Source organism: Balaenoptera physalus, assembly GCF_965194825.1.
Source record: "Balaenoptera physalus genome assembly, chromosome: 11".
Lineage (NCBI taxonomy): Eukaryota > Metazoa > Chordata > Mammalia > Artiodactyla > Balaenopteridae > Balaenoptera > Balaenoptera physalus.
Genome location: NC_138896.1, coordinates 94773826 through 95053922, shown reverse-complemented (window position 1 = coordinate 95053922; position 280097 = coordinate 94773826). Strand labels below are relative to the sequence as shown.

Below are 280097 nucleotides of genomic sequence, written 5' to 3'. Positions count from 1 at the left end.
GTGAGAGAAAACCAAAAGTTCTGGATTACCCTGTCTCCAAAAGACGGTGGTGGGGCAGCAAGTGGGGGAATACCGCTAAGCTCTAAATGATAGCTGCCTGGCAGGGTAAAGGGTAAGTTTGCAGCATAGCCTGCTTTTTTTAAGAGAAGCTAGAGATCAGAGTGACAGCACCAAGATGGTTATATAGTTCATTTCTGACTTCGCTGCCCCTCACAAGAAGGACAACTAACATCTCTTCAAGAACAAGACACCACTGAGAGAATCCTAGAATGAGGGAATGAGACTGGAGCACCCCCTGTACCTCAAAGACCTAAACAGACTTCATTAGATGGTAAAAGAAGCGACTACACGTCGATCACACTGCCCCTCCTCCAGATCCGCACATCACCAGGCAGGAAGGTCTTCCTTGAGCCTCTGGTCTCCAGTGGAAAAAGAGAACTCAATGGGGACAACCAGCTTCCCCAGCATTATGGGTCACTTTGTGGAAGCCCCTACTCTGATCTTGCACCACGAGGATTGCAGGGAAATCTGCAGGACCCAGCTACTGGGAATCTGACTGTGAGAGAGAGACGGGGAGGGGTTTCCAACAGCCAGCACATGGATCTTAGCCTGAGTTCATAGTTGCAGCACCCAAGTAGTAATCCCAACCAGCAGCTCTGCTCATCTGCAGAACCAAGTTGGGGGCACTTTCAGACCAGGAAACTCAGAAGGGTGCAGATCTGCCTGATCTGGATCCTCAAATGAGGAGTTTTGCAGGCCCTAAAGTCCAGTTTGCCCACGCCCAGGCAAGGTGCTGAGTCACGGCCCCACCCACAGTAGAGAATGTCTTTTGGCCCCTTCTGACCAGAAGTGCACCCAGCACCACTGGAACTGAGAGGCAGGTAGGCAGAACTGATCTCGCTCAGAGCAAAGAAAGCCAGTACTAGGCATGGAGGCTTCCCATGCTATACGGAGGCAGGGGGGTTAATTCATAGCCAAGGATGAGGGTAGCTCCCTGCCCCTCCTAACCAGGGAGCCGACTTGAGAAATTGAAAGTAGCCTGGAGCAGCCCCTTTCCCTCCCTCTCAGGCAAGGGGGCTCAGACATAGCCCCATCCACTGTGGAGAGTGTCTTCAGGCCCCATCTGACCAGAAGGGCTGGCAAAACACCTGAAAGCTATGCAGCCCAGCAGGGCTCGAGCCAAGAGAAGGGCAGACAGAGTCAATACTTTGCAGAGCAAAGCCAGTGGCCCTGTTTGGACAGGGAACTTGGGGAGCAGTTCTGCTTGAATTAAGAAAACGAAGAGCTTTACCAGTTTTAGAAAGGTTTCTCCTGCTGTGGCTAGGGAGGGAATCTAATTCGTAGTCCCACTCATCTCTAAATAAAGCCTTCAGCCAGTCTGACCAGAGAACCTAACCAGAGCACATGGGTAGCTACAAGGCCCATTCAATAGCCCTATGAACAGTGGCACTTGAACACCAAGCATAGCCAGTGACACCCCCCATCTGCTGAGCAAAGCTGGTGGCCTCACCTGACCAGGTGCACAGTCAGGCCTGATTTGAGCCACCAAACAATGAGCTGTACAGGCAATGGGCCCTGGCCTGCTGCCCTATCAGGGCAGGGAAGCTAATTCACAGCTCCATCTACTACTGAATATAGTACCCATTCCTGAGCATCTAGTAAGCCTGACCACAGAACTCAGGCAACGGCAGAGCCCATCTTACAACTTACTTGTTCAGGGAATCAAGCCAGCAGTCATATCCATCTGTTTTTAGTCAGTGGCACACACTTTTATAACCCATCCCCATCCTCAGAGCTCAAACAGTTGCCTCACCCAAAATAGACCATAATAGCAGACCCTACCTGCCCAAAGACATTACCAGCAGAACATCCAGAAACCCAAACTGAGCTGACTGGTGAAGAACTGTCTCTGCTAAAGCGAATTGGTAAAGTCTGGAGGAAGAGCTCCATTACTCAAATGTGTATATACCAGTGTAAAAAAAAATCAAGGGTCACAAACCGTTAGGTAAATATGACATCACCCGAGGAAAATTTTAAAGTTTTAATAACTGACCCTGAAGAAATGGAGATCTATGAACTGTCAGACAAAGAATTCAGAATAGTCCTTTTAAGGAATTTTAGTAAACAACAACAGGGCTAACCAAGATACATTATAAATAAATCGTTAAAAATCAAAAACGAAGAAAGAATTTTAAGACCATCAAGAGAAAAGAGAGAAGTTATATATAAGGGAAGAAATTGAGCCCAAACTTAGCAGAAGAAAGGAAATGATACAGTTTAGAGCAGAAATAAATGAAATAGGGAACAGAAAAATAATAGGAAACACTAACCAAACTAAGAGTTGGTTCTTTGAAAAGATAAACAACATTGACAAACCCTTAGCTAGACTAATCAAGGAAAAAAGAGAAAGGACCTAAATCAACAAAATTAAAAATAAAATAGGAGACATTATAAATAATAACACAAAAATTCAAAGGATCATAAGAGGTTACTATGAACAACTATACACCAACAAACTGGACAACCGAGAAGAAATGGAAAAATTCTTAGAAACATACAATTTACCAAGACTGAATCAGGAAGAAAAACAAAATCTGAGTAGACCAACTGCTAGTAAGGAGATTGAATCAATAATCAAAAATCTCCCAATAAAGAAAAGTCCAGGACCAGATGGCCTCAATGGTGAATTTTGCCAAACATTTAAAGAATTAACACCAATTCTTCTCAAACTCTTCCAAAAAATCAAAGAGGAGGGAATACTCACAAACATATTTTATGAGGCCAACATTATCCTGATACCCAAACCAGAAAAGGACACTACTAGAAAACAAAACTACAGGCCAACATCTCTGATGAATATAGATGCAAAAAATCTCAATTAAAATACTAGTAAACAGTATTCAGTAGCACACAAATGATCATTCTCCCCCATCAAGTGGCATTTATCCCTGGGATGCAAGGATGGCTCAATATATGCAAATCAATCAATGTATAACATCACATTAATAGAATAAAAGAAAATAAATCATATGATCCTCTAAATAGACACAGAAAAAGCATTCAACAAAATTCAACATCCATTCATGATAAAAACTCTTTAAAAATTAGGCCTAGAAGGAACATATCTCAACATAATAAAGGCCATATATGACAAGCCCACAGCTAACATCATACTCAATGATGATCTTTTCCTCCAAGAGCAGGAATAAGATAAGGGTGCCCACTCTCACCACTCCTATTCAACACAGTACTGGAAGACCTAGCTAGAGCAATCAGTGAAGAAAAAGAATTAAAAGCTATCAAAATTAAAAATAAAAAATTAAAAATATCTCTGTTTGCAGATGACATGATTTTAGATGTAGAAAGTCCTAAGGACACAACAAAAATACTGTTGGACTAATCAATGGATTCAGTAAAGTTGCAGGATACACAATTAAAATACAAAGATCAGTAACATTTCTAAACACTAAACAAATTTCTGAAAAAGAAAAAAAGAAATCATCCCATTTACAATAGCATCAAAAACAATAAAATACTTAGGAATAAATTTAACTGAGGAGGTAAACAATCTCTACCCTGAAAATTACAAGACATTAATGAGAGAAATTAAAGATACAAATAGATGGAAAGATATCCTGTGTTCATAGATTGGAAGAATTAATAGTGTTAAAATGTCAATACTACTGAAACCCACCTACAGATTCAATGCAATCCCTATAAAATTTTGAATGCCATTTTTTGAATGTAGAAGTAGAAAAAAAACACCCCAAAATTTACACAGTACCCCAAATAGCCAAAGAAATCCTGAGAAGGAAGAACAAAGCAGGAGGTATCACACTTCCTGATTTCAAGCTATAGTATAAAGCTATAGTCCTCAAAACAGTATGGTACTGGCAAAAAAAAAAAAAAAAAAAATAGACCAATGGAACAGAATTGAGAGCCCAGAAATAAACCCATGCATATTCAGTCAACTGATATTTGACAAGGGAGCCAATACTACTCAATGGAGAAAGAACAGTCTCTTCAATAAACGGTGCTGGGATAATTGGATATTCACATGTAAAAGAATGAAACTGGACCTATATCTTACACCACTCACAAAAATGAACTAAAAATGGATTAAAGACTTAAGTATAAGACCTGAAACCACGAAATACTAGAAGACAACAAAGGAACAAACTTGACATGAGTCTTGGTAATGATTTTTTTTGAAATCATACCTAAAAGCCAAGTAACAATATCAAAAATAAACAAGTGGGATTACTTCAAACTAAAAAAGCTTCTGCACAAAGAAACCATCAACAAAGTAAAAAGATAACCTACAGAATGGGAAAAAAAATTTGCAAACTATATATCTAATAAGGGGTTAATAATCAAAACATATAAAAAAACTTACACAACTCAATAGCAAAAAAAACCCCCAAATAATCCAATTAAAAAATAAGTAACGGACCTGAATAAACATTTCTTCAACAAAGATATACAAAAGGTCAACAGCTACGTGAAAAGATGCTCAGCATCACTGGTCATTAAGGAAATGCAAATTAAAACCACAATGAGATGTCACCTTATACCTGTTAGAATGGCCATCATCAAAAAGTCAAGAGAAAATAAATGGTGGCTTGGATGGGGAGAAAAGGGAACCCTTATGCACTGTTTGTGAGACTTTAAACAGATACAGCCACTAGAGCAAACAGTATGGAGGAGCTTCAAAAACTAAAAACAAACAAACAATAAACAACAAAAAAAATTACCATATGATCCAGCGATTCCACTTCTGGGAATATTTCCAAAAATAACAAAAACCCTAATTCGAGAAGATATCTACACCCCCCTGCCCCCCAAGTTCATAGCAGCGTTGTTCACCCCCATGTTCATAGCTAAGACATGGAAACAACTTAACTGTCCATTGATGGATAAATAAATAAAGAAGCTGTGGTATATACATATATAATGGAATGTAATTCAGTCATGGAAAAAAGGAAATCCGACCATTTGTGACAACATGGATGGACCTTGAAGGCATTATGCTAAGTGAAATAAATCAGAGAGAAAGACAAATACTGTATGATCTCACCTATAAGTGGAATCTAAAAAAACAAAACAAAAACAAACAAACTCATAGAAAGGGAAATCAGACTTGTGGTTACCAGAAGCAGAGGTGGGGAGGAGGAGGAATTGGAGGAAGGTGGTAAAAAGGTACAGACTTCCATTTATAAGATAACTATGTGGAAGGGACATAATATACAACATGATGACTATAGCTAACAGTGCTGTATGATATATAGGAAAGTTCTTAAGACAGTAAAATCCTAAGAATTCTAAGCACAAGGAGAAGTTTTTCCTTTATTCTTTTCTTCTTTCTTTTCTCTTTATTGTACCTATATGAGAAGATGGATGTTAGCTGACCTACTGTGATAATCATTTCACAATATATGTAAATCAGACCATCATGCTGTACACCTTAGACAGTGATGTATGTAATCATTTCTCAAAAAAACCTGAAAAAAAGCAACTAGAAATCTGTATGAGTATGTATTTATGTATGTATTTTTGTGGGAGGGCATGTGAAAACTTCTAACTCTTATGTTTGGGCAACAATTCGATTCTATTTTTGTTTTTAACAGTTTACAAGCCAGCACTGTATGGTTGCCAGCTTCTAACTTCAAATGTAAGAAAATTAGAGTCTCAAGAAGTGGCCTTAAAGTCCCTTAGCAATTTCATCCTAAATAGATAAATTTAAAATTTGTATAATGCATTCTTGAGTAATTGAAATGGAGGGAGCTTGGTGTAAACACAACATTGGTGTAAACACAATTGCTATCATGAAGAAAAGTGGATATTTTACAGATATACGTGAAATTTTGAATAGTATGCACACAGAATATTTTGGCTTAGTGTAAATGATAAGCCAGTTACTATAAGCATTAGACACTGTTAATTTTAAAGATATTTCCATTGTAAATGTGCAGTCATTGTAGATAAACAGTGGTATGGCTATTACTAACTGAGATATGGTTTCAGAAACACACTAATGCATTAATGTAATATCAAATTTTTACAGGTGTTAGTATGAAACTTTTGTTCACTGAGGTGTTTGTAGTGATTGTGAGAATACATAAATATGCATTTTATATTTGGACAATTATGAACAGACTTTAAAAAATAAGTAGCCTTGTCAGCATGAGGCTTTGTCATGCATAGGACAGTTGATTTTCTTTTAATTCTATAGAGTTGTATGTTCATATAGGAAGGTATCTTTCAAAACTTTTTGCACAGTACTTTAAAATAATCAACTCAGATCCAATTTCTCATATTGGATAGCCACTTTAACTATCTGACAGTTGAACTAGTCCCTCAAATCCAAAAAGTCTATTAATATTTGACAGCAAACAATGGAAGTGTCCTGGATTGGTGCAAGAGCAAAAGAGCACTTTCAAATTTTAATGAATGGGTGGTCTATGATCTATCATCGATATGACAGTAATGGCCTGGGGAAAGGAAATGTGGATACTCAGGGCATGACGAGAAAGAGCAAAAATAATCCCTACTATTGATATATAGTAGACCACTTACAGGAGAGAGTCAGTGCCAGAAGCGTCCAAGCAAAGGAATTATTTTACAGAGATAGGTTTACTTTTTAAAGAAGATCTCTTCCTCAGCCACAGTGTAGTCATAACTGAAGAATAATTTCCAATATTGCACAAAGCAGTTTTTGATATCCTGTAATGTAGACTCAAAGGGTGGATAAAAATGGAGGATGATAGCAATTTCAAGGAAGTCTCTCTGATGAAACCTAAGTACTGACAGTTTTTAGTCATTTATATTTATATTTTTTAATAAATTTATTTATTTTATTTATTTATTTTTGGCTGCATTGGGTCTTTGTTGCTGCGCTCGGGCTTTCTTCAGTTGCATCGAGCGGGGGCTACTCTTCGTTGTGGTGCGCGGGCTTCTCAACGCGGTAGCTTCTCTTGTTGCGGAGCATGGGCTCTGAGCACGCGGGCTTCAATAGTTGTGGCTCTCGGGCTCTAGAGCGCAGGCTCAGTAGTTGTGGTGCACAGGCTTAGTTGCTCCGCGGCATGTGGGATCTTCCCGGACCAGGGCTGGAGCCCATGTCCCCTGCGTTGGCAGGTGGATTCTTAACCACTGCGCCACCAGGGAAGTCCCAGTCATTTATATTTTAACAGGTAAGAACTCCTTTAAAGCATCAAATTAATACTGTGTGATTATATATTATACATTTAATTTGTTAATACATTTAAAACAAGAAGACATAAAGCAAATACATCTTGAGGAAGTGGTGGCTGTTTTTATTTTTTTCCAAATATTGTTTTCTTTTGGAGTAAGATATCAATGTTTATAAGAGACATGTAAATTCAATAACATTCTGCTGTATATCCACTGGCATGAATAAGAACAAAAGAACTGACAATATTTAGTGTCAGAGAGGATATGAACAAGCAGAACACTCACGGCTGATGGCACGATAAATAGGTAAAACTTTGGAAAATAGTTTGGCAGAATGAAATGTGGTTAAACGTGTACACTCTGTGAACCCCACAGAAATGCGTACAAGAATGTTCATAACATCTTTGTTCATAATAGTCCCCAATAAGGAAAAAAAAAGCAGACATACATCAACAGTAGAATGGATACATGGATTGTGGTATATTCATATGACAGAATACCACACAGCGATGAAATACAATAAACCACTCCTATATACATTTATGTGAAGGACTCTCATAAACTGAATACTGACTGAAAGAAGCTAGATACAAAAGATCCATTCTGTATGATTTTACTTATATAAAGTACAACCACAGGCAAGAGCAAACTATGGTGACAGAGGATAGAGAGATGCTATTTCTTAAGGGGTTGTAAATTGGGAGGGAACACAGGAATCCTTCTGGGTTATAGAAGATTTTCTGTATCTTGGATCTGGGAGATGGTTACACAGGGATGTAATTCTGTATAAATTCATCATTTGGTGCATTTAATATCTCAACACTTTCCTGTATGTAAGATACCTCAAGAAAAAAACGAAAAAAAAAATCACTGAAAAAAACCCACACCCTTTGTAAAAAGGGTGTTTAGTAGCATTGTTCTGGAATGGCTTAGGTTTTGCCACTTCAGGTAAAACAGCCTCTATAATGGTTTATAGTTTCAAGGCATGTCAGAGAATCCATCATAAACGTATAGAGTTGGAAGGGAACTTGGAAAACGATCAAATTTGTCTCCTTCATGTCACAGAAGAGGAAACAGAGACAGAGATGAAGTCCTTGCAGGAGGCCACCCAGCTAGATGATACCTGAGTGAGGACTCAAACATGTGATTCCTTTTAAGTCAGAATTTCTTCTACCACCTGCTGCTTCGATGTTGGTTTGAAGTAGGTTCAACAGGTTCTGACGACCATTCAGCACATGACCACTCAGCTATCGGGGCAGCCTCCGGGTCTGCAGGACATCAGGTGGTTCTCAGTCAGTCCAAGGCACTCACCCTTATCTCTCTTTCAGCTTGCCTCCAGGAATTCAGATTTTCCCTGCCCTTCTTCAAAGCAGCAGCCACCTGTGCCATTTCTCCATTTCTCCTCTTACCTAGGACCACCTCCAGAGCAGCAGTCTGCTCAGTGGCTTCTTTCCTTGGCTCTTTAAATCATGCATGGGTCCTTCATATATCAATGTTTTGTCGTGTATTGGGGGTGGGGGTAAAAGAGAATGGGGGAAAAATACATAAGAGGAAGCAAATTAGGTTTTTGAATCTCAAGAAATATTTTCTGATGGAGCCCTGGCCGCTCTTCTCAAAGTATGTGCAAAAGCAAAAAACACAATCCACAGGAGTGAAAAGGAATAAATCATATCGAAGTAATTATCAATATATTATAGGAAATACAAATTTGTGAGATAATACATAAGCTTCTTTTTTAAGGCCAAGATCTAGTGGCAAGTATAATAACTATAATTACATAGTGTCTAAATAATATTTGATATATCTGCCACAATTATAATATGGTATGAAAATATCTACGATTTCTGTTGTTGATAACATCATAGATACTGCTAATATTACTAGGTGTGGGATATTTTTTTCACTTATATTCTTAACGGAAGAAAATGCTAACCTTCTGTGATAACATGGATTTTTTTTTAATTCAAGGTCACTGATCTAAGTAAAGAATTCTATTCTAATCATTGTTCCTGGAAGTTAGCTCCTATTTATAAACAAAATTGCCTGAAAAGGGAGCATTCAAAGGAGAGAGTTAAATGCTATCAACATCAGCAATAATAATAAATGTTCAGGTCTGAGGCAAGGGCTGAATGTTTACCCCAGACCCTTAGCCATGCACTCTAGAGTCCTGATAAGAGCGGTCCCCACCCATTTTGGCACCAGGGACCGGTTTCATGGAAGACAATTTGTCCACGGCGCGGGGGGTGGGGCAGGTATGGTTCAGGCGGTAATGCCAGCGATGGGGAAGCAGCAGATGAAGCTTCGCTTGCTTGCCCGCTGCTCACCTCCTGCTGTGCAGCCCGGTTCCCAACAGGCGCGGACGGATACAGGGCCGCGGCCCGGTGTTGGGGGACCCCTGCCTTATAACACTGCCTTTGCAAGAAGTCATAGTGGGGGAGGGGTTGCACAGAAGCAAGTACATAAATTGGGTGGTAAAGAAGTAGGGGAGCAATATATTAGCAAGGAGGTGTAAGAAGGTAAGAAGATGCCATCCTTATTTTCAAAGATCTTGCAGTTGGGAGGGAAAAAAAGATTAACCATCCAGAGGTAAGTACTAAACAATTAAGCACTAACCCACATAAATTATACTACATCATGAAATCATTTGAAATGTGCATTTTAATAATGGGTAGAAATAAGAGTACATCAGATTTAATAATATTTCTACAGATTTAAAAAATTTGCCAGGCTCTATTTTCTCTTTTTAGTTTTCGAGCATAACTTGGGAAGCTCAAAATTCCTTGTAGGACATCTTTGCCTTGGGCACCCCCATCTTCTTGTGATTTGTTGCCTCTTCTCCAAGACACTCTCAACTTCCTAAGGGCAGGGCAATGACTTATTTATTTGACTTTTCATAATTACTCAGGCTACTAATTTTAATATGCCAAATATTACCTTGGGAAACCTTGTGTCAAGGGCGTGACTGAAGGGAGTTTTGATTGACTGGTCGTTTCCCATTTTGCAAAATTTTTCGTGTTGCAGTTCAGTTAAACTTTGATTAGAGATAATAACAGATGAGAGTTTTATATATGGATTATATTTTAATTAATTTTAAGTAGGATTTTAGTGAGAGCAAAAATAAGGTGGATAAAAATATCTGCTTGTCAATTTTTTACTGACATTTATATTTTGGTTTTGTGGTACTTAAAAGGAAAAATGCAGTTGGCTTTTGAGTATATGCATTCAGATTTAAAATTTCAATTCGTTTTTTTTTTTCTTTAAGAGTGATCATCTACGCTCTATCCTGTATCCTATCCTGGTAAGGTGTACTTTATGTAAAAAAAGAATGTATCGTTGCAGAAATACAGAAGTGATTTTTAAAGCAACTTTTATCTTTTGCTGATCCATTAACAAATATGAACAGAAATGCCCACTAGAGGTCTCTCCACCCTGAATTATTTCTGATTCCTGAAATGAGATAGCATTTATTTGCTTTCAGTTCCTTGCCTGCTCATGCTACCTAGTGAAATTTTGCTGCATTTGACATGATAGCTAGCCATGACCCTAACAGAGGAGAGTGGCACCAACAACCAAACTGCTATGCTTGTGAGTCTATTTTATTTACATACAAGAATGTTATTAGTTTCACTGCTCTGCTCTATAGAGTTCATCTGACAGTTTTCATGCTTCTGAGGGAGGATGGAAAACATGAATGCCCTTTAAAGATAGTGACCACATGCTGTCATGTTCTTTGCAGCTTGCAGAAAACTGTGGTAGGGGCTTCTCTGGTGGCGCAGTGGTTAAGAATCAGCCTACCAGTGCAGGGGACAGGGGTTCGAGCCCTGGTCCGGGAAGATCCCACATGCCATGGAGCAACTAAGCCCGTGCACCACAACTACTGAGCCTGCGCTCTAGAGCCCGCAAGCCACACCTACTGAGCAAGTGTGCCACAACTACTGAAGCCTGTGCGCCGAGAGCCCGTGCTCCGCAACAAGAGAAGCCACCGCAATGAGAAGCCCGCGCACCGCAACAAAGAGTAGCCCCTGCTCACCGCAACTAGAGACAGCCTGCGCACAGCAACGAAGACCCAACGCAGCCAAAAACAAATTAATTAATTTATTTTTTTAAAAAAGAAAGAAAACTGTGGTAGCCTATCAACTGGAAATAATTATTATGATAGGCAATTTTTAGCCCTACTCTTATCGAGTCAGAGAAAATAGAGATTTTAATTCAAAGGAACAACTTTCACAGGCAAACTCTAGAGAAAACTTCTTGATCTTCTGATACATTTACCTTATTCATTATGTCAAATTTTAGGGAGCTTGTCTTATGTGCAGACTGCATACAGAAACTTGTTACAGTGTATAATTTTAACAATGTTTTGTGTGTGTGACTCTGTGTGTGTGTGTGGTGTGTGTCTGTGTGTCTAGATAAAGCAATTCTGAGATCGCTTCCAGCAAACATTTATAAACTGTCCTTTACTAGATGAGTCTTAAAACATGGAAATAAAATGACAACAACCCTCTCCATGGCCTTTAATCCCACACCCTGGTTCAAGAGAAGATAGAGTTAGTGACCAATGGATAGGGTGTTCTATTGAGAAAAGTCAGCACTTAGGATGAGCTGTGGTCACTGCCCCCACAACAGATGGAGGTCACCCAGTTTGCGAACTAATCCTCGGAAGTTAGATTAATTCTCTGATGTGGCCCAAAGAAACCTGCAAGCCAAATGAAGAAAAAAGGGATCATCAACGAAGTGCAGTGATCCATAAGACTGAATTGAAAATGTGGCTAAGGGAAGAGAAAATACCAGGTAAACCTATTGCTTTTCAAATCATAATTGTTTTTCTTTTCAAAACCAGAGTCTACAAAACACAGAGACAAAAGCAGAACTACATGTAAGAAGCCAATACAGCATCTACCCTAACAAAATACAATAGCAAGCAATATAAAGAGCCTACTTCATTCTTGAATCAGCTTGCATTAATGATGGACATGAGGACAAAATAATCTCAAGATCTCAGCTGTCTGGGCTGGAGGAATCCTAATCCCATGGTGCTCTGCTGCAAAATTGCTGTACCAATAAACATCAGCCCAGAGGAGAGTTAGACTTAGATCCCAAACCACCTTAAGCAGAAATATGATGTCTTGGGAACTGTTGCCTCTTTAGTATGATCAAAGTCAATGGAAGACTCTTCCCACAGGATGAGATTGGAATGGGAATAAACAATGAAACTGGGGTAAGCCCCTCCAAGGCAAAGTATACCACCTTTTCACAAAGCAGAGAGCAATAACCTAAGAGAACATGCTTTCTTAAGTGATACCACACTGTCTGGGGCAGGTTTTCAACATTCACAGGTTATGGAAATACGTTGTGCTACATTATTCTACTGAAATAGCTGGAAGCCTATGCAAAGAAGCTCATGACAGTGTTGTGTTTAAGTAATGAAAAATTAGAACCAATCTATTGTCCAACATATGGGATTGGTTAGTGAAACATTTGGGTAGAATTTAAAATGATTATGTGTAACAATATTTGTTAAAAAGGAAGAGATTTCGTAATTTTAAATTAATAAGTGGAAAAGCAGTGGTTTTCAAGTATTTTAACTCACAATTAGAAAATCATTATGCTTTATAATCCCAGATACATTTACACACACACACACACACACACACACATACACTCTCTCTCTCTCACACACTAGTGAAGCCATATTCAGCTTGATTCTGCACTTAGTCTGTTTCTTTATATGCTATTTAAATTAATTACTTTAATGCTGGTCATTACCCACTAAACAAATTTTCTGATCCACTAACTGGTCATAACTCACAGTTTGAAAATACTTGAGGTTGAGAATAACATATTGTATGAATCTATTTTTGTAAACATATATATTTTCATGGGAAAACTCATGAAGACATATACTGAAATATAAACTGTAGTTCTCTCTTAGTGATGGAGTTTCTTTCTTCTTTCCTTCTTTCTTACTTTTATTAGCACACTTTCCTTCAGGATATTATACTTTTTGGTAATTGAAAATCATCCAAGAAATGTTTTAGGTGCTTTCAAATCATTTCAATGTCTGACTGTATCCTCCTCTATCATTAGGTTTATGTGATGTGTTTTCTTCCAGCAACCATAATGATATCCCTATTCTCTTATCTTCTAATTCAAAGTACCTAAAAAGAGAGAGAGCAAAGTAGGTAGGAAGGAAGGATTGAAAGATTGAAGAAAACAAAGATGAGAGGGAAAGAGAGAGGAGTGATTTTCCTATAGCTACTCCAAGATGTTTTAATTTATTTACCCAAGGTACTTGTACAGGCGTGTGTGCCTGTGTGTATGAATGTATGTGTGTAGATTTGGGGCCCAGAGCTTATTTTTATGTTTGCCTAGAGACTGAGACTAAATAACAAAAATTCTGTTTGAGCCATCCAGTTCATCAGTGCTTTCAATTTGAGAAATTCACATCCTGCTTTGCTGTGCCTCAGTTTCCCTATTTGTAAAACAAAGTTGCTGTGCGAAGATTTCACTTCTAGATATATTGGCTAAGGAGGAATCACCTGGATAGCTGATTCTTCACTTACAGGTATACATTTTTGAATTATTGATAACTCAAAATCCATACTTCTTGCCATATGCTGAATTCCCACATAGAGGGAACACTGCAAACGTTCTGCCTTTATTATGTATTAAATTTAGCTCAGTGGTTAAATCAGATCAAATGCCTCTTTTTATAACAAATATTAATAACATTTTTCACTATCTTCCATTATTTGACTACTTGAACTTATAACTTCGCAGAATTGAAGGAAAACCTACTGACACGTGGATGGCAATGCTACTCTGCTGACATGGGTACATATTTATTTAAACAGTCTATGTCTCCTATAGCTATTGGTTTACCTAATTTTTAGTGTTAAAGACCATGAGTTGTAGTTAATAGGTCATGTAATTGTAAAGAGCTTTGATAAGCTTGATTCATAGTCTTGGAAATACTCAAGATCCTTCCAGAGACCCAACTTCAATTTAAAGATGTCACTACTGAGAGTGAAAGTAAGTCTTCAAGGCAAAGATTCTCTCTGGGAACAGATTACAGGGACTTTCATATGTGTATGATTCATAGACATTTCTGAGTTCACAGGCCAGTGGTTGAGAAATGGCAGCATATAGGCCAAATCTATCTCCAAGGATTTTTTTGGGGGGGGGAGGGGAGTGTCTTTGGATGTTAAAATAATTTTTAAAAATTAGTTACAAACACTAAAATTGAGAGATTCCCTATAATAGACCAGAATTGTGTTTCAGCTTCTCTCAAAAAATTCTGACATCTCCACCCTGTACCCAAATTCCTGCAAAGCACCTCGCTGGACCTGAGTCACCATTGCACTTTATCACTGGTGCACTGCACAGTCTAACCTGCATTCCTTCGTTCATGCAGGTTGTCTGCTTAACCTTGCTGGGTCTTTGAACTTGAGACCCCCTACTGTAAGCAAACATATTATTAAGTCACCCTGAGTTTAAAAATTATATATTTGATATAATTAATTAGCAAATAAATAAAACAGGTAGCAGGGATTAACTAAAAACAAACCATAGTTATTGCAAGCAACCTCCTTCTCTAAACACACTCATTTCCTATCTTATTTTCAAGCCTCATTGGCTTCATGTTGTTACACTTACATGCATTCACCCCTCTCCTTACTTGCTTCTGCTTTTGGGGACTATTTTTGTAACATGCATATAATAATGCCTGCTCAGCCCACCTTTCTGGGTTATTGTGAAGATCCAAGTGTAAAAGTGCTATATAAATGCAGAGTATTATTGTATACATTATTATTCATGCTCAGGCACTGGTGGGTTCTTACAGGCCCCGCTGCTCTGGCTGGCTCGAAGTTGACGTCTCCGCACTAACATATAAAGTTAGTTATGCGCCTTTCAATCCACTTACTGCTGCACTTGACTCTTTCATACTGGTGTTGAGGCAGCAGGACCTTTTTGTCTGTCAGCTCAGTACTCATTCTAACCGAAAAAAATAAAATAAAAATTCTCCTCAGTTCCCATGACAAGAACTGAGGATGAAAACCTACTTGTGCTTTGTCTCTCCTAACTGTGGCTTTGTTCAAGTTCAATATGGCTCCACCACCAGCAGGCACAAAGGGAACAGCATCCCCGGGAGATCTGCAACAGCCCATTTCTCCAGAAAACAGTCCACACTCAAGTTGCATTTTGTTTGAATGGCACACACCATTTTGTAAAACATTCATATAGTTTGACATCAAAAAGTAAATGCAAAGCAATCTGTTAACAAGAGGACTTGTAAATCTATTCATATCCGCATGGCCTATCCTCTCTGAGCTTCAGACTCTGCACCTCAACACCCATCTGACATCCCACAAGGGCAGAGTGTTTTATCTGTATTTGTTTAACTGATATAATTCCCAGTGCCCAGAACGGTGACTGACCTATAGTAAGTCCTCAATACTTTTTGGTTTTGTTGTTGAGTCAGTGAATGATACCATCCAATAAGTATCTACAACTTAACTTCGCAGAATAAAACTGCGGATTCCCATCTCCCAAATCCAAATCTGCTCCTCTCTTTACTCTTTCCATCTTCATAAATGGCACCACTACCCTCCCAGCTACTGAGCTGCTTTGATTCTTCTCTTTCCCTTACTACCAACTTCCAATCCGTCAGAGAGTCCTTCTGGCTCTACTTCTGTGATGTGGCTTGACTCTGTGTATTTCTCACCAACATCAATGCTACCCCAATACAAGTGACTCTCAGCTCTTGGCCAGACAACTCCAACAGCGGCCTCCTTCAGATTCCTGCCCCCTCCTCCTACAGTCCATTCTCCTCACAACAGCCAACGGGAACTTTTAAAAATATAAATATGGTCATATTACCTGCTACTATGAATTCTCCAGTGGCTTCTCATTGGGCTTAGTCTAAGATTCAAATCCCTGGTCTATAAGAGCAAACATTTGTGGTTTGCAAAACCTGGTAGCACAACAGAATCACCTGGAAAGATTTAAAATATGTAGAGCTTGAGCCCACATATTAGATTGACTGAATCAATATCTCTGGGGGGAGAGTCTTGGTAGACTGTAATCTACCAAGTGTACTTGGAACATTGTACCCCATTTTTCATCTTCTCTTACACCTTGCATCACTCTCCTCTTCATCTTAAACTCTCCAGATACCTTGGGCTTCTTTTCTCTCTCCAGAAATCAAGCTCCTGCCAGCCTCAGGACTTTTGCTTTCATTGTACTTTCTCTCTGGAATGTCCCTCCTATTTTCACGGCTGCCTCTCCTCCTCCTTCAGGGATCTTATCCTCCTTAGTGCGTCTTACTCTGACCTTCTCACTAACCTAGCAACAATCCCTGTCCTTAGGCATTTTCTGTGCCATAACTGTGCTATATTTTCTTTCTAGCACTTACCACCATCTGAATTATTCTTATCTATTCATGAGTTAATATGTCTTTCCCAACAGAAAGTAAAATCCACTAAGGCAGGGACATTGCCTGTCTTCTTTACTGCTACATCTCCATAATGCTAAAAAGAAAAATTTCAGTCTTTTGGGGCTCTGTCCCAACTATTCACTTCTCCATTATAGTTGCAAAAGTAGCCAAGAATATGTGATAAATGGCCATGGCTGTGTTCTAATAAAACTTCGTGTATGGAATGAAATCTGAATTTAATTTAATTTTCATATGTAGCAAAATATTACTCCTTTGATTTTTTTAACTACTTAACATTGTAAATACCATTACTAGCTCATGGGCCCATACAGAAAAAAAAATGTGGCAGGATGCATTTGGCCCATGAGCTGTAATTTGCCAAGCTCTGATTAAGAGCATTTGCATTTGTCTTTTAATTTGAAAGGCCAGAATTTCTTTGAGAAGTACAAAGAGGCTTCCTAAAACACTATTAGCAGTGTTATTACACTATTTCCACCTAGGGATGTCTGCAGGTCTGGAACCAATTCAGAACACATTTGCCAAGTATATATTACGTTAAACAGAACTAGATTAAGTAGCAGGCCAGGGGGCAGCTACCCAAGGTACAATCTATAACTGAAGCTAAAATATCACCATAATAAATCTGAAACAGCACACTTCTGAACTCAGTTTTCCATGAGTCTTTTTTCATAAATGACAAAATACAAATTCCTGAAAATGAAGACCACCACCCTGAATGAATAGTAATTTAAAACAAAATCATAACTTGCACCTACCCTCATCCTCATGAAATAAATATTGAGAAAATATTTAAATAATTTTAGCATTTAAATATTTAAACATTTTAGAGATTGCAGATTATTTTTCTGCTTCTGGATTTCACATAACTTCAACTGATCCTAAGCTGAAGACATTGCAAAAAACTCCAAAAAATACAAAGAATAAACAACTCCTTCTTCTCAAGGAGCTTATCCTGGCTGTCCTCAACTTTCACCTGGTTAAATATTAATTATACATTTTACTTCAGCCCAGAGGTCACTATTTCCGGGAAGATTTTTGATCTTGCCAACAAAGATCCATCAGTTGCCCTCGGTTCCTTGTATTTCCCCTTCTTTGCATGTATTTACATATTTGTTTTAAAATAAAGTATACTTGTTATTTATATATTTATTTAAAATATGTACTTGAGTATTTAATTGATGCCTCTTTCTCTCAGGAGTCTGCCAAGCACTTAAGGCATGCTTTATGGGCCAGGATGAATGTTCTGCCTGGCATGCAGTTGGCACTCAATAAATAATTATTCAATCAAGGAATAAGGAACTGAATAAAGGAATATGATGGACCTCAATGGAAGGCAAATTTTTTTGCCTTAACAGCTATGATGATATTCCCTTCCACTTTCTCTATAACTTTTTATAATTCATTATGTACACATTTGTTATGAATATGATAATCATTTCTGAGATTCAAACAGTCCACCTATGGGTGAATGGAGAATAAAAACAGGGAGGAAATGAAGGCACCTCTGGAGTGAAAATTCATTAGACACAGAGGTAGACTTTCCAACCACAGCATTCATTTTAAAGCTCACATGCTTGTTACTGGAGAAGAAGAAGAAAAATCAACTGCATGTATTTAAAAGCACAGGGAAACATAAGGCAAAGCCTTCTTTCAAAACCATAGGAAGCTTGTTTTCAATCCTGATTCTAAAAGATGAACAGCCAACTCTCCCCTTCATTATAATCCTCATCTCTGCCCTTACAATTAGGTCCTAGAATGCATGCTCGTGCTCAGGCACAAAATCAAAAGCTATAGCACAAACGTATTTCCATATACACTGCATATGTCTTCAGTTTCTCTGGCAAGGGGCAGATTGAAGTGGGATCTCCCACTCAGCTAACTCTTCCTAATTAGGATGCCCCGCTTTCCATGTGACTGATATTTCTGCAAGAGCAATACTACAGATAAACTTCTACATTAACAAGACTATTTAGACACTGAAAATGTATGAACCAGATGATAATATATTTCCTACCAAAAGATATGTAGCTCCAAAAGAGTTTATAACCCATGTGATCAGTAGAATCCAGACTACTAATTCTAGTGTCCTCTGAGTTGTAAAACTGTGATGATGGTGATGAATAACACAAGTGTAATATACTAATAAGGAGATATCTATATTCTGGAGGAAGAACGTAAGTTTGGAGCATAGCAAGTGAATGACACTCTCCAGCGAAAACATCATATAAAGTCAAGAGTTATAGTCCTTTCAGCAATATCTAAATTCACAATTGCCTGAAACAAATTTTTAAAAAATCAAGTGGTTGTGTTTATCTGAGGATTCAATATGGGTATATCCACAGTTACGAGGTTGTGAAATGAACACTGCTATAAAATAAGATGCTTACTCTCTAACTGATTATATAAAATTAATCTCCATTAAAATATTCCCACCACTTAACACTGGCTTGTATCTCTGCTGAATCTCCTAAAGCTAAATACAGTACAATGAATGTTTAAGGTGAAATTGCAAATCTTGCAACAAATGCAGGATTTCATGAAGTTAACAAAAGTGATATTGGAGGATTTCTTTAAACCTCAAGCCATTTATAAATAGTATTTTAATGCAAGTAGAGTAGTTAATGATTATGTAATCGCTGTCAGGGATGATGACACAATTATCATTTCAAAAGAAAATGACTTAAATGTAAAAAGATTCAGAGAAGTCCTTGGGAAAGCTCAAGAAGTCCTTGAATATTTTTGAAAATATGATGTTCTGTATCATTTGCTGTGAAAATAAAAAGTGAAGAATATTCTTTCACACCACGAGAAAATTTTCTCACAAAAATGTTCTAGGAAAAAATAAATATAACTCAGATCCTGCTTATTTTAGGTATCAGCTTTCAGTTGCCACTCCCACTAACATTTTATAAAATAAAATATAAAATGAAAAATTGTAAATATAAAATAAACATTTATATATAAAATAAAATACAAATATATATAAATAGAATCAATATAAGATAAAACATAATATAAAAGAAAATAAACCTTTTCATAATATTACCTTCAGTTTTCAAGGTAACATGCCAATAAACAATTTTTCAGAATTTCCATGACATACTCACCTCCACTTTAAGTAGATTCACTTTAAGGAAACTTTTCCTGGAACCAGCTTTCCTTGGCTATGAAGAATTACCTCAGTAAAGTTTTGCTTCCTACTTCTCTGAAAGCTTTTCTCCAACTACTTCATGATCTCCTCCTACTAGTTTTAACACCCATTAGTTAAAAGTGGGGGCTTCTCGGACTTCCATGGTGGTGCGGTTGTTAGGAATCCACCTGCCAATGCAGGGGACACGGGTTCGAGCCCTGGTCCAGGAAGATCCCACATGCTGTGAAGCAACTAAGCCCGTGAGCCACAATTACTGAGCCTGCGCTCTAGAGCCCACGAGCCACAACTACTGAAGCCCACACGCCTAGAGCCTGTGCTCCGCAACAACAGAAGCCACCGCAATGAGAAGCCCGCGCACCGCAACAAAGAGTAGCCCCCTCTCACCGCAACTAGAGAAAGCCCGCGCGTGCAGCACTAAAGACCCAACACAGCCAAAAATAAATAAATAAATAAATAAATATATTTTAAAAAGCGGGGCTTCTCCAGGTTTCACTGATTTGTACAAGTTAATACAGTTTATTGTCCAATGGGGATACTTTTGAATGTGAAAGGAGAAGCCAAAAATAAACAGCCATTGAGTGATTCACAACAGTTGTAACTGCTGAACTTCCATTTTTTTGGTCTAACTCACTTTGCATGCTCTTCTTGTGTGAGCCAGTCCACTCCCAACAGGCAAACATGCAATCTCCCTACCCCATTGACCTCCTTCTGTATTCCCAATCTCAGATTCCATTTAGTGACCCTAACTCAAAATCTTGACATAAACTAGACTTCCCTTCTTCACTCTCTTTCAACCCATTCAATCAATCACCTTTAAAGTGGTTTCACCGTTTTATGTGTGAATCCATCTCATATGAATGAGATCCTGATACTTTCATTTGGACCTCCTGTACCAAATCCCTATCAGGTCCTCTACCTCCTCTCTTTCCCTTCCCAACTGCATCTCATATCCTGCCATACACAGACAAAGAATAGCCTTACCATATCTGTCTTTCTTTAAGTCTTACAGAAGGGACCAATCTCCTTAGCTGTACGTGAGCAATGCTGTAGTCTTTATGTATCCTTCCCATACAATCTCTCATCTTTTCCTACATCATACTTTATGGTAAAGTAGTAACTTGTAAGCAGGGATACAGCCACTTCCTTGACAATATAAGACATATGATCTATGTGCATTGTGAACAATTTTTATATAGAAATGATCAAATAATGCCACGACGACAAAATAGTTAAGAACCACAAGCCCTGGGAACAGCAAACGTGTATTTTCAGTGGAGACAGCTATGACCTTGTGTATTCTCTACTGCTCACTGATCTACTCACTGTGACCCTGGCCAAGTTAATTAACTTTCTAAGCATATTTCCTCATAATTAAAAACAGGAATAATAATATTTGCCTTTCACTGTTTATTATGAGAAAGAAATGGGACAGTTTTTGTAGAATGCTGATGTAGACTTTCAGTCAATGGTAATGACGATGATGAAGGAAACGATGATGGTAATACATCAAGCAGTTTCTCACTGCTATTCTTTTGTTTCTGTTTTCCTCCGTCCTAAAAATTTTGTATTCTCTCATTTTACCTGGTAAAATTTTCATTAGTCTTTAAGGTACAGCTCAGATTTTATCTGCTTTAAGAGGCTCTTCCTTACAATACCCCAGACTGAGCTGTGTTCCACATTTTTATCTCTGCATACCTCTCTGCAAGAGAGAGTAACAATTCATAAATATGTTTCCCCAGCCGGACTATACATTCTTTCAAAGTCAAAGACTGTGTCACATTACTTTTTTATCTTAGTGCCTTGCACAGTAGTTAGCACATAGCTGTAGGGAGTTCAATGGATTTGGGCTTGAACAAGGAAAGAATATGACTAGGAGAAGTGATATGGGTGATATGACCCAAGCTCTATTGGGTGGCACTTAAATAGGATTGCATTAGAGCAGAGGTACCTCACAGCATAAGACCTTCCAGAGGCTACCATTTGGAAGGGGGGGAGGGTAAGAGAATTCCTGGGGGAGGGGTGGGAGAAGAGGGTGCTTTCAGGTGGTAACTCTCAGCAGCAAGGCTGGGAGTCTCTGGGTCAGAGAGCACCAAAGGATGGTATCAGCTTGGGGCCTTATCTCTCAAGGCTCTATCTTATCAATGGGTAACATCTGCAGAGCAAAATTTTCCTGAGGTATACAAAGCAGGTATCTCTAAGCGGCTCAAAAATCAATTTGTTTGGGTTATTTTAAAAAATAATTGGATGTGTAAAAATTTGAGTTTGATATCAACAGGCTTTTGAGCTAAAGGGTCTCAGCCTGAAGTAAAGAAATAAATAACCTAGAGGCCAATACACAGAGGCTATCTTTGGCTCATTTATATAACATTAGTAGGTTCTCAGTAATTATTGAACTTATGTATAAAGTTACTAACTACAATTTTGCTGTATACTCAGAATTTCCCAAGGGAACATCATATTTTAATTGAGGTCAAATTCAGACTCCAGAGGTAGAGGACTTGCCCCGTTTGTTTTCTTAAATATGTCCATTAATCTATTCAGTTTTGGAATTCAAGACATTTAAAAGAGCTCTCTGGGAAATGGATGTATCATGACTCCCCTTTACAGCTCTACAGCAAGTGTAATACCTTGGGTATCAGGTATACTCAATAAATATTTGTGGGACTTCCTTGGCGGTCCAGTGGTTGACTCTGCGCTTCCACTGCAGGGGGTCGGGGGGGGTTCGATCCCTGGTCGGGGAACTAAGATCCCACATGCCACGCAGCCAAAAAAATAAAAATAAAAAAAATAAATATCTGTTATTTAAAATGAATTAATGATCCCAAATTTCACAAAGCATATATTCTTGAAATAAGACCTTTATAATGGAAAGCCTTTCTTTAGGCTTTAAAAAATATATAGTCTTGAAAAGAAAACTCAGCCCCAACCCTAGAAATATTTAATTGTATTTGTTGAATTAAGATATGTGGGTATTTTTTAGTTGAAAAATATTGAATAAAAACTTTATACATGAGAAATGCAGGCAAATTGAGATTATCAGAAGACAATGTAATGAATCATCTTCTTCATAAAAATGCCTATTCTCCATCTCCAAATCCACAAATGGTGAGGATGAGGAGGAGATGAATGGATGGATGGATAGATGGATGGATGTAGGAGGGAGGGTTGAGGGGTGGATGGAGGGAGAGAGAGATAAAATTTTCTTCACATTTACTATGTCCGAGGTTTAATACCTGACAGTGTACTCACATTATCTCATTTAATGCTCCTAACAACTAGCCAGGGAAGAGGTTATTATTATCCTATTTTAAATCTGAGGCTGAGAGAGATTAAGTTACGCAAGACAACAGAGCTAGTAAATTATACTTGAATGCAAGTTCTCTGACTCAGAGTGCTTTTGCTCAATCACTAAATGAGTGCCCATACATGTTAAAAAAGGAGAATTTCAGCTTGCACAGATTTTGTTCCATAAAAGAGAGTTGCAACCTTTTTCCATGTTGGCCTTTCAGCTGGCCTGCTAAAAATACTTTTTTATTTTGAAAAGTAATTTCAAACACACTGAAAACACAATAAAATCAATGTGGAATTGTAATTAAGTTCCAGATCAACATATTCTAGAGGAAAACAAAAGAAAGCAGCTGGAATTCTCTTATTTTATGAACTAATTGAATTATACAGCACCCACTTACTGTTCAATTAGTTTAATTATGGTCAACATCAGTCTCTGTTGTTAAGATGACAGAAGAATATAATTCTGCCACTTTTTTTGGAACTAGTGCTGTCAGACTGATATTAAATAGATTTTGTGCATAATGGTTTATTTTCAGCCACTCGGCAGTAGTACCATATAAATCAAATGATCCAAAATAAAATAATTTTTGAACAAATCTCTTTGGAATCTTTATTTCTTGCAGTTATTTCTTTATATACTCCATTATTGGTTGAATCTTGTATGATTTTATAATACTCATATATCTTCACTCAACAGAAATAAAGTCAAGGCATCCTTACTGTTCTAGAATGAACTCATCAACTAAAAACATGAACATGCACCACTTAAAGTAACAGGGATAATTAAGCTGACAATGAAAAAATCTTGAAAATTATTCAAGTAGCTCATTAAATGAAATGTCTAATTTAAGCTCCATATGAAGTAGAATCTAAACAACGGTGTATGTGTGTGTGTGTGTGTGTGTGTGTGTGTGTGTGTGTGTGTGTGTATATATATATATGTATAGTTCCAGTGCAGTCTGAAAACTCACCATTAGAAGTTGTAAAACCCAGGGAATTAACTATTAGATAGCAATAAGATATTGACTTCAAACATTTCAAGTACTGGCACAAGAGCAAACAATTTAAATTTCTACAACTCACCCAAGCATTTGTTGTTTACATATTTAGAGAGGCTAGGCTCATAAATTAAACTGGAGAATAAGCTAACACTTTGTAACCAAACACTAGGAGTTAAACACAGAACCAAGAAAATAAGATACAGATTTAGGAAGATGTTATTTAGGAATAACGTCCTGATCGTGTTATTCCAGTTCAGAGGAAATCCCCCAAAGCAAGACAATGGAGCAAATCCACTGAACACTCTTGTCCAACAGAGCGTCTAAGAAAATAATAAATTGGGAGCTCCCAGATACAACTAGTTCCAGAAATATTTCCCTTGGTCTGCACCAAGGAAAATATTTGGTCTACCAATTGTTTTGGTAATTTTAGAATTGGTTGTCAGTGTTTAAAGAAATCAAGGTATTTCAAATAAAGTTCTGCAATTCTAGTTTTTCATGAAAACTTCAATGTATCAGCACTAAGCACATGGTTCCGCAAGGCAATGATGCCCTCAATCTGAGGGACTATTGTTACTTCAGAAGGATCATCTGCTTTTCTGAGGCCAGGGTCCCTGCCACATCCTATGATGTGGCATGAGATCTATTTCAGTCATTCAGCTTATCTTCATGATCCTGGTAGAAACAGTAATGGGAGTTTGAGACCCTTGGACTAAGGGAAGAAGAAAATAGGGGAAACTTGACCACTCCACACAAACCTGAACTTAAATTCCCTGAACAGGACAGAAAATGTGGTTATAATTTTCTTTCCCTAGAATCCAGCAAAGCATCTGGCATGTCAGTTGATGTTTGTTGAACAGACAGTGATTTGTCCAAAGGTCATGAGTAAATGTTGAGTTGAACCGGGAATAAAATCTTCTGGGATTCACACAAAGCAATTGGATTTTGAGGTCTACACACATTGTCCCAAATTAATCATTCAATTAACATCTCACCAAATTAACTTGTTGCTCAATTAAATCAATCAAATCAACCTCATAGTTTGGTATATCAAAGATAAATACCTAGTATTTTCTTTCTCCAAGGCAATAGCTATAATCTATATAAATTACTTCCCCCGCCAAATATTTCTTGAACTAGGAACTACTTACCAAACTTCTCTAAAATCAAACAATAATATAAAGAAAAGAAAAAATTCCTCAAAAGACAAAAGAATGACTCTGGAAAATAAAGAATGTAGAAGGGGAGTAATTTTTCTTAAGGATTATATTACTTCGAGTGTGTGAAACTAAGCATATATTTTTATAATCTGTGAAAGTGTTTTCTATAAACTGGGCAATTAATTGGTCACCACTTTATCCTAGTAAAAGGTAAAATCCTGAAAAAACCTAGAAAAAAAATCTACCTCAATGTCTTAACTTCAGACTTATAAACAAAGAACTGCTTTAGATTGTCAAAAAATGAGAAAAAAAAATGTGGGCAGATATATGATTTTTTGTTTGTTTTTGGAGAAGCAACATGTTTGTGCCAAGTTGGATCATGATTATCAAGAAAATCTGTGAAAATACATGTATAATAATATAAATTACATTACATTGCCTACCAAAGAATAAAAACATTCACTCACTACACTTTCTCTAGAAAAAAACAGCAATTCTGATCAACACGCATTCCAGTGCATGTCGACACACTCAGCTCCTGATCCCTATTAAGCTGTTGTTGATCTTGTCTACCTAACAATAACTATCAAAATTAAAAAGGAATTAAGATGAAATATAAGTTTCTTTTTTGACTGATGCCAATAAGACATTTGGAAATGCTTTACTGATTAAGCTTTATGATTTTTTTGGTGGGGGGCTACTCTTGGGTATCCGGTAAAAGCAGTCTACAGGAATCAAAAGAGCAAATGATTACTTTGGAGAAATGAGTTGTCCATTACCAGAGAAGCTGAAATGCTCTGAATGACCACCGTCTTCATTCATTCAACAAGTGTTATTTGAAGGTCCATTATTTCAGGTCTGGCCTAAAACGCTAGACGTGAGAAATAAAGTTGCAAACAGAAAGGTATAAAAGAAGATGCTCTAGAACTAATTGGATGAATGAGCTACACAAACTACCTAAAGTCTTTCTGAACCCTGAAATAAAATACCAATGTGCTGAACATATATTTAAAAAAATACTCCTGGTCTAAGTTATTTTCAACCTGACATACCCCCAAAAGGATTGTAGTCACTACTAATGATTTTATCTGTAAAATTTCTTTTTTTAAAAAATATTTATTTATTTATTTGGCTGCACCTGGTCTTAGTTGCTGTACACAGGATCTTCGTTGTGGCATGTGGGATCTTTAGCTGCGGCATGCGGGATCTAGTTCCCTGACCAGGTAGCGAACCCAGTCCCCCTGTACTGGGAGCGTGGAGTCTTAAACAATGGACCACCAGGGAAGTCCCTGTAAAATTTCTTAAAGTACTATACTGGGAAGAAGAAAAATTCAGAGACAATAAAACCTCATTGCAGTGACTACAATCCACGGGGTTGGATGTTGCAGATGATGTTACAGGTAAGAACCTCAATATTAAAAGATGTAGGAAGCATCAAGGAAGAACACTGCCTTTGCCTTCCACTATATTTACAGCATTTCATGCTCTAGGGAAGGCATTTTGTTGGAGAGCGCTCGTTAGGTATAAAGCTCTTGGAACAGGACCTGGCACAAAGTTAATTGCTATGTAATTATTCAAAGTTGCTGCTGTTTTTGGATTATTATTGCCATAGGCTTTCTGGGTCAAATTAAACAGAAGCAAAGAGAGTGAATAAGGTATATATGAAATATAAGTTGTAAACCAATGAAAAATATAAAATAAAATTCCTCCCACATAACAAAAAATATATCCTTTAATATTTGACTACCTCTATTTGAATAAAGTAGCTACTGTTTATGAGAAACTTCTAGATTAGCTAACTTCTTCTCTTATATTCATTTACTCCAGACCCTAATAAGAATAAATATATACAACAAATGGAAAGAAATATATCTCTCTGTCACAGTAATTTTGGCCAGTGTGATTTTATTGAAGGACATTCCACTGTCTCAGGTTTCTTATCTAAACCATATAAATTTGAAAAATTATTAAAATGGGACTGATTCATAAAACAAACCCTAAGCTTCATTTATCACTTTCAGGATACTCTCCCATGCTTTTTTGATTAATACTTTTATTAGAGGCATTCAATACAGATAATGCAAAATTAAATGGATTTTGCCAGAATACATTATAGCCATTAAAATAAATCAGACTATTAAATGGAGGGAAAAAGTAAAATCTGAAAAAGAAATATAATTCCATATAACTTATGACAGAGTCAATTAATCACATAACTACAATTTGAGACCTTTCCTACAGGAAGAAAGGAATAAAGGTCCATTTGATACTTCATCATTATTATCACATTCTGTAAAGAAAAGACCATGAGCCAAGCACCAGTCTGTACTGGACTTGAAGACAAAATTTTCTTTGTTTTTTCTGACTACCCTTGACTCAACTACCCCCTGCAGCACTTGTTAGAGACAATATGAAATAAGTAAGAACAAACCCAAATTTCTATCTTTCAAAAACTGAAAGATAAGCCATTTGCGAATAGCTCTTGTCTTTTGTCATTCTGTCTTCATTTACACTTTCTACTTCGGAAAACTCTTCTCTAGTGTTCCATTTCACAAAATTGCCTCCAATTTCCAATTACCTTAATAACAAGATAGAACATTTACTTGACTTTAATTATTAAACTTCACAAGTTTTTTGGCCTTTAAGATTTCCTCTTAAATAATAAAAAAGGCGACAAGATGAACACTTTTTTACAAGTACAATCGTGCATCCAATATGAATTCATGGAATTATAATTAAGTTCATTTTTACCAAATACCAAATGTCTGCTATGACGCCTTTTTAATATTGTCTGTGCTTTATGCCATTTCTGAAATTTATTATTTATTGATTTAATAGATTTTTAGGTGTCAGTTATAGTTTAGTGAATTTAAGTGATAATTGAAATGTTTCTGTGATATTGCTTGATGACAAGTTTAATCAATCAAAAGTTCTACTTCTATGTGATTAGAGCCTATTAAGTTTTGAGTGGGGCATGGAAAGTAAAAAATTCATTCTTGACCTCACAGAACTTACAGGATAGTTAGAAAGACAAGAGTAACATATAAGAGATGTTTGGAAACAACTAAAATATTCTTAGACTCCTGATGCAACAGGAATTAAGCAGGATGAAGAGGAAGAAGGAGGAGGAGGAGATGGAGGGGAGTCAGATTTTGATAAAGAAGGTGCAGGAGGAGACTTTTAGGGCAGTTTCAAGATTCCAAGAAGATAAAACGTGATGCCTAGAACAAATATGGAAGGCAAGAGGTATGGTGAGGAAGGAGGATGACTCCCTTAGGTCGTGAGCAGTATGTGCACTGAGATAGACATAGGCAGACTAAATGGGAATATTCAGGTGTTTGTTCCTAAATAGATATAGCCTGCCTTTTAGTGTAAATTACATCATGCAGACATAACCTTCTGGAAGCAGCATATTATAATGCTTAAAAAGATGGGCATTATTTTTAGAAATCTGAATTCCCCACGCAACTCTGTCACTTATCATATGCGTTAAATTGGGCAAGTGACAAATCCTTTAAGAATTAGCCCTTGAAGAATTGATACCTGTCTCCACGTCCCACCCTTCACTCTTGTATAATCTAGTGATCTCAACATTTTCATCGATGAAATTTCCAATGCATTAGTCTCTCTAAAGTCTCTCTTCTTAGACCTCAGCTGCTTCAAAATCCTATCCTCCACACTTCTGCCACCTACTTCTGTGATTATACCTCTGATCTTACAATTAACAATAAACATATCCATGCCTTAATCTGTATTTCAAACACTGTCCTCTCTAAAACCTCCCTCCCCGCTTTCCATTTCAGTCTCTCTAGTATCCTGCCTCCAGAAATTCTTCCTTCTCACTGTGACTTCCAATTTATTGGCCTTTCCACCTTTCCACTTTCCATCACCCCCATTATGTCCTCACTTTTGCTCTTACCCAGCTCAATTACGTGGTCAATCACTGTAATCACTCCCTTGCAAATACTCTCAACTCACGTGGTCTCTATCCTTCCATCATCTCACCTGGCAAGGTACCAAATCTGGCTAAATCCAAGCCTTTGACTACTCAGGGCCTATGTCTAAGCAGCTGAATATTCCTGAAGAAAAATGTGCAGCCAAGCTGACAGGCGTTGCGTTAAATTCTTGACAGAAATCTCGAGTGGGCTCTTAGTGCTTGCCTAGCAGTAAGTACATTTCCCTAGTCAATTCACTTTCTCATTCTACATGGCTCCTATTAGGAAACTTTTATTCTCTGCTCAGATTTTCCATAACTTCCATCTACTTGCTTCTCTCAGCTAAAGGTGCTGCTTAAACTTTTCCATAAGAAAATATAAGATCAGAATAAGACGTCCATGTACTTCCACTACCAACCTACCAATTAACCTGCATCTGTATCCACATACTCTGCCTTCTCCTTCTCCGTTATCAAGACAGAAACACCTATCTAAGGCCAACCTTCCACTTGTTCTATCGTTTATTGTTCTCATCCCATCAAAGGATCTGGCTCCCGAAATCTTCCTCTCTCTTCTTGCAGCCTCAAATTTTGTCTTGTAGAGGTCAGCAAACTATGGCTCATGGGGCCAAACCTGGCTGGACATCTAAGTTAAAAATGATTCTAACATTTTTAAATGGTTGAAAAAAATCAAGTAATAATATTTCATGACACATGAAATTATATGAATTTCAAAGGTCAGTGTCCATAAAGAAAGTTTTATGGGAACACAGCCTTGCTCACTGGTTTATAACCTACAGCTGCTTCCACACTACAATAGCAGTGTTGAATAGTTGCAACAGATGTCTGGCTGGCAAAGCTAAAAACATTTAATAACTGGCCCTTTACAGCAAATGTTTTCTGACCTCAGTTCTACAAAATTAACCTCAATAACATTTAAACACGCTGCAATCACTTGCCAACAAAACAAAAACTATCTCTTGACTCCCATGTCTCCCTCCAGCTACACCACCACTTCAACGCTTTCCTTTTGCAGCAATAATCATCACGACAATTACCAGTTCCTAGAGTTTTCACTCCATTTCTCCTGTCTGCTTTGAGCTCTCTCCAGTAAGTTTACGTACCTAACACTGAACTGAAATTACTTTTACACTGCAAGTGGGGAACCAATGGTTACTATATCTTATTGACACTCGACCTCTTAGCAGCATTTGAAAGGAATCACTTTCTCCTTCACTTGCATTTGGGTCCCATCCTCTCTTGATGAATTGTCTTCTCATCTGGCTGATTCTTCTGTTTCTTTTGATGCATATTCTCATTTTCCCAACACCTAAAATCTGGAGAGCTCTCAGGCTTCGTCTTGTGACTTCTTTTATTCCTCTGATTGCTGGGTGATCTCCTCTAGCACCATGGTTTTAGGTGACATTAATAAACTGATCCTCCTAAATGTATACGTCTATCCCGGACCAATCCCTTTATTTCCAGATTTATATACACAAGAGCATAATTGACATAGCAAACTTTATATGTCTAAAAACACACTCGATTTTCCCCTCAAACCTGCATCTCCTTTTCTGTCTTTCCCATTTCAGTAAAAGGCAACCTCTGTTCCTCCAAATGCTTAAACCAAAATCTTTGTTGTCATCTTTGATTTTTCTCAACTTCTCATATTCCAATCCTATTGGCTCTTTGATATACTTTTACCTGTAACACACTCAAATACTATTAGCTCTATCTTTAAAATAAACCAAAAAATTCAACCACTTTTCACTGCCTCCATTCCTATGACCGTAACCCTAGTTCAAATCATCATTTTATGTCTTGACTACAGTAGTAGCTTTCTGTTTGATCTCCCTACTTCTACCCTTTTTCCCTCAAAGGATACTTTTCAAATGAATACAAATCAGGCAACTTCCTTTCACATGGCTCCTCACTGCAAAATAATTGAAATCAAAACATTTAACCATGACCTGTGTTGCCTCTACTCTGCAACTTCAGCGCATTCCACACCGTACCTCTCTACTATGCTTCATCATGTTGGTCTGATTTCTTTTGCGCACAACCTCTATGCTCACCTCCTGCTGCTGTTCACTTTGTTTAAATGCTTTCCTTCTCCCTGCTCATCACATGCTGTACATAACCTTCAGATTCCAGATCAAATATCTCCCTCCCAGGGAGGCTTTTCCTGGCCACCTTGGCCATCTTCATGTCCTATCTCATCCACCTACCCTTTAAAGCTCCTACTCATTTCCTTTATTTCTGTCACAGCCCTTATCTCCATCAGATATTATACTATTACTTTTTTTTTTTTTTACCATACTAGAATATTAACTCCATAAGAGTACGTCCCTTACCCTGTCTTAGTTGCCACTGTATCCAAGAGTCTGAAAGTGTTGCCACTCATGAACATCTGTTGATATACTAAATGAATTAATAAATTTTTTAAATCCATGTAAAATGTTTAATATATTGCCTGGCAAAATAAAGTGCTAAATAAATGGAGGCTACTAATAAAAAAACAATAAATATACATAAAAGGAAAATTAAAAAATAAAATGTAAACATAAAAATACATAAATACTATTTAAAGACAGCAAGGTAGAAGAGTGATACATAAAACATTATAAATGTCAATGCTACAGAATAAACCTATAAAAATACTTAAACTTCAGACACTTCTATAATGGGTTTGCAGTACTGAAACAATATTTTATTTTCTAAGGGAGTATTATATCTTTATTCAAAATTTTCCAGCACACACACATAAAATGATGGGCTATGCTACTGAAGTCAGCACTGACAGCCGTGGAGAAAGATAACTGAGCTTTCTTTTTCTTGAAGAAAGGGAATGAAGTTGCTGCTCTGCCATGCTTCTTTAAGCTCAAGTTTCAATTTGTGTTAAGTCTGGTCTCTTCCAAGTTCTGAATAGAACATTAAATTAAGTACTGCACAGTCAGTGTAACATATTCTTTTCTCATTCTTCTAGACCTTTGACTCTGCCCTAGGTAACATCCTTTACAAAGCTGACTTTGCTCTCTTTCCTTGGTTCAGGTGGTATATGGGATATTTTCAACAAAATTTAAGTGAGTGGTTGCAAGTGTTGAATTTATATTCAAGCTGCATAAGCTTCTTACTGGAAAAAAATAGTTGAAAAAATAGTTATATGTGAACACTGAATATCCACTTCCTTTGAAACGGTAAAGTTTCTGCAATTTGATTGAGCTAATTTTGTTTGTTTCACTTCAAGCCAATTCATTAAACAGGGCTGGGTGTCTATAATGTTGAAAGCAATGTGTTTGGCTTCTTTAGAAGACACCAAATGAGCCAGGTGTGGAAAACATGTTCTATCTACTGGTCCACTCCAGTTGAATGATTATAGTAGTCTGAGGGGCTCTTAAGAAGTACTGTGAGGCTATGAATGGAATTATGGGAAACAGTGATATGATCCATGCATGTTATCTGACTAAATTATTTAGGCAAAAGGGGAATCACTGCACAAACAATGAGTGTTTGCTATGTTGGAATTGATAGTCATTGCTCTTAAATAGTTATAGTCCTAAAGAAGAAAAGATTAAACAACATGGTTGTATGGCAGGAAGTCATGATAACAGTTTAAAGCAGAAGTAATTCTGTTGTTGCTTCTTTACTGGAACAGAATTAGCAACAGAAAAAAAAAAATAAGTGGACTTTTTTATTTCCTTTACTCGTAGGAAAGGTAACCAGGTTCCACTACCTTGTGAATGTGGGAATCCTTGGGCCCTGGGAGAAAGTTGACTTTTGTTTCTTTCTTTCTTAGTTATGTAGGGTTAGGCTGCTCTGAGTAATCATCCTCCCAATGACAGATCATTTTGTTTGTTTGTTTATTAATTCATTTAAAATAATAGTAATAAACTACATGTTAACAAATACTTTTAGTAAAAATAACTATATTTTTCAAAGCATAGAGTGACTTTGTTTACATCTTTGTAAATCTCATTAATATCTGGCTACATGGAACTCAGCTGTACTCTCACATCTGCTTTGCACTCAGTCTTTTGCAACATCACATGTCAATGACAGATTATATTTTTAATTTTCTTTTATTTATTTTTTTATACAGCAGGTTCTTATTAGTTATCTATTTTTATACATATTAGTGTATATATGTCAATCCCAATACCACCCTGAACGCGCCCAATCTCGTCTGATCTCAGACAGATCTTTAACTAGCACATTCAAGCAAGATTATCCAAGAAGAATATAGGTGATAACTGAGAGGTAAAATGGATTGACCAAATGTTTAGATTTTCTGATCCCGAGCACACAGAGGAGCGAGGAATTCTGCAGAGGCCAGGATCTTCAATCTGCTCCTAAAATTTGCCTCTGTGGTACACAGAATTCTAAAGCAGGTGTGTATGGGAAGGGTGTAAAACTATGGAAAATTACCCACATTGAGTGTTGTATTGAAAAGGGTCAATGGTACCTGAGAGTTAAACACAATCTTATTTTGAATAATAAAGATGTGTGGCATATTTTGCACATGAAATACAATGTGGTAGAATAAGATGTTTCAAAATAGAAGCACAAAATTAAGTAATAATGGGGATTCAAGAAAAGTAGAAATTTTTAAAAATCTAATTTCTTAGAGACTTTTATGTTGAACAATAGCTAGAGCAGGTTGTGTTACACTGATTCATTTTGCATAAAGATATTTTCATGGCCTTGATCAAATGACACATTTAAAGACTTCTAAAGCCCTTTAAGGAACTGATTAAGGACTTCAGAAAACGACCTTCTATTTAGATCTTGGAGTATCTAGTTATTCCAAGTATAGAAATGAATCAGGCCAACAGTTATAAGCCTCTGCCCATATCCTACCATTCTTGCCTCCAATATGAGGTTACAGTAAGATCACAATAAATTTCCCTGGGTTGGAACACCCAAATACACTTCCAGGCCATCACCATGATAGTACTTGGCAATGAGCCACAGTTGGTTCAAATCTAGAAACAACTCTGTAATTTTGGGACTCTGTCTAGGGAGTTATCTGTCTTCCTCCCCTGTGTTTTTGGTTACATTCTTCAGACAACATTTCTTATTTGTCAGATTTAGGAATACATTATGTTTTGACCTCTGTTTCTACACTACTTCACCTTGAAGATTTTAAAACTTAGTTCACTTCTTTGACTATTTCGTCTGACCCAACATAACGCAACATTCTCAATTATTTGGTTCCAACATGCCTCCACATACCCTGGATCAACTAAGGAGGTTCATATATTGAATCAAAGAATTTAGTTCTCCATCAAATACTTCTTCACTGGTCCGCCATGTAACGCATTTATTTAGGTTTTGTTAAATGCAAGCTTCTATGCTAGATATGTTACCTCAGACTATTCAACAACCAGGGACTGGTGTCAATTCCTGAGATGCAACAACTTGTAAATATCACATGGTTACATATGAGAAGGTATATTTCATCTGCAGAAGAGGAAATATGTTTGTTTCTTATCTTTACATGGGACAAATTATTCATGGAGCCCTAAATTTAGAGCATCAGATGACGGTGGTATAAAGAAAAGAGACAATGAATCTGAGAATAATATTTAAAATACAACAAGTGAATTGGACTTTCTTATCCACTTAGTAAATGATTTTTAGTAGAGACCAGAAGGCACTTTTGGTGCCTCAGGTCATTTTGCTCTAGGTGTGTGTGTTTGGGACGGAGGAGGAAACCTGGTATCCACTGTTGCAAAGAGTTCAGAATACTGTCTTTGGATTCAGTGAGGCAAAGAAATTGATTCAAATCACAGAGGTAGGGGTTACTGACTGTATGATCTTATGTGTATTGTTCAACCATTCTGAGGCTCAAACCCTTCACCTGCTTAATAGAGATATTAATGTCCAGCTCATCTAATGACTGTGAAGAATAAACAAAATGCTACTTGTAAAGGGATTATAAAAATGGTATTTTCTGTTGGTAAATGATAGCCCCTGCTTTCATATGAATATAGTATTAGTAATAATAATTTTAGGAGTATTGGTTGTATTGAATATTAGTAAATAATAGTAGTGGTGATAGTAGGTAGTAATCAGCCTCACTACGAGTTTCCAAATGCTAAGAAAATGTTTGTGTGGCTTTTTTAAAGATTCAACTCCTTCTCAAGAGAAATGGTCATTTTATTTATACATTGCTTAAGAGAGCATTCATTGACACAATCTTATTGGAAAGTAATCTGGGAAAATATATTAAAGTTAAAATATAAAGACTCTCAAACCTAGAATCTTTCTTTCAAAAATAAAAGTAATAGAATATAAAGATCTGTGTATATAAGGATATTTATTAGAGAATTTTTGTGTGTCCCCCAAAATCTTGAACCAATCTAAATGCCAATCAATAGGAAAATAATTGAATAAATACTGGTGAAATGTTATGCAGCTATAAAAAAGAACAGGATATATAATTATATATAATATACATTATATATATATTGAACAGGAGGAATTTGGATATATTTAAAAAGTCATATATATTTATATAAATATACATATATTACATTTATATTAAAAATATATATATTTATGATTAGGAGGTAAAACAGCTAATATTGGTTACCTTGGGGGGAAGACCAGGAGTAGGGTTCGGAGAGGAAGATCATTGACTTAAAGTCTTTTTAAATTAGATTTATATACAAACTTTCACTGCATTTATAATTATTAAAAGTTAGATGATGTGAAAAAACCTGCAAATTTCAGGACTCACTCTGTTTATTTGCAGAAACATGAGTACTGTATAAAGGCCACATACCTTCTGTAGACTTCACTTTATTTAGAAAACATCTAAGAGGGTGGGGAATGGAAAAGACTTGAAAGAAGAAATGTTGGAAAATAGGGGGTTATCCTGTGCATTGTTTCAGAAAATTATGGAGACAGTGGCAAATAGCCTTTTTTTCAATTGTCGTTGGTTTAATTTACTTTTTAAAAGAAAAATTTGAAATCCTATGATTTTTCCCAAATTGAGGGGAGACATTTTACTGACTTATGATTCCCAAAGCATGATAATTCTTTTTAAACTGGATTAATCCTTAGGCTGTTTTGGGTAGGTGGATAGTGAATTAGGGTGCAGTAATTGGTAATTCAACATATTAGCATCTTTACCCAGGTTTATAATCAAAATCTAGTCATAACCTAGTCATGGGCAGTCCTTTTAAATTTTAACTTTGAGTTTTAATAGAGATTTTGAAGAGAAGCCTATTGTAATCATAGACAATCTAAATGGAAGGTTTAGATTTGGTATGTATTTTACAGACACCAATCATTAAGGAGGCTATGATTTATTATAACACTTACTTCATTTTTAAAAACAAACCCAACACCGAATATCAGAGTATTAATTATGGAAATTAGGGAAAACAATGCAAATCCTGATAAAACATCATCATCCCCATTTCAATATCTCATAGGCACCTCTAATTCATATTTACCTAAACTTATCATATCCTTACCTCCTACCCTGACCCTTGCACAAGTTTTCTAACACTGTATTTTCTATTCGCTGGCATACCACCACTATCCAACCTTTCAAGGCATATACTAAAGAGAAAAACATTCTTCATTGCCAATATTCAACTAAAGTGATCAACCATACTGATTGATCATCTTGACTGAGAGTTTCCTGAGACATGAGAGTTTCCCTTAAACCCTGGAACTTCCTGGGACTAACTTGAGAAATTGGTCATCCTACATTCAAATGGGGGGTCTCTTCTCTCCATCCTCACTCTCCTTCCCTTAGTTCAAGCCTAGATCTCTAGAACAGCATCATCATGGGTTTTCAAATCATTCTCCACTTTGCTGTCAGGGTGATATTTCTAAAATGCAAATATCCTTTGGACTACACTTTTTTTATGTATCAACTCTGTTTCATCTACACTCACATTCAGCTAACAGTGTAGTGCATTAAAATTTCACAATTCTACACATCTCTCAAGTGTCAGGACTATGTATTATTTGTCAGCATATATCCAGCACCTATCACAGTGACTTGTGTAAAGCACATGCTTAATAACTATTTTTTGGATGAATAAGCAAGTGAAAAATAGATGTCACGTCTGTTTAAAATCCTTCAGGGATTCACTGTAATCCTCCGTAAAGGGTGCAAAGGTCTACCCGAGGCATGTAAAGGCCTCCATACTCCAGATTTCATGTCTCTCCTCACCTCTTGCTATTCCCAATTCACATTCACCTCTCATTTACTACCTGAATTTTGTGAATAATGTTTTTGATTAGATGTCTTTCTACTTTGATCTCTTCATCTGAATTACTCTCATTTGTCCTTCCTGATTAATCAAAGTGTCACGTCTTCCAAGAAACCGCCCCTGACATCCCCATTCACACATGCTTCTTTCTCCTCTGTTGTCCTATATCACACTTTACTTGCTATTATCAGAGCATTTTATCACACTTATTGCGACGTTCTATTTATTTTCCATCTTCCCCATAAAATTACGAGCTCTGCAAGAACAAGGATTTTGTAATATTTTACTCTTGGACTCCAACACCTAATGTAGTTACTAAATACTGGGTAGATATTAAACAAACTTGTTGAATTAGAATGGACAGTAAAAATAGAAATTAAAACTTCAATAAGTAATCTCAGTGAATAAAATAATATAAAGAATGTTACTTGGGGCTTCCCTGGTGGAGCAGTGGTTGAGAATCTGCCTGCCAATGCAGGGGACACGGGTTCGAGCCCTGGTCTGGGAAGATTCCACATGCCACGGAGCAACTGGGCCCGTGAGCCACAACTACTGAGCCTGCGCGTCTGGAGCCTCTGCTCCACAACAAGAGAGGCCGCGATAGTGAGAGGCCCGCGCACCACGATGAAGAGTGGCCCCCACTCGCCGCAACTGGAGAAAGCCCTCACACAGAAACGAAGACCCAACACAGCCAAAAATAAAAATAATAAATAAATAATAAATAAAAAATTAAACAAAAAAAAAGAATGTTACTTAAGTTGTGCTTTAATATCCAATTTCTCCTTAAAATATATTTTTCATTTTATTGCCCTTGCATATAAAACCAAGAAAACCTTCAAATTTGGACTATATCTGCTCTTGAGATTAATAGTCTTTTGATGTACTGCATTTAAAACTTTTGATTCACTCATTCATTCCTCCATTCATTCATTCAATTCATATACTGAAAAATATGATGAATGTGTTTTATGTGTCAGGCATCCTTAGAGGTGCTCAGAATACAGCACTGAGCTAGATGGGCCAAAGTCCCTGCTTTCAAGGAGCTTACATTCTACAGGGGAGGTCAGACTATAAAAAGCACTAGATATATGAAACAGGATAATTTCAAATTGTAACAAGTGCTCCTAAGAAAATAACTTAGAGGGAATTCCCTGGCAGTCCAGTGGTTAGGACTCTTTGCTTTCACTACTGAGGGCAGTGAAATCCCCAATACCTAGTTGGGGAACTAAGATTCTTCAAGTTACACAGTGTGGCCAGAAAAAAAAAAAAAGAAAGAAAGAAAAGAGAAAAACTTAGAGTGACTGTAAACATAAAGACTCTACTCATATATTGAGAGCAAAGAAAAATACCAAATTGTTACAAAAATGCTGACATCAAACAAGTATTTTTTTTTGTTTTTGTTTTTAATGAGCATGTAAAAGAAATTGTGGATTTTTTTTCTCTTTTGAACACACTTCTTTTGTGATAAAGTCATTTTTACCATAGTTCCGAAAATCTATGATTTATTTAATAGTTTAGTGCGTTACCAAAATTTAGCCCCAAACATGGCTGATTCTAAAACGATTTTCTAAGGTGGATGAACATGTAAAAAATGGAACAGAAGTTTCATCCATTCCACCAGCCATCAACCCTGATTTTGGCTGTCTGCCCTGTGCTGCTTTCTAAACATAGGCAGCTGGTGCATTCTAAGAGAACTAGAAATGATAAATGGGGTAGAGACTGCTTAAGGTCTTTGTAAAGTTTAATGAAAGATTTATCTCTTGAGGGTAATGTTCCTCTTTCTTTTACTGAAATGAGCGTTTGATAACCTCTCATTGTGCTTTTGATAAATTACACCTCACAGTCATAACTAAAATGACTAAGTGGAAAAAATTTAAAAATAGCTAAGCAAGGTCTAGTTATCATGGAATGGCTTAATACTTAAAACTAAGTTTGGTATTTGAAATACTTTTAATTATCAAGCTGAGAAAACCTATGATTCAGTAATTTAACAACAATTACTGAAAGACCCTTTAATGTTTCTCTATGCCAATTATAGCCATAGGGATGGGAGATTATGACTTAGAATTTATAGTTAAGTTAGGGCATTCTCATATACAATCACAAAGGATGTTTTCTTGTCAGAGTTTGCCATTACTCTTGTTTAAGCCATTAATATTTAATTTCAAATTTAACAGGTTCGAATGGATTTATATCCTTACATACTCAAATGTAGGAAAACTGAAAAGACAATTATCCAGCTCTATAAAACTAAAAGAAAAACAAAACACCTCAGATATTTTATTTAACTCAAAGAAAGCTGAATATTTTTCCAAAATCCTGAAAATTTCCCACACACATTAGAAAGGTAAATTTTATTTTTAAGACTCAATATATCCAAGAGGGTCTGGAAGTACAGTTAGAAAAAGGAGATAATTCTCAAGATGCCTACAGAGGTTAAAAAATACGTAGTTAATTACTTAACACATTTCTCAAACCATGGATTAGGGATGGAGCTGTCTGCTAGACACAGAGGGCATCATCTCTCTGGGTTTTACGTGAAGGTGGGCAAATGCCTCTCCTCGTTTTTCCAGCTGCTATTCCAGAGCTGGTTAGATTTAGGTGGGACTGTCTTCCCTCCTAGGAATTTTGTTGAGAACAGCACATGCACAGCTACTGCTGTTCATATTTTTAAACCTTTTAAGTGATTTTTATTATGAAGTAAATCAAAATAACCATATTTGAGGTTAAATCAAGTAACATATAAACATATAAAGTGAAGAAGGAAGTGCCTCCAGCCCTCCCCACTACATCCCATCCCCACTTGTTTCCCAAAGCTCAGCCGCTCTACACTCAGACAGACATACCTCCACTCCTCTTCCTCCAGAACAACCAACTGCAGCATAAACTGCACACAGAAACTCAATCTGTAGTATGCCTATAAGACATTAAAATGTAAATATAAATACGTATAATTAAACATATGTGCATTCCAATGATAACATTGTCAAATATATACTTAATAGTATAATTATATAATTAAATCTGCATAAGTATATTTGTATATAGTATATAAAATATAAATAAAATTATATAATTTGTAATAAAATTATACTATATATGTTTGAATTATAGTTTATAAAATCATATAATTATACAGTTACTCATTAAATTTTTACTTGAGTATATATAGTATACTATATTTATATACTATATATACTATAAATTTTTATAGTATACATATAAACACAGGATCCCATCATACACACTCAACTTCATCTTGTTGTATGTATTCATTATCTTTATTTTTCTTATCAGTTCCTTCTTGGAACTCTCCCACTCCACCTCATTGTGTTTCCTCACCATAGCTTGTCTTCAGCTTTGCACTGTTGAACATTTATGCTACAACTAATTGTTCACCGTTTCTTATTCCTTCCGTCCAAGCTGTTGTTCGGGTTTGTGCACACATGTCAGGGAAGATACTGTATGTAACCTTTGGCTGCTAGTGAGTGATTTTTCTGCTTCCAGTGTTTATAAGGTTCTGTGGGAGGTAACAATCTTAGGGGTAGGTTGAAAGCAATCTTTTCCTTTTCTGAGTGTCCCCGGCTGAAGGGAAAAGCAGTCTGATTATACAACCTTGGACAAACAGCACGCCTAACAAAAGAGATAAATGTCTGTGAAATGATCTACAAATTCCATCCAATTGTTCATTCCTTTTACATGGAATCTCACCTTCTATCATTCAAACCCAACTCAATATAAATGAGACACTTCAGTGAAAATAAGTTTCAAGTATCTTATTGAAAGCAAGTTTTTTATTTACTCGGAGTCAAGAATGATCCACAGATGGAGTTACTCTCAGATGCTATCTGATTATTCCTTATGAAGCATTTAAGAACAATTTTAAAAGATAAATGCAATCTTCTATGGCAGAATCATTGACTCCTTTCACAGCCTGGCTAATCGGGACAATTTTGCAATTAGTGAAGGCTCTCCTCTTTCACGAGAAGCCGAGGTGTTCTGCGCTTAGAGAGAGAGGAAAAGGGAAACCCCTACCCTCCATAGCTGTTAAAACAACACAGCTGAGCGTGAACTGCTGAAGTGGACTATTCATTTCTTCTGATTCTCTATAAGAATTAAACCGGGCCAGCTGGCTTGATTGGTGATAAAAAAGCAAACGTCAAAAAGAATTATGTTTTCTGCCAAATGGTAGCTACTTGGTGTTGGTTCTGGCGTAATAAGTGAGATAGCTGGGCTCATTATTTATTATCCTTTCCCTGCAATAAAGTGGATAAAGAAATATACAAAATAATCATTTTCTTGGTTATAATATTGCTGATGGACTCTTTTTAAAGGGCAAAATTCTGTCTCATTGTATCCACGGTGAAGAACACTGGCTTGATTTAATGCCTCTTCCTGAGCATCATGTGAAATGGATTTGTAAGTGACTTGTACTGAAAGATTTAAGTATTGAAGGATTCTCAGAGGTTTTGTCAGATGACTAAAGCCACTAAGGTGGAAGGGTTTAATCCTTCATGTGTAAATAATGCACACTCACACGCATTACAACTGGGCTGAAATAAGAATAATAAGGAGTCATTCCTCCAGGGAATTCAAACTAGGTAACGTGCCCACACTAGCTCTTTAGCAAGCATTCTCATATGGCCGAGGTTGCCAAGAGGGAATGTAAATAAATGCTTGACTTAAAAGAGCCCTTTCTTGCTGTGCTCCTGGGAAACAACTAGACATATTGGAACACTGCCTGGAAGGCAAAGGATGGAAAAGAATGGAAAGTCAGGCATTTTGGGTAAGGACTTTCAACTCATACTCATCTTTTAACCAATATTTAACAATTTTATTGATTGCATAGTTTATCCTTAGAAGAATCCACTGTGTTCGGACAATAATGTCCAGAGTTATTAAAGACCGAGCCCCTCCCCTCTCTTTTTCTCTTTCTCTCACTCCATCACACCTTCCTCTCTTCCTCTCTCTCCATCTCAATTATCTGGGCTCAACATTGAGTAGATTCCCAGTGTTAGATAACTATACCTTTCTAACTGTAAAATTAAACAGCAATTGTTATTTCTTACAATTACCAGGAATAGAAATTAGAATACTGTCTCATAGATCATGAATGCGCAAACTAAGGCCCACAGGCCAAACCCAGGCTACCACTTGCTTTCTATGGCCTGAAAGTTAAGAATAATTTTTAGCTTTTTTTAAATGTTAGAAGGAAATCAAAAAGTGAATAACTTTTCATGACATGTGAAAATTATGTGAAATTCAATCTTCAGTGTCCATAGATAAAGTTCTATTTGAACAGGCTGTACCCATTATATACGATCTATGGTTGCTTTGGCAGAGCTGACTAGTTGTGACAGAGGCCATATGGCCCACAAACCCTAAAATGTTTACTCTCTCTTCCTTTTCAGATAAAGGAAGGGTCTGCTGAACTCAGACAATGTTCAATAAATGGTGGTTATTGCTAGAGTATCAAAAGGGCTCAGTAAAGACTGAAACATATAATCTTCAACATGGATAGATAAACAGAGAGAACATCTGGAAGCAACTAGCAATTTTCAATAAATTATAGGTCCCAAACACAGACATCTCTAAGGCTCAGGCAGAGAATGTGCATGAGTGGAGTGAATCAGGTCAGGGAGATAATGCGGGGATCCTAGGGTGTAGTTACCTGCCTTAATATCTACCCGTGGTACCCGATACTCAACTGTTGCAAACACAGGCTCAGGATTGCCCAAGAAGAGGAGCTGGAAATTAAATTTTTATGTGAAATTTGTTGGCAACCAATTAAATATTTTTAAATTGCTAGTCAACAAAGTGTGGAAAAAACAAAATATGTCTATGTGCCAAATGCAAGCTAACAGGTAAAACAAAAATTGCAAGGTTTTATATGAAGAATAAGCAACAGCCCCAAACTGACAAGAATATAATTTCTCTTTAAAATACTTTCTGAGGTCAATATAACTTTGGTCATGTGATGAGACTTAGATCATCTCTTCCCTTTTTTCTTATCCTGGAGAGGCATTTTTGCTTCAGAAATATACAAGCACAGATGGGACCGTGCATTTTTTTTTTTCTTTTTCAGCTTTTTGAAATTCCTGCTATCTTCCTCTCATTTCTTTCCATAATACTGCAAGTTCTCTAAGCATAGGTATATTGTTTGCTGAATTTCACGATACCTAAATTAAGTGCTCAGCACATGAAATGATTATAGATGTCTGCCTAGCAAAATTTAAATGAATAATAGTAACTAATGCCCACTCCATTTATCAAAGTCTCCAATATACATAAATCAACCAAAAGTGTCAGGGCTGATATACAAAAACAGTGACCATTATACCGAACAGTTCTGATGCAAATAGGCATTTTTTGGATAACCACAGCAAGACGTAGTATTAATATGTCACTTCTCTTTATAAACAGAATAGAGAATATATGTGCAATACCTACTGGGTATATTTTTCCCTAGTGTCTAGCCTTGTAGAGTATCTATGAACTGTAGATATATAAATGTCAAACACTCACCGAGAAACAGCATGGTTCATGGAAGCATTAGTAAGAGATATATTTTTGTACTTCAACTTTTTATTGTAATTCACTATACAACACTACACAACACAGCTCTTCCAATTGCCAGGGAAAAAGTTATATTTTTCTCTAGAAATAGAGGTTGGAAATGATACACTTGTAATCATCTGTGTACATAAAGCTACTTTTTCACCATAGGCATAAAATATATGTGTACTCTTGCTTATTAAGCTTTCAAAGCCTACAGTAATCATTATGAAGGCTATTAGCATAAAAGGGAGCAATGCGACCTAGGGCAGGGTTATGGAATCGTTACCATTCTCCACTGCTTTCTTTCCTTTCCCACAAAGTCTTTGACATTGGGTAAGGTTTTTCTGTCTCTGGTTAGATTTCTCTCAAGTGCTTCAAGAAATAAATAATTGCTAGACTATTCCCATATATTATTAAATTAGACTATAGCCTTTGCTTTTAAATGTGTAAAGCATTTTGAATTTTACAGATATGTATTAATAAATACTACATATACAGAGGAATAAATAGAAATAAAAATATATTTAGAGGCATATGGAAATAAATTTACTCCAAGAAGTAGGAATTTGACATGTTCCAAAATTTCTAAATACTATTGTTGAATGAATCACTATTAAATAAAGGGTACATGTGAAGCTATTTCTAAATGAATTACATGCCTAAAAAGTTATAATACTATCCATTGTCAGAAACAAATGTTGAATGGCATTTATGTTAATGTCTTAATTTACACCATAACTATATTCCTTTAAAATGTATTTAGTATACATTGAAATGTTTTACAAATACTAACATTTACAGGGAAGCTTTCTGTGGGTATTAGAAAGAGTCTCTGCAGTGTAATTTCTCAGAGCTCAGCAAGCAGCTAGAACTGTGTCTTCATAATGATATTGTGCATCTGCATAGGATCTTTGCTTAAGGATCTCAGAGAGTAAATCATACAGTACCCTTGAGTGACAAGTTTAATTATACCCATTTCCAGAAAGACAGCACGCTGAAAAACTATTAATCTACAAACCCAAGGTTATCCAGATAATCAAGACCAGAAGGTCATTTTGCTGGGATAGCCATGCCTCCCACAGTGGGTAGCTCCCATATGGAAGTGAATTGTCAGACTTGGGATTTTGCCAGTTTCTTCAGGACACGTACAAAACTGAATGTCACCATTAGTAGTTCAGGCATCACATCCTGGGAAGATTATTAATGCCTCTCATCACCTGCAATTCAACAACCCTTGCATGGTTTGTTACATAGACTTTTTTTTAGAAAAAAATAATATCAAGATAATACTCTCTGTTTTTAAAAAAAAACACTAAAAATCATGAAAACCTTGTATAAATTTGAGAAAAGAAAGTTTGATTACACCTCTATATGCACTTTAATTTTTATAACAAAATACATATACACATTCACAAACACAAACTCATGGACATATCGTTCCTTGAACTAGTCCTGATAGTTTTACCCTCCATAAATAAGACTCTCACCTAGATTTTTGCCCCTGCTTTTTACTTTCTGTTTCACTCCCTGACATGAGAAGACGTTGCTTGCAGGCATGGGAATCTTGTAATCATAAGTGGACAGGTATGAGAATCAAGAGCCAATACACAAAAGAATGGGGAAGCTGAAAGTTAGCAATGGCCTGAATCTTAATGATATTACTGAGCTACCAGCCCATCCCTGGGACCGATTACCTTCCAACTATAAACATCCTCATGGTTTATTGTCTTTTTAGGTAACCTGCAGCCAAACACTTTCCCAACCAACAACATTTTATCCTATTGATCTCTTTCATTATCTTCATAACATTTCTCCCCATATGAGAGTATCTTATTTATAAATCTGCTCACTGGTCTTACTGTCTCTCTCCCCGTACTGAAAGAGTAGTTGCACAAAAGAAGAAATTATTTCTGTCTATTAATGTCTGTATCCATACAATGTATGTTCTTGAACACATTGAAAGTCACAATAGTTTTAAAGAATGAATACATCCATGAGTGAATGAACATGTTAAATGTCTTACATACATGTTTAATTACTGAAACATCAAAAACTTCCTTCAGTTTGCATAACTGGATATCAGATTTCTACAAATTTAAGTCACTTTCTTAATATTCTATAAGGGAAAGTTACTTATTTAATTTCTCCATAAAAAATTGACATGCAGCAGCCTCACTGCCTCTGCCTTAATTTCAGTTTTCATCAGGATGAGCCTGGTTCTGAGAGCAATAACAAAAACTACAGACTAAGGAGCTGCTTCTGCCAGGGCAAGGAGCCACTGCTGAGATAACAGTAGTGTAAGGGACTAGGCAGGAAGTAACAGGCCCCTTTTAACCTCCGCCTGCCTTCAGTTTCCCTTACGTTACTGGAAACCTAACAGGGAATCAGCTGGAAAAGGAGAAGTGTAATATTCTGCATCCCATCCATAGCATCGCAAAGAAGATTATAGAGGTATAGGTTTGTGGCTGAGAGAAATTAGGCTAGCGTGTAGAAAAACAAACAAACAAACTGTGTGTCATGGAATCATGTCTTGTACATTTATAATTCATTCCAGGGTGATTTTTTTTCTAAAACACAGATCTGAGCAGGTCAGTCCTCTGCTTACTATCTTTCAGAGGCTTTCCATCTCCTTCGAATAGCTTTCAGGCTACTTAGACATGACCCTTTATGACTTGCCTCCTGGCTTCTCCTCTACCCTTATCTCCTAGTATCCTCCTAGGCTCTGAACTTAAGAAGAGTTTGCATGAGTTCTCCTAAGTGGTAAGTTTTCTTGAACATTTGTGTCTTTGCATAGTCAAAATCTGTTACTCCATTCCTCTTTCTCCACTTGGCTACTTCTTACCCATGTTCAGTCAAGTCTTCAGACTTCTTTAAGTCTCACTTTCTACATTTGCTAAATGGGAATGTTAACAGATTCCATTATATAAGATTGTTAATAAATCAAATAATACACGTAAACCATTAGTACCAACCAATACCTAGCTCACACCGAATAACTATTTGTTCTCAGTATTAGCATTGCCTTTCATAACTCTACCAAAATACCCCTTTCTCTCACAAACCCTCTCTAATACTCATGTGTTCATTTTCTTTGTGATCCCATAGCACCCCTACCATAACAATAGGATCTATCACAGTATTAGAGTCCCTGGTTTATTCTCTTGTCTTTCCTAGTAAACTATAAAATTATTGAAGGTAAGGGCAATACCTTTTATATCTTTAGCTTCTGTGCTTACACAGTGCACAGCAGATAGTGAGTTTCCAATGACTATCAGTTCAATGAAAAAAATGTTCTTTTATACAAATTTGATTTAATACTAGTTTTACTGATTATTTTGCATAAAGACAATGTTCACACACACACACACAAGGTAGATTAATTGTTATTTAGACAACTGCCATAGCAGCTTATTTCACCACAAAAATTCTAGCCATTCTCCAGAATTACTAACTATAAATTATCTATTAAATTTGTCAAAGCAAAGTCCTCATATTTAAAATATTTAGGAGAAGGTGAAAATTATTCATATGAGCTGTGGAGCTGTGTCTTAGCCTAAGTTCCATCATCACATCCTTCAAAGCAGAACCAGAGACAGGGGCTTGTGTAAAGGGTGCTTGTGTCGGGAAGTGACCCTAAGGAACAGGAGTGGGAGATGGAAAAAGTGATGCTGGGGAAGTGAGAAGGCCAACAGAGAATGGCAGACTTGAGCTGTTGTGGACAACTGGGGCTCATTCCCACCAGGGACCCCAGAGGAGTCATGTAAAATGTACCCCAGAATTCTTCACCTAAAGGTCAAAAGAGGATAGTATTTATCCACTAGCTTCCATCCCCCGTTGGTCAAGGGCAGACTCAGGGACCACTAATGACCTCACACTGCCTGATTTTGAATACTTCAGAATGGCTAAGTGGCTTTCTACAGACATCTCAGTAAGAAGCAACAGGAAACTCCTAGGCTGGAAAGCAAGAGAGATTCTAGGTACAGCCAGGAGTGGTGTTCTCAGTGCACCTGAGTGTAGCTGGTTGCCACAGCAACTGCTAGATTTAAAAAAAAAAGTCTGAGAGAACATCACTTGTGTCTTAATCAAGGTGGAATATATGTCTTCTAAAATTTGCTACATTCACAAACTGCTTAAAATATGCCATTTAAAGAACTTATAAATAACTGCTTTTCATGTAGAAATCTAGAAACATTTGATTATTTAATCTTCTTATTTCTAATTGGATGGTATCCTAACAATGTAAGGAGAAGTACAAAAGCATTTTGAGGAATTTTTGATAGATGGAAAGCCTTCATGTGGGAATCTGAAGCGTTATCCTAATTGATGTTCTGTTTTTAACTGAGAATTTAAATTTCTCAGACTTCTTTTAAAAACAAGCGACTCCTTGCGGCAGAAGTTCAGTTGAATATTCTATAAGTGCCATTACTGAAGAAATGAAAAACTGAGGGGAGGCAAATAGATGAGGGTCAGGGCCGGGTATAAAAGTACTTTCAAATATATAATGTTCTGGCTCTTCAGTTGTGTGATGGGTTTAGAGGTATTAACTTTTGTTTCATAACATAATTATATTATATACAGTTTGCATTTGAATAAAATGTTATGTAGTAAATTTTAAAATAAAGATGCCCATATTAGATTTGAAGAAAATATTCCAACCATAAACCTTTACAAGAGGCACATCTTAAATATAAGTACACAGAAAAGGTAGAGAGATGGAGATATACACCAAGGAAACACTCATCAAAAGAAAGAAAAAAAAAAAAGGACAGTGATTCAAAAGCTTAGGTGTCATTTCAGCAGCCTCTTGATGCTGAGAAGACAAATATTGGACTTCAGAGCCTGCCAAGGAGGAGGGGCCTCAGGGTTTCCTCTGAGACCCAACAACCTTGAATCACCTAAATCTTTGGTTATGTCAAGGGGATCTGCCTGAACTATAACCGCCATGGAATAGAAACTAAAATTAATAGTGATCTCGAACCCTGCAGAGTGCCATTGGTATGACCCCACACCCCAGGCATGTGTAACACAAATATATAAGGTTAATTACTGCTGAAAACAAGCTCACAAACAAAAATGGTAAAGTGCCTGAAATCCATTTCCTTGGCTATTTCAAAGAGCTAAAGGAAGAAATGTAAGCAAGGAGGATATTATGAAAAATGAACAGGTCTTTTAATAAATAAACAATTAGAGAAATGAAAAACCTAGTTATCAAAAGAAAAATATCATTGACTGAGATAAACAGTAGTCTAGAAAGACAAGGAGAGAGGTCCTGTGAACAAGTTTCCCTGAACTAAGTGCATACAGAGGGGTAATGGCAGGGATCTGAGAAGGGACTGAGCAGACTTTGCCCTGAAGTCTCCACAGCACCCAGTGTGTGGAGACGGAGGGGCACTGCTTTCTTCCTTGTGCTAGCCTGGACGAAGGTGGGTTTAGTTGAAAGGCATCCTCTCTTCAGGCCTGGCTACCCTTTTCCCGTTCCTTTGGCAAGGGAGAATGGGCTTCATTTGGTGTTTTTTTGTCTGTACCTGTTGTTGGTATTTCTGGGTTGTGGGCTTTGCTAGTTCTCAGGCTGTGATGCATAGGAGGCACCAAAAACTCCCAGGGAACTTGTCACTTGAGCATTCCTCAAGTCCCAGGGCTAGTCGACCTTTCGGAACTTTTATGAGCAAACCTCAGAGCTGCCTTATGTATTGTGTCCAGGAGTTTTAGCTGTAATCAGGAGGAGCAATAAGGTGGTATGCGTTGACTCATTCTTCTCTGGAACTGCAAGCTCTAGAAGCAATTCTTAAAAGCTGACATGATGAGTCAAAGTACACTTTATTTCAATCAGTACTATAGGAGATGGATTACCCCACCACATACTAACTAGCATTAACACATTAAATTTTTTTTTGTTTATGAAGATTTATTGTTTGCAAGAGAACAAAACAATTGAATGAAAAGTGGAGAAAGTTGTTTAAATATTTTATCTTTAAGATCTCAAATAGCAATTAAGATTTATCAATGTTAATTTAGTTTATAATTTTTTCTGCCAGATATTTTTTAAAAATCTAAATAATGTCAAGTTTTTGTTCAATATTATGAGTTTAAGAATCTATCCATTACCTTACTTATTTTGTTTTGAATTTCCAACTTTAAAAAATGTATACAATTACTACTAATTTTTTTATATAATTGTGACTAGATTTATCCTCTTTGCTTTCATTTAATGATTTAACTAATAAAAGAATTTTTTTGCTATTGCATTTTTTAATTTTTAGTTTTCTTATTGAAGTATAGTTGATTTACAATGTTTCAGGCATACAACAAAGTGATTCATTTATACATGTATATTTATAAATATGTATTCCTTTTCAGATTCTTTTCCATTATAGGTTATTACAATATACTGAATGTTGTTCCCTGTGCTATACAGTAGGTCCCTGTTGTTTATCTACTTTATACATAGTAGTGTGTATATGTTAATCCCAAATTCCAAATTTATCCCTCTCCTCCCCTCCCCTTTGGTAACCATAAGTTTTTCTGTCTGTGAGTCTATTAAAAAAAATTTTAAACTTTACTTCAAGAATTATTCTTTACTTTTCTCTATAGAAAGAATGCATATGACATGAACTGGCTCAAGTCCACCAGACAAGAAAACATAACTGGCATGCTTAATTAAACAACAATTATAGTTGCCCTTGAGAGAAAAAAAAAAAGTTATTCAAATGTATTAGGGAGAATTCAAAGGAAACATGTAAAAATTAAAAAGCTATTTAAAAGCTACTGGTAGATGTACTACTCTGGGAAACCTAGATGATAAACCAAGATGATAAACTTCTATATCTTCCAGTAATTTTAATCTTTATTATTTTATAAGATGTTTTCCCCAAGCTTATCCAACCTAAGGTATAGTATAACTAGTCCCACATCCAAGGTTATTCTTAAACTTCTGAGTGTATCTATCCAATATGCACATGCTACAGGGAGAGCAGAGGGAAACATTAACACTAAGCAATGTGCCTAACACTGATCTGTTTTTTGTGGAGAAACATCCCCATGCCATTTAAAAATTTCCATTAAATGAAGAATCATGCGTTTTGGAACTGTTAACAGAACATATCTACATCATCTTCTTATAATAATGCCTAAGATGCTGGCTCTCATCTTCTTATTCCCTGTTTACCACTTTGCTTTCAGATCATTGCTGCCAATGGTTCTATTACATGGAAAGGCTGCCTTTCCCTCCTGGCAGGAAAAACTCATTGAAGAAATTTCACTCAAGAGACAGTATACTCTTGCCTCTTGCCTTCTGAAATGGCCCACACTCGGTCTGTGGAGTGTGTTTCTATCTAAATAATCTGATTCTTACCTATTACTTCACCTCCGAACTCTTTGGCGATGAAGAAAGAACCTTAAATTCACCAGAAAGAGTTATGCAGTTTTGTAAATAAGGATTTAAGTTGATTTTTCTATTTTCAGTACTAAGTCTCCTCATTTCTTTGTCTGGTACCTGTTGTCTCCAAGACGTTAAGGAGGATGATGAAGAAAATCAATGTTTGCTTCCCTTTGTGGGTGCTTTATAATGTAGCTGACAATGTACTCTCTTCACGTGAGACCTTCAAGATGGCAGAGAAGTAAGACATGGAGATCACCTTCCTCCCCACAAATATATCAAAAATACATCTACATGTGGAACAACTCCTACAGAACACCTACTGAATGCTGGCAGAAGACCTCAAACTTCCCAAAAGGCAAGAAAATCCCCACGTACCTGGGTAGGGCAAAAGAAAAAAGAAAAAATAGAGACAAAAGAATAGGGATGGGACTCGCACCTCCGGGATGGAGCTGTGAAGGAGGAAAGGTTTCCACACACTAGGAAGCCCCTTCACTGGCGGGGGCAGGGAGGAAGCTTCAGAGCCATGGAGGAGAGCACAGCAACAGGGGTGCAGAGGGCAAAGCTGAGAGATTCCCGCACAGAGGATCGGTACCCCCCAGCACTCACCAGCCTGAGAGGCTTGTCTGCTCACCCGCCGAGGCAGGTAGGGGCTGGGAGCTGAGGTTCGGGCTTCGGAGGTCAGATCCCAGGGAGACGACTGGGGTTGGCTGCGTGAGGACAGCCTGAAGGGGGCTAGTGTGCCACAGCTAGCCGGGAGGGAGTCCGGGAAAAAGTCTGGAGCTGCCAAAGAGGCAAGAGACCACTGTTCCAGGGTGCGAGAGGACAGGGGATTCCATCCCAGTGTGCCCACAGAGGGCAGAGCACTGCCTAAGCGAGCTCCAGAGACAGGTGCGAGCCACAGCTATCAGTTCGGACCCCAGAGATGGTCATGAACCGCTAACGCTGTGGTCACTGCCACCAAGAATCCTGTGTGCAAGCACAGGTCACTATCCACACCCACCCCCTCCACCCCTGGAGCCTGTGCAGCCCACCACTGCCAGGGTCCCGTGATCCAGAGACAACTTCCCCAGGAGAAGACACGGCACGCCTCAGGCTGTTGCAACATGAAGCCAGCCTCTGCTGCCTCAGGCTCGCTCTGCATTCCAACTATGACTACTGTACCCCTCCCTCCCCCTGGCCTGAGTGAGCAAGACAGCCCTAAACAGCTGCTGCTTTAACCCCCTCCTGTCTGGGTGGGGAAGAGACTCCTGAGGGTGGCCTACATGCAGAGGCAGGGCCAAAGCCAAACTGATCCCCAGGAGCTGTGCGAACAAAGAAGACAAAGGGAAATTTCTCCCCGCAGCCTCAAGAGCAACAGATTAAATCCCCACAACCAACTTGATAAACCCTGCATCTGAAGAATACCTGAATAGACAACAAATGTTCCCAAAATTGAGGCAGTGGACTTTGGGAGCAACTGTAGACTTGGGGTTTGCTTTCTGCATCTAATTTGTTTCTGGTTTTATGTTTATCTTAGTTTAGTATTTCGAGCTTATTATCGTTGGTGGATTTGTTTATTGTTTTGGCTGCTCTCTTCCTTATTTTTTTTAAATATATTTGCTCTCTTCCTTTATATATATATATATATATATATATATATATATATATATATATATATATATATATATATATATATATAATTTTTCCTTTTTCTCTTTTTGTGACTGAGTATGTGTATGCTTCTTTGTGTGATTTTGTCTGTACAGGTTTCCTTTTACCATTTGTCCTAGGGTTCTGTCTGTCCAGTTTTTTTGCTTTTTTTAAAATCTTTATCTTTATCTTTCTGCCTTTTCTTCTGAGCCGTGTGGCTGGCAGGGTCTTGGAGCTACGGCCGGGTGTCGAGTATGAACCTCTGGGATGGGAGGGCCGAGCCCAGGACACTGGACCACCAGAAACCTTCCTGGCCCCATGTAATATCAATCGGCTAGAGCTCTCCCAGAGATCTCTGTCTCAATACTAAGACACAGCTCCACCCAACGGCCAGCAAACTCCACTGCTGGAAGCCCCAGGCCAAACAACTACCAACACAGGAACATAACCCCACCCATTAGCAGAGAGGCTGCCTAAAGTCATACTAAGTTCACAGACACCCCAAAACACACCACCAGACACGGCCCTGCCCACCAGAAGGACAAGATCCAGCCCCACCCACCAGAACACAGGCACCAGTACCCTCCACCATGGAAGCCTACACAAGCCACTGAACCAAATCACCCATAGGGGGCACACACCAAAAATAACAGGAACTACGAACCTGCATCCTCTGAAAAGGAGACCCCAAACATTGTAGTTAAACAAAATGAGAAAACAGAGAAATATGCAGCAGATGAAGGAGCAAGGTAAAAACCCACCAGAACAAACAAATGAAGAGGAAATAGGCAGTCTACCTGAGAAAGAATTCAGAATAATGATAGTAAAGATGATCCAAAATCTCGGAAATTAAATGGAGAAAATACAAGAAACGGTTAACAAGGACCTAGAAGAACTAAAGAGCAAACAAACAATGATGAACAACACAATAAATGAAATTAAAAATGCCCTAGAAGGAATCAATGGCAGAATAACTGACGCAGAAGAGATAAGCGACCTGGAAGATAAAATAGTGGAAAAAACTGCCGCAGAGCAGAATAAAGAAAAAAGAATGAAAAGAAGTGAGGACAGCCTCAGAGACCTCTGGGACAACATTAAAGGTACCAACATTTATAGGGGTCCCAGAAGAAGAAGAGAAAAAGAAAGGGACTGAGAAAATATTTAAAGAGATTATAGTTGAAAACTTCCCTAACATGGGAAAGGAAATAGTCAATCAAGTTCAGGAAGTGCAGAGTCCCATACAGGATAAATCCAAGGAGAAACAAGCCAAGACACATATTAATCAAACTATCAAAAATTAAATTCAAAGAAAAAATATTAAAAACAGCAAGGGAAAAGCAACAAATAACATACAAGGGAAACCCCATAAAGTTAACAGCTGATGTTTCAGCAGAAACTCTGCAAGCCAGAAGGGAGTGGCAGGACACATTTAAGTAACGAAAGGGAAAAACCTACAACCAAGACTACTCTACCCAGCAAGGATCTCATTCAGATTCGATGTAGAAATTAAAACCTTTACAGACAAGCAAAAGCTAAGAGAATTCAGCACCACTAAACCAGCTTTGTAACAAATGCTAAAGGAACTTCTCTAGGCAGGAAACACAAGAGAAGGAAAAGACCTGCAGTAACAAACCCAAAACAATTAAGAAAATGGTAATAGGAACATACATACCGATAATTACCTTAACTGTAAATGGATTAAATGCTCCAACCAAAAGACGTAGACTGGCTGAATGGATACAAAAACAAGACCCATATATATGCTGTCTACAGGAGACCCACTTCAGACCTAGGGACACATACAGACTGAAAGTGAAGGGGGGTGGAAAAAGATATTCTATGCAAATGGAAATCAAAAAAAGCTGCAGTAGCAATTCTAATATCAGACAAAATAGACTTTAAAACAAAGACTATTACAAGAGACAAAGAAGGACACTACATAATGATCAAGGGATCAATCCAAGAAGAAGCTATAACAACGGTAAATATTTATACACCCAACATAGAAGCACCTCAATACATAAGGCAAATGCTAACAGCCATAAAAGGGGAAATCAACAGTAACACAATCATAGTGCGGGACTTTAACACCCCACTTTCACCAATGGACAGATCATCCAAAATGAAAATAAATAAGGAAACACAAGCTTTAAATGATACATTGAACAAGATGGACTTAATTCACATTTATAGGACATTCCATCCAAAAACAACAGAATACACTTTCTTCTCAAGTGCTCATGGAACATTCTCCAGGATAGATCATATCTTGGGTCACAAATCAAGCCTTGGTAAATTTAAGAAAATTGAAATCATATCAAGTATTTTTGTGACCACAATGCTATGAGACTAGATATCAATTACAGGAAAAAATCTGTAAAAAATACAAACACATGGAGGCTAAACAATGCACTACTAAATAACCAAGATATCACTGAAGAAATCAGAGAGGAAATCAAAAAATACATAGAAACAAATGACAATGAAAACACAATGACCCCAAACCTATGGGATGCAGCGAAAGCAGTTCTAAGAGGGAAGTTTATAGCAATACAATCGTACCTCAAGAAACAAGAAAAATCTCAAATAAAAAACCTAAACTTACACCTAAAGCAATTAGAGAGAGAGAAAGAAAAAAAAAAACAAACCCCAAAGTTAGCAGAGGGAAAGACATCACAAAGATCAGATCAGAAATAAATGTAAAAGAAATGAAGAAAACAATAGCAAAGATCAATAAAACTAAAATCTGGTTCTTTGAGAAGATAAACAAAATTGATAAACCATCAGCCAGACTCATCAAGAAAAAAAGGGATAAGACTCAAATCTATAGAATTAGAAATGAAAAAGGAGAAGTAACAACTGACACTGCAGAAATACAAAGGATCATGAAAGATTACTACAAGCAACTATATACCAATAAAATGGACAATCTGGAAGAAATGGACAAAATCTTAGAAAAGAACAACCTTCCGAGACTGAACCAGGAAGAAACAGAAAATATAAACAGACCAATCACAAGCACTGAAATTGAAACTGTGATTAAAGTTCTTCCAACAAACAAAAGTCCAGGACCAGATGGCTTCACAGGTGAATTCTATCGAACATTTAGAGAAGAGCTAACAACTATCCTTCTCAAACTCTTCCAAAATATTGCAGAGGGAGGAACACTCCCAAACTCATTCTATGAGGCCACCATCACCCTGATACCAAAACCAGACAAAGATGTCACAAAAAAAGACAACTACAGACCAATATCACTGATGAACACAGATGGAAAAATCCTCAACAAAATACTAGCAAACAGAATCAAACAGCACATTAAAAGGATCATACACCATGATCAAGTGGGGTTTATCACAGGAATGCAAGGATTCTTCAATATATGCAAATCAATGTGATACACCATATTAACAAACTGAAGGGTAAAAATCATATAATAATCTCAATAGATGCAGAAAAAGCTTTCGACAAAATTCAATACCCATTTATGATAAAAACTCTCCAGAAAGCGGGCATAGAGGGAACCTACATCAACATAATAAAGGCCATATATGGCAAACCCAGAGCCAACATCGTTCTCAGTGGTGAAAAACAGAAACCATTTCCTATAAGATCAGGAACAAGACAAGGTTGCCCACTCTCACTGCTATTATTCAACACAGTTTTGGAAGTGTTAGCCACAGCAATCAGAGAACAAAAAGAAATGAAAGGAATCCAAATCGGAAAAGAAGAAGTAAAATTGTCACTGTTTGCAGATGACATGATACTATACATAGACAATCCTAAAGACGCTACCAGAAAACTACTAGAGCTAATAAATGAATTTGGTAAAGTAGCAGGATACAAAATTAATGCACAGAAATATCTTGCATTCCTATACACTAATGATGAAAAATCTGAAACAGAAATTAAGGAAACACTCCCATTTACCATTGCAACAAAAAGAATAAAATATCTAGGAATAAACCTACCTAAGGAAACAAAAGACCTGTATGCAGAAAACTATAAGAGACTGATGAAAGAAAATAAGATGATACAAACAGATGGAGAGATATACCATGTTTTCAGATTAGAAAAATCAACATTGTGAAAATGCCTATACTACCAAAAGCAATCTACAGATTCAATGCAATCCCTATCAAGCTACCAATGGCAGTTTTCACAGAACTAGAACAAAAAATTTTACAATTTGTATGGTAACAGAAAAGAACCTGAATAGGCAAAGCCATCTTGAGAAAGAAAAACGGAGCTGGAGGAATCAGGCTCCCTGTCTTCAGACTATACTACAAAGCTACAGTAATCAAAACAGTATGGTACTGGCACAAAAACAGAAATATAGATCAATGGAACAGCATAGACAGCCCAGAGATAAACCCACGCACATATGGTCATGTTATCTTTGAAAAAGGAGGCAAGAATATACAATGGAGAAAAGACAGCCTCTTCAATAAGTGGTGCTGGGAAAACTGGACCACTACATATAAAAGAATGAAATTAGAACACTTCCTAACACCATACACAAAAATAAACTGAAAATGGATTAAAGACCTAAATGTAAGGCCAGATACTATAAAAATCTTACTGGAAAATATAGGCAGAACACTCTATGACATAAATCACAGCAAGATCCTTTTTGACCCACCTCCTAGAGAAATGGAAATAAAAACAAAAATAAAAAATGGGACCTAATGAAACTTAAAAGCTTTTGCACAGCAAAGGAAACCATAAACAAGATGAAAAGACAACACTCAGAATGGGAGAAAATATTTGCAAACCAATCAGCGGACAAAGGATTAATCTCCAAAATACACAAGCAGCTCATGCTGCTCAATATCAAAATAACAAACAACCCAATCCAAAAATAGGCAGAAAACCTAAAGAGACTTTTCTCCAAAGATATACAGGTTACCAACAAACACATGAAAGGATGCTCAACATCACTAATCATTAGAGATATGTAAATCAAAACCACAGTGAGGTATCACCTCACATCACTCAGAATGGCCATCATCAAAAAATCTACAAACAATAAATGCTGGAGAGGGTGTGGAGAAAAGGGAACCCTCTTGCACTGTTGGTGGGAATGAAAACTGATACAGCCACTATGGAGAACAGTTGGAGGTTCCTTAAAAAACTAAAAATAGAACTACCATATGACCCAGCAATCCCACTACTGGGCATATACCCTGAGAAAACCATAATTCAAAAAGAGACATGTACCACAATGTTCACTGCAGCACTATTTTCAATAGCCAGGATGTGGAAGCAACCTAAGTGTCCATCAACAGATGAATGGATAAAGAAGATGTGGCACATATATACAATGGAATATTACTCAGCCATAAAAGGAAACAAAATTGAGTTATTTGTAGTGAGGTGGATGGACCTAGAGTCTGTCATACAGAGTGAAGTAAGTCAGAAAGAGAAAAACAAATACTGTATGCAAACACATATATATGGAATCTAAAAAAATAATAATAAGGTTCTGAAGAACCTAGGGGCAGGACAGGAATAAAGACGCAGACGTAGAGAATGGACTTGAGGATACGGGGAGGGGAAAGGGTAAGCTGGGACGAAGTGAAAGAGTAGCATTGACATATATACACTACCAAATGTAAAATAGCTAGCTAGTGTGAAACAGCTGCATAGCACAGGTAGATCAGCTTGGTGCTTTGTGCTTTTGACCAGAGGGGTGAAATAGGGAGGGTGGGAGGGAGATTCAAGAGGGAGGGGATATGGAGATATATATGTACAGATATAACTGATTCACTTTGTTATACAGCAGAAACTAACACACCATTGTAAAGCAATTATACTACAATAAAGATGTTTAAAAAAAAAAGAGACAGTATAAGTATTTGCCCATCTAATCAAACAGTTTGTTCTGGATTTCTATCCAGTGTGTGAGGCCCTTTGGGATGTTTCCTGCCCACCTCACCCACCAGGAAAACTGTTCCTGGAAAAGGCTCTATTCTGCCAATAGGTAGCAGTATTAAAATATAATATAAAAATCACTGACACTAACCTGAAACTTTTAATTTGCCTTCAATTCTTAGTGAATACTAGCCTAAACGCACAGCAAACTCCTATAATTCTTTACAAAATAGGACAGTTCAAATAAGAGAAGCTCTGTCAAATAATCAGAGAAAGATTTTCTGCCATTTATTTACTTTTCCTTTTTAAAAACCAACTATATAGGGACTTACCTAAACTATCTAATTTAAACTTCAAAACTAGATCCCAGATGTAAGCAGCTTTTATTCCCATTTTAGAGGAGAGTAAACTAAACTAGAGGGGGTTTAAATAACTTTTCCACGATCATATCTAGTAAATAGCAGAGACAAAATATAAGCCCAGGCCTCCTAACTCTTAGTCTAGTGTTATTTCAACTCTAATTCAGCTTATTTGACCAAAGGAATAATAATCTTAAAACTAGAAGATCTGGGGCTTCCCTGGTGGCGCAGTGGTTGAGAATCTGCCTGCCAATGCAGGGGACACGGGTTCGAGCCCTGGTCTGGGAAGATCCCACATGCCGCGGAGCAACTGGGCCCGTGAGTCACAATTACTGAGCCTGCGCGTCTGGAGCCTGTGCTCCGCAACAAGAGAGGCCGCGATAGTGAGAGGCCCGCGCACTGCGATGAAGAGTGGCCCCCGCTTGCCGCAACTAGAGAAAGCCCTTGCACAGAAACGAAGACCCAACACAGCCATAAAAACAAAACAAAACAAAACAAAACTAGAAGATCTGTAATAGCCAACTTTTACAAGCTACGGATGTAACATTTCTGAATTTTAATATCCTCACCTATTTAAAAAGATAGTAATGCTTACTTTATAGATATTTAAGGATAATGTTATGGGGAAGGGGAGGGGGAGGGAGGAGAAGGAGGAGGAGTGGATGGAGAAGAAGAAGGAGGGGGGGAGCAGGAGGAAGAAGAAGAAGAGGAAGCGGAGGGGGAGGAGGAGAAATTTTTTTTTTTAAACATGTGGCTGTGTACAAAGGAACAAGGGGAAAAAATTAAAGATTCAGGTATGTTCACTTCTCTGAATATAGTTATTCCCAGCATTCTTCCAGGGCTTTGTCTTCTTGTCGTTTTCCTGTCTCCTTATAATCAGTTTCCCTTTTTTGATTAAGTAAACTTCAACTGGATTTCTATCACCTGTAATCAGTATACTCTTTAAAAAAAAAAGTACCATTGTAGAATGTGTTAGGCTGAGTAATGGCTCCCAACAATATTCAAGTCCTAATCCATGGAATCTGTGAATGATACCTTATAAAGGATGTGATTAATTAAGGATTTTTAAATAGGGAGATACTCCTGGATTAACTAGCAGGGCCTAAATTTCTAAGAGGAAGGCAGAAGGAGTTTTGACTATAGAAGAAGGCAATGTTACAACTGAAGCAAGATGCTGCTGCATCTTGAAGCAGAGGAAGATGGAGGAAGGGGCTATGAGCCACGAAATGCAAGTAATGAAGTTTTAGAAGCTGGAAAAGGCAAGGAAATGGATTCTTCCCTAAACCCAGTGTATTGGTCAGTCTTCTCCAGTGAAAAAGCACCAACACGATGCATAGATATAGATAGTGGTAGACATGGAGATAATAGAGATAAAAATACAGATAGATATGCATATAGATACATAAATATATATGATTTATTATAAGGAAAGAGCTCGTGCAATTACAGAAACTGACAAGTCCCAAGACTGGCAAGGTGAGTTGACAAGCTGGGGACTCAGGGGAGCTGATGGTCTAGTTCCAGTCTGAGCCTGAAGGCCTGAAAACCAGGAGAGCCAATGCTGGAGTTTCAGTCCAAAGGCCAGCAGGCTTAAGATCCAGGAAGAGCTGATGTTCAGTTCAAATGAAAAGGCAGGAGAAAAGCTGATGTCCCAATCCAAAGGCCATCAGGCAGGAAGATAATTCTCTCTCACTCAGGAAAGGGTCAACCTCTTGGCTCTATTTAGGCCATTGACTGTATGGATGAGGCCCACCCACATTATGGTGGTCAATCTGTTTTACTCAGTCTACTGATTTAAACGTTAATCTAATCCAAAACACTCTCACAGAAACACCCAGAATAATGTTTGACCAACTATCTGGGCACTCCATGGTGTGAACACAATGAAAGGGATTTTGCACTTCTCACCTCCAGTACAGTCAGAGAATAAATGTGTACTGATTTAAGCCCCTAAGATAAAAGTAATTTTTTACAATAGCCATAGAAAACTAATTTCATAGAGCATAAAGAGAAATTAAGAAATGGTACCAGAAGGGACACATAAGGTGGAAAGTCCTCATGAAGATACTGAAATTAGAATAAATTAGAAACAATTACCTGAGGACCTTCATCTACCTTGTATGTGGCTAAGAACTCAACTAATAACTCCAGCAATCCCACCCTAATTAAAGGGTGTTATGAAAATGTGGTTATAACTTCCTTGGCACTTTCTACCCCACTTCCCAATTAGCCATGAGCACTAGACAAAGTTCTTAGTGGTGAAAGTTTTCATGAATGAAATCATGCTACAAGAACAGGTAGTGTTGAAGAAACAAACAGATAACTTATGGACAAATTAACTGCATAACATTGAATACTAGGAATTTGGAGTCTGATTATTGTTGACTTAGAGCACTGATTGGTGACATTCCCACTGACACTGACCCAACAAAAATAGAATGTTGCTTTGATTGCCAATTTGGGTTTTCAAACTTAAACTTCAAGCACGCATAGTTCAGGCAATGTGCTCTATTCAGCCTACATGTCTTGGTAGTCACACTGGCTCGAATTACCCATGCTTTCTACTTGTAGATAAGATAGAGGGAGGTTCGAGGATATTTGAAACAATGCAAGGAGCTCAGTGACTGTGTTGCGAGGACACCCAAGATGACCTCTGTAAGCTGTATTTAATTCCAGGAATGTGCAAAATGAAAGGATGTAAAGAGAAGGAAGGGAAACAAGGTGGTAGAAAGCCCTGAAGATAAGGATACATTTGAACTCTCGGTGTATACATCAACTCTCTCAATGCCCATATTTCGGCACAGAGCCTCTGCCATGGATGCAGTTTTCTTACAGGAAATACCCTGAAAGTGTTCAAGGAGGGCAAAGTTAACAGATGGAATTTTTTAGTGTCTAGAGCAGGGTTCAGCTAAGGTTGATTAAGCTGTTTCTTTTTTTTTACTTAATGCTTGATATGCCAGCCAAAGGCTGTATTCAATTCCTCGGTGACTTGCTCTGCTAGCTCAGGCATTAGGCCAATTTCCTCAGATAGAACAAACCTCTCTTTCACCCAAATGTTTGCTCAAGAGTTGACTGCATTAGTTTTTACAGGAGTGAAAGGTTTGTTGCACTCTATTTATATTTTGTGGCAAGTTGCCTTTTCAAAATGTGTTTTGTTTAATACTGGATCTCAGGACATGGCTGAAGCACATTTTTTGTGTCCAGCTGACCAGAAATAAGAATTTATTTAAGAGGGAGACGCAAGAGGGAGGAGATATGGGGATATATGTATATGTATAGCTGATTCACTTTGTTATAAAGCAGAAACTAACACACCATTGTAAAGCAATTATACTCCAATAAAGATGTTAAAAAAAAAAAAAGAATTTATTTAAGTACTCAAATGTCCATGCTATTTTAAGAGGAACATTATATCTGGCTTACTGAGGTGTTTTGTAGAAAATGTGGACTCTCTATTGTTGTTTTTTTCGCATATCTTAAGGGCAGGATGGATCATTTTTACAACTGAGTGAAAAATACGTCATGAAATTTCTTGTATTTAGCATACATTGTGCCTTCTAAGGGATATGATTAATTGAATACTTAGAGGTTCTGGAATTAAATCAAGCGTCATTATACTTTATCAGGACTTTCTTAGGACTAGCATTTGAATTTTGTGAAATAAGGTATTGTATATCTTAACTGAACCTAACTAAAATCCAGTCTAAGACTCTTTTTTTCTTTTCCCCCTGAAGAGGAGCATTTTTTTTTTTAAACATGAAAGAATTATTCTAAGATAAAGGAAGAAAAAAAGTTGACGCAGATGATAACTGCTAGAGTGTGTGAATTTACACATGGATGACCACCAAGTATACACGCTGGAGTCATCTAGACAGTTCTGATGCTCACTGGGTGTTGACCTGTGGGAATGAATGGCAGCAGTCCACCAACCATGATGCTTTCACATGAGCAGCCTCAACTGGCACTTTGGGGAACTCCCACTTGTCCTGGCACTTAGATGCTAACCAAGACTCTTAATTTTGAGAGAGTTGGCAAAAGGATGTAGAAGAATCAATTAGTAATCAATTAGTAATGCTATGATAGAATCATAAAATGAAATGACTTCTATGGAAGGAACAGTACTTTGGGATTGAGAACATGTGGCAAACTTAAGTCTCTGCTCTCCTCTAGGGCCATGGAAATGTTGGTAGAAGTAGTGAGTAAACTGCAGCAGCCACAAAGCAATCACTGTAATTGAAGATTTTATTGACAAGAGGAAAGCTGATACTTTACATGATGATTGGTTTTCTAATTAGGAAGGAAACCATACTGAAAGACACTGGCTCACAAAATTAAAGGACAATCTTAAGAGTCCAGAGCATATTAGAAAACAATTTGAGTTACTTTTAAAATGTATTTGAAACATGCACTGAGAGCTTGAACATGGATGAAAATAAGAATTAATTTATCATCCAAAGACAGTTTGTGAAGAGTTTGAGACTGTTGCCTAAATTGATGGTGGTAACTTAGAAAAAAACACCTTTTTAAAAAGTTTGCTCCAATTTTGGGGTAATACGGTGAAAATGATTCACATACATGTAAAAATAAATTGAAAGTATTGTATACATATTTATCAACTTTTAATTATGAGTATAAATTTTTAAATGCATCTACCTAAAAACTTTTAAATGAAAGTTTGAAAGTAATCAAAAAAAGTGCCTGTTTCACCTAAACCCTGATACTAATAAAGCAGTTTGATTGGCATACAAATGTGAAAGAAGAAGAATTCGAATGATAAACATCTTTCATCCATGAACATTATCACCAGCAAAGTATATAACCATAATCAATAATGGTTGTAGAAAGAGTGGACTGTAAATCAGAGTGTAAAAGTGCTTCGAATTTCAGTCAATCAATGCTTCCAAAAGTAATACAGGCAGCATTTTCATTAACCTAAATGATCTGCAGAAAAATAGTTTTAATTTCCATTTAATATTCTTTACCATGTCTATGACCTTCAAACATGTAAACAGTAAAAGATGAAACATAAAATATGTTATGAGAGAAAATTGTATCCTATTACTCGTTGACATAATTTCAATTGTTAAAAGATCTATAATACATCCAACTATTTTCTTTAAAAAAGCTTTCATCATCCTAATTGGCATAACCTCATGTCCAGTGACATCTTCTCTGTATCCTCCCTTCCCCAACCCTGCCTTTATAAAACACACTCTGATATCCATTTGGGAAATACAGATTTTATTTCCAAAAGGGAAAGAAACAGTTTGCTTCTTCTGAAATAGAAAATTGACAGGAAAACATGGACACATAGGTAACAAGTATTATTCAACATAAATCTGTTCCTCTTCTATTCTGTCATTACAGCTAATCATCTTTTTGAGTAATTTTTTTTAGTGTCCAAACATATTTATTACTTTGTTAGGAGTGTTAATGACACTGTGTGGTTTTTTTAAGAAAATGTCCATACATTTTTAGAAATGCATAGTTTGTCATAATATCATTGAGAAGAAGTGTATCTGTGAATTCAGTGATGGGAAATGCCAACACTGGTTGAAAGAACACACCAAAAGACTTCCAGTTAATTAAATGTGTATGTGGAATCTACTTTGGGCTAGAACTGTACAATGCAAAGACTGACCCTCACTGTAAACTATGGACTTTAGTTAATAATAATTTATTAATATTGGTTGATTAATTGTGAAAAAATATACCACTCATGCAAGATGTTAATAATAAGGAAAACTGTGTGGATGGGGGTAAGGCAAAGGGAGTGTCTGTCCTATCTGCTCAATTTTTCTATAAAGCTAAAACTTTTCTAAAAAATAAAGACTGTGTAACACAAATTGACATTAGTATTATAGTCATGTCACTTTCACTTTTGCTCTTAAAAATATTTTTTTTCAGTTCATTTTTGTTATTCTTAAGTCACCTGTCTTTTTCATCACATCCATTAAAATCTGATGGGGGATTTTTTTTTTTTTTTTGGTTTTTGGTGTTCTGTAGTTTCACTCTTATTTGTCTAGGATGGATTTATTTTTATTTGTCCTGTTTAATATTTTGGAACTTTGGGAATTTAAGAATTAATGTCTCTCACCTCATCTTGATATTCTTGACAATTTCTTCTTGAATACTCCTTGGTCTCCACTGTCTCCTTCTGAAACTCCAATGGACCTATCTTTAAACTTGTTATTCTGTCCACTAGGTCTCAATCTTCTTTCATATTTTATCTTTTTGTCTTTAACATCTATCCTGGGTAATTCAGATCTATCTTCTGGTTTATAAATTCTTTCTTCATCAGTGCTTAATCTGATGTTTAACATATCCACTGAGCTTGTGTTTTAATTGTTATACTTTTCAAATTTTTCTTTTTTTTCCAACACCGCTGGTCAATTTTCATAATGAAACATTTGCTTATTCTTACATATCATCTTTCACATCTTTAAAATGGTTAAACCCACTTATTTTATGTTTTGTATTGAACATTCTACTACCTACACATTCTAAGGGATTGATCCACTGTTTCTGCTGACTTTCAGAGTAGTTTGTTTCCTTGTTATTTATTTGCCTATTTATTTGTAAATTCATACTTGTAACTCTAGCTATGAAAACTGTTTGAAGATTTTTTTTGGTTACTAGTGCTTTTTTTTTTTTTAGAAAAAAAATTCTGTTTGCTTCTGCCAAGTGTTCATGATTTTCAATCCATAACTGCTTGAAACTAAATTTTTGCTTGAGCTTACACAAGTAATATCTATTTCCTGAAATTTATATGCTTCCTGACTTTTCTTTAGGAATTATCAGAAAAGCTATTGCCAAGATAGACACACGTCTGCATGATCTGCTGTGGAGGGACAAAATTTCTTCTAGTTTACTCTCTGAGCACATCACTCTCTTGAGGACCTAGCTTTCCTTTGGGTCCGTGATGCAGCCTTTCTTTTTCTGAGGTACAAGGCTTTGTCTCCTAATGAGAAATGAATAAATTTGAATGTGATTCATTAAAATCCTGGTTTGAGGTCACCCAGAAACAGGTCACTTCTGGCCTCTGAGTAGTCTGCTCTATTTTATAATCAGCTTATGTATGAAAAAGATATCCTTTTACAAAACCTGATCAAGTGCTTTTTGGTGCTGTACCCAAAACAGCCGTAAGACTATCTACCATAAAATATAAGTTTATATAAGAATAGTCTATCATATTGGTATAAATGAAACAAATTCCCCACTTTTTCATGGTCAATAAATACTGTCATTTGACAGTGAAACAAGGATTGGGATTTTTTCTTTTATCCTATAGGGTCAATAAAAGGAAGTTATAAGAAAGAACACTAAAAATTGTCTATAATATAATGCCATTTATAAAACCACCAATACATGCACATACAGATATACACAAAAATACACTTAATTACACATACACACACACACATGCAATTAAATTGGAATGATACATACTAAGTCATTGGCATGATTTCCCTGGTAGAGGATGGCAGATAAAGGGATAGAGGAAGAATAAGGGAATCAGAGAATGAACTGAAAAGGAAAGTGAGAGAGAGAGACAACACCCTAAAATATAATATTTATGTCTTTATATAAAATATTGTGTGTACACTCAAAGCAAAAGATATATTTTGCTCATTTCCTGGATACTAAAGTTACAGATGACATATATGTAATATACTCATTTTCTAATTCATTTAGTAATGGTTCAAATAGTGATGCCATTGATGGTGGGTATAAAATTTTCAAATACAGCACAACTACTTGATAAGGCTGTTTAAGCGGGAATTCTGAAGTAGAGGGGAGAACTGGCAAGGATGAGATGCCTTTGGAGACTGAGATTCCTTCAGTGTATTACAATTCTGACCATCAGTATTTCTAAAGTAGATTATCAAGTCACTTCAATAACACCATGAAAAAATTGGTTTTGTTGTATTCCTTGACTCTTGAAGCAGTCTTAAAATTTATCATGCCACCTGTTTTTTCTACCACCACAAAGGATGCATCGCACATCACAAAGGGGATCCCATAGTGTCATGTTAATTTAATCCCAATGACTGAACATCTGAAAACCACTTTGTTCTTTAAAAGGCTGTTTTGGAATAAACCTACCTAAGGAGACAAAAGACCTGTATGCAGAAAATTATAAGACACTGATGAAAGAAATTAAAGATGACACAAATAGATGGACAGATATACCATGTTCTTGGATTGGAAGAATCAACATTGTGAAAATGACTCTACTACCCAAAGCAATCAACAGATTCAATGCAATCCCTATCAAACTACCACTGGTATTTTTCACAGAACTAGAACAAAAAATTTCACAATTTGTATGGAAAAACAAAAGACCCTGAAGAGCCAAAGCAATCCTGACAAAGAAAAATGGACCTGGAGGAATCAGGCTACCTGACTTCAGACTATACTACAAATCTACAGTAATGAAGACAGTATGGTACTGGCACAAAAAGAGAAATATAGATCAATGGAACAGGATAGAAAGCCCAGAGACAAACCCATGCACATATGGTCACCTTATCTTTGATAAAGGAGGCAAGCATATACAGTGGAGAAAAGACAGCCTCTTCAATAAGTGGTGCTGGGAAAACTGGACAGGTACATGTAAAAGAATGAAATCAGAACACTCCCTAACACTATACACAAAAATAAACTCAAAATGGATTAAAGACCTAAATGTAAGGCCAGGCATATCAACCTCTTAGAGGAAAACACAGGCAGAACACTCCATGACATAAATCACAGCAAGATTCTTTTTGACCCACCTCCTAGAGAAATGGAAATAAAAACAAAAATAAACAAATGGGATCTAATGAAACTTAAAAGCTTTTGCACAGCAAAGGAAACCATAAACAAGATGAAAAGACAACACTCAGAATGGGAAAAATTATTTGCAAATGAAGCAACTGACAGAGGATTAATCTCCAAAATTTACAAGCAGCTCATGCAGCTCAAAATCAAAAAAAACAAACAACCCAATCCAAAAATAGGCAGAAGACCTAAATAGACATTTCTCCAAAGAAGATATACAGATTGCCAACAAACACATGAAAGAATGCTCAACATCATTAATCATTAGAGAAATGCAAATCAAAACTACAATGAGATATCATCTCACACCGGTCAGAATGGCCACCATCAAAAAATCTACAAACAGGGGCTTCTCTGGTGGCGCAGTGGTTGGAAGTCTGCCTGCCAGTGCAGGGGACGCGGGTTCAAGCCCTGGTCTGGGAGGATCCCTCATGCCGCGGATTGGCTGGGCCCGTGAGCCACAGTTACTGAGCCTGCGCGTCTGGAGCCTGGGCTCCGCAACAAGAGAGGCCGCGATGATGAGAGGCCCCGCGCACCGCGATGAAGAGTGGCCCCCACTTGCCACAACTAGAGAAAGCCCTCGCACAGAAACGAGGACCCAACACAGCCATAAATAAATTTTAAAAAAAAATAGTGTTTAAATAAATAAATAAATAAAAATAAAAAGCCAGCTTGTATATCACCTGCTCTTTAAAAAAAAAAAAAAAATCTACAAACAATAAATGCTGGAGAGGGTGTGGAGAAAAGGGAACACTCTTGCACTGTTGGTGGGAATGTAAATTGATACAGCCGCTATGGAGAACAGTATGAAGGTTCCTTAAAAAACCAAAAATAGAACTACCATACGACCCAGCAATCCCACTATTGGGCATATACCCTGAGAAAACCATAATTCAAAAAGAGTCATGTACCAAAATGTTCACTGCAGCTCTATTTACAATAGCCAGGGCATGGAAGCAACCTAAGTGTCCATCAACAGATGAATGGATAAAGAAGATGTGGCACATATATACAATGGAATATTACTCAGCCATAAAAAGAAATGAAATTGGGTTATTTGTAGTGAGGTGGATGGACCTAGAGTCTGTCATACAGAGTGAAGTAAGTCAGAAAGAGAAAAACAAATACTGTATGCTAAGACATCTAAATGGAATCTAAAAAAAAAAAAAATAGTCATGAAGAACCTAGGGGCAAGGCAGGAATAAAGACACAGACCTACTAGAGAATGGACTTGAGGATATGGGGAGGGGGAAGGGTAAGCTGGGACAAAGTGAGAGAGTGGCATGGACATATATACACTACCAAACGTAAAATAGATAGCTAGTGTGAAACAGCTGCATAGCACAGGAAGATCAGCTTGGTGCTTTGTGACCACCTAGAGGGGTGGGATAGCGAGCGTGGGAGGGAGGGAGATGCAGGGGGAAGAGATATGGGGACATGTGTATATGTATAACTGATTCACTTTGTTATAAAGCAGAAACTAACACAACATCGTAAAGCAATTATACTCCAATAAAGATGTTTTATAATAAATAAATTAATTAATTTTAAAAATTAAAAATAAATAAATAAATAAAAGGCTGTTTTGTGAGCAAGTTGTGCAACACAATTTTACTTTGGCTTTGAACAAGTCCCAGTGTCACCTTTACTCTTTTATCAAGAGCTGCATTTTATTTGCCTGAGCAACCATGGAAACCCTTTGTCAATGGGTTTGTAATACAGTGTGTCTTCGTGACTTTCCACTACAGAGGATAGGAGGTTGACCACAGTAACTGTAGCATTATACCCTAATTTCACAGTACAGCTTTTGTATTATTAGTATAAATGTGTTTTTCCACTCCAGAGTGTGTTCCGCATGGGTTATTTCCTCATTGATGATGGTAGTAATTTAACAGGACTTGAAACTGGATTATTTTCTGTAGGAAGACTGATTTGGGCCAAGATGGTTAAGAGGTGAACACAATGAGAAAAAGCCTTACTGAAGAAAGTGATTAATGTTTAATTGCTAAGAAGTGTCTATTTCTTCAAATATATTATGGATCAACAGTATCACTAAGAAATGTCTATTTCTTTGAATTATTTACAGATCAACAGTAACTATCTTTAACTATCAACCACTGTTGGGACTTCAGTACCCAGTGTTGTTTTAGGAAAATATAAAGTCCTAGTGTCTAGTATTCTAATGTTGACTTAAAAATCAAACACTTCTTACTAAACTGATGGGATGCCCAATTTAAACTCGTACTGCTGAGGCCAACTTTCATAAGATTAAATTTAAAACCAAAGAAGTAACCAGGCATGAACTCTCTTTCAGCCTTTTGAATGTGCCTTGCTCTCTCCTTCCATAGTGACTTTATATATAGTTTTCTCTGCTGAAAATAGTCTCCTCCATGCCTCTCCAGTCCTCCTACTATATTATTCTCTCATATCTAGGAAAGTCCTACCTGACTCTCAGATTTCATCTCATATTCACAGGGGAGGAGTCCCTGACTGTTCAGGACAAATAGCTATCCTCTTGTGGAACCATGTATTTCTCCTTTTCAGACAGCAATTGTAATTTTACATTTGTTTGAGTGACAACTTGATTAAAGTGTGTCTCTCTTATTGGACCCAAAGTTCCCTGAAAGACATGGATCTATCTCTTCTGGGGTAACTATTGTATTCCAGAAGTCAAGCCCAGTGCCTGACGCAGAGTGAGCTCCCAATGCATATCTGCTGAATTAATAAACTAATCAATGATTAAATAAACCACCTAGAATCACAGTACAAAAATGATTCCTATGTCTCAATTCTTATAACCTTGTTCTTAGAAGCAAAATCAACCGTCTTCAACCACAGGTCAGCTACTAATATAAGTAAGCAGTTTGTGCTATCCAGTAGAACATTCTCTGATGATGGAAATGTTCATTTATTTCCAATATCATCTTGCAATGTCCAATACAGTAGTCACTAGCTACATATAGCTAATAAGTACTTGAAATGTTGGCTAGGGCAACTGTGGAAGTGAATTTTATACTTTATGTAGTTTTAATTAATTTTAATTTTAATAGCAGTATGTGGCTAGTGGCCATTGCATTGGAAAGCATAGGATGGTTATTAGGTTATAAAGTTGCTTCTCCTTTAGCTGAAAAATCCAGCCAAAGACTCTAGGCATGCTGGTGGGAGATAAAATTTCATGATTAGTTAAGTCAAATAGAAAAATAAAACCACTCTCAACTTTTATAGATAAGACTGAATCTCATCAATAGCAGGAAAGACTCTCAGAAAAAAAAAAGTAATAACATAACTCTGGTTTTGAATTTTCATTGTGTCCTCCCTCACCTTAACTGAAGTCAAGCACAGCTGATGAGGCACTATCCCTGCCCTTTCACAGCTTTTTCATTTCCCACCCATCTTCCAAAATCCTGTTCCGACCTCACACTTTCAAGTGAACTTCCCCTGGTAATTCCAACCCATAATGAACTCTCACTCCCTAATTTGGCTTGCATTTCCCGGGATGTTCAGAAAGCCCTTTCTTTCATTAGTATATGTTTTATATAAGGCAGCTGGGAAAGAACTCTTAAATTAGGTTAACCTTTTGGGTTAATAGGCTTCTTCTTATTCATAACTAACACAGTGAAGAAAGAGTTAGCTCAATAACTTGAAAGGATTATTGCACTTCTGAGAAAGCCTAACCAGTACACTGGTTGCTATTTACCCTCTAGGAGGAATTGGCCACAGATGTGATTTCAAACGCACAAGGATATATTTAATTTTATTTTCACCTTTGGCCTGTCTGAAATATGTTTACACTACTGACCGCATCTTCCTTGCTTAAAATTCACTCTTCTATTGGCTTCTGTGACATACTTGACCTTACTTTCTTCCCCACTTCTCTGCAATTCTCTATTTCCTTTGCTTGATATCTAGCTCCTCTTTTCTGCTAACAAATTTGAGGCACTGACCCCAGGTGCATTTCTCTGCATCTGTCCTCATTCTGTTCTTTCCTTTAAATGTTTCTCCCAGATAGCACATTCTGCACATATTTTCTATTGCTATCAAATTTTATCACATCATGTCTAAACTCCAATAATCTCCAGACCATGGGAATTCCCTGATTATAATGTTAGTCCCTGTCTAATTCATCCCAATATTGTTCCAGCACTGTCTTCTGTAAGCGTTACACTTATCAGATCACTTCACTGCTGAAGTACTGATAGTCATTTCTTAATATCTGGAATCCCATGTTCCAAGTCCCCTATGTGACTTTTGAGACCTTCTAACCTTTATCCACACTCCCTGAGGAGCCAACCGTAACTGCTGCTGCTACTATTTATTATGAATCATCTGTTCATGCTAGATGATTTTTTTCTATAAACAATAAGCACACCATACTAGCTGCTTCACTACCAAGCCTTTCCACATGCTCAGTCTCCTCATACGTCTGTATTCCTCTGTATAGCCTGCCTACCTCATTCCTCAAGGTCATGCTTGGCTTATGTTCTACACATAAGATTTTTCTAATTACTTGAAATTCCAGGATATTTTTCTACCTCAGCAATTCAAAATCAAATGTCCTTAGGGACAATGCACGTAAGAGTGAAATGGGCAACATAAAAGCATACTTTTGTATATTGAGCATGGAGGACTATAATTTCTCCCTGGAAACTAATGGGCTCTCATTTTAATCTAAAACACAAGGATCTATCAAATTCTTATATTTTTTTCCCTCGCTTTTACTGGAGACACACATAGAGGAATCACTATGCTCTATATAAGAGAAACAGCAGCACAGTCGTGATGATCAAAAGCCACTGATGCTCAGCCCTGGTGTCAGAAAGGCAATAGGGATTGGTGGAGACTGTGGTAACATGAGAAGCACATGCTTAGTCTAAAGGGCACCTCACTGAATTAGCATCAGCTAGTTACCATGAGAGAATATGGATATAGTGTGGTAGATAATATTTTCAGAAAAATCTAGGAATCCTATCACCATGCAGAATAAACCAAAAGTGGCTATGCATGACAGGTAATCTTCTTACACTAATTTGCCTTCTCTCTTGATACTCATAGTCAGGATGCATTTAAATACTACATAGTACTTACTATTTGACATTATAATCTAGTTGCTACATATGTTAGATCTCCCTTCACAAATAGATCCTAAGGTCCTTGAGAACACAGCTCGTGGTTTGTACATGTTTTTAATCTCCCTCAGTGTGTGGCACAGTGCCAGGCCCATGAAAATCAAAGTGACACTGTGATTTATTAGCTGTTTATTTTTACCTTGGCTTGTGCCAAAATATAACCTTAGATAAAATCACAACCTTTTTATATCTATTTCTTATCGATAATAAGAAAAATGTATATGAATGGCACATTATATATGCTCAATAAATATTACTGAATGAATGATATTCATCAGATTAAACAGATTTATGAGTTATTACGAGACAAAGGTGTTAGAGTGGTTCTTTAAACTTCAAAAGCTATTTTCATAACATCATTGGTGGGATACTAAGTCACTCGCTAGTTAATGTTTGGGACCAGCCAAATGACTAGGATTTGGTAATTAGAGTAAGAACCATACTGTAACTAAAATGCTCTGTCATAGAAGTATAGATCTGAAATAATGATAGTCACAGCAAACAAATGTGCATCTGAAGTGAAAGAGAGAAGCAGGAAAAACTGCTAAAGATGCTAAAGAAAGAAGCATATATACTGTCCCTATATATAGCCTCTATATTATATACTTTCTATAGTACTCATAGGTATTCTTAAAACTACTCTGAATACCGGAAGAGTAAAAATTAAAAAAGGAAGCCTCAGAAAATCTTTTGATCTTTTCAACCTTTTCCCTGTCAAGTCTATAAAAATTAACTTTGCAGTATCTGGGATGAGTCCTTATTTATTACAGGCTTAGATACCACTGGGAAAAAATTTAAAATAGTATGGGGCTTAACTGTAGACACTTTATACTTTAGAGCATATTTACAATTATAAAAATGGGCTGCCATTTACTAAATGTCAAAAATAGTCCACCTCCAACTGGGCTCAATTTGACACTTAAAATTGCCAAAAACTTATCAGTCATAAAAATACCTAATTATCATAGGCAGCATTTGATAGGTTAATGTATGTTGACTAGTTTATTATGCCCACCCCTTCTTGGGACTCTTTGTATGTGTTAATGTTTGTTGTATTTCAAAATGAAGACTCGTTTTATTTCCATTACCTACAGGAAACTTTTCAGAGATGCTTGATTTCCCACGAGATTTATGTTCAAATAAATTGAATATACTACACACACTCTAGGTGAAGCTTTCTCATTGTTGACATGTTTTTTTAATGTCAGAAACTCAAATGTGGAATATTAATATCACAGATGTGGATTTATTAATTTAAATGTATATTGGACATTACTATCTATAAAAATAACTGTTGACTGTCTTGTGAATTTACTGGAATACCTGTGCGTTAGTGTTCTTGGTCCAAAACTTTGGAAGTTTGCAAAATACATATATGTCTGGGTGGGGTTGTGAGAGGTGTCAGAGTACTTTGGATTTTTATAATGTCCTCCACTTATTTTGTCCTCAGTGAGTAGTAAAGGGAAAAAAATGGTATACAACAGAAAGAAAGGAAGAGAGAAAAGTCCAGGTATGCTCCATCCCCACGAATAACCAGGGCACGTGACCAATTTTACTTCCTTGATATTTCTAGAAATCCTGTCTGTCCCTCTCCATTTTTAACAACGCTGCTTCAATTCTGTCCTCAATTATGGGCCATAATAACGAACCCTGAAGTGTGGCTTCCTACCTCAATTATATCACTAGTCCCTCTGTTATGACTGAACACACCACAATCAACACAATCAATTGATCTATCATCTATCCATCCATCCATCCATCCATCCATATACCTATCTATCTAAATATATAGCAAAAACTTGGTCCCAATTTACCTTTATAATTCCTCTCATTCTTCAACTTCCATTTTTGAGTTCTATAATTTCTAAACTCACAGTAGTTACCCCACAGGCACCATGTCATTTCACATATTCATGATTTGTTTATTCCAAATACTCTGCCTGAAATTCCATTCCCTGTCTCCTTCACCTAAATAACTATTTCCTAATACTCAAAATTCATTATTGGTCAACATCCATCCCAAGTAGCCTGCCCTATCCTTCTTCCCACATTGCACACTCAGACTAGATTAAAGCTATATCTTTGTGTGTCTTTAACACCCTGTGTTTACCCGTCACTTAACTTTCCACACGGCGTAAGATCCATGAGGATAGCAACCATGCCTACATCATTCTAGCCTATATTCTTGTGCCTAGGGCTGTGCTTTTCATATACTAAGAATCCAGTAAATGTTTATTGAATGAAATAATGAACATGTATCATGATACATCTGTTGCTCATGTGAATAAGTGATAAGACCTGTAAGATACTAATTTTGCTACATTCCCTGTTGATAAGACCTCATCCTATCCCTTTACGTATCCCCACCCAGGACCTAATATAGAAACTGGTATTCAGCAGGTGCTTAGTAAATTTGTGTTGAACTGATTTATCCCTCTATTTCTCTCTTTTTTTCTTTTCTTTGTTTTGGGCCGCACCACACAGCTTGCGGGATCTTAGTTCCCCGACCAGGGATCGAACCTGTGCCCCCTGCAGTGGAAGCACAGAGTCCTAACCGCTGGAGCACCAGGGAATTCCCTCTTTTTATTTCTTCAGGCTGAGTTCTGATCCTTTTTCCCCCAACCATTTACCACTCCCATCTCTATTTCTCTCCATGTCTTCTGGCACCCACTTGGAAATAAAGTGAGAGAAGATGACAATCATTGTAGAACCTGATACACTTAACCTCACAGAAAGGGAAGTTGGTATGGAGGACACAAAGACAGGCCCATCTATTTGAGAATACAGCTGAAGGAAAATTGACCTGGGCATTCTACTCCAGGACAAATGGGCCACACCAGTTATCTAGAAATTCTAGAGAGTTTCCATCAAGACTTGTCCACCTCTTCACTGCCGTATGGTGCTAGGTAAAGAACACCAGTCTCAGAAAGTATTTCCTGTGGACCATGACTTTTCCAGCCTGTCACTCTGTCTCCCTGTTGCATTATCAGTGAGGAGGATAGAAGACTGGCCTAGGAAAGAAATATGCCAAAAACAAAGGCAAGGCACGGAGAGTCACAGAAACCCCTACTAATATGATTGGTTTCTTCTTGCAAACTTCTGTTTCTCTATCTAGTCCCAATGATAGTGAAAACCCATGAAATAGAAGAATTAGGGATCCCTAGTACGTTGTGAGGATGAAATGGCATAATTGCTGCCTACAAAACAGCAAACACCCAGGAACGAACTAATCATTATGGTTGTTGTTCATGTACTGAAAGGGGTTTTATACTCAACTCAAGAATAATATAGCATCTCTGACAGCCTCTGCTTAAACATATTCAGGCTCAAAGTCTAGGCTCTGGACCAGAGTTTTTTCAAGAGCAGCACTATCAACATTTTGGGCCAGATAATTCTTTACTGGGGGGCTTTCCTGTGTTTTGGAGGATGTTTGGCAGCACCCCTGGCCTCTACCCACTGGATGTCAGTAACTACATCTTCCATTGAGTAGTGGCAATCAAAATGCCTCCAGACATTTCCAAATATCTGCTAGAGGCAACATTTCTTCCAGCTGAGAACACGGGTCTAGGGTACCTTTTTCTTCACTATCATAAACTTCTATTGTTTAAACCATTCTTTCTTTTATTGAACTAAAATATGTTTCTTTGTAATCATGGCCCATAGATACATAGCTATATAGCATATACATGTTACATAGCTATATAGCATATACATGTCTTTCACAAGTCAGATATTTGAGGATGAGCCTTTACATGCCATGGAAACTAGAACCTTGTGAAATTGGAGTAGACTGTCAAAGCCTTGTCCTCCCAAAATCACATATAAATGTGCAATAAACATTCACTTTCATACCCAGATCTTTCTGGAGTGCTACAGTAAAGTGAAAGTGATAAATTAAAAAGTAATCTAAAACAAACACTGGAAAAATATTACAAATATATATTAATCATAATCCTTAACTCCCTAAGATAATTTTAAAATTATTGTGAGTTAAAAAATGAAAGAACTGGGCTTCCCTGGTGGCGCAGTGGTTGAGAGTCTGCCTGCCAATGCAAGGGGACACGGGTTCGAGCCCTGGTCTGGGAGGATCCCTCATGCCGCGGAGCAACTAGGCGCGTGAGCCACAACTACTGAGCCTGCGCGTCTGGAGCCTGTGCTCCGCAACCAGAGAGGCCGTGACAGTGAGAGGCCCGCGCACCGCGATGAAGAGTGGCCCCCGCTCACCGCAACTAAAGAAAGTCCTTGCACGGAAATGAAGACCCAACACAGCCAAAAATTAATTAATTAATTAATTAATTAATTTAAAAAAACCCACCAGTTTAAAAATAATGATAAAAATAAAATAAATAAATTTTTTTTAAAATGAAAGAACTAATATTATATTAAGTTTATAGAGCTGAAGATGAAGCAAATAATATTAAGCTCCAATTATACTGTATTTTCTTGGAACAGTGAACAGATAAAGTTTTGAACCCTGATTTATCGTAGGATGATATTAAAATGGTGCATGAATATCCATTAAGAAAATAACTATTTTTAAAAGAAACCTTTACATCCTATCTCCCAAGGATTTTGCTTTGTTATCTGGTAAGGCAGTATTAAGATTAGTTACTATAGAATACTTTAGATGTGCTAGGAATTGTGCTTAGGGTTAGGTTTATTCATATTGTCACAAAACAACCAATTAAGAAGAGTACTATTAATTTCTGTACCAACCAGTATAGGCTGGAATTTACAGTGGTAACAAATAATCTCAAATTTTCAATGTCCATTTTGAGTTGGAAAAGGGCTTCAGAATTATCTTCTTCTTACTTCAGGACACAAGATGACAGACCTTCTCTATCTGGAACATTGCGATTATAAGGGAAAGAAAGATTTTGAATTTCACAAGCACTTTTAAAGACTTCCACTCACATTTCACTGAGCAAAGCAAGTCACCTGGCCACACCTAACTTCAAGGGGCCAGAGAGAAGCTGTGGTTGTATCAGGTGTTCAGAGGAAAAGGACTACAAATATCTAAACAACATTAATCACCACCACATTATCCCCATTTTACAGATGAGAAATCTGTCACTAGATGGTTAAGTAACCTGGTCACAAATGTAGTATGTTAGAACTGGGATTTGAACCCAGATTTATCAATTTTGCTACATAACAACCACGTCCCTCTCCACTCCCCTCCCCCCAGATAGAATTAATGGCTTAAAATAACATTTTATTTGGTTCATGAGTCTGTGGGTTGGCCATTTGGACTAGGCTCATGTGAATGATTCTTTCCATCAGGCTTGGTTATTTTGGCTTAGATCATTCATGTGTTTGTGGTCAGCTGCCATGTCTGTTGGGAGCTGGCTGGTCTAAGACAGTTCAGTTAGGACTGCTCATCTCTGTTCCACATGGTATCTCATCCTTTAGCAAGGTAACCAGGCTTGTTCTCATGGCTATGGTGGCAGAATACTGAAAGAAGGACAGGAAACATGCAAGACTAGTGTCCTAGCTTTGCTTCTGTCACATTCTATTGGCCAAAGCCAATCACAAGGCCAACCAGGTTCAGTGCATGAAGAAATAGATTCCACCTCTTGATGGAAGAAGCTGTGAAAAATTAACTTGCAAAGAACATTGATAAAGGCAGAGGCAATCTGGTTTAAAAGCCTACGTTCTTAACACTATGTTACAGTGCAATGATTGTTTCCTCTAATTCAGGGATATAGTTCAATGGCACTCCCCTGAATCTCTCTGTAAAAACTTATGACCTATTCTGTGTTTTTTTAACAGTGCATTTCCTTCTAATTCTTTTATGAGACCTACAGAACAATACCAAAGACAAATAAAACAAGCAAGTGGTACACTGCATCTAATTATTTCTCTTCAAAACAGCTGCAAAAATGCACATCTAGTAATTATCCATATGGTGATGTTATTTCAACATTTCAAAACTCTCAACTGGAGATCAAATATGATAAAAAGCAAGTCAATATCACGTCAAGCAGTGATATTAAATGGGAACTATTAACAAGATACTGAATTGGTGCTGTTAAATTTCCTGGTGGTTCATAGAAGTAAATGTTGCTAGCTAGAGCTACTCTTCATTTTGAAAAATCAATTCATCATAAAGTCCTTCTTACTCCTATCTTGCAGAATTAAGAACTATTTCTTCAAAGTCTTTGGTGGGGGAAGCATGGCAGCATAATTAAGTTAGGCAGAGTTAGGTTCTGTATCCTAATATCACCATATAATAATTGACTGACTTCAGGTAAGTTATGGAACATCTATGACTCAGTTCCCACATCTGTAAAATGGGGATTATCACAGTAGCTATTTCCTATGTTTCTTAGAAGGAGAGATAGAACAATGCACAAAGCCTTGCATACAGTAATTGTTCCATACATATTTGTTCTGATTGGAGCAGTCTTCTTTCCAGTAAGAATGGTAATAGGACACATTTAGAAATTTAAGGTAAAAGAGAAAAAAGATGTTTAAACCATGAAACTATTTTCCAGTCCTAAGGAAACTTTGAAAGCCAATGATTTTTAAAATTCATGGAAGTAGTTTAGATTAGCCAACTTTCAGGTAATTTCTAGTTTTCCTTAAAGTTATACAAATAATAAGAAGAAATCACTTCCATCTCTTACCCCCATTTTGCCCATTTAACTCAATGAGAGGATTTTCCTTCCATCATTCCCTTTATTCTGGATAGAATACACACCTGCCCAAAGGACCAATTATCTACAGGTTTTCAATACCTGACCTTTTCAAGGCAGTTAACATTTGAAAGATTTACTCCAAGGATGTAAGTCAACAATAGAGGACTAGGCAGTTCAGAGAAGTCCATGGAATTCAGACAGAAATATACGATAATCACACCCAAAACAATGAAGACAAAATCAGTGGCAGCAAAAAAAAACTGAGAAACATGGAGTCAGAGACTTCAGACTATAAATTTGGGCCCTAGATTCAGAAAGCAAATGGGCCCTGCCCCACAAAGGAAGACAAGTTGTTCAACTGTTACCTACGTTGCCACCAGCATAAAGGTTTCCCAAGAAGAAGCATTTTCTGAATTCAGGGAAGTGAAACATGTGATAAATTAATTCTGCCTAATCTCTCTCTCTCTCTCTCCCCCTCTCTCATAGGTCATTTTCCATTTCCTCCTTGCCTTGTCATACATATATATAAATATATAAATGATACAAATCATCTTTCCATTATTCACTATATTCTTCAATAGAGGACTTGTTCAATAACTTTAAAAGTTTATGATGACAATAATAGCTAATACCTTTCTCTTTTTAATTAATAAACTGTGTTTTTAGAGAAGTTTTAGGTTCACAGCAAAATTGAGTGGAAAGCACAAAGCGTTCCCATATACACCCTGTCCACACACATGCACAACCCCCCTCACTATCAATATCCCACAGCACAGTGGTATAGTTTTTACAACTGATGAACCTACATTGACACATCATTATAACCCCAAGTCCATAGTTTGCATTTGGATTCACTCTTTGTGTTGTACCTTCTTTGGGTTTTGACAAATGTAAAATGGCACATATCCACGTTATAATATCATACAGAATATTTCCACTGCCCCAAATCCTCTGTGTTCCACCTTTTCATCTCTCTTTCCCCCATTACCCATGGCAACCACTGATCCTTTTACTGTCTCCATAGTTTAGCCTTTTCCAGAATGTCATATAGTTGTGATAATAAAGTATGTAGACTTTTCAGATTAGTTTCTTTCATTTAGTAATATACATTTGAGTCTCCTTCCTGTTGTTTTCTTTCTTTATTTTTTTATTCGGGGTATAGTTGTTTTACAATGTTCTGTTAGTTTCTACTGTTCTAGAGTGGAAATAGAGTTCCCTGTGCTATTCTCATTAGTTATCTGTTTTATACATATTAGTGTATATATGTCACTCCCAATCTCCCAGTTCATCCCACCCCCCCTTTTCCCCCCTTGATGTCCATACATTTATTCTCTATATCTGTGTCTCTGTTTCTGCTTTGCAACTCTCTGTTTTTTCACGGATTAATAGCTTGTTTCTTCTTAGCGCTGAATAATATTCCATTGTTTGGATGTCCCACAGTTTATTTATCCACCTCCTAAGCTTTTTAAATAGCCTCATATTATGTAATTTAATCCTAATGACCATATTATCCTTACTGAACCAATGAGGGTTAGAGTAAAGAGAAATTAAGTGACATGGCCAAGATCACCTGGATTAAAAAATGGTAGATCTAAGACCTGAACTTAGGTCTTTATGTCTCCAAATCCTGTCTTCCCTGCTATAAATACATGACAGAATGTTTTACATATGTTTTTTAAAATTGCATTAACCAAAATTAATGAAGATGTTCTTTAACCAGAGTGTTCTTTATGTACCAACTCCCCCACCCTTTTTTTCCTTCAGAGAGTAAATTTTGATAGAAACAAAAAGCACTATACCCAGGACTACTGTATTATTGTTTAAAAATATAATGAAAACAACAATAGCAACAAATGCATGATTACAATTTCTCTTCTGAGCACATCCAGGGACTAAAGCTCTTTAGATAATCTAAATCATATGCTAACCCTATTTTACACTATGTGTTGTGGAGAGATGTTTGTTAAATTGTCTCAAGACTTCAGACTAGAAAGTCCCCCATCCTTTTCATTCACAGTGAAGATAAAACTCAATTCCAAGTATTTCACTAGTCTTCAGATGTCTAGGTTCTCACCTATGAGGCTTAAGAGTCTATAGACCAAATTGGAGGTGAAGAAAACAGAAAAGCACTTGGAAAGATCTGTTTAAAATTTAACAGTAGGCTCTGACACAGATAATGTTTCACTTCTGATGTCTATCCTTTCAAAGCAACTGCCAACTGGTCTTTTTATATCCACTTGAAAATACATCATCCACACTTCATGCTTCAGTTTTACTTGAACAATCATCTGTTTGCCTTTCCAGCAGAATAATCCCACAGGAGTTTTTAATTCCATGTGTAAATACCTATTTTTAGTATAGAACATTAACGGTAGTTCATACTATGGGTTAAAACCACAGAGAGTTCCTTTAAAGGTTCTTATTTTCACAATAACTATGCTTTTCACAGTAAAATCTATTTCACTTTTCAAAGGGTTGAGAAGCAAGAAAATATTAAATGAGAAATAAATTTCCAACCAGATTTTCTAGAACAAAGAAATGTATAGATGACAGAAAAGTTCTCAGCCATGACTGAATTCCATATAAATGTTGTTAAATATTTGAAAAAGAGTTCTTAGTTGGTGAAAGCAAATTTTATTTTGAATCAGAAAATTAGTTAAAAGGAGAATGAGGACCCTAAAGAGGGAGTAAAGGAGGAGTAGATAAATCTTATGTTGGTTCTGTGGCTTAAGTGGCTGTAGATGAACAGAGACAGCAAGTGGCTAGAGAAGGGAAAATCTGGGAGAAAAAATGTACTACATTCCTTTACGTCTCCTTAGAAAGTACTATTTAATTGGAGACAATGTCAGGACATGAAGAGAAACCAGAGTTAGGAGTAATGGAGACCCTGGTATGGATTCCTCTGTATGTCATGTGATTTAGGGTAACACACATATTATGGGCCCCATCTTCCCCTCAATTATACAGTTGGGTTCCCAAGGATCCTTAGCAAGGCATTAAGGCTCTATAATATCTGTCCAGCCTCATCGTGTACATTCCCCATCACTCACAGCACTACACTGGCCAAGGAAGTGAGGAACATCTTATGTTTACCTCCTCTCTTTTCCATATATAGCTTCCTAGGAAAAGTTTCAAAGTACTAATTCAAATGATGATAAAAAAGCTTGTCGTGTGTGGCTACACTTCCTGAGGAAAAAAAGGGAGTTAACATATATCACATATTTTTCCTGCTCAGAATCTCCAGTATAGCCTAAGCTATTTTCAGATTTTTACTCCTCTTGAATTTTGAATTCATAGAATTTTGAATTCATATTTTTGCCTTCAGATTCTCTAGTATCAGAGGTTGATGGATTTCAGTGAGAATTTTGTTGTCACTATAGTTTGTTTGTTTGGATAAGACCTCACCTAGTTTAAAACTATATCTTGAATTCACATTATTTCTACTGTGGCTGATCTAAGTCTAAATATCATCACTTCTCACCTGAATTACTGTAACTGACTCCAAATAGTTTCTCCACATCCATTCATCTACCACTCCATCCTACTCTAATTCAATCTCAATAGTTTCTTCAGGTCTTTAAGAATGTAAATCAGAGGGTAAATAGAATATACATGGAAGAATCAATGGTTCTCTTCTGTGCTGAGTGAAAATCCAAAATTTTGATGAGGCCTTGATGGTTCTGTACAAAGATCTGCTCACCATCATCTTGTGCAATCTTGTGCAGGTACCACACTATAGCTACAATGTTCTGTGGACCCAAAAGGGAGAGCTGGTTGGGGAGTTGGGGTATGTCTACGGAAGGATAAGAGCTGAGCTACTGCAAGCTCATACAATTAGAAAACAGTGCTAGCCTCTGGGCTGATGAATTTAAGAGAAGACACAACTTCTGGAAAGATAAATTTTAACAAGTCCCCTCTAACACAGCCTAGGTGCATAGAAGCGCTCCCTCGAGTGTAAGATATATCCTGTGGGGTGCACCCCCTGGGCTGGAGGTCCTCGGGTAGGGCACTCCTACTCAACAATTTGTGATGTGTCTTCCTCTGAGTTAATGTCCTCCATAATTTCTGTCATCTTCCTCCCACATCCTCATTCTTCACTATGTACATAGTAAAGACTTCCTCTAACTAGAGTGTTTCCCCAGGTTTCCTTAGCACTCATAATAATATAAGGTCATAAGATTTTTATATTTTTGTTTTTGTTGTTGTTTAATAACTGTGGCTGCAAGTCATTAGACTAAAAGTTCTAGGAGGCCAAGAGCTCTGCCTTTGTTGTTCAACATGGCATCCCTCTTAGCACAAAAACTGGCCCATAATAGATGCATAATAAATATTTAACAAATAAAGTCATTTGTTTAGGTGCAGTGATTTTCAGCCCTGGCTGCACAACAGAATCACCTAGTAGGCCTTTTAAAAAATCTGATGTCCAGGAGCTGCCTCAGAGAATTAGATTCAAATGGTCAGAAATAATAGACATAATAGTTATTAAAATTTCCCCAGATGACTATAATTTATAGCTGGCTCTAAGACTCACTGATCTAGTTTAATACTTCTCAAACTTTAAAGTACGTAAGTATCACCTGAAGGTCTTGTTAAGCTAAGGAATTTAGTTTATCTGGGGCACAGCAGAAGCTACTGCAGTTGCAACAAGCTCTGCAGGTCCATGGACCACACTTTGAGTACAAAAGGCAACAAGACTGTTATAACCTGATTCTTCTCACTTCCAACCAATGAAATCACACAAAAAGCAAGTATCTATGGGTCCCCGGGCTATAATAATACTAAAATAATTGGATTAGTTGGGGAAAAAGGGACTGAATGAAACTGTCAACAGGTGTGTACTGATTTACCAAATAATGTTATTGAACATATATATGTGTATACACACACACACACACACACACACACACATATATATCTCCTAGAACCTTGTCATTATAAAGTCAGTGATCATGATCACAACATACTATGTGAACTGCGGGAAGCCGCGGTCGTCAGTAACATGATTAACACCTCTTAGAATCAATTATAATCTTCCCGTAAACAGACCAATGATGACATGTGGGTTGGCAGATTTTGTCTGACATTTAGCTCCTTGAGAGACTTTTTCTAGTCTTTGGCTTTGGAATCTCTTCTCTAAATTCTATCCCTATCACTAGGATGAGAGAGGGGGAGGAGAGAAAGAAAGCATGCTTTGAACCTCACTGCTACTAATCTTCTCCTGGGTTTGGATCGTTTGAGCTAGAAAATATCGTAGAGCGAGAATTCCATGAAAGAATGGGCAAATTCCACTCTAGCAGTAACAGATTCTGAAAGAGATGCACACGGAACAACAACCTGACTCTATAAAAGATTAACCCGATGCAAAGCTGTCTTTCATATTGTTATGCTTCTGCAAAAGTTGGGACTATTTTTTTTAATATAGCTGACCCTATTTCCAAGGTTTAAAATGTGACTGGAACATAATAAGCTATTTTATTATATGGAACATATACCGCATGTAACAGCTAATGCAAGATTTTTTTTCCTGGTACTTGTGAAAATCTTTATTAAAAACACAGAAATCTACTGATGCTAATACATAAAGAAAATCTTCATTTATTTCACATTCTAGAACATTAGCTTCGGTATCATATCTAATGTTTTAAAAACTTACGAAGATGCACATCTGAAGAACTAATCAAATATTAAAAAGAAAGCAAAGGAAAAAACAGCTAAATGTGAAAAAAGCATGATGTAATCTTAGTTGCTATTGTTCATTTCAAAAAGAAATACTAACGGTAGTGCATAATTCTACCTCATTTTATTAGAGATGTAAGCTATAATTATAGAGAATATCTAGACAGAAAACATCTATATTTTATTTAATAAATGCATTGATTTAACAAGTATTTGAGTTCCCTAGTATAGGAAGTTTTACTTATAAATTAGCTGGCCTGATGGATAGCATTAGTAATATACAACTATGTAACAATTAAAATTCCATTTCCATTTTCCTAAAAAATGTTTACACATTTATTAAATTAAAAAAAATTTCTTTCTTGTTTCTAACAAAATATCAATCTTTTAAATAAATATTCACTGCTTATTGTCTCTTGATGACTTAGAAAAATTGGAACATGTACTTGGAAAACTCTCTGGGGGTATTTTTTTTTATATTTGCAGCAATATAGATGGACCTAGAGATTATCATACTAAGTGAAGTAAGTCAGAGAAAGACAAATATCATGATATCACTTATATGTGGAATGTAAAAAATGATACAAATGAACTTATTTACAAAACAGAAACAGACTCACAGACATGGAAAACAAACATATGGTTACCAAAGGGGAAAGGGATGAGGAGAGATAAATTAGGAATTTGGGATTAGCAGACAAACTACTATACATAAAACAGAGAAACAACAAGGTCCTACTGTATAGCACAGGAAACTATATTCAATATCTTGTAATAAACTATAATGGAAAAGAATCTGAAAAATATGTATATATTATATATATATAATATATATATATCTCTGAATCACTTTGCTGTACATCAGAAACTAACACAACATTGTAAATCAACTGTACTTCAATTTTAAATAAATCAGTAAATAAATAAATAAAATAAAAGCTGGGGGCGTCTGTAATATCTTCCAGAACTTCATTTAAATTGAATTTTTTATTTTTACATCTATTTATTTATGGCTGTGTTGAGTCTTTGTTGCTGCGCGCGGGCTTTTCTCTAGTTGCGGCGAGTGGGGGCTACTCTTCATTGCAGTGCGCGGGCTTCTTATTACGGTGGCTTCTTTTGTTGCGGAGCACGGGCTCTAGGCGCACGGGCTTCAGTAGTTGTGGCACGCAGTCTCAGTAGTTGTGGCTCATGGGCTCTAGAGCGCAGGCTCAGTAGTTGTGGCGCACGGGCTTAGTTGCTCCGTGGCATGTGGGATCTTCCCAGACCAGGGCTCGAACCCATGTCCCCTGCATTGGCAGGCGGATTCTTAACCACTGCGCCACCAGGGAAGCCCAAATGGAAATATTTTAAATCAACATTATATTAGAAGGTAATTTTCATTGCCTGTATGGAAATGTTGAGAAAATGGAATCTAGACTTAAAATTCAAGGCAATAGAGTTTAAAAACATGCAAGGAAATTCACAAGTAACTTTTCCATAAAACTATCCATTGTACTAGAGTCTGTTTTCTTTCCACACTCACAAAATATTTTTATGAGGATCTCGTAAACAAATAACAAACATGTTTCTTTAAAGCACATCTGTGGAAACATTAAAGAGGTAATACGATGTAATGAAGAGAGAGGACTTTGATTTTGTTGTGGTTGTTCCTGGCTCCAAATTTCTTTGTTTAGTCTTTCTTATTTCTTTGTCTTTTTCCCCTCTTAAACTGTTCAATTCCATCATTCCTACTGTAATGACATTTTCCCCACTGCTTTTCAATATTCTGGCATTTCCTGTTTCAAGGATGTGATTCTTCCCCTGGAGCATGGATCTGCCCACTGATTGGCAGTGTTGGTTGGCTGGCCTGGTTGGCTCTGTGCTGGTCACCACAACTCCCTTCAGCCTCTGCCTTCAGTTACCTTCAGTCAGAATAAGATGGAGGGATATCCCTGGTGGCACAGCGGTTAAGAATCCACCTGCCAATGCAGGGGACATGGGTTCAAGCCATGGTCCAGGATGATCCCACATGCCCCCGGAGCAACTCAGCCCATGCCCCACAACTACTGAGCCTGAGTGCCACAACTACTGAAGCCCGCGTGCCTAGAGCCTGTGCTCCGCAACAAGAGAAGCCACTGCAATGAGAAGCCCGCGCAGCGCAATGAAGAGTAGCCCCTGCTCGCTGCAACTAGAGAGAAAGCCCACGTGCAGTGACGAAGACCCAACGCAGCATTAATTAATAAAAAAATAAGATGGAGAGTCTAGATAAACTGAAGTCTAGATAGACTGTTTTTGTCAGGAAATACAAAATGGATTTTCTAATACCTGTTAGAAACTTTCAAGTGGATCACGTTGGAAGGATAGTTTAAAACCTAAATAACAACAATTACTTGGGCAACAGCATAGTGGAAATGCAGATTCCAGCAGCCTGGGCTGGAATCTATTCCATTCCTTCAGGCTGGCCTCATTCCAAAAGGGAACTGTGTCTAATGCTTAATAACATGAGCTCAGGTATCTGAACACTCAGAATTTAAATCCTGATTCCAGCACTAACTCTTCAGGTACCTTGGGCAAATTATTTAATTTCTGTGAGCTCAGTTTCTCAACTTGTAAAATGCTCATGTTAATACTTACCTCACAGTATTGTTGTAAAGAGAAAAAAAATGAGGTAATGAGTGAGTTCATAAGTACCTAATAAATGACAGCAATTTTTTATTATTATAGCAAATGAGTGAAAGTTGTCCTTGTATCAAAGAGATTTAGGACATAAATAGAAGGAATTAGGCACAATGCTTTTGCAATATAGAGTTTATAAATATATTTTGTAAAAATATATGCCTTTAAAGTCCTGTGGAGCAAAGTGAAAAATGAGATTTCTAAATTCCATGGATATGTATTAAATATTATATGCACTGATCAATAAAGTGTGAAAGGGCTGAAGAAACAGACTATTTTTCTGGGACAGTAATTTTGTTCAATGAATTATTTATAAGAAGAATGAAGCAGAAACAAAAGAAATATGAAAGCATAAGGCTTACCTTATCAGTCAAAATCTTTCAAACATCAGCAATGAAGTTATAATGATTTGCCACATGCTGGGACATCCAGGAACAATGTAACATTCTGTCATGTAAAAAATGTATCAAAATATGTAACAAATTAATCCCTGGTGAGCTGCTAAGTGTCTGTTGTGAGCTGTCCCTAATTGTGGGTTTTTGTTCTCATAGCAAGGTAAAATTTAAAAATTAGGGAAAAATAGACTTTTAGGGAGAGGATAAATACTTGATTCTTTTAGCATATGTTACATCATAAGCAATAAATGCCTCTACAGAACTATAAACATATAGGCCTTATTTTGGCTACAAGGAAACTGAGGCCTAGGCAAATAACATAACTTAACAAAACTGACTAGTGGAATGTAAAATGAGAACCCATGCTTTGTAATTATCAGTCCTTTTTCCTTTACACTTCATGCCCTGCTTAATTTACAAGGCAATTGTGAGAAGTAACAACAGGAAAAAACAAAGTCAGACTTCACTTTATGCTGAATTTCATTATGAGAGTAAGCAAGCTTTATTAATCCTAAAATGCATAACAGTTATATGACAATTAGATGATATCCATGGGAATACCCATGGATAATAATAGCTAATAATTATGAGTACTTACTATGTCCCATGCTATCTTTTTTTAAATTATTATTTATTTATTTATTTATACAGCAGGCTCTTATTAGTTATGCATTTTATACGTATTAGTGTATACATGTCAATCCCAATCTCCCAAGTCATCCCCCGACCCCACCCCCCACCGCTTTTCCCCTTGGTGTCCATACGTTTGTTCTCTACAACTGTGTCTCTACTTCTGCCTTGCAAACCGGTTCATCAGTACCATTTTTCTAGATTCCACATATATGCATTAATACACGATATTTGTTTTTCTCTGACTTACTTCACTCTGTATGACAGTCTCTAGGGCCATCCACGTCTCTACAAATGACCCAGTTTTGTTCCTTTTTATGGCTGAGTAATATTCCATTGTATATATGTACCACAATTTCTTTATCCATTCGTCTGTCGATGGGCATTTACATTGCTTCCATGACCTGGCTATTGTAAATAGTGCTGCAGTGAACATTGGGGTGCATGTGTCTTTCTGAATTATGGTTTTCTCTGGGTATATGCCCAGTAGTGGGATTGCTGGGTCATATGGTAATTCTATTTTTAGTTTTTTTAAGGAACCTCCATACTGTTCTCCATAGCGGCTGTATCAATTTACATTCCTGCCAACAGTGCAAGAGGGTTTCCTTTTCTCCACACCCTCTCCAGCATTTGTTGATTGTAGATTTTCTGTTGATGCCCATTCTAACTGGTGTTAGGTGATACCTCACTGTAGTTCTGATTTGCATTTCTCTAATAATTAGTGATGTTGAGCAGTTTTTCATGTGCTTCTTGCCCATCTGTATGTCTTCTTTGGAGAAATGTCTATTTAGGTCTCCTGCACATTTTAAATTGGGTTGTTTGTGTTTTTAATATTGAGCTGCATGAGCTGTTTATATATTTTGGAGATTAATCCTTTGTCCGTTGGTTGGTTTGCAAATATTTTCTCCCATTCCGAGGGTTGTCTTTTCATCTTGTTTATGGTTTCCTTTGTTGTGTAAAAGCTTTTAAGTTTCATTAGACCCCATTTGTTTATTTTTTTTTTTATTTCCATTTCTCTAGGAGGTGGGTCAAAAAAGATCTTGCTGTGATTTCTGTTAAAGAGTGTTCTTCCTGTGTTTTCCTCTAAGAGTTTTATAGTGTCCAGTCTTACATTTAGGTCTTTAATCCATTTTGAGTTTATTTTTGTGTATGGTGTTAGGGAGTGTTCTAATTTCATTCTTTTACATGTAGCTGTTCCGTTTTCCCAGCACGACTTATTGAAGAGGCTGGCTTTTCTCCATTGTATATCTTTGCCTCCTTTGTCATAGATTAGTTGACCATAGGTGCCTGGGTTTATCTCTGGGCTTTCTATCATGTTCCATTGATCTATATTTCTGTTTTTGTGCAAGTACCATATTGTCTTGATTACTGTTGCTTTGTAGTATAGTCTGAAGTCAAGGAGTCTGATTCTGCCAGCTCCGTTTTTTTCCCCTCAAGATTGCTTTGTGTATTCAGGGTCTTTTGTGTCTCCATACAACTTTTAAGATTTTTTTGTTCTAGTTCTGTAAAAAATGGTAATTTGATAGGGGTTGCATTGAATCTGTAGATTGCTTTGGGTAGAATAGTCATTTTCACAATGTTGATTCTTCCAATACAAGAACATGGTATGTCTCTCCATCTATTTTTGTCATCGTTGATTTCTTTCATAAGTGTCTTACAGTTTTCTGAGTACAGTTCTTGTACCTCCTTAGGTAGGTTTATTCCTAGGTATTTTATTCTTTTTGTTGCAATGGTGAATAGGATTGTTTCTTTAATTTCTATTTCTGATCTTTCATTGTTAGTGTATAGGAATGCAAGCGATTTATGTGCATTAATTTTGTACCCTGCAACTTTACCAAAGTCATTGATTAGCTCTAGTAGTTTTCTGGTGGCATGTTTAGGATTATCTATGTATAGTATCATGTCATCTGCAAACAGTGACAGTTTTACTTCTTTTCCAATTTGTATTCCTTTTTCTTCTCTGCTTGCCATGGCTAGGACTTCTAAAACTATGTTGAATAACAGTGGCGAGAGTCAACATCCTTGTCTTGTTCCTGATCTTAGAGGAAATGCTTTCAGTTTTTCACCACTGAGAATGATGTTTGCTGAGGGTTTGTCATATATGGCCTTTATTATGTTGAGGTAGGTTCCCTCTATGCCCACTTTCTGGAGAGTTTTTATCATAAATGGGTGTTGAATTTTGTTGAAACCTTTTTCTGCATCTATTGAGATGATCATATGGTTTTTATTCTTCAATTTGTTAATATGGTGTATCAGATTGATTGATTTGCATATATTGAATCATGCTATCTTCTAAATGCTTTATGAATACTAACTCATTTAATTCCTGATAAAGGTATCATTATTATTATTATTACTCTTAGTTTACAGATAGGGACTCTGAGTCACTGTAAGTTTAAGGCAAAGACATAATCACATCATCAAATAATATCTTTTTTTTTCCTTATTGATGGATGCTTATATAAGATCAAAAAATGATTGTAGAAAAGAATAAATGTATTATATTCTTGAGATAAATGTATCTGTTCTTGAGATGAAGTGAGAAAATATATATGTCTGGGGTAACATATAGAATAATTATCTATATATGAATATATCATAAGTTCATAGGAAAATTGTAGAATGGAATAAGTCTTGGAACAAATAATATGAATAAGATGATACACTAAAATATCTTTCACAGTTGTTAAGGTCTTATGATTTAAGAACAGCTCATATTTCCTTCTTTTCTCACCATACTTCCTCATACTGGGACCAAAGGCAACTCATCCTTGCCTGGTGTTTTTTGGTTATTGATCTATTCTGTGTATCAATGAAGCACTGAACCCCAAAATGGCAGAATTTATACTGAGTCATTTCCTCTTAATATCCTTTTCTTGAGTTTTTTTTTTTTTTTTTTTTCCCAATTTAAGGTAACTTTAGAGACCTCCCCTTTCTCTGATAAAGGCACCTTTGATTTGCACTTAGAGCTTTTGGGGCTGGCTGCGTGCCTCTTCACAGGAGAAAAATATCACTTTGTAAGGATGTATTCTGGCAGTGGGACCCTGAATTGCTAGGTTAAGCATTAGTTAGTGAAGAGAAGGTAGACACTTTTTAAATTATTAAAGTACAACTGGTATATCACATCTCTAATGTTTCCAGGGAAGGACTACTGAAGAATTTATCACTTGTAGATTTATTTCTTTACAAAACTTGTCTCCTTTTTACTTATCTTCATGAAAATTTGAGTGGTTCAATTCCCATAAAAATATCGTTTATGCTAGTTATAATGACAGCAAGAAACTGTTAGAAAGTTACACTGTGGTAGAGTAAGCTGCCAGTCCTACATAAAACACCTGCAAACAGAAACACAAGACACTCTGTTCTCCTCATTGTGTTCACGCTTTCAATGTTTTGAGGGAACGCAACACTTTTCCTTAGGAAGTATTCAAATATCGTCAGGATGGTTTCACCCATTCCCAGACTGACTCTGCAAAAAAAACTTTAAAGGTTTTGCATGCTTTTGCGTTTCCTGGGCCCATTTCTCTGTCACTTATAATAAAGTCATTTCCCCTGAATGCTGACCATACTCTGCAAGAATTTAAATCGAGAAGGTATTTTTTGTTTCTGGATGAATTTTATAATGAAACACTACCAGTAGAAATCAGGGAAGGGGCTGTTAATACAAAGATCTTTAACACAAAACAGTGATGACTTTAGAAATAGAGCGCATAACAGATGACAAATAGTTTTTGTATGTTTGACTGCATGGGTGAAAGAATAAAAAACACCCAAGACAGATTGATAAGAGGAGCAAATGTAGGATGGTTATGGGCAAGAGGGACTGTATTCTTCCTTCATTCATTATCTAATGGAAAGTTTGTAACACTGATTTCAAACTGAAATCGCAAACAAAAAGGAAATGTAAATTCCAGGTAAAGAATATAAAATATAATACCAAGAAATTTATTAATTTGACAGCTACTGAGCAGTGCAAAACACTCCTAGAAGACAGGAGTACGGGCTATCGATTCCCAAACCAAAACCATTACTACAAGGGACAGAAGATGGGACTATGTCCAAGAAACCTTTTTCATTCAAGTTTTTTTCCCCCAAATACTACTGCATCTCTTTTGTCATAAAGCAAAAAGTGCTATGTGAATTTATTTCTGAAAAACATAAATATATTTGCAAATGCCAGAAGAAAATTCCCATAGAATTGATAATAATGTATGTAGGCATGCAATTGTCCTGACCCCTACCCTCCCCTTCACCCAAACAAATTCCAAGGCATTGCAAGGTTTGGGTGTCTGGTATCATGAATCCATGCTGCAGGAGCCCTTCAGCTGCTCCCCAATATTCTTGGGGTCAGGACAAAACATCAGAATGGGCCTAAAATGCCCTTGACTCTCATCTTACTTCCCTAATCTTGGGTCTCACCAATCCGAGCATATTGAATAATGTCCTAAAATCTGTTTTGTTTTGTTCCTGACTTTTGGGCTTTTGTAATTTTTGTTTGTTTGTTTGCTTGAAGAACTCTCCATCCTTCCTTCTTCTTTGCTTAATCTTGTTCAGATTTCCGTGATGGTGTCAGTCCCTCTGTCTAGCCTTCTCTGAAGCCCTCCGCATATACACCTCCACAGCATCCTATCAACCCCCAGTCATATAACTGTTGTGAGTGTATGCTGTTTGTAAACCACCCAGTCTATGGTATTTTTGTATAGCCACCCAAATGAACTAAGATAGTCTTCCTCTGCAGGCTGTAAGGCCTGGGCATGCAATTGTCTTCTGCACCACTGTGTTCCCAGCACCTTAGTCCAGCACCTGCTTCACAGTGGTGCTCAATAAATATTTAATGAATAAATAGATCCACTAACTATCTCAGAATTCTAGAATATGACTTTCTTACTACCAAGGTCTGAAGTTGATCTGTGGCTAAGTAGGGGAGGTTGTCTATCTCTTGAACATGGTGGTACAGTTGGAAAGCAAACCGTTATTCATGGAGTAATCAGCCCATGCTCTAGCTAACTGGAAATTCTCAGCTAACAAAGAATGGCAAATTACTGAAGAATGTATGTGACCTTATGGATTTTTTCTGCCTGTTCATCTAACCCACTCCATCTTGGAGACTTAGGTCATATTACACCTCTCCTCTAGGAAGCCTGCCTCGACGTCTCTAACAACTCAGATCTCCACTTATCTCTTCCACTTTACTGTCTAAGCTACTGGAAGTGTTTATAATAAAGACCCACAAAGAGTGGTCAAGGTGAATCTGCCCAAGGTCAGTGGTCTGGATGCATGGCTTTGCAGGGAATCCTTTGACTTAATGAGTTCATCTTGGTCCTCAACCATAATGTGATGGTTTTGCAACTCTGTCTGCTCAGGATTCTGAGATTGATTAGTATCAGGAAATGTCTTACTAGTAAGGGATTGAAGTTTATAAATCAGAAAGTCTGTTCATTAATTTATAATGAGAAAGACAAGCAATGAGTGAATCTAGCTGTGATGTTAGTCCAACCAGAGTTTTCTTCCTATAGACATGAAAATTGTCAGAAGTTTGCTTAGTGAGCCCTGGAATCAGAACAAGGGAATCACAAATATTGAATGGCATCAGGTTTGAAGGCGTTATTTTCTTCCTACATCAGGGCTATAAATACACAGACAATAAAAAACTGAAATATTCTTGAGAGTTTAAAAGAACACTATAAAAATTACACTGGGACAATAGGTGTGAGTATTGTCCAAGGCAAATTAGGACATATGGCTGCTAGGGATATTAAATAACAGGAAGAAGGTGGTATCTACTCTTTCCTAAAGAATGTTCAAATGACTATAAAGATGTATATAGTCCCTTAGCTTCTAGAAGTCTTCTTTGTGTCAGGGAAGGAAGGCTTCTAGAAGCTAAGGGACTATATACATGCATGCATATATATATGTGTGTGTATACGTAGATATGTTGTATAAGCTACAACTATAGGAACTGACTTCTGCCAGAAACAAGTGAGCTGAGAACCCCAAGCCTCCGATGAGACAACAGCCCTGGTTAACACCTTGATTGCAGCCTACGAGAACCTGAGCAGAGGATCCAGCTAAGCCTTGCTGTGCCCAGACTCCACATTCACGGAAATGGTGAGCTAGTATATGTGTGTTGTTTTAAGCCACTACACTGGTGGTAATTTGTTACTCAGTAAAAGAAAACTAATACAGGAAGTTTTAACTGTTCATTCCTAAAATAGGGTAATATTGAACTCCTGCTAGTGAGCAAGTGAGAGTTATATCCTTGAGCGCAAAGACAAGGTATTTTTCTTATCTTGTATACTCGAAAGTATCTATCATAATGTTGGGTTAGTAGAGCATCTTCTAATATAAATAGACAGATAGACAGATAAGCAAATAAGTAAGTAAATAAATAATAACTAGCTAGCTAGATAGAATTAATTCATTAATTTACAGTAAGTCATTTTTATTTCCTGTAATATTCTCTACCTAAAGAGAGAGGGTAGAAGACTACTAAAAATATTATCAAACTCTCTTGCATCAAACTCTCTTGCTTAAAGTACACCCTTTCACTCTAATACGTGGCACAGGCCCCGCATGATTTGCTTCTGCTTCCTTCATCAATTTCTTCTACGCCCTGTTCTTTTTCCGCATGCTCCAACCACACTACATTTCATTCCAATGATAAGCTTTCTTTTTTCTAATGGGAAGAGTATTATTATTCATGCCATAGCCCTTTTGTGAGAAATTAAATGAGATTATACATTAAATTAAATCAGAGCAATGTTTAGCTTCTAAAAAGCAAACAATGAATACTAGCTCTTAATAATTTTACTAAGACCTTTGCATATGTTGTTCCTTCACTATGCAATGCTTTTCTTGCTGCTTTCTCCCTCTTTACCCAGCTAAGTAGTTGACTCAGCCTTCAGGTTTCAGTTTAAATACATTTATTTTGGAAGTCTTTCCTGACACCACCCACTATTGTCCCTAGATTAGGCCTCCCTGTTACATTGTGCCACAGTTGACTAGATTTTCCTTTCATAGCATTTGTTATAATACCAAGTAAATGTCATTTATATGATTCATATGATTAGTAGTGTAAGGTCTGCTTCTTCTACTAAAACCACAAGGTTCATGAGGGTAAAGACCCTATCTGCCTTATTTACTATTGTTTCCCTAATTCCAGTATAGGGTCTGGCACATAAGATCTATTCAAAACTATTTGTAAATGGTAAAAGAATTAATAAAGAAAGAAATGATTATAGGAAAAGCATTCACTGAGAAAGAGAGTATCAATGGAATGGCCCTTAAATTGTCTTGCTACAACTCTAAGATAAATAAAAATTGAAGAGGGCCAACCAATGTATTAAATGGAAACATATGTATTTAAATTTGGTGAAATTAATTTTGCCAAAGATATCAGATTAAAACCTTCAAAATATCACATTATAGAAGAATTCAAAGAGTCACTCTAGCTGCAGCTATAGTCATTATTTCGGGTATGGTTGGAAAAAAGCCAGAGTTGGCAGTTTCTCCCTCCATCCCTCATGCGTTATTAGGCTAAAGTTAGCTACTATAATAAACAAACTCCCAAATTTCAGAGGTACGATGAATGTTTACTTTGAGTTGTAACAATCTAATGTGGGTGTTTTAGTTAAGTGGCTTTTTTGTAGGCTGAGATTTAGGGATTCCAGTCTCCTCTCATCTTTTGATTCTGCCATCTTCCCCTGGGAGGGGAAAGAACAGGGTGACTATGAGTGAGAGGTTATTATGGACCACACTGGAAATGAAGCGTCTCATTCCTGCTACCATTCTGTGAGTAGCAACTTCAACATGGTGACACCGCAACGGAAAGTAGGCTGGAAATACTGCCAGGCTGTATCCTCAGGAAGAAAAGGAAGCTGTTGTGGTGAGAGCTTAGCCAGTCTCTGCCACGACATGCCAAATGAAAAGTGCATCCTGTCCCCACACCACTCCACACTTGAGGAGGTTTATACAACTGCAGATGGACTGTTTTTTTTATACCAAAGACATATCTGTGACCTTCCAGAATGTAAAAATATATAGGCATTATGTTATGTCAAAATGACCCCAAATGCCATAAATTAAGCATGATAACAGCAACCTTGAATAAGTCAAGCATCAACCTTTCTATTACATGAAAACATTACTAAATTAGGATTTTCCCCTCTCTATTTTTAACAGAATATTTGGGAATTTGATTATTACAGCCCAGTTATTTCTAAAAATGAGTAACACTTCCACAGGGCACTGCTAAAATTCACCGAGGCATTTTAATTGCTTATGAATATTCAAAACCTCATTATTGTTGCAGTTTATAATTATCAAATTCCCTTGACAAAAATGTGTAGCGTACAATAAAAAAAGGCAATCCATTTAAAAGTGTTGACATCTATATTCAACCATTTCATATTAGTTCTTAGCTTTTCAGTTTGTATCATTACAACTCATTTTGGGGAGATACTAAGATTGTGGGCATTCTTTCCCCTTCAAAGTGCAGCCTGTTGATTGTGTACATTTCCTGCTTGGAGCATATGATATTTTATATAAGACATTACATGTATAGAACTGACATAAAATAAAGAATGAAAGTTGGATGGTGATAAAGATTTGTGTGCAATAGAAAGCAAAACCAGAAGTTAAGAATATCTTCCCTGGTTTTGGAAGAATCATGACGGTAAAGAGGCAATGGAAACAAATTTGTAATTCTAAGCACTGGAATACCATTGATGGTATTCCAATACCAAGATGAATTCCATTGAAAAAAATCACAATTTTCCCAACAAGTAGACCGACATCTTTATTTGATCATCAAAACAGATCTGGAAGAAAGTCAAAGAAGCTATACAAGTCCTCCCCCAGTATGAGACAGGTTTTACTTAGATGTCTGTAGACTAATTTTTTCTTTCTATAAATATTTATGGAGTTCCTCCACGTGCCAGGAACTTTGTCAGTAGGAGGAGACATATTGACGCATAAAGTAAAAGTAGTATCCTCAAGTAGCTCAGAACCCGTGCATCTCTATTTTCATATCCACCATATTTTACCAATCTCTATTTTCTTTCCTTTTCTTTCTTTCACCTTCTTAATTCCCTTTTAAAAAATAGTCCTTCAGCAAACACTCACTTCATATTCACTATGTGTGAGAGAATGTACTAGGTGATAGTATCTAGCTGCTCACGGTACATTCAGAGAGACAGACACATAAACCTACAATTATAGCACAGTGTGGAAGTTTAGTGATAAAAGCAGGAAAAAAAAAAAAAAAAGGATGTTTTAGTTCATGACCCGACCCAACCTTCAGGAAAACCTACTCTGAGAAGTTGACAACTGATTTAAATAATAAAATATCAATTTAAGTTAGTCAGCTAAGCAATAGTAGATCTGGGAGAGATGGTCCAAAATTCTAGGTAAAGGTAAAAGCAAGAAAAAGGCAAGGTGAAGAGAAAGAGCAGGAGTTGTATATGGAGCTAAAAGTTTGGATTTCTTGCTGCAATCCAAAGGCTGGAAATTGAGCCCTAACCAGACCACTTGGACTGAAGTGGGAAAGAGTTAGATCCTTTGATGAAGAAGGCCTATTGGAAGGCCAATAGTCCACGTCAACATCAGCAATCACTGTGAGGTCTTAAGCTCAGCATTTTTGACAGATCAAGTAGAGCATAATAAAGAGGACTCTAGTGCCATGCTTCTCCAGAGATACAGGGAAAGATATGGAGATAACAGCAGGGTTATCTGAGTTTTTTTTTTTTTCCAGGTGTCTATTATTGTATCCTCACTCTACTCCCAGCCTCATAAATCCAGAGATTTTGATCCATCCTTGAATAGAGAATGGGAAGTAGATGGGGCTCAGCCATATTCATTTTCTTATCATGATTTCCCTCCTCTGCTCCATCACCATTTAAAATCAATGACATAGAGGATTTGAATAATATATTATATATGATTGAGTTCATAAATACACAAAAAGATAATACATAATATTTAACCATTGTGCTTGCAATGCAATAACACTAAATATTAGCAGCAAAGTTTTAACCACTTGTCAACTACTTGGAAACTGGATAACAATCTGAGACTTATTTGGGTATCAATTTTGATTAAAAAAAATTTGAAAGACAACTAGAGGCTATTTAGAAAATTAAAAGCGATAGCACAGCATGTTAAGTCACATGGAATGCTTTCAAACCTTTTTTAGAGGCGAATTCACCACGTCTGTATACATAGCCTTGAAGATATGGCAGACTTTCTCACAGATTTCTGCTGAGTGATAGCATCAATTCCTTCCCTATATTCATATAAGTTTGAAGTGCCCTAACATTTAATAGGGAAAGTTAACAGAAAGTACCACTTGAGGGAATAATTTTAAAACATGACATAAAAATAATTATCTTTTATATATAAGGAGTATTTATAAGTGGATAGAAAAAGGGCACACGCTATAATAGAAAAGAGGCACATGACCTTAACAGGTAATTTAAGAAAGAAGAGATACATGTAGCTAGCAAGCATACTTAAAATCTCAAGTTTATTAGCAAACAAAAAGGATGAAATTTATAACTAGATGCCATTTTTTTCTGATAAGAATTTGAGCTAATATTTATTAAATATTTAATCTATAAGAAGGTGCGGTGCAAAGCTCTACATGTATTAGTACATTTAATACAACCATCTTAAAAGGGTGGGTACTGTTATTATAATAGTTTTTATAAATGATAAAATTGGGACATACAAAGGCTATGCATTTGTCCTTGGCAGTAGATCTTGAATCAAACTGACAAATATTTAATATACAGCAGAACCTAGTGCTGGAGATGCTATAGCAGAATGGCATGCTTGCAGATACTGCAAGTTTAACTTGGTACAATTTTCCTAGAAAGCAACTTGTCAGCATAAATGAAAAGCTTTAAAGTCCATAAAATCTGTAAAATGCTCCACCTCTATGAATTTGTACTGAAGGAAAAAAGTCAGAGATCAGTGATGTTTAAGGAAGTTCACAGGAACGTTATGAAGAGAGCACAATTTTATAACCAAACATGAAAGGTATTTGGTTACAAATAATATGGTATACCCAGAAAGTGAAATCCTAAAAGGTCATTTAAAATAATTAACATAAGGATATGATAAGGTGGGAAAATGGCCATGATATAATGAAATAAATAAAAACAGTATTCAAGGGAAGTGGTTCAAAATGGTAGCATAGGGAGATTCTGAACTCATATCCTCTCACAGACACTACAAATCTACAGCTGCATGTGAAACAATTCCCTCTGGGAAGGACCTGAAAACTAGTTGAACACCTCTTCCACAACAAAGGATAAAGGGGTCACATCGATATGGGTAGGAGATGCAGAGACATGGTCTTGCCAAAAACTCCATCCTTGGCATGGCAACCACAATTGAGAGGGATTTCAAAATATGAAGCTTCTTCATGAGGAGTGAGGGGTTTGTGCCCCACATCAGGCACCCCAACTCTTGAGACCTGCATCAGTGGGATGAGTCACCACAATGCCTGGATTTGAAAACCAAAGGGGCTTGTGTCCAGGAGAACCATAGGGCTATATGGTATGGAGAGTCTGCTCTTAAAGGGCTCATGCAGACTCACTTGCCCCAGGACCCAGTGCAAAAACAACAGTGTGAATAGCAACTAGAACACATGAGAAGGAGATTCATTTGTTAGTGTTACAGCAACTGCTGGAGGAGCATGAATTTGTTGGGATCCTTTCCAGGAACAGAGGCACTGGCAGTTGCCATTTTTACATTCTCCATCTACCTTGCTAGTCCTGGCACTGGAGAGTACCATTTTTGCAATCTCTAGAGCTGATGGGCACATCCATCCCCCATTCTGCTCCTGCAGTCCCACCAAAGTCAGCTGGGCATGCACAGAGCACACAGAGGACACCACTAGAGCACCTGGCTCTGGAGGATAGGGGCGGGGTTGCAATTCTGGACTCCATGGGTCTGAAACTACTGAAGAGGCACTTCTAGGCACCCTCATCAATCAGGACCTTTCAAGAAAAAATCATGCTGCATAGACAATCACAAAGGCTCTAAGAGACAACAATGGGTGAGGGCATACTTAAATGATAAGGCTCATCTCCTATCCAAGACCACTCCTTCAAGACTAGGAGAGATAGCTAGATAGCTGTTGCACCTAATATGTAAAAATAAACCTAGAGAGGTAAGCAAAATGAGGAAACAAATGAATATGTTCCAGATGAAAGAACAAGATAAAACCCCAGAAAAAGACCTTAATGAAATAGAGATAAGTAATTTGCCTGATAAAGAGTTCAAAGTAATAGTCAAAAAATTTATCTCTGAATTCAGGAGAAGAATGAATGCACATAGCAAGAATTCAACAAGGAGAGAGAAAATATAAGACAGTACCAAACAGAAGTCTCAGAGCTGAAGAAAGCAATAACTGAACTAAAAAATACACTAGAAGGGTTCAACATCAGACTAGATGAAGCAGAGAAAAGGATCAGAGATCAGGAACACAGGTCAGTGGATCTCACCCAAACAGAGCAGCAGAAGGAAAAATGAATTTTAAAAAGTGAAGATAGCTTAAGGGACCTAAGGAAAAACATCAAAAGGAATAACATTTGCATTATTATAGGAGGTTCCAGAAAAAGAAGATAGAGAGAAGGAGGTAGAAGATTTATTTGAATAAATGATGAATGAAAACTTCCCTAACCTGGTGAAGGAAACAGACATTCAGATCCAGGAAGCTCAGAGGGTTCCAAACAAGATGCTCTTAAAGAGACCAACACTATGTCATAGTATAATCATAATGTCAAAAGAGAGAAAATCTTAAAAGCAGCAAGAGAAAACCAACTTGTTACATACAAGGGAACCCCCATAAGACTATCAGCAGAATTCTCAGCGGAAACTTTGCAGACCAGAAGGGAGTGGCATGATATATTCAAAGTGCTGAGAGGAAAAAAAACCAAAAAACAAACAAAAACTAGCAAACAAAAAAACAACTTTCAACCAAGAATACTCTACATGGCAAGGTTTTCATCCAAAATTGAAGGAGTGATAAAAGAGCTTTTCAGGCAAACAAAAACTCAAGGAGTGAATCACCACTAAACTGGCCTTACTAGAAATGTTAAAGGAGTTTTTTAAGCTGAAAAAAAGGGCACAAATTAGTAAAAAGAAAACAATGAATATTACTCAGCCATAAAAAGAAATGAAACTGAGTTATCTGTAGTGAGGTGGATGGAGTTAGAGTCTGTCATACAGAGTGAAGTAAGTCAGAGAAAAACAAATACAGTATGCTAACACATATATATGGAATCTAAGAAAAAAAAAAAGGTCATGAAGAACCTAGTGGCAAGAAAGGAATAAAGACACAGACCAACTAGAGAATGGACTTGAGGATATGCGGAGGGGGAAGGGTAAGCTGGGACAAAGTTAGAGAGTGGCATGGACATATATACACTACCAAACGTAAAATAGATAGCTAGTGGGAAGCAACCGCATAGCACAGGGAGATCAGCTCGGTGCTTTGTGACCACCTGGAGGGGTGGGATGGGGAGGATGGGAGGGAGGGAGATGCAAGAGGGAAGAGATATGGGAACATATGTATATGTATAACTGATTCACTTTGTTATAAAGCAGAAACTAACACACCATTGTAAAGCAATTATACGCCAATAAAGATGTTAAAAAAAAAGAAAAAAGAAAACATATGAAAGTTAAAAAAAACCTCACTGGTAAAGGTAGATATATAGTAAAGGTAGTGAACTAATCACTTATAAAGCTAGCATGAAGATTAAAAGATGAAAGTAGTAAATATAACTATAATTACATTAATCAGTTAAGGGATATACAAAATAAAAACACATAAAATGTGACATCAAAAATATAAAATGTGTTGGGGGGAGTAATAATTTAGAGTTTTAGAATGTGTTCAAACTTAATTTACTATCAAAATAAAACAGATTGTTTTTATGTATAAATGGAGGCTCGTATATGCGAGCCTCATGGTAATATAAGATACACAAAAGATAATGAGAAAGGAACCAAGGAGCCTCAGCATAACACTAAAGAAAGTCATCAAACCATAAGGGAATAAAGCAAGAGAAAAACAAAGGAACAGAAAGGAGCTACAAAACAGCCAGAAAATAATTAACAAAATAGCAATAAGTACATACCTATAAATAATTACTTTAAAGGTAAATGGGTTAACTTGCCAATCAAAAGACAAAGAATGGCTGAATAGATCAAAAAACAAGACTCATCTATATGCAGCCTACAAGAGACTCACTTCAGATATAAGGACACACATAGACTGAAAGTGAAGGGATAGAAAAAGATGAATCATGCAAATGCAAACCAAAGGAAAGTTAAGGTAGCTAGGCTTATATAAGGCAAAAAAAAAACCCCAAAGAAACTGTAAAAAAATAGAAAGATGGGCATTACTCATGATAAATGGTTCAATCTATCAAAAAGATATAACATTTGGAAACACTTATGCAGCCAGCATAGGAGATATAAAATAGATATATACAGCAAATATTAACAGCCCTAAAAGGAGAAACTGACAGCAATACAACAACAATAGGGGATTTAGATGGCCAAAAAGCACATGAAGAGATGCTCAACATCATTAATTATCAGAGAAATACAAATCAAAACCACAGTGAGGTATCACCTCACACCGGTGAGAATGGCCACCATCAAAAACTCTGCAAACGATAAATGCTAGAAGGGTGTGGAGAAAAGGGGACCCTCCTACACTGTTGTTGGGAATGTAAATTGGTACAACCACTATGGAGAACAGTATGGAAGTTCCTTAAAAAACTAAAAATAGAACTACCATATGATCCAGCAATCCCACCCTTCGGCATGTATCCAGAGGAAACCATACTTCGAAAAGATACATGCACCCCAATATTCACTGCAGCACTATTTACAATAGCCAAGATATGGAAGCAAGCTAAATGTCCATCAACAGAGGAATGGATAAAGAAGATGTGGTACATATATAGAATGGAATATTACTCAACCACAAAAAGAATAAAATAATGCCATTTTCAACAATATGGATGGACCTAGAGATGATCATACTAAGTGAAGTAAGTCAGACAGAGAAAGACAAATATCATATGATATCACTCATATGTGCAATCTAATTAAAAAAAAATACAAATGAACTTATTTATAAAACAGAAACAGAATCACAGATTTTGAAAACAAACTTATAGTTACCAAAGGGGAAATGTGGGGGGCGGGGAGGGACCGAGGGAAAAATTAGGAGCTTGGGATTAACATATACACACTACTATATATAAAATAGGACTTACTGTATACCACAGGGAACTCTACCCAATATTCTGTAATAAGTTATACAGGGAAAGAACCAGAAGAAGAATGAATATATGTATATGTATAACTGAATCACTTTGCTGTACACCTGAAACTAATATAACATTGTAAGTCAACTATGATCCAATAAAATAAAACATACACACACACACACACACACACAATAGTAGGGGATTTAATACCCTACTTACATCAATGGATAATATATGTATATGTATAACTGAATCACTTTGCTGTACACCTGAAACTAATATAACATTGTAAGTCAACTATCATCCAATAAAATAAAACATACACACACACACACACACACAAGAGTAGGGGATTTAATATCCTACTTACATCAATGGATAGATCATCCAGACAAAAAATAAGGAAACACTGGCCTTAAATGATACATTAGATTGAAAGAACTTAATAGATATATAGAGAGCACTGCATTTTAAACCAGCAGAATACACATTCTTCTTACAGGCACATCAAATGTTCTTTAGGACAGACCACATGTTAGGCCACAAAATAAGTCTCAAAAATTTTAAGAAGACTGAAATCATATCAAGCATCTTTTCTGACCACAATGGTATAAAACAAGAAATCAAATACATGATGAAAACTAGAAAAATCACAAATATGAGAATAAATAACATGTACTGAACAACCAAAGGGTCAATGAATAAATCAAAGAAGAAATTTTAAAATACCTTGAGACGAATAAAAATGAAAATACAACATACCAATATTTATGGGATGCAGTAAAAGCAATTCTAAGAGTAAAGTTTATAGTGATAGAGGCCTATCTCTAGAAGCAAGGAAAATCTCAAATAAACAATCTAACTTTCCACCTTAGAAACTAGAAAAAGAAGAATAAATGAAATGCAAAGTAAATAGAAGAAAGGACATAATTAAGGCCAGAGCAGAAATAAATGAAACAGAGGTAAAAAAAAAAGAGAGAGAGAGAAAAAGAAAACAGAAAAGACCAGTGAAATTAAGAGCTGGTTGTTTGAAAAGATAAACACAAATGACAAAACTTTAGCTAGACACACTAAGATAAAAAAAAGAGAGAGGAGTCAAATAAACACAATTAGAAATGAAAGAGAAGTTACAACTGATACCAAAGAAATACAAAAGATCACAAGAGACTGCTGTGAGAAATTATATGGCAACAAATTCCTAGATGTGTTGAAATTATATGGATAAATTCCTAGAAACATGCAATCTTCAAAAACTGAATCATAAAGAAATAGAAAATCTAAGTAGACTAGTTACTAGTAAGGAGATTGCATCAGTAATCAAAACAAAACAAAACAAAACAAAAAAACCACACAACAAACAAATGTGCAGGTACAGAATGCTTCACCAGTGAATTCTACCAAACGTTCAAATATGATTTAATACGTCTCTTTCTCAAATTTCTCCAAAAAATTAAATAGGAGGAAATGCTTCCAAACTCAGTTTACGAGGTCAGCATAACTCTGATATGTAAACTATACAAGGACAACAAAAAAATGAAAATTATAGGCCAGTATCTCTGATGAACATAGATGCAAAAGACCTCAACAAATTATTAGCAAACCAAATGCAACAGTATGTTAAAAGATTCATACATCTTGATCAAGTGGGATCACTCCAGGAAATCAAGGATGGTTCAGCAAATTCAAATCAATCAATGTGATACACCACATTAACAAAAGGAAGGATACTGCAGAAATACAAAGGATCATGAGAGATTACTACAAGCAACTCTATGCCAATAAAATGGACAACCTGGAAGAAATGGACAAATTCTTAGAAATGCACAACCTTCCGAGACTGAACCAGGAAGAAATAGAAAATATGAACAGACCAATCACAAGCACTGAAATTGAAACTGTGATTATACATCTTCCAACAAACAAAAGCCCAGGACCAGATGGCTTCACAGGTGAATTCTACCAAACATTTAGAGAAGAGCTAACACCTATCCTGCTCAAACTCTTCCAAAATACAGCAGAGGGAGGAACACTCCCAAACTCATTCTACGAGGCCACCATCACCCTGACACCAAAGCCAGACAAAGATGTCACAAAGAAAGAAAACTACAGGCCAATATCACTGATGAACATAGATGCAAAAATCCTCAACAAAATACTAGCAAACAGAATCCAACAGCACATTAAAAGGATCATACACCATGATCAAGTGGGGTTTATTCCAGGAATGCAAGGATTCTTCAATATATGCAAATCAATCAATGTGATACACCATATTAACAAATTGAAGGAGAAAAACCATACGATCATCTCAATAGATGCAGAGAAAGCTTTCAACAAAATTCAACACCCATTTATGATAAAAACCCTGCAGAAAGTAGGCATAGAGGGAACTTTCCTCAACATAATAAAGGCCATATATGACAAACCCACAGCCAACATTGTCCTCAATGGTGAAAAACTGAAACCATTTCCACTAAGATCAGGAACAAGACAAGGTTGCCCACTCTCACCACTATTATTCAACATAGTTTTGGAAGTTTTAGCCACAGCAATCAGAGAAGAAAAAGAAATAAAAGGAATCCAAATAGGAAAAGAAGAAGTAAAGCTGTCACTGTTTGCAGATGACATGATACTATACATAGAGAATCCTAAAGATGCTACAAGAAAACTCCTAGAGCTAATCAATGAATTTGGTAAAGTAGCAGGATACAAAATTAATGCACAGAAATCTCTGGCATTCCTATACACTAATGATGAAAAATCTGTAAGTGAAATTAAGAAAACACTCCCATTTACCATTGCAACAAAAAGAATAAAATATCTAGGAATAAACCTACCTAAGATGACAAAAGACCTGTATGCAGAAAATTATAAGACACTGATGAAAGAAATTAAAGATGATACAAATAGATGGAGAGATACACCATGTTCTTGGATTGGAAGAATCAACATTGTGAAAATGACTCTACTACCTAAAGCAATCTACAGATTTAATGGAATCCCTATCAAACTACCAGTGGCATTTTTCACAAAAGTAGAACAAAATATTTCACAATTTGTATGGAAACACAAAAGACCCCGAAGAGCCAAAGCAATCTTGAGAACGAAAAATGGACCTGGAGGAATCAGGCTCCCTGACTTCAGACTATATTACAAAGCTACAGTAATCAAGATAGTATGGTACTGGCACAAAAACAGAAATATAGATCAATGGAACAGGATAGAAAGACCAGAGATAAACCCACACACATATGGTCACCTTATCTTTGATAAAGGAGGCAAGAATATACTGTGGAGAAAAGACAGCCTCTTCAATAAGTGGTGCTGGGAAAACTGGACAGGTACATGTAAAAGAATGAAATTAGAACAATCCCTAACACCATCCACAAAAATAAACTCCAAATGGATTAAAGACCTAAATGTAAGGCCAGACACTATCAAACTCTTAGAGGAAAACATAGGCAGAACACTCTATGACATAAATCACAGCAAGATCCTTTTTGACCCTCCTCCTAGAGAAATGGAAATAAAAACAAAAATAAACAAATGGGACCTAATGCAACTTAAAAGCTTTTGCACAGCAAAGGAAACCCTAAACAAGACGAAAAGACAACCCTCATAATGAGAGAAAATAGTTGCAAATGAAGCAACTGACAAAGGATTAATCTCCAAAGTTTACGAGCAGCTCATGCAGCTCAATATCAAAAAAACAAACAACCCAATCCAAAAATGGGCAGAAGACCTAAACAGACATTTCTCCAAAGAAGATATACAGATTGCCAACAAACACATGAAAGAATGTTCAACATCATTAATCATTAGAGAAATGCAAATCAAAACTACAATGAGATATCGTCTCACACCGGTCAGAATGGCCATCATCAAAAAATCTAGAAACAATAAATGCTGGAGAGGGTGTGGAGAAAAGGGAACACTCTTGCACTGTTGGTGGGAATGTAGATTGATAAAACCACTATGGAGAACAGTATGGAGGTTCCTTAAAAAACTAAAAATAGAACTACCATACGACCCAGCAATCCCACTACTGGGCATATACCCTGAGAAAACCATAATTCAAAAAGAGCCATGTATCAAAATGTTCACTGAAGCTCTATTTACCATAGCCAGGACATGGAAGCAACCTAGGTGTCCATCAACAGATGAATGGATAAAGAAGGTGTGGCACATATATACAATGGAATATTACTCAGCCATAAAAAGAAACGAAATGGAGTTATTTGTAGTGAGGTGGATGGACCTAGAGTCTGTCATACAGAGTGAAGTAAGTCAGAAAAGAGACAAACAAATACTGTATGCTAACACATATATATGGAATCTAAGAAGAAAAAAAAAAGGTCATGAAGAACCTAGGGGCAAGACGGGAATAAAGACATGGACCTACTAGAGAATGGGCTTGAGGATATGGGGAGGGGGAAGGGTTAGCTGTGACAAAGTGAGAGAGTGGCATGGACATATATACACTACCAAACGTAAAATAGATAGCTAGTGGGAAGCAGCCGCATAGCACAGTGAGATCAGCTCCGTGCTTTGTGACCACCTAGAGGGGTGGGATAGGGAGGGTGGGAGGGAGGGAGACGCAAGAGGGAAGAGATATGGGAACATATGTATATGTACAACTGATTCAGTTTGTTATAAAGCAAAAACTAACACACCACTGTAAAGCAATTATACTCAATAAAGATGTTAAAAAAAAAGGAAGGATAAACATCATATGATCACCTCAAAAGATGCAAAAAAAAATCATTTGGCATAATTAAGAAAAATATTCCCATTTACAATAGCACCAAAAAGAATTAAATATTTACAAATAAACTTAACCAAGGGGGTGAATGGCTTGTACACAGAACACTGTAAGAATTTGGTAAAAGAAATGAGGAGGACAGAAATAAATGGGAAGATATTATATGTTCATGGATTGGAAAAATTAATATTAAAAAGTCCATACTCCAAAGCATTCTATAAATTCAATGCAGTCCCTATCAAAATTCCAATAGCATTTTTCACAGAAATATAAAAAACCTAAAATTTGTATGGAACCACAAAATAACCCAAATAGCCAAATTAATCTTGAAAAAGATGAACAAAGCTGAAGGCATGATGCTTCTTGATTTTAAATTATATTACAAAGACATAGTAGTCAAACTAGCATGATACTAGCATGAAAGTAGATACAGAAATCAATGGAACAGAACAGAGATCCCAGAAATAAACCCATGCATATATGGTCAATTAATTTGTAACAAAGGAGGCAAAAATAAAGATTGGGGAAAGGACTGTCTCTTCAAGAAATGGTGCTGGGAAAACTGGACGGCCATATGTAAAAAACTGAATCTGGACCACAATCTTACACCATACACAAAAATTAACTTAAAATGGATTAAAGACTTGAATGTAAAACCAGAAGCCATAAAACTTCTAGAAGAAAACATAGGTGGTAAGCTCCTTAACATTGCTTTTGGTGATTTTTTCTTTTTTTTTTTATCTGACTCCAAAGGCAATGGCAACAAAAGCAAAAATAAACCAATGGGACTACGTCAAAAAAAAAAAAAAAAATCTGCACAGAAAAGGAAACCATCAACAAAATACAAAGGCAACCTAGTGAATGGGAGAAGGTATTTTCAAGTCATATATTCGATAAGTGGTTTATATCTAAAATATATGAAGAATTCATACAACTTAACAGCAAAAAAAAAAAAATCGATTAAAAAATAGGCAGAGTATCTGAATAGACATTTTTTCAAAGAAGACATATAGATGTCCAACAGGCACATGAAAATATGCTCAACATCACTAACCATCAGGGAAATGCATATCAAAACCACAATGAGTTATCACCTCATCACACCTGTCAGAATGGTAATTATCAAAACGATAAGAAATAACAAGTGTTGGTGAGGAGGTGGTGAAAAGGAAATTCTCATGCACTGTTGGTGGGAATTGAAAACAGTACAGAGGTTCTTCCAAAAATTAAAAAGAGCACTACCATATAATACAGCAATTCTACTTCTTATTCATCCAAAGAAAATGAAAACACTAATTTGAAAAGGTATATGCACCCCTATGTTCATTGCAGCATTATTTACTATAGCCAAGAAATGAAAAAAACCTAAGTCCATTAATAGATGAATGGATAAAGAAGATGTGGTATATGTGTATACTGTGGAATTCTACTCAGCCATAAAACAGAATGAAACGCTGTCATTTGCAACAACATGGATGGACGTTGAGGGTATTATGCCAGGTAAAATAAGTCAGAGAAAGACAAATATCACATGACCTCACTTATCTGTGGAATATGAAAACACAACAAAGAAAACAAAACAGACTCACAGATACAGAGAACAAATGGCTGGTTGCCAGAGGAGAGGGGGTAAAGGGGTGAGTGAAATGAGGGAAAGGGATCAAATGGTGTAAACTTCCACTTATAAATAAGCCATGGGGATGTATTGTACATCATGGAGACTATAGTCAATAATATTTGGCCAATTTTAAAGTTGCTAAGAAAGAAAATGTTAAAAGTTCTCATCACAAACAAAAAATTTTGTAACTCTGTATGGTGACAGATGGTAAATAGATTTATTATGGTGATCATTTCAGAATACATGCAAATGTCAAGTCATTATGCTGTACACCTAAAACTGATACAATGCTGTATGTCAAACATCAACAAAGAAAAAATGTAAACATTAGAAAGTAAAACATGTTTAACCATGCTGGATCATTTTCATACATTGACGAATAATGAAACAATGAACTGTTATTTTGCAACTGCTCACTTACAAAAAAACAGTATTCAAACTTTAAAAACTATGAATATAAAGTTTCATTTTACAAATTCTGTAATTAAACACATACATTAACACACACAGACAAATACAGTAAATATACGGGAAAATAAACCAAAAAATTAACAGAGGAGAGTCGTTAGAAGGCATACTTTAGTTTTCTCCTTTCCTGCATAATTTTTACAACAAGAATATTAATTTTTTAATTACAAAAAAGGAGATTAATATTTAATGTGTGCATTTCATGTGTCTCAGATTTTGAGGCCTGTAGAATCAGGTAGAGTCAACACTGTCACAAAATGACAGCTGTTATCAAACATAGGGTCTCATTTAAATTAATGAGTAAATATCCTTCACAGCAGATGTGTAAACAGGACCCTGATTAATGAATATGCTAACTGTTCTCTGCTACACATATTAACCTCTGTTTGGTTTTTAATTGCCACACAACCTTATGAGAAAATTTATCATTTCCAGTCAAATCCCAAAGTTAAAATTGCAGAACTTTTCTAATACTGCTTTCCTGATGTCGAGAATTGTCTGGGATAAGGATGACATACAGTCTCTTGTCACCACCTACAGCTCCCATTTGTTTGCCATCAGCTTTCCTGGAAAGCTCTCAGGCAGGTCCTGTTTAGGGAATGGTTCCTATTCTGGTAAAATGGGAATAAAGACAGCTACTTGCATACAGTGCAGGAAACTGTTAAGCCAGCGAGTCTTTTTTTGAGCCTGACTCCACGTGTCTCTGTCCTGTTCTTTTCATACTTTTCTGTTTAATTCTTTTACAAGAGCTCTGAATTCTGCCACAGTATTCCTATTTGGACTCCCAGGTCTACGGCACAAATGGCACCTCCTATAATTGCATATTGTAGAAACTGCAAAAGTCCTTGTTTACCTTTGCTCAGTACCACACTGCTCAAGCTAGACTCTGAACTCAAGCTTCCTGGGGTTATCTCTGGTTTCTAATTTCATTTCTAAGTCAGTGATTCTCAACCTTGGCTCTGCATTGGTTTAACCTAGGGAGCTTTAAAAATTTCCAGGGCCCAGCATGCCAGCAAGCACCCAAGAACAATTAAATCGGAATCTTTGGAGGTCTGTCCTAGGCAAATGTAAAGCCCCCCAGGTGACTCCATTGTGAAGCCAAAGCTGAGAGGTCTAAGTTTTGGTCTTCTCAAAGTGAAGACAATTTCAATACAGTCAGCCTCCATATCCTTGGGTTCCACATTCCTTGATTTAACCAACCTGGGATCAAAAATATTAAAAAAAAAATTCTAGAAAGCTCAAAAAAGCAACAGTTCAATTTGACATGCTGGCAACTAGTTACATAGCATTTACATTGTATTTACAACTATTTACATAGCATTTACATTGTATTAGGTATTATAAGTAACCTAGAGATTATTTAAACCATATGGGAGGGTGTGCTTATATGCAAATACTATACCATTTTATATAGGGGCCTTGATGTGCAGATTTTAGTGTTCACCAGGGTCTGGAACCAATTCCCTGCAAATACCAAGGACTACTATACTTATTTTTGAGACCTTTTTTCCATTCTATTCCCTCAGGGCAATTCTGAGCCTCCTTAGCAGTATCAGAGACACCTATCAACTGAAAGATGTCAAAACTGCCATCAACCCAAACAAATTAGTTAGCAAGGTAATGAACCATTTCCCACTCTAGTCTTCTTTTAGTGCAGCAGAAATGGTAATAACATGCAGGAGATGCAAGACAAGGAGCATCCGTGAGCTGTTGATTTCTTTCCACTGGTTTCACAGTAGTAGCAGGAGAGAGGACGGGCAAATGGCACGCACAACACCCTTCAAGGCACATGGTTTTATTAACGCTCCTTTACCCACCTCCCCACCCACCCAAGCCTTACCCCAACGGATCTCACTTATGTCATCTACTCTTCGTCATCTAATCCCAAACTCCATTTAAATTTGCTCCAAGTGAAGCTCACAGGAATGTTGTTTCATACTACACAGGTGTTCATTTCATTAGTTAGTGGCTTGTTTTATCTGGCCAAATGTCCCATGACCTAACGTCACCAATTTATCACATGTTGTTTCTACTAAGTACATATAAACTCAAAATGTCTTCATATATATGTGTATCTATATAAGTATACATTTGTTTGACTGAAAAAAACACTTTTTATTTACATAATATTTTTTGGAGTTAATACTTAACTTAGAAATCCTTTTTTTTTCTGATAGAACCAACAGCCCTCCTAAGCAATATTACTTATTGTCTACTTCAGCTGGTTGTGTAGACTGAGAGAGGGCCTGGATAGCTTGTAGAACAGTGGTAAATGCTGGCAATGGTAAACGCTCTAAAATATGTGAGCAATTGCTTTTGTAGTGACCCAGATCAGGTATTGACTCTCAACTAAACCTGCCCTTTTTTAAAAAGTATGTACATATTTACAATAGAATATTACTCAGCCATAAAAAGGAACGAAATTGGGTCATTTGTAGAGACGTGCATGGACCTAGAGACTGTGTCATACAGAGTGGAGTGCAGTAAGTCAGAAAGAGAAAAACAAATATTGTATATTAACGCATATATGTGGAACCTAGAGAAATGGTACAGATGAACCAGTTTGCAGGGCAGAAATAGAGACACAGACGTAGAGAACAAACCTATGGACACCAAGGGGGGAAAGTGGCTGGTGGGGGGGTGGGTGGTGGTGGTGGGATGAATTGGGAGATTGGGATTGACGTGTATACACTAATATGTATAAAATAGATAACTAATAAGAACGTGTTGTATAAAAAATTAATAAAATAAAACTCAAAAAAAATATATGTATTGAACACCTGTGCCAGCTACTGTTCTAGGCCCTAGGGATATAGCAGTGGGGAAAAAAAGAAAAAATATCTCTCTTTGTTGGAGTTGATATTCTAATGAGAGGATTAAAAAAACAAAATAAACAAGTAGAAAAAAAAAGTATGATTTTATATAGTCAGCAAATAGGTACTTATTTAATATAACAATTCTCAAACATTTAAATGCTATGCAATTTCTCAAAAATAAAATGCCAGGCTTCCCTGGTGGCACAGTGGTTAAGAACCTGCCTGCCAATGCAGGGGACATGGGTTCGAGCCCTGGTCTGGGAAGATCCCACATGCCGCGGAGCAACTAAGCCCATGTGCCACAACTACTGAGCCCACGCGCCACAACTACTGAAGCCCATGCACCTAGAGCCTGTGCTCCACAACAAGAGAAGCCACCGCAATGAGAAACACACACACCGCAACGAAGAGTAGCCCCCACTCGCCTCAACTAAAGAAAGCGTGCGCGCAGTGACGAAGACCCAACACAGCCAAAAATAAATAAAATAAATAAATTTATTAAAAAATAAATAAATAAATAAATAAAATTCCTTTGAACTGGAATAATATCCCTTTTATAACCTGAACCCTTTCTTTAGTGATTTTGCAACAATACTCTTATTTTTTCCTTCAAATTAAGCAAAGTTATTTTGAGAATCAAATGAAAGAAAAGTAATTTTGACTATACTTCTGTTTGTATTTGTGAAAATGGATGTATTTTGAAAATAAGCATTGGCAAATGTATCCGGAGCTTAAATTAGCTTAAGGAAAGTCAAGTAAAATAAATTAGGCTGCAAGATTAAAAGAAATTATTGTACTATGTCTTTTCTACCTCACTCCTCACTGTTTGGTTTTCATGGGGAATCTAAGGCTAGGGGAGAATTTAGAATGCATTAGCTGCAGCAGAAAGAATAGCAAAAGTGAGAGAACATGGAGTTTGGAAGGAACAAAAAGGGAGAGGTACATAGGAAAGAATGGAAAGGATGGGCAATGCTGAGTGTCACAATTTCCAGGACCTCATTCTCCTCCCTTCTTAGTTATGCCCCTGGGGATTGTGGGTGCTGTAAATTTAAAAACAGATGTTTGGCATGACATAAGGTTTTATGATTGTGTAGAATAATCACACCATGAGAATGAGGAAAAGCTCAGTCCCATCCTAATTCAGAGAAAAGCTTTCTGCAAGGTTTTATAAGTTCTAAAAGTATAATAATTTGTAAGTCCCTGCCAAGAAATCTATCACCTTCAAACTTCAAAATACAGTCACTGGCTTCCTTATTGGGGGCAATGGAGAAGGTGAAATGCCCCTTTTAGGAGAGACAACTGGAGTTTCCCATCTTAATCTTCTTTCCTGGGCAGTCCTGCTGTGCCCAAAACACAACATACACATGATATAGAAAAGGGTTCGGGGGGCCTCGGAAAGATGGCGGAAGAGTAAGACGCGGAGATCACCTTCCTTCCCACAGATACAGTAGAAATACATCTACACGTGGAACTGCTCCTACAGAACACCCACTGAACGCTGGCAGAAAACGTCCGACCTCCAAAAAGGCAAGAAACTCCCCCCGTACTTGGGTAGGGCAAAAGAAAAAAGAAATAACAGAGACAAAAGAATAGGGACGGGACCTGCACCAGTGGGAGGGAGCCGTGAAGGAGGAAAGATTTCCACGCACTAGGAAGCCCCTTCGTGGGCAGAGACTGCGGGTGGCAGAGGGGGGAAGCTTCGGAGCCACGGAGGAGAGCGCAGCCACAGGGGTGCGGAGTGCAAAGTGGAGAGGTTCCCGCACGGAGGAGCGGTGCCGACCAGCACTCTCCAGCCCGAGAGGCTTGTCTGCTCACCCGCCGGAGCGGGCGGGGCTGGGAGCTGAGGCTCGGGCTTCGGTCAGATCGCAGGGAGAGGACTGGGGTTGGCGGCGTGAAAACAGCCTGAAGGGGTTAGTGCACCACAGCTAGCCGAGAGGGAGTCCGGGAAAAAGTCTGCAGCTGCCGAAAAGGCAAGAGACTTTTTCTTCCCTCTTTGTTTCCTGGTGCGCGAGGAGAGGGGATTCAGAGCGCCGCCTAAACGAACTCCAGAGAAGGGCGCGAGCCGCGGCGATCAGCGCAGACCCCACAGCAACAGGGGCGCAGAGGAAAAAACGGAGAGACTCCCGCACAGAGGCTCGGCGCCGAGCAGCACTCACCAGCCTGAGAGGCTTGTCTGCTCGGCGGGCGGGGCTGGGAGCTGAGGCTCGGGCTTCGGTCAGATCGCAGGGAGAGGACTGGGGCTGGCGGCGTGAACACAGCCTGAAGGGGTTAGCGCACCACAGCTGGCTGGGAGGGAGACCGGGAAAAGGTCTGCAGCTGCCGAAGAGGCAAGAGACTTTTTCTTGCCTCTTTGTTTCGCTGAGCGCAAGGAGAGGGGATTCAGAGTGCCGCCTAAACGAACTCCAGAGAAAGGCGCGAGCCGCGGCGATCAGCACGGACCCCAGAGACGGGCGTGAGACGCTGGGGCTGCTGCTGCCGCCTCCAAAAAGCCTGTGTGTGAGCACAGGTCACTCTCCACATCGCCCCTCCCGGGAGCCTGTGCAGCCCGCCACTGCCAGAGTCCCGTGATCCGGGGACAAGTTCCCCGGGAGAACGCACTGCCCGCCTCAGGCTGGTGCAACGTCACGCCGGCCTCGGCCGCCGCAGGCTCACCCCGCCTCCTCTGTACACCTCCCTCCCCGCGGCCTGAGTGAGCCGGAGCCCCCGAAGCAGCTGCTCCTTTAACCCCGTCCTGTCTGGGCGGGGATTAGACGCCCTCAGGCGACCTACACGCAGAGGCGGGTCCAAATCCAAAGCTGAACCCCAGGAGCTGTGCGAACAGGGAAGATAAGGGGAAATCTCTCCCAGCAGCCTTAGGAGCAGCGGATTAAAACTCCACAAACAACTTGATGTGCCTGCATCTGTTGAATACCTGAATAGACAAGGAATCATCCCAAATTCAGGAGGTGGACTTTGGGAGCAGGATATATTAATTTTTCCCCTTCTCCTTTTATTTGTGAGTGTATATGTATATGCTTCTGGGTGCGATTTTGTCTGTATAGCTTTGCTTTACAATAGCTTTATTTTACTTCACTATATTATAGCCTCTTTCTTTCTTTCTTTCTTTCTTTCTATTTTTTCTCCCTTTTACTCTGAGCCGTGTGGACGAAAGGCTCTTGGTGCTCCAGCCAGGCATCAGGGCCGTGCCTCTGAGGTGGGAGAGCCAACTTCAGGACACTGGTCCACAAGAGACCTCCCAGCTCCACGTAATACCAAACGGCAAAAATCTCTCAGAGATCTCCATCTCAACATCAAGACCCAGCTTCACTCAACGACCAGCAAGCTACAGTGCTGGACACCCTATGCCAAACAACTAGCAAGACAGGAACACAGCCCCATCCATTAGCAGAGAGGCTGCCTAAAATCATAATAAGGCCACAGACACCCCAAAATACACCACCAGACGTGGACGTGCCCACCAGAAAGACAAGATCCAACCTCATCCACCAGAGCTCAGGCACTAGTTCCCTCCACCAGGAAGCCCACACAACCCACTGAACCAACCTTAGCCACTGGGGACAGATACCAAAAACAACAGGAACTACGAACCTGCAGCCTCTGAAAAGGAGACCCCAAACACAGTAAGATAAGCAAAATGAGACGACAGAAAAACACACAGCAGATGAAGGAGCAGGGTCAGAACATACCAGACTTAACAAATGAAGAGGAAATAGGTAGTCTACCTGAAAAAGAATTCAGAATAATGATAGTAAGGATGATCCAAAATTTTGGAAATAGAATAGACAAAATGCAAGAAACATTTAACAAGGACGTAGAAGAACTAAAGAGGAACCAAGCAATGATGAAAACCACAACAAATGAAATTAAAAATACTCTAGATGGGATCAATAGCAGAATAACTGAGGCAGAAGAAAGGATAAGTGACCTGGAAGATAAAATGGTGGAAATAACTACTGCAGAGCAGGATAAAGAAAAAAGAATGAAAAGAACTGAGGACAGTCTCAGAGACCTCTGGGACAACATTAAACGCACCAACATTCGAATTATAGGGGTCCCAGAAGAAGAAGAGAAAAAGAAAGGGACTGAGAAGATATTTGAAGAGATTATAGTTGAAAACTTCCCTAATATGGGAAAGGAAATAGTTAATCAAGTCCTGGAAGCACAGAGAGTCCCATACAGGATAAACCCAAGGAGAAACACACCAAGACACATATTAATCAAACTGTCAAAAATTAAATATAAGGAAAACATATTAAAGGCAGCAAGGGAAAAAAAACAAATAACACACAAGGGAATCCCCATAAGGTTAACATCTGATCTTTCAGCAGAAACTCTGCAAGCCAGAAGGGAGTGGCAGGTTATACTTAAAGTGATGAAGGAGAAAAACCTACAACCAAGATTACACTACCCAGCAAGGATCTCATTCAGATTCGATGGAGAAATTAAAACCTTTACAGACAAGCAAAAGCTGAGAGAGTTCAGCACCACCAAACCAGCTTTACAACAAATGCTAAAGGAACTTCTCTAGGCAAGAAACACAAGAGAAGGAAAACACCTACAATAACAAACCCAAAACATTTAAGAAAATGGGAATAGGAACATACATATCGATAATTACCTTGAATGTAAATGGGATTAAATGCTCCCACCAAAAGACACAGGCTGGCTGAATGGATACAAAAACAAGACCCATATATATGCTGTCTACAAGAGACCCACTTCAGACCTAGAGACACATATAGACTGAAAGTGAGGGGATGGAAAAAGATATTCCATGCAAATGGAAATCAAAAGAAAGCTGGAGTAGCAATTCTCATATCAGACAAAATAGACTTTAAAATAAAGACTATTACAAGAGACAAAGAAGGACACTATATAATGATCAAGGGATCGATCCAAGAGGAAGGTATAACAATTGTAAATATTTATGCACCCAACATAGGAGCACCTCAATACATAAGGCAAATACTAACAGCCATAAAAGGGGAAATCGACAGCAACACAATCATAGTAGGGGACTTTAACACCCCACTCTCACCAATGGACAGATCATCCAAAATGAAAATAAATAAGGAAACACAAGCTTTAAATGATACATTAAACAAGATGGACTTAATTGATATTTATAGGACATTCCACCCAAAAACAACAGAATACACATTTTTCTCAAGTGCTCATGGAACATTCTCCAGGATAGATCATATCTTGGGTCACAAATCAAGCCTTGGTAAATTTAAGAAAATTGAAATCGTATCAAGTATCTTTTCCGACCACAACGCTATGAGACTAGATATCAATTACAGGAAAAGATCTGTAAAAAATACAAACACATGGAGGCTACACAATACATTACTTAATAACGAAGTGATCACTGAAGAAATCAAAGGGGAAATCAAAAAATACCTAGAAACAAATGACAATGGAGATACGACGACCCAAAACCTATGGGACGCAGCAAAAGCAGTGCTAAGAGGGAAGTTTATAGCAATACAAGCCTACCTCAAGAAACAGGAAACATCTCGAATAAACAACCTAACCTTGCACCTAAAGCAATTAGAGAAAGAAGAACAAAAAAACCCCAAAGCCAGCAGAAGGAAAGAAATTATAAAGATCAGGTCAGAAATAAATGAAAAAGAAATGAAGGAAACAATAGCAAAAATCAATGAAACTAAAAGCTGGTTCTTTGAGAAGATAAACAAAATTGATAAACCATTAGCCAAACTCATCAAGAGAAAAAGGGAGAAGACTCAGATCAATAGAATTAGAAATGAAAAAGGAGAAGTAACCACTGACACTGCAGAAATACAAAAGATCATGAGAGATTACTACAAGCAACTCTATGCCAATAAAATGGACAACCTGGAAGAAATGGACAGATTCTTAGAAATGCACAAACTGCCGAGACTGAACCAGGAAGAAATAGAAAATATGAACAGACCAATCACAAGCACTGAAATTGAAACTGTGATTAAAAACCTTCCAACAAACAAAAGCCCAGGACCAGATGGCTTCACAGGTGAATTCTATCAAACATTTAGAGAAGAGCTAACACCTATCCTGCTCAAACTCTTCCAAAATATTGCAGAGGGAGGAACACTCCCAAACTCATTCTACGAGGCCACCATCACCCTGATACCAAAATCAGACAAAGATGTCACAAAGAAAGAAAACTACAGGCCAATATCACTGATGAACATAGATGCAAAAATCCTCAACCAAATACTAGCAAACAGAATCCAACAGCACATTAAAAGGATCATACACCATGATCAAGTGGGGTTTATCCCAGGAATGCAAGGATTCTTCAATATACGCAAATCAATCAATGTGATACATCATATTAACAAATTGAAGGAGAAAAACCATATGATCATCTCAGTAGATGCAGAGAAAGCTTTCGACAAAATTCAACACCCATTTATGATAAAAGCCCTGCAGAAAGTAGGCATAGAGGGAACTTTCCTCAACATAATAAAGGCCATATATGACAAACCCACAGCCAACATTGTCCTCAATGGTGAAAAACTGAAACCATTTCCACTAAGATCAGGAACAAGACAAGGTTGCCCACTCTCACCACTATTATTCAACATAGTTTTGGAAGTGTTAGCCACAGCAATCAGAGAAGACAAAGAAATAAAAGGAATCCAAATCGGAAAAGAAGAAGTAAAGCTGTCACTATTTGCAGATGACATGATACTATACATAGAGAATCCTAAAGATGCTACCAGAAAACTCCTAGAGCTAATCAATGAATTTGGTAAAGTAGCAGGATACAAAATTAATGCACAGAAATCTCTTGCATTTCTATACACTAATGACGAAAAATCTGAAAGTGAAATTAAGAAAACACTCCCATTTACCATTGCAACAAAAAGAATAAAATATCTAGGAATTAACCTACCTAAGGAGACAAAAGACCTGTATGCAGAAAATTTTAAGACACTGATGAAAGAAATTAAAGATGATACAAATAGATGGAGAGATATACCATGTTCCTGGATTGGAAGAATCAACATTGTGAAAATGACTCTACTACCCAAAGCAATCTACAGATTCAATGCAATCCCTATCAAACTACCACTGGCATTTTTCACAGAACTAGAACAAAAAATTTCACAATTTGTATGGAAACACAAAAGACCCCGAATAGCCAAAGCAATCTTGAGAACGAAGAATGGAGCTGGGGGAATCAGGCTCCCTGACTTCAGACTATATTACAAAGCTTCAGTAATCAAGACAGTTTGGTACTGGCACAAAAACAGAAATATAGATCAATGGAACAGGATAGAAAGCCCAGAGATAAACCCACACACATATGGGCACCTTATTTTTGATAAAGGAGGCAAGCATATACAGTGGAGAAAAGACAGCCTCTTCAATAAGTGGTGCTGGGAAAATTGGACAGGTACATGTAAAAGTATGAAATTAGAACACTCCCTGACACCATGCACAAAAATAAACTCAAAATGGATTAAAGACCTAAGTGTAAGGGCAGACACTATCAAACTCTTAGAGGAAAACATAGGCAGAACACTCTATGACATACATCACAGCAAGATTCTTTTTGACCCAGCTCCCAGAGAAATGGAAATAAGAACACAAATAAACAAATGGGACCTAATGAAACTTAAAAGCTTTTGCACAGCAAAGGAAACCATAAACAAGACCAAAAGACAACCATCAGAATGGGAGAAAATAGTTGCAAATGAAGCAACTGACAAAGGATTAATCTCCAAGATTTACAAGCAGCTCATGCAGCTCAATAACAAAAAAAAGAACAACCCAATCCAAAAATGGGCCGAAGACCTAAATAGACATTTCTCCAAAGAAGATATACAGATGGCCTACAGACACATGAAAGAATGCTCAACATCATTAATCATTAGAGAAATGCAAATCAAAACTACAATGAGATATCATCTCACACCGGTCAGAATGGCCATCATCAAAAAATCTAGAAACAATAAATGCTGGAGAGGGTGTGGAGGAAAGGCAACACTCTTGCACTGTTGGTGGGAATGTAAATTGATACAGCCACTATGGAGAACAGTATGGAGGTTCCTTAAAAAACTACAAATAGAACTACCATACGACCCAGCAATCCCACTACTGGGCATATACCCTGAGAAAACCATAGGTCAAAAAGAGTCATGTACCAAAATGTTCATTGCAGCTCTATTTACAATAGCCAGGACATGGAAGCAATCTAAATGTCCATCGACAGATGAATGGATAAAGAAGATGTGGCACATATATACAATGGAATATTACTCAGCCATAAAAAGAAATGAAATGGAGGTATTTGTAATGAGGTGGATGGAGTTAGAGTCTGTCATACAGAGTGAAGTAAGTCAGAAAGAGAAAAACAAATACAGTATGCTAACACATATATACGGAATCTAAGGGAAAAAAAAAAAAAAAGGCCATGAAGAACCTAGTGGCAAGACGGGAATAAAGACACAGACCTACTAGAGAATGGACTTGAGGATATGGGGAGGGGGTGGGGTGAGATGTGACAGGGTAAGAGAGTGTCATGGACATATATACACTACCAAATGTAAAATAGATAACTAGTGGGAAGCAGCCGCATAGCACAGGGAGATCAGCTCGGTGCTTTGTGACCACCTAGAGGGATGGGATGGGGAGGGTGGGAGGGAGATGCAAGAGGGAAGAGAAATGGGAACATATTGTATATGTATAACTGATTCACTTTGTTATAAAGCAGAAGCTAACACACCATTGTAAGGCAATTATACTTCAATAAAGATGTTAAAAAAAAAAAAAAAGAAAGAAAAGGGTTCATAGTGAGAAGCCTTGATAAACGCCCACATCTCTAAAATTTAGATTTTATATGCCAGAAAGTGTGAAGCATAAATTATATCCTTTTGCCATTAAGAGAACTGTTTACAGAGAGGTTTAACTGAGGTCAATGTCTGCAGGAATATTTGTTTAAAACAGACATTTTCATTATGATTAACAAACACTTATATAGCATGTAAGTACCAGGTACTATTCTAACTTTTACAAATATCCAACTTATATAATCCTCATATTAATTCTACTTAGTAGACAATACTATTATCAAACCATTTTTTAAAATGGGGAAATCTGAAGTGGAGATAGTCTTAAGTGACTTGTCCAGTGGTGCATAGTTAATAGAGATGGAGCTAGGATAAAATGCAGGGGCCCTGGGGCCAGAGGCCATACCCCTAGGCAGTCTGCCATGTAACCTTTAACTTAGTGAGGAAAGGAAGCCTTTTTGGCCAATGCATGGGCATGCAAAGCCCACCTGCCTGGAGAATTCTGGCTTAGACTGGCAGGAGGGTCATAGATTTAAAGTTTTCTGTTTAATTTTATTTACAATTTAACTTTCATAGTAGATGTTCAGATAATTATAAACAATATATATGCTAACACAAATCAGCAGTTTAAATGAAATAGCTGCAAATGAAATTTCTGAAAAGAAATGAAAGTATTAACAACTATTGTTGGAATACATGTTCCTGGATCCTGAACTGTAGACTTAGCTTTTAAAATCCCCATTTTATGCTAAGATTAAGTAAGGACTTACCATGTGCTACGTACTTGTCAAAGTTATTTAATTCTAATAACTTATTAACGCCTCATGACAAATCCTACAAGGTAGGTGCTATTACTATTCCCATGAGGAAAGTAAAGACGAGAAATGTTAAATAACTCTTAGCAAGTACCTTAAAGATGCTTGTTTTAGGTGGGTGACTTGGACTAGGGGTACTGGTCTTGGAGACAGAAAGAATGTGAAATGAATTTGAGACACACTTTGGAGCTCGAACCCACTTAGTGCTTTCATGGACACTTTAAGGTGAACATGTTAATGCAAAACAAGCCTAATTAGTTGGTATTTCTTGTAAGGTGCTTTTCTTTTTCTATTTAGAAATATGTCCTGACATTTGTAAAGGGGCTTTCAATTTACAAAGCACTTTCTTCTTAACAACAGCAATAAGCAATTACAACCACTGAACTGAGTACTCACCATGTACTAGAGGTGGGGATTCTATGGCTTGAAGATGTTAAGTGCTAAGAACTTCAGAGGTATATGTGTTCTGACTTATTCTTGCAAATGTCTTCTTAAAAAAGTAATGCTATTATTGTCTCCTAATTTACAGATGGGGACTCTCAGGCTGAAGAAGGCTGGTAGCTAGCTAACAGTTTCTCCTAATTCTAGGCCTGGATGTGTTCCTAACACTACAGTTGCCTCCAGTCAGGTGTGGAATCCAATCTGAAAAAGTTGAGAAAGGTCTTTACAGGTACAAGAACTCTTCCTTCAGCCAGTGGCCTTGAATTACCCAGACTGTCTGCATTTATAATCAGAGCCTCATTCCTAAGGGGACTCACACTTTACTAAGCTGTGTAAAACACATGCACATACACTCACACACTCACACACAACACACACACACACATATATGAATTATCTCTATGGAAATATATAGGAATATGAAATAGTCTCATGTTAAACATATAAGCTATAAATGAGTATGAAATATAAACAAATATATATATATATTCAAAGTTGAATATATATACATTCAAACTTGATTTTATATATATATATATATATATATATATATATGTGTGTGTGTGTGTGTGTTCCCAAAGTACCTGTCACCAAAAGAATGCTCTATTTCCTAATGTGGTCAGTCTCCCTAGCTATTCTTTTAAAACCAAGTCTACAATTCACAGCACTATCAGAAACCTAAAAGAGAGCTCAGGACTTTACTCCTTTTGCAATTTATGAAAGCAGAAACCTACACGCTGAGCCATGACCCGTAAGAAAAAAGGAGGCCCTAGCAAATATTAAGGCCTTCAAAAACATGGCACATCTGTCAGCTACCAGCATGCAAACATGTAAAAACTAGAGAAGTAAACGTATAGCCACTCCTATTTCTCTAGTAATTGAACAGAGAAATCTGTACCTGGAGATGGGCGCTAGTTTTGATGAATGAAAAGCAAGCACGGGCTCTGTCCCTTTAACAGAATAAATTTTAAAAATGTACTAGCTAATCATTCCAGACATTGCCTAGCTTAAAATGCTCTGTGTAGAGTGGCAAATATTTATACTAAGCCATCATCAAAAATCTGGGAGACTTGTCAGTCCAAATGGAATGATTCATCTGTAAGATAAGCAATCAATAACAAAGAACTTGAAATTCTATCTCTTGCAATAATTCAAAAAATGAGAAGAGTGATTCATTCAATTTTTAGTAAATTTTTATGGTTTGCATATAATGTGTCAGGTTCAGTTCTAAGAATTAGGGAGAGATGAACGAGGCAGGTATTGATCTTGTGGTAAGGAGAATTCTAAGATGACCCCCAACCCTGATGACTCATGCCCTTGTAGAAACCTCCTCCTAATAGTAGGTGAGACCTGGAAATAACGATAAGATATCATTCCTGTGATTAGTTTACTAATCAGTTGACTTTGAGTTAATCAAAAGGGAGATGATAACTGGTTGGTCTGACCTAATCTTGTGAGCCCTTAAAAGAAGGCAAAGCTCTAGAGAGACTTCCCTGCTTGCCAGAAGGAAGAAAGCAAATAGTTCCCATGTGCCTAGGGAGAGGGAAGCCTCTGAAAGCTGAGGACCTCAGTCCTACAGCCACAAGGATTTGATTTTTGTCAATATCTTCAATGAGTTTGGAAGAGGACTCTGAGCCTCAGCTTAGAGTGACCCTCCCCCCACCACCAGACACCTTGATTTGCAGTCTTCTGAGACCCTGAATAGAGGATCCAGCTAACCCCTCACCCATGGGAACTTCACAATAATAAATGTATGTTGGTTTAAACCACTAAGTTTATAGCAATTTGTTACATAGCAATAGAAAACTGATACAGCTTTTTGGTAGGAAAAATGATGAAATTCTCCAGCCTCCAAATTTTCCCTTTCTTTTGTAATCCCCTAACCTTTCATGCCTGAGATTGTATCCCCCTGCCTCTATAAGTAAGGTGTCAGGAAGGTGAGCAGAAAAACGAAAGAAAGGGGAAGAAATACATGACCTCATCAAATCATATGCTAGACAAAAGGAAATGGAGCCAGTAAACTCATTTTCTCCAGGATGATAAGCCCTGCTACCATGGTGATCAATAACATTATCTGCAAAGCCATCAACTGAAGAAATGCAAAATCAAGGGGTAACAGATAAGGCCATCAGAAACACTAGTCCCCAAGAGGAGTGGGCTCCAAATAAATGAAATGACCAACTTTCAGGACACTTTTTAACAGGAACCAGAGCATAGCAGGTAGATAGCCCTAGGCAAAAGGAAGTTCAGGCAGAGGAATGCACACTTTGTCTCCCTCTGAAAAGTAGTTTGGCATTGATGCATACATTGTAACATAGGAAACTAATTGGCACCAAATGTAAGAAGCAATTTTTACTGTGAGTGTTAAAAGTTTCTTTTCTCTTTGAAATCGCACTTTTAACTTGGAACCACACACAATGCAGACTTCAGCTGCTGCTGTGTCTAGATTTTCATTAAAACACACATGCCATATGCAGTATTTTGATCTTGGAAGTGCTTGATATGTTAATAGTCTTGCTTTCTATTTGTGAACTTGGCATCACTCTTATTTGGTGGGCGTGATGAACGAAAAAAGGCTGGGTGGTGGGAGGACAGAATGCCCTTCACCGAACAAAGGCGAATGCTTCTAAACAGGCTATTATCTCACTCAGCCATGGTCAGAGAACCTATATATATGAGAATTACAGTCGACTTCTGCAAGAGTAATGCTCTATTAAAAAACTCACTTGGCCCTTCTTTTCATTGCTTCCAAAAATTCACTTGAATCGCAAACTCCTTAGGAGGAGATCATGAACTCCTTTCTACTTAAAATCTCTATGACAGAAACCCACAACACCTAAATAAAAAGGGAATTGAAGCTCCACTGTGATGATCATTCAATAGCTAATCTCAGACCCCCAGGTTCCTGTAAAAAAAAAACCCTTTCCCAGTAGACATCTCCTATCTTCGGAATCTCTGAACACTGATTTTTAAAAAAACACCCAAAGACAATCAGTTCAGTAAAAAGAAACGAGCCACCGTACAATAGTTCTGATATAAGTGCAATTAAAAAAATATGCCTATGCCTATGTCTTGCTTTGATAGTCATTATAATCATGAAAAATATATGTTCATGTGAATATCAAATCTTAACATTTTTCTGAAAGTGCAACATTGGAAAACACCTGTGCTAAGAGATTTGGTAAGATACAAAATACAAATGAACACATGAATGGATAAACATGCAAAAATAAGATATTCCTTGCCTTCCAAGAACTCATTATCTATTGAGACAGAGACATACATGGAGAACTCTGATACTCAACTGTCCCTGGTTAGTGCTACAGTGACATTTGAAAAAGAGCACAACAGAAAGACAAATGAGTTCCAGCTGGGGAAACCAGGAAGACTGCCTGGAGGAGGTTAGAAGTAAGTTTCCCTTTTTAAGGAAAGATGTTCATTGCTCTAGAATTCAGATAGTGATTATAATAATGGCCCTTCATGTCAACCATGTGTCAGATCCTATAACTGATGCTTTTTTTTTGTTTTTATTTTGAGATAACTGTAGATTCACATGCAATTGTAAGAAATAACACAGAGAAACTGTACACTCTTCACTCAGTTATCAAAATGGTAACATCTTGCATAACTATAGTACAGTATCAAGGCAAGAAATCAACACTGACCTTAATCAGATCTTATTTCACCAGCTATACATGCACTCGTGTGTGTGTGTGTGTGTGCATGTGTATTTAGTTGTGTGTAATTTTATCACATGTGTAAATTTATGTGACCATCACCACAGTAAAGATACAGAACAGCCAGTGGGGGCTTTTTTGTGCATGTTCACATTAATATTTACAGATGATATTTATTGAGTTCTTGTTATGTACCATCCTCAGCACTAGGCATTTACCTTCACTGGTGATATAACTGTTCTCTACAGAATAAATGGCAGAGACAGCCATTGTTTTTATCAATTGGCCTTCTTAGGTAACACTACTCTAATATTCCTCTGGATAACCACCCTGTCTTTGTGGCCTCTAGTGATTGACTCCTAACTATAGGTTCAAGGTTGAGCAGACTTTCAGATTTGTTTGTCTTGGCCTTGTGATAGGCACACAACTTAACTGGAGGTATTAAGACCTCCAGTTAAGTAGGTATTTCTGAAAGTCTTTCCTCCTTCACTGAACTTGACCTGAAATGTTGTAGATGTAGAGACACTGGCAGCCATCTGAATACTTCATGGATACTGACAATGATAGCGACATGAAGGACAGTGGTTGATACATGGAGAGAGACAACATTCTAATGGTGTCATTTAAACTCCTGAAAGCAGAAGGACCTGGCAACAGGCTACCCTTTCATTTTTCAGTTAACTGAGACATATTCCTATTTCCTTAAGCCAATTTAAATCAGGTTTCCTGTTACTTGTAGCAAAAGACTCCTGATATAAAGATACTCTTATTATATACATTTTTTAATGGGAAAACTGAGGTACAGAGATCTTAAAATAATTTGCTATTTTAAGGAAATAAGAAAAAGGAAACCCAGTTTGTACAGAATGGAACCAAGGTTGAAACTAGACACTATGAGTCTAGATGCTCTACTCTAAGGGCTAGGATATTATGGACCAATGTCATTATGTCATTTGGACCAATCAGCAGGGGTTTTGATTCCTCATTGTATAGATGAGGAAATAGATCTGAGAAGTTTGGAAGATAATTGCAACAATTTGCTACATTAAAAAAAATACTTCAAAACTTAATGACTCAATACCGTTTTACTTGCTCATGATTCTTTTTGCCTGCAAATTGGTCCAGTACAGCAGGGGAAATCTTCTGCTTGTCTCTCCCGGGGGTCACTCATGTGGCTGCAGCTAGATATTAAATAGTCTGTGGGGTGACTGGTATGGGAAGCATTAACGAGGATGGCCCATCTGTGATCCATGGGTCATTCATCCTCACAGGTAAGCAAGGTGAGCAGTAGTGGAAGAGTTTCCAGCAGCAATAGCGGGGCAAAGAGCAAGTGCTTTTCAAGCTTCTGGTTGTATCACATTTGCTCATGTCCCATTGGCCAAAGCAAGTTGGGTGGCCAAGGCTTTTGCACCATATCACACTGTACCTCTCCCATATACATGAAGAAAGGGTTACTAGGCAGAAGGAATAGGGACAGGAAGGTGTTAGATAAGATAGAATACAGTGAAAGATCAGGAAGGCAATGTTAAGAGGAGACAATGACGCTGAAGGTTTCACGAAGGAAGTGATATCAATGGGTCTCACAGTAGCAGTTGAACAGAGGGAAAGGAGGGGAGGAGGGAGGATGTGTAGCTAAGGGGAAATGCTTTCAATTAAGTAATGGAGCTGCTTACGTTCTTGGAGTCCCATGGGCTGCAATATAGAATGAACGAGTAGAACTGGTCTGAGAACAGTTTACAAAACACTCAGAAGACATGTTGTGGAAGGTTAAGAGCCTTCTACCTTCCAGGCCGAGGGAGCTAGAGGTTACTTGGGCAACACGGCATTTTAAACTCTTCGGATTTTAACATTTTCTAACTAATTGCCCTTTCAGTTGCTCTGCCCTACTGCTACTATGAAGGAGTTATATTTTATGTCAATAGATTTAACACCTTTCAAATTAAAGAAAATAAATACAAGTACTTTGAAATTATGCATATGTTTCAGAATCACGTGTTAAGGCCATCTATGTCTACGTAAAATGTAAAAAGTTATAGATATTTCCTATTTTGGGTAATCTCTAGAATTACCAGAAATGTAATTATGCAACTGCTAATAATCTTGGTTATTTAGCTGAGAGCCATATAAATTTTATAAGGCAATAAATCTTATTAAATGTTCCCTGGAGTATCAATTGATTCATTAACTTATAATAAATGCTTTTAAAATGCAAATTAAATAATAACTGGAAACACCTCAGTTAAATGTCACCAGGATACCTATTATATATTTCTAGTAGAGATATGTATTTTCTCTTCCCTTTAAAGCAGTGTGTTCATAAGCAGTTAGTCAATAAGATGGTTACTATGCTCGGGGGGGTGTCGTGGGGGGGTGTGGGTATGGAGAGGAGGGCTTGGTGAATTAAATTCTAACTTAAAATGATCAATCAGATCATTCAACTCAGAATCTCTTTTTTAAGAGTAAGTCTTTGTACAGCCACTCTGAAAAGCTACTTGGCAATATATCAAAAGTGTCTTGTCCTTCCACTTAACAATTTCACTTCCAGGAAACTATTTCTGAAATAATCAGAAAGCCATTCAAAGATATAGGTGTAATGACATTCATTGCGGCAATATTCTAAATGTGTGACAATGTCTAAATCGATCTGGTGTTTTCATTTGATGAAATGTTATTCAGAAATTTCCAATTATATTTCTAAAAGATATCTAATTACATGGGGGAAATTCATATAATGTATCATTAATGGCTTTTGTTATAATATTTATTTTTTTGAAAAGATGTAAAACCATATTTCCAGCTTCATCCCAATTTTTTTTTTTTCCTAATATATTTATTTATTTATTTATTTATGGCTGTGCTGGGTCTTCGTTTCCGTGTGAGGGCTTTCTCCAGTTGCGGCAAGCGGGGGCCACTCTTCATCGCGGTGCGCGGGCCTCTCACTGTCGCGGCCTCTCTTGTTGCAGAGCACAGGCTCCAGACGCGCAGGCTCAGTAGTTGTGGCTCACGGGCCCAGTTGCTCCGTGGCATGTGGGATCTTCCCAGACCAGGGCTCGAACCCGTGTCCCCTGCATTGGCAGGCAGATTCTCAACCACTGCGCCACCAGGGAAGGCCTCATCCCAATTTTATAAAAATATACATTTATAGAAAAACACACCAAAGGAAGTTCTTTCAATATTGTGTGGTTATAGCTGTACAGTGGTATAATTAATAATGATTTTAAATTCATCTCCTTTTGGGACTTCTGTGACAATTTTAAATATTAAAAAAGTCTCTAAAATATTGGATTTCTAATTTGGAGAAAAAAACATGTTACCTAAAGAAAAGAGAAAGACAGAAGCAACCTTATTTATTGAGCATAATAACAGCTTCAGATTTTAATAAAGAATATTCCAGCTGGTGATAGAAATATATAATCGCTGAAACTAAGGGAGAGTAACCCAATCACATATAAGAACATAACTTCGTATGGTTGTGCTCATGCAGAGTGAAAGAAAGATGAAAACATACTGAGAAACCTGACAAACAAGAGAGTAAAACATTGCCAAATTTAAAAATAAGCCCAAAAGCTTAGAATTTGATATATTAATTCATCAGGTGGATTGAAAATAGACTACAGCATGTGAAATGTTTAGGTTTTGTTTTTTTTAATAAATTGATTGATTTTTGGCTGTGTTGGGTCTTCGTTGCTTTGTGCAGGCTTTCTCTAGTTGCGGTGAGCAGGGGCTACTCTTCATTGCAGTGCGCGGGCTTCTCATTGCAGTGGCTTCTCTTGTTGCAGAGCACGGGCTCTAGGTGCGTGGACTTCAGTAGTTGTGGCACGCGGGTTTAGCAGTTGTGGCTCACGGGCTCTAGAGAGCAGGCTCAGTAGTTGAGGTGCACGGGCTTAGTTGCTCCGTGGCATGTGGGATCTTCCCGGGCCAGGGCTCGAACCCGTGTCCCCTGCATTGGCAGGCAGATTCTTAACCACTGCACCACCAGGGAAGTCCCTGAAGTGTTTAGGTTTTATTGCCACTGGAATCATTACATAAAAGTATGGAATTAATCTATTTAAGCATGACTTTAATTTCAGTACTTTACTAGTATCATTCATTTTCAATCCTTTATTCCCACAGATTTTATTTGTTCCATAAGAACATTTTTTGTTCCAAAGTTAATACAGTGACTAGATTTAAAAAGGTACTTACACAAAAGTCCCTGGACATTTGATTTTCCAAGGCATAAATAATGTTGCTAACTCCCATAGGTCTAAAGAGGGAGCTATTGACTAAGAATGGCTGGAATATGTCAAATTGAATAAAGGTATGTCTCACTTCACAAAGAAACCCTTGTACATATTACTAACTGAACTTGACACTATCGATACTTGATTGAAAAAAGTAGGTTACTTTATGAATCAACTTCAGCACTATAAACATGAAATACTGTTTTTTCACTGACATCATTTTCCTTGATTCAACAGCTGCTCATCCCTACCACTATAAAAAAAACTTCCACTTTTGACAAGTATTGTTTTAAAGGTTCTATAATAAAATATTATATATTGCCACATCTCTGTTACACACCTTCTTCACAATATTCCTAAGTGATTGTGTTGTCAGTATGGTTAACCTTTGAAAGTGAGACCAGAAACTTGGCCTTTGGAGGATCATGATTTTTTAAAAAATTAATCTGTTTAGTAACTTGGAATTACAATGGATTATAATATTCTAAAGCACAAACTTGGTACTAAAAAAAGCATGGTTGAGTAATAACAATTTCTGAAACATCAGTTATCCACAGTATATGTATGTACTTTTTTTTTTTTTTTTTTTTGGCTGTGTTGGGTCTTCGTTTCTGTGGTGTGAGGGCTTTCTCTAGTTGCGGCAAGCGGGGGCCACTCTTCATCGCGGTGCGCGGGCCTCTCACTATCGCGGCCTCTCTTGTTGTGGAGCACAGGCTCCAGACGTGCAGGCTCAGTAGTTGTGGCTCACGGGCCTAGCTGCTCCGCGGCATGTGGGATCTTCCCAGACCAGGGCTCGAATCCGTGTCCCCTTGCATTGGCAGGCAGATTCTCAACCACTGCGCCACCAGGGAAGCCCACTGTATGTACTTTTTGAAACAGTGATGGCCAACTTCAGGTACTAGTTATTCCAACCTAGTGATTCATAAGTATAAGTAACTTCTCTGACATATCCTCATTACGGGATATAATCAAGGCCGTTTCTGCCACATACAATCCTGAGTGCTAAAAAGCATTCAGAGAGCAATGCCAAGCACAACACAGTTTGTATTTCTAAAACTCCATTCAAACGCTGTGTCAATAAATTTGAATGAATGCATGTGATGTTCCACTGAAGGCAACTAATTCGTAAGTCGACTGGCATCTTCTTCTTTTCATCAGCAAAACTAAATATCTTGAGGGATCTTTCCTGGTGAATTGTCAATACTTCTGTGATGAGGACATTTTCATAAAATGACTATGACTGTGACGTATGACATGGATCACACCTATTTCCCTCCTATCTGTTCTGGGAGATCTATGAGATGTGACCGGTGGTAATTGGAAAAAGGTTCAATCTAAAACACTGTTTCTTTCAAGTTTGATTTTGACAAACCCTCAAAATCCTCTAAGACAGTCTACTAAGATTTTAAGTTGGTCCCATACAGTTATTCAAATATTCTTCAAGAATAATTGATGAAAATATAATAAACGTACATTGACAGTAAAACTTGAGCAGCTAAACAAATATCCAAATTATAAGGAATTATTTTCATTGTTAAAAAACCACACATAAATTAGGCATATAGTACCCAAAGCAATCTACAGATTTAATGAGATCCCTATCAAATTACCCATGACATTTTTCATAGAACTAGAACAAATAATCCTAAAATTTATATGGAACAATAAAAGCCCTATAATTGCCAAAGCAATCCTGAGGAAACAGAACAAAGCAGGAGGCATAACCCTCCCAGACTTCAGACAATACTACAAAGCTACAGTAATCAAAACAACGTGGTATTGGCACAAAAACAGACATACGGATCAATGGAACAGAATAGCGAGCCCAGAAATAAATCCACACACCTATAGACAATTAATCTTCTACAAGCAAGGTCCTACTGTGTAGCACAGGGAACTATATTCAATATCCTGTGATAAACCATAATGGAAAGAATATGAAAAAGAATGTATATATATGTATAACTGAGTCACTTTGTTGTACAGCAGAAATTAACATGTATATATGTCAATCCTAATCTCCCAATTCATCCCACCCTCCCCTTCTCTCCCTGTATCCACCCATCCGTTCTCTACGTCTGCATCTCTATAAAAAGCAACCTCAAAAAAAAAAATTAGACACATACCTGAATATAAAAAGTAATAGATAAGTCCTATGTTACATTTATAGGTAGGTTTTAAATTTTAAATTTTTAAGAGGAAAGATAATTGAAAACATATTTTTACAATGGGTAATATATGCTCTTAAACTCTGATGTTTTCAATGATAGAGAATACATACTGATTTAGCTCTTATCTAGATGCACTATAAAAATTTATTGAAAAGTCATTTTTTGGGTTGAATAGAAAATAACCTGACAATTACTTTTTTTCTTATATCAAGTTATAGATCGTTAGCTCAAAGTCACATGGCTATCAGAAAGGAAAACAAAGGAGATTAATTGTTTTGTATTTGAGATCAAAATTTGCCTGAGGGAGATAGGTACCCAGAGTTTAGTAGCACATGTCTAGATTGATTTCCCATAGATAAATTTATTGACTATAAAAGAGTACAGTAACTTTAGTACCTAGGCCATCTGGGATTTGGAATCAGTAATCATTTAAAATATATACCACTTTTAGAACACCTATCAAATGTGAAGGCAACATTACTCTGACCCAAATTTAAGTTGTATGTTTTATTATTTTTTTAAATAATTTATACTGGTGACTTTACATTAAGCCAGTTAAACTCCTTAACATCTCTCTGAATCGCAGCCTCAGTCTCTGAGTTCATGGTTTAGGATATGAGTTGCAAGTTGGTCAAGAGATTTTCTCTATGTGATGCTAACTGTCCCCATGAGAATGATTTTATGGCACTGACCTCTTTGCTCTCTGTAAGCAAGCTAACAGGTTTAGGTATTTTCTACAAACAATTTATGGAACAACATGAATTCTTTCTTACAAAAAATAACTATCAACATCTTTTTTGTTTTTTCTTATTTTCTACTTTACAAATTTCAAGCATATGGCACTATAACTTGACATCTGTATATATTAAGTGATCCCTACCACAAGCCTAGTTGTCATCCATCACCATACCGTTGACTCCCTTCACCCATTCCATGCACTCCTAACCCTCTTCTCCTTTGGTAACTACTAATCTGTTCTCTATATCTATGAGTTTGCTTTTGCTTTATTTTGTTTGTTCATTTGTTTTGTTTTGTATTAGATTCCACATATGAGTGAAGTCATATGGTATATGTCTTTCTTCATCTGACATATTTCATGTAGCATAATACCTTCAAGGTCCAACCATGTTGCTGCAGTTGGTAGGATTTCATTTTTCTTATGGCTCAGTAGTATTCCATTGTGTGTGTATACATATATGTATATATATGTGTGTATATTTATATATGTATATATATGCCACATCTTCTTTATCCGTTCATCCACCAACAGACTTAGGTTGTTTCCATATCTTGCTGTAATGGACATAGGGGTGTATATATCTTCTCAAATTCGTATTTTTGTGTTCTTTGGATAAATACCCAGAAGTGGAATAGCTGGGTCATATGGTAGGTCTACTCTTAATTTTTTGAGGAATCTCCAACATCTCTTCTTGATGTTTCAAGACACTTGTATGTACCATCAGTCAACACAATGAGTATGGCAAATTTGGTCATTACTATTTAATAACATTTTAAAGCTTGATATAGGTAGTAAACTCATTAGGTTACCATAAACAATTCAAAGGCGGGTAAAAAAAAAAACTTAAATATATCAATTTAAGTGGAATTATGAGTTTTCCCATGTAATATTAGCTTTCTCACTGCAAACAATTAGCACTAGGGATTAAGAAGAAATTAACATCATGGTAGGTCATAATCACAGAACCCCATGGTTTGAAAGTTTATTCCTAATATTCATCAACGCTAACATATTGCAAGTGTCTTCTTTAATACAAAGATGATAACTACATAAAAAATCAATAAGTCTCATTTATAGAATTGCCAGTTTTATTCCAAATCGCTGATTAGTTCTGCCCGGAGGACAGGGTCATTATGAACTACTAGAGAGCTCAGTTATTTCTAACAGACATTTTCAGGGTCAGAGTTAGTGAGTAAGAGCAATATTCCTGTACTATATAAAACAGCTGTTGCAGTTTAGGAGTCTATAGGGAAATAAAAATCTATCTAGGTACTTTTTTGCATTTATATTTTATTTGGACAAAAGTCATCTCATTTTCTAAAAGGTAAAGCTTCATTCAGATTATTCATTTATTCAACAAGCATTTATTCAGTGTCCAGCATGAAAGTGAGGGCTCAAAAATGAATAAAAGTTGTCTTCTCTCAAGGTGCTGCATTTCTGAATCAATTTATTTTTAGCTCACTCCACATTTTGATAAAATGGGATTCCTATACCATTATTTAAAATTATTTAAATTCTAAAACAAATGCAACAATGTTACTAAAAAGAGATAACATTATTTTTGAATTACCCACATGCCTCTCAACCACTGGAAAATTCTAACATGAGCTCCATCCTCTACCTCAGTCCATCACAGCCTTTCTTTTTTTAAAAAAATAAATAAAATTATTTATTTATTTTGGTTGCTCTGGGTCTTTGTTGCGGCATGCGGGATCTTTAGTTGCGGCATGCATGTGGGGTCTAGTTCCCTGACCAGGGATCGAACCCTGGCCTCCTGCATTGGGAGCGGGAGTCTTAACCACTGGACCACCAGGGAAGTCCCCACAGCCTTTCTTAATTAACATTTTTTGATATGGAGCTGGGAGTCCCATACATTTTTCAGATGTTATAAATTAAAGAGTTCAAAAGCCTCTAATAAATTAAAATAATAACCTCTTAGGAACAGAAAACATAGATAAGAAGGATTGATTTTTTTCCCCTTTCTTTTCTTTTTATAGTATCTATATGAGAAGATGGATGTTATGTGAACCTAGTTGTGGTAATCATTTCACAGTCTATATAAATCAAACCATTATGCTGTTTGCCTTAAATTTATACAGTGACACACGTTAATTATTTCTCAATAAAACTGGGAGAAAAACGGATTGCTTTTTATTTGGCATTTACTATCAAAGATACTTTCAAAAAGTTACATAAAATATGTAGAAATATATCCCATTACAAAAAAGCATCTTAACAATGGGAACTCACCCCAATTTTTATTTCCTCTTTAACAGAAACCACACAAGGAGTAGATGGCATCTTACGCCAAATAATATATGCTAGAATTTTATTTTTAATATATTATAAAAATAAGTCTTTAATATTTTGCCCAAATATTGAAAACTTAAAATCTTATTTTTTTTTCTGTATTCTTCACCCAAATCAATGGCCTTTTTTTCACCTTTTCCCTTCTTCCTCTACTCTCTTCTTTAAAACTCATTTAAAGACCACAATGTTTAGTATCTATAAGTCTTGTAAAGGTATTTAGACAAAAGCAATAAAGTTCTGACTTGGAATAATAACAAATAAGTTGGTGTGTGTGTGTGTGTGTTTGTGTGTGTGTATTTTCCTCTGGATGTTCCTCTAAATAAGGGTCCAAGATTCTATAGATAATGGGAGTGGACAGGGTCGTATTTGAGAATAAAAACCTTTTTGGGCCTCTGAGACCAAAATAGTATCATTTGAGTTTCCAGGAAAAATATGGAATCTAATATTTATTAAACACCTCCCATATGTGAAGCATTTTGTTAATCTTACCCTAAGTCCCATGTGCCCATATTCTTTATCCCGTATTGTGAGAAGTAAACAAGAATTTTCACACCTGGAAAAGACGCATATCTTCTTTGTTCCTTGTCGGTTTAAGGCAAGGACAACTGATCAGCTAGTTTCTCTTGAGACCCTGCTGATGAGTAGTGGCTGCTTAGGACACAATGATGAAAAGGATTCTGAGGCTGAGGCTGGGTTTTACAGGAGGAAGCTGACTGGTGATGTCTGTGTTCCTTGCAGGAGCAGGCGATATGAGTGCATATTTATTGTTTCTGACTTAGATACTGCAAACAAAGCAGCGTATCTGCCTCTTAACGCTTAATTCCATAACGTCAGTCCAATGAGCAGAATATATCTCGCAGACTTTGCAAACTATATAAGAACATCTTCACAAACATACAATTTGATGTTACTTTGTCTCCATGTGCCTATTCTTATCCATGTATTTAATAGTTTACTACAGCTTTCCCTATGATATGTTTTTTTTTTTGTTTTTTTTTTTTTTTTTAATGCTATTCTTGTCTGCTTACATTCTTTTTATGTATGTATGTATGTATGTATGTATGGCTGTGTTGGGTCTTCGTTTCTGTGCAAGGGCTTTCTCTAGTTGTGGCAAGCGGGGGCCACCCCTCATCGCGGTGCGCAGGCCTCTCACTATCGCGGCCTCTTGCTGCCGAGCACAGGCTCCAGACGCGCAGGCTCAGTAACTGTGGCTCACGGGCCGAGTTGCTCCGCGGCATGTGGGATCCTCCCAGACCAGGGCTCGAACCCGTGTCCCCTGCATTAGCAGGCAGACTCTCAACCACTGCGCCACCAGGGAAGCCCCCTATGATATGTTTTAAAAGATGGTTATATAGAGCAATAAATAGGAAAAGGCAAATCTAAAGTATTAGTAAATAAAAAATGACAGATCTAAAATTAAAAATCAATATTTAATCAACTTAATATATTAGTGACAGGTGAGGCTGAGTTTACTATTTCTGAATGCTTTCAGTATGAATTAAAAGAAGCTCATAATTGAGTAAGATTCATGATTTATCACAGGTCACAGGAATCCATAACTTGTTCCAGCTTTCATATTCCCATTAATATGAGCACTTGTGAAACACCAGACAATTTCTGGCAATGATGGTCAATTGAATTATATAGATATGAGAACTGAGGAGTTCACATCCTAAAAATCTAAGTTTAAGGTGGAAGCTATAAACGGCCAAAGAACAATAGGTCTTTAACATAAAACTGTTACTTCCACTGCCTCTCATGTTGAAAGAACTGAAAATTAAGTTCAAACATCTTTCCACGGCCTTCCGGGTCCTATACGATCCAGTCCTGCCCACCCCTCTGATGTCAGCACCCACCATTCTCCTCATTTCTACTTTGCTCTCCAAGCTCTGGAGTTATCTCCAGTCTCCTGAGTCAGTGAAGCTTGTTGCAGCCTCAAGGCCTGTGCACTTCTTATTTCCCCTGTCTAAAGGGTTCTTTCCCAAATTTTCATAAGATTGCCATATCTTGTCATCTAGGTCTCAGCCCAAATCACACATCCTCAGAAAATCTGGCCTGACCTTCCCTCATCTCTGATCACTTTCAATCTCATTATCTTGTTAACCTCAACCACTATTTTAAAATAGCTTGGGGCTTTCCTGGTGTCACAGTGGTTAAGAATCCGCCTGCCAATGCAGGGGACACGGGTTCGAGCCCTGGTCCAGGAAGATCCCACATGCCGCGGAGCAACTAAGCCCGTGCGCCACCACTACTGAACCTGCGCTCTAGAGCCTGCGAGCCACAACTACTGAGCCCACATGCCTAGAGCCCATGCTCTGCAACAAGAGAAGCCACTGCAATGAGAAGCCCGCACACCACAACAAAGAGTAGCCCCCACTCACTGCAACTAGAGAAAGCCCGTGTGCAGCAATGAAGACCCAACGCAGCCAAAAATACATAAATAAAATAAAATAAAATGAATAAAATCATCTTAAAAAAAATAAAATACCTTAGTCTTTCAATTATTTATGATTATTGTCTGTCTTTTTCCATCAGAAAGTAAGCTCCAGGCAGGCATGACTTATGTCAATATTGTTTATTCCTACATCACCAGAGGTGAGACCAGTGCCTAGCCTAGGGGCTAGGAAAATACTTACTAAAGAATTGAGATAGTAAATAAAAGAAGGAACAACTGAATATGAATGCTTTTCCCACTTTATTTTAATGTCAGATTGTCATCTATTCTGAGAAAGTAATGTATTAGACAACATTCCCAAGACAAAAGCCACACTGAGGTGTATAGAGTTGATTCTTTAATAATTTTATGGTGAATTTTCTTCTTTAGCATCTCGGCTCTGTATCATTGATAGCTCTTGTTGGAAGGCACTTCTTAGACCGCCTTCCCTCTTGACTTAGTTTGTACTAACTTCCAGAAGTTTTCTTTTGTAATGCTGCATCACAATAAGCTCGATTAGTGAACAAGAGTGTACACAACTATGAGAATGAAGATTTGTATAGTAATTGCTGACAGTTTCTTTACTATAATAATAACAGTTAAGGGCTTCCCTGGTGGCGCAGTGGTTGAGAATCTGCCTGCCAATGCAGGGCACACGGGTTCGAGTCCTGGTCTGGGAAGATCCCACATGCCACGGAGCAACTGGGCCCGTGAGCCACAATTACTGAGCCTGTACGTCTGGAGCCTGTGCTCCACAACAAGAGAGGCCGCGATAGTGAGAGGCCCGCACACCGTGATGAAGAGTGGCCCCCACTTGCCACAACTAGAGAAAGCCCTCGCACAGAAACGAAGACCCAACACAGCCATAAATAAAATAAATAAATAAATTTAAAAAATTAAAAAAAAATAATAATAACAGTTAAGACTGCTGTAATAAGAGATGACATTAATTCAGAAAGAACACCTTTTTTTAAAATTTATTTTATTTATTTATTTTTGGCTGTGTTGGGTCTTCGTTGCTGTGCGTGGGCTTTCTCTGGTTGTGGCGAGCAGGGGCTACTCTACGTTGCGGTGCGCAGGTTTCTCATTGCAGTGGCTTCTCTTGTTGCGGAGCACGGGCTCTAGGCGCACGGGCTTCAGTAGTTGTGGCACATGGGCTCAGTAGTTGTGGCACGCGAGCTCTAGAGCGCAGGCTCAGTAGTTGTGGCGCACGGGCTCAGTTGCTCCATGGCATGTGGGATGTGGGATCTTCCCGGGCCAGGGCTCGAACCCATGTCCCCTGCATTGGCAGGAGGATTCTTAACCACTGCGCCACCAGGGAAGCCCCCAGAAAGAGCACTTTTTTAAGTGTAGTTTTTCCTTATTCTGTCAGTAGTGGGAGTGTGCCCAACTATGTATAATAGCATTTTATATCAACTCTACCATGTGTTAATATGAAAGAAGTGATTAGAGTGCCTGCAAAATAAACATTAGCCCAATAAAAGATCCAGTTCTAAGAGTTTCAAACATACTACAGTTTTAAATTTATGTATAATAGACTTCATGTGATTTTCACGATTTTAGACCTTAAAGATATTTGGAAATGTATAATTATCATAAAGCAATCTGATATTTATCAAGTACCTTCTAAATGTTAGGCGTATTCATACTTGTATAAAAGACTCTCTGACCTCTAAGAGTATATTAGGTAAGATGAGGTTGCATTTAAGAGACCAAAACCTCAAAATAACTGAGATATAAACACAATAGAAACTTATTTCTCCTAAGTAAAATAAGCCTGGAAAGGGTTAGTTTAGGGCTGTTCAGTGTGGCACAGAGGCAATGACCTAGAGTTCTTCTGCAATGCTTAGCATTCCACGTCCTTAGCATGTGGTTTCCATATCATATACTGAGATGGCTAGGCCATTGCCAGCCCCCCACCCCACCCTGGTCCCCAATACAACTGACAGAGTGAAGAAAGGATGAAAGGATGATAAACTTCTTTTTAAGGAGAACTTACACTGACATCTGATTAGACAGACTTAATTCACATAGATGCATAGGAAATTTAGGACATAGAGTCCTTATTCTTCATGACCATGTGCCTAGATAAATTTTAAAGATTCCGATTCTAAGCAAGAAAGAGACAAAAGATATTTGGGGGAAAATAGAAGTCCCAGCTATAAGTACAAAACATAGAAAAAGTAAAAGTTAAGTATCTAATTTTTCAATTATTATTTTGGATAGTAAATCAGGGTGGATAAGTGAGAGCTTTGAAGTTAGGTCACCTGGATTTCAAGTTTGGGTCCATCTTTTATTTGCATTTGTGAACTTGGTTAAGTATTTAAACTTTCCAAGCCTCAGTTTCTCACCCATAAGTAGAGAATAATAGTAACCTGTATCTTACAGAGTGCTATTGAGATGATTAAATAAAATGATGGACATAGAACTTCCTTACCTTTAGCACACAATAAGTACTGATGATGAAGACAATGATGATAGTGATGTTAATGGGTAATAGTAGAAATAATGGTATTAGTAGTATTATTATAATTATAAAACATTATGATTACTATGATTAGTAGCAGAGAATGGTGGAGGGCTTCATAGAATAGGAAGTACTGGAGACAGACCAGGATGGACTGGTTGAATTTACAAAGCTAGAAAGGAAAGAGACGTCCCAGATGAGTATATTAATACACCATGACCAAGTACAAGATCGACCTGCGGTGTTCAAATTCTCCGTAACTTCATCACAAAAGGATTTAAAGCACTTGGGACACTGAAGCTTATTGAACTTAGATGTAAACATTATCTAATGATTTAATTATTAATACAATTATTCTACTGCAGAATATTATCTGAGTTGCTTCTTAGGAAAATACAAATGAGAAGTGTATTTGAGAGAATCCAACTAAAATCCTTAGATAGCACCTTTGGATGGAAAACCAACAGCCTACTTTTATTTTGATAACAGTAATCTCAATGTTACCAAAAAAAAATCTAAAAATCCTCACTGCTGATAAACCATTGAGAAAAAGTATGGTCATCATACCTATTTTTAATCCAGTATTTGAGAAAAAAAATATATATATATGCCTAATCTTTTCTTCAAAATGTGAGAAGCTTTGGGTATACCTTCAATTGCAATACTTAATTTATTCTAGCCTGAAACACTAAAATGTTCACCTGGGTGTGAACGCTTCATCTTCCCACCATTGGAAATCACTTGAAAAGTTCTACTGCCATTAGAAAGCCTAATTGAAAATTAATATGCATACATTTTCTTTCATCTTTTAAATATGCAAAAATAAGCTGTTTCTCAGTGATGAAGAACTAAACAGTAGTTTGAAATGCCACTTCTTTGAATTTCATAAGTCAATCTTTCCCTATATCTTTTTTTCTTCCTTTAATGTCACTCAGAGAATTGTAGGCAAACAGTGGGGAACTAAGCAAAGCTCTCTATAAGGCCTGAGTCTGAATCATACAGTTTACTCAATCGATGTGATGTGATTACTATCAATTAAGGTTATTTTTATCCCTTATTATGTGCCAGGCACTCTTCTAATATCTTCGCATTCCCTGTCTCATTTAATCCTCACCAGAAATAGATGAGGTGGACACTATTATTGTACCAATTTCAGAGCTCAGATAACTGAGACACAGAGAGAATAAGGACTTTGGCCAATGTCATGCAGGTGATAAATGGTGGAGATGGGATTACAATCCATCCAGCCTGACTCTACGTAACACATACTTAACCCCTGCATTACTTTGCCTCTCCTGTACATAGATCCACTTCCAAGCCACTGGGTGGAAAGAAATCTTTCCTTCCTTAGTTGAAAATTGTTTTATAGCTCTTTATTTCCACAAAGATAATTGTTTTCTTGTACGGCATCTGTGGCTTCATTTCTCAGTTCTACAAATTATTGGCTGAAAGCATTAAACATATAGTCTGGCTATAGAAAACATGCTGGTGAGCCCACATTTACACTACAGAATTCAGTTATATCTAGAGAAATAACATAGTAACATGTTTGATTTTCTCACAGAAAAATCTACTTCAGTGTCTACACACTTGCCTGAGACATAGTGAACTCTTTTTCAAGGCAGAAGAGGAAAAACACTGTGCATGGAAAAATACTGGCTGCTTTGTGTGTGTATGAAACTAGCTGGATCTTTACAAGATAAACACTCCATCTGATAAAAAGCTATGAGAGCTACACAAGCACCTCGCAGAGGACACACATAGCTTCTTAGTAATTCCTTGTTGTTTTAACAAACACACATCATCATAGCCCATTTTGACAGCCAAATAATGCTACCACCAATGTGTCATGACAAAAAAGTAAACCCAATTGAATGTAAATGGGAAAACCCATTTAAAATATGTTAAAATAATAAACATATATCAATCTAATCAAGATGGTAAATAGATTTTCAGTCACTCAAGTCCTTTATGGAAAGAGGACATGAAGATAAATTAAAGGAACAGACTTTTTTCATCAAAGGAAAAAAGAATTACATATGCACATACACACACAGACACAGACGTTAGATAAAGAACACACTTTGTGTGTTCTAGTTCCCAATGCAAATGGATTCCTCAGTTTATCCAAGTGAACTGCTTGAAATTTATTATAAAGGAAGGATGATGGGTATCTTCCAAAGGATGGAGCATTTTAGAATGAATAGGATAATCTTGTGTATGCTTCATTAATGCCAAACCACCCTGAAAATAAAGCAAAGGCAGGGCTTCCTCAAGGAGCAATCAATCTGGGAAGGGCTTTGAAGTTTGCCATCATGCACGTCTTCTCCAAATAGGCACCCAAGGTAATTTTTGAAACATAACCCAACTATATCACCCCCTCCCCTGCTTGACTCTCAATGGATTCCTGTTGGCTTCAGGATGAAAACAATGCTTACAGGGCTCTGTATATCCCTTCTTCCACCAACCACTAGGTTCCAATTCATAACTCCTCCACCCCACGCTCAAAGCCCATCAATCTTTTTTCAGTTCCTAAAAAAACCCATGTGCTTCCTTATACCTTAGGGCCAGTCTCCAAGTCTCATTGTGGCTATTACCCCAGTACCTAGTGGAATATACAATGACTGAATACATGCTACCCCCTGTTCCTGCTCCGTTCTCTCCCCTTCCATTCTTCACTTAGGGAAGCTTTCTCTTAGACTAACAACATGAAATGTTACCACATTCCTCTCTTCCTGGCACTGATCAAAGCTGTAATTCCACATTTATTTCTGTGATAGTTTGGTTAGTACCCACTTCCTTTACTAAACTCTTATTTCCATGAGAAGAGTAGCCAAGCCTTTTTTTTCTCATCATTGTTTCCCCAGTGACTGATAAAGCAGCTCTCACATCAGGCAACTCATAAACGCTTGTTTGAATATGTGAGTGAGTGAGTGAGTAAATGAATGAATAAATTAATGACAAAAGAAAAATCCTAGGAAGAGTAAAGTCCTTTTAACATTTTTATAAAGTAACCCAGGTATCACATTCACTCTGTCAAATAAAGGAAGCAGACGGTAAGAACTCCAACCCACTGGCTAATGGTAAATTACTTGGAAGTATAGTATTTAAAATCTGTTGTGAAATTTAAATAGTCTTGACTATGTCTCTACTAATAGTTTCAAGCAAAGTATATGCTTGCCACGTCTTCTCCACACGGCATGTTGGATTTTAGTTCCCAGACCAGGGGTTGAACCCCCGCACCCTGCAGTGGAATCGCGGAGTCTTAACCACTGGACCACCAGGGAAGTCCCACATGTCTTATTAATGGTTGTATTTCTGATACTTCAACTTTGGGCTAAGGAAAAAAAATCCCATCCAGTTCCAGGGGGAGCAGTACAGCCTCTGGGTCAAAGGAAACTGGTTAAAAGTTATTGGAACTCTACAAAAATACATGAAAAATAATTGTTCCACAGTGTTTCATTCTGAAAATATATAGGTGAATCTTTGAAATGGTGATTTATTTCTAACCACTGTTTTAAAAATAGTGTCCTCATGCAAATGTATTGGTAATGGCTTGCAGTAGTAGTAGCTAAATTAATTCCTTTCCAAATTAATGAAGTCAATGAGTCAGAGACTTTAGAATTGTAAATGAATTTCAAAAAAAAACTCTACAAGATAAAATCTCAGATGAATTATATAAGAACATCTTTGTTTTCCTTCTTTATTTTGCATACTTCTGTAGTATTTCTCTCTCTGGGAGAAACACAGATATTTGAAAAGGGCAGCCTTTATCCTACTGTCTCTTCCGCAGCCAAATTCCACAGTTACCTTGTAGCAACAACATGAAAGTTACAAAATACGATGAAAACCCCACAGTGTGCATTTGTCATATGTTGTCAAATGAATCATTTTTATTTATTTCACAGGGTTTCTATGTCAGTTATTAATTAAAATTAGAGTGATCTCATTATAAGGGTTTGCACCCTAGAGCAAGATTCTCATCTGAAGTGGGAATCTGACCTTTACAGAGATGTTTAATGGCTCAACTCAAACAAAAACATGTTGATAACTCAAGTTATCAAGAATGGATGTTTCCTGAAATTCTTAAATATGTCTGCGATGTCCATTTTAATGTCGTAGGACATATTCCCTATGTTTAAAGGATTCTGAGGTTCATAGCCATTTAGGGGAAAGTAGAAAATAATTTAGGTTTATAGTTTATAAAAAGAAAGAGAATCAGGAACATACTATTGATTCCCTCTATTTGCCATTTCTTCTTTATTCAGTTTAAATTTTTATTCCCACCTCCTCTTTCCAGTCTTTCGAAAATTCCATTCACTTCAACTTTCAACTCATAACTTTTTTCGTCAAATTTTCTCTGAAAATACACTGCCTTGAGAGTTTTCCCAGAGATAGGAGAATGAATTTTTAAAAGAAAAAATTCTGAACTTAATGGCCTTTCAACTGGTTAGATTTTATTTCTATTTTATTTATGCATTTATTTTTGGTAGTGCTGATATTTGTTTGAGTGTTCAAAGATGGGAAAAATAAAGAGCTTCCCTCCTAACCTAATTTAAAAAATGGAAAGTAGGTCAAAAGTCACTGTACTGCAGCTGGCTCAAATAATTTCTGACATGTAATACAGGGATGACCATTAAACTGGCATGATTTTTGCACTTAACGGCTTTAATATTTTGTCCAGAATAAATGTTCAGCAATAAGGGCAGCCTCTGATAAACTGTAATTTCTGTGTTGTCTTGCAGGTCAAGAAATGGATTATCCTTGTTGTACAAGCATTCAGTTTAATTAAGCAATCAGTCATTCATTAAGGCCCTATTTAGGTTCAGCACTGTGCTAGGTGCTTTGGGGGGAAAATAAGTACAAGATAGTGCCTGTGCTTAAGTGTAAAACTTATGTATGACTAAGGCACTCATGCAAACTAAGGGGAGAAAAAATGGGATGTAAAGGTTTGACAAAGAATGAGGACTACAGTAATTATCAAAGGCTCCAGGGAGGAGTTTGGATATGATGTGGATAGGAGGGAGTGTACGGGAAATTATTTTGATGGGAACATATTTCAAGGAAGGAGAATGATATTAGAGTTACTGGAAACCTACATTCCACAATCATGCAATGAGAATACAACAAAAGTATGCTTACTGTTAAATGATATGGGGAAAACATCAAAGCCTGTTAGATAACTTAATAGTCTACTACATCTTTACATACACAAATGAAAGTCATCAGCTTTAAAGTATTTTAAAACTCTTCATATCTGATGGAACAATTATTTTCTTCTCTATAATTTTAATAACAGATTTTTAAAAGATTAGATTTATCTAAACTCTGTTGTTACCAAATCTTTCAAAATGTATATATATTTTTGAAAACATACACTGGTTTTTCCTGGACATGATTCATCTCTATTCATAACTTTACTTAAAACATAAAACATTAATGCTTTAGCCAAAAATAGTTACTTATAATGTTACCATTTTGGAATGACCCTAAAACAGAGTCTAGGTAATATTCATTTTGTGAATAGCTTAAGCTCTTCTCCTTCTTAGCACTATACCTACCCTATTTTTGCCATTATATTACTCATTTGTTTTTGCTTATTTAAAAAATAAACATTTAATTGTTTCTAGACTTCAACTTCTTAAAACTCATGATTTTGAAGTAATTTTCTACTTACAGAAATGTTGCAGAGAGAGCACAGAAAGTTTCCATATACCCTTCAGCCAGCATCTCCCATTGTTAAGATCTTATTACCATGGTACATTTATCAACACTGAGAAATTAAGATTGGTACAATTTTATGAACTAAACTACAGACATTATTTGGATTTTCCCACATTTTCCACTAACGTCTTTTTTTTCCTGTTCCAAGATCCAATCCAGGTTATCATGTTGTATTTAGTCATTATATCTCCTTGGTCTCTGCTAATCTGAAATTTCTTTAGTCTTTCCTTGTTTTTTCATAAAGTTGACACTTCAAAAGAATACTGGTTAGACATTTTGTAGAATAGCCCTTAATTTGGATTTGTCCAACACTTTCTCATGATTAGACTGAGGTTATGTAATTTTGGAAATAGTGCCATGATGTGCCCTTCTAATGACATTATATCAGAGGGTAAGTAATATCAATATGTTTATGACTAGTAATGTTAAGCTTGACCACTTGGTTAAGACGGTTTCTGCCAGGGTTTTCAACAGAAAGTTACTATTTTTCTTTTTCTATAATCTCCTTTTTAGAAGTGATGCATTGAGTCCAGCTCATACTTAGGGGGAGGGAAATTAGGTAACGTTTCCCAAGGGAAGAGTTTCAATAAATTTGTGGACATATGTTAACACTATCACAGTGATTAATAAATATATTGAGTATAACACTTTAAGACTATACAACTGTCCTAACTGTCCTTGAAATTTTGCCGACTAATTTAATCATTCACCAGTGGACCTTGCCTACAGCAATGACTAATATCATGATCTAAAGGTGGCTTTCTATTTCCCTCATTCTGTCTATATTCAATAATTAGAATAATTCTATAAGGAACAGTTCTCTTTTCCACATTTATTTATTCAATCAATCACTTATTTATATCAGTATAGATTTGTGAATATCCATTTTATTCTTTGGGCTATATTCTAATACTATATATAATTATTTAATCGGCTGCTTATATTGCTCCAGCTTTGGCCATGGGAGAGTTTTCAAGCTGCTCCTGTGCCCATCTGACATGCTCCCATGATCTTTTTTCTCCTTCTCCTCCTCCTTCCTCATTTTTAGCACCTCCTCCTTCTCTGGCATCATAAGATGCACCAAGTTCATCTTATATTTTCCCTGCTCAAGCCCGGAAATCAACCATCTCTGTAATGAACCCTGATTCCTTTTATTGGAGGATAATTTCTAGAGACCAAGATCTGATCCCTGGGTGTGTTCACTGCTACTGTGGTGTTACTGCTGTGGAAATAAATGAAACCAGCCAAATGAGAACAAGCAAAGTTTATTTATTTAAAGCTTGCTATAGCAAGGGAGTCAGCCCCCATTACCTGTTTGACAGAGGCTCAAAGTAGGTAGGTAGAAGAGCAGAAAAGCTTTACAGTGAAAGGAGGAGAATGCTTCGGTTATGCCCTTTTTGGAGGCGATGACATGGGGAAGCCTTAGGTAGGTGAGCTAACTAGAAGCAGGACAGCCTATGTGACTGGTTAGGGGTAAATATTTGGTTTTCTCTGGCTGGTCGTAAGTTGGAGGCAGGGACAAAAATTAGAGAATCTGCCTGTTATTAAGCAAGTCGTGGCCACTCTGGGACAACTCTTACAGGGTTTGTTGTTTAGCTTCCTGCACCAGCTGCTAGAGATAGCAGTCTGACTTCCTACAAGTCTGACTTACAGGTAGGAGGCGGGATTCCTAGGCTGGTTACTGTAGATAATGGATGGGTTTCTTGGGCTGGTTGCTGAAATTATGGATCAGAGTTCTATTTTTATTTCCATGCTCTGGCCATTGTTCATATGCATATTCAAGTCTCTGTTTCTAAGCACCCTAAGAGAACAGTTAGGATATGTATGTATATATTACAGACCCATGTATATACACACATCTCTATTTATTTCTGTATATATTTATATTTCTGTAGATAAAATAAATATGAATTTACACTGATGCTGACAACTCTAATCCACACCAAAGAGTCTATTCTAGCATCTCCTCTTTGTTTATTTGTGACTAGTTTCTCCAATAGTAAGAAACTTGGCTCTCATTTATGCTCTATTTATTTATTTTATAGATCCCAGTGTGTATGTAAAGTTGTTTCACGATTCTACTATGAGATGTCACTTCACACCTGTTAGGATGGTTATTATAAAAAAAAAAAAAAAACACAAGAAATAAATGCTGGCAAGGATGTGGAAAAAAGGGAACCCTTGTGTATTGTTGGTGGGAATGTAAAATGGTGCAACTACTTTGGAAAATAGTATAGAAGTTCCTCAAAAAATTAAAAATAGAATTACCATATCATACAGAAATCCTACTTATGCAAAGGTACAAATATCCTTTGGTATCCACGAGGGACTTATTCCAGGAACCTCTCACAGATACCATCAAGTCTTTTACAGTTGACCCTCTATACATCTGCAGATTTAACCAACTGTGGAATGAAACGCTTTTCAGTCTGTAGTTGGTTGAATCTGAGAATGCAGAACCTGCAGATACAGAGGGCAGACTGTACATACTCAAAGGAAACAAAATCATTATTTTGAAGAAACATCTATACCTCCATGTTAATTGCAGCTTTATTCACAATACTTGGTATGGAAGCAACCTCAAAGTCCACTGACCAATGAATAAAGAAAATGTGATATATACATCAAATGGAATACTATTCAGCCTTTAAAAAGAAGGAAATTCTGTCATTTGTGACAACATGGATGAACTTGGAGGGTGTCATGCCAAATGGGAAAAGCCAGACCGAGAAATACCATGTGATATCACTTATATATGGAATATTTATTAAAAAAAAAAAAAAGGTTGAATAAAAGAAGCAGAGTAGAAAACTAGTTTCCAGAGGCTAGGGGGTGGGGGAAATAGGGAGAGGTTATTAAAAGGGTGCAAACTTTGTTAGAAGATGAATAAGTTTTGAGGATTTAATATATAACACAGTGACTATAGATGATTATGCTGTATTGTATAACTCAAGTTTGCTAAGAGAGCAGAACTTAAATGCTTCTACCCTCCTGCCCCTGGAAAATGGAAAGTATGTGAGGTGATGGATATGTTAATAAACCGTAAAAGGGAACCCTTTCACAACGGATACATGCACCATATCATCATGTTGTACATTTTAAATATCTTATAATTTTGTCAATTATATATCAATAAATCTGGGGAAAAATGGAATCTTTTACTGTATTAATTAATTTTGCGTTAACATTGCAAAATATTGGGGGATTTCAGGGTAGATATGTGTTTTTTAGAGGAAACCAATATTCCATGTTCTTAAAGCAATCTTCTAGACTTGACTCTGTTCTTATTCTTCCTAGCCTCTTGAGCACCAAGCTCATTACTATGAGAGAAGAAAGATCCTTTCTTCCTTTTGTAAGTCTTATGTATGAGCTTCCCTTTAGTGAGCTCCGTTTGCAATGTCTCTGTAAATTTTGATTGGAGGGGTTAGAGTGGTCTTCCTTGTGAATAAGGATATGGTTGCATGATCTAAATAAAAAGTTCTGAAATCCCTCCCGCCCACTTTTAAATGTACAACAAATTTACTGTTTTCCACACCCATTTACCTTGGTGTGACTATTATAAATTTTTATTACTTTTTTTTTCTTCAAGTATTGGTTTAAGTCTTATGGTCTCTCAGAAACTGAAGTATTATTTTAATTTCACCAGGATATACCTCATTATTTCCCCCTAAGTTTATTATAATTCTCAATTTTGTCTATAAATGAAAATTTAGATCATCTCAAGTTGGCCGTATGTTATCTGATACTACCAACTTTAGTTTGGTTCTAATACAGAAAGAGATCTCCAGAGTTTTTAAAAAAGGGTTTTCCTATCCAGACCACTAAGTTTTCAGGACCAGAATACAAAGTAAAATTCTAACTATGTTCTAAGGGAAAAATTAAAATTTGGGGGGAAAAGAGTTAGATGTTAAATAAAAAAAACTAAATTGTGTAATTAACTGTGACTTTTTAATTTTATTTGCTTCCTATGCTTTCAAGTCATTATTAATTAAAAATCAGCTATATTGATAAATCAAAATCTGTGTAAAAATTTATGGACACAAATTTAGTCTCATTTTTAAAAATTAATAATGCCTATTAGGAATTACAAAGATTTTAACTTTAGCAAGGCTAGAGCAGGGCTTTTTAATAAGTTTTATTTCTTAAATTTATGATTAGCACATAGGAGGTGTTTAACAACCTTGAAAAGAATTTACAACTTTTGTCATTTAAGCTACATTATATAAATATTAAATAAATATTCATGAAAACATTAAAAATGAATACCCACAAATTATTCCTCAAATTATTATTAATATTTACTGGACTATTGTAAACAAGTGAATTCAATGTTCATCTTATAATTCAATTGGAATATCAACAAAAAGACTATTTTAGAAAAGCAAAGCTTTTCTGAGGTCACAAAAATATTTTTTCTATTGGCACATTATCGATTTAGCTCATTTATATGGAAAATTTACATCGCTAATATTACTTTGTTTTAGTAAAATAGGGAGATAATCTATTTACATAAACTATTTTATTTTTTTCTTTTTTTATTGGAGTATAATTGCTTTACAATGTTGTGTTAGTTTCTGCTGTACAGAAAGTGAATCAGCTATATGTATACATACATACATATATATATACATACATACATATATACACACATATATCCCCTCCCTCTTGGACCTACCCCCCCCCCCCGCCAATACCACCCATCTAGGTCATCACAAAGCACCAGGCTGAGCTCCCTGTGCTATACAGCAGGTTCCCACTAGCTATCTATTTTACACATGGTAAAATAGATAGTATATTTATGTCATTAAAACTACTTAAACGGATTTGTTATGGCATTAACAAATTCTTTATGAAAGTAATTGTATGAATATAATACCCACATTATATGTTATTTTTTACCCCTCATTCATCTCCAACCATCCGTTCAAATACAGATCTCCCTCAACTGACAACGGGGTTACATCCTGATAAGTCCATGTAAATGGAAACTACAGGCATATTACAGAAATAGTCCAGGTTCAGTTCCAGACCACCCCAATAAAGCAAATATCTTAATAAAGTGAGTCACACAATTTTTTTGACTTCCCAGAGCATATAAAATTATGTTTACACTATAGTGTAACATAGACTATAGTGTAGCCTATTAAGTGTGCAATAGCATTATGTCAAACAAAACCCAACGTACATGCCTTAAGTAAAAAGTACTTTATTGCTAAAAAAGGTTAACCATCATCTGAGCCTTCAGCGAGTCATATATCTCTGCTAGTGGAGGGTCTTGTCTCTGTGTTGATGGCTGCTGACTGATCAGGGTGGTGGTTGCTGAAGGCTGGGGTGGCTGTGGGAATTTCTTAACATAAGACAATGAAGTTTGCCTCATCAACTGACTCTTCCTTTCACTTGAACATTTAGAGGCCACTGTAGGGTTATTAATTGGTCCAATTTCAATATTGTTGTATCTCCAGGAATGGGGAGGCCCAAGGAGAGGAGAGAAATAGGGGGAACAGGTGGTCCATAAAGGAGTCAGAACACATATAACATTTATGGATTAACTTCGCCGTCTTGTATGGGTACAGCTCATCATGCCCCAAAATAATTACAACAGTAACATCAAAGATTACTGATCACAGATCACCATACCAAACACAATAATAATGAAAGTTTTCAAACGCTGTGAGAATTATCAAAATGTGACACAAAGACACAAAGTGAGCAAATGCTGTTGGGAAAATGGCGCCAATAGTCTTGCTGGATGAAGGGTTGCCACAAACCATCAATTTGTAAAAAACACAGTTATTTGGGAAGCACAATAAAGCAAAGTACAGTAAAACAAAGGTATGTTTGTACTGTAAGTCAAAATGCATTTAATACACCTAACTCACTGAACATCACAGCTTAGCCTAACCTACTTTACACGTGCTCAGAACACATAAACTAGCCTACAGCAGGACAATATCATCTAACACAAAGCCTATTTTATAATAAAGTATAGAATATCTACTGTAATTTATTGAAGACTGTACTGAAAGTGAAAAATAGAATGGTTGTCTGGGTATAGAATGGTTGTAAGTGTATCTGTTGTTCACCCTCATGATCACGTGGCTGACTGGCAGCTGTGATTCACCCCCCAGCATCACGAAAGGGTGCAATACTGTGTATTGCAAGCCTGGGAAAGATCCAAATTAAAAATTTGAAGTAGGGTTTCTATTGATTACATATCACTTTCCCATCATCTTTAAAGCTGAAAAATCATAAGTCGAAACATTGTAAGTCAGGGACTATTTGTAACTACAAATCTCATGTGTTTCAATGACAGATAGGCCTTTATCACCCTAATTCTTGAAGACAGATATTATTTTTTTTTTTTAATTTACTTATTTATTTATTTATTTTTGGCTGTGTTGGGTCCTAATTTCTGTGCGAGGGCTTTCTCTAGCTGTGGTGAGCGGGGGCCACTCTTCATCGCGGTGCGCGGGCCTCTCACTATCATGGCCTCTCTTGTTGGGAGCACAGGCTCCAGACGCGCAGGCTCAGCAGTTGTGGCCCACGGGCCCAGTTGCTCCGCGGCATGTGGGATCCTCCCACCCCAGGGCTCGAACCCGTGTCCCCTGCATTGGCAGGCAGATTCTCAACAACTGCACCACCAGGGAAGCCCAGATATTATTTTTGATTGTCTAAATGACAAAGTCACTTGAGAAAATCTGAAATCCCTATTTAAAAATAGTTTCAAATCCATATTCCAGCTCTTTGTAACTGTGCTCCCTAAACTGGATTATCTGAACCTGCATTTAACTTCTCTCTATAAATAAGGATCCTTGTACCTACCTTACAGGTCTGTTGGGAGTGTATAATGAGCATACTCAGCATTATTTTGATGTTATTGGGGGGGTTCGATCCTGGTCTTAATTTTAAAAATCCTGTGGCTACCACAGACATCAGGAACAGTAACCAATTAATAAAAGATACTTTAAATGTTATAATTCTGCCATATAAGTTAATGGTGTTTTAATAACAGCGGTTAAAAAAAAAAAAAGGTAAATTTAAAACCATGATTAAGTGAGGTCCAATTGGATAGCCTATCAATGTTGTCCAAAGTAACAGACTGCATCTCTGAAGGTTTACTGAAAAATAGCAGATCAAGATGGATATTAAGTTTTTTTTAATATAAAGACCACAAAAGAATTATGTGATTTCCAGGTTAAAGACTACATTTCTAGTTATTAAAATATAATGTTTCTTGTTAATATTAAGCACAATTATCAATAAGAATACTAATGAAAAAATATTGAGAGATTATTGTCCATTTTATCATAAGGCAGACAGTTTGATATAGTGGAAAATAATTAGGTTTTGAAATAAGAAGGAAGTATGTATATTCAGGTCCAAACCTCCACTGATCAATTGAAAAATAGCCACACTTTTGAATCATTAATTCTCCTCATCATTAATATAGGATTAATGAAATTTCTCTTTTACAGTTGTTGTGATGTAAGAGATATTTATGAAGAGATTAGCATGCAATTTGGTACCTAAAAAGCCCTCAGTCCATGACTATAGTTCCTATGATGACAATGTCTTCTGCTTTTACAAGCATTCCTACCAAAAATGTAGGCAGACATTTTGACATGTATCCATTATGCATTCAATAAATGTATTAATTAATTCATTCATTCACCACAATGTTTGAGGCAGTGGGGCCAATGACAAGAAGGAAATCAACACACGTGACCACAACGCAAAGCAAGAGATCAGTTACTGAAGGAGAGACAGTTCCAAGGATGTGAGAAAGGGAAAATGTGTTGGAAAAGTATTACTAAAGAGCTAGAATTTAAGACTGATCATAGAAGATATATATGGTTCTTAACATTTGAGAAGATTGTACGGAGGACTTAGACTGTGAAAACTAGAGTAAATTCCATGTACAACCTGAATAAAGTTCTGACCCTCCTGTGACCCAGTCTTCAAGCATATGGACTCCAGTCACAATAAGAAAGTAATTCTAATTTTCTTAATTGTCTCTCAAAGAACATCAAAGGCACTCCATTTAAAACCTCCTTCTGCAGTCATTTTGACCAGCCAGAAGAACCTGGAAGGGTAGAGGGCAATTTCTTCCTACCCAACAGCTGAGATGAGAATGGGATGCAACTTTACTGGCTGGACACTACTTGCCCCAAAGCTGTTGCAGTAAGAGATGCTGGGACACCTGATAGAAGCCAGCAGAGGTAGAGAATTCCTACCACATCAGTCAGTCTCCTGGATCTCTGCCTGCAGGGTCTGTTGGAAACAAGAGTGCTGTGTGGCTGACAGGGTCTTGGTGCTCCGGACAGGTGTCAGGCCTGAGCCTCTGAGGTGGGAGAGCCGAGTCCAGGACATTGGACCACCAGAGACCTCCCGGCCCCACATAATATCAGATGGCGAGAGCTCTCCCAGAGATCTCCGTCTCAACGCTAAGACCCAGCTCCACCCAACGGCCAGCAAGCCATATGCACGTATATATAGGTATACGTACAGCCGATTCACTTTGTTACACAGCAGAAACTAACACAACATTGTAAAGCAATTATACTCCAATAAACATGTTAAAAAAAATAAAATAAAAAATAAAACCTACTTCTGCCATCCTTTTCATTCTTTATGTTTTACCCCCTTCTGCTTCCCCTGAAGCATCCCTTCGTGTTTCTCCTTCTCTACACAGCATCAAAATACAGTTCATCCCAAGAGGTCTTTCCTTTTTCATTTCCTTTGTAATATTTCTCTTTATTCTTATCCCTAGTAGAAGTTACTCTTGACACAATTCAACTTCCCCATTCTGATTCTTCCCTCCACTGATTAGCATGATCTGCATAAAAAGGTCCAAGAACTAGGGCAGGGGTTCTCTTCCAAGGGATTCAAGGAAAGGACTGCATTTCAACATAATTGGGTTTCTCCTTATATCCTATGCATTTATTTTATGCATTTAGAAACATCATTCTGAGAAGTAATACACAGGTTTCTTTAGATTGCCAAAGAAGTTTGTGGCACAAAACAAGTTTAAAAACCCTTAAAACTAGGGAGGAGGAGGAACAATGGCAGCAAATATTTATTCATTCAAATTTTTGTCCCTATTTCACTTGAAAGGACTTGCAGTTTTGCAGGATGCAGTGAGCAGTCTACATGGCCAAAACTTATCATGAGGGCAGGAAGCAAAGGGACATGAGACACTGATTTCCATGAGAACAGAAACAAAAGTGACATACAAATCAGCCACTGTCCTGTGCATAAATAGTAGCAGCCTTTTCATAAAAACACAAATGGCACATTCCCTCTATTTTCCCTTCTATCCTCTCTTAGATTACCCTGCTTCTTCTCTCATTAGTTTTCCCCAAATGATCCACAGTTCAAATCTAGCAAAGAAATATTCAAACTTACTAAAACTTCTGATTTCAAAGCAGATTAGTTGCTACCCCAAATTAAACGGAAATCAGCTGTCACAGTTCAAATATTTCACAGCAGTTACCCAGCCATCTAATTCCCATCCTGTCTCCCCTTATACCCTCCACACCTTTCCTAATACCTTAACTAGAAATCTTCAAAGAAGTAGATTTCTGAAAGACATCCCTGTCAGCTCTTAGTGTTGTTGAAAGATCAACCCACCTGCCACCAGCCGTGTGACAGTTTCTATAGTGTTGCCAGGCCCATAATGGTTCAGAGTATTTGTGAATATATTATTTTTGGCAGGTTCCTCTCCCAATTAAGGACCACACAAAACTCTCCATTCACAGTCAAAATTCCCAGCAGTGTTATCCCTTGAGTAGCTAAGGAGTTTTACAATTAGGAAAAAATAAAATCTGTAGGTTTTCAGGGGGATCTGGGAAGGGACACAAATCAGTGGGCAGCTCATTCTTTTACATTAGTGGGTCAGTCTTCAGGGGCAGTACTGGCTGCCAATTTGCAGGATGTTAAGTCACCTTCTGCCACCAGCTTCATGACAATGGCAAAACTATCCCATAATACCCAAACTTTTGCTTTTGTGAAATCAGCAGAATCCCATTATTCTCACAAATAGAAGACTCAGAACTGACCAAACTACACTTTAAGTTTTTCTCTTGAGGACAGATAGAATACGGCAGCCCCTTTCAAGTAATGACCACTTAAAAGATCAAGCTATTGTATGAAAATACAGAGATAACATAAATTTAAACTGGTCCTCATGGTTTACAGTCAATGGTCAATGAGAACTGATTTTCTTTTGCAATTTAACTCCCCTGAAAACTTCAAAATTTATGACTAATATTATTGGCGAGTGGCTTATGCGAGCTGATGTGTATTCTATCACCAATAATAATAAAATTCAGAAAATTTATTGAGTGCTTAGTACATATCAAGTATTTCACACGTATGAATCCGTCTAATTTCCACCCAAATACTTTTATTTTGATACGAAGACTATCATTTTAAAAAGGAGAAAACTGAGAAAATAAGTGACTTGCTGAAGCTAGCACTAGGCAGAGCCTGGATTCGAGTGCAGGCAGTCTGAATGCAGAGGCCAATTGTGATTTTGACTGTTGGGCAGAGCTCCACATATAAAAGGACCCCAAAATTAATACTCTTTTCTCATTGTCTTGAAATTATTAATAATTTTTGGACAAGGGGCCCTGCATTTCCTTGTTGCACCTGGCCCCACAAATTACATAGCTGGTCCTGCACACACATGTAACCTGGATGCTACATTGCCCATATTTCACCACCTAGCTCACAGAAAGACCAGCAAACTCTGCTTTACCTTAACCCACTGCTCAGTTCTTATTTGTCCTTATCTTAACTGAAATCTGGCTCTCAGTAGAAAACACCACTCTTTAGGGAGGTCACCTCTCAGGTGACCGTCAGCGTTTTGTTTGCCAGCTACTCACTACGTGCCTGAGGGTTTGGAGGGTCTATTGTATTCCGTGTTTCTCGTTACCATTTCTAGACCATTTCTTTTAGCCTCTTGTAAAATAATTCCTGTTTCCTTGAGTACCAAACCATTTGAATAGGCTACTCTTCCCCCTTCTTTGAAAATGTGATCATTTTTAAAGCCTCCTGTTCATTCTCCATCTATTGACCTGAATCTTTGGAACCAGAGCAAAGCCTTCAACATCCACACAGTCAACCCATCCTTTCATTACCTGGTCTCTTACTTCCTTGACCTCTAAGCCTCTGACATCCTTGCAGCCACATACTGTAGAGGTTATACCTGGGACTTTGTTATTACCAGAAATGGAACCACTTCCTTAATCATAAATTCATATTTGTTACATTTTTGCTACTGCCCTCACTCCTTCCACTTGAATTCTTTATTTACTCTTTCGACCTTAATTCTTGACCCTGCTGGAACTTTTCATATTTTACGCTCTGATTTTTCCTTATGCCTCAGCCTTTTCCTTTTTTGATGTCTTCTCTTACTCATTAAGATACCACAGGCCACTTTCCTACACTTAGGTCAATATCCAAACTCCAATACACTTATATCTTTTGGTCATACGCCTCTGGCAAAATGTCATCCTAAATTAATCCTGACCAATCCTTTCTCTATGCCTGCATTTTAAAATCCCAGCTTTACTGGATATAGACCCCTACTAGATAGCTTTGAGTCAGATATACTTATGATCACCAGTTTCCAATAGGTCATGAGCCCTGCCAGGCAATTCAATTTGCCAAGATTTTTCCAGCGTATTTGCTCTTAGGTCAAGTTCATTAGTGATATTGCTTGAGACAAGAATTCTTAAGCAAGTGATTTATAAAGGAGTGACAAAAGCAGGATAGGACAGGGTAAGAAGTGAGGCAAGGGCCTGGGTTCTGCTGAGTTCCAGCCTCAATCTCAACCCATATGGAGTCTGGAACACAAATGGCACTACATAGGTGGACTACCTGAGGCGGAAACAAGATGTTCAGGCTTTTTTATATGGCCCCTCGTAGCCCCCATCCATCAGCCTTCAATGCCCTGCGGCGGGGGATAACCTCCTAGACATTTCTGGGCAAGATGGCTACATTCAACCAAGGGCAATTCTCAGAAGAGTGCATCTATGAGTTGCTCGCAGCCAACCTTCACAGCAGCTGGTGAGGGGTGCACTGTGAAGTACATGAGATTTGAGTGGGAGTACCACATCATCTACTACATTCACTTTTTAAATCTCTACTGTAATTACTTAAAAGTTTTTCTATCTTCCTCCTACCTACTAAGCTACTTCCCCCACACTGAATCCCTGCTACTAGCTAAGGCATTTTCCTTTATTGCATACTCTCTTAGAATGGTGTTACTCAAATTCAAAGATCTTATTTCATTTCATATGTGTGCTTAATATCTGTCTCCTCAATGAAACTGAAAGCTCCATGAGAACAAGGACCATTTTGATCACCAGTATTATACCTCTTGGATGTCGAAGAGTGGTACACATATGTTCCTTGACAAATGAATGGATGAAAACAGCTATAACTTCTATAGAACCTACTGTGTGCCACAGACTATGCCAAATGCTTTATTTAATTTCCACAGCAACCAGCGAGCCATATACTAATACTACTCCCATTCCACATAAGTTAGTTAAGGAAGTCACCCAAGTTTCACACAACTAGTAGGAAGAAGATCTGAGATATTGATCCAAGCAGTCCCTGCTTTTATCTGTTACACTACAGGACATTATATTGACTTTAAAATGAATGACAGAATGAATAAAGGGCTAATGGAGTAAGAGAAAAGGAAGAAGAGTGGAGGAAGGAAGGAGAGAAGGAGGAAGGATGCATGTAGAGCTACATGTATACATGCTACATATGACGTAGTGAGGAGCTCTGGAGGCTCTCTGAGTGAACTGACGTCTACCCAGTCCTCTTAATCAAATATCAGTTATCACTCAGTTTAGAGCCACACTTCTTCATTTCTAATGTGCTGACTCATTATACTAGATTGTAAAGACCAAATACACGGAGCTGATTTTCCCAAATACTCAGAACTAAGATGCTCAGAAAATTTAACCATGCTAGCCCCAACACAAGTCATCCACCACATAGTTTATGTATTAACCAGCAGATGCAGTTCTGAAACTGGGCCCTCCACCAGGCAATGTCTACAGTGGTAACAAAGCATTAAAGGAAAGGTACCAGCTTCACACGGTAAATGTATCACTTTAAATAACGAAGCCCAGAGCATCTCAAAAATGGAAGGGAAGACGATACTAATTGTGTGAAACAATTTTGTCTCCTAGGAATCCAGATGGGAAATTAATAGTTGCTCAGGTTTGGAAGGGAACTTAAAGGTCATTCTGTCCAAACCTCTCAGTGGCATAGGTCCCACTCAGGGAGTTTTATTATTTATAATTTTTCTTTCCTATAAAGACTCTCATTAATGAATTTATTATTATTATTAAGGTTAAGATTAGAAATTGAGAGCTGGCTGCTTAAAAACTTAGCTGGATTAAAGGTTTGTTTTATCAGATATCTTTTTTAACAAAATGATTCAAGATGTCTTTAGTCATCATCAGAATGTAGGTTGAGCCTTCATGTGTGTGAGAACATTTTCCTGAATTTATTATAATTTCTGTGATTTATGCACAACAGCGATGGAAACAGCTTGGTGTGGGTTTCCAAGGCACAGTGTGGGAGGCACTGTGTGTGCACAAATCCTGTTATTTGTTAATAGGATTTGTCCACATACCTTCTGCCCAATCTGTCCAGTGCTTTGAAATATTGCAGCTGCTTTTCATTTCCTGCTAAATCCGATTGGCAGCAATGTCAGTGCTACAGCTCAACCTGCAAACAGAAGCATGACTCCAAGCAAGAATACACAGGTGGCAAAACAGTCATTAATGCTACCACAAAGCAAAAATTTTCCATAGCAGGATGCCATCTGGGGATTTTAGTTACAGTGCTAGGCCCAGTTCTAAAGTAGGATGTTCCATCTGTACTGGATCCAACACAGTGGTTCTTAACTGGGGCGATTTTGCTTCCTACAGGACATTTGGCAATGTCTGGAGACAATTTTGATTGTCCCAACTGAGGGGTGATGCCCATCACATGGGTGGAAGGCCAGGGATGCAGCTAAAAATCCCACAATGCACCTGAAAGTCCTCCATGACAAAGAATTATATCATACATAATTTCAGTAGTGCTGAGGTTGAGAGCCCTGTACAAGGTATTCCAAACCAACCTAAAAGCTATAAATGATGGGCTCCCTTCTTTATCGCCATTTAGGATACAAACAGCAATGCCTACTAGGGAACAAGAACTTTTAAATGCACGGGAACTGATTTGGTACTATATCTCTGTATTGGTGACATTTATGAATATATCTCTTGCTATGCATTTTGACCAGGATAAGAAGTATCAACAATAAGGAGAAAAGCAAATGAAAATTCTTACAAATGTTATAGCTGGAAGGGACTTTTCTAGTCCAGCCTTTACAAACTCTATTCCCTAAACAACTAGTTCAATAAGACATATCCCATGATTTATAAGCATCCAGGCCGAACGACGCAGTGAAATGTTGGTTTAAACAGAGTGAAATATGCTTTGATTATGCATGACCATTCTAAGAGCCTTAAATTGCTCACAGGCACCATGACTCTTCAAAGGTGACTATAGGAAAAAATATATATATATTTAAACTCAATGGATCATGCAATCTTTTACTTCTGTAATATCTGTTAATATTGCCTTAAGCAAATGATCTAGTCCAACCAGCATGTTCATAAGTAAAGAAGTATGGTACAAAAGTGGAGTGATTTGCCCAGGATTACTGACCAAGCAAGGGACAAAGCAAGGACCACATCAAAGACCACCTAACCCAGTCCATTCTTCCTTACACTATGCAACGTTTCTTTAAACAGCTATACATAGTATTTTAAAGATGAGTTAATTACATTATTACACCATAGTATATAGTGCTTGGAGTAAACATTACTTTACACAGAGCATTTTCAAATTCATTATCCTGTTTAACCCTCACCACTCACATCAAGTAACTTTTTCTCTGCTCTTCTTCCCTTCTTCATTTCATCATCATCTTTCCTCTCATCATCACTACTGCCACTTCTTGAATATAAACTCAATCACTAGAGTTTATCCTGAGGTTATGGTCTTTGTTACCCCAATGTTAAAAACGAGCTGTGGCACACTGGAGCCACTTAATGTTTGTTGAATTGATGGATGCCCCATTTTATAGATAAAGGAGAGGAAGAGGCTAACTTAAGGTAGTACACATTTTTAAAAAACATGCACTTTTCATGTACCTATTGACTATCTGCATTTCCTCTTTGGAAAAATGTCTATTCAGTTCTTCTGCCCATTTTTTAATTGTTATTTTTTTATGTTAAGCTGTATGACCTATTTAAATATGTTGGATATTAATCCCTTATCAGTCATATCATTTGCAAATATTTTCTCTCATTCAGTAGGTTGTCTTTTCTTTTTGTCAACGATTTCCTTTGCTGTGCAAAAGCCTTTAAGTTTAATTAGGTCCCATTTATTTATTTTTGTTTTTATTTCCTTTCCTTTAGGAGATGATCCAAAAAAAAATATTGCTGCAATTTATGTCAAAGGGTGTTCTGCCTATGTTTTCCTCTATGTTTTACAGTATATGGTTTTACATTTAGGTTTCTAATCCATTTTGAGTTTATTTTTGTATATGGTGTTAGAGAATGTTCTAATTTCATTCTTTTACATGTAGTTGTCCAGTTTTCCCAGCACCACTTATTGAAGAGACTGTGTTCTCTCCATTATATATTCTTGTCTCCTTTGTCATAGATTAAATGACCCTAAGTGTGTGGGCTTATTTCTGGGCTCTTTATCCTGTTCCATTGATCTATGTGTCTGTTTTTTGCCAGTACCATACTGTTTTGATTACTGTAGCTTTGGAGTAGAGTCTGAAGTCAGGGAGCATGATTCCTCCAGCTCTGTTCTTTTTCTCAAGATTGTTTGGGTTATTTGGGGTCTTTTGATTTTCCACACAAATTTTTAAATTATTTGTTATAGTTCTGTGAAAAATGCCATTGGTATTTTGATAGGGATGAATCTGAATCTGAATCTGCAGATTGCCTTGGGTAGTATGATCATTTTAACAATATTAATTTTCCAAATCCAAGAACACAGTATATCTTTCCATCTGTTTGTGTTGTCTTCAATTTCTTTTACCAGTGTCTTGCAAACGAAAACCACAATGAGATATCACCTCACACTTGTCAGAATGGCAATCATCAAAAAGAACACAAATAATAAATGTTAGCGAGGATGTGGAGAAAAGGGAACACTTGTACACTATTACTGGGAATGTAAATTGGTGCAGCTACTGTGGAAAACAGTACAGAGGAGTCTCAAAAAACTGAAAATACAACTACCATATGACCCAACAATTCCACTCCTGGATATATATCCAAAAATCCCCCCAAACATTTATTCGAATAGATACATACACCCTAATGTTCATAGCAGCATCATTTACAGTTGCCAAGATATGGAAGCAACCTAAGCATCCATCAACAGATAAATGGATAAAGAAGATGTGGTATATATATGTACAATGGGATACTACTCAGCCATAAAAAAGAACAAAATTTTTCCATTTGCAGCAACATGAATGGACTTGGAGGGCATTTTGCTAAGTGAAATAAGTCAGACAGAGAAAGACAAATCCTGTATGATATCACTTACATGTGGAACCTAAAAAATATAACAAACTAATGGATATAACGAAAAAGAGGCAGACTCACAGATACAGAGAACAGCTGACTGGTTACCTGTGGGGAGAGGGAAGGGGGGGAGGGGCAATATACATCTAGGGGAGTAAGAGGTACAAACTATTATGTATAAAATAACCTACAAGGATATATTGTACAACATGGGGAATATAGCTAATATTTTATAATAACTATAAATGGAGTATAACCTTCAAAATTTGTGAATCACTATATTATACACCTGTAACATATAATATTGTACAGCAACTATATTTCAATTAAAAAATAAATATAAATAATAAAAACACAGTATGCTGAAGGCACAATGCTAGTCAATTTTTCATATATCATCTCTTTGCATTAGTGAGAAGTAGTAGCAGCAGCAAGAGATAAGCAAAACTGACAGAGGAAAGGAAAAAAACAGCACATTCTTCAAGAAAGTATCTAACAGAAACTACAGAATAAGAAGGAAAATTGCAGTACTCTATTTTTTCTTGCTTTTGTGCTTTAAGAGAGTGTAGAGTCAGGCTGGACTTACTTTATACTTCAGCATATTGACTCACATTCGTTTGATTTTATGCAAAAGGCCAATGATTTTGCTGGGGAAAATTTCTCAGTGGAGCCACAGGAAGGGACAGGATAATGAGCAATGAACCTTTCACGACTATCTGGTTAAACTAGCTGGAAATAAACACTTCAGTAGTTTCATTTCAATTTTATTTTTATTTCTTATGGTCATGGAGTCCAGTCAACTTGATGTTTAACTCATAATTCTCAAAAAACAAAACTAAAAACAACTTACCCCAGAAGTAAAGAGATGAAAGATCATCTCTAATGATGAATTCCCAAACCTGTATCATTATCTAGTAGATTAGCTTACTGAGGACCCTTGTCAGTTCTTCTTCACCAACACAGAGTCCAGCTTCACGGAAGATTATCTTAATGAAAGCGCTTGTTACTAGGAAGCAATGCTTAACACTGGGGTATGTTACCAATTTAAAGGGAAGCAAACCTAAAAGGGCATTATAACCAAAAGAAGATAAAACTAGCTTTGAATTAGCTCATTTCTAGACCTAAATCAATGTTTTTAATTTCTAGTAATAGTCGCATGTTTACAAAAATCTTAAACGATCTTGAAGCACACAGCAAGCTAAAGTGAAAGACTGCCACAAGATATTTATTAGAAAATCTATTGGTCCATCACTCATTCACATATCAGTACATACCAACTATGTGGAAAGCACCAGGCTCAGTGCTGTGGAGGATTAAAGATAAAGACCATGCTCTTAAAGAAGTTATGTGCTGATAAAGAGAATAAGATATAAAAAAAGATAACCCCATGCATATGTGCACAAAACTGAGTAAAAAATGCTCATTGCAGCTTTGTATGTGAAAAAAAAAAATTGCTGGGAACATAAATGTCCATAAAGAGAGAAATGGCTAAAATAATAGGAATTATTCACTAAGTGTAATAGCATATCAGCAGCAAGTAGCTCACAAAACAATCCCAATACCCAGAGTTTGAGTGAATAAAGCAAGTTGCTGAATAAACATGGCCACATAAATATTATATATTTATGGGCATATAACATGTATAGGAATGATTAGGGAAAAGTTCTGGAAAGACATAAATGAAATGAAAACAGTGGTGTCCTCCAGGTAAAATACAGGAACTGGGGAGATGGTCATAAAATTATAGTTTTACCAGTAATGTTCAGATTTTTAAATTAGAATATATTTATGTATTGTTTATCAAGTGTATGTACACAGAGAGATATAGATATAGGTATATAATAACAAGATCACTACCATAAGGAAAAGCACATAAAGTGATACATAATTTTAAATGAGTAAAACGGTTTCTTCCAGAAGAAATTATGCAACATTTTGTGTAGAAGCCAAACCTTCTTAGTTATAAAAAGTTCAGAGCTGGATACAAAGTAGCGCTATAATACACAAAAATTAAATAAAAATGGTTGCCATGGTTTTGGAGTGAGGGAAAGAGGGATGAATAGGTGGAGCACAGGGGATTTTTAGTGCAGTGAAACTATTGTGTATGAATTGGAACGGTGGTTACATGGCATTACTCATTCGGAAAAATTCAAAGAATTATCCAACACAGAGTGAACCCTAATTTTTCCAATGGACTTTAGTTAGTAATAATGCATCCACACTGGTGCTTCAATTTTAACAAATTTACCACACCAATATAAGATATTAATAACAGGGGAAACTGTGTGGAGGTATGATGGGGAGAAGAAGTAGGAAGTGTATAGGAACTCTCTATTTTATGTTCCATTTTTCTGTAGAACTTAAAATACTCTAAGAAATAAAGCCTATTTTAATTTTAGAATGCTATCATAGAAGAATGCATAAACAGCAAGAAGGACATAAATAAAAGAATAATTCACGCTTTGTGTGGAAGCCTTAGCCAGTGGTTATATTATATCCATGACATGAGTTAACACATAGAAGGCACAGAGAGCTCTACTGTGGCTGATACACAGAACATTCAGTGTTTTATCTATTTATTTATTTACTTATTTATTTACCTGATTTATCTGTTTGTTTTGTTTATAATTTTTGATATGTCTTAAAGGAGAAGTAGAATTGTGCCAGGAAGGCAAAGAGTTAAAAATGCTGCAAAGAAAGAAAGAGCTAGATTGATGACACCCCATGCGAAAAAGAGCCCTTGCTGGCACTGGAAAAGAATATGGGTGGCTGGAGTGCAGACTCACGTCAAACAGACTGGAGATGGAACCAGAACACTAGGATGAGATTAGACTGAAAAGGAGTTTGGGTATCGAAATCAAGATTTTTTTTTTCTAAGACCATGACCTACTCACTTCTGTGCTTCTGGAAGATTGATGGGAATGAGAAGAGATGTAGAGGGGCCAGGAAGGGAACAGCGAATGTGTAATAAAAGTGATGGTCTGGGAATTAAAACGAGTGGGTTCAAATTTTGCTTCTCATACTTTCTAGCTGTGTATGTAAACCCAAGACAGACATCTTAAATATTTCCAATCTCAATCTCTTCATAAATAAATAAATAAAAGACAAAAAAGTATGAATTCTGGGCAATGGAAAGATAAAAGGTGTGACAACGACCCAGCTTGCGTTACTGGAAGAATGATGATGTTAACGACAAACACAGAAAACAAAGAGAGGCAAGAAGTTTGGGCAAAAAGTTTGATCAGAGACACAGGACTTCAAGGTTTTCCAAAATATACAAAGAGCTCATACAACTCAACAACAACAAAAAAACAAACAACACAATTGAAAAATGGACAGAAGACCTAAATAGACATTTCTCCAAAGAAGACATACAGATCAAATAGGCACATGAAAAGATGCTCAACATTGCTAATTATTAGAGAAATGCAAACCAAAATGACAATGAGATACCACCTCATGCTGGTCAGAATGACCACTAAAAAGTCTACAAATAATAAATGCTGGAGAGGGTGTGGTGAAAAGGGAACCCTCGTACACTGTTGGTGGAAATGTTAAGTTGGTGCAGCCACTATGGAAAACAGTATGGAGGTTCCTCAAAAAACTAAAAATAGAGTTGCCATATGATCCAGCAATCCCACTCCTGGGCATATATCTGGACAAAATTATAATTTGAAAAGATACATGCACCCCTATGTTCACAGCAACACTGTTTACAATAGCCAAGACATGGAAGCAACCAAAATGACCATCAACAGATGAACGGATAAAGAAGACCTGGTACGTATATACAATAGAATATTACTCAGCCATAGAAAAGAATGAAATAATGCATTTGCAGCAACATGGATGGACCTAGAGATTATCATACTAAGTGAAGTAAGTCAGAAAGAGAAAGGCAAACACCGTATGGCATCACTTATATGTGGAATCTAAAATACGACACAAATGAACCTATCTACAAAACAGAAACAGACTCACAGACATAGAGAACAAACCTGTGATTGCCAAGGGGGAGGGAAGGTAGGAGAGAGATGGAGTGGGAGCTCAGGGTTAGCAGATGCAAACTAATATATATAGAATGGATAAACAACAAGGTCCTATTGTATAGCACAGGGAACTATATTCAATATCCCGTGATAAACCATACTGGAAAAGAATATAAAAAAGAATGTACATAAGTATAACTGAATCACTTTGCTGTACAGCAGAAATTAACACAACACTGTAAATCAACTATACTTCAATTAAAAAAGATATTCATCCCAAATCCAACTGAAATCAGAGAGTAGTAAGCAATGTGAGGGGGTAAAACAAACAAACAAACAGAGAACTTCAGAGCTTAGGGGCAGGGGGCTATATGTGAAACTGAGACATTAACTGATTCACAGGAAATGGGCACCATAGGTGCAGGGAAAACATGCAGGATAATGCCTGTGATGAAGGCGGAAAGCTGTGGAGGAACTATGTAGAAACCACTCACAATTTGCAACCAGTGGGAAAGGAGCAGTAAGGTAAGAGTGGATTCCACGGAGGCTCTGAAGAATTCTCTCTGAAAACCAGTATGCTTCTACCGGCCTACTTATCTCTTTATAGTTCATCTCATACAGGGTCTCCACACAAATGCCTTAAAGGCACGTCTCAGTCTGCATGGGCTGCTATAACAGAATACCATTGATTGAGTGGCTTAAACAACATTTATTCTTATAGTTCTGGAAGCTGGAAGTCCAAGATCAAGGGGCCAGCAACATAGGTTTTGTTCTGAGGCCTTCTCTTGGCTTGTAGGTGGCCACCAATGCACCTTGTGCAAATATGATCTCTTCTTTATGTGCTCATGGAGAAAGAGGGAGAGAGAGAGGGAGAGAGAGAGACAGAGAGCGCTAGCTCTCTGATGTCTCTTCTTATAATGGCATTAATCCTATCATAAGGGCTCCACCCTCATGGCCTGATTACCTCTGAAAGACCCATATCCAAAAACAACACACTAGGGGTTAAGGCTTCAACATGAATTTTGAAGGGAACACAACTCAGTGCACAGCAAGGCACTACTACTTCTTGCAAGTCCATCATAGTTAGGACTCATAATTTTCTGAATAATAATTTTCTAACTACCTCTTAAATTTTAGTATTTTCTGCTACTAAGAATAAGAGAAAATGAAAGATCATTGAGAAATATCTTAACTAGTCTATTAAATCCATTATATATTTACACATACACATGCACATACAGGCACACAAAACTACAGTTTATATACAACTGTTCTAAAAATAGTTTGTAGTGAAAATTTACCTTGTTTAAGATCCATCATTCTTATGACTTTAAAAACTTGGTGCTTTATGAGATATCTTTAAAAGAACATTATTTTCCAAAGTCAACACATTTGTTAGAAAATGTGTTTTGTTTTACAGGCAGGAGTAATCTCATATATTAGAAGAAAAAGTGTATATTTTAATATGCCATATTAAAACATTTTGAAGATTTATAAAGAAGGATGTAATGATATACTGGGGGAAATGATAAAAGTGATGTTGAAAAATGAATATATCTATATTTTGATAATTTTTCTCTCTCTTATCATAAAAAAATGACCTTTGTCATGTTCATTACTATTTTTCACTACATTATTTCAATTACTAAACCAATGGAGTATTGCCTAATTTTTTATAATAATTTTAAAACAGCCACTTCTACATTAATTTTGCTCACTGTCATACTGCATCACTGATTATTTTATTCAGTGTATAGTATTTTACCACTGTTATAGAAGGACCAAATTGAATTACAGATGTGTAAACTCTGTCTGGTATTGTTCACTTATCAGATATTTTATTATTCTACTAATTACAGCATCTATCATGTTCAGGGTAGAGGTGAGGGTTACTAAGGCATTAGTATTAGTCTAGGAACTTTAAAGTTAAGTGATTCACTCTTTTCCCTAAACCAATCTCATTGTTTCTCCATCAGACTCAAATTGCATCTTATGGTTTTATTCGGTGACTAATTAATGCCATTTTCCAAAACAAATCTCTGACAGGGTTGAGAACCAAAGCCTAATTTACAATACAAAAACAATGGACCATGTGGTCATGGACAGTGGCTTTTACTCAAAAGTCAATGCCAGCTAATTTCAGTGCTTGGAAAGTTGCACAAGGGATCGATGGCAACTTATTCTTTACAAGGTCTTCCCATTAACAATCCAAATGTCCAACAGTATGACTGTCATCCTCCTAAGAAAGGACTTCAGAAGGCAACAAACAAGATGAAAGCAATAATGACCATAAAGTGCATCCCACAGTGCTGCGCACATAATAATTGTTCAATAAATGCTAGCTAATGACAGTAAGAGTGCTATACTACCAGATTTAGTAAGGATCTTGGTTAAAGTTCAGAGAATAAACAATATCAAAAATTAAAAGGACTCCAACATATATTTGATATGTAAATTTCTAAGTATGTCACAGAAGAATCCTTAGTTCAGTTCCTGGAAAATGGTATGTGTCTCTTATTCATTTACTGAATGAGGGCATGAATCAATGCTCTTCAGAACAAACTATGTATGTGAGCAAAGGAGGAGGCATGAGAAACTACTGCAGGACTGTCCCTTTCATAGTCTTTGGATAATGACCATGCTAGGCTGCTCTTACCTAGGTAAGCTAAATCCCAATAACTGTCACAGGGATCAAACAAAATCTGCACCTCGCCAGGTTTGCAAGCCTGACAGAATCAGGGCAGCTCCTTAAGAGTCAAAACGTAATAATTATTAAATAAAAATCTGGAAAAATGCCAAAAAATAGGACTTAACTTTTACTCTGTCTTTCCCTACAGGATATATTAAGCCAAAATTGAGGGGAGGAGAACGTGGTGTTTTTTATGGTAAATCCTGAGATTCTGTATTAAATGCCTCTAACATAATAAATATTATTTCTTTAATTTGAACAGTATTTAAACTCCACAGATTATTCCACATTTATATAATTTTAGAGTCAGTCTTGGCAGCATCATAATTAGAGAGAAAACACATTTTTTAAAATTACATTGCTATAAGATTATTTTCTTTGTCTTCCCTTCACTAGATATGCATTGGTTAAAGTTTTATCCTTCTGTATATATAACCATTTTAACTTTCTGTTTTCCAAGCATCCTTAAAAGTGTACTTCTGCAATATCCTGAGGGAAATGTTGCTCTAATTGCATTTTTAAATTATTACACGTGTGTATGCTGAGTAGGACTTAGTTTATGTCTCTGCCTATTAGGTAATTTTACCTTGAAGTTTGAAATAATTTGTTATTAAACATTGTTTAAATAATCCCATGACAACACTGTAGCCATTAATATGTCTAGCTATGATTATTTATTCATACATAATATCTATCACGTATGAGCTAATGTCACAATAAGCCAGTCACTAACTCAATGTTAAATCCTGTATCTAATTCTGCTGCTGCAGATCCCCTTCACTTTAAAACCACTTTTTGAAATTTCTAATTCAGCATTATGTGAGTAAAACCAAGTTGCGATTATATACAAAATTATGTTAACTCTAATGGGAATTATAGGATTTCAGTCTTGATATATGTTATTAAGCTGCAAGTACAAAACTTCATAGTTACAAAGGCCTATAATTTTCTAGACTTTTTACCCACAGAGCCTTCCCTTCCCTTCCCCTTATTTTTAAAATATAATGTGGTGGGGGAGGGATGGAGTGGGAGTTTGGGATCAGCAGATGCAAGCTAGTATATATAGGATGGATAAACAACAAGGTCCTACTGTATAGCACAGGGAACTACATTCAATATCGTGTGATAGACCATAATGGAAAAGAATATCAAAAAAGAAATGTATACATATGTATAACTGAATCACTTTGCTGTACGGCAGAAATTAACACAACACTGTAAATCGACTATACTTCAATTTAAAAAATAAAAAAAAATAATGTAACATAACACAGCACAACATAACACATTACACAGAGTTTTAAGACGTAAAGCAGGTAAGACTAGGCCTCTCTGGTTGAAGGAGATGAACAGACCCCCTTCTATCCCTCCCTTTTGAGCTCTTCCTGGGGCGTCCCCTAAGGCTGTTCTGTGGAATCCTGGGCTCCACAGAAAACTGCTAAAATAACATGTCTTTTTCTAGATTCGAACATGACAAAACTAACGACAATGTTGGAGAATCTCTGGTCCAACACCTGTTGTGTTCAGTAAGTATATCTGGATAGGTAGTGCAAGAGAAAACTCCTCAGTGCACTTTAATCATTTTTATTGGAAATGGTGACAAAAGTGGATCCCACAAGAGTTCATTTCTCAGGGCCTCTGTTCCAGAATACAATTGGATTAATAGGAGATTCTAAGAAATCATAAAGAATATAACATATCTGTGTGATACTAATTTTGATCAATTCAATTGATCATTCAAATACCTCCTTACTGTAGTCTGTGCCGCTTTTGAAGCCTTTTTGAAAATCAAATATAATAGATTTTTTTTCCTATTTCTTAGCATCCAGCTGCTTTTTAAAAATAATGTGACATTCGGTCTAGGAAGAAGGAAAAGCAGGGACTGTCTTATTTTGTGATCAATTTCTCTGTCAGGAATTCTTTTCTCTCTCTCTTTTCCCCTCTTCTCCTCTCCCTCTCTGTCTCTATCTCTCCATCTCTGTTCCCTTCTCCCTTACTCTGGAAGAGGCACTGAAGTTAGGGGGAATGTGCATCTAACTCTAAGCTACAGCCATCTTAGATTTTTCAAGAGTTTCTCTCTACATATCTGTGCAGTAAAACACACCAGTCCAAAGCCTTCCTCACTTCTGTACATATAGTATTCTATATATCCTGGAACTCGATAAGTAATCCAATTTTAAGATTCTGGTATGTTTTCCATGGAAGCTCTTATTACACACATTAATCTTTCTTTTTCCTAAGTAGACTCAACTTTTATAAATTCTTTTTCCTTCTATTTCAAATTAACAAAGACCAAAGCTTTCTTAACACAATATCTTAGATCCAGATTCTAAAACTAAAACTGTCTGAGATAAATCTAGCAATATTTTACTTTGTTTAATAATTTTTCTAAAATATCTTTTTCATTGCATTGTACCTTTGTCAAAAATCAAATGACTATACTTGCCTGAATTTATTTCTGGTATCTCTATTTTTTTCCATTAATTTCTGTGTCTGTTCTTTTAGCACTACCATGAAATCATGATTACTGCAGCTCTGTAAGTTATGAAATTGGCTTATATAACATACATCATGACTGAATTCCCACAAACTCCCATTACAGTTAAAACAATTCTACATATTTCTGAGAAAATAAGCTAGACTTGGTTTTACATAATTTTTGAAATCATTTTGGCTATTCTAGTCTCTCTGTTTTTCCATAGAATTGGCTTGGAAATATCTATCAACAGCAATAAAAAAATAGCCTGCTGGGATTTTGATTGAGATTGTATTGAATGTAGAGATCAAATTAGGCAGAACTTACATCTTAATGATACTGAGTGCTCCAATTCATGAACACGGTATAACTCTGCATTTATCTAAGTCTTTTTTAAAAGATTTCTTTAATCAGTGTTTTGTGGATTTAGTAAAGATTCTGTACCTATGCTATTACATGTATATCTATTATTTCATTTTCTGATGCTTTTAAGAAATATACTGATTTTTAAATTTTCTATTTTTTGTAGCTCATTGCTAGCATATAGAAGTACATATTTTTGCTATCCACAAACTTATAAAACTCACCTGTTCATTTTGGGAATTTTTTTTAGATCTTCGGGATGTCTGACATAGATAATCATGCCATCCACAAATAGAGATGATTGTATTTCTTCTTTCCCAAAATGTATGTATGCTTTTTATCTGTTTATTTTGTAATGGCTAAAACTTTATTAAAAATGATTTTGAGTACGAATGATGAGACAAAGTTCCCTTGAGTTTTGTCTTATCTTAAAGACAAAAAATTCAATCTTTCAGCACAAGGTTGTGGAATTTTTCCACATCCACTTAAGAGAACAATATATTATGTTTCATCTCCCAGGTCTACCTCACAATGAAGTGTGAGGGCTCTTTCCAATCTTTGGTGTGTGAGCCTGGAGGGGATTATGAAGAAAGATCTTGCAAGCAAAGAAGGAACAAATTCAGCCAATTTCTGTAGCCCACAAGTGTTTCCCACTGTCCTTTCACAAGAATTTCCCATACTTTGCCTTCATTAATCTGTCACCTAGTCTTGCCAAACTCTTCTAACCAGTTTGGTTGTGTCTGCTCAGGTGAGCAAGTGCTCAGTGTCCTTCCTGTACTCACTTCTCTCTCCTTAGACTTTCGCTTAGTTGGATGTTCTGCCAATGGGTTCAAAAAAATGTCATGAATTTAAAGTTAGTCTTGTTTTTTTTTTTTTAATTTTAAGAGCAAGATCAATACTCCTTCCAATTCTCTACCTATCTGGACAGAAATTCTTGTGATTCACTTACTCTTATTGTCTAAAACAGGCATTTTTTGTTTTACTTTAAAAGTAAGTTTACTGCCCACGGCATAATATAATTAGCTTCTGAATATCTTTTACAAAATAAAATCCACATGATTCCTAATGATTATGAACCCTTGAAATGTTACAAATTTGTGTTTAGCTGAAAACTTTACATTTGTTTACAGTTCCTATAAAATAAGATAAAATTATAATCCTAAGAGAAACAATAAGAACAGGGTACAAAAACTGCATACCTCATTAATAATTAAAGCCAATCTATGCTTTGTTATATTTTTGCTTAAATGCTCATCAAAATTCCATAAACCACATGAAAGAAATCATAAAATAAATGAACACACCCTGAAATGAAATGTAGTTGTTGAATCATGAAGAAATAAAGCTACGAATGCTGAACCTAAATAGAAAACAGAACAAAGAATTGCCTGCTTCCATCTATCATTTCTCATCTGGGAGTAGAAAGCCTCATGGAGAATCCCACACCACAGTTTAATAACAGTAACCCTGGGTATTGGGCTTCGTATTTCATACATTTAACTATAAGGCATTATACTCTGGAGATGAGAAGAGAGCAGATTTTGGAATCAGACAGATTTGGCTCCAACCTTAAATTCAACTCCATCAGTTAACCATAAGTTACTTCATGGATAATGAAAGAGGCTCCCCAAGAAAAGAGACTTATGTTAAAATATTTCAGGATTATCTCCACACAGCATGGAAATTAATGGCCTAATAAGTTCAAATTGACAATGGATACCCAGAAGAACAACCACTGTGATCAAGTACTTGCAATTATTTTGGTGAAATTTGGAGGTGAAATAACATATTCTTTGGCATGGCAGCCTTGTTTAGTGAATAGAAAGCACTGACTTTTTGAGCCAAAGACAATTGGGATCTAATTCCAGCCATGCCTTTATTCAGACAGCAAACTTTTGTAAATAAATCATTAAACTGATATGACCTACAGTTTATTCACCTACGAAACGAGAATTAAAAATATCTTTCTCTCAGGACTGTCATAAGCAATGCATGCAAAATGCCTAAATCTCTGTTCCTCCTCCTCCTCCTCCTGCTTCACTTTAAATATCACAGAGTTTGAGAACACAAAGTTCAAGAGTCAATCCCAAATCTAGTTGCACATCCTTGCCTCAACCAAGATAAGAAACATTACCATGCTGTAACGTATTTCCATGTTTATACTTAACAATTAAGATAAAGAATGCCTGAAATAAAAACTTTACAATTGTGATAACACAATAGTGCTCTGAGGTTTTTTAAAAAATCACTTTTAAACTCAATTTAATTATCAATTTCAGCTTTCCAAAATAATCAGGTGACCAGGAATAAATTAGATTTCAGGTATACTAATGTTGCTATTATCAAATATCAAATTAAACAATGACATAGCAGACTGGATGTTATAGATAGTCCATACTTAGACATGTTCTTTGCTCTTTATACTATTTGAAACCTTTGATGTTTTTAATGATTCATTATCTATGGCCATCTTATTGATTTGCCTTACAGTGACCCTGTGAAAAGCTTACAAACGTCTCTAAAAAACTAAATTGTACTTTTCCATAATAAGACAAGTCACCCAGGTTTAAATTCATTCTATCTGAAAGTATTTTTAACAGCTTTATTGAGGTATAATTGATATAAATTGTATATTTAATGTACACAACTTGATGAATTCGGATGTATGCATATACCTGCAATACTATCACCACAATTAAGATAATTCCCATATCCATCATCTCCAAAAGTTTCCTAATGCTCCTTTGTTAAGTCTAAGTTTAAAAGTGAATACCATATGCCCCAGTCACTCTGACTTTTAATAAAGAACACAATGAATGTAAGGAACATTTACTGGGAAGACACGTTATTTGAATAGATATGTTAGTTTCTGCCATGATGCTTTCTAACATAAACTCAGCTGACAAGTTACTTTGAGGTAATTAAAAAAACAAAAACAAAAAAACTGTTACTGGTGAGGGGACAAAAAAAAAAAAAAAAGTCTGGTTTTTTAAGTTCCACTATCAGCAAATAGGATTTTTTTTTAAATACCACATGTTGATTTAAATGCAAATAGAGTAATCTTTAGAAAAACACCTTAGACTTCTTAAGATTTCACTGAACGTCAAAATAAATTGTCAACAAATATCCTCAGCAGACATTTCTTCATCTTTGGTTTCCGGGACTGGCTTGGGCCAATACGATTGTCCATTTCCCACTCAGTTTTGTAATAATCACAAAATACATTTCTAACTCCATCTACCTCTGGCCACTGAATGGGTTCCTTTTCCAGGCCTCTTGGTTCCTGTGGACAGGCTCTCTGTGTACCCTACAGATTAAATATTGAAGAATTCTGGAAAAGCATTAGAGAAAACTTGCTAGATTACATGTGAATTCTGGTCTCTAGCTTTCATAAAATCAGTCTCATTCTCCAGAGTATCTCTTGTCTTTCACGCTTACTGTTTCATCTTTTCTATACTTGATGAGGTTTGCTTTTTCCATGCAGGTTACTGTTATATCTGGCATGCAATGTAAACCCAGTGAGCTGTGAGTCCCTTCACTTTTAAGAGACTCTTTCTTTTTTTAAAACAGTAAGTAGAAACGTTTTCCATATTGTCAATGTAATTTTAGGAAACATGGAGAATTTCACATTTGTTTCTTAAACTAATTTCTCTCAAAATATTGAAATATAACCATGAGAAACTATAGTGTAAGAAAAAAAATTCTTATTAATGTAAGCCAAACCCACAAGTCTGATTCTAGTTCTAATAACTTTACTTCAGCCAAGACACTGGTCATCCATATACTGGAATATTTACTTAAATCATTACATGAAAAAGGATATCATTTGACCCTTGGTTGAACTACAAACAGGAAATCAAGAAAAACATCACATAGAAAGAAGAACAAAGGGTCATGTGAAACTCAGAATATGCCATAATGTTGAATGATTATAAATGATCTTTCCGATAAAATTATCCCGCATGTCATTTTTATAGTTTTAAGTGTCATTCCTAATGTTTCCTAACCAGCTAAACACAATCACTGATCACTTCATCCAGACAATTGACAATCTATTCATCCCTCCATCCTCTTATTCATCAATCCATCCTTTCAACTTTACTGATTATCTACTTATATAAGTCCCTGTGTTAATGCTGAGAGGGACTCAAAGATGGTCAGTGTAGAACTGATTGTTTACCAGCCAGTTTAGTAAAGGGATCTACTTTACTGTTTAAATGTAAAAACTCTGAGTCACAAAGATCTAAATTCAAATCCCATCTCTGCTAACTATTAGTTATCGGTTATGTGCACTTTGCTTAACCTCCCCCTTGCCTAAATTTACTTATTTGTAAAATAGAGGTTATAAAATCTACATTTGATGGTAGGAGGATGTTTAAATGAGATTATCATACAACCTGTTTGTTGACCTCAGAAATGGTAACTATCATTATTATTCCAGAGATGGGACGAAAAACATAACACAAATAGGAGCTAAGAATCATCAAATATTACTGATGGAAAGAAGCATTCAGAGACATCAGCAGAGTACAATGACATAAAAAGAAAGCAAAGAAAGAGGTTTAAATTTTTATGTAAAGGAGTATCAAATGCTACGGAAAAATGGAATGACTATTTCCAAGCCTTGGTTCTTCCTGGGAATACGTAAGAAAATATGATGGATTAAGTTGTTTTTTTTGGTTTTTGTTTTTTTAATTTATTTTATTAAAAAAAAATTTTTTTTTATTTAATGGCACGCATACCTGGAAGCAATGGCATTGCATAAATAAGCGAAAAAAAAAAAAAACCCCACACATACATGTATGTATATGTATACAGATATGTATACACACACATATATACTCATGTGCTATGTCATACCCACACACACAAGTTTGATTTGAACAATTATTATACATTTGAATATTAATTTAGAAATGTTTGAATACACAGAAGCTCCAAATGAGGAACTGTTGTAAAGCTTTTGCTGGTGTTCTTATTTCTGATAAAAATAAAATCTACAATTACTTCTTTACTTTCTGGGTAGTGAATTATAGTACTTATTCCTCTAGATTCCTCATATTATATATATAAAGGAACAAGAAAATAAAATAAGAACAAAAATATAAAGAAAGTAGAGAATCAGTTGGGATGCCACCTTAAAGGGCAACCATCAGAGGTCTGAATATAATCTAATTAGTTAAAGCTATATGCTACACCATATAAGCTTCAGTGAAGATATATCCTTAGAGTTTATTACATAATTTATTTGGGCCATTATTTAAAAGTGGAAAATACAAAAATAATGAAGACATTTGATTCAGGTTGTCTCTAATTGTAATGGAAATTGTGTAGAATTTATAGTCAGAGAAATCTGGAGATTCAGATTACAGATGACCTTAATCCCCATGGATAAATTACTTTATCACTTTCAGTCTGTTAGAGACAAGACAGTGTGTCAGGCAAACTCCTCCAAGTTTGCCTGAGATTTTCCTGGCTGTAGCACGTAGGACCCCATGTTCCAGGAACCCTTAGCTACAGGTAACCTGGGATGGTTTGCCTAGGACTGTCCTGGTTTTAAAACTAAATATTCCACATCACAAAAACCCCCTCAGTACAGGTAAGCAGGACAGTTAGTTACCCTACTACTAATACTAACATTACTATGATTATAGCCTTGAATAAAAGAGAGTACTTTTTATTTGTGTGCTGAGTATGTGTGTGTGTATATATACTGATAATTGCTTTGCTGATATGAGTAAAATGTAATATAGAAAAAAGACTGTTACACAAATTCCTATTTTGAAAACGATTTGCTGGGAATGATGCAAAGATACATTTGAGATGTTTGCAAGAATGTGAGCTGTCTTCAGATGCACAAATATAAGCATGTTTAAGTGTTTAGATGTACTTTTTTTTTTTAATTTATCTATCTATCTATTTATTTATTTATTTTTGGCTGCATTGGGTCTTCATTGCTGCGCATGGGCTTTCTCTAGTTGTGGCGAGCGGGGGCTTCTCTTCGTTGTGGTACGTGGCTTCTCACTGCGGTGGCTTCTCGTTGCGGAGCATGGGCTCTAGGTGCACGGGCTCAGTGGTTGTGGCACGCAGGCTCAGTAGTTGCGGCATGTGGGCTCAGTAGTTGCGGCACGTGGGCTCAGTAGTTGTGGCACGCGGGGTTCAGTAGTTGTGTCTTCCGGGCTCTAGAGTACAGGCTCACTAGTTGTGGCGCACGGGCTTAGCTGCTCCCTGTCATGTGGGATCTTCCCAGACCAGGGATTGAACCCGTGTCCCCTGCACTGGCAGGCGGATTCTTAACCACTACCCCACCAGGGAAGCCCCTGTAGGTGTACTGTGAGTGGTTCCAGAAGGTGGAACTGAGACCTATAGGTGAGAGATATGAGAGGTAAATGACAGCTCAATATAAATAATTTTTTTTTAAAAAACTGTTCAACTAGGAAACAGACTAATGTAGCATGCCCCAAGGCAGATTTGAAAAGCAAAGCACACACTGTAGCCACAGCCCAAAAGTCTTACATTATCACTTAACATGCTTTAAATGCAACATCATTCTGGCCCCTTTGCATGGAGGAGTCAGCCTTTTTAAACTGATCTTCATTCTTAGGCCAATAGATAATGAGGACACATTTTAGCAATAAATACAGAATAGGAACACATTTTCCCCTTACTTCTCCAATCCTTATAAACTTTATGTGTTAATCTTAATTCTCTTTTATCACCTGTTTTTGTTTCTAATGTCAAACAAAGTTGCTCCCTGGGAGCAGAGCTAATCCAGAACTCCCTGTGGCCTAAACCAATCATTGGAGGTGATTTCCCTATTTTCTCTACATCTGCTATGAGCTAGAGGAGCAAAAGCATTATATACTGGGGCTAAAGAATGAATACTGGCCAGAGCCCTTGGAGGTAGTGATCTTCAGGCTCTACAGATCTATAAAACTAGTCACCCCAAAAGAAGTTGGTTGAAAGATCACCTTACCAACATCATCTCTGAGTTTCCTTTCCTGCCAACATTTTTTTCTGGATGCCAGCATACACTATGATGACAAGTAAAGAGGAGGTTCTCTGTGAGATCCCCAAACTCACTGAAGCTGGAACCTTGTCTTTCTTTGATAGGACTGGCATGCTGATTAAAAAATACTATCTTTCCTTTTAAGTGACCGGTGATTGAATTGTTACTTTCCTCTTGGCAAATGCAAAGAGGAAGAGAGGACCACAAGGTCTGGATAGGAGGAAATGAGTCAAATGCAAAGACTAATCTATTAGTAATCCTGTGTAGTTGCAATGTAGGGGCCTGTGCTTTTGAAATAAGCCACCTTTTAGGGACCAACAAGGAACACATGTGCCTTGTGAAGTGGCAAATTTCCATCATTTATATATGGGGCATCTACTATTTGACAAGGCGATGTGCTTTTTATACTCAGCTTTCTCAAGCAGAAATCATGGACGACTGTCAGAAGATAGTTCAGGAGGTTCTTTCATGGGACAAGATACCCCCCAAGTCTAAGGTCTTATGATTTTCTATATAAATGTGGTTTTTTCCCTCTTGCTATTGCTATCCCATTGCAGCAAATATTATCCCATCAACACATTAAAATGGCATTCTCACAGTTCCCCAGAAGAAAGTACTCAATACACTTTTTGTTAAATAAAGGAATGCTGGCTGGATGAGTGATATGACTTCTAGAAAGAAAGATAAAGAATTAGCAACCAAATAGACTAAATTTTGGTAATTGTTCAAATCACTTTCAAAAAATAAGTGATCCACTGAATTCCACTTGCCTGACAAATCTTATTTCAACTTAGGACACCAGGGTTTTCACTTCCTAATCATCACTTCATCCTTTTTACCACCTCATATGCCTTTTCAGAGCACAAAGACAGCACAATATTATTCTTTTAGACTTTTCAATTTGGGTCTTGGTGAAAATTGGATGAGACAGGACTATTTTTAGGACAGAATGACTTTTTTGCCAATAAGGTAAATGTCATTTTATTGGGAAAATAGGGTAGATCCATGAAAGGATGTGAAAGCTCTAGCATTTGTCACGGCACCTTAAACTCCCTGGGCCTCAGAATTTTAAATGATAAAATGGCGTGAAGATTAGGCCCCAGTTCTTTACATCCATTTATATTAGAGTCTTTTATTTGTATGTTTCCCCCTACCAGACTCTGAGCTTCAGGCAAATTCACAGTCATGTCTTATTCATCTATTCATAATCATAATGTTAAAATTAAAAAGAGAACTTATTGGTATAGAATGCAAAGTCTGGAGAAGTACTAGCTTCAGGCACAGCTGCATCCAGAAGATCAAACAATGTTTCAACATTCTATCTCTGTCTTTCTTCACATGTTGACCTCTGACAGCTTTAGGCTTGTCCTATCTTTTCACTTAGCAATTCTACTGAACAGAACACTTCTCATTAGCTAGTACCACCAAAACTCCAGGAATGAGTTTCATTACCTTGGATCACAGACACATGCCTTAAGCAGTTCCTATGGCTCCTGAAGCTGAATATGCTAACTGGTGAGACATTTTTTTATTTACTTGCCCTAGGGAGCAAGGGTCAGGGCAGGGTAAGATTTAGCCCCATCTAAACTGGTCAGAACCATTTGGACTAAGTGTGGCAGAGGAATATTACCCTAAAAATAAACAGAGAAGAAGTAAGGAATTCCAGAAAGATATTCGGGTTATTACAGATCCAAAAGTGTTTGGCTTTTAAACTATCATCATTGGTAGCATAATGGCAAGGGTACTTGTCAGAAAATATTTAGACTACACAAATGAAATATAAGATAACTAGATGAATTTTAAAAATGAAAGCAATGATAGCCAACATCCTGTGTAATTGTTTCTCCTGCTGAATTTCACATTCTATTGAATTTTTCCCCTTGAAGACATTTATGCTTCAAATATTAGATTAATGCTGGTTTCATGCAATTCATTTCTAGTCCAACAATCTATGTATTTTTTCCTTTCAAATAAGAACCTCTAAAAAACTAGTTTTCTGCTAAATTATAAATTCTACTAAATTATAACTCAAAGTAAACATGTTTTATCAAATCGAAATACATTTTTTCAATCTTTTGAAACTTATGCTAAAATATTATTATTAAAAATGCAATAAAGATAAAGAGTACAAAATAATGAATTACTCTGCAAAACTTAAAATATGGGTGGAGGTGTTTCATAATTCTCTATTTGGGGGTCGCTCTACTTAATACATTTCCCTTACAATTAAGTGAATTTGAAGAAACAAAGAATATAGGTACACCTGAAATTTAAAAATATTTCAATTTCACAATATTGATTCTTAAAGCAATCTACATGTAGATTCAATGCAATGCCTATCAAACTACCAACGGCATTCTTCACAGAATTAGAACAAAAAATTTTACAATTTGAATGGAAGCACAAAAGACCCCGAATAGCCAAAGCAACCTTGAGAAAGAAAAACAGAGATGGAGAAATCAGGCTCCCCAGCTTCAAACTATGCTACAAAGCTACAGTAATCAAGACAGTATGGTACTGGCACAGAAACAGAAATATGGATCAATGGTATAGGATAGAAAGCCGAGAGATAAACCCATGCACATATGATCACCTAATTTACAACAAAGGAGGCAAGAACATACAATGGAGAAAAGACAGTTTCTTCAATAAGTGGTGCTGGGAAAACTGGACAGCTACATGTAAAAGAATGAAATTAGAACTCTACTTAACCCCATACACAAAAATAAACTCAAAATGGATTAAAGACCTAAATGTAAGACCAGACACTATAAAACTCTTAGAGGAAAACATAGGAAAAACATTCTTCGACATAAACCACAGCAAGATCTTTTTTGACCCACCTCCTAGAGAAATGGAAATAAAAACAAAAATAAACATATAGGACCTAATTAAAATTCAAAACTTTTACACAGCAAAGGAAACCATAAACAAGACAAAAAGACAACCCTCAGAATGGGAGAAAATATTTGCAAATGAAACCACGGACAAAGGACTAATCTCCAAAATAGACAAACAGCTCATGGAGCTCAATATCAAAAAAACAAACAATTCAATTAAAAAAAGGTGGAAGACCTAAATAAACATTTCACCAAAGAAGACATACAGATGGTCAAGAGGCACATGAAAAGATGCTCAACATCACTAATTATTAGAGAAATGCAAATCAAAACTACAATGAGGTATCACCTCACACCAGTCAGAATGGCCATTATCAAAAAATCTAGAAACAATAAATGCTGGAAAGCGTGTGGTGAAAAAGGAACCCTCCTGCACTGTTGTTGGGAATGTAAATTGATATAACCACTATGGAGAACAGTATGGAGGTTCCTTAAAAAACTAAAAATAGAACTACCATATGACCAGCAATCCCACTACTGGGCAAATACCCTGAGAAAACCATAATTCAAAAAGAGTCATGTACCACAATGTTCACTGCAGCACTATTTACAATAGCCAGGACGTGGAAGCAACCTAAATGTCCATCAACAGATGAATGGATAAAGAAGATGTGGCACATATATACAATGGAATATTACTCAGCCAGAAAAAGAAACGAAATTGAGTTATTTGTAGTGAGGTGAATGGACCTAGAGTCTGTCATACAGGGTGAAGTAAGTCAGAAAGAGAAAAACAAATACAGTATGCTAACACATATAAATGGAATCTTAAAAAAAAAAAAAATGGTACTGATGAACCTAGTGGCAGGGCAGAAATAAAGACACAGACATAGAGGATGGACTTGAGGACACGGGGCGGGTTGGGGGGGGGGCGCGAAGTGAGAGTAGCATCAACATATATACACTACCAAACGTAAAATAGATAGCTAGTGGGAAGCAGCAGCATAGCACGGGGAGATCAGCTTGGTGCTTTGCCATGACCTAGAGACATGGGATAGGGAGGGTGGGAGGGTGGCTGAAGAGGGAGGGGATATGGGGATATATGTATCCATACGACTGATTCACTTTGTTGTACGACAGAAACTAACAGTATTGTGAAGCAATCATACTCTAATAAAGATCTATTGAAAAAAATAAAAATAAATAAAAATAAAAATATTATTTCAAATACTTACTTTTAAGAGATCCATACATTAGTTTAAAACATATGAAACTTCCATCATTGTAGGTAAAAAGCCACCAAATATTAGACATTTCATATAAAACTACAGTTTGGTAAAACAACTGCCATTCTAGTATCACTAGGAGTTATACGGAGACATTCTGAGGACAGTTCTACACATGAAATTCAATATTCATTTTAAGGATACTTTGCTGCAGTCTAAACATTACTTTGAGAAAGGGTATTTTCTGCTACAGTTTTTCTTGAGGTGCTTATTGTCAGTCAATAGTACTAATAGAAAATTTAGTAATTTGGCTTTTCTTTAGAGTATTCAAGCAGGGGAAAGATGAGGAGCTGACATCAAATTATGGGCACCTTGCCTACTTTACCACATCTTCATTTCTCTCCTACGTGAGTCTCATCTTATTGGAAGAAATGAGACAAGTCCCCATTTATAATTGCCAGTATTCATTCATAATTCATTAAAGATCTTTCTTCTACTTCCTTTTCTTACTCTTTCATTCTACTTTGTGCCTTATAACAAAATACAGATATCTTTGAAACCACAGTACTTTGAATACTTTATGTATGTTACTGTCAATGCTGCCATCACAGTACAATGACTGTACACCTTGGGGAACAGGAATGGCCTTATTTATCATCTTTGTATACAGTATCAGAAATGTGCATGTTAAATTATGTACCTTAAAGCAAACTCAAAGACAAAGGCAACATCAAAATATTGTTAAGTATTTCAAAACATATTAAATTCTGTCACAAATGGAAATTTTTGAATGCTTATGTTTCTGGAAGCAGAAACATTTTTATAAGAACATGACTATATTTACCTACAAATAAAGGAAAATTATATAAAATATCACTCACTAAAATTAATTTGTAGTGAATCATCTTTCAGATATATTCAGTAAGGATTTAACTTTCTTTGGTTTGAAACATATATGAAACAAAGAGATTTATTTCTAACAAAGCTATGAATGCATAGGGCTATAATTTTCCAACACTGTAGAAGGGCTTATAATGAAAATAGTCTCCTGCCATATTTCTCCCACTGTACAACCTTCTCCACTTGAATAAAATTCATAACTTGACTCTTTTGGGTTTTAGATTCTTCGTATGGTTGCCTATAAAAGTCTTATATGACTATATAAGATTTACAAGGTATCATTTATAGTCTCTCTGTTGTGATAGTTGAAAGTTAGCTCAAATATTCCAACACCATCTCCATCTTCCCTCTCAATATATTTACACATCACTTTTTAGTTCCTGCCTAGAACTTTAAACAAAATACTTAAACCTCAATTTTTCATTCCATTAACTTACACAAAGTAACTTTTCCAACATGAGGACATAAGCAATCTTACCCTAGCCTAACAATCCCCACCCATCTTTGCTCACCATCTTTGGTCTCTCAGCTTTCATCTGTATTTTTAGTTTTATGTCACCTGAATTTAAATTTCATATTCTTTTCTGAAACCGAAGCCACATGTTCTGTGTTTAGCCATAACCATTGATTTTAGAAGATGTAAACTCTTAAAACTGCTTGCACATCACTATGAGCAGGAAAATAATACACATAATAAAGCCAATTAGCATGCTCAGGGTATATTTTCTTCCCTCTTCTTATAATGTCCTAAGTTTTAAATCACTTAATAGAGTGCAGTTCAAACGTATCCAACGTTTTTACACTCCATCAATTACTGTTTATCTCCTTAAGGTTTTTTAAGTTCTCTATCATACTATCAATTCCTTTGATTGTCATGGGGGTCTTTGTCTTGGATGTCTTCGTGCTTCTGCTCTATTCTTGACTATTTCTACACAGTGATGTGGTTTTCTTCATGCAAAATCCCCTTGCTGCTTTTCTGTGCTTTCTTGATTCCAAAGTTTCCTGATCCTTTGCATATCTGAAATGTCTTTTTGTTGTCCTCACATTTGAATGACAAGTTTGTCTAGTTATAGAATTCAAGTTTGAAAATATTCCCTCAATGTTTTGAAGGAGTGTGTCTGTTGACTTTTAGCATATAGTGATGTTGGTGTGAATCTCATGCTATTACTCATTGTTTTGATTGTGGTCTCTTCTTTTTCTCTTGAAGCTTTTAATAGTTCTCTCTCTCATCCTTTTTAGTTCCTGAAAGCTCCTATTGCCTTGTCAAGTAAAGGTCTTTATTCAGTCTGACTAGGCACTGTGTGGAGCATTTTAACATAAAATCTGTTCTGCAAAGTGTCTATTATTCTTTCTTATTTCATCAGCCCTTGCTAATTCTGTATAATTCTGTTCTCCCACTGGAAATCCAAGTAATCAGATGTGGTATTTTAGTTTTGGTTCCATTCTTTATTTTTTGTTTTTATTTATTTGTTCTTTTGTTCTAATTTTTAGGTGATTAATTTTATATTCCAATCCATGTTAAGATTTTTTTAATCATATTTTTTAAATTCTAAGAGCTATTTTTTATTTTCTTATTATTTGTATTTCATTCTGTTTGGCCTTTTTTAGATGAAATATATCTCCTAATCTATCTGGTAGTAACAACTAGGAGTGATTTGGGGTTTTTGTTTATTTTATATATTTATTATACTATGTGCCTTCATTCTCTGTTTAATCCTTGGTTAGAAAAGGAAAGCAGCATTATGTGTAGCCTAATACAGTGTTTCTCCAATTTAACGTGCAAGTGAAGCACCTGGGAATCATGTTAAAGGGCAGATGAGGGATATTTCCTTAGCAAGTTCAGAGAGGAAAGAACCCAAACTTCGGAGGCAAAAAAAGACCCAAAAACAAAAAAACCTCAAAAAACAAAAAACCCACAGAACTTAGCCTAGGTAATTGATCTTGTGTAAGTTATTTCAATTCTATGTTTACTTTAACTCTTGGATTTCATCATCTGTAAAATGGGGCTAAAAATTGTGAGGATTCAAAAAGCAAAATAACGCTTGTAAAGCACCTGACACATGGGAGAAACTCGATAGATAGTATTCATTGTATTATTGCCATTAGATGAATGGTCTGGCATTTGCAATAGACTGAAGGAAAAGAGGTGTCAAATGAAACACCTAATGTTTGTCATGATGTGAGAAAAAAAAATCCTTGTTTAGGTTTTCTGTTTGAGTTCTTAGGTTTTTTTTTTTGTTATTGTATTTGTTGCCATTTGTTTGTTTTTGTGTGGTCATATATAAGATTGAAAGCAAAAAAGAAAAAAGAGAGAGAGACAAACTTGAAAGAATTGGCATTTAGTTAATAAATAACCCTGAAGGCAACAGAGAAACCATATTGGGAAATCATACCACCTAGAAATTCAGAATATAAGCTCTAGAATCAGAATGCTAAAGCCAAATAGAAGCTCCAGCACTTAGCAGTTGTGTGATACTGGACAATTTGTTTTCCCACTCTGAGCCTTGGTTTCCTAATCTCTAAAATATGGGTAATAATGATAATACTTACTTACAGGATTTTTGTGAGCATTAACTTATATATGTAAGTGACACTATAAGATAATGTAACTGCTATAAGTGTCTGGCACTGTGAGAAAATCCTCTGAATAAAATCCAAAGCTGTCCATAGTCTTTTATAGATCTAAAACAATTAATTATTACCACAAAAAGTGACATTGATTTTCTGTGGTAAGATTCTTCTAATAAACTACTTATATATGAAGTATTAAATAGGAAGACATGAATGTTATGGATCTAAGTTACTAAAATTATGCTACTGATTTTTTTTCAAGTAGACCTTAATATTATATCCGTTAATTGCATCTAGAAACTCCTTTTTATTTCCTTTGTTTGTTTTGTTATGAATTTTTAAAAAGGTTATATTTTCAAAATATTTGGAGACATTATACTTTCCAAAAATATAAATCAGAAATAAATCAACATTAAGAGTACTTAGTAAGCAGCATACAGGGAAAAAGTAAATAAGTAAATAAATAAAACCTTGGGAAGATACGGGAGGTGTGGTGGAAAAAAGCCAGGAGCACATACTCAGAGAACCTGGACCAGATTCCCCTCTTCGTCCCTTGCTCCCAAGTACCTAAGTCACACTCACAACCTGAGTGTTACCTCCTCATTTATAAATTGTTCAAATAACCCAACAACTTAAAGATTCTAGAATCATTTATCCGTAAGTTAAAAGCTCCCTTCTGTAGCATCTTGGATAAAATATGTAAATCAGAAATCTATTCTGATATCTTAAAAACCTCATCCAGTGTGATTCTGAGATTTCTTAATATAACTTCATATATATATCTCCTATCTAGTACTTTCTTCTTTATTAAGTTCTCTAAGATAAACTTCTGTAACCAGCCATAGAGAGGAGTGATAAATGCCTTCCTACATGTGACTATAAGAAAGATCATGAACTTGCTCCTATAGTTTTTCTAATAAGTGTAGAAATGCTTTCATTAGTCAAACACACCTACGGTTAAGTTTAAGAGTATCCTTTTATCATCTTCACCAAAAAAGTGCCTTCCAGAGTTCTGTTCAATTCAGCTTCCCTAGAGTTAAATCTGCTTTAAGGAATATTAACTATGATGATATTCAAGTTAATCATGAATAACTAAAAAGATTTATCTTGCTGTCAGTCTCAGCTCAGTTGAATAACTGAGCATGTGAAATTTAAGGAGCTTAAAAATAGTAAACTATGCTAATTAGAAGAGTCGTTTTAGGTGTCAAGCACCTTCAACTCCTGTGGGTGTTTATATATGGATAGAAATTTTCCATTTTACATGATATTATTGAAAAGGGCAATAGTGCCATGTTATGGACATTCAAAGTGAAGTTTAAATAAATGACATTTTGGAGTTCAGTTAGGGTCCAATTAGTTCAATGGGTTGGAGCTGTTTCCTACAATTAGATGTGAACTTTGGTTTAATAGTCAAGAAAGTCTACTGTTCTGGTTCTGTTGTCAGCTACTTTCTGTCCTTAGCTTCACTATCACTTTCCCAAGAAGACTTCCTTGACCACTCTGTCATTTCCTATCATATTACCCCTTTAATTTCCTTCAAAGCATTTAAATAATCAATGATTATGTTATTTGTTTCTTTTTTCTTAACCGTCTCTCCCCTACAACAGAGTGCCAGTTCCACAAATTAGGGGATTTTATCTGTATTATTTTCTAGCTTATCCCCAGCATTTAGCACAATGCCTAGTTCACAGTATGAGCTTAATACATATTTTAAGTAGATAAAGGAAAACCAGGTCACACATTTAACCTTTTTGGAAGCTATTTTCATACTATTCTCTGACCTGAAGGACTGTAGACATTTCTGTCAATTTCTGTATATAATTTCTGTTATAATGGAGATTATATTAGTTAAGGGCATATTATCCCAGAACCTCAGGATTCTTCCTGTGACTCTACCATCTTTAATACTTGGCTTTCAAGGTCATCCCCAGAAGAGGAAAGAGCCAGAAGAATGGTACACGGCAGGTACACAGCACGGTGGGTCCACAGCGTGGCTGGTAACCTTTGGCCAGAATTCTGTCACATAGCTACCTGTAACTATATGGAGGTAGGGACATGTGGTCTATCTATGTGCCCAGGACGAAGAGAAAATGAATTGGGTGGATATATAGTCAGGTTCTGCCACAGTGATTAAATTAATCTGTTATCTATCATCATTTTTTTTAAAACTTGGTCTTCACTCATGTCTATCTAACACAGTAACTGAAACATAGCCTATAATCAATATTTATTAAATAAATTATGTTGAGGTAGATACATTAGATTTATGTTTTAAGGACATCTTATAAACTCATAATTGTGTGTCAGATCTACACACATAGTATACTACGTTTCAGTATTTTTGTCTTATAGCATCAAGTATAAACATAATACTTTTTTGGATTAAGGAAAATAAAGACTTAGTGACAGTCACTGATATTGATAATTCATCAACTCCACACATAGTGGAAACCCCTTTGAATGTCATTTGGTTACAAATATTTGACAAAATTGGATCTGGCATAAGTGCTCTACTTTTCCATGCTTGCTTAGATTTTATAATTTATTGACTGCACAAGATTATTATTAATCACATCTCACAGATATCAAAGTTAGTTTAATATCAACATCACATAAGAAAAGGATCTTCTTTCTAGGTCTCAAAACTTTAGTCATTAGTTTTCACTGTTCCACTGTACTGACTTTCAAAGCTGGTTTTACAAAGTCAGGTGAACAGCTGAGTATATCAAAATATGTGCATACCTTGTCAGAGTGCTAGCACTTAAATCTCAGCTGTATGACACTAAAAAATTATGTAACTTGTCTGAGTTTCAGTTTTCTCACCTGTAAAATGGTGATCATACAACCTGTTCAGAGAGGCCAGATTGTGTGAAAACACTGTGGAAATACAAATCATTGTACTGAAGTGAGCTACTATTATTCTTAGTGGGCTTGTTGATGGTTCACCTCCTTTTTTTCCATATCAACACCTTCGCAATAAAGTTGTAGGGAAGACCTTTAATCAGCTAAATCTCATTGTTCATACATATAATGCAGATTACCAAGAGATCATATTTTCTGAGTTCCAGAAACAGGATCTTTCATTGGGCTTATTTGCATAACAGCCTCAAAATCTCACCAAGGGAAGGTAAATATTTTTAAGGATGAAGATGTGAAAATTTAAAAAAACAAGAGACATATTATGGAATCACTGGTATATAAAAGGTCTTACGCTAAGAGTTTCAAAATGCAACCAGGGATTGGAATTAAATTAAAATCAAGATTAATATGATTCACTGTAAAATCATTTTAAATGACTTTTATGTTTATCAGGTATTTGTAACAAGAAACCATGGGAATTTCTAAATAGGGCAGATTTTGAGATCAGATCATCCTCAGTTTGAATCTCTGCTCTGCCACTTGTTAGCTAAGAGTATATACCTAGTCTGTTCAGACTTCAACTTTCTCATCCACCAAAATTGGTTAATAATCATAATATACAGCTCAACAGCTAGAAAAGATGATGTGTTTACAGTGCCTAGCGCAGTGCCCCAATACATGATAGATATCAAAAATAATAACACTGACAGATGGCATCAGGAAGATAAATCCCCCAATCTCTCTACAAACACTTAACCACCCTTCAGTCTTTCCATTTTCTCGTTACTTTTTTTTTAGCCTCTGTATTCAGTCTGGACTTCCCGTGATCAGGGCTGTCTTAGGAGAATTTAGCACCCAAATTTAACATTATCACTATCTTGCCAATTTTAAACTCTGGATAATCACTGTTACTGAATTAACCAGTCTCATCACGAACATTGTTGCCTGAGAATATCACATCCATTCTCAAACCTACCACAACCACTGTGCTTTCACTAAGAGTCAAGAGATCTCTTTGCACTCCCAACATACACACAGTTGTTGGTTTTAGTTTTACCTAAGAGTTTTGTGATTTCTCAACAATTTTTCCCCCAAACCTAAACTGTATTCTTCCTAGTCTCCAAACACATCATCTAGACTAACAGAGGCACTTCCTCAACCTTTCCCTGATCCCCTCAGAGAGGAATAATCTCAATCTCTCCCTTTTTGTTTGTTTTTCATTGTGTGTGTGCATGAATGAATGCACATGTGGTTGATGTTGATACTCTTATTAGTATTTGTACGTTTATGTTAGTGGGTATATATTTGCCTAACAGCTTGTGTGGTACTTTTTCTGTGTGTTCTTTTGTGTGTATGTTTGTGTGTGTGTGCTTGTCTCTCCCGGGCATTCAAACAGCCTCTAAAAAAGAGAGTCGTTGCTTTTCTTATTCTATGTAACCCCAGTGTAATGCAAATTTTATGGATGTTCAGTAAATATTTGAATATACAATGACATCTTCTATCCATTAAGCACACTCTATATTTTTCTTTACCACATAAATCCCAATACCTAAACACATTGCTAAAAAACATGATCATGCTGGATTATTTTAATACGCCGTTTCTTTAGAGGGAATTGGAACAACAGACTCTGGAATTCAATGTGTCATTTACATATTTTTGAACCTCATTAATCCAGGCCAGAAACACTGAGACTATTTTTTTTTCCTAACTTTGTGAATTAGAGCATGAATGTAAGATCCAAATGTATTTTTCAAAATAATGAAAAGGGTTCATGATACACACTGTTGGTTTATCAAATATGATAACATGTCATTCTTTATATATAAAAGGGCTTTATCACAATTTCTAAAATAAAAGGAGTTTTTCTATTAGCAATGTAGCAATACCACTTTCTAATAGCATGATTAAGCATTAAGGGTAAGAATGCCGACACCTTTTGGAGGGAATAGAAATATCTGTAAATTGATCAAGTGATAATTACTTGAACTCTGTTTCTTAGGGATGTTGACAATTTTTTAAAAATTATATTTAAAACCTGCTTTATAAATGTAATGGCTTTATAGAGATATAAATCACATATCACATTTTTCCTTTTAAAATATACAATTTTTTTTGCCATATTCAAAGAGTTGTGCAACCATCACCACACTCTCATTTGAAATATTTTCATTACCCCCTAAAGAAAGACTGTATCCATTACCCCAGAAAGAAACCCTGTACCTATGTCTTCCCACTTCTACCCTCCAGCCCTGCAAAACACCACATATTCTACTTTCTGTCTTTATAGGATTGCTTATTTTATGGAATTGGTAGCCTGATCCCTGAGCAACTCACAAACCACCGTGGTGGTATAGTGTCACTTCCATTACTACTTCCTATATAACCCATCCATGAGATCCCATAGTGAAGACGGAAGTTAAGAGAGGGATACGAGTGCATGTATTTCATTTTCCTCTAGAATTTAAGAAATTTGGGGAAGTATGCAATTACAGGCACAGCCATGAAATAACAGAAGCAATAGAAACCAAAATAACTCTGGCAGTCAGACGCTGTCCTCAGATTCCAGTAAACACCCGAAAAGCTGAAGAAAGTTGGAAAGTTTCAATACAACAACATTACTTTTTTCTTTTTCTAAATATTCACAGTAGAATGGCCTCATTTCATCAGCCTCTAGAGCTTTTATTTTTAGTCCACTCTGCATTATACTGCCTGTTCATTGGGTACAGGAATAGATGCTGGCATTCAAGGACAAACAAGGGTACAGCAGGAGGACAGATTCAAAATTGTCAAGCTAATCTATATCCGATGAGGGTAATAGAGCACAAGGTTATTTCTTATTCAATCACTTTACAACTTGAGGTTTTACATGTGGAGTGGGCTTATTTGTAACAATGTATCTCCTCATATTTCATAGTTGGGCGGGAGATGACACAAAACACCAAGAAAAAATGGATAACGTATCTAGTCAAAAAAAGTAGGGTATACTTTATTGCTTTCATCTAATGGACATATGCCATTTCCTGTCGATAAAAGAAGGATATGGTTATAAGAAGAGGCTGATAATAGCTTTACTTATGCACCCTTGATATTAACTGAAGAAAAATCATCAGACAGAAGTTAGCTTCTGATCAATGTGAACAGTCAACCTACACAGAGAGAGAGAGAATAACAATTATATTTGACATCTTCTCCAAAGGACTTCAATACTAGCTCAGAGGAAGCAGAGCTGAGGCAGGTCACCCTGAGGATGAACAGTAATCAGGTTCAAACTACAAAATGGAGGGTAAACACAGTTTACCCAACCCTGTAGCATGGGAAGTCTGAATAGTTGGCAAGAAATACAGGGGAAGGAAAACAGGAACATACTCAATTATCAAAGAAATTTTTAAACTGTCCTTCTAATTTTGATTTAAATTGGTATCTCATCTACCCTAATTTTTTAAAAAAGAAATCACAGATTTATGAATTGTACTGGTGATTTCTACAGAGCTTAAATGAAAATTGGTTTCTTGTCAAAAGGGTTAAGAAAAAACACTTTGTTGATTATCAATAGTACTAAAACAAAATAGGTAGTAATTATACCAGCTGAAAACTTCCATATACTAGAAATGCACCAAATGCATTTTCTTGGCCAAATTACTTAGGGCCAAACTTTTAAATCAATATTCAGATCAAGTCAAGGCCAAAATTGATTAATTCTGTCATAGAATGAACTTCTAGAATAAATATGGCTTTTAAAAAAATCGGTCATTATTTAATCATTTACTACTACTACCATTTTGTTATTTAACTTTATTTAAACTTTTAAACATTTGGCTTTTTATTGGAGGGGCCCCTTCTCATCATTATTTGGTCTAGATTGCTCCCATACTTACTACAATGCGCTGCTGCGATACTAACTACTTGCTTGTTTGAAACCTAGGACTGTGCGGGAATGAGGTTATTTCTGACCAGCTCTGCCAGTAAGGGGTATTGCTAATGCAGTGATATTGTTTTTCTTCCCTTAATAATAGTAACTGATTAAGGTAGAGCCATCTTTAATTCATTTTCTGAACTTAAATATCATCGGGGAAGATGCAATTTTACTGAAGCAATTTATAAACTTAACGTTCACATGCTTCCCGAAGATGTTTTCTAAAGCAGATTAAGATTTTTTGACCTTTCTAAAAAATTTCTAAAATTTGTGTAAATACTTGCTGTTCACACAATCACTTGGGGGGAAAACATACTTAAACCTTGAAACTAGAAATATGGCACTATGGCAATGTAACTGGCTTTTAAGACATGCAAATTGTTTTTAAATTTTCATTGGCATCTAAGATTTCATGGCATGTGTACTAATTCCAGCATCTTCTCTGGAGAAGAATGTTAGAAGATTCTTGACAAATAAATACTATCTCTGCCCCCCTCCAATACCTGTACTTTCTAATCACATGAGTTTGATTCTAGCAAATAAACTAACATTTTTCTCCATGCAAATCTGATTGTTCATAAGTCTTTTATCTTGCCCAAAGCTAAATTTGGCCTATCTCTATAACACTTAAAATATTATGGTGACAATTAAGTATTAAATTCTTTAGAACAGGTGATCTAAAAGCATTTCAGGATTTTAGTGTTCTTTTCAATACAAAAAAGTTACAAATCCACATTTAACTGTATTTTTACTACTCACAGAGAGAAAAATCTATGTGCAGACCAAGCACTAAATGGCTTACCAGAGACTCACTGGAAGACCCCCAGTTTCCCATCACTGCTGTGAAAGACAAGCTTCCATGCAATTCTTAATTCGTAACATATTTATCTAAAATTATTAACTGAGCACATACCATGTGCCGGTCACTGTTCTAGGCACTGGGGATACCCCGAGAAACAAAACAAACAAAATCTCTACCCTCAGGGGCTTACATTCTAGCAAGGAGGGAGAGAGAAAAATAACAACCATTGATAAGTGCTTTGAGGATAATAAAGTGATAAAGATGAACAGAGGGCACTGACAAGAAAGTTCTTTCCTGTAAATCAAATAAATCATCATCATTTCTCTATGCTTCTGGGAACTTTCTTCAGAAAGATTCTTTTCTAAACTGTGATTTTGTTTGGACTGCTATTCAAAGTGCCAAGTAGATCTATTTTGGACATTTTCTTGCTGTAAAAATTGTGCAGAACAAATCAACTATTATAATGTCTCTAATGCTTGAGCCAGTATTTTCTTTTGAAAACATTACAACCTGTGACATAAGGACTATCTGTTTTAGCATTAGATAATTTGCTTAGAAAATTATATGAAATAACTTTGGGAGCTTCCATTCAAATCCGTCATACTTTGAATAACTCTAATAATGCTCCATAAGAACATTACAGTCTTCAAAAATACTTTACATGTAACCTAACATTTACAACATGATAAATTTAATTGAAAAATTAATATTTATGTCACCAAATTAAATAAATATGTGACAACATATGTTGAAAACCAAGAATCAAGAGTAAGAAACCTCTGGAATTTTATCAAAGTACAGATGCCAATAATAACAAATTTCCAAACAAGTTTTAGTATAATTTTTCTATCAGTTTGTATCAAAGTCAAAACATCATTCTAACCTAAATGGTACATATATACCATTTAAATCAATTTTAGCCAATAAAGACCTTCATTTATTTAAAAAATAGCTATTCTTTCTTTCAGATCCCTTTAAAACCACAAAGTATCTCATTTTTATTTAGATGGAATTTCCATTTCTCCTGCTGAAATTTTTCACTTGTTCAACTTTAAGGTTGAAAATACAGTAAGTAATCATAATGATAATGTTTAGCTTTTAAATATTATCTTGGTTTTCTCTATTTTGAATCAGAACTGTTATTTTTAAATATTCTTAGGGCTACTAGGAATGAATTGTGAAATGTCATATTTTAAAGTGGTACCTGAAAAGAACCTCAAATGAAATCATCATTCTAAGAATCATATCTAAAAGCAGATGGTCTGGAACATGACTTTTCTCTTTTTCAACTCCATCTTTGGCTAAATTCTATTTTGCTTTGCCACACCAAGTCTTAAAGAAGGAGACTCTTAAAATATAATGAGAAACCTGAACAGTAGACAGACGGAAATCATTATCATTTAGAGCAACTTCAGGTGAAATTCGCATCACATACAATGTGAAAGGCAGCATAAATACTCAGGTTTTTACTACAAAAGCTTGTTTACAAGCATCATTATAACTGTTGAAAACCTTGCTATTTTGTTCGTACACTATGTGTCTGGGTTGCAGATGTATGAATGAAAACTAATATGCATATGCTGAGAGCATAATGACCTTTAGAGCAAGAACTGGGCTAATTATGAATGGGTTATGCAAACCAGGATCTAATTGCTTGGATTTATTACAATGATTATAATTATCATAAAAAGGGCAGTTTCTACTCACTGAGTGCTAACTCTTGATCAAGGGCTTTCTTAAGCACCTTGTGTGCATCATCTCATGGTCTAAACTCAATTAATAATAAGGCAGTGGGCAGTAGTTCAATTAATTCTCACAGACAACTTTATGATGTACGTACTATTATCCTCATTTACAGGTGAAGAAATTGAGGCTTAGAAATATAAAATAACTTGTAGAAATCGTGAATTTTGGATTTGATAAATGGCAAAGCAGGGATCAAACCCAAGTTTATTTGAAAATAAGTTTGCATTCTTGTCTATTATGTTTACTGTTTCCCAATAATCATTTTCCTCTTTGCTGTGAGTGACTTCCAACTGAAACTTGTCATCTCAGATCTTGATTTCACTTTGTATCTGAAACGTAAGTATGGGTTACTTCCTTTGCTTGCCAACTTGATTTTTCTATTTAACTCTACACTATACCCCAGTTTTGATGTGCCATGACCTAAAAGTTGATTACGATGGTTGGGCATCCCTCTTCTTGAATACCTGTTCCCATGATATTTTAGACATAAAACTACTGTTTGAAACTGTATGACCATTCGACTTTTCAAAGGCATGCATTATATCAGCTGTAACTCATACTGAGTTTTGGACATTTTTATATATTTTAAGTAGTTGGATAGAAATTTAATCATTCTATTCATATTTTTTAAATGAAAAATAGTATAAGAGCCATGAAAAGTGCTTCATTTTTCATTTTTACTTACCCAGATTCTGAAATCTGAAGATTAATGCTTTTAAACAGGCCTATATAAATCAATTAATATATATTGAGATTCACGTTCTCCTTCAAGATTACATAGTCAAAAGCCATCTTCCATTTAGGTATTTCCTTTCCATTTACAATTGTATCCATTTCTCTGGTACACAATCACACTTCTCCACCAGTAGCTGAGTGTATTGGTCAGGAATCTTGGTTACAAGAGACAGAAATCTAAATTAAATTGGATTAAGCACAAGAAGGGAGTCTTGGCTTATACAGTTGAGAAGTTATAAGTGATATTTTATCCTAGGTATTGCTCAATTCAGGGGCTTAAATAATGGCATCCTACCTCAGTTTCTCTCTTTCCCCTTCTTTTTCCTTTCTTATTTTCTCTCTCTTGGCTTAATCCTAGACCCAACAAGGCAGTTGCCAGCATGTTCAAACTTATTTCACTTGTACTAATAACAGATCATAACATTTTTTAAAATTTATTTTACTTATTTATTATTTTTGGCTGCGTTGGGTCTTCATTGCTGCGCGTGAGCTTTTCTCTAGTTGCGGCGAGCGGTGGCTACCCTTTGTTGCGGTGCGCGGGCTTCTCACTGCGGTGTCTTCTCCTTGCAGAGTACAGGCTCTAAGTGCGTAGGCTTCAGTAGTTGTGGCGCACGGGCTCAGTAGTTGTGGCTTGAGGGCTCTAGAGCACAGGCTCAGTAGTTGTGGCACACGGGCTTAGTTGCTCCGCAGCCTGTGGGATCTTCCTGGACCAGGGCTTGAACCTGTGTCCCCCGCATTGGCAGGCGCTTTCTTAACCACTGTGCCACCACAGAAGACCCATAACATTTTTTAAAAGCTTCTTTTTCCCAGAAGTTTCCCCAGATTCTCCAAACTGGGGCTCACATACACGGTTTGTGTCACATGACTATGTCTAAACTAATCATGTGGTCAAGAGAGGGAATACATCTACTGCCCAAGCCTGGATCACATGACAGCCTGCCCTGGACTAAATTGTATTCCCCTCACCAAATTCATATAGTGAAACACTGACCAGTGTGACTATATTTAGAGTCTTCAGGAGGTAATTAAGGTTAAATGAGGTCATAAGGGTAGGACACTGATCCAAAAGGATTTGTGCCCTTATTAGAAAAGACAGCAGAGAGCCCCCCACCTCTTTCTCTGTCATGTGAGCACACAGCAAGAAGGCAGCCAACTGCAAGTCAGGAAAAGAGGCCTCAGGAATAGAACTCACCAGCACCTTGATCTTGGACTTTCCAGCCTATAGAACTGTGAGAAATAAATTTTTGTTGTTTAACCCACCATGTCTATGGTGTTTTGTTATAGCAGTTTGAGCAAACTAGCCACAGAGAGCAAGAGATTGGATCAGTCTCTCCCAAAGCTTAAGGACTAAAGAGCAGAAAAATGGGATTCTGCAGAACACAACTCAGAAGCTATTTCCAAAAAAAGGTAAAGTAGATATTGGTAAACATAGTTATCAACCCAGTCTTAGCTAAGCCAGAATCACGGGACTCCACGACTAGGCTTCTGATACAATGGAATTATGTGCAAAGTTTTGTGCTGTATGCATCGGTGCATGTACGTGGGGAGATGATTCATAGAGTTCATCAGATCCTCAGTTGTTACATTAGTCCTCAAAACTGTCTGGATCTGTGTTTAGTAGGGCCCATAGATGCTCCAGATGGATGTGGAGCCAAGGAGGAGAAGGGGTAAGAACGGATTGTGGATCTATTTAAAATGGGAGCTGTTTTACTTTATTTGGCATGATCACCCTGGAAGATAAAAGGATTCACTCTAAGGGTTATAGCAACAAGTGCCAAATTTATTCTTATCCTGTGAGTTACTTCCTCTACCTCGTGTATCCTAGGGAAGAAATGGATTGTTTCATTCCTGTATTTTTTTTTTTATTGAAGTATAGTTGACTTACAACGTTGTGCGCATCTCTGTCGTACAGCAAAGTGACTCAGTTATACACGTATATACATTCTTTTTTTATATTCTTTTCCATTATGGTTTATCACAGGATATTGAATATAGTTCCCTGTGCTATACAGTAGGATCATTCCTGTATTTTTAATGTTACCTATTATTAAAAAGTATTCAGTCACCTTAAAAATTGGGCAGAGTGATAGGAACTCTGAAAAGTTAGTTCAAATGACAGTCTCTCCAGGAGCATGCATATTAAACAGACATTCCTTCACCCACAGCCACTGCTACAAAGAGAAACAAAGCAAAAAATCCAGAACAATATGCTCATAAATAAACATGGTTGTCAAAATGGTTACTTTGTAATGCAAGCGCTGATTGGGAGAGCTGGTCTGGGTGAGGTGGAAGTGTTGCCTTTCTCCTAGTTGTTTGTGGAAGTCTGAATAATCTTAATCATTATTTGTTCATATTCGCATGAAAGCAAGAAAAAAAAGTGAGGGAGAAGAAAATAACTTTGGAATAATAATCACTGGGTCACATTGTGATTTTATGACCATATGGCTCACAAAATTAGCAAGATAATTGAAGCTACAGAATTTGCAACTTGCACAAAATAATGAATTATGTAATTTCCAATCATTAAAATATTTTAAACATGCCATTGTGTACATAAATCAGATTCATCCAAAATACAACTGACACCCAAGTCACCTGAATGAAAGGTGATTAAAAACATAACTTACTATTGTTTCTAAGCAGAGAGTAAAAATCTGCTTTTATTCTGACACTATTTTACATCAATTTACATTTTACTACATTTCCATAAAGTAAAAGTAGAATTCTTACCAGTTTATTTCTTAGATGATGCTAATATTTCTAGACTATCACAATCTTATATCCAAGTTGAATTAAAAGTATATGCAGATAAATCAATTTGCAGCCTAAACATCAGAGCTTATGAGGACAATGATACCATTTCCTTAGGGTCTAGTGTGAAAAAGTTGCCAAAGAAATGAGGTACCCAAGAGGAAAGAAAGTTTCAAATTTACATTAAATTAACTTTACCACAGTCTCAAATGCCCATGACATAGGTTAAAAGGCACCCTTTTAGAAAGTATTGGTTTGTTTTTTGTTCTTTTTTATAAAACACTTGCTACCAATAACATACATGAATATAATTAAACAATAAAAACAGCAAACACTCTAGAGACCTTTGGTAAAAGTGAATACCACCTTCCGCCCTGCAATGATTATACTTCTTAGCAGAAAAGGCTCACAGGCTGATGAGAGAACTTGCCCTCCCAGTGAGAAGGGCCAAGAAAACTGGCCGGATGTGTGAAATAGAACCAGGTGGCAAGGATGAAGGCCAGTGACAATAGCACTTGTGGTCTGGATTGCCACTGGGGTCTGAAGATAGCAATAAGCACATGACTCAAAAAAAGATGGTTGCAAAGAGATCTCACTGCAGTGGAGACTTTCAATAATTGTGAATGGGGAATAAAACTAGGGCTGTATGTCTATGCCTAGTGGCTATTTGAGGGACCAAGGAGAAGTAAGTGGAAAACACTGAAGGACGTTTTTGTCTTTATTGGTTCTAATAAAGAAAGCTATCTTTTCAGTTACAGTGTATTCAGAGCATAGCACAAAAGAAAAAAAAAATATGTATGATTGATAGCTTACCACGTTAAAACAACTACTATAAGCACTGTTGTCTTTTTTTCTTTTCTGATACAAGCTTTTTCTTTAGCTCATATGACAATGTAGATATAACTTTAAAAATATTTTCTACCTTTTATAAATAAGCATTTTTTTATGTTGTGAAAATACCTTGAAATCTTTGTCCATGAAAACACAGCCAACTATGCTTTGTTCCAATAAATTAGAGTTGGGGATAAAGGCAGATGAGAGAAGTAGAGTGGGTATAGATTGTGTAAGGAAAGGAAAAGACACCTATGGATGAATTTTAGGAATTTCTCTTGGATATTGAGAGATGTAAAACTTGGGAGCTCCAGCTTCAAGAGTGCTCCTGTTAAGACAGGCATTTCCTTTATTTTAAAATTAAATTTTATTTCATTGATTTTTTAAAATAGACTTTATTTTTTAGACTAAGTTTAGGTTCACAGGAACACTGAGCAGCAGGTACAGAGATTTCCCATATACCCTCTGCGCCCAATATACATACACAGTCTTCCCCACTTTCAAAAGCCCACACCAGTGTGTGGCACATCTACTATAATCAATGAACCTACATTGACACATTAATACCTAGAGTCCATAGTTTACATTAGGATTTGCTTTTTGTGTTGTATATTTTATAGGTTTTGACAAATACGTAATGACATACATCCACCATTATAGTATTATACAGAGTAGTTTCACTGCCTTTAAAATCCCGTGTGCTCTGCCTGTTCATCCCTCAGTCCCCCTTAACTCCTGGGCAACTCACTGAGCCTTGTACTGTCTCCATAGTTTGGCCTTTCCCAGAATGTCATATAGTTGGAATCATACAGTGTGTATTCAAATTGCCCCTTTTCACTTAGTAATATGCATTTAAGATTCCTCTGTGTCATTTCATGGCTTGATAGTTCATTTCTTTTCAGCACTGAATAACACTTCATTGTCTGGAGGTACCACAGTTTATCCATTCACTTACTGAAGGACATTTTAGCTGCTTTCAAGTTTTGGCAATTATGATTAAAGCTGCCATAAACATCCTTAGGCAGATTTTTATGTGGACAAAAGGTTTCAACTCACTGAAAAATGGATAAATAACCAGGAGTATAATTGCTGGATCACAAGGTAAGAGTATATTTAGTTTTGTAAGAAACTGCTAAACTGTATTCCAAAGTGGCTGTACCATTTTGCATTCCCACCAGCAATGTATGAGAGTCCGGAATTGCTGTTGGTAGCGTATTACGTTTTAGTCATTCTAATAGGTGTGTAGTGGTATCTCTCATAATTGTTTTAATTTGCAATTCCCTGATGACCTATGATGTGACACATATTTTCATATGCTTATTTGCCATTTGTGTACCTTCTTTCATGAGGTGTCTGTTAATTTTTAATTGGGTTGTTTGTATTTTTATTGAGTTTAGGAGTTCTTGTACATTTTGGATAACAGTTCTTTATAAGATATGTCTCTTGCAAATATTTTCTCACCGTCTGTGGCTTGTCTTCTCATTCCTTTGACATTGTCTTTCATGGTACGGAAGTTTTAAATTTTAATGAAGTCCAGCTTATCAATTTTTTTCATGGATTTTTTATCTTTGGTGTTGTATCTAAAATGTCATCATCATACCCAAGGTTTTCTTCTATGTTACCTTCTAGGATTTTTATATTTTGCATTTCACATTTTGTTCTATGAGCCATTCTGGGGTAAATTTTGTGCAAAGTGTAAGGTCTGTAACTGGATTTTTTTTTTTTTTTTTTTTTTTGCATGTGGATGTTCAGGTATTCCAGTACCCTTTGTTGAAATTAAATTTTATTTTTACCAAATAAATATATGTAAATAGTTTAAATATAAATCATAATTTTTTTCCATTGCTTCTTCTGAAATTTATCTCCACTTTATTAATATGATTAATATTAATATAATATATAATAATTAATATACTGCTAAATTATTGGTTTATCAATTTCTGATATTATTTATTCATAACAATTATCAATCCTTATGTAAATTCATTACAAATATATATTATGACTAGTAAATAGTTCCTGCAAAGCCAAATACTGAACTTTAATAAATTTTCCTCTTTTGCGTTGAATTTAGTAGCTCCTAAAGTTATTAATTTTCCATCATATTTTGCAAATGCCTATCAGTATTATCTTTCTTTTTTAAATAAAGAACTGTTGAAACATACTGGAAAATACATCACTTCAATTTTTATTGTCCCTCCACAGGTCCTTCACTCTCATGCTTCAATGTGTACATACTCTACTAAAATCTGTTGGGTTTTTTGTTTTTTGCTTTTTAGGAAAAAATTAAAATGTCATTGGAAATCCACATGCAATTGAGTGAATTTTTGCAGAACATAATCTTATTTCATAGTCTCCCTCAATCCTATGTATCCACCAACCCCATCAATGTACCTATATACATATCATATTCACAGATAAAATTGCTGTGGATCATAGCTTCATATTTTGGCTGTGATTCATGTTTAATTATATTAAAACAAGGCTTATATTTTCTCTGACAATATCCTGTCATGCCTTCAAACTACTTATTGAATTTTAATTACATATTTAATTGTTTAGGACTAATGTCTGTGTTCTCAGCTTCCTCCTTTTTTTAATCATTTGAAGACAGTACTTGGTATATGGTAGATTTGCAGATCTTATGTATAGACTTCAATGACTTTTACAAATATATATATGATACATACGTCATGTAATCACTTTCCTAATCGAGATGTAGAACACTCCCTCCACCCCAGAAAGTTCCATCCAGCCCCTTTCCAGTCAATCCTCATGAGCAAACTGGGAGTTACCTAGGAAGCAACATTTATATATCACTTTAATTTACATAAACAAAAAGACAATCAAGATAACATTACTGAACCCTTTCTGCAATGTTTCAGCCAAAGCTAATTTAAAGTGATTATTCTTTTTTGAATCCACATTTTCAAGGAAAGATAAATAAATAGTCATTGGAAATCCACATACAATTGAGCACATTTTTTGTAGAATTTAATATAAAACGAAACCGGCTTCAAAAACTTTCCCTTTTTGTTGGGAATGAGAGTAGGTGAGAGGACAGTGGGAGCTCAGAAAACATTCATTATTGTTCAATACGCAGAGCAGCAGGGGAGGGAAATTAAAGCAGAGGAGTGGAGAAGAACAACAGCAGTAATCGTGCAAATCAGCAACCCTCCTTAGTGGAAGTGGAAGCACCCAAGGGGAATAGCATCTTAGAGTGTCCCACCTTCTTGATCTTGCTGCACTCTGTGAGAAAATATGGCAAAGCAAATATGCTGCTAGAAACTGGAGGAAAAATAGGTAAATAGCTAACTGAAACAGAGCCACCCTGCTGCATTGATAAAGGGGGCTGTTCTTGGATTTACTGGGGCTTGAAGCCTATTTTACATATTAGTTTCCTCACATTATCAAGATAAATATCTTTAGTCGAAAGACAAAGCGATTTCCCAAAAAGTGTCAAATAGTTTAATAAGCAAAAAAGAACAGAAATTGAATGAAAGAAGTAGCAATTACTTGTCAGCTAATACTAGGTAGGCACTGCACAAAATCCCACTTCCTTAGCTATTAATATTTAAACTTGGCAAGCACATTACAAGAAAACAATGAAGCAATCTGACAATTTGGCAAGCTCCCCCACCTAAAGATTTACAAAAACAGAGAACAAGTAGAATATGACATTTGGCGATTGCTGTTTCTGAACTGAACTGCTAGTACTTCCAAAGCAAGTAATTTCTCAGAAAGCAAAGCAGAGAAAGCAAGCAAACAATAAAAATGCCAGTGATGAACCTGTAAACATAAGCTGGTTTTTCAACTGAAATATAGGGGCCTCCGTAATGGAAGACAAATTTGGACTGAATAATACGGGAACGAACTCAAATCGTTAGTCCAAGTCGATCTGACGTAAACGTAAAAATTCATTATTCATTTTTGAACAAACATGAAGTTCTTAGTTCCAGCTGGGACCAGAAGTTGAATAGCCAAATCAGAGAACCAAAAGACATGAGGACTTTGTGATACGCACACCTCATCTGGAAGTGTGAAACAGGAAGTTTTTATGGAAGTATAATTAGTAATCATTTCAGTCTAGCCGTATCAGATTTAAGAAATGTAATACTGCTAATTAGAAAGTGAAAAATACTGTCTTATATTTCTAATAAACCAAAATCACTCCCAGATCAATTATATATTATTCTATACAAGCCAAGCATGACTCTCTAAGAAGTAACATAGCTCTTCTGTTTATTAGAACTGTGTAGTTTTCTCTGCATCACTGTATACCTAACGTTTAGTACTGAGTCCCGTACATAGCAGGTGATCAACAAGTTCTTATTGAATAAATTAATATCACATAAATGCATTTCACCATACTATGATCAAACCAAGTCTTAATGATTCTTAAGAATCTTACATAGAAAATACATCAAAGTAAACACTCTGACTTGGGGTGTGTGTATACATACACACACGCATATATGTGTGTATATATATGTATGTTTTGTTTGAAATATAGGGAAAAAGAACAGAAATGAAAAAAAATATTTTTAATGTCAGAAGTCCAAAAATGGGTCCCATTTTTGAAACTGAAAAGTGAGACACTTTGTAAACTTAGAGATACATCTTATTTCTAAAATGACATCTACAACAGTGAAGATTGTAATAAGTCCAAATTAGTTACAATGAAGTCATTAGCTGTCAAGAAGATACAATCGAGTTTTGTGTACCAAAGCAACATCTGAAATGGTCAAAAGTTATAAATATATTCAACACAAAGAGAAACAGAACATAAACTAAAAATTGAGTTAAGTGTTTATTACTCATTTGATTTCCTAGGGAAGGCACCAATCTGTGTCTAGGCATTTAGATTTTTTTCATCTTGCTCTAAATCAAATATTCTTGTAAGTTTAATTAGCAAAATTAGATATTTGCTAAAATTTAGGTACATATATGCTTAATTTTGTTTTGAGTATGTCAGTAAGACTTCTGCCTAAGGTTTTAAACATATGGGGAAGTTTTTTTCACTTTAAAAATAAATTTAAGCATGCAATAATTCTTACTGGTCTACATTTCTCAGACCAGAGCTTTATTCGCCACCACGTCACTGTTTCTGAATTGGTTCCTCCCCGTTATCTTCAGTTTAAAAATACATATTATGACAGTGCTAAGAAATTTTATTAGGGAAAAAAATCTCTTTAACAAGTCTTTAAAAACTACTGATACAATCTGTGTCACAATGTTTATGTAAACAATGAATTTCAAAGGTCTCCTATTCTAAATATATACCACTGAGAGATACAACAGGTGATTTCTGAAAGCACTTCAAAGAATTAATAGGAATTTCATTCCACATCCAAAGGAATAACAGGAAGGCTGTGATGTAGGAGCATCTGCTTTAAACTACTTTCATCAACATAAATTCCAAAACCGAAGTCCTTGGAGAATAATATTTATGATATTTTAAATTTTAAAATGCTTAAATATTTGAACAAATTTTGCAAAGAATTAGAATTCTAAAAACAAAAATGAAGCATTTCACCATTCATTTTTCTTTTTCTAAATGATGAAGAATCTCAAATATATGAAAATGACATAAAATTTAAGACAAACTTTGCCATAATTGCTCCATTTTAGCTTAAGTAATAAAACACTAAATATTGCATAATTAGTTAAAGCCCAAGGTAATCTAATTGTGGTTATTTTATGTGTCAACTTAACTGACCACTGGATGCCCAGATTAAACATTATTTTGGGTGTGTCTGTGAGGGTGTTTCCAGATAAGATTAGCACTGGAGTTGGTGGACTTTGTAAAGTACATTGCCCTCCCGGATGTAGCTGGGCATCATTCAACCCTGTTGAGGGTCTAAATACAAGAAAAGGCAGAGGGGGGGAGAAATTCACCCCCTTTTCTTCCTGCCTGCCTGCTTTAGCTGAGAAATCTCATCTCATCTACTCAGGACCTCAGACTGGGAAATACACAATAGGCACCCCACGTTCTCATAAAATTATGCTACTGGTTCTCTTTCTCTGGAGAATCCTGCTTAAACTAATTCACCAAAATTGACCACTATTGTGAATGTAGTATGAATACATTCCAGACTGCTTTTTACATTACGATTATATATTACAATTTATTTAACAAGCTGCTCTTTTATGATTCAGGACTTTAAATAAATAAAATCAAGTTGTATATATCATTTTATAACTTTCAAAAATCCAGTATTGGCTTTGAGATTTATTCATGCTGTCATATCTTGATTTAGTTAATTTATTTTAACTGCACTAGATAGCACATTCTCATATGAATACGCATAATCTATAAGTTCATTCCCTTACTGAGGGATCCTTAGATTGTTTTTTTGTTTTTAAAATTATTATTATTATAAGCAATGCTGTAATGAATATCTTTGTAAATAACTTTGGTGCCAAGAATGATACTCAAAATATTTAATATTCAAAATAATTGGATACTACCCAATAAGAATACATGCTTTACCACTCAGAACTAGCTAGCCATAAAAAGAAAACGTATTATAACAGAGTGTACTGGCTCAATATCAGCCCTGATTTGTGGAGCATGGACAGATATTTCTCTAGAATAGATATCCAGAAGTTAAATTGCATAATCAAAATATCTAAAATTTTCTAATTTTTACTTACTGCCAAATTGTTATTTTAATTCCCAGGTCCATGGTAATTAGTAAGATTAAACATTTTTAATATGTTTATTACCCAATGTTTCTTCTTCAAACTGCTTACTCATAAATTTCATCCATTTTGCTCTTTATTGGCATTTCTCTATTGATTAGTAAAAGCTCTTTATATTTTCTCACTATAAGTCTTTTACGGATATTTCCACCCAGATCATTATTTTTCGTTAAACTCTGTCATGGTATCTTTTATTCTATAGAGATCACACTAGATCTTCTTGCATTTTTTATCAAAGTGAAATATTTTTCTTGTTTAATTTGTTCTTCATTGTATAGGTCTTCTAAGATATATACTTAGTTTTTAACATACTTGTAAACAAATTTTTGTCTTTAAAAAAATTCATTCCAAACTTCTCTTAAATCTGTTTATTTAAGTTTATACCTTCATATTTTTGTTCACACTGTCAAATACTTTTCCTTCTCACAATTTCAGACTACATTTTCTTCAGCATTTTCCAATTTACTCTTATCTAATTTCTCTCCTTCAGTTCCTCATGATTTCTGGTCTTAATGTTTTTCAGAATTGCAGTGGACATATTTTATCTATTTTCCCTGAATTCTAAAATTTTTGGCTGCAGTTAAGTAACTCTGTGCTTAGTCCATTATCTTACTCTAACCTCTCTTAATTTTGCAAAAACATTTTTGAATGCAAAAAACACTAACTCGCAAAAAATCCACACCTGGGAGCTATTTAAAGAAAACAACAGCAAGGTGTAGACTTAAGAAATGTGATTTCTCCATGAGGCAGATTAAACATGCGAAGATTAAGGGCAACACTAAAGAGAGAAAATGGAGAGGAAGCTGGAAAAGGCTGGAGGAGTCAACAAACTGTGAGCAAGACTGACCTTGAATAAAGGGAAGAAAGGAGGAAGGTTAAATAAAAGAATCCTCAATGGTGTGCAAGTTCAAAAAAAAAAAACCACCTTGGCAGGGCTTCTGCGGAGTCCCTGTGTGCTCACTCACTCACTGGGAGTCGCCCATGTGACATGAAGCTTCACTACAGGCCTGAAATTGTGAGATGCTTGAGTCCGTAGATTAAAATCTTTGTAACTGGAGGCCTGAGAGGCACATTCTCACTGTGGCCAGGGTGATATATAAGTTTTCCATGTCTTATTAAGAGTTATGTTATTTGAACTTCATCAATTTTCGTTATAAGTATGTTTTCACTTATTTAGCATGTAACCTTCAGAATGGCAGGCATTGTGGCCAATATATTTTGAACAATACCTGCAGGCTCTTGGTCATTCATTTTACTGTAAATATACTGATTATTACTAATTTAAAATAACAATAATCCTATTGCTATCATTTCATCCAACTGAAATTTTGATAGTACAGAACTCTCAATTGTATTTGTTGTTTATAAATACTGGGAGAACAAAAGGGTTTCTTTAACTCTCTCCATTAACAGGCTACATGGATATAATCTTTTCAACCCATTCGGTCAATATAAGTATATCAACGATCAATAAATAAACAAATTACACATACAAAACAGCATATTGGCCAGTAATACTCATGATCAGTAGTTTTTCTAAAATTTCCAAGGACTAATTTTATAATTGTCATAAAATGTTCTGTAAACATTTTCATCAGATTTTTCTGTATTTATTTTTTTCCCTTTCATCATTTTCTCATCATTTATAATTCTTTTCTCTTATGACCATATTACTAATTTATTTAGGCATACTTAATTCAATTAGTTTTTAATTTTCAGTTAAAGCCTCATTTCTTCTCATACTTTATGTTCTTTTCTAAAACTGCTATAATTTCAGGTTTTTGGTATTATACTTTTATGAGATACATATGGTATTCCAGGTACACTCTGCCCAACAGCAGAGACAGGCAGGCAATTGCCTCTCCTCTTGGTTCATGACAGGATGCCTCTTCAACCCCAAGTCACATAGCAGTTTTTAACTGGCAGCGCAGACTGCAACTCACATCTAATTTGCTATCCACAGTCACTTTTCTTTTCACCCCTGCCCCTTTGGACATCTAGACATTGTAGAGAAATCTAACATACTTTTATTATTTCTCATTGAGCTTATCCCACTTAACAAATGCCACTCTTTATATAGTTAGCAACACGTGTGTGGAATCTGAATTTACTTTCTCTACCTTAACTCTTGCTTGTAATTTAAAGCAATATTAGTATATTTATGAAAATATTATAGCTGAGTATATAGTAGGCTTTGCTAATAGTCAATAAATGCATGTGGAATTAGTAATATTAACATAGGGATTTCTTTTCATCTTGATCTTTAATAAAAATGTGACATTACATGTTATGTGGCATAAACTATACTGATAACTTAAGTATATCTTATACTGTGTAGTATTTCTTAATTTTAAAAGTAATGTATACTCATTAAACAAACCAGAAAATATAGAAACCACAAACATACACAGAAGATAAAAATGAAAATAACTCTAAATCCTAAAAATATTTACACATCTGTGTTTGCCTATATATATATATACACACATACATAACTGTATACAAACTGTAGTCACATGTTTAAATGCTTGATATATATGTGTGTGTATATATATATATATATATATATATATATATATACGCACACCTACATGCAGCAATTATCCATACTTACCATCATACTTTTAAGCATTATTAAGTATTTATATATTTAAGCATATATATGTATATGTGTGTGTGTGTATATATATATATATATATATAAATAAATAAATAAATAAATAAATATGTGTGTGTGTATATAGCAATCCTACTAGTATCATTGCCTACAGAGTGAAGTTTTTGGATCTCTGAACAGATGTAAAAGAACACAACCTGAACATTTTTGCCTAACTCCTGAGTGGCCTTTTGATATGCTTGCTAACATCCCGTTACTCCCTTCTTTTAGACTGTCTCACGAAAGCCAACTTGAAAGAATTAAGGCTCCACACTTTTTGCCCAAGAATCTGCATATTCTGCTTGATGTCCATAAGGGGTTATCATGTACAGAACAATTAGAAAATGACACTGTCTTAATTTTATCCTGGAAGTATTGAGACAATGACCTTCTCACCAAGCTAAAGTGAAGCTGGACAGAAACCCCTTAAAATATTCCTTAAAATGTGGGCCAAAAAACTTGAAAGAGACCATTATGTTTCTGGAAAGCCTCAAACTAGAATATCAGGCATCTCAAAATTATCATATTCAAGTACTAGGAGGGCCCTTAGATATGAACTAGTTTAATCATTCATTTGACATGGAGGAAACCAGTGATGGATTAGAGAGTGTTAAGGCCTTTATAAGAATCACATAACTGGTATGGAGTAGAGAGCATAACCCAAGCTTCTCACTCTAGATTCTCTTCTTTCATTGGAGGTCACAAACTGGAGCTCCTATTCCACTTGCAGACAGGTTTATTTGGCAGGTGGTGTTTTCTTTTTCTAACAAATTGAATTATATGCTAAGATTTAGATATTCAAGATGAAAATCTGGGAAAAAAATGAGAATATCTAGCAACTATGGACCCCAATTTCTAAAAAGTTCTCTAATTTAAGTAGTCCTACCAACTTTAGAAGAGATACACCCTTCTGAATACATGGCTGTTCCCGTCAGGCCTATTTGATTCAGTTGGGTCACATCTCTCATCACTGCAGACATTTGAGTCTGTGACTTGTGTACTATTCCAAGTGGCTTCCCTGCCATACTAAAGTGAAGATCAACTTCAGAAGGAAAGTGTGTTTCCTATAACATGATTCAGATCATCAACTCACTTTCCAACTGCTTTCATGGTGGTAGGATTTTTGTAAGTGCCCTACCTCTGAAGTGTTCCAGGATTGAATCAATACAGTGTATGTCGTCTCTGTGTTCACTGAATATATTTTTTCCATGAGTGGAATCTAAACTACTCTTACTAGATGGAGTACCTTTCATGCTATACTAAATGAAGTTCAGGGACTTCCCTGGTGGTCCAGTGGCTAAGACTCCATGTTCCCAATGCAGGGGGCCCAGGTTCAATCCCTGGTCAGGGAACTAGATCCCACATGCCACAACTAAGAGTTCACGTGCTGCAACTAAAGATCCCACACACCGCAACTAAAAGATCCCACACGTTGCGACGAAGACCTGATGAAGCCAAATAAATAAATATTTTAAAAAATAGTAAAAAATAAATAAATAAATGAAGTTCAAAACCACTGTTATCCCAAAGCAATAATAGAAGAATTTTCCTGTCGTGGCCCTATGGACGTTCAATCTCTTTTCTGATTCCTAGCTTTTTTCTTTTTCCTTTTCATTTTAGTAAGATTCTAGCATCTTTGTACATGATCCTTTGTTGTTACAAATACTAAATGCTTCAACTAATAGTTTTCAACATCCTTGTTTCATAGGAGATGTCACTCTCTCACTAGGAGTGAGTAAGGAAAAGCAGAGTGAATCATAGCACTTAAGGTCTTCTTTGCTTAACACTCCAGTGGTGACCCTATGGTCCACTTCTCAGACTCTTCCCTCTTGAAAGTCTCTGAGGTTTGGCACCCCAGAAGTTATTCATATTCTCCTCAGTTTTCACCCACAACAGAGGCAAAAATGTTAGTTCCTTGCAGCTAGGATTGATTTTATGACATAATTCTGGCCCATGATTTGTAAGCAGTATTTCCTGGATGAAGTTTCTAAAAGATCTCACAACTGCCATAATGTCTAAAATGAAAAAAAAAAAGTGGGTCATATTAAATGTTGGCAAGGATGTGGAGCCGTGGAACAGACAGTCAGTGGGAATATAAATTGGTAAAACTTCTTAGGAAAACTGTTCGGCAGCATCTACTAATATTTACCATTAAGTATGAATTAGGCCTTTCACTCCTAGGTATATCCCCAACAGAAATGCGTATGTCTGATTATCAAAAAACAAACAAAAACACACAAGACTATTTATAGCACAATTCATAGTAGTCCAATACAGAAAACAACCCAAATGTCCATCAACAGTGAAATGGATAAATTATGAATAATCATAAAATAGAATACTGTACTATAATGAGAATAAACAGGCTACAGCTATACCCAACAAAGAGGATGAATATCAGAACTATAATATTTAGTAAAAGATATCAGCCATAAAAGAGTACTAACTGTATAATTCCATTTATATAAAGTTCAAAATTATGAAAAACTATGCTATGCAGTTAGAAGTCAAGACAGTGATTACCACTGTCTGGAATGGAAATGGGGATCTTTGCAGAGGCTGGTAATGTTTTAAATCAATCTGGGTGTTCGTTACACAGGTGCATTCAATCTATGAACATTCAACTATCTGAGTGCTTAAGACTAGAATTATGTTATACTTGAAGTTAAAGTTTACTGAAAGAGAGAAAGATGAAGAAAAAGAGAGGAAGCAAGAGAGAGCTGAGAGTGAGGGAGAGGGAGACCATGGTTGGCAGGGTCCTTTTTTCCCTCTGGTCCTACCAGACTATTTCCAGCTGAAACACAAATGTGAGTTATGGATGTGTAAGAGTCATAAAGAGCCCATGAGGATAAAACCTGTGAACCAAAGAGAGCAGTGGGTGAAGACAGATAAAGTGCCCAGGGTCTCTCATCTCTGATGACATCATTGAACAACTGTGCCAACGCTGCACTCTGATTTCTGGACTTCCTGTTGCCCAAGGCAAATTAACTCTACTGTTTTTGACGTTATTTGTCAGATTTTTTTTCTTGGCTGCTTTCACATGCAATTCCTATAGCTATTACACAGTTTTATTCTAATTTCTAGCTATTTTCTTTCAAGTTAGTAGTCCCATCACACGTAAATTTAACCCAAACCACTAAATGGCCAGGTTTAATGGTTTGGGTTAAATTCACATGTGATGGGACTACTCCTGGCCATTTTTGGTAGTCCAAGAGAGACTCTAATGGTGGAAAATGCTTAAGTTCAAAATAAGGTATCGTTAAAGACAAACTGGTTGGGGTTCAAGATGGCGATAGAGAAGGATCTGGGGCTCACTTCCTCCCACGGACACAGTGAATCTGCAGCTACGTATGGAACAATTTCCTCTGGGAATAAAACCTAAAACCTGAGCAACTCATGTGCCTCTAGAGAAGGCCCACATCAGGGTGAGCAGGGGAGGATGGGACACAACCTCACCGTAAACTCCTTCCCCTGCACAGTGACCCACAGATGGGAGGGGACTCAAAACCCCCAGCTTCTCCCTGAGGAGCAAAGGGCTTGAACCCCACAGCAGGTGCCCCAACTTTTAAGACCTGCACCTGAGAAATGAGCCCCCCGCCCCAAACTGAAAACCCGTGGGGTTCACGTCCACGAGACCCACAAGGCTGTGACCATCGGAGAAAGGCTCTCAAAGTGCTGGCGCGGGGACTCACCTGCCTTCGGGCCCAGGCAGAGGCGGCTGCACATCCAGAGGCGCCAGAGTTGCTGTGAAGGAGGCTCCTTTGCTCATCTTCAAGCCCGGCCTGAGGGGCAGGCCTCTCAATAGCCCACAGCCAGGGCCCTGCTGCTGGTGGCCACCAAATTCACGTCTCCCTCTGTCAGCGGGCACCATCTCTTTTTTTTTTTTTTTCAAAACTTTTTTCCTGTGGGCGCCATCTACACACCCGCTTCTGCTTCATTCCAGTCAGCAGGCGCCATCTTTGTGCCCTGGCTGGTGGGCATCATCTTTCTTTCTTCCTTTTTCCTTTCCCGGGCAGGTGCCATCTATCCTCTCCCTCTGCCTTCCTCCCGCCGGTGGGCGCCATCTTCCCGCGCTCCTCTGACTGAGCGCCCGTGTCTCGCGGGAGGCGGCTCTTCCGCGTGACTTGCCTGGTAATCCCGGTTTCTGCGACGGCCGCCCGCGAGACGCCCTTGGAACCCCGGACTCTGGAGGCTGAGGCGGCTTGTGTTCCTGGGTCCCGCAGGGCTGTAACAACCAGAGACACGGTTCTGGGCAGGCCGCTCGGGTAGAGCTCAGCACAGACAGCGGGCTGAGATGCACCCCATCTTTCAGTGAAAAGAGGCCTATTCGTTTATCCTCACAGCTGCAGCCTGAGGGGCGGCTTCTAATTAAACACGTGCTAAGGAAGACTGTGATCCTTTCCAGAGACCTTGGAGGCTGTGTGCAGCTCTCTCACAGCTGCGCTCCCGAGCACTACCATCTTTTAGAGGAGCTTGTGTTCCCGAGTCCCATGGGGCAGGAATCACTGCAGATAGTTTTCAGCACCCCCAGGGCTCAGCACAGACAGCTAACTAAAATACGCCCCGTCTTTCTAAGAAAGAGGCCTGTTTGCTTGTGAGGAGCTCCGGCCTCAGGGCAGCTCAGGTCTGGCGTGAGCAGAGGCTGCTGACAGACGCCGCCATCCTGGCGCCCCCTCTGCCCCCGTAGTTCGCCCGTGTCCCACACACGGGAGCTTCCACGCTCCTCTGGAACCCTGGTATTTGCCGCTGCCGCACAGGGCGCACCTCCAGACGGCCTGGCTCTGGCGGCTTCCGCGCGCGGCCCCACAGGACTGCGTATGTGCGCTTCTTTAAGAGCTGCCGCCTGAGGCTGGCTTCCAGTCAGCTGAGTCAGTGCGGGCTGAGCCCTGCCCTCCCTTCAGGACGCTGACAGGGCTGGGCAGAGCCTCACCCGCTGGGAGCCGCGAAAAATGAAATAGGCTGCTGGACGGTCACAAAGCCTGAGAGACAACCAAGAGCCGGGGCAGGGCTGCAGGATAAAGTCCATCCACACGAGGCCTCTCCTTGCAGACCAGGAAGGTGGCTGCTTCACTTAATGCACGGAAACCAGTACCGAGAGTCGAGGAACGTGAAGAAACAGGAATATGTTCCAAGTGAAAGAACAAGATAAAAGCTGAGGAAAAAAACTTAATGAAAAGGTATAGTTAAAATTTTTTTTGTTATTCATGCTTTAATTATTGGCAAAGATGTTTGATATTTTTGGTGAAAACACAAATATGCTCGTGTTTGCTGAGAGGCTAGATTCTGTTTTGCATCCTCCTCCCATCTTTGATGTGCCCTTTTGACTCTCCTCCACTTACCTGAAGTAGAATTAATTATAATCATTTGTTTCAGTCCATTCTTCACACTCGTTCATGAGGTCTTTGAATGTAAGCACCTGGTTTTAATCTCAGCACTTAGCACTGTTTTGCAAAGGAAAGACATATTACATATATATTTGCTATGTGTTGCATGAATGTATTAGGAGTAGATTTTAAAGCCACGTCGTATTTGGGGTGTATAATGGGTGTATGTCATTTTTTGCTGCTAATTATTAATTCCCCCTTTTCTTTCACAAGTCTGCAAAAGTTTTTCTTTAAAAGGCCAGGTGATACATATTTTCAGTTTTGTAGGCCAAATGGTTTAGGCCACGATTATCAACTTTGCCTTTGGAGCAGGAAAGCAGCCATAGACATTTCATACACGAATACGCATAGCTATGCTCTAATAAAACTTATTTACCAAAAAAAAAAAAAAAAACCCAAAAAAACAATGATCTGGATGTGGCCATGGGCCACAGTTTGCCAAACCTTGTGTTTGACTTGTAAGTAAAATTTCAACTGCTTACTCTTACTAATGAAGCTAAAGGGATCAGAAACTTCTACTCCATTCTCTAAGATAAATGGAAAAGGTTGAGTTTACAGAATGTTGCCAGAGTTCATCAGGATTTTGAATCTGGAGCAAGTAATGCAAGGAATTAAAGAAAGTTGGAAGCCCTTCATTGTAATAGTGGGGTGTGCTGACCAGATTTTTCCTGCCTTAACAACATTATGGTACTCTGGGCTTCTCGCATTTCTGGAGCGCTGATCCTTTTTAAATGAGTTTGCCAATGCAAATTTTATATAAAATCTAAATTTTTAGATTGAAAAATTAAGAAAAGCATAGGGGCCTTACTACTGGCTGATCCATTTAGACTGAGTATGAGTTTACCATTCACACCCCACTGCCTTCCCTATTATGAAGCTTAGTGTCAACTGCCGTTTTGCATCACATATATGCTGCTGTTTTTCTTAACCTAGAGCTCTTCACTCATTTATGTTCCCTGCCTAGTATGTGTGTAAATCTGAAGGTTCACCTGTTGAAACAGGTCATCATAATATACCTTTATTTTTAAGGTGATGCCATATCTAGAGCACTCTTGTCTGAATACAGTTTATAAGTGGTCTTCTTAACCCAAGTTAAACACAACAATCCAGAAATGAAGATAAATCTTATTCTATACGCACGGAGTACGTGGAATGTCTCATTCCATACATTCTGAGTAGGGATATATGGCTTTTCTTTTAACCATAACCATAAAACAATGGGCTTTAATAGTTTAGGGACAAATAACTCCACCTCTTTATCTCCCCTACCCACCCCCACCAACTTTCTCAGAAATTGTGGTTCACCATCACATTGTGTACTTTTCAATTTGGATCTGGTATTTCTGGACACAATTTCAATAATCTTACACATCCTCCTATCTGGAGTAACAAAATACTATTAGATAGAGCCCATTATTAAGCAAACTATTTCTCCTCTATTTTTCCTCTCTGAGGAGGAAGCTCCTTCATGTAACACAACTGGCCCTTCTCTTCCTTTTCACTCCCTCAGTCCTAGAGGAGTGTATTTAATTTTCTGCTTTGAGGGTTGTGGAAGAATGTGGGAATGTGCGTACCAGTCCCAGCATTTCTGGGAGCAGGGCTTTCCTCATAAAGTTTTCTGTCTTTCCTACTCTGCAATTCTGCAAGTTTACAAGGGACAGCCTGGGATTGTCAACTCCTGTTTCTGGGAGGGAAATCAGCCTAAGCTAGAGTTTCTGTATTAGAAATCTCATTTTTCTGCAAATTTAAAAACACATTTTCCAATATCAATTCATCAACAAGAAAAGGATATATTTTGACCCCCATCTGCATAATTCCTTTGTCTTATTTTAAAATACATTCAGAAGCCAGACCGAGAGGGTGGGTCATGTCACTGGACACCCTCAGGGTCACCACCACATGTGAGTAACAAATCATTACCCAGAGTGTTACTTGGAGGCCTCATCCCTCCACATTTTTCACTATTAGTCAATTTGATCAACAGGATTTGATTTAATCCTGACCCAAGTAATCAATGCAAATATCTGTCATTAAGCTTACCTCCATGAGAATCCACTGCTCTGTGTTAGGTCAGCTCTCTCATTATAACTATTTATTTAGGGGCATCAGTTTACCAGTTACAAGACCATTAGTCTTTTCAGAAAACAGCAAAATTGAACCACATTTTGTTTTGTTCCTAAGTACCATTACATTTAGCATTTAAGGAGCTACATGTGATTTCTGGTCACTGGAGCAGGTATTTAAGGCCCTCAGTTTGAAAACAGCACAAATACATCACTATGCCTTTTTCATTAAACAGGCAAAAGGGACAATTTGGTTACACATATCCTCAAAGCCACCTTATATCTAACATACATCAAAGAGCTCCAGGAGCCCCAATCAGAAATTCATCTCCACCCAGCTAATAGCTCTTTCTTACTGCTTTTCTTGTCAGTGAAAAGATTCTTTTCTCATTCCCATATTACATTTTTAAAATTGATATTTCACACTTTGCCCTCTGGAACTAGATTTTGGTGATTAATATGGGTACACTAAGAATTAGTAGTCAGCATGCATTTCATTCATGGTCCCTAAAAATCATAATTATCCGATGCATGATACAGACTACATTTCAGGAACTGCCAGGCTATTAATAAGGGTAATGGGTTGTTACACATTACAGAATAATTTTATCTTAATTTTTGAAGTGCAAGTTTATGTTTTAAATATTAAAGAAAAAAAAGGAAGGAGAAATAACATTACTTAACAGAAAAAAAGAGAATGAATGTTTTATTGCTTAAAAGAGATTATTGTGGATGTCTTCTAGTAGTATATACTCTGAAAATACATATAACAAAACAGACTATTCTGGAAGGGAAGAGAAACATGTAGTTCAGTGCAACACTCTAAAATAGTAACCACTTCTTTATTTTATATTCAAATTATATACTCAAAATGTGAAAAATATTATAAATAAGTTAATTTTAGGAATTCTAGATGTATTACTAATTTAAAAATCTGATTCAAAATAATGTTCTTATATATTATATTTTCTAGCATTCTTTTAAATATGCAATTATTTTCTGTTTCTAAACTTGATGTTTGGGTAAAAATGTAGGGCCCACTCCAATGCTATTGATTCCTGTCCTTTTCATTTTTAAAAAATAGTTCATGAATTCTTAAAATCTTATTTTTCCAAAGCCATAGAAAATCTGTCATGGATATCTTATTTCAAAGGGGTAAATGCAAAACTAATGATACATGAAAATTGTTTGAAAGCATAAACCCCAAAGCATGGCACAGAAGCAGATTCTTATTAAGACTATTAGAAGACTAATAGAAATCCTTACTACAGGTCTCTCAACAAATACTATTCCCTGATTCATGAAATTTTTCAGAATTTCTTGCATGCAGATTTTTATTAGTGACTTAACAGATAGCATTGTGCAGGGGGGAAAATGGCTGCCTTGGAACTGCTACCCAGAGTAAATGTTTACAAACCTGCCAACCTGACATTGATTTTTATAGAGTGAGTACAAACAAGAAATCCAAAGCCTATCTTCTTCCTCTGAAGAAAAACATTTTCAGTTGAGAGGTTGGCCAGTATATCCAAGTATAAAATGAGAGGTATGCACAGTGTTTTACTGCATTGTATGGTAATCCCTCCACAAAAATAAAAAGATCTACAATAGAAGAAATCACAGATTTTGAAAGTTTTCTTTCATTATATACCTTATGTCATTTTTATGTACACTAGATTATAAACCAGTCTATATATTATAGAAAATGTATACTTCAAACTTATGAGTAAATACAGTCAGTTCTACAAATTCCATTTTACAGTAGTAATAAATGCCTACATGATTTACTGAGTGTATATGAAGTAAGTAAACCCCAAAGAAGTCACTTAAAATCCTCCATTCAAACCTATAATTTAAAAAAACTGCAGTTACCTGTTAATATTCTTATCTTAATTTGATTCTTGCTCTCGGAAATTGAATGAGAGAGTAGATAGTCTTATGAGACTTTTCTTCTTGGCCAGAAACACCATCATATACAACACACATACGAAAATCAACTCCCAGTACCATCTGTAAGAAAACAGCTTAGGGAGAGCTAAAAAGTTTTAATTTCCCAGTACCACTATCAAGCTGCAGCTGTAGGAGCAACCCTGAGCCTTTGTAAAACTACTCAGCTTGCTTTTGTTTCCAGGCATTGGCAGAGCCTACTCTTCAAGGGAGGTGAATCTAGGATCATAAACGTGAAGTGCTGTTTTATGGATCTCTCCTGCCTTTAAGCAAGATTAGGAATCAACAAACTTTCATATATGCTAAGAGATACAACGGACTGGCACTGCCACATGTTGCGTCACCACAGATTTTACATACTTACCCTAAGAATTTATCAACCAAACAATATGTGGGAGTTTGCTTTATAATTTAATTTTAAAGGATATTCAACAGAGGGTTGCTGCTGCTTCTCCCTTATGCCTAGCATCCAGTCTGTTGGCATGTCTGGTAGATTTTACCTCTAAAATAACTTCTCCCTGCTATCACTATTACAATATTAGAAATTTTGAAATCATTCCCTTTATTAGTTTGCTAGGGCTGCCATACCAAAGTACCACAGATGGGTGGCTTAAAATACAGAAATTAATTTTCTCATAGTTGTTGAGGTTAGAAGTCCAAGATCAAGGTGTGAGCAGGTTTGGTTCCTTCTTCTTTCTGTTGCTTACAGACAGCCACCTTCTCACTGTGTCCTTACATGGTCTTTCCTCTGTGCACATGGGCCTCTAAAGTACCTTTTTACCTGTCCAAATTTCCTCTTCACCAAAAACACTAGTCAGATTGGATTGGGATGCACCTTAACAACCTTTTTAACTTAAGCATATCTTTAAAGGCCCTTATCACCAAATACAGTCACATTCTGAGGACTTAGGGGTTAAGGGTTCAACATACAAATTTTTAGGAAACAAAATTCTGCCACAGACACTATCCAGTTTCCTCTTTATGCCAAACCCCTTTTCCAAACAAAATTTTCTCCTCTGTCAAGTACATTCCTGACCACATCATTCTCGTGCTGATTATCTTTCAATGAATTCCACTGTTTCCAAAGAGAAGTTCAAATGTATAGCTTGGCATTCATATCCTTCTCTTTTCCAGCCTACCTTTCCAACTACAATATCATCTTTACATCTGATCTGCAAAACAACTAAAAGAATTGGTCTCTCTTCTATCCTGGCAGAAACATCTGATTCATGATTCTGCTTAACACTGCTCCCTACTCAAATGCTAATAACTCCTAGACCAAATATTCCTTAATCCTTCTTTATAGGGGCTATCCATTGACTCTTGAACAACATCCATATCCCCATTGTTTGGTAACAGTCTCCTGTATCTGTAATTCCACTCAGAACCCCAAGAGGGTTTGTGGACTGTCTCTTCCCTATCTCTTAATATATGCAGTTAGGGTGGGCTGAGCACAAACCTTCTCACCTCAGGTGTGGGTGGGTACATGACTCAGGTCTTGCCAATGATTATATTCCAACTCCCAGGCTATAGGTATTATTCAAAGACAATACATTTATCTAATGAGCACTAATCCTAGGACTTCTGCTGGGACACTAGAGAAAAAGGAACTCTTTTAATTGAGGTTGTTAAATTAGCAAAAATAAACCTGGGCAGTCGGCACTTTGTCACTCCAATGGGATAAATAAAAATAATTTAAACCCTGGAAATATTTTGGTTGAACTGCAGAGCATCAGTAATACAGAGCAATTTTAAATGCTACCAGAGGGAATATGTTATTTAGAAAGGTATGACAGTTGGACTAACAGCAGATTTCTCATCAGAACAATAGAGACAGGGGAGTTATATCATCAAACATAAGAAAAAAAGCTGTCTAGAATTTTATACCAGCTAAAGCAGGAGTAGAGAATAAAATAAAACTTGCCATATACATAATAGCCAAGGTAATTTACCATCCATAGACCTAAAAGAAATAACTACTAAAGGATGTGCTTTATTCAGAGGAAGTGATCCACAAGTTAAAGGAAAGAATGAAAGATAAAATAGTAAAAAAAGAATTCAGTAAAGTATGTTCATAAGTCTAATGAATGTGCAGCTGAATATATGCATATCCTATGACCTAGCAATTTCTAGTTATATATGTAATATAAATGGACACATGTTTTTATATAAATGCACAATTATATTCAATCACTATTAATATCAAAAAACTCCAAATAAACCTAAGTCCATCCAGAGACAAATGTATAAATTGTGCTATATCTGTACAATGGAATATTACACATGCATGAGAATAAACTAATGATAAACATAATAGTATGGATGAATCTCATAGACACTATGTTAAGCGAAAGAAGTCAGACAGTAAGGAGCACATACTAAAAGATTGTATTTGTATGGTGTTCAAGGATAGCTAAAACTAATTATGGAGTTGAGCAGTCCCAACAATGTTAACTTTGGGGGACAGATAGAAACTGGAAGGGAGCACAAAATAGCTTGTAGGGTTCTAGGAATATTCTATTTCTTCATCTGCATGCTGGTTACACATATGTGTTCACTTCATGACATTTAACCAGATGTTTCACTTATTCTGTGTGTGTAAGTCAAAGTGCTTTATGTTAAAATAACAAAAATGTATAGAAATAATCATTTAAAATATAGTAAAATCTGAAACTTCCAGACCTAGAGAGGAGTAAAGTAAGTTTGTAAAACTTGATCAGTTCAATAGAAAGCAAGTAAATAAGCAAGGCAAATAAAATATTTTGTAGGGGACAGTAATGATTTATTCTGATCCAGCAAATGTTGACAGAGCACCTATCAGGTTCCAGGAACTATTCTAAACACTGAGGATATGTATCAGGGAAAGGAAATAGAAAGTGCCAGAGGGAGGGAGTATCTATAAAAAGGTGTCCGGGAAAAAACTCACTAAGTAGATGACATTATAAAAATACTTGAAGAGGTGAAGTTTCAAATCTAAAATAAGATAGTACCAGAAAGAGCAAACAGCAAGTGCAAAAGTTCTGAAATGGTCGAGTTAGCTACACAAATCCAAAGGACAGAGGCAGATGAGTGTGGCTGAGCAGAGTGAGGATGGGGATACTGAAGCAGAGTGAGAATAAAAGCCAGATTAGACAGGGCTCTGGAGGGAGCTGCTGAGAGAATGCACATGGGGAATAAGAAAAATGAAAGATGGCTCTAAGGGTGTCAGCCTAAGGAAATGGAAAACAGAGTTACCATTTACTGGGATGAGACATACTGTGGAAGAAGCAAATATGTCAGTAACGACAATAAATATAAATGGATTAAACTCCCTTGTTAAAAGAAAGAGTTAATGGATTTATTCATTTGACACATACGATATTCTTACCTATATGAATGTGTATATACTTCTGAGATAATTTATGTAAATATATCTCTTTCCTTTAACTGTCAAGTTTCTTGAAATTTTTTAGGAGAGTCTCTTGAGGCAAGAAGATATTTTATAACACCTTAATATATGCAAACAGTTTGTTGTATCTAATTAGGCAACAGAAACAGTTTAAATTTAGGGGGCAAATTTATCTTTGTACTTATTTTGTTATGGTTTTTATAAGCATATAATGCAATGTAATTCAGAAATGTCAAGTTAGTAAGCCCTTAGTAAATGTTTGAAAATGGTAATATTCTTATTCTTATTATTATTATTCATAGGTATAGCAGCTCATTCTCCTTGTACACATTAAAATCATTTAAGTTTCCTCCTTTATTATTATACTGAAACCTAGTACTAAATATGAAGTAATCATCTCCAGCTACTTTGTATACCAAGAGTAGACCCATTTACTTTAGATCTACTTAGGTAAACAGTACAGAAGAAGAGATTTTGAAACAATGGAACTAAAACCCTTAGTGTTTTTTTCCTTTTGGGGGGCTTAAGAGAGGATGTTTATGCTAGTTATATTTCTCTGTTAATGGCACAATAGCAAGCTGAAAGACCCTTTCTTTTATTCTCCATTCCCCACTCTCATTCCCCTTTCTGTTCCCTGGTAACCATTTTATTTCAGATTTCTGTCCCATATTTATATGTGTTCTTAAGAAGTTTGTATTAGTGTGTTTTTTTTTCCTCTGCAGGTATTCTCACTTTACATAAATGGAATTGTGCCATAGATCTTATTCTGTTTTGTATGTTCTCACTTATCACTCTTCTCAAGGTCTTTCTATGTTAACTGTAGGTATGTACTTCACTGCTTTTAACTGCTCCTTAGAATTTATTGCAGACACAGTGTCCTACTCATGTCCTCTATTCTTACTGTATCAGTGCAGATCTGTGAACTTGCAAATACCTGCACCTTCATTTCATTGCCTGAGGGCCTGGCCTCCAGAGACCACACTGCTGTCCACAGTATGCCCAAAGAGCTAAGGACATTATGCTTCTTGAAATCAATCCTCAATGACCAGAGTTGGTGTATAAATTCTCCAGCAACCTCTTCTCTTGTCCGTATGGTATTCTAGGCCAACCTCCAGAGTTTTCCCAAACAGTTAAGCTCCAGTAGCTGGTTGTTGAATTAATGATTCATTCTTTATTGGCTGCTGCCTTCCCATTCATTTGGCACTTCTCTGCTCTCCTACTTGTTTCTTACACATCCCCCAAGAGTATCTTTGTCCCATAGTCTGCATCAAGGTGATCCCAAACTAAGAGAGTATTCCATCCACTTCATTATACTAACCCATTACCCTAGTGATGGATTCCAGTGTTGAACTCCAGATAACTGCCTACTCAACACAATATAATAAGCGTTTTCAGACAAGTCCCCTTATTGACATATGAGATAACTTCTCTGGGTTATATACAGTGGCAGGTTTGTTGGGTCGTGTGGCTCATATGTAAACAGACAGAACTGCTAGATTTCTCTCCAAAGTGATGCACATGATTTTCTAGATACCCTCATCTTGGTCAGCCCTACTTTATACATTTGTTAAGTGTTTGAAACTTATTGATGGTTTAGTTTGAATTTCTCTAATGAATTGGGATTTCTTCATGAGCTTTAGGTCTCCTGTTCTGTGAATTGTCCGATCATATCCTTTTCCTATTTTTCTAATTCCATTCAGGACTTTCTTGCATTCTTGAAATCAATTTATCAAATTGAGACATTGCAAATATCATGTCCCAATCTATTATTTGTTAACTTTGTGGATGGTATCATGTTTTGAACAGAAATCCTTAATTTTGGCCAGTTATTAATCGATTATTTTCTATGTAATATATGTTTTGTAGGTGTTGTTTAAGTAGCTCCTTGTCACTTCTAGGTCATAAAGATACTCACCTAAATTATCTATTACCTTTAGAGTTTTATACTTCATATTTATGTCTTTAGTTCTTTGAGTCACCCTTGTTTATGGCTTTAAAAAGTTCCTAAATATTTTAATATATCTATACAGATTAACCAACTGCACATTATTAAAGGATAAATGCAAAATAAATGAGAATCAACAGCAACAGCATAACTTGTTCTCAGTACTTCAGTGAGCACAGCATTTGAATAACTCTTGTTCCTCTCTGAAGGCCACAGTTCTGAGCTTAAGGTATGCCAAAACTACTAGATGACATTCTTGTTTCCCTGGTTTTCATCCCTGCTGCTAGGTGAATTATACTCTTAAAAAAGACACTTTTTCCTTTGACAAATTTGGGGATTCTGCATTACACATTTTGACTATTTTTTCTCTATTGCCTCAAAAGGAGCAACTAGCTCTCTTTCTGATATTCCTCTGACGTGCAAACTATTTCCAAACGAAAAGAATGAGCTTTGTCACTTGCTCTCATTGGGTGAGACCATCAGACCAGCTGGGCTCTGGAGGTGTCCCACAGAGCATGAGATTCTCACCTCTGCCTACACTGCTGATTTTCTGGGACTGTTGAGTCTCCTCCATTTCCAAATCTATAGTTTCAATGACAGAAAAAACAGACACAGCCTCCTGAGCAACCTGTTCTTTTTGCTTTCATGGAGTTTACCTCAGTCTGTTTCTTTCTGTTAAGAGAAATAAATACTTTTCACAGATTGATTGTAAAGAGCTAGAATCTTCTTTTAAACATCCTACTAGATTTCAAGATAGATCAGCCAGGATACAGCAATAAATAGTACACAATACAATGATACAAGCTTGAAATTGTAGGATAGTTTAGGGTGTTTACTATGGATGTTTTTATTCTTTTAATAATACAATATATATGAAACAAAACAGCAGATAGTTATAAAGTTAATATTCAGAATTACATTTAAGTACTGTATGGAAAGTTAATCCTCACCTACTCAAATCCATCAAATTGGGGTTATAGTGAGAATCACTGTGGGAGCTTATTAAAATAAAGATTCTTGACCACCAGCACTAGAGATTCTGATTCAATCAGGGCCTTTGTTGGAGACTAGGGTTGTAAACCAGCTAAGTTTGTTTATCTAGTCAGTGCAAACCACTCATCTTATAAATGAGAAAACACCAGTTAATAAAATATACCCTATGGCAGGACTGATAATTGCCTACTCAACACCCTTTCTGTCTTTCTTCCTCACTTGCAGGCAAAACACTTTATTTCTCAGTCTCTACATGTAAGAGTCATGATGTGACACAGTCCTAGTCAATGAGATCTAACAGAACCTTCTGATACAGCTCCTGAGAAAAAAAATCCTTGAAACATGACAAATTTTGGCTTGTTAATCTGATTTTCTTTTCCCATATTTCTTTTTTTTGTCCTTTTTACCATGCACGCTTCTTTCTTTTCCTGCTTGGAACATAATTGTGATGGTGATAGATCTAGCATCCATCAAACAAGCATGAGAATGAGCTCTAAACTATATGCCAAACTGACAGACAGAAGGAGTCTTGGCGCCTGTTGACATAATGATGCTACTATAACAGCCATGGACAGTCTACCTATATCAGAGCCACAGATGACCACAGTTTCTCTTTGATATAGACATTTATAATTTCCTTTGTGAAATTATACATGAGCCTGTATAGGCATTTGCGTGTATGTTGTATATGGACACATAGGCAGACACATAAATATACAGTCAGTGGACTAGAGCAAAAATCATGAGTACCAACAAAACTAAAACAAACTTCCATGACCCTTTATCTAGGGACTAAGACAGAGATGGATGAGGGACACTCTATTAGTAAAATTTCTGGTAGTTGCACATAATAGAAAGGCAATTAAAAGTTGCCTTTCAAGGATGAGCTTGTTTAAGTCATGGCTTGATTTAAGATCTTACGTAATGTCATCAGGATGCTGTCTTTCCCTCTCACTTTTTTAGTCTGCTTTCCTCTGTCCTTTGGCACGCAACCCTTCAAGGGATCAAAGATGGAAACCAGCAACTTCTCACATACATCTACTAAATTAAAAATACAAGGAAAACAGAATATGCCTCCCTTTTTCCCAGTAGTTTCAGGCAACTGCTTGTGACTAAGCTACATTGGTCTCAGTAAGGTCATGTTCACATGTCTGAACAAATAACCATGGCCAACAAGATAAGGTAATCTGATGGCCAGGTCTGGAATGAATTGGCCCTACCCAAGCAACACGTACTGAGAGTATAGAAGGAGTTGTATACAAAGAAAAGTTATCATGAAGAGTTTGTGATGGGAAGCGGGGTGGGGGTTAACACTGGGCATATTAAAAAAAAAAAAAAGGCAGATGTCCACCACATCACATGATCATTCTGTCATAAGCTCAAGGTAAATAATAAGATTGGAAGGCCACAATTTAGTCCAGCAAGGTACCACCCAGTACCTCTTCTCAAATGGTACTAGAAACTCTAGATGTAGTTTACCATTTAAAAATATGAATTTCCAACTTTTGAGAATAATCATTGGAAGATGCATCAGAAATACCAGCCCTTAATAAGGTCTAGAAGGGAACTTCTCTGACTTATCTTTTCTTAATGTACTTTACAATGTGATGATCTGATAAATGTCCAAGATGGCACAGGATAAAAGGTCATTGTAAGAATCTAAGATACCAGGCTAAAATTACATATATATCGGTACATGTGTGTGTCCAAATAAAATAAAATTATATGCTAATAGATATATGTGTGTGTATAAAATCTGTCAGTATGAAATATTAGTAATTTATCTACTACTCTATCTCTAGCAGCTAGCACAGAGCCTGAAAAACAGTAGAAACTGAATAGATGTGTGATGGGTGAATGAACAAATGGATGAAAGGAACTGAGGCTGGATGTCTTTGCATCTCTCCAAGTTATGTAGGTGATGTAAGGACACAGGAAAACAACCTGTAAAGTTTACTTTGGCAAGTTAGAGAGTGCTGTATTCCTAACTCAAACCCTGACTCAGCTGACAAAATATTGTAAATCAATCAACTTAAAGGTTTTTGACTTTTTTTAAACTTAGGGAACACAGTGGTAAACAAAAACATTTATCAAATACAGAGTCATAAATATCTAGGTAGCTATATTTTGCATTAATGACTCACTCCAACCGTATCATTATAATGCTTGAATAAGTTCAGTAGAAGCACAGAATCCATAAAAAGGCAGAAAAGAAATATCAAAACAAGGTACTGTAAATATAGAGGAATACTTCTATAATTCTATTTCTCACCAGGGCCACATGAAATACAATAATATACAGGAAACTATACATCTGCCAAACATTCCAAAGGACAATGCATTACCATCAATTCCAGTTCATCCTTCCAACAAAGAATTACAGTTGCACCCATAACTTTACTCTGCTTCTTTCTAGAATGCTCGTTACTTAATTTTAATATTATTTTCTGTGAACTACTATTCATTTATTTTCCTTATTTTCTTATAGATTAATTTCCATTTTCCATAAATTTAAATTTAGAATTAATTAGGTAGGCATAGCCATTAATGTGGCATTTAAGTAACATAAAGAATCTCATTCTTTTCTGTCCCTATCATGACATTGTGATAATTAATTCAGATTTTTACGTCTAATTATTTCATTTACTAACACTATTGGCTCATGTAAACTGCTTTAAACGTGGAGATTTAGAGGATGATGAAATTCAAAAGAATAGAGTACTCTTTAAAAAGTATTAAAATTATCAATGAGGCAAAATTCCAAATGTATTAAAAAGACAAGAAAATAAATGTGTGTTTGTATATGTGTGTAAGAAAGGTAAAAATCAGTTCAGTTGTATTTTCTAGAAGGAAAAAGGAAAGGTGGTCACCTCTAAGTGATGAAACTGTGTCTAAAAAGTATATACTTTCTTTTTTTCTTCTTTTCACACACACACACTGTATTTTATTTTTACAAGAGATAAATAAACTGACACCAAGCATTGTAAATGGATGACCACAACAAAAGCAACAATGATTGCAATTACCAAACAATGTAACACACTCATACTATGTCATAATATTGACATTCAGTCCAGTAATCTCCACTGTAACAGCTCCTTTACTTTTCAGTGAAAATTGATTTGTATATTTTTTGCCTCTGAGTCCTTGTGGGATCTTTTTTTAATTCAAACAGAAAGTCACAAAAATTATAATCATCCTCATCACTTCACTCAGTCCCATGTAATTAATTTTTTTTTCATCTTGATCTTCTGTTAGCACTTTTATGAATTCATCAGTTTTCCATTAGAGTTCTGAAAATGCTTATTCATTCAGTTCAGCAGTATAGTCAGTTACCAGAAACCTGTACTTGTCAGAGTTTTTTCCATGAATTCCTTGAATATGAAAGCCTTTTATAGGAACATTTTTGCGAAAGCATCAGAGTACACCCAGAACTGTCTGTAAGTGACAAAAGACTTAAAAATGACCATGGTTAAAGATTTGATGAAAGTTCAAAATAATGCAATTGACAAGGAAATTTAGTTATTTCTGAGATATACATTTTAAAGTAATAACTAGAATTATGACTTATAACATTATACCAGAACATATAAGATTTTTAGAAATTTCATGTAATGTCTGAAGCATTTATATTAACATATTTCCATACAAATAACCTAAAGAAACTTTAGTATTAGTTGTTTTTTTGTTGTTGTTTGTTTGTTTATACTGCAGGTTCTTATTAGTCATTAATTTTATACACATCAGTGTATACCTGTCAATCCCAATTGCCCAATTCAGCACACCACCATCCCCACCCCACTGCGGTTTACCCCCCTTGGTGTCCATACGTTTGTTCTCTACATCTGTGTCTCAACTTCTGCCCTGCAAACCAGCTCATCTGTACCATTTTTCTAGGTTCCACATATATGTGTTAATATACGATATTTGTTTTTCTCTTTCTGACTTACTTCACTCTGTATGACAGTCTCTAGATCCATCCACGTCTCAACAAATGACTCAATTTCGTTCTTTTTTATGGCTGAGTAATATTCCATTGTATATATGTACCACATTGTCTTTAACCATTCATCTGTCGATGGGCATTTAGGTTGCTTCCATGACCTGGCTATTGTAAGTAGTGCTGCAGTGAACATTGGGGTGCATGTGTCTTTTTGAATTATGGTTTTCTCTGGGTATATGCCCAGTAGTGGGATTGCTGGATCATATGGTAATTCTATTTTTATTTTTTTAAGGAACCTCCATACTGTTCTCCATAGTGGCTGTATCAATTTACATTCCCACCAACAGTGCAAGAGGGTTCCCTTTTCTCCACACCCTGTCCAGCATTTGTTGTTTGTAGATTTTCTGATGATGCCCATTCTAACTGGTGTGAGGTGATACCTCATTGTAGTTTTGATTTGTATTTCTCTAATAATTAGTGATGTTGAGCAGCTTTTCATGTGCTTCTTGGCCATCTGTATGTCTTCTTTGGAGAAATGTCTATTTAGGTCTTCTGCCCATTTTTGGATTGGGTTGTTTGTTTCTTTAATATTGAGCTGAATGAGCTGTTTATATATTTTGGAGATTAATCCTTTGTCCGTTGATTTGTGTGCGAATAGTTTCTCCCATTCTGAGGGTTGTCTTTTCATCTTGTTTATGGTTTCCTTTGCTGTGCAAAAGCTTTTAAGTTTCGTTAGGTCCCATTTGCTTATTTTTGTTTTTATTTCCATTACTCTAGGGGGTGAATCAAAAAAGATCTTGCTGTGATTTATGTCAAAGAGTGTTCTTCCTATGTTTTCCTCTAACAGTTTTATAGTGTCCAGTCTTATATTTAGGTCTCTAATCCATTTTGAGTTTATTTTTGTGTATGGTGTTAGGGAGTGTTCTAATTTCATTCTTTTACATGTAGCTGTCCAGTTTTCCCAGCACCACTTATTGAAGAGACTGTCTTTTCTCCGTTGTATATCTTTGCCTCCTTTGTCATAGATTAGTTGACCATAGGTGTGTGGGTTTGTCTCTGGGCTTTCTATCTTGTTCCATTGATCTATGTTTCTGTTTTTGTGCCAGTACCATATTGTCTTGATTACTGTAGCTTTGTAGTATAGTCTGAAGTCAGGGAGTCTGATTCCTCCAGCTCCGTTTGTTTCCCTTAAGACTGCTTTGGCTATTCGGGGTCTTTTGTGCCTCCATACAAATTTTGAGATGATTTGTTCTAGTTCCGTAAAAAATGCCATTGGTAATATGATAGAGATTGCACTGAATCTGTAGATTGCTTTGGGTAGTATAGTCATTTTCACAATATTGATTCTTCCAATCCAAGAACATGGTATATCTCTCCATCTGTTGGTATCATCTTTAATTTCTTTCATCAGTGTCTTATAGTTTTCTACATATAGGTCTTTTGTTTCCCTAGGTAGGTTTATTCCTAGGTATTTTATTCTTTTTCTTGCAATGGTAAATGGGAGTGTTTCCATAATTTCTCTTTCAGATTTTACATCATTAGTGTATAGAAATGCAAGAGATTTCTGTGCATTAATTTTGTATCCTGCAACTTTACCAAATTCATTGATTAGCTCTAGTAGTTTTCTGGTGGCAGTTTTAGGATTCTCTATGTATAGTATTATATCATCTGCAAACAGTGACAGTTTTACTTCTTCTTTTCCAATTTGTATTCCTTTTATTTCTTTTTCTTCTCTGATTGATGTGGCTAGGACTTCCAAAACTATGTTGAATAATAGTGGTGAGAGTGGGCATCCTTGTCTCGTTCCTGATCTTAGAGGAAATGCTTTCAGTTTTTCACCATTGAGAATGATGTTTGCTGTGGGTTTGTCATATATGGCCTTTATTATGTTGAGGTAGGTTCCCTCTATGCCCACTTTCTGAAGAGTTTTTATCATAAATGGGTGTTGAATTTTGTCAAAAGCTTTTTCTGCATCTATTGAGATGATCATATGGTTTTTATTCTTCAATTTGTTAATATGGTATATCACATTGATTGATTTGCGTATATTGAAGAATCCTTGCATCCCCAGGATAAATCCCACTTGATCATGGTGTAGGATCCTTTAATGTGTTGTTGGATTCTGTTTGCTAGTATTTTGTTGAGGAGTTTTGCATCTATATTCATCAGTGATATTGGTCTGTAATTTTCTTTTTTTGTAGTATTTTTGTCTGGTTTTGGTATCAGGGTGATGGTGGCCTCATAGAATGAGTTTGGGAGTGTTCCTTCTTCCGCAAGTTTTTGGAAGAGTTTGAGAAGGATGGCTGTTAGCTCTTCTCTAAATGTTTGATAGAATTCACCTGTGAAGCCATCTGGTCCTGGACTTTGGTTTGTTGGAAGATTTTTAATCACAGTTTCAATTTCATTACTTGTGATTGGTCTGTTCATATCTTCTGTTTCTTCCTGGTTCAGTCGTGGAAGGTTATACCTTTCCAAGAATTTGTCCATTTCTTCCAGGTTGTCCATTTTATTGGCATAGAGTTGCTTGTAGTAGTCTCCTAGGATTCTTTGTATTTCTGCGGTGTCTGTTGTAACTTTTCCTTTTTCATTTCTAATTTTATTGATTTGAGTCCTCTCCCTCTTTTTCTTGATGGGTTATGGCTAATGGTTATCAATTTTGTTTATCTTCTCAAAGAACCAGCTTTTAGTTTTATTGATCTTTGCTATTGTTTTCTTTGTTTCTATTTCATTTATTTCTGCTCTGATCTTTATGATTTCTTTCCTTCTGCTAACTTTGGGTTTTGTTTCTTCTTCTTTCTCTAGTTCCTTTAGGTGTAAGGTTAGATTGTTTACTTGAGAGTTTTCTTGTTTCTTGAGGTAGGCTTGTATAGCTATAAACTTCCGTCTTAGAACTACTTTTGCTGCATCCCATAGGTTTTGGATCGTCGTGTTTTCATTGTCATTTGTCTCTAGGTATTTTTTGATTTCCTCTTTGATTTCTTCAGTGATCACTTGGTTATTTAGTAACGTATTGTTTAGCCTCCATGTGTTTGTGTTTTTTACGTTTTTTTCCCTGTAATTCATTTCTAATCTTATAGCGTTGTGGTCAGAAAAGATGCTTGATATGATTTCAATATTCTTAAATTTACTGAGGCTTGATTTGTGACCCAAGATGTGATCTATCCTGGAGAATGTTCCGTGCGCACTTGAGAAGAACATGTAATCTGCTGTTTTTGGATGGAATGTCCTATAAATATAAATTAAAGCTATCTGGTCTATTGTGTCATTTAAAGCTTGTGTTTCCTTATTTACTTTCATTTTGGATGATCTGTCCATTGGTGTAAGTGAGGTGTTAAAGTCCCCCACTATTATTGTGTTACTGTCGATTTCCTCTTTTATAGCTGTTAGCAGTTGCCCTGTGTATTGAGGTGCTGCTATGGTGGGTGCATATATATTTATAATTGTTATATCTTCTTCTTGGATTGATCCCTTGATCATTATGTAGTGTCCTTCCTTGTCTCTTGTAACATTCTTTATTTTAAAGTCTATTTTATCTGATATGAGTATAGCTACTCCAGCTTTCTTTTGATTTCCATTTGCATGGAATATCTTTTTCCATCCCCTCACTTTCAGTCTGTATGTGTCCCTAGGTCTGAAGTGGGTCTCCTGTAGACAGCATATAGATGGGTCTTGTTTTTGTATCCATTCAGCAAGCTGTGTCTTTTGGCTGGAGCATTTAATCCATTCACATTTAAGGTAATTATTGATATATATGTTCCTATGACCGTTTTCTTAATTGTTTTGGGTTTGTTTTTGTGGATCCTTTTTTCTCTTGTGTTTCCCACTGAGAGAAGTTCCTTTAGCATTTGTTGTAGAGCTGGTTTGGTGGTGCTGAATTCTCTTAGCTTTTGCTTGTCTGTAAAGCTTTTGATTTCTCCATGAAATCTGAATAAGATCCTTGCTGGGTAGAGTAATCTTGGTTGTAGGTTCTTCCCTTTCATCACTTTAAGTATATCATGCCACTCCCTTCTGGCTTGTAGAGTTTCTGCTGAGAAATCAGCTGGTAACCTTATGGGAGTTCCCTTGTATGTTATTTGTCGTTTTTCCCTTGCTGCTTTCAATAATTTTTATTTGTCTTTAATTTTTGCCAGTTTGATTATTATGTGTCTCAGCGTGTTTCTCCTTGGGTTTATCCTGTATGGGACTCTCTGTGCTTCCTGGACTTGGGTGGCTATTTCCTTTCCCATGTTAGGGAAGTTCTCGACTATAATCTCTTCAAATATTTTCTCTGGTCCTTTCTCTCTCTCTTCTTCTGGGACCCCTATAATGCGAATGTTGTTGCGTTTAATGTTGTCCCAGAGGTCTCTTAGGCTGTCTTCATTTCGTTTCATTCTTTTTTCTTTATTCTGTTCCACAGCAGTGAATTCCACCATTCTGTCTTCCAGGTCACTTATCCGTTCTTCTGCCTCAGTTATTCTGCTATTGATTCCTTCTAGTGTAGTTTTCATTTCAGTTATTGTATTGTTCATCTCTGTTTGTTCTTTAATTCTTCTAGGTCTTTGTTAAACATTTCTTGCATCTTCTCGATCTTTGCCTCCATTCTTTTTCCGAGGTCCTGGATCATCTTCACTATCATTATTCTGAATTCTTTTTCTGGAAAGTTGCCTATCTCCGCTTCATTTAGTTTTTTTTTCTGGGGTTTTATCTTGTTCCTTCATCTGGTACATAGCCCTCTGCCTTTTCATCTTGTCTATCTTTCTGTGAATGTGGTTTTTGTTCCACAGACTGCAGGATTGTAGTTCTTCTTGCTTCTGCTCTCTGCCCTCTGGTGGATGAGGCTATCTATACTTTCTTCTTTTAACTTTCTTTGTTTTCCTACTTTTTTTGCAAAAAATGTTTACCATGAAATTAAGAAGATAATATTTATACTCTAATATAATGTGGTATTTAGTCCTAAATATCTTTTGAACCTCTCAATGGCCTCATTTAAAAAAAAAAAACTTTATTGATCTTATCTTGATTTCTTTATTTTTTATACTGTGGTTTAAGATAATTAAAAGTGAAATGATTGAAAGATAAAACATGATGATAGAATATAATGAAGAAAAAAACAGACTCAGAACAAGAAAAGGTAGGACAATGACAAAAGAACCAATCTTCATATCATTGGAACAGTAGAAGAAGACAAAGAGACTGAGGCTGAAAGAGTATTTGAAGAAATAATGGCTAAAAACATCCCAAATTTGACAAATACAGATCTATAGACACAAGAAGTTGAATGTGCTATCGAATCAAACTTGGGTCCACTCGACTTCCCACAGTAAAGCCAATCTACTGACACCGACTTGTGGTGAAGGAAAGTGCAACATTTATTATAAGGTACCAAACAAGGAGTCCAGGGCAGCTAATGCTCAAAATAACCCAAAATCCCGATGGGTTTCAGGAAAGCATTTTTAAAGGCAAGGTGGTAGAGAGCAGTTGCAGGGTGTGTGTTCAGTTTGTGCACAATTCTCTGATTGGTTGATGGTGAGGTAACAGGGTGGTGTCACAGGATTCATTATTATCAATCATCAGGCTCCAGTAGGTCTGGGGGCTACATGCTGATAGTCATCAAGTAGTTAACTTCTTCTATTTGATGAGGGTTTTAGCATCTGTAAAATAACTAAGGATATTTGCATCAGAAACTATTATTTAGGTACTTCAGGGATGAACAAAGATTCTGTGACTGCCACATGGCTGATTTACTGTCTAAATTGTAACCAGTTCTCCTGGCCCAACTGCTACTTTTGTCTCTGCATGTTCACATCCTTTCAATCATTAATTCTTGAGCCAGGCTTTTGTGACTTGTCCTGGGAGACTACAGCTTTTTTTATAAACAGGCAGAGGACATGCGGGGAGGGGTCTATCCCACGAAGACTCTATAGGTCCCTGCTCATTTACAAATGAACTCCAGAGAGGACAAACCTAAAAGAAATCCATACCAAGACACACTGTATTTAAACTTTTAAAAAATAAAGCTAAAGATCTTAAGAGTAGCCAGAAAAATGATGCATTACCAGTAGGCAAAGACCAAATTGAATGACATCAGAGACCTTGGGAAGCCAAAAGTAAGTGGCACAATATTTTGCAATTGTTGAAAAAAAACCTGCCAACTGAATTCTATATCTGTCAATACTATTGTTCAGAAATGATGGGGAAATAAAACCATTACCAAATGAAGGAAAATTAAGAGAATTTGTTGCTTGTAGATCTTTCTTTAAAGACTGACTAGAGAAAGTTCTTCAAACAGAAAGAAAACAATAAAATAAGGAGTCTAGGAGCATCAGAAAGGAAAAAGGAACAACAAAGAGAGCATAATTATGGGCACAAAATAGACTCTCCTCTTCCTCATGAGTTTTATAAATCATGTTTGAGATGAAAAGAAACAATTATAACACCATCTGATACTCAAGATAATAATATTTAAGAAGGGGACGATACAGGGCCTAAATGGAACTGCAACATATCAAAATTTGTGGCACACAGTTAAAGCAGTACTAAAAGGGAAATTTATAGGACTAAGTGATTATATTGAAAATGAGGAAAGATTTCAAATCAACAATGTAAGTTTCTACCATAGGAAATTAGAGAAAGAAGACTAAACCTAAAGCAAGTAGAATAAAGGAAATAATAACAGAATTCAATGGAGTTTGAAAATAGGAAAACAACAGAGAACATCAATGAAGCAAAAAACTTGCTCTTCAAAAAAGTTAACTAAACTTGAGAAACGTGTAGTAAAAATAACAAAAAGAGGGCTTCCCTGGTGGCGCAGTGGTTAAGAATCTGCCTGCCAATGCAGGGGACACAGGTTCGATCCCTGGTCTGGGAAGATCCCACATGCCGCGGAGCAACTAAGCCCGTGAACCACAACTACTGAGCCTGCGCGTCTGGAGCCTGTGCTCCGCAACGGGAGAGGCCGCGACAGTGAGAGGCCTGCGCACCGCAATGAAGAGTGGCCCCCACTTGCCGCAACTAGAGAAAGCCTTCACACAGAAACGAAGACCCAACACAGCCAAAAATAAATAAATTAATTTTAAAAAAAAACAAAAACAAAAAGAAAGAGAGAAAACAAACTACCAATATCAGCTATGAAATAGGGAATATCACTACAGAGTCTATAGTCATTAAAAAGATAATGGAATACAGCAAACAGCTTTGTGCTCATGATTTTGACAACTTAAAAGAAATGGACCAAGTCGTCAAGTACGACAAACTACTAAAACTCAACCAAGAGCACCACCTGCAAAGTTGTGAACCAAGCCTAGTTGTGCATACAGAAGAATCCTTTGTAACCATGCAAAGCTCCTCACTGTCCAGGATAGAGCCTGAGATAGGCAGGGAAGGAGGATGGGCTACATGCCACATTTTAGTCCTCCCTGTACCACTACAGGGTACAGGATGTTTCAGGATGGGACTTCAAGGAGTTTAGAAGGAACTCAAGAAGCATTTTAAAATTTAACTTGGCATTCCTAGTGATATTGAAGGTATACTTATCAAGCTAAGAGGATAGAACTTTGCATTTGACGTTTTGTTACCTTTATTTTATAATTTTTAAACATTTAGAACTATGGTAGGTGAGCCTCTTGGTATATTGTGTAAGGGACTATTGCCTTGAGCCCTTCAACAATGAGTGGCAAGTCTAGGCAGCACGTGCGTGCTGAACTCTGTAGACCCAGGGGCCAGGGGAACAACCCGAAACCAACCTGAAACACCTGAAGGATTATATGTTATAACATCATCATATAAAGTGTTAACATATAATCATTCCAGCAAATCCTCCTAGGGTTCTAACCAATAATTCTAGACTTTGAGATTTTAGAGAGAAAGGAAGGATGTGGTCTCTGAGCTCAATAGCGTACAGATCCGCTTACAATAAAAACCATGTACTAGGAACCACGTTCGATGCTTTGATTGAACTGCATTATCTAATGCTCACAACAACTATGTAGGTGAGCTGCAATCTGCTTCATTATATAAATGAGGAAGCCACAGCTCAGAAGGTATGTCCCAGATCACAGAGCTAGAAAGAGACCAAATACAGTTCTGTCTCACTCCAAGGCCAATGCTTGTAACTACCATTCTTCATGGCAGTAGATACATTTGGAGGTCTGTAGGTATCACATTACCCTGAGTACTGGGTTACACGGAAAGTTTCCTTTGAAAAGGCCACCTCACCCTGGGGAGACATTTTACCAGGGTTGATCCCCAAAATCTACTCCAAGTCTAAGAGTTTATTAACTTGGCCTATTAACCTCTATTGGATTTTTATGTTATTATAGTAATGTTATTTCTAAGACACTATTAGTTTCTGGCATCAAATCCAAGGAAAGGGAAAAGGTCAGTGAAACAAGGCTTTAGAATATCAGAGGAAACGTATGAACAAAAAATTGGATTTATAGAAAAAGAAATCTTAAGAGAAAACATAAGGAAACTCCATGGAGACTATGAGTCTGCAACCTAGTCTGACAGTTTTATGTTGTACCATAATTCAACATAATGGAGGAATGCAGGCTCTAAAGTGTTCATATTAAATTATTCATGAATAATAAAATCATCTTCATTTTAGCTGGTCACATATTTAAATTATTTTATGGCCTTCCAAATGGTGAGAGTGGCAAGGATTGAATGATGTTAAGTTAATTTAAAAGCAACGGCTTAAGTTACTTAAGATTTAAATAATTCCTATTTTGAGAGGATGGAAAACCACTGCTGAGTAAATCAAGGAAGGAAGATGTAAATGCATGAAATATCACTGAGAAATGATTGTATTCTAGTTAACACTTCATGTAACAATTCATCTTTTAAGGAGTTGGCTCTGGGTTTAGTGCACTATTTTGTTAATTTTATACAGAAAGTAATATATTTAGCTGCTGAAATACTAGTGCTGTCTAAATGTCCTAGCATCTCCATCTTTGAAATACATGCCCACCAGTCTTCCAAAAAATATGTTTATATTAATTTGCCATTGAACAAATGATACAGCCTGTAAAAGAAAGGCAAAACTTTCCTTTCCTAGCTTTGCTTTTCAGATAGAATAATATTGTGCCATATCATCTAGTATTGTTACATAAAATTTTCTTCTAGGATGAAAATGCAAGGTGAATGATAAGTTTCCTTTTGAGCTGGTATCCTCATCACAGAAGATAAACCTCTAATACACTGTAAAATCACAAACTGCCTAATGTAATAAATTTCTTTTCTGGAAAGCATTATCTTTCACCTACTTATTTCTTCCATCTTTCATCCATAGAGTTTTACATTATTTTCACTTTGTATATCATGAGCCAGTCACACTTCATAACTAAACAATCTTTACCCTTGACAAGTCCATTAACCGAAGAAAGTTAAGACCCTGGCTTTAAGCTGGGCATCATTTGTTCTCTTGGCTGTAATGCATATGTGAGTTCCTATGGACGAATACATGCATCCTACCTAATTCTATCTTATCCAGGTTTATTTGACTTTGTATTTTTTGCCCACTTTATTTTATGTTCTATTGCTTTTAGACAGATAGTATGTAAGAAAAACAAGCTTCAAAATTTTATATATATAAATTCTTTTCAGTTTGCCTAACTATTCTGTGAAAATATTTTTCCCAAAAAATCCCAGAATAAAATTTAAAATTCTCATTTGCCCTCTAACTCCCTAGTCCTTCAAAAACTCTTCTCTTTAAATCATCTAACAACATATATATCCAGCTACCAAATATAAATATATACATATGTATATTAGAACCAGCAAACACCTTCTCATTTCTTAATGCAACTCATTCCAAATTTATTTCCAGTTTATATCAATAAAGGGTTTTTTCCCCACCTAAAGCCAAAAAATGCAATAAATTTAAAGTCTCCTGCTTATATTCCAAAAAATTATCCTGTGAAAGATGACAGTGGAGTTTTACTCCTCTAGAGAAAGAAACCAATCTCCAAAATAATGTCCTAGGAAATGGTTTTTCCCTGAGATTTTCTTTATTTTTATAAAGGAAAAAGAATACAAATAGAGGAGGCATTTGAGCAAATCTAATGGTAAGAAGTTCCATGTTAGGCACACTTTTCTTTTTCTATTTAAAAAAGGAAAGTAGTTTTATCTTATGCTGTAAATACTCCAGAATATTTAAAAAGGCATTTATTCACCCTCATTTTTTCTGACATTGTTAGTGTCTTTTCTAGGCTTAGTTATTACTTAAATAATGATAATAATCATTACTACTCATGAAGATTATTTTTAGTGGACATGAAAGAGAAAAAAAATCTTTAAACTGATCTTGAAATAACTGAATCTTGAAATAACTGATCTTGAAATGATCCTTGAAATAACTGGACTTATATGTTAAGAGAAATTCAAACCCCCAACAACTTCCTCTAATATTAATTAATTTACAACGGGAAAGTCAATCAATTAAACTCACCTGAAAATACAAACATCTGCTGGGGACAATGTATCCGTGTTTGTGAAGAGGTAACATGATATAGATTTTGCAACAAATAATGCAACGTTTAAATCTTTTCTAAAATCATGAGAGAAATAGAGATCAGCTTTCATTTCATTATCACAAAATGAGAAAATTTTCAGAAATGTTAAACTTTTACACAGTGTGTCCTAGAATGAAACCTTGTTTTTAATAATTCCAGTATTAACAAATTCTAGGATTTGTTAACTCAGACAACCTGAGTTCAAGACCCAATTCTTGGCTGACTGACAAATAGCAAATTATTTAATATTCTAGGCGTGCCTCCTCCTGTGTAAAATGGGCATGATAGGGTTTTGTGAACACTAAATATTATCATACATGTAAAACACTTAGCACCACCCATTCCTGGCTCATGACATGTGCTCAGTAAATGTGATTTGCTACTGCTGTACATGCCGAGGCCTTGGAACACTTGTTCTTTCTGTCATATGTATAGTGATTCCACTGGATGTAGTCCAAAAGGTGTGTTTGTCTGATTGACCAAACCAGAGCATCAACTGCAAAGACAAAAGAAACATGGTACTCCCATCTGCCACGTTCAACAAGTGATCCTTCTTATCCTTCACACCAAGTATGCAAAGTAGGCACTATTGCAGCCTTATCTTAGACAAAGAAATATATGTACACATGGTCACAGAGTTCAGTAAAGGGCAGAGTTTTGGCCCCCATGGACTTTCCTTTGCACCATGCTGCAAACGCACACATTAAATTCAGAGAAAGGGGAAAGGAACCATCGGACCCTCCCTTTCACCTGTTTCATAGACAGGAAAGAGTAAAATACTGTTCAACGGTTTGTCTCCATAAAATTTTTGATGTGGGTGGAACTTGAAAGCCCCTCTGACAAACTCACAGATACCTGAGTATCCTGAAGTTTCTCTTAAGCGCCTGTTAAATGAAAACACTCTTTGGAGAGAACTTATTACGTGATCCTTGAGGAACAGTTAGTTGACTGATATCTGAGTGTGTGTGGCTGGCAGAATGGAAGGCAGAATTGGGAAGTGGAGGGGTTGAAAGTGGAAAAAGATATGGAGAGAGATCTAAGATGGAGACTTAGCAAAACACCAAATGGAAAGATAATTCCCATATACTGAGTACTTACTAGGCAGATACTTTATAATTCATCTTTAACTTGGTAGCCTAATCATTAGCTACTTTTATTGTTACTAAAATCATCTTCTGTGGGAAACATAGTAAAGAAATTACACTGGCTTAGAGGAAAATAATTCTGCCTTTTAGTCACAGTTCTGCCATTTAGTACATATGTTGATGGGGCAAATTACTACATAGCTCTGATTCAATTTCCACACCTCACAGTGTTGTTATGAGTATATGTTAAAGCTCAAGAGAAAATAAAATAATGTTGGATAGATGCAAATTATTATCATGCAATGACTGCTTAAACAAATATTTAACAAGCAAGTCTTTATGCGAGGCACTGTTTTATTATAGAGTAACCGATGTAAGCCAAACGTTCATCTTGGCAGGAATGTCATGTAACAAAATTACTAATTACCACTTATTTTTAATTCTCATAGAGAAGCAAAATATAGTGCTACTAAGATGGGATTCTAAGACTTTTAAACAAAGTCACGCATCAGTCAACTCCTAAGCCTAGTGCCCTTGTCAAGGCATGTGTGCTCATGGTTTCCACGTCAGATCATGCTGTCGTCTGTGGGTAGATTCACATTCATCTCACTTCATCTCTAAATTGATCTGAACTTGAACCCAGGCCTCAGGCTAATGCAAATTGGGATGGATCCAGTGGGCAAGCTCAGTATTTACACACCTTTTCATATTCACAAAGGTTTTATCATTCCTACTTGAGTTCTAGCCTAAAAGAATAATTGGGGAGAAAAGCCTATTTTTAAAATTCCAAGGAAAATATAATTAATTGCTGCCAAATTTTGGCTGCTCTTATAGTCTGAAGGGCAGATATTTTACTGAGAGAGTCTCAGGTAAAGCCCTTGGCCCACACCAGTATATCTCATTTATCAAGGAAGTGAATTCTTCCAAGTATTTTAATCATGAAATTATACAGCAGTTCTATCCAAGGCTTCCCTCTAGACTCTCATCATTGCTTCTATCAGTTATATCACCTATCATACCTTCATTTCCAAAGCTCTGTCCTTCAACAGCAAAAAAGAAATCGAAAATATAAAATTCGGACGTATTCCCATTTATTTTCTTCTAATAATTTCCTTCATTTTTAACACCACAGTCTTTGTCCTTTGCAATCACTGCATTTCTTTAATCTGTCACCTTTCTTGGACTCTGCTTGCTTACTTCCATAAATGACAGGAGGAGAAAAAAAAAAAGGTAAAGTTGAATTTGATGTTGGGTCAATGAGGATTTGAATCTTTTATTTACTACCGTAATCACAAAAGAGAATTGCTTCCTTCAAATTACACTCATAAATTATCAGCTATTACGCCTTAGTGTATTGTGCAAAGGTTGATGCTGACTAAAGTTTTAGAGGGGCAGGAGAACTTGTACTTTATGTGTCACGTGGTCATGACATAACTACTTGTCACTTGCTTGAGTAGCTACAGAAAGAGAAAAAGAGTGCTAATATACCCATATGGATGCCAAAACTTCCCCTTGCAAATCTTGTGATGCATCCAAAAACCTAGCATGTGAGGTTTGAGGCCAATTTGCTTCTTTAAAGAGCTACTCAGTTTTCAATTTTCAGCTCCAGAGAACCCAGTTATTTCCCTTTAGGAAACAGAATATATGAGGCCAAATAATGAAGCATACTCATTTTTAGGCACGGGAGATTATCGTCCTCCTAAAGTAAATAAGCAAAACAAAGCCCATAGACACATGCACAACCATTCATTTAATCCATAAGCAATAGCATATTTATTCCTATCCAGAGGTGGGAGGCAAAATTAAACTCATGGAATATGGACAAGGGATTATTTAAATCTATTTTCCTCACTAAGCCCGTCATTCAGGGTTTATGAAGACTCTTAAGCCAAGGACTCATTATTCACCCTGCAGGTAAGCTGACCCTTAGGTGTGCAACTCTTTCAAAATGAGGATAACTTATCTGCATTGTTAGTGGGAACATATAGTCATTGATGCTAGCTCTAAGATTAAGTTTTTCGGTAAAAATTGCACCTAAGTCAAGAGTAAAGTGACAAGCCACAGAATGACAGAATATAATTGTAACTTGGAAACAAAGAAGCCTCACTTAAACTATAAAAACTAGCTCTCCAAATAAATAAGAAAACGACAGATAACCTAGTAGAAAAAGAATTGACAAAAAATTGAAAAGGCATTTCATAAGGATGAAATCCAAATGGCCAATAAGCTAATTAAACTCTGCTCACCTCCTTAGCAAATTAGAAAATAAATATTGAAATTGCAATGTGCTATCAGTATACACCATCAAGTGGGCAAAAAATTAAAGCGTCTGAAAGCAGCAAGTGTTTGTGAACACATGAAACATCTGAGAACTCATATATTGTTTGTACAACATATTACATTATACAAATAAGTTGTACTTTAAAAAACAACATTAACCATTAAAGTTGATTATATATATATATATCCTAAGACACAGTGCTAGGTATACACTCTAGAAGTACACCTGTACATTTGTACCAGGATCAGGTAAGAACGTCAGTAGCAACATTATGCATGATAATACCAGACAAGAATAACCCAAATGTCCATGACAATAGAGGGAACGTAAAATTATGCATACTCATGAAAGAAAACTATATAGCACTGAAAATAAATGAGCAACAGCTATACAAAACTTCATGGATAAATCAAGTCCAGGAATTATATTGCAAATAGTTAATAATTGATAGGACATTGGTTTTGAACAGATGGGAAACATGCCAGATATTAATGACTCAAACAGATCTGCTGGAAGAATATCAATGAGCACTGGATAAATCTCAAGAAACATCATGTTGCTCAAAAGAAAAAATACTTGTATAAATTTATATAAGTATCTATATAAGTATACTTATATAGAATATATAAATATATATTCTATAAAGTTCAGGAACAAAATTAATTTAATTCTTTAGGGAAGCATCATGATTGATACAACTAAAAATAAAATTATTTCCACAGAAGTCAGGGTAGTAGTTACTAAGAAGGGAGAGAGTGGCTTTAAAGGTGATAACACACAGTATTATATATGTAATTGGGGCTTTTAGGGAGCTGTTAATATTCTATTACACTAAAATCATTCACTATATATTCTCATACCTGATATATGCATTTGAATGCTGTCTGTGTGTGTGTGTGTGTTTATTTTACAATAAAAACATACAAACAAGCAAAATAAAAAGAAAAATACCAAAGACATATATTTCATTTGTGGGCATTTTCTTCTAGCATTGGGTGGAGATATTTATTGAATCATGATGTTAGGCTATCATTTTTTTCAAGATTTCCAAAATTCTTACACAATTCATACAATTATTGTTGCCTTCACATCATTTAATTGTCACAGCTACTTCAGAACTTAATGCTGCTGCTGCTTCTCTCACCTCTTCCCAATCCAGGCAAGAGTATCTTAGTAACCAGTGTACTGGCACAGGCCAGGAGTAACTCCCTCACTTCTCACAACCACACTTGCCATCTGCCCAGTGAGTGATCCAGTCCCCAAATCCATTGGAAAGTTCTTCTTTCTAGGGCCAATTCTGGTACCACTCATAGGCTGGGATTCTCCAAAGCAGGTGCTAAGGTAGTTTGCGGGGAGAATGATTCAGATAACAGGAATGATTCAGAAACAGGAGGGAAGGCCAATATAAGAATCCAGAACTGAGGGTGACTTATACTCAGTCATGCAGAATGCTGGGGGATAAAAAGCATTATCTATTAACTCCTGCCCCTCACTGATCAAGAGTAACCTAAGGAGGGTTAAGTTCTTTGCATCTCCAGATTGAGTGCTGAGGAGCTTATTTCAAGAACATGAAATAAGTGTGTGAGCTGAGGTTCTCTTAGGTTGCCCCTTGTCCAAGTTTGTAAGGGAACTGGTCACCACAAAAGTGGTGAAGTAATTGGTAGTGACATACAAGTAGTATCTGGCACACTGGTCTAAATCTGTTTAGGGACTTCCCAGAATCTATGCACCTTCCTTCATAACAGAATCTACATTACTTTGAGGAAATCCTCAACCTCCACTTTCAACTCCTGTGATTAGTTTGGGGTTGAAGCCACAGCAGGCTCTAGAAGTGAGTGAATCAGACCTGGCCATTCACTGCCAGTCTCTACCTAGGGACCTTCGTTGATAGTGTCAAGAAAAGAAGATTTTCTGGTGTTAAAGCTAGGAAGATGTATGCCTGGAGGTGCTGAGGATTACCACATGAAAGTAGGCTGCCTATGAGTGAAGGCAACACAAGGGAAAGGAGGGTGCAGAGAATGAAACAAAAATTTCTAATACTGTCATTTAAATGTCTGTATACAACCATGCCTGAAACCAATATACTATGATATTTTTAAAACATGAGCCAATAAATTCAGGCTCCTCTCTTTTTCTTACCAGTTCTTATGCACCTCAAAAAAGCTATTGGGTCTAGGATTTATAAAAATTCATTTTCAAATAAGAATGAGATTTGAATTAACTCAAAATGGATTAAAGAGTTGGATGTAAAACTGAAATTGTAGAAGTCCTGGAATAAAACAGAGGTCATAAGCTCCTTGACATAGCCTTGGCAGTGATTTTCTGAATTTGACACCAAAAGCAAAGGCAGAAAAAGCAAAAATAAACAAGTGGAACTACATAAAACTAAAAAGCTTTTGCACAGCAAAAAAAAAAGAAAAATCATCAAAATGAAAAGGCAACCTACTGAATGAGAGAAAATATATGTAAATCATTTATCCAATAAGGGGTTAATAACCAAAATATATAAAGAACTCTACACCTCCATAGGAAAAAAACCAAATAACCCTATTAAAAAGTAGATCGAGGATCTGAATAGCCATTTATTCCAAAGAAGACATACAGATGCCCAATAGGTGCAGGAAAAGATGTTCAACATCAGTAATCATCAGGGAAAAACGAATCAAGATAGCAGTGAGATATCGCCACACATCTGTTAGAATGGTTAAAAAGTCAAAAAATACGGAGTGTTGGCAAGGATGTGGAGAGAATGAAACCCTTGTGCATTGTTGGTGGGACTGTAAGTTGGTGCAGCCACTATGGAAAACAGTATGGAATTTCCTCAAAAAATTAAAAATAGAACTACCATATGCTCCAGCAATTTCACTTTTGGGTATTTTATCGCAGAAATTGAAAACACTAACTTTAACCCCATGTGCACTGCAGCATTATTTACAATAGCAAAGATATGGAAACAGCCTAAGTGTCCACGGGTAGATGAATGTATAAAGAAGATGTGGTATATATACACAGTGGAATAGTATGCAGCCATAAGAAGAAGGAAATCTTGGGAATTCCCTGGTGGTCCAGTGGTTAGGACTTGGTGCTTTCAATGCCAGGGCCTGGGTTCAATCCCTGGTTGGGTAACTAAGATCCTGCAAGACGCGCAGCACAGCCGGAAAAAAAAAAAAAAGGGAAATCTTGCCATTTGAGACAACATGGATGGATCTTGAGGGCATTATACTAACTGAAATAAATCAGACAGAGAAAGACAAATACTGTATGATTTCACTTTTGTGTGAGTCTAAAAATAAAAAATAAAAATAAGCTCATAGATACAGAGTACAGATCGGTAGTTGCCAAAGGTGGGAGATGGGGGTTAGGTGAAATGGGTGAAGGAAGTCAAAAGGTACACACTTCCAGTTATAAAATAAATAAGTCATGGGGATGTAATATACAGCATGACAACTATAGTTAATAATATTATAAAGTATTAGTATTAAAGAGAATACTAATAGAGAATAAATCTTAACAGTTCTCATCACACACACAAAATCTCTATGTATGTTGATGGATGTTACCTAGACTTGTGGTGATCATTTTGCAATACAGTGGACCCTTGGACAACACAGGTTTGAACTGCACAGTTCCGCTTCTACTCAGATTTTTAAAATAAATGCTATGCTACTACAGAATCCATGGCTGTTTGAATCCAAGGATGTGGAACTAAGAATACAGAGGGCCGACTACAATGCTGTGTTGACTGCACGGGGGCCTGCGCTCCCACCTTCACATTGTTCAAGGGTCAACTGTATACACAAATACCAAGTAATATCCTGTGTCCCTGAAACTAATAGAATGTTGTATATTGGTTATACCTCAATTGAAAAAGGAAAAGAATGAGATTTGAACCTTAATATGTTGTGGATGAATTTATGATGTTGTTTTTACACAATTACTGTAGACATCCAGTTCACATGTGTAAATCCCTGGTCTTTTTAATAAAACCTATCAGATTCATCGAAGAAGTGAATCTGTCTCAACAGACAACTCTGGCTCTTTAGAAAAAAAGAGCAATGTAAATAAAATGCATTCTAAGGATTTGGACAATTGAAAGCATAACATAGGGCCTGGAGGGCTCTTCATTAAGTGTTTCTTTGACCAGTATTTATTGTCTTAGCATTAAAGTTAGTAACTGCTTTAAAAAAAATTTACCCAAACTTCAAAGTTGCACAGGGCAAGGCAAGGACAAGTATCTAATTACCTACAGAGTGCTTTCTTATTTTCTTTAAAGGCACTGTAAGGCAGCAGAGAATCACGTTCCTGTCTGTGGAACACGGAGCTGTTAATATACCATTTAGATGCAGAAGTTTTCTCTGGCTGAAGAGATACTTTGATTTTATTCCCTCTTAACAGTTTTGATTTTCTGAAAATTATGATGGAATTGACTGAGGGCAGCTTTGTGAATTCATTACATGGCATTAACTAACAAGAGGATATTGTAAAAACAGGTGTGGCATCACCTTGATATTGACTGAATATGCTGGGCACAGAGAAAGATGGAAAAATGGACATAGGGAAAGATGTGATCTATCCACGTTAATAAATATCATATGTACAAAGAAAATCTGTGTTCACAAATTACAGTTCACAAATTGCTTTTATACACTTACCTCATTTAAGTTTCATAATCCACTCAGGAGGTAAGAATTTTTATCCAGACTTTAGAGAGAGTTAAGTGACATTAACCACTGATACAGACTCAGAAATAGAGCTGAGTTAGAAAATCTGTTTCTTCTTTTTTCTTTTTCTAATGTTCTTTCCACTCCACTGGAATTGAGGTTTTTGTTAACAAAGGAATGATGTTTTGATAAAAACTGGCTAGGATTTTAGATTTGTTCAGCCTTCTGTGAATTGTTATTGCACTTGTCGTCAGTACTAATCAACTTAGCAAAAAAAATTTTTTTAAGGTTTTGCATCCTCATATTATTCTGCAGAATTTCAGAGGATCTTGTACATACATTTACTAAAGCACTAATCATCTTGGATTACAATTATCTCCATGTACTAGACTTCTGGCTGACCATGCAAACACATTCCATACCCTTCTTTTTTGTTAGTACTTGTTCAAAAATCAGGTAGTCGTGTGCTTCAATTGATGTTAAGCCCCTCCCCAACCCCACAGCAAACTCATAAGGTGAATTTTGAGTGTTGAAATTTTGAATCTTGAAAACCAGTTAGTATTTCTGTCACCCTTGTTAATGATGAGTTTGGAAATGGTCATAGGATACAATTCTGATCAATGAAAAATGAGGGATGTCTGCTGAGAGATGTGTGAGCAATTTTTATTTACTTTTTAAAAAGAATGTAAGATAGTTACGACTTATGATTCTCCCTCTCCCTTCTGGATTGTGGATGCTGTTTTGTGAGGATGTTATGCTTGGAGGTGCTGCAGCCACATTGATGCTATGAATGTAAAGCCTATGAGTAAAGACAGCTCACTAAGTATGGCTGAGAGAAAAGATGGGAAAAAAACCAACAACCCTTAAGCGTTGCTCTCACCTTTGAGCTACTGGATTTTCCAACTTTTACTGTGCAGAACTGCAGAGATTTTGTTTCTTGTAGCCTAAAGCATCATATAAGAAACACCATGAATATTTCTTTGTAACAAACTAAATTTTGAGTTACTTGGGGACATACACGCTAGCCTACTAATCTGTGTATCCATAACTAGTGTCTAGTACAACGCCAAGCATAGATTGAGTTCTCAAACACTGCTAGTTGAATGAATGCATGAATGAACAACTTTCAAAATAGTGTTATAAAGAAAGAACAATCATGCTAACACTGCCACTTTTTCACCGATTTCTGACGAATAGCTAACTATCAGAATTTTCATTGTAGAAGACTTTAAAGGGGTAGAAAGTCTGAAAATATTTGTTCCATAGGATTAACAACTTGAAATTTTTCAAGTGTGTAGTAATTGAGGTTTATTGAATTCATATAGAAATAGCTGAAAGTCTTTTTGTTTAAGACAGGGTATCATTCATTTAAACCAGCAATTTCTGTTATGCTCTCCTTTTAGAATGTCTATTAATATGGGTCATCTGGTAGAACAAGGGCATCACTTTGTTCTCTGGATTCTTTCTCAAGTATGGGAAAGCTCCTAATATGAGAATGACATCTAGCACAGAGACTCAAATAACATGTGAGTACACAGATGGATAAAAAGAAGCCCACAAATGATTGATAAGTAAATGGAATTATTTGGAAGTTTCATCCTAAAGTTGAAAGGAGAATTTAAAATAAAAAGGAATTCAAGTTTCCACATGGTGAAGGGTGCTAAGCTCGAGGTGACCCCCGCACTCTCTTCTCTTTCTGTGTCACTGAGTGGGGGCTGACTTTTCTCAGTTAAACTTGTCTTATTCCTTTCAGCTGTCAAAGCAGTTTTGTCAACATTCTTGAATAGATCATCATAATTTCATTTAAAATATATACAAACATAAAGTGTGTCTACTTGGAAGAAAAATTTTAATTTAGTTTGTTAAATTTTTTTTAAATGAAAGAAAATTGCCTCCTAGAAAAATATATCTTATACATTATATCCCTAACTTTGGGCTAATATTTCGTCTATAATTTTTTCATCCAAGCTTATCTTCTTCAGCATTTTTTAAAATTGGGATGTTAAATGCAGTGAATTACATGTCTGTTTTTGATTAACATTGTTTCAGGTGTACAAATAATAATTTGATCTCTGTGTACACTACAAAGTAGTCAGCACAGTAAGTCTAATTATTATCCATCACCATACAATTGATCCCTTCAGCCATTTACCCACCCCTTACCCACTTCTCCTCTCATAAACACCAATCTGTTCTCTGTATCTATAAATTTTGTTCTGTTTGTTCATTTGTTTTGTTTTTTATGCACGTATAAGTGAAATTATATGGCAGTTGTCTGATTTAGTTCACTTAGCATAGTGCCCTTATGAACCATCCATGTTGTCACAAATGGCATGATTGCGTTCTTTTTTTTTTTTATTGCTGAGTAGCATTTCATTGTAGATGGGTATATATCACATCTTTATCCATTCATCCGTCGATTGACACTCAAGATATGTTGTTTCCATATCCTGGTTATTGTAAATAATGCTGCAATAACATAAAGGTGCATATATCTTTTGGAATTAGTGTTTTTGTTTTCTTCAAATGAATACCCAGAAGTGGAAGAGATGCATCATATGGTAATTCTATTTTTAATTTTTTGAGGCCTGTCCATACTGTTTTCCATAATGGATGAGCCAGTATACATTCACACCTTTTCTCCACATCATCTCCAATGTTTATTTCTTGTCTTTTTGATAACAGTCATATTAGCAGTTGGGAGGTGATATCTCATTGTGGTTTTGATTTGCATTTCTCTGAAAATTACTGATGTTGAATATAGTTTCATGTGCCCATTGACCAACTGTATTTCTTCTGTGGAAAAATGTCTATTTAGTTCCTGTGCCCATTTTATAATCAGCTTATTTGGTTTTTTTGCTATTGAGTTGAGTTTAAATATTTTGAGTACTAACCCCGTATTTGGTACATGGTATGCAAATATTTTTTCCCATTCAGTAGGTTACACTTTTGTTTTGTTGATGGAGCTTTTTAGTTTGATGTAGTCCCACTTGTTTATTTTTGCTTTTGTTGCCTTTGCTTTTGAGGTCACATACATAAATTCCACACCAAAACTGATGTTTTGGAGCCTACCACCTAGGTTTTCCTCTAGAACTCTTATGGTTTCAGGTCTTACATTCAAGTTTTTAATCCATTTTGAGTTCAGTGTTGCTTATGGTGTAAGATAGTGGTCTAGTCTCTTTTTTGCATGCATCTGTCCAGTTTTCTCAACACCATTTATTATAGAGACTGTATTTTCCACACTGTATATTCTTGGATGCTTTGTTGTAAATTAATTGACCATATACGTGTGGGTTTAATTATGGGCTCTCTATTCAGTTCCATTGATCTGTGTGTCTGTTTTTATGCCAATACCATACTGTTTTGATTAGTATAGCTCTATAATACAGTTTGAAATCAGGGAGCATGATACCTTCTGCTTTGTTCTTCTTTCTCAAAGTTGCTTTGGCTATTGGGGATCTTTTGTGGTTCCAAACAAATTTTAGGATTATTTGTTCTAGTTCTGTAAAAATGCCATTTTTTAGATAGGGATTGCATTGAGTTTGTAGATTGTTTTGTGTAGTATGAGCATCTTAACAATATTAATTCTTGCAATCCATAAGCATGGAATGTCTTTCCATTACTTTGTGTCGTCTTCAGTTTCTTTCATCATTGTCTTAGTTTTCATCGTACAGGTCTTTCACCTTCTTGGTTAGATTTATTCCTAGCTATTGCATTCTTTTTCATGCAATTGTAAATGAGATTGTTTCCTTAATTTCCCTTTCTGATAGTTAGTTGTTAGGGTATAAACATGCAATAGACTTTTGTATATTGATTTTGTACCCTGAAGCTTTACTGAATGGATTTATTAGTTTTTACAGTTTCCTAGCAGAGTCTTTAGGGTTTTCTATATATAAAATCTTGTCATCCACAAACAGTGCCAGTTTTACTTTTCCTTTCCAATTTGGATGCATTTTACTTCTTTTTCCTGCCTAACTGCTCTGGTTAGGACTCCCAATACTCCCCATCCACATCTTCTTAATCCAATCATCTGTTGATGGGCACATGGGTTGCTTCCATGTCTAGGCAATTGTAAATAGTGCTGCTATGAACATCGGAGTGCATATACCTTTTTGAATCAGTGTTTTCATTTTTTCCAGATACATACCCAGGAGTGTAATTGCTGGATCATATGGTAGTTCTATTTTTACTTTTTAAGGAACCTCCATAGTGTTTTCCATAGTAGCTGCACCAATTTACATTCCCACCAACAGCGTATGAGTATTCCCTTTTCTCCACATCCTCACCAACATTTGTTATTTGTGTTCTTTTTGATGACAGCTATTTTGACAGTTGTGAGGTGATACTTCATTGTGGTTTTGATTAGCATTTCTCTAATAATTATCAATGTTGAGCATCTTTTCATGTGCTTGTTAGCCACCTGTATGTCTTCCTTGAAAAAAAATGTCTATTCAAGTCTTTTTTATTGAATTTTTTTTTTTGGTATTGAATTATATGAGCTGTTTGTATATTTTGGATATTAACCCCTTGTCAGTCACATTAGTTGCAAATATTTTCTCCCGTCCTGTAGGTTGTCTTTCTGATTTGCTGACTGTTTCCTTTGCTGTGCAAAAGCTTTTAAGGTTAATTAGGTCCCATTTGTTTATTTTTGCTTTTATATATTTTGCCTTGGGAGACTAATCCAAGAAAATATTGTTACAATTTATGTCAGAGTGTTTCACCTATGTTGTCTTCTAGGAGTTTTATGGTTTCATGTCTGACATTTAGGTCATTAAACCATTTTGAGTTTATTTTTGTATCTGGTTTGAGGGAATGTTCTAATTTCATTGCTCTACATGTGGCTGTCAGTTTTTCCCAGCACCATTTGTTGAAGAGACTGTTTCTTCTCCATTGTATATTCTTGCCTACTTTGTCATAGATTAATTGCCTGTAGGTGTAAGGGTTTATTTCTGGGCTCTCTATTCTGTTCCATTGATGATGTTTGTCTGGTTTTTTTTTTTTTCCCCAATACCACGCTGTTTTGATTTCCATAGCTCTCTCCTTGTATTTATCCCTTTATCATTATAAGATGCCATTCTTTGTCTTTTGTTACAAAGGTTTTGTTTTAAAGACTGTTTTATCTGATATGAGTATTGCTACCTATGCTTCCTTGTCGCTTCTGTTTGCACCAAATACCTTTTTCTGTCCCCTCACTTACAGTCTGTGTGTCTTTCACCCTGAAGTGAGTCTCTTGTAGGCAGCATATTGAAGGGTCTTTTTTTTTTTCTTTTTTATCCAAACAGCTACCCTATGTTTTTTGATCAGAGCATTTAATCCACTGACATTTAAAATTGTTGATAGATGTGTACTTACTGCCATTTTATTCCTTGTTTTCCAGTTGTTTTTGTAGTTCTTCTTTGTTCATGTCTTCTTTTTGTTTTTCCCTTTGTGGTCTGATGATTTTCTTTTGTAGTATGCTGGAGTTCCTTTCTTTTTGGTTTTTGTGCATCTATTGTAGGTTTTTGTGTTGTAGTTACTGTGGGGTTCATATATTTTGGCCCATAATTATATCTACTTGATTTAAACTGGTATTCATTTAAGTTCAAACACCTTCTAAATGATCCCCATTTTTTACTCCCCTACCCCACATTTTGTGTTTTTGACGTCATATTTTACACCTTCATGCTTATCCCTTTACTGTTGTAGTTACTGCTACTTTTACCTTTTACTTTATTTTTGTTTTGTTTTGTTTTTTAATATGCATATGAGCTTATTTAAGTGATCTTCAATCCTCATTATATATTTGCCTTTCCGGTTGGAATTTTTCCCTTTCCTATAGATTCTTCCTTCGTTTTCATTTAGAGAAGACCCTCAACATTCCTTTTAGGATAGGTTTAGGATTGCTTCTTGTACCTGGATATCTGTTTACAGGTTTAGTTTTGGGAAGTTTTCAGTCATAATTTCTTCATACATATTTTGACCCCCTTCTCTCTCTCCTTCTGGAACCCCTGTTACACATATGTTGGCACATTTTCTATTATCCCACAGATCTCGTATGTTTCTTTAGGTTTGTTTCCTTTTTCATTTTTCTTTCTGCCTGCTATTCTGATCGAGTGATTTCCATTATTCTATCCTCCAGATCACTTATGTGTTCTGTGTTGTTTAGTTGGCTACTCATTGCTTTTAGATCACCTTTTATGCCAGAAATTGAATTATCTATTTTTGATTGGGCCATCTTCATAGTTTCTAGTTCCTTGTTAAAATGATCTGTGTTTATATCAATGTTCTTTCTTAATTCAGTTAGCATTCTTATTATCACTTTTTTTAAAAAATTCAGTGTCTGGCAGACTAGTTATCTCTGTTTCATTATTTTTTTCAGGTTTATCTCTTGTTCTTTCAATTGGGAGCAGTTCCTCTGCCTTTTCATTTTACTTAACTTTCTCTGTCTCTATGAAGTTAGGTGAAACAGTTATCTATTTTGGTCTTGAAGAGGTGTTTTTATGTTTTATTGGGAGCATCCCAAGGTAGACTGCATGTGCCCAGTATCTTTGGTACAAGGGCTGGATCTGATGTGGATGCCAGCCACACCTTTCCACAGGGTATGCTGGCCACTGTCTCCTTGACAGGGGTGTGGTCTGTGTTGGAGCAGATAAAGCCTGCTCAGGGTGTGAGGCAGGACTTCCTCTCTGCTCCATGGCTATCTCCACCCTGTTAGAGGCAGGGTCTGATCCCCAATTGCTGGAGCAGAAGCCCTGAGGGTTGGGCTTGAGCAGGCTCTGTTCCCTTTAAGTGTGTGTTTTTCCTTCTCCCCGCACCGGGGCCTTTGCAGGGGAGTGCTGAAGGAAGTGAGGCTCCCTGCTCCCAGCATTCTGATGTACTGTCTGTGTAGGCATCTGTGGCTCCACTCAGATGCAGAACAATGTTGTGTCCTTTCCCCTGTTGTGGTCATCCCAGATTTAGTACAAGGTTGTGGCGTGGAGTGGGCAGGGTTGGAGTGTTTGCTGGGCTGAGTGTGGGGGTTGTGGCCTGTTGGTCATGGGGGCTCAAGCGACTGTGCTGCCGCTAGGGGTCTGGGCTGCCTCTGTGGCGCTGTTTGCATATGTGCCAGCAATGGCTGCTGCCTCCCCACCCAGAGCACACCGCAGGCCCCCCTTGTTGCCTCTGTGTTGCTAGATCAAGTCTTTTCCTAGGCCCTGGCTGCCCTAGATCCCACACCAAGCCCTGATGTGGAGTGAGTGGAGCCAGCGTGTTTGCCCAGTTCGCCCCAGTGTGGAGAGGCAGCAGCCGCTAGTGCAGAACTCTCTCCATCCTGTCTGTTGGCAAGCCAGCAGCTGCATGCTCCTGGCAAGTGGAGTCTAGGCTTCTCCAGCCCCTCTTTCTGTTCCAGTGGTTCTCCCAGTATCCAAAGGGGCTTGTCTCCTCTGTGTAGGACCCCAGGATTGGGATGCCCAGTCTGTGGCTCAACCCACTCACTCCCCAGGGTGAGTCCCTGCTCATGTGTTCTTCCTTTTTCCTTTTAGACCCCTCCCAGGGGCACAGGTCCGGACCTGATGCTTTTTTTCCCGTCCCACCCAGTTATGTGGCAATCTTTCTTGCAGCCTTGGTTGTACAGGAATTCTTCCAGTTTCCAGTTAGTTTTCCATGAGAATTGTTCCATATGTAGATGTATTTTTGATGTGCTGGTTGGGGGAGGTGAGCTCCACATCCCCTTACTCCACCATCTTGATCCCCCTCTCGCCAAAGTCTTTACTCTTGACCTTAACAAATATAGTGAAACTCTATCCTAGGACTTAATTCACCCCACTCCATTGCCAATCACATTTTATCTTGTTGGAGTCCTGCATATACTGTATTTACTCAGTATTAGAATGAAGGGAGGGTAGAATGAACTTTCATCCTCGGAGGTTGGGATATATATTATGAACTAAAGTATCAGTCTGAGAGGAACATGGTTTAAGAAAACCATAATAGATGGAAGCAAAAAAAAATGTAGTGGCAGATGTTACCTCCATCCAGGGCTGGTACAGTGACTCTTAAAATTCTGCCATATGGTGAGACTCCTTCCACCCTCTCTGTTCAATTTTCCTTCCTTCCTTCCCCATATACTCAGCTGCTACAGTAAGTCTCTAGCCTTGTATCTCTGTTACTTACCATTTCAAAACTATTCCTTTCTAAGTAGTGTCTTATTTAATAAAATAGCATGATATAGAACCCAAGGCAACTCTGGCATAATTGGGCATTCTCAGGTAACCTGTTTTTTCCATGAGGCTAATTTCAGAATGTTGTACTATCAAGCAACTACAAGATTAATTAGGCAAACAGTTACCAACCTATACCCACCTCTGAAAGCACTGAAGTATAATCTGGATTTTATGGAAGGTGATATTAGAAGACTAGGATGAAGTTAACCTGAACTAATAATAGCAAAATTCCTTATCTTCCTCAATGAACTCCCCTCTCAATATTCCTCCTCCAGTGACATCCTCACCTCCTGTCCTTTCTCCCCCACAATCACTCTCTGCCCAGTCACTCTACACAGCTCCACTCCTCAAAGTCCCTTTGCATTGTTCAAATGTCTGCCCCAATAGCACAAACCCAAACCATCTTATTGTTCCTCAATATTTCTGCCCCACCCCAGAGGCCTTCATTCATCTCAACATAGAATTTTAAGGATCAGATCCGATATCATATTTCACTTTATAATAGCAAGAGGGAATCCATTCTTTTAAGACTGCTTCTGATTTATGATGTGAATTTCAAGCAATCAGTGATGATTTTTGCATCTATAAACTAAGAATGTAAATTCTGGTAATTTCCAGTGGCTCAACAGATATCACCAGCTCAGGGTTTTGTGTTCCCAAGGCTGTAGTTGCCCCTGGAGGGAAATAGAGTATGCAAAATGACAGCTGATGATCCAGATTAACACTGCAGATGGTTTTGACTCTTCATGGGACATTTTTCAAAAATTAAATGCCTTTTGTTTCCTAGATTTATATGCAAACAGATTTCGCAACACTCAGAATTCTGGCTTCTCTTTAAAAACTGGGTAAACACTGTTACACATTCCACACATCAGTGCTCACCAGGGTTTGAGAAGGAGCTGCCATCTTTCTCGTGGGTATCTGACCTCCCATTCTCACTCCTCCTTACTGTTTTCCGCCTGGTCCTCTTCACTTGCTTTTATTGCCAGGCTAGCTCCTACAGCCTTTTACGTTTACAACCCTGGCTTAGAAGTAGAGGTTAATATCAGATTATCAAAAACATTAGAGAACTACTTACCATTAGATTATGAAGACTCCAGCAAGGGGTATTTGTGAGAGAACCCTGTATACGTACACAGAAACAGAGACATGTGCCCATGAAAATTTAAGCCAAATGATACATGATATAAAAATATGTTAATATACTCTGAAGCAATGGTACATTTTCCACCTTAAGTTGAATGATATTTTTACTTTAAATAAAAGCATTATGTGAAGTAATAAAAGACTCATAAATTTAAAATTTGTTTGGGGAGAACATTAATGAACTCCATAAAATGTAAAATAATGCAGAGGACTCTGAATATTTTAGAAGTTTTATTTAACAGAAGATACACTTATTTTTCCTCAAGTTCAAAATAGTTCTACTAATTAACATTTTTAATCAGAAAGGATTATTTAGAGGGTTACAATAAAAAGATTAAATTATTAGGCCTACAGATCTCTGTTACTGCACTTCATGGATGTTCTCATAATAAAATATAATAGTTTAAAAGACAAATTAATCGTATGCTTCCCCTTCAAGAGATAGACTTGTGTAGTTACTATAGCAACTACATACAATCCCAACTATTAAATTTCTTATTATAGGAAAATAAATCAACAATGACTTAGGTTACTTATGATAACATATGGCTTTGGAAGATACCTATTTATTTACCCAATATTATTACAAAAACTGCTTTACTATAAAAAATCAAAGGCAAATACTTTTTTAAAAATGAGTGTGCAAGAACTGAAGAAAGTGCTAGCAAAATCAGCCAGATTGCCCTCACGCATGGCTCCACCATGTGTCTAGACTAATTACATGTACAATATAACGCACTCTGGCCAGTCATGCCTGCTGTAATCGCGCATGTTATGTTCCTAAAACGTACCACTAACCTTTGCAGTTTCCTTTAAAATTAAAACAGCAGTTAACTTTCTTTCAGTTAAACAAAAGGTTTATGCCCTGGATTTTTCAGAACTGGATTAGCATACTAAAACATAAATCAACGAGGGCTTTTTCCAAGAAAAGCTGTCCAGTGAAATGTTATTTATCATTTGGGATTTATCTAAACAATTGCTTGATCTGCATTACAACCAGTAGCAGGTTTGACTCTTGTGGCTTTTTGTTTTGCTTCTTTAATTTTTGTCTCGCGGATTCAAATGCTTTGTTTTACAACTGAGCAAACAGAGTATTAAGGATAGTTATAAGGCAGGAGCAAAAAACACAAGCCTAGGTCTAAGCAATAACAACATTCTCATCTCTTCAAATCAATTTCATTCAGTTCTAATGGCTTGATTACACAGGCTGAGATCTCAGTATCCCACATAGGCTTGTCTTGGTTTTGAAAGAGAACTGTATGATTGAAAAATACTTTCCATTTTGTATTCCAACCTTATTCACTTTATTATCCAGAATATGTTGCAGTCTTTTCATAAGAAAAAACAAAAAACAAACAAAAAAACTCAATCCAAATACTGCTTCTAATCCCCTCATCTCCTTTTTCCCTTCAAGCAGGGAATCAAAAAAGAAATAAAATTATTTGGCTTTTTGTTTGTTTGTAGCCAAAGGACTGAAATAAAAATGAAGCTGCGTGATATCTGCTAGCCAAAAGGGTTGGTTTTATATTTCACATTGAAAATGGGTCTCATGCTTTATATTTAAAAAGAACGTGTTATATTTTTATCTCAGTCCTCTTGTTCCACTCACTGAACGACAGCATCAAAAATTTGGCTCAGGGCTTCCCTTGTGGCGCGGTGGTTGAGAGTCTGCCTGCTACAGGGGACACGGGTTCGAGCCCTGGTCTGGGAGGATCACACATGCCGCGGAGCAACTAGGTCCGTGAGCCACAAATACTGAGCCTGCGCATCTGGAGACTGTGCTCCGCAACGGGAGAGGCCACGATGGTGAGAGGCCCGCGAACCGCGATGAAGAGTGGCCCCCTCTCGCCGCAACTAGAGAAAGCCCTCGCACGGAAACGAAGACCCAACACAGCCAAAAAATAAACAAATAAATAAATTAAAATGTTAAAAAAAAAAAAAATTTGCCTCAATGTGTCAAAAAATTTACTTTTATTTCAGCCTAAAACTAGTAAAGCGTAAGACATAAAGGTAAAGCACCAGAATGCTTCGTAATTCTCTGAATTCTCACATCTGAAAAAGCCATGGCTATTTGTATTATTTTTTAATATAGATGAGGTAAAGTACTGAAGGAGATCAGAATGTGTCACCCCAAAATATGCTACTTTGGAACACTGATTATTTTGAATTAAAAGCACTTTTGAAACAGCAGGTTCAGGAAGTTCACTCTGACCCCCATTTTTCTTCCTAAAATCAGGAAATAATATTCCCATATATTATTTGGGAAAGGCACCCTCCCTGTACCAGGAGAAAAGAAGACATTCTTACTAGCCCAGAGATAGCACCGGAGGAATCTGCAGACAAACATTACTCCATTAGTTTCCTCCCATATTTTTGCCCAAAGGTTGCTACCCTTTGAAGCCTAAAACTGCTTTCCTTTGTCTTGTCATTTCTTTACAAATTTATTGTTCTTTGTTGAAGATGCTATATAAACTGCAATTTTAAGCACCATTTTGAGTTAATCTCGGTTTTTGGTTTCTCCTGTGGGATGTGTGCTGCAGGGGTTAATGACATTTTTGTTTGTTTTTGTTTTTGTTTTTTGTTAATTTCTTTTTGTTACAGGGATCTCACAATGGTAGAGGGAAAATTACTTTTCCTCCCCTACAGTATAAAAATAGTTCTATTAGATCCCATTTTAGCCAACTTGTTAGATAGTCCCATTCACTCGGATGCATCTGGATTCCCTTTAAATAGAAACAACACTGTTAGAGATTGAAGAGGCTGACCTAATTGACTCCTATAATGACTGAAGAAAATGACTAACTCAGAACATATTGCAGTTTTTCCATTCATCTCCATTGACTTTGTAGCACCTCAATTTCTGCCCTGCCCCAGCCCCACCCAGTCTCTTATTTATCCGTCATCTTTTCTCTCACTGAACCCTCAAAGGAAGAAATTTGAAATAATTCTTAGCAACTAATCTGGACACATTTCAACAATGGCTTCTGCCACATTAAATATAGTTCTACATCCGAGGAAGTCAACCATAACCACATCTAATTTGCAGATTAGGTAGGAGTGGACAAGCATTGTGTTCACATCTCCATACTGGATTTTCACTTTATTGAATGTGTCGTCACAAGATCAGTCAAGCAGCGTTTAGCTGGACCTTTGCCTCATATACAAGCCTGATCCACTAAGGGCAGCTTCTAATGAATAGTAATACTCAAAACAATAGCAACACCTTGCCTCCTTTTTCACAGTGTTCAAACCATTTCTTTAAATATAGTCAGTGTCTCCCTGTTTTCCAATAGATATTGAATGCTTACAAATGTGTAATTACTTTCGTAGGCAGCAGATATTACTCAGTGCATGATTGCTGAAGTGGCATACCTCCCGGCATATGTTTTACCAAGGGCTGACATAAGCCCTGAGTAGTAGAGAATCTGATCATGCTTGTTTAACAAGGTAACCTTATGTTAAATTTTAGCATATAATTTTCCAGGTGGTAATATTCTTTCTCTGAATGGTTGGTTGACTTGCTGTAGGCATAACTATTTTGAGACAAAGCTCACCCATGATCTAACAGATTTTCCCTGCCAAAGACTAGAATTCCCACCCTTCACTTGAAGATTATGGTTTTTCAAAGGGGGCAAATATTTACATTTGTTTAGATTAGTCTATTCTAGATAGACAGAGCTATGTGGATTTCCAAAGCAGCCTTCAAGAGGTGATAAATTGTATTAATTTATGCCCCCAATCTATGAGCTGACTTCATGTAGTGACATAGGAATCATACCAAATACATTTTTACTCGGATTTTTTTTTAATGGTTATTGTGTGTTTCAAAATTTCCATGCTGTGTTCCATTCATCAGCTGTACATCCTCAAGTTAGATATGGTCCCTTCCAGAGCAGTTGCCTTGCATTACTGTTGTCTAAAGCTATAAACATGGTCATCATCTTTCTGATTTTGGGTGGACTTGGAGAAAAGCATGCCCAAAGAGCCTGGGACATGTATCCCTCTTCTTCAGGATAAAACAAAAACAGAAAGTGAAATGGCATGTCCAAGTTGGAATATTTAAGTTTTTGTTTGTTTTCTGTCACAGAGCATGCTAATTTTTTATTCCACTTCTATGTCAAAGTTTCAGAAATTCATTTTTTGATATTAAATCTTTTTATTCTAATTAATGAAAAATAAATCACAATAAAATGTGTATATGGAATAGCTATTCATCTAAATTATATAGGTTTTAAAAAATGTTTTCATTTATTCTCTTCGATTATTAAATAAGACCTGATTTGATATTACTTATTCATAATTCCTGAGTGATATTGGATACATAATCACTTCATTTTGATTCATATATATGCAGGAAAAAAGTAACGTCTTCCACAGAGTAAAACTTGTATTTTTAAGGTATTTTGCAGAAATGTACTCCCTAAAATCTTTGTGCCTAATCAGGCACTTCAAACCACATCTCTCATCCATCATCTCTCTCTTCCCCCTTCCCCCACTCCTCTCTTGTTCATGCACTCATATTACTTCACTGTATAGTCTTTAGAAAAGCTATAATGTAAAACACTGTCTTCCATATGGGGGAGCACAAATAATCTATGGTTTTAAATATAGTGGCTGTCTTATGACTACATTTTTATAACAAAAAGTTGACTGAATCAAGTACTGTGACATAGAATGACCTTCTCTTTCAATCTGCAACCAAATGTTATTAAGAAGGTTTTTTTCTAATAGTTATTGCAAATGGAATTGTAGCTGATTATTTAACAGTTGTGTGAAAGGCTGTGTGATGTTAAAAAAGAAATACTAAACTGAATTTTTTTTTTTAATTTATTTATATTTATTTTCGGCTGTGTTGGGTCTTCGTTTCTGTGCAAGGACTTTCTCTAGTTGTGGCGAGCGGGGGCCACTCTTCATCGCGGTGCGCGGGCCTCTCACTGTCACGGCCTCTCTTGTTGCGGAGCACAAGCTCCAGACGCGCAGGCTCAGTAGTTGTGGCTCACAGGCCCAGTTGCTCCATGGCATGTGGGATCCTCCCAGACCAGAGCTCGAACCCGTGTCCCCTGCATTGGCAGGCAGATTCTCAACCACTGTGCCACCAGGGAAGCCCTAAACTGAATTTTAAACCTTGAATTACTGATGTCAGATTTCTGATAAATAGGATTAAAAATCAGTTAAATCTAAAGTCGTCTAGAATACTAAGACACTGATAACAGTTGAAAATAATAATATTGGTCCTGCTATTTTTTCTCTTTTTTGAAATCAGTAACTCACAAGTTAACTTACTTATCTCAAACTTTTGTATTTAAAAAAGAAGCACTTGAATTTATGCAATAATTCTTTTCTTTCTTCAGTTATCTTTTATTACACTTTTATCAGGGTTAAATTTTTTGCATTGATTGGTTTGACCATTTTCATTAGCATTCAATATTTCAAAAGATTACACTGACAAAAAAAAAAAAAGCCCTATGTGTCAGATATCCAGAAACATCTTTGAATGGTAACAATATGAACAGATGAGAAAACTTGCAGACAGTTATCCAAATATACCAATTCCAGCTGTGCAATGGCGATGCAATCTTCTGCCAGAACTTAGTTTGATATTTCTGTAGAAACAACCTGGTGATCACTGTCCTTATAGGAGATCTTATAGGACACTCTGCTGCACATATACAGTTGCATAATACATTGACCTGGAATGTACTTTAAACACACATAAGAAGCAGCTGGTTACTTCTCCTTAAAGGAAAATGAGAGAAAGACAGGAAAGGTAAGACTTTCAAAAGTAACTATTAACACATTAACTGCTTTATTTTCATCCTTCATAAAATTTTATCCATTGAAAACTGAACATTTACTTTTGGAAACATATTTTAAGGAGTTCAGAGATCTTTTGGAAGTTTATCTAGGAATAGTCCAATTCACAGGGTAAGAAAAAATGCCACAGAATAAATGTGATTACTATTTCTGAGGCAGATGAATGGCTACAATTTCAGAATCTTATCAGTCCCTGAACTTGAACCTCAAGCCTGTAATTCCAGAAATGATAAGTGCATAGTGCTGGGAATGCATCGTCCTTAGATCCTTTAGAGTAGAGTTCGTTTTTCAGCCTTGGCCCTGCTAATATTTGGGACTGTCCTGTGCATCGTAGGATGTTCAGCAGCGTCCCTGGCATCTACCCACTAGATGCCAGTGGCACTTCCCATCCACATTTGTGACAACCAACAGTGTCTCCAGATATTGCCGACGTCCTCTGGCAGAGAAGGGCAAATCTGCCCCCAGTTGAGAACCCCTGAGCTAAAAGGGGAAAAAGTAATGGCCATTAAAAAATAAAGCCTAGAAATTATAGTTATAATATTGCCTTAATTCAGGTTCTTCTAGAAGACAACCCTAATGCAAGTATTTGATGTCATGTAGTTTATTTGGGAGGTAGTCCCAGAAAGTACCAGAAGAGGAGGAGGAAAGTGAGCCAGAGAAGGGAAGAAGCCAGTTGAGGTTAGTTAATGAACAGATTACTGCCATATGCCACTGGGGCTTAATCCTACCAGGACCCCTGGGAGACTGTGAAGAACATGCCTTAGTTTTGTCCCCCTAAAAGTGAGGGGCCTGAGGTATTTGTTCACCAACTTCCCTCCCTAGTTGCTTGCAGCTACTTCTGAGGTCATTGATTCTCTGGCACTTAATGCCTGCCTTATGGAGGGTCTGGGCATTCCCTGTGGCCAGAGAAAGCCCTCAGGGAGAGTGACAGGTGTTTGTAGCAGGAAGCTTTTGGTTTCTACAGCATTGGTTCTCAAAGTGTGGTTCTGGGCTGTGCGCATCAGCATCACCTGAGAACTTATTAGGAATGCAAATTCTCAAGCAGCACCCAAGACGCTGAACAGGAACGCTGGAGCTGAGACCCAGCAATCTGTGTTTTACCAAGCCCTCCAAGTGACTCTGATGCCGCTCAAGTGTGTGAGCCACTGGTCTGGGCAGGAGTTCTCAACCAGGGACAGTTTTGTTCCCCAGGGGTCATTTGTCAACGTCTGCAGACATTATTGGTTGTCATAACTTGGAGAAGGAGAGTACTACTGGCTGGTGGGTAAGGCTAGGAATTCTGTGAAACACCCTACATAGAAGAGGACAGCTCCATAATAAAGACTTAAATTGCTTAAAATGTCAACAGCACCAAGGCTGAGAAATCTTGGTTTAGGTGAATGAGGAGTGATGAAGAAATAAGGGCAGGGCATCAACAGTAGCTCCCATATTACGAGCTTCACTTTTTTGTGTGTTTGTTTAATTTTCTTCCAAGTGCTGTTGTGGTTTCAATATTGCAAACATCAAAAACAGCCAATTAATCCATCCATATTTCATGTACACACTGCTGTTTGCCTTATGTCTTTTCACTCTGGTAAGACATTTCCACTCAGTAAGCTTCCTTTTCACTGCTCTTCGACTAGTCTCCTTGGAATGTCCTTTTCTCTTGAGGGAGACATTATGCTCTTGCAGAAATCCCTTATCTTTCTTTGCTGTATATAGCTAAAATTGCTGTCACCATCCCAGGGTCTCCTGTCATGTTTTATCTAGTGATTTCTAACCTAAGGGCTCCCTTCAGGAACGCGGGTTCCCTTCCCTGTGAGCGGGATTCTGTCTAATCATCAATCCGCTCAGTTCCCAGCTCCTATAAACTTCAGAAAAGGTGTAAGTGTTAATAGCTCCTCTCTGATTTTAGTTCCTCAGTTTCAGGTGAATAAAGCTGCCATTGAAATTCTCTGGTATCATCCAACATTATAACAAGGCACCTTGAATACAAACATAGTAACTAATGTGCCTTGGAATTTACTTCAGGGTAGCATATTCATTTAGAATATATAAACCCACACATGGTGGATGTGCTGTTCTCACTGCTGCTGTAAACGCCAACAGTCAGCAATCATTCTGTTTCAAGCAGGGTATGCTAAGTACTTTGCAAACTGTGACAGACAGAATTTTAGCTCCCATGACTTTGCCCTCTGGTGTTACCTTCATGAATGTTACATGCATAATATAGTTGGCAGATGTGATGAAGGCTACTGATGAGTTGACCTTAAAATAGCCATGGTAGCCTGGATGCCCAGGTGAACTCAGTATCATCACATGAGCTCTAACAGGTAGAACTAGAAGGGAAGTCAGACAGATGTTGAACACAAGAAGGGTTCTGTGTGCTGTTTCTGGCTTTCAAGATGAACGGGGCACAAGCCAGGGAATGAAGGTGTCCTTTAGAAGCTGAGAATGTTTCCCGGCTCACAGCCAGTAAGGAAATGAGGACCCTAGTCCTACAACTACATGGATCCAAATTCCTGTAACAACTTGAATAAGCCTGGAAACAGATTCTCCCCAGACCCTCCAGATGAGAGCACAGGCCAGCCAAGACATGACACCTTAATTTCAGCCTCATGAAACCCTAAGCAGATCACCGTACTGAGCCTGCCTGATCTTCTGACCTACAGAACTCTGGGGTAACAAAATGCATGTTGTGTTAAGATACCAAGTTTGTGGTAATGTATTATGCAACAATTGGAAGCTAATGCACAAACACTATTTCCCTTTATGCTCATGGCAACACTCAAGGGAAGGCTTTCTACCTCCATAATTGAGAAAACGGAGGCTTAGAAATACTGAATATTGGGACTTCCCTGGTGGCACAGTGGTTAAGAATCCGCCTGCCAATGCAGGGGACACGGGTTCGAGCCCTGGTCCGAGAAGATCCCACGTGCCGTGGAGCAACGAAGCCCGCGAGCCACAACTACTGAAGCCCACACATCTAGAGCCTGTGCTCCTCAACAAGAGAAGCCACCACAATGAGAAGCCTGTGCAATGCGAAGAGTATCCCCCGCTCGCCGCAACTAGAGAAAGCCTGAGCGCACAGCAACAAAGATCCAATGCAGCCTAAATAAATAAATAAATAAAATAAATTTATAAAAAAAAAAAAAAGAAATACTGAATATCTTCATCAAGGTTCCAAAGTTGATACGTTAGAGAGTTGGGGTCAGAATTTAGATATTTGCCACCAAAGACCATAGCCTTACCTCCTATTCAATCCTGTCTTCAAAAGGCATGCTATCAGAAGTCTAGAGCAAGTTGTCTTAATTTATTGGTTTATTTGGTGGTATTTCCTAATGGATTTGAACAATTGAGTCATTCACACTAAGATTAGATAAGTCTAGTTAGGAAAAAATAATCCATAAATCACACAGGCATTAGAATAAATGACTTCCGAGGTTTTTGGCTGCTAAATGCTATCTAAAACTGACCTGGATAATGTGATTATAAGATAAAGCTTGCAGTCTGGTTGAAATAAGCATAAACAGAGCACTATGCTCCAGTTAAAAAAATTAATTTCACTTAGTACAAGGTAAGAGTATTGATGCTATAGTAGGCTTTATGGATACGGGGTCTTCTTTCATTCTTTCCCTAAATTCTTTCAAATCTAATACTAGGTTAATTCTTTTGAACGCAACTGATTCTCTTAAGTCAACATTAAAGACCTCCCCACAAAGACAGTTTAAAAACTGGAAAATTTGTCCTAACATTATGCAACGTTGAAAGACCTTTTCTTCGTTTTTCAGGTTCTTATTTAAATCCACAGTGATGCACAGCAGGTATCATAAGGCCTTTTATATAAATACAGTTGTACTTAATTCAGCGAGAGAAACGTGAAAGTGAACGCATTAAGTGCTACACATTTTTATTTCACATGTAATGCCTAGAGAAAAGGAAAGGCTACCAAAAGAGGTTAAAAAAATGAAGACGAATAAATAAAATATGTTCAAGACAGAAAAACAATCTGGGACCAGCTGCTGCTGAACAAACATTTATTATTACCATCCATCTGAGGTTTCATAGAAAATAGAAAGACACCAAACAGGAAATGCATGTCTGATAATCAAATATGCAAAGCTCCTGACTCCTAACGATAATTGTTTCCCAGAGAAACACTTGAACCTATTTAAGTAACATATAAATAACTCAAAGCTTGTGTTGGGATAAAAGGAACAGAGCTCAAATCTGTACACAAGCACACCAAGAAATAAATTCCACATTATTTTGGCAGGGATACCCCCTAGAACTTCAGGATCTCTCTAGTTTGTCCTAAGCTTGAAGGTTTGAAAGTATTTTTCTGGTGAGCTGAATGGTTGGGAGATCTGACCCTTTCTCAGAGTCTATCCTGCTACCCCCTTGAACTGAGCCATCTTCATCTCCCAACTGGATTACTTCAGAGCCTACACATGAGTCTCCTGCTTCCACACTTGACTCTTCTGTAAACTGGCTGCAGCATACTAGCCAGAGCAATCCATTTAAAATGAAAGTAAGTTGGGCCATTCTTCCTCTAAAAACCATCCACCGGATCCCCATTTCATTCAGAATCAATGTCTAGGTCTTCAAACACGCACAGTCTGTCCCACCTCCTACACCCCTGGCTTCATTGACCTCAGTCCTTACTGCTCTCTTTAATCTCACTCTGCTCCACACACCTCGGTCTCTTTGCTGTTCTTCAAACAAGTCAGGCAAGCTTCCACATTAAGGTCTTTGGTACTTCCTGTGCAACTCTTCCTCTCCCTGCATGATTCTTTGTTCAAATGTTCAAATTTCTTAAAGCTACCTGCCCTCACACTCACATTGACAAAAACAGCCTACTACACTACACCTGATTCCTCTTACGCTGCTTTAGTTCTTATTTTGCCTCATACTACTCACCAACTTCTACCACACCATATAATTCACTTAGGTTTATTGTTGATTATCTCATTTCTTCCACTAGAATTGAAAGTCTAAGAGGACAGAGTCTTTGCAGATGTGTAGAAGAGTAGTCTCCAAGAGAAATATGAGAGCCACATATATAATTTAAAGTTTTCTGGAAGCTTCATTAAAACAGTAGAAGGCAACAGGTGAAATAAATGTAAAATATATTTATTACATGTAAAAATATAATGTATCTGTAAAATACTATAATTTCTACATATGGCCCTGGCCACATTTCAAGTGATCAACAGCCACACATGGCTGTTGATACTGGCATTGGATAGCCCAAATCCAGAAAAATCCCGACACACAGTAACTTCTGAATATGTTGTTTCAGTTTGTTGGAAAAAAAAATTAGTAAATGAGATTCTGAGTGTCCCGTGTGAAGTTACCTGCACTGTGGCAATTGATCACTGTTCTGTCCTTGTCTTGGTCCACATCTCAGTGTGACAGGCTCAGCACTCTCTCCTGTAGCCCATCACTGGTCACACTGTGCTTAGTAAGCCACTGCAAGAGGTTTCCCTTCTAAGTCCCACAAATGACTAAATTCTCTAACTTTACTTTCTAAGATATATCAGCAGCAGTTGCTATCTGTGCCCTACTCATATTTTGACCCTTATCACCTAGAAGAACCTGTTTTCTTCTGACTGTAAGTTCCCACTCTTCTTTCCCTGAGAATATTTTCTTTCCATTGGAGTGCATTTTGCTACATACACCATAGGCCGAAAATTGACCCCCACTGGGAGCATCCTCAACCAGTGACTCATGAGATCTGGTATACATATGCATGAGTGTTGGTGGATAAATCCTTGCCCATTGGGTGGGATAACTCAGAGCTGTTTGTTTCATCCTGTCTCAGAATTTCCGCAGAAGCATCAAGTTCCATTTACTCATGTGGTAGATGATTTGAAATGCAACATTTATTGGCTGCCTTTCCTTCCCTTTCATACTTCTCCACTCTTCCAGCATTTCCTAAAATCATCTCCCAGGAGTTCAGTTGCATTCAAATCCTTGTCTTACATTCTGCTCTGAGGGAATCCAATCTAAGATATACCCTCTGAAAAAGGTCTCCATGAAACAGTGATACAAATGAAAATTATTTTAGTGGCCTAGAAATAAACATTGAAGTCAAGGAATAAACTTAAGAATGGGATGAAATCTGTATTTGATAAACTGATCATGTCTTTTGAATAAGAATAACAAGTACAATAGAAGAAATTATTGTAAGGTACTTGTAGAGAGAGGATTTTGAACTCCATTCAGTGAATATATATAATAAATTCATTGTCAGTGTTAGTTAAAATAGGCAAAGATGGGAGATTATAAATTGGTACAGCCACTATGGAAAACAGTATGCAGGTTCCTCAAAAAATTCAAACTAGAACTACCATAAAGTAATTCCACTTCCAGGAATATATATCCAAAGGAAACAAAAATACTAACTTGAAAAGGTATCTGCACCCCCATGTCTATAGCAGCATTATTTACAATAGCCAAGGCATGGAAATAAACTAAGTTTTGTCCATCAATGAATGACTGGATAAAGACCTTGTGGTGTGTGTGTAAGTATGTGTGTGTGTGTATATACATATATATATATAATTCAGCCATAAAAAATGAGGAACCCATACCACTTTCAACAACATGGATGGATGGTCCTTAAAGGCATTATGATAAGTTAAATAAGTCAGAAAGAGAAAGGCAAATACTGCATGATCTCACTTATATGTGGAATCTAAAATATTTAAAAACAAAAACCCCCCCACCAAACTCAGAAAAAGAGATCACATTTTTGATTATCAGAAATGCAGCATAGGGTTAGGGGAAATTGGAGGAAGATGGTCAAAAGGTACAAACTTCCAGTTTTCAGATAAATAAGTACTAGGGATATAAGGTACAACATGATGACTATAATTAACACTACTGTATGATATTTAGGAAAGTTGTTAAGAGAGTAGATCCTAAGATTTCTCATCACAAGCAGAATGTTTTTTGTATCTATATGAGAAGATGGATGTTAACTGAACCTATTGTGGTAATCATTTACCAATATATGTAAATCAAGCCATCATGCCATACACCTTAATCTTATAGTGATGTATATCAATTATTTCTCAATAAAAGTGGAAAAAATAAAAAGAAGCAAAGACAGACAATTTCCAATTCAACAGTACCTGCTCAGTGTAGATTATGGGCACAGCACAAGGATAAGTGATGAAATGTAAAACATTAAGTGCTATTCAATTTAACTGTGGTTATTATAATCATTGTTATAAAAATAAAAGCAGATAACATTTGTCCAGTTCCTAAGATATATAAAGGATTTTACATATTTTATCTCATTTCAACTTCCCAGTAAACATATGGACAGAGAATTCCATCTCCAATTATTAAAAATGGACACTGAGGTTCAGAAATATTAACACATGCAAATTTAGAGAACAAATAACTAGTAGAGTCAGGAAATATACCCAGATATATCTGCCTTTGCTGTATTTTGGTAACTTAGCATCCATTTTGCCTTCTGCTCACAGTCACTTGGCAATCCACCCCTCCTCCACTTACCATCTGTACAGCAGGTGTGGGGCCTCCATGGGGAGAGCATGTGGTACAGGAGCAGCCTGTGACGGCTCATGATAGACTGGAATCAACAAGGTGCCATAGCACATGTGCTAGGACACCTGGGAAAGGAACTCACATCTTTCCTGAAGGATTTAAATCTGAGTTAAAGATAAGTTTTGCAAGTGCTAACATCATATGTAAACACAAGAAGAACTAGATGCAGACAAGATGGATGAAGAAACTGGTTCCTGTGGGGACATCTCTTGAGCCTCTTCCTGAATTGAGTGTAACACCACTCCTACTCCCATAGGATAACAGTTGCATGAGACAATTAATTCCATTATTAGTTAATCCAGTTTTTGTTTGGCTTTTCTGTTTCTTACCACTGAAGAGAAAACGACTAATACAGAGGCCTAAATTCTCTCTCGCAGTCACAGGCTTTGTCTTCTACAACTGTGTGACCTCTTTCAAATATGCAGGGTACAACATTCTGGGGTCATTTTGTAAGGATGTTATTACATTTACTTTTCTTTCTTTTTTTTTTTTAAACATCTTTATTGGAGTATAATTGCTTTACAATGTTGTGTTAGTTTCTGCTTTATAACAAAGTGAATCAGCTATACATATACATACATCCCCATATCTCCTACATTTACTTTTCTTTCTTTTAACACTACACATAATTTTCCCTTTATGGAAATCTATACGGTCATGATTTTTCATTCTATATATTCAGAGATCTTTTTAACAGACAATGCAAATTTGTTTTCCATTCTACCAGAGTAGGTTTTATTGAAAAGTATATATACTCTTCCAATTATTATGCTTTCACCCTTGCCTTCATACAGCCTGTTCTCAACATAACAACCAGAGTGATTTTATTTTGGCAAAATGATACCACTTCACACCCACTAGGATGGCTATAATAAAAAGATAGACAATAACAAGTGTTGGTGAGGATGGGAGAAATTACAACCCCGATACAGTAATGGTGGGAATGTAAAATGATGCAGATGCAGGGTGGTGGTTCTTCAAAAATTTAAATATGGAGTTACCATGTGACCCAACAATTCTACTCCTATGTGTATACTCAAAAGAACTGAAAAAAAGGTACTCAAACAAATACTTGTACATGAAGGTGGAAACAACTGATGAATGGATCAACTGATGACTGGATAAACAAGATGCAGACTACACATATCGTGGAATATTATTCAGCCATAAAAGAAATGAAGCACTGATACACACTACAAAGTGGATGAACCTTGAAAACATTATGCTAAGTGAAGGAAGCCATACACGAAAAGTCATATATTGTGTGATTCTACTGATGTAAAATTTCTAGAACAGGTAAATCCATAGAGACAGAAAGCAGACTGGTGTTTTCCATGCCATGGAAGGATGGGGGATGACTGCTGAATAGGGAAAGGGTTTTCTTTTGGGGTTACAAAATATTTTGGAACTAGATAGAGGCGGCAGTTTTATAGCATTGTGAATGTAGTAAATGCCACTGAATTGTGGACTTTAAGACGGTTATTTTATATTATTTGGATTTTACCATTTTTTCTAAGCGGGGGAAAAATGGCAGTTCAAATCACTCATCCGGTCAAACCCTCTGATAACTTCCCAACCCACTTATGGTAAAACACAAAGGCATTACCATGCCCTGCAAAGAACCCACACAGTCTGCTCCTCTGTCACTTCTCTCTGGCCCTTGTGTTCTACTTTCTTCCTTTTTCATTTCACACCAGTCTCCTTGACATTCCTTAAATGCTCAGATATGCCCCCCCCACCCCTACTCCCAGGGCTTTTGAACTTGCTGTTCCCTCTTCCTGGAATGCTCTTCCTCCAGATGTCTGCATGACTCACTTCTTCCCCTCTTTTGAAACTCTGCTCAGCTGTTACTTTTAAAGTGAGTTTTTGGGGGTTTTTTTAACCAAAGAGTTTAAATTGTGTACCCTCACTCAGCCGGGGGAGTTGTCATCATCCATTACACTATATATTTTATATTTTATTTAATTCCATTCCAGAATGTAAAGTCCATGAGGACAGGACCTAAGCCAGTGGCTGGTACATTGTAGGCACTGTAGTCGTTCTACAAATACTGACTTCCATCTATCTCTGTGCTCCACGAATCACTCTGATTACAACAGTTAGGTGGAGAAAAAGGCAACTGTGTTATTTGCGTGACTCACCACTTGGGGTGAGTGGTTTTGGAGCTGGCAGTGAGGGCAGCACCTTCCTGGTCAGGGCTCAGGCAACAGCTACTTTGGTGGCCCAGTACTATAATGAGTTTTGAGAATCATTCCTAGAAGCTCAGAACAGAGTTTGTTTCTTCAGTCTTCCCAAACATTCTATCAGCTATTGAAGCCCCTTAAGGAATCCCTCGGTGCTTAATCTAGTAAGAATGTATGGATTCTGTTTCTTCAAATGAGAACCTTGACTGGTATAGTATGATACAGGTGAAGAAAATCCTGAAGTTAGTCTGCGTTCACTTTAATAAGCTGTCCTATTGTTCAATCAAGCAAATATCTAATATCTCAAGAGTGCTTACTTCTAAATATATATATACACACATATATATAATAGGTAAACATATATATTTATATATAATACATACTAATTAGTAATAGCAAACAATAAATTATGTAGATATATATTATATAGATATAGATATAAAATTCGATGCAGAGACTTTCTGCTCCCAGCACCCTTTTTAAAAACGTGTGCTAAATTTTTAAAACATCTACCCCAAAAATGAGTAATTTACTTGTTTCTGCTAGATACCAGAATTCCACGAGCAGCACTATTTAGTTAGTTCCAAATATCCTTTTACTCCATTTCTGTACCAATCAACTGTTGTTGCTTAACCAGAACCATGGAATCTTGTTGGTGACAATAAGCAATTATTTATCACATGTCTCTGGGTCAGCTGGTTGGTGGCCAACTCAGCTAGAGAGAGATGGCCTGAGTGACCCCACAACAAGCTGTAGGTCCGGCTGAGTTTGACTCCTCACTTAGGTCTGCTCCCTGTGAAGGAGCAACCATTCCCCAGTGAAAGATCTTTTCATTTGATTGCAGAAGAGCCAGTGCAAATAGACAAGTCTTCTTAAGGCCTAGATTCAGAACTGGCCATGGTCACTTTTCCACATTCCACTGGCTAAAGCAAGTCTCATGCAATATACAAAGGCCAAGAAGTGGAAAGCACACTCCACGTGTTTTCGGAAGAATTGCACGGTTTCGTGGCAAAGAGCAAGGATTTGGGAAGGGATGAAAAATTGAGCCTAAAGACTCCATCTATCATACCATCTCTAGCTTTCATATTTGGAGGCTCAGAGCAATCAGAAAGCAGGCTCTAATTTTATTATTAGTTCTATTAACATTACTTTTGAATAATTGGGGAGATAAATTTGATAGCTTTTGGTTTAAAAAATTAGCAATCAAAATACACTTAATAATGTAAGGCTTACTTTTTATAAATCATTTACATATACATTATAGGGAAGTTGATGGAAACTCCTGAATATCACCAGGGAGTCCATTTCCCTTTTGTTTAACGAAGGAATACCTTTACCGGGCACGTAGGTCGAGTCGAATTCTGAGTCTTTCAATTTCAGGAAGGCACAGAAGATGACCATAAATTTATAAAATATGACATTTTAATCAAGCCCCAAACTCTTGGCTAATTATATTCTACTGCACTTAAAGGAAAAACAGGAGATGTCAGATTGGTGTAGAGATGAGCACAAAATTGTCCTTAGTACTTCACTGATCATTATGAATACCATGGTATCAAATTACCAGAAAAGAGAGAGTAGTAAATCCTTCATAAAGTCATATTTCCAATTTTCTTTTCAATTTCATTTTGGAGTAAATTTGGATACAGGTTTATTCAAAAGCTGACATTTCCTTTCAGTTCATCTTTTCTGTGCAAAGACATGTAGCATTGGAGACCATTAAGCTACGGAAGCATGAAATCAACTAGAAATTATTATTTTAATTTTAGGCACTTGTGCATAACCGGATGCACACTGTGCCAACTAAACCTTCATCAGGACTCTACCTAGTATTCTACATGCTAATGGCGCTTGAAGTTTGGAATGCAGATGTGTGGGGATGCAACCAAAGAGCTACACTCCAAATCAAGAGATTAGTTGCCTATCCTCAGAGAATTATCAGCTACTGAACTAAGAACTGAGGCAAAACATATGACACTCTTCTGTGGTCACTTGGCTTTTCTCCTCGGTGATGTAACTGAACTAACCTGACCTAGTTTTCTAAAGACATATTATATGAAATGCTCACAATGCACTGCTGTTCTATTAAGAGATATTTCCCCTCACAAAAAAGCTAGTGATATTTACTATATCCAAACATGCAAAGGTAACTGACCAAAGGTACTAGCCATTCTTTCAGCTCAAGGTAGCAATAACTGAGTTTTTTACATCATTCTGTTCTACATTTTTTCCACAAAGTAATCTCCCTTTCCAATGAACTATTTGCTGATATAAGTAACAATTTAAAGGGAGTGGATGGTAAAGAGCAGAAAAGTTATTATGTATTTTATTACTTTTTTGCCTCCTGGAAAGAGGAGGGTCAGTGTGGACAGCAAGGAGAATTGATAGTAAAGTAAAATCACTGTGGCACTCACCACAAAGCACCTGTTAAAAGCAGGGCATGTTGGGACAAAGTGAGAGAGTAACACTGACATATATACACTACCAAATGTAAAATAGATAGCTAGTGGGAAGCAGCTGCATAACACAGGGAGATCAGCTCAGGTGCTTTGTGACCACCTAGAGGGGTGGGATAAGGAGGGTGGGAGGGAGATGCAAGAGGGAGGGGATATGGGGATAGATGTATGCATATAACTGATTCACTTTGTTATACAGCAGAAACTAACACATCATTGTAAAGCAATTATACTCCAATAAAGATGTTAAAAAATAAAAGCTGGGCATGTTTGTCTTCTTTAGACTTGTATTACATTTGCAAATGAAAAATATCACAGGACTAGAAAAGGCTTCAGAAGGTACCATGTCCATTCTTACATTCTCAGATCAGACCACAAAGAAACAAGCAAGGGAGTGATTAAGATTTGAATTGGAATTCTGTTTTTTTTTTTCCTCCTACAATCTAAGAAGCCCTAGGTTTAAAGAAATCAAATCCCGGTGTTTTGTGTCACTTACTAACTGAATGTCTCAGAAAATCTGCATTTCTGATATCCTCAGCTTTATATCTAAAATCTGGTCACAAAGAAGATGGATTAAGAATATAAAATTATGAGATAATTATTTATCCCCCCTTTTTTTCTTTCCAAGATAGGGATTCCACTTAACTTCTTTTCTTAGGGATATTAAATGATAGAGAGAGAGAGAGAGAGAGAGAGAGAGAGAGGGAGAGGGAAACATATATATAGAGAGAGAAAGAGAAGAGATAGAGAGATAGGAAGAAAAAAACTTCTTTTTAAAATATTGCAATCAATAATTTTGAAAAAAAAAATCACTGTTCTTTCTTTAACCAACTGTAGTTCTTTGGATAGGAAATATATGTTCCAAAAAAGAAACTAACCCAAGAAAAATACATTTCCCAGCTCAAGGTTCTTAAAGATTGTGTGAATTTTTCCAAAGGTATCCATCTTGCTAAGACTTTTTCTGAATGATTTTATCTAGACAAATAAGAGACTGCAATGTTATGATTTTAGGTCCTCTAGAAAGGATGTTTAATGACCTTCTGCCTCATTTTTCAGCATTTAAAGTATCAGTTCTCAGCTGAATTAAATTAAAATTAGAATCCCATAAATTTTGCCAAGTAACAACAAAAGGATGTGTGACCATCCTGTTAATGATAGCATGCTTTGCTGAGTTACCATCGGAATTGAACTGACTTCTGTGGGATGTGGTACATTGAATTATAAAGGTGATTCTAAACCATAAACTTTTCCAAAGTTGTAACATACAGGACTATGAAAGTATATCTCCCAAGCTACAATTTGGGGAATTAAATCACATAGTTGCAGAATATCATTACAAATGTAATAGCAAAATAAGATTTTACTTTCATATCCTTGAATTCGCTGATTATACTTACTCACTTTTTTTCCTGGAATATGTCAGTTGTGTAGTTTTGTTTGTCTTAAAGTGTGTCAAGCTAGTATTTATTAACTTCTTTCAGTTTTAGATTTCTGTTGAATTTTTAAAGAAAAATTGTGCTTGTATTTTTGCCTAAGTGTTCAAATTTATTTATAATACTATTCATTATGAACTGGAAGCTATCTAAATCATGCTTAAGATTTTCAAATGCCTGATCTAAAATGGAAATTGCATTCAGAGACACAAGAGAGAATTACTGTGTTTTTTTTTTAAGTAATTTACTAAGCTAAGAAAACCCAACGACCAAAACCCTTGGATACACCCTGTAAACTTGATGTGTCAAATATCAGGGTAGTTTTCTATTTCCATTTGCAAATAAAAGATGTGGATCACAGTTAATCCTTGCTGTAATGACTGCATCCTTGACTTCATCAGTTATTAAAAAGCTAGGGAGAAAACCAAAGGCAGCAGTGAAAGGGGCTGGAATTATTTGGAAGAGATCTTCCATGCTATAGTTTTCAGATAAGGACTGAATTATAAATGAACCTGTGAAACTTTGCAAGGTACTGCCTTTAACTTCCATGCTGTGCAGTATGCCTGTGCAGAGGAAAATCCCGTTTGAAGAGATTAGCAGAGGTGGTTTGTATGTGATCACAGCAGCTGAGATGATGTGTGACTCTTCCCTAGCTTAAAGTGGATTAGCAAGACTTAAAAGATGGAAAATTGTTTTGTATGAAGCTCACCATGCTTTTGGAAACATAAATGAAATAGTCTTAGGAACTTAAATGTGATTTCTATTAGCTGGATATGGTGAAAACCCCCCTCTAAAAGTTTAAACAAAAAAGGGATTGCGGCTTGCCAATATTCACATTGGCTAATGATTGTTACACATTTGAAAACAGTTTCTTAGGATTTCTTTTTTAGGTTTTGGATTCATTTATGTGAATATCACTTTACATGTTTGGGGAGATAGTTCTGTGAAATAGAACATTGGGTAAGAAATAAAATCATCAAATTCTGCTCCCAACTAGCCATTGTCTATCTGGCTGGCCTTGGGTAAAACACTTACCTTTTCTTAGTTTTTGCATTCTTACCTATAATATGGGAAAATGTATACCCCACAGTCCTTAAAATTTTGCAGACTGTATCAATTATACTGTGCATCTGAAACAGTTTTTAAAGCAATGAAGTATTCTTTAAGTTTTAGGTCCTATGAATCAAAGTATTATTTCTCTGAAAACCCTCTATTTCATAACAAAGAGAGGAAGACTGAGGATGAGTTATACAAGACAAAGCAGATCATTGGGGTGGTTGAATATTGTTTTACTCCCCTTCTACCAGCAAAATTTATCATTCCGTCTCACCAGATAGTTTAGGTTGCCTGTAAGCTATCAGACCTCACTTCATTTTTCACAAATATAAGAAAATAAAAGTTATAGCACGTGTTTAATAGTGACCCATGGACTATATATCTTTTCCAAAGAAAAAAACAGTGTCTTTAAAAGGCAAGAGAGCCCACAAAGGGCATATGTCTTTATTTTTATTTGGCCTCCAGATGTCCA

The 280097-nt window shown here is 36.7% G+C and overlaps 2 long non-coding RNA genes across 2 annotated transcripts; one reads left to right on the top strand and one right to left on the bottom strand.

Annotated features, from left to right (window-relative positions):
* Positions 1–36605: 36605 nt before the first annotated feature.
* Positions 36606–175417, top strand: LOC309637601. The gene is made up of 2 exons (XR_014250696.1): positions 36606–38173; positions 168171–175417. It is a non-coding gene; the product is annotated as an uncharacterized lncRNA (long non-coding RNA).
* On the bottom strand, positions 138330–231058 carry LOC309637604. Its single transcript, XR_014250699.1, has 2 exons — positions 230276–231058; positions 138330–138624 (listed from the first exon to the last, which is right to left on the bottom strand). It is a non-coding gene; the product is annotated as an uncharacterized lncRNA (long non-coding RNA).
* Positions 231059–280097: the final 49039 nt, after the last annotated feature.